Source organism: Bufo gargarizans, unplaced genomic scaffold (assembly GCF_014858855.1).
Source record: "Bufo gargarizans isolate SCDJY-AF-19 unplaced genomic scaffold, ASM1485885v1 original_scaffold_1649_pilon, whole genome shotgun sequence".
NCBI lineage: Eukaryota > Metazoa > Chordata > Amphibia > Anura > Bufonidae > Bufo > Bufo gargarizans.
Window position 1 is genome coordinate 106,028 of NW_025334454.1, and position 288,358 is coordinate 394,385.

Genomic DNA, 288,358 nt, shown 5'->3' on the forward strand with positions numbered 1-288,358 from the left:
CACCTTTTGCTTTGATTACTGCTTTGTACACTCTTGGCATTCTCTTGATGACCTTCAAGAGGTAGTCGCCTAAAATGGTCTTCCAACAGTCTTGAAGGAGTTCCCAGAGATGCTTAGCACTTGTTGGCCCTTTTGCCTTCATTCTGCGGTCCAGCTCACCCCAAACCTTCTCGATTGGGTTCAGGTCCAGTGACTGTGGAGGCCAGGTCATCTGGCGCAGCACCCCATCACTCTCCTTCATGGTCAAATAGCCCTTACACAGCCTGGAGGTGTGTTTGGGGTCATTGTCCTGTCGAAAAATAAATGATGGTCCAACTAAACGCAAACCGGATGGAATAGCATGCCGCTGCAAGATGCTGTGGTAGCCATGCTGGTTCAGTATGCCTTCAATTTTGAATAAATCCCCAACAGTGTCACCAGCAAAGCACCTCCACACCTCCTCCTCCATGCTTCATGGTGGGAACCAGGCATGTAGAGTCCATCCGTTCACCTTTTCTGCGTCGCACAAAGACACAGTGGTTGGAACCAAAGATCTCAAATTTGGACTCATCAGACCAAAGCACAAATTTCCACTGGTCTAATGTCCATTCCTTGTGTTCTTTAGCCCAAACAAGTCTCTTCTGCTTGTTGCCTGTCCTTAGCAGTGGTTTCCTAGCAGATATTCTACCATGAAGGCCTGATTCACACAGTCTCCTCTTAACAGTTGTTCTAGAGAGGTGTCTGCTGCTAGAACTCTGTGTGGCATTGACCTGGTCTCTAATCTGAGCTGCTGTTAACCTGCGATTTCTGAGGCTGGTGACTCGGATGAACTTATCCTCCGCAGCAGAGGCGACTCTTGGTCTTCCTTTCCTGGGGCGGTCCGCATGTGAGACAGTTTCTTTGTAGCGCTTGATGGTCTTTGTGACTGCATTTGGCGACACTTTCAAAGTTTTCCCCATTTTTCGGACTGACTGACCTTCATTTCTTAAAGTAATGATGGCCACTCGTTTTTCTTTACTTAGAATTTGTATTATGGCAAGAAAAAAGCAGCTAACAGTCTATTCAATATAGGACTATCAGCTGTGTATCCAGTATTTTCAGAATGAAGTACCGCACACCGTGGTCGCTGGTGCTAGCAAAAGACTTTGCTAGTCGTAATCTAGTAGAAAAAATTGCTGCACACAGCTAGTTCGATTTGCCATTGATTAGTGACATTTATAATTTATTATTTACAATTATTTCATGTTGCATACATGATCCAGTAGATGTCTCAGTCACATTGCATAAGTACCGTACGTTTCGGCCTTCTTCAGCAGTATAGGATCTATGATAATATAAATATCTTGTAAGTTACAAAAAATATGGACTGGATACTTAGGAACTGCAAACATGTATTACATAAAGATTGTTGTTAATCATGGAAAAATTATATATACATCAAATAATTGGATAATTGAAAAATCTTAGTTAAACTACATAAGTACACCTGAAGGGGGTGCTAAACACTCATAAAGGTCTTTGCTCCTTATTGGGGAATATTGTGAGGAGAAATAATAATACATAAGATATCCCAGAGATAATATTGACCAAAAATTTCTTTATGTTTGGGGATACCTTTTATGGTCAGAAAAGAGGCACCGCTATGGGGTCCAATGTGGCCCCTCCATATGCAAACGCATACATGATGACATTTGAAGAAGAATTTGTTTACACACATCCCGTATTCAATCAATTTTCCATAATTTGGCTTAGATTTATTGACGATGTCTTTTGCATATGGAGGGGCCCCATGTCCACCATTCATGATTTCGTCCAGGACCTGAACCAGATCTATCCAGAACTGAGCTTCACGAAACACATTAGCCAGGAAGAAATTAGTTTTCTTGATACAACAATTAGACTTGACACAGAAGGTAATATCACAATCACCATCAAGGTAAAAGGCAGGTGGGTGCAGCAGGCCAATTGGGGATAAGCAGACCCTGTGTATAGAGAATCAAAAAACGGGCAGCACTCCAGAAAATAAAATGAAAAAAGAAATGTATTCACCCATAAGGCAATGCAACGTTTCAGCTCAGTGCTAGAGCCTTCCTCAGGAACGATCTAGCACTGAGCCGAAACGTAGCATTGCCTTATGGGTGAATACATAAAACGAGATTTTTGTGAAACTCACCTGTAAAATCTCTTTCTCGCGTGGTTCATTGGGGGACACAGGACCGTGGTATAGCTTGCTGCTGCCACTAGGAGGCGACACTAGGCTGAAAAGTGATAACTCCTCCCCTGCAGGCTATACCCCCTCCAGCCTGGAGAAAGCATATCAGTTTGTGCCCAAGCAATAGGAGTAGGAGAAAATAACCATACGGTAAACAACCAACAACTGACCAACTGCCAGTCGGATCAAACCAGAACTGGGGCCATAGTGGCTCCACAACCGCCAACAATCACGGCAAACAGAAATCACTGGGTGGGAGCTGTGTCCCCCAATGAACCACGCGAGAAAGAGATTTTACAGGTGAGTTTCACAAAAATCTCGTTTTCTCGCTGGTATCATTGGGGGACACAGGACCGTGGGACGTCCTAAAGCAGTCCACGGGGAGGGAAAAAATCACATGCCCCTGGAGAAAAAACGTCCTTGAGGATGCGTAACTCACTGTCGCCTGCAAGAATTTGCTGCCTGGAACAGTATCCGCCGGTGCCTAGGAAGGCACCCGGTAAGACTTGACGAACGTGTGCCCGGAAGACCAAGACTACTGCCTTCCACTCTGGAAGCTACTGCACGAGGAGATGGACCCGAGAATCGCCGACCGCTGGTCGGGTGGGCCAAGACTCAGCTGGGCGTTGCCCACCCGAGGGCGGAATGCCCGAGCAACTGTTGAACGGATCTATCCGGAAAACATCCTTTGGAGGCCGTCAGCCTTGACAAGGACCCCAGGATAAGAATTGGTAGAAGTCCTTAGGGCTGTAGGCGCCAGACAAGGACAAGCAAACCCAGAGGCCAAATCACATGGCTGATTGAGAGCTCGGTCCGTGTACTACGAGGGAGAAAGAAGAGAAACCCATGTCTGTGAGGCGTGGAAAGGCGACCACCTTCTGCGAAAAAAGAGGACCTTGGACGGAACACCGCCCTATGTTCATACTTAAAGAAAAAAAGTACGTACAAGAAGGCGTAACAATTCAGAGAAAAAAATAAAAACAATGCCACCAAACAGCTGGCTCCTGGCCGCAGCTGTGGAAGCAGAACTAAAAAGCCAAGTCCTTAGGATTCACCTCTGGTCCAGAGAACAGCCCCTAGGGAGCGGAATATTGGTAGACCAACGCCCTCATAGCCAGAGAGGCTGGTGGTGAGATCTCTAGTAAGAGAAGCTGCCTGAGAATCACTAGGAAACAAACGCCTGAGCCAGGCGTGCCCCACTGCCGGCCAAAGTATCAATACCACATGGGAAAAGTAAGTAAAATAAAAGCCAATGTGAGCACCGCCAGTGATGGGAAGCCCCGTCACTGACCATATTTCAACAAAACAGTAACGCTGCCTGGAAGGGCAGACGAGTGGAACAAAGATGAGAGAAATACTCTTGCCGGGTGAAGTTCGACCACAACGTCCAACGCCTTCACCATACCCGAGGAACCCTGGGCCCGAAAAAAATAAATAAATAAATAGGGATGGGCTCCCAGAGTCGTACAACCCATGGCTACTGGTCAGCTAGACAGGAGGATAAGGAGATCAGTTATCCACCACGAGGGGAGACCGGAAAGGAAACGTGTGATCCGTACCAGGAACGAAACTCCTACTAACAGGGGACGTCGTAACATACACCCGCTCTACCCGTCTTGGGAAGACTCTCAGTCCACCCCCGGAATGAGCAGTGAAAGAACAACCACCATTGACTTGAGGTGATATCACTGACATCTGAAGAGAGGTAGCACCACTGGCGACACAGTATGACTACTAGATCCAGGTCCCGCTTAGAACGGCAATCTAGAGCAGACGAGTGCCGTAGGGACTGATCTACCCAGTAGAACGCACTCAAAAGGTAGGTGCCGATCAGCCATTGTAATTACACCATCGCCACACCCGAGCCTACGACAGAAGGACAATAGCCAACAATAATGAAGAAAGACCGGCACTCACTATAGCCTTCAACAAAAGATGATGTCTTTTTTGGTCACATACAATACTCTGACGCGTTACGGCTCACATCAAGAGCCTTTCTCAAACATATGGATATGGATTGGATGTGGCAGAAGGACAACAGTTGTCAGAGCCACGTACCCTTATTGGTAGAAAACCAGAAAGAGGCCAGAACTAAAGCCCATTCCCATGTGAGACGGGGGCTCCACAGCGTCTAGTGGAGATGCGACACACCGCCAGAAGGGGAGGCCCTACCAGGGAAGCCCCAAGAGTAATGCACACGCCATACTCCAGCCGAGGAGTAGACCACACCGTAGAGGTCACTGATTCTCATGGTAGAGGAATCCGCTGCCTGACGAAAGAACTGTGCAGAAGGAGCCTTCGCATGTAGCGGAGACTCAAACACCCCTCGTGCGGTAGGGGCTACCGTATGCTCCGCCAGCGTGGACATGAGGGGACGGCCTGAGAACATCCAGGAGAAGTTCTGGTATCAAGCTGGCCCAGTCAGTAGAGCCAACCCTAACCCCTCCACCTGACAAGGGCGCTGAACAGGAGCAACTGCCGAATTAGTACCAGGGTAGAACCCCTACCTGAGGGGGGGCTGTCTCGCTACAGCGATTAGGAGCATCTGGCCCTAGCGTGAAGACTACCCTGCGAAGGAGAAGCCGTTGTAGTAGCCACTGCAGATTGCCAGCATAACGCCCTCATCTAGATAAGGATGAGTGGTGGACTCAGCATCCGGAGTCGGTGGAATACTCTGCTTGCTGGATCTTGATCACAGTACTCTGTGCAGTGTGACTGACCTGAACGGTGGAGGCTCATGGGGATGGGGAGTCTCTAGGACACATAAGGGTGGGTGACTCCCCTGAGAGCACAAAGGCCACATTCTTGTGTCTCCAAAGGGTGCATGAAGAAAAGAGGGATACAAAATGGGGGTATCCATAGTCTCCAGTGGCAGTATCCATATGCCACTAGATGGAGAATATCAGGCACCAGCGGTACCGACTGTTGCCACGGACCACCTGTGAAGGGAACCAAGGCATCTAGAGTCGTGGCGTAGCTGAAATACAGCATGCAAAGATGCATAGCGATTCCCCCGTTACTGGATCGTTTGTAGAGGGAACTGCCATAGGAAGTATGTGATGGCAAATGGGAGGTGGAATAGCAACCAACGGAAGCGCAAACCCCCGGTAGGGAAGGGGGTAGCGATAGTCAGAACCGCAAGCTACGGAAGTGTAAGTACCCACTCAATGGAGGGGGAAAAACCGACGGCAAACACTGCACCCAGTGGCAGTGCAAACGCTTTACCTACGATCGGGAGTAACATATCCAGTAAGTACTGTACCCCGAGGTCGTGCAATACATCACCCATCGAAGGGGGTAACGCACCTAGCAGGAACTTGCATATTAACGAGTTCTGTACTCTGTGGGAGGTGTCATCATCCCCCCCCAGAAGGGTGTAATGCGTACGTAAACACTGCGACAGCAGTGAGAATGCCATCATGCCACCTAACAGACGGTTAATGTATGCTGACAATACTGAGCCCAGTGGAACTTCAATTCCGCCACTCACAGAAAGAGGGACACCTTGCCGGCATTGAGGCCAATGCTAGTGAGGTCAGTCCACCTCAGGAAGGAGGTAAAACCCAAATTAAGCACTGTATCTAGTAGAAGTGTAAATAGTGCCTAAGGAAGGGGTTAATGCATACACCAGAACCGGTTAACACGGACGTAATCTAGGGACCGAATAACTGTCCTGCCTCGGCCCGCTCGTGCGCAGTTCCACCTCTCAGCCTCTAGCCATGGCTGTTGCAGGTTGCGGCGGTGTTGAAATAAGAACCAAACTACCCGGAGGTGGAATGGAACTAAAGGTCTGCTTACCGATTGCACAGACGGTGCTGTAGTAACCAAACGACCCAGGAGGGTGGATTGGGAACTTCCAGAGGTCCCCCGCTGAGTTGCGCAGGGTAGAAACTCAAACAGACGCCCCCGGAGGGTGGATGGGAAGTTTCAGTTGTCCACAACTGGATTTGCGCAGTCGGATATTTGCGCAGTAGTAGCACCATTAACCAACCGGTCTCAGAGGGCGGATCGGGATCCTCCAGATGTACCCCACTGGATTTATGCAGTTGGAGCATCATCAACCAAACGGCCCGGAGGGCGGATTGGGGACCCTTCGGATGTACCCACTGGATTTACGAAGTTGGAGCATTATCAACCAAACGGCCCCAGAGAGCGGATTGGGATCCTCCAGATGTACCCCACTGGATCTATGCAGTTGGAGCATAATCAACCAAACGGCCTCAGAGGGCGGATTGGGATCCTCCAGATGTACCCCACTGGATCTATGCAGTTGGAGCATTATCAACCAAACGGCCCGGAGGGCGGAATGGGAATCTCTCAGATGTACTCCACTGGATATGCGCAGTTGGAGCATAATCAACCAAACGGCCTCAGGTGGCGGATTGGGATCCCTCATACGTACTCCATTGGAACTTGTGGGCTGAGGAGAGCAGGATCTGCATGCGCACAATTTAAAAAAAAAAAAATTTTTTTTTTTTTTACTAATTTTTTATGAGGACCTAGCCCGATATGGAGAAGGGCTGTATACTGCAATATAAAGGCACATTGTGCCTGCAGACAGAATCTATAGAAAGCAGGGGCCTGAAATGAGGGAGGAAGTTCCGGCCTAGAAGGCCGCAAAGCCGGGGACTAAATTATCACGCCGGCCGACCGGGACTCACCGCTAGTCAGTACATAGCGAACCTGGATCGATGTCCGGAATGCGGTCACCTGAGTCCGCTGACCACGTAAGCCCATCGGAGGAGTAAATATGCGTGGCCGAAGAAATCAGAAAGAAATAAAACGGTAGGCCCAAATAAAGCCGGGGCATAAATTTTGCGGCGTCCGGCCGAGTAGGGAATCCGTTCTGCCTGCTCTCCCGGGACGGCTTAGTGGACTCCTGAAAAGGGAGCCGCCGAGAAGGTGCGTCGCTTGGCCGACCGGGAAGCCCACCCGGTCGGTCGGAGAGCGGGGTCACCGGAATAGGGCGCAGAAGGCGCCTGTTTGTAGTCGGGAAGGTGAAAGTAACATGCCGCGGCCGTGGAAAGGGATTAACCCTTTCTACTGAGGTGAGCTGGGCGATGGGTGGAGGATTCCTCACCCCCTCAAGAAGGGGCCATGTGAGGGGGACAGGGAGGGACAGTAAAACTCACCAGACTTCATCTGTGTTCTTCACCCATAGTCTTGTACCAGCAGGGCCACCCCACGACCGCTGGCACCAGGCATCAGGGGTCCATGTAGAGAAGGGCTGGGGAGGAGGTGGCCCTCTTGCTGGCGGGAAGCAGGGGAGCTAGGCTGCCCTGGTCCACTTTGTCTTCTTGGGGGAGGCAGGGCGGTGGAAAGGCAACACCGGCCAGCCTCCCAGGGAGACAGAGACGCATGCGAATCTGTGCCCCTTAACCTAAAAATAAAATAAAATAAAAACAAAAATCGTAAAAGAGCCACCCTGCTAAGCAGGGAGGTCTGCCTCCTACGACACTAAGCTAAAAACTGATATGCTCTCTCCAGGCTGGAGGGGGTATAGCCTGCAGGGGAGGAGTTATCACTTTTCAGCCTAGTGTCGCCTCCTAGTGGCAGCAGCAAGCTATACCACGGTCCTGTGTCCCCCAATGATACCAGCGAGAAATTTTTTTCATTTCGTGGAGTGCTGCCCGTTTTTCGATGGTAAAATCTAGGCTCCACCGACTTCGTTAGCCCCGCCCATTTTCGGGCGGGACAGGGATTGGAAAAAATCTTTCAAATGCCTACTGTATGCAGGGGCTCAGGAGGGTGTTATGGCAGGGAACTTCAGGGAAGCACATCCTTCTCCACTAGCTGCTGATTTCTTTCACACTCGGAGGGCACCAGTGATGGGAGCAGACTGTACATGCTCTGCTCTTACAGGTTAGGGAGAAGTGCGCAGGCGCAGATAGACTGCACGATCATCTGGCATGGACGAGCTTCTTGTGAAGCTCCTCCATGTGGCGTGCAGCTATGGACGGATTCGGCTGCAGGGCAGAGCGGGGCTCAGAGGGGGTGGCTTCAGATAATAGAAAAAACAGGCAGATCTGCTTAATGACATATATTAGGAAATTAACTTTTTCCCTGCCTCCCACACAGTAGTAGCAAATACTTGGAGAGTGGCCAACCTTTAATGTGACCTTCTCTAAACTTTTGAATGCACATGTCCAACTGTTCAATGTTTCAGTACTTTTTGCACAACTTGTATTTCTCTAACAAGGAGCTTAACGGCAAAATTCAAACAGGTGTTTGCTCCATGAATAGTCCAAAAAATTTCCTGGTTCAATAAGAATTGGAATTTAAACAGTCCTCCTCATCATGCTGTTCACATTTTGACATCATGAGACCAAGACGACACCTAACAATTGATCAACAGTATCTCGCCGTTCTCAGAGGAAGTGGCCACTGAGCTTACAGTGTCACAGAGTCTTATCAGCGGGTTGTAACAGAGATACAGAGAGACTGGAAGAATCATAGAAAGGCATAGAATTGGACGTTGCTTTGCGACATCCCACAATCATGACCTCTTCATTGTGAACAATGCCCTGCAGAACCGGATAATGAATGCCACACGACTCCAGACACGTTTAAGGGAGATGAGAAGCATCCAAGTGTCACGTCAGCCCATTCGAAACCGTTTACATCAGCCTGGTCCGAGTGCTAGACGACCTGCACGGGTACCTGACCACAGGCGTCATAGTCTTGCATAAGCCAGAGAGCTTCTACGCTGGACGAGGGATCAGTGGGCCTCACTGCTTTTCACTGATGAGGTCGCTTCATGCTGAGTAGAAATTATGGCCGCCAACGATGTTGGAGACGTCAAGGAAAGTGCTATGCATCAGCCACCGTCACCAAACCAGCTTTTGGTGGTGGTGTTACAGTGTGGGCAGGTGTGTCTAGACAATACAGAACTGCCCTACACTTTGTGAATCGTCCATTGACAAGCCCATACTACTTAAATAACATCGCAAAACTTTGCATAATAACTTCTGAAATTTATTTATACTGTAAAAAAACATTTCCCGAACTCTGGTTCGGTTCCAAGCTACCACTTGGAACCGAACCAGAGTTCGGGAAATATTTTTTTACAGTACAAATTAATTTATAAAGTTATTACCAGAAGTATCGCAAGACTTTGCAAAGCAACTTTGGCTCATCTGAGCCAATACACTCTAATACTGTACGGAGCCTCCTGCTCCGTACAGTAGTGGAACAAAGTTTTTGCAAATTGACTTTGGATGTTTCATCCAAAGTTGATTCGCTCATCCCTAGTCAGCAGTGATTGCTCAGTGTCCGTGTGATCTGTAGGCTGGGAGCGCTCAACGATGAGCCCGCCAATGATCTCTTCCATCTCCCAGTGACTAGATATTCAGCACTTTCCCAGATGGCACATTGCAAATTGTAGGATGGAATGATCGGCGTGAACTTTGCTCATGAAGATGGACACAATTCTGATCCATTATCTAACTGATGGACACGAAGATGATTGTTTCGGTTCCATGTTTACACTGGTTGTTGGTGGCGCTTATTGACCACATCAACTTGAAATCTGAAGAATTCAGGCACCACAAATTTCAGGGATTTTATGGTTTATTTAAAAAAATATGTATTTACAATGATTTCACTTAGTACCTCCTATGTACATCAACTGAACATGTGCAACTCGCAGATCAACAAACAAAACTGCAGCAGAATGATCGCTCAGGTCCAAAGCTTGCTCCAAACACCAAATGAAAATTCTTCAAGGACCTTGAGCGTCTTAAAGTCTTTCTGTAAACAAATCAATAAAAATTAGACGTGTTTCTGGAGCTGGATACGCCGGGGTCCTCACAAAGGTTTCCCGGGGACGTTCCTCTCTCCAAGGTCGCTGTCGGCGCGGCTTTCACGGTGGCTGCTCGAGGTTTTCAGCTTGCCAAGAGTGTGCTTGGCTTGGAGAGCAGAGTTGAGACTATCCAAAAACATAGGGGGATAGTACTGCTTAAAATAAATGGTACTCATAAGCACAAAAATGAGTCATGGTGAAAATATTACACTCAAGCAATTCAAACAGCAGACTGTAGAGCAATATGGTTAATGGGAAGCAGCAGGAAAACAGTAGCATCTTAGGCTCCTTTCACACAGCTTATATGGAACTGCAGGAGAAGACGCTCAGGACGTCCATGTGCAGAAGGGTTTTCCAGCTTTGGCCACCTTTTTACATCTAAAGCCCAGCCTGCTGTACCCGTTGAAAAAAAAAAAAAAAAAAAACACACTCACCTGCTCTCCACTGTACTGCGATTTTCTGGTCCATGTCCTGTAAACTTCCAGAGGAAAAAGTAACGTGCTCTGCAGCAGCCAATGACTGGCCTCAGCGGTGACATGTCTCCAAGCAGCACATGACCCAGCAGTTATATGCTGCTTGGGGGCAAATCACCACTGAGGCCAGTCATTGGCTGCAGCAGTGCACTTGACCCCATCCGATGGTTTACAGGACAGGGAACAGAATACCGCAGAATAGAGCAGAAGGCGGCAGGAAAGTCTGGTTCTTTCAGCAGGTACAGAAGAATGCGCTTCAAATTTCAAAAAGTGGTAAAAACTGGAAAAACCCTTTAAGAGTGATGGACACCTTTGACATGGAAAAAAATATTTAAACTTTTCTTAGCTTTAGTTGAAAGATAATTTACTCTGCCATCTTTATTCCTTCATTGCTTTTCAGATCCCCTGATACTCAGTTTACAAACTGCTCCTCATGCTGGGTCTGTGTATGCAAGATGCTGTTGTCCTCATACCAAGACAGCTTCATTCCTGGCAGGATTCCTCTGTCTACAGCTCACAAGGGATCTCCTCCCTTGTACTGACCCCCCACTCCCAGGGCTGCTATCTCTCAAGGCGGGTACACGTCCCAATGTTACAGCTGATTGTCGGAAAGGAAGCGTTCCTTTCAGTGAAGGAGACTGCCGTATTTACATGCAGCGATCTCCTTCACAGTATGAGGACAAGGAATGGCTATAACGATCCCTGGTCCCCATACAGAATCACTGTTTCTGGGCAGCAGATTGCTGTTTAGACCACATGATCTGCTGCCCAAAAAGGATGATCCGTGGTGCCTGCACGAATGACAGGATCACCAGATAAACGAGCGTTTCACTCGTTCATCGGATGATCGGTGGCACATTTAGATCGGCAGATTGTCAGGAACGAGTGATTACAGGAGTGGTCGTTCCCGTATAATCTGCCCGTGTAAATCCTCCTTAACACTGAGGGGAAAAAAGGGGGAAGAGCAGAGAGAGGCAAGGCTCTGACAAATTTATGTCATATTCTGCAGCATCAGCAGCTAGATGAAGGACTTCCACACAATCTGTAGAAGCAGGAATTTGTATTTAAGACCATCTGGAAAGTTTCTTAACTTTGCATTTAGGGAGCAAATAAATAATAAAAAATTATCAGCACAAAGGTGTCCATAGCCTTTAAAATCCCCAAACTGTAAAGCGCTGCATAAAAAGGTATGTGGTGTCTCTACACCTAGGCGAGCACTTCCCTGAATACCCATTTAACATGTCCTCTCCTGAAGCTTCACTGTTGCCCCCCAGGAGGCCTATGTCTACTTTAAAGGGGTCTGCCACACCATGCAGAGTCAATCAGACTCCACATTACTAAGGCTACATTCACACAACAGAGAGAAATGGCTGTGAGATGGCCAGCGGGGCTATTCACATTCATGGAATTAGAATGGTTTTTTAATGGCCAGCCAATAGCAGCCATCAAAAAATATGACATGTCCTACTTTTGACAGTTTTCACAGCCAGATGGACCCCATTGAAGTCGATGGGACCGTTTTTAACGACCGCTTAGACAGGAGTGCATCCATCTAATGGCCGTTAAAAAACAGGTACACTTTGTCTTCTGGGTTAAAAAATCAATAAAACCTCATTTTAAAAATATTAAAATAATAATATCTTATCGACTTGCTTGTGAAGGGACATTCGCTCTTCACGGGATGCAGCAGGACCTGATGTTCCCAGTGTGGTTTTCTGCCGCATCCAGTGGGGAGAGAGCATCCCTGCGTGTGGATGAGGTATTGTTTATTTTATTTTTTTACACAAGCAAAATGGGGCCAGTGGGAGAGTACTGGAATCCACTAATGGGGGCATTAATAATATTGGGGGGAAAACTAATGGGGTATTAACAATACTAGTGGTACTATAGGGGGAGGGATTTGAGGTACAGGGGGCAATGCAGGGGTTGGAAAAAAAAAAAGAAAAGCCAATTGAATAAACCTGTGTTTTAATGGCGGTTAAAAATGCATGCAAAATGGCCATTAAAATGGACACATGGCCAGAAAATGGCCACAAAAATGACCGTGAAAAATGGAAAGTGTGTCGTGTGAATGTAGCTTAACCATACTGATGGCAGCTGTGGAACAAAGTGCTTCATTTACCTGAGAATCCACTGGTACCAAAGACAGGAAATCAAAACCTAAGAAAACAAAAATCATCTTTACGGAACTGTAGGATATGGGTTTCACTAAAGCAGGACACTCCAACAGTCATGAGAAGCAACATGGGAAATATGGTATGAACAGAATATGAAAATTTACACCGTAGTAACGTCATCTTCAACATTACTAGAAATACACATTGTGAAAGTGAATACATATTGCTAAATTATATTTCCAACATGATGGTCAGTTAAGTTGCCATTTTGTTTTCAGGATAATTGACTTTAGTAACAGGAGTGATTATGATAGAGCACGGAGTAGTGACAGAAATTAATGATCCTCTGCACTGCCTTACAAGCCCATCAGCAGAATGCAGACTGCCTTCATGTATTCTGTCAACTGAGCCTGCACACACAGGCTATAGGTAAAACAGTTCTCTATGATATCCCTCTGTCTTAAGGGGGTTTCCTGGGAATTGATAATGATCACCTATCGTCAGAATAGGTCATCAATATCCAGCTGTTTTAGGAAGCCGCACTGCTCAACATAGCTCTGGTGTGCACTGCAGTCTCCAGGAAGCTTACCAAGCACAGTACTGTACACTGGATAGTGGCTGTGCTTGGTATGGCAGCTCAGCCCCTTTGACTTGAATGGGACAGAGTTGCAAATGGGCCATGTGACCGATGTACAGTGACATCACTGTCCTAGGAAGAGGTCTAAGCATTCACACAGTACCACAGCCTCTTCTAACAGCTGATCGGTAGAGGTCCCGGGAGTAGGACCGCCAGCCGATCCGGTATTGATGACCTATCCTGAGGATAGGTCATCAATATCAATTCCTAGATAACCCCCTTTATTACTGTATGTCCAAGGGTTTTCTTTAGTAGCAGAGTACATAAAATCTACCTGGTAAATCTGCAGCGAGACCAGTGATGGCTGGATGGTGGAAGTGGTCTTGATATTCCAGCAAGGATTGATGTAAGGAGTCTGGCTCCATGCTTCCCATCTTCCCAAGTCGGATTGTTGACGGTTGGTAAGATAACACACTATAAAAATAAAAAAAAGAAGGAAAAAATAAGTCAATTCCAAATGCATAAAACCCTGATGCAGCGTTAGGTGTGATTTGCGAAGCTTCTTCATCCACAGACTAGAGTATACTCACTGAAATGAACTGGAAAAAAAAGTGGATATACAAAATAATGTATAGGACTCCGGACACTACTCAGTGTTGGGAATGTATGATTAGTCAATAATCTCCGTACCCTTTGATTGGGGACCCCTGTGAGTCTGGCATATACAGACATTTCCTTTTACGAGCTGGCTCATCCTCGTCTTCAGAGGAGCTGTCGATGGTCAGGTCAATGACTTCTGCCTTCTTCTTTGGGCTTATCTCAGTGGGCTCTTTAGCAGAGTATATCTTGCTGATTACTCCAGATCCTGTGAGACGTGAGAAGACAACAGATGAGGGTCACATGATAACAGTGCGTGAACTGTGATTGATAAGTTTTCTGTTATGGGGTGACGATCTCCTGTCAGAGTTTAACCCCCTTCCCACCCAGCGCCGTAATAGTACGGCGCAGCAGGACGTGACTTGCCGCCCAGCGCCGTATGCCCGATCAGCTACAGGGGACCGGCTGTTCCCGTTAGCCGGACCCCTGCTGTATGCGACGGCATCGGTGAAAACACTGATGCCGGCACATTAACCCCTTCTATGCAGCGGTCAGCGGGTGAGGGAGCCCATTGGGTCCCCGTGGCGGGGACCCGATGGATGAGAAGGCAGGCCAATGCAGTGCAGAGGCTGCCCAATGCCTTGCACGGCATCGGGACCTGCCTTCTACGCGTGCCCAGGAGATCCAGCCTTAGGCAACCTGTTAGTGTATTAGTCAGATGTATTGCAATGCATTGCAGAGGGGATCAGATCCCCAGCTGGACGAGTTCATCCCCAAAAGTTAGTCAGAAATAAAGTAAAAAAAAATGATTAAAAAAACTGTGTTTTTAAGAAAACAAATAGTTTCAAGTAAAAAAAAAAAAGAAAAAAAAATCCCATTTTCCCCTGATTTTATAATTAAAAAAAAGAAGAAAAAAAACACATATTAGGTATCGCCGCGTCCGTAATGTCCGGCTCTATAAATATATCACATGATCCACCCCGTCCGATAAACACGATAAAAAATAAAAATAAAATAAAAGTTAAAAAAAAGCAATTTTTGTCACCTTACATCACAAAAAGTGCAACACCCAGCGATCAAAAAGACGTATGCCCCCCAGAATATCAAATAATACCAATAAAACCATCACCTCATCCGGCAAAAAATGAGCCCCTAAATAAGAAAATCGCTCAAAAATATAAAAAAATAAAGCTCTCAGAACATGACACTAAAACATAATTTCTTTTGTTTCAAATATGCTATTATTGTGCTAAAAAAAAGTATACATATTAGGTATCGCCGCGTCCGTAACAACTAGCTCTATAAAAATATCACATGACCTAACCCCCCCTCAGGTGAACATTGTAAAAAATAAAAAATTTATTAAAAGAAAGCCATTTTTGTCACCTTACATCACAAAAAATGCAACACCAAGCGATCAAAAAGGCGTATGCCCCCTAAAATAATACCAGTCACCTCATCCTGCAAAAAAGACCTACCTAAGACAATAGGTTAAAAAAGAAAAAAGCTATGGCTCTCAGACTATGGAGACACTAAAACATAATTTATTTTTATTTTTTAAATGATATTATTGTGTAAAACTTAAAATACAAAAAATATACATATTAGGTATCGCCACATCCGTAACAACCTGCTCTATAAAAATGTCTCATGACCTAACCCCTCAGGTGAATGCTGGAAAAATAAATAAATAAAAATTACCAATTTTTTGGTCACCTTGCCCCATAAAGTGTAATAATGAAAGATCCAAAAAATTATATGTACCCAAAAATGGGACCAATAAAAACGTCAACTCTTCCTGCAAAAAAATGAGCCCCCGCACAAGACGATTGGCAGAAAATGTAAAAAAAAAATAAGGCATTCAGAAAATGGAGACACAAAAACAGCCATTTTTAGGTTACCTTGCCTCACAAAAAACGTAATATATAGCAATTAAAACTCATATGTACTCCAAAATAGTACCAAGAAAACTGGCATCTTATCCCCTAGTTTCCAAAATGGGGTCACTTTTTGGGAGTTTCTACTGTAAGGGTGCATCAGGGGGGCTTAAAATGGAACATGGCATCTAAGGCCCCTTGCAGACGAGCGTTCCTCCCGCAGCGAGTCCACATCGCAGCACCCAGCCTGACCTCCCATCGCTGCCGGGAGTCACATAGCATTATATTGAGTTATGATGCTATGGCATTCTGCCAGTGTTATCCAATACATTCCAGAACTGTAAGGCCTCTTTCACACGAGCGTGTCCAGATAAGGTCCGGATGCGTTGCGCCAAAAAAAAGGATCATGTGATGAGCGTAGTGATGTCATCAAAAGGTCCTATTCCTCACATATGAAGACAGAAGAGATGCCGGCTGCGTGAACAAGTGGATTAAGGAGAGTTACATTTATTTATTTTTTAACCCCTCAGAATGCTATTATTTTCCCTTATAACCATGTTATAAGGGAAATAATAATGATCGGGTCCCCATCCCGATAGTCTCCTAGCAACCGTGCGTGAAAATCGCACCGCATCCGCACTTGCTTGCGATTTTCACGCAGCCCCATTCACTTCTATGGGGCCTGCGTTGCGTGAAAAACGCACAAAATAGAGCTTGCTGCGATTTTCACGCAACGCACAAGTGATGCCTGAAAATCACCGCTCATGTGAACAGCCCCATAGAAATGAATGGGTCCGGATTCAGTGCGGGTGCAATGCGTTCACGTCACGCATTGCACCCGCGCGGAAAACTCGCTCGTGTGAAAGGTGCCTAAGGGTTACATAGCATCATAAATCAATATAATGCTATGCGACTCCCAGCAACAATGGGAGGTCAGGCCAGGTGCTGCGATGCGGACTCGCTGCGGGAGGAACGCTCGTCTGCAAGGGGCCTAAAAACCAGTCCAGCAAAATCTGCCTTCCAAAAAACCATATGGCGTTCCTTCTGCGCCCTGCCGTGTGCCCTTACATCAGTTTACTACCACATGTGGCGTGTTTCTGTAAACCGCAGAATCAAGGTAATAATAATTGAGTTTTGTTTGGCTGTTAACCCTTGAAGTGTTAAAGAAAAAAAATGGATTAAAATGGAAAATCTGCCCAAAAAGTGAAATTTAGAAATGTTATCTCCATTTTCCTTTAATTCTTGTGGAGCACCTAAAGGGTTAACAAAGTTAGTAAAATCAGTTTTGAGTAACTTGAGGGGTGTAGTTTCTACAATGGGGTCATTTATGGGTGGTTTCCATTATGGAAGCCCCACAAAGTGACTTCAGACCTGAACTGGTCCTTAAAAAGTGGGTTTTGGAAATATTCTTAAAAATTTTAAGAATTGCTTCTAAAATTGTAAGCCTTCTAAAGTCCTAAAAAAATTAAATGACATTTACAAAATGATGCCAACATAAAGTAGACATATGGGGAATGTTAAGTAATAAATATTTTATAAGGTATCACTTTCTGTTTTAAAAGCAAAGAAATAGAAATTTAGAAAATTCTGAATTTTTCTAAATTGTTGGTAAATTTGGGATTTTTTTCATAAATACCACTGCTGGTATTGTGGTTTTGCCTAAAGCTCACGGGGTGTTCAGGGTGGAGTTCACCATATCCATATGTTGCTGTAGCGCAAATTACTCCTGACCGCTGCATAGCATCTCCTCCTCACACCTCTGCTCTGATCTGCACAGATGCTGCTTGGCTCTGGCACCAGCTTCCACTTGGTGTGCTGGCGCTTGCGGTGCCACTCTTGTGGCAGGCTGCAACGTGGATATAAACTGCTTTCTCCTTTCAGACGCTGACTTGTGTGCTAGGCAGCAGTACATTTCCTCCTTCTTGTTTCTCCTTCTCCCTTGAAGGACTAAGGCTACTTTCACACTGGCGTTTTGGCTTTCCGTTTGTAAGATCCGTTCAGGGCTCTCACAAGCGCTCCAAAACGGATCAGTTTTGCCCTAATGCATTCTGAATGGAAAAGGATGCATCAGTTTGCCTCCGATCAATCTCTATTTCACTCTGGAGGCGGACACCAAAAAGCTGTTTGCAACGTTTTGCTGTCCGCCTGACGAAGCGGAGCCAAATGGGCACACAATGTAAGTCAATGGGGACGGATCAGTTTTCTCCGACACAATAGAAAACGAATCCGTCTCCGTCTTTCAATAGAGTTCATGACGGATCTGTCTTGGCTAAGTTACAGATAATACAAACGGATCCGTTCATGACGGATGCATGCAGTTGTATTATTGTAACTGATCCATTTTTGCAGATCCACGACGGATCCGCCCAAAACGAGAGTGTGAAAGTAGCCTAACATGAATCTGTTCAGCCTAACTCCTGACTCCTCTAAGGCGGCTTTCACATCAGGTCTTTACATTTCCGTTCTTTTTATTAATGATCTTGTAGAAGGCTTGCACAGTAAAATAAAAAAATTTGCAGAGGACACTAAACTGTGTAAAGTAATTAACATGGAAGAGGAAAGTATACTGCGTATATACACCACAGAGGGCCGTATACTGCGTATATACATCACATAGGGACTCAAGGCACGAGGAAAGGTATGTCATGGGTCAACACCCTGGGAAGACAGAGGCCGCCACGAAGGCGCCCGACACCAATTCGTACAATGACTACCTGAAGAAGGGGATAGTGTGAAAGTAGTCACAATATCCAGTGGTAGTGCCAAAGGACCACATAAGACGGGAGATAAGGCAATTGTAGGAACCGTGTCCAGCAAATAGACCACCCCTGGAACATGATGAGACAAGAGAGAAGTGAGAGTAGTCGAAGTAGTCAATGTGCAAGCAATCACTCCACCTAAAAAAAGATGGATAATGTGATCGAGCGGAACCTTCCAGACGTAGGCGAAATGATGTACAGTATCCACTGGTAGTGCAACTACTCCGTCGATGGAAGGAGGGTAATGCTACAGGAACTACAGTAAGCAGTTGTAGTGCCCTGTTCAACCACCTATAGAAGGGGGAAAACCAACAAGACAGATGATACCCAATATTAGTGCAATTACACCGCCTGCGGAGGGGGTTATGTGACAAAACATTGCAGAGGGGATCAGATCCCCAGCTGGACGAGTTCATCCCCAAAAGTTAGTCAGAAATAAAGTAAAAAAAAATGATTAAAAAAACTGTGTTTTTAATAAAACAAATAGTTTCAAGTAAAAAAAAAAAAGGAAAAAAAATCCCATTTTCCCCTGATTTTATAATTAAAAAAAAGAAGAAAAAAAACACATATTAGGTATCGCCGCGTCCGTAATGTCCGGCTCTATAAATATATCACATGATCCACCCCGTCCGATAAACACGATAAAAAATAAAAATAAAATAAAAGTTAAAAAAAAGCAATTTTTGTCACCTTACATCACAAAAAGTGCAACACCCAGCGATCAAAAAGACGTATGCCCCCCAGAATATCAAATAATACCAATAAAACCATCACCTCATCCGGCAAAAAATGAGCCCCTAAATAAGAAAATCGCTCAAAAAATATAAAAAAATAAAGCTCTCAGAACATGACACTAAAACATAATTTCTTTTTGTTTCAAATATGCTATTATTGTGCTAAAAAAAAGTATACATATTAGGTATCGCCGCGTCCGTAACAACTAGCTCTATAAAAATATCACATGACCTAACCCCCCCTCAGGTGAACATTGTAAAAAATAAAAAATTTATTAAAAGAAAGCCATTTTTGTCACCTTACATCACAAAAAATGCAACACCAAGCGATCAAAAAGGCGTATGCCCCCTAAAATAATACCAGTCACCTCATCCTGCAAAAAAGACCTACCTAAGACAATAGGTTAAAAAAGAAAAAAGCTATGGCTCTCAGACTATGGAGACACTAAAACATAATTTATTTTTATTTTTTAAATGATATTATTGTGTAAAACTTAAAATACAAAAAATATACATATTAGGTATCGCCACATCCGTAACAACCTGCTCTATAAAAATGTCTCATGACCTAACCCCTCAGGTGAATGCTGGAAAAATAAATAAATAAAAATTACCAATTTTTTGGTCACCTTGCCCCATAAAGTGTAATAATGAAAGATCCAAAAAATTATATGTACCCAAAAATGGGACCAATAAAAACGTCAACTCTTCCTGCAAAAAAACGAGCCCCCGCACAAGACGATTGGCAGAAAATGTAAAAAAAAAATAAGGCATTCAGAAAATGGAGACACAAAAACAGCCATTTTTAGGTTACCTTGCCTCACAAAAAACGTAATATATAGCAATTAAAACTCATATGTACTCCAAAATAGTACCAAGAAAACTGGCATCTTATCCCCTAGTTTCCAAAATGGGGTCACTTTTTGGGAGTTTCTACTGTAAGGGTGCATCAGGGGGGCTTAAAATGGAACATGGCATCTAAGGCCCCTTGCAGACGAGCGTTCCTCCCGCAGCGAGTCCACATCGCAGCACCCAGCCTGACCTCCCATCGCTGCCGGGAGTCACATAGCATTATATTGAGTTATGATGCTATGGCATTCTGCCAGTGTTATCCAATACATTCCAGAACTGTAAGGCCTCTTTCACACGAGCGTGTCCAGATAAGGTCCGGATGCGTTGCGCCAAAAAAAAGGATCATGTGATGAGCGTAGTGATGTCATCAAAAGGTCCTATTCCTCACATATGAAGACAGAAGAGATGCCGGCTGCGTGAACAAGTGGATTAAGGAGAGTTACATTTATTTATTTTTTAACCCCTCAGAATGCTATTATTTTCCCTTATAACCATGTTATAAGGGAAATAATAATGATCGGGTCCCCATCCCGATAGTCTCCTAGCAACCGTGCGTGAAAATCGCACCGCATCCGCACTTGCTTGCGATTTTCACGCAGCCCCATTCACTTCTATGGGGCCTGCGTTGCGTGAAAAACGCACAAAATAGAGCTTGCTGCGATTTTCACGCAACGCACAAGTGATGCCTGAAAATCACCGCTCATGTGAACAGCCCCATAGAAATGAATGGGTCCGGATTCAGTGCGGGTGCAATGCGTTCACGTCACGCATTGCACCCGCGCGGAAAACTCGCTCGTGTGAAAGGTGCCTAAGGGTTACATAGCATCATAAATCAATATAATGCTATGCGACTCCCAGCAACAATGGGAGGTCAGGCCAGGTGCTGCGATGCGGACTCGCTGCGGGAGGAACGCTCGTCTGCAAGGGGCCTAAAAACCAGTCCAGCAAAATCTGCCTTCCAAAAAACCATATGGCGTTCCTTCTGCGCCCTGCCGTGTGCCCTTACATCAGTTTACTACCACATGTGGCGTGTTTCTGTAAACCGCAGAATCAAGGTAATAATAATTGAGTTTTGTTTGGCTGTTAACCCTTGAAGTGTTAAAGAAAAAAAATGGATTAAAATGGAAAATCTGCCCAAAAAGTGAAATTTAGAAATGTTATCTCCATTTTCCTTTAATTCTTGTGGAGCACCTAAAGGGTTAACAAAGTTAGTAAAATCAGTTTTGAGTAACTTGAGGGGTGTAGTTTCTACAATGGGGTCATTTATGGGTGGTTTCCATTATGGAAGCCCCACAAAGTGACTTCAGACCTGAACTGGTCCTTAAAAAGTGGGTTTTGGAAATATTCTTAAAAATTTTAAGAATTGCTTCTAAAATTGTAAGCCTTCTAAAGTCCTAAAAAAATTAAATGACATTTACAAAATGATGCCAACATAAAGTAGACATATGGGGAATGTTAAGTAATAAATATTTTATAAGGTATCACTTTCTGTTTTAAAAGCAAAGAAATAGAAATTTAGAAAATTCTGAATTTTTCTAAATTGTTGGTAAATTTGGGATTTTTTTCATAAATACCACTGCTGGTATTGTGGTTTTGCCTAAAGCTCACGGGGTGTTCAGGGTGGAGTTCACCATATCCATATGTTGCTGTAGCGCAAATTACTCCTGACCGCTGTATAGCATCTCCTCCTCACACCTCTGCTCTGATCTGCACAGATGCTGCTTGGCTCTGGCACCAGCTTCCACTTGGTGTGCTGGCGCTTGCGGTGCCACTCTTGTGGCAGGCTGCAACGTGGATATAAACTGCTTTCTCCTTTCAGACGCTGACTTGTGTGCTAGGCAGCAGTACATTTCCTCCTTCTTGTTTCTCCTTCTCCCTTGAAGGACTAAGGCTACTTTCACACTGGCGTTTTGGCTTTCCGTTTGTAAGATCCGTTCAGGGCTCTCACAAGCGCTCCAAAACGGATCAGTTTTGCCCTAATGCATTCTGAATGGAAAAGGATGCATCAGTTTGCCTCCGATCAATCTCTATTTCACTCTGGAGGCGGACACCAAAAAGCTGTTTGCAACGTTTTGCTGTCCGCCTGACGAAGCGGAGCCAAATGGGCACACAATGTAAGTCAATGGGGACGGATCAGTTTTCTCCGACACAATAGAAAACGAATCCGTCTCCGTCTTTCAATAGAGTTCATGACGGATCTGTCTTGGCTAAGTTACAGATAATACAAACGGATCCGTTCATGACGGATGCATGCAGTTGTATTATTGTAACGGATCCATTTTTGCAGATCCACGACGGATCCGCCCAAAACGAGAGTGTGAAAGTAGCCTAACATGAATCTGTTCAGCCTAACTCCTGACTCCTCTAAGGCGGCTTTCACATCAGGTCTTTACATTTCCGTTCTTTTTATTAATGATCTTGTAGAAGGCTTGCACAGTAAAATAAAAAAATTTGCAGAGGACACTAAACTGTGTAAAGTAATTAACATGGAAGAGGAAAGTATACTGCGTATATACACCACAGAGGGCCGTATACTGCGTATATACATCACATAGGGACTCAAGGCACGAGGAAAGGTATGTCATGGGTCAACACCCTGGGAAGACAGAGGCCGCCACGAAGGCGCCCGACACCAATTCGTACAATGACTACCTGAAGAAGGGGATAGTGTGAAAGTAGTCACAATATCCAGTGGTAGTGCCAAAGGACCACATAAGACGGGAGATAAGGCAATTGTAGGAACCGTGTCCAGCAAATAGACCACCCCTGGAACATGATGAGACAAGAGAGAAGTGAGAGTAGTCGAAGTAGTCAATGTGCAAGCAATCACTCCACCTAAAAAAAGATGGATAATGTGATCGAGCGGAACCTTCCAGACGTAGGCGAAATGATGTACAGTATCCACTGGTAGTGCAACTACTCCGTCGATGGAAGGAGGGTAATGCTACAGGAACTACAGTAAGCAGTTGTAGTGCCCTGTTCAACCACCTATAGAAGGGGGAAAACCAACAAGACAGATGATACCCAATATTAGTGCAATTACACCGCCTGCGGAGGGGGTTATGTGACAAAACATATGGTATCAGGTGTAAGTGCATTACTCCGCCTAAGTAAGGAGGGTAATTGCGACAGTCTGAAAAGGATCCAGTGGTAGTGCAAATACTTCCATGCCGCATATGGAAGGAGGCAATGCTACCGGACGGACAAGGTCCAGTGGTAAATGCCCGTATACTGGTAGTTTAACTACTCCGCTTATGAAGGGAGGGCAATGCTACAGGCAATGCTATGTGGCTAGCGGTAGTGCAAGCACACTGCCTATCCATTGCGCCACTGGCCTCACTGTAGTGCTATGGGGCGATGAGAACTAGGCCCAAAATAGGACCGGAGCTCCAAGGGTTAATTGCTGTTAAAATTACACTGAGCCCCAATCCTATTAACCCTTTCCCGAGTTTTAACGAATCACTTTTCCCCAAGCCACAGGAGCTCTGAGGCAAGGAAGGGGTTAAACAGTAGGTTGGGGGCAGAGCTCAGTGGGCCGCTGGTGGAGCGAAGATAATGGCACGAAAGTTTTGCGCTCTGATAACACAGTCCCCGCCCCCCAAACACTCTGGAAGAATGCGGTCTAGTAGGCCGCAGACCCGGGGCCTCACGTACAGGCGGGCTGACCGGAAGCGCTTCGGCTGGGAGAGCAGTGCAGGGAGGGAGCAGTAGTGTCGAGGGGATCTTGCAGCAGCTGCCCCGGAGGCATGCGACCGCTGTAAATGCATCGCAGAGCCTGGAGGAAGGCGAGGGGGCTTGGGACAGGAGATGGGACAGAGGGCCGGTGAATCACGGGCTAAATGAACAGGGCCAAGGTTCTGAAGAAAAAAACTATTTTCCCGTGTTCACGAGAAAACACAGGAGAAGGGGACCCCAGCAGGGAAGATTCACCCCTAGAACCAAGTAAAAGGAGGAGAAGGGGGGGCTCAGGCACAGGGAGGGGCAGCAGGGGAGGTAGGCAATATACTTACCTAGAAGTTTTCTGCCCATCCTGATTCCAGCATTGTCACCTTCCTCAGTGTGCTGCCCCTTGGGGAGGGCGTCTACACTGGTAACAGGGGGGACTTCTAGAAGTAGGAGACAAGGTAACACTGTTGCTGGCAGGTAACAGCGGATTGGAGATCCACTGTTAATCCTAGTCTTCCAGAGGTGGGGAACGAGCAGCAGGCTTGAGGACCCACTGGTCTCCCCCCCTCAAGTGTGGGGAAAACAGGTGGTTAGAGCCCACCTGTAGGCCGGACCTGAAAAATCAAAAAGGAAAAATCAAAAAGGAAAAATCTAAAAGAAAAAAGCTTTGGCAGACCAGCAGGAAAACATGTCTGCCTCCTATGGACACTAGACTAAAACTGATTAGCTCAGTGTCTGCAGGAGGGGTATAGCTGAGAGGAGGAGCTAACACTTTTTTGCTTCGTGTCGCCTCCTAGTGGCAACAGCTATACCCATGGTCTTCTGTGTCCCCCAATGATACGAGCGAGAAAGGACATTTATCATCGAATATCAGGGAACTAAGAGCCATCTTCTTCACTTTTAAGAGCTTTTCCACAAAGCACATATCCAATCAGACAACTTGGTCTCTGTCTTCTACCTCAACAAACAGGGAGGTACAAGGAGCAAGCTTCTGGAACAAAAGTCTGAATTGGGCTGAGAAGTACGTTGCCAACATTTCTGCAGTCCACATAAGGGGTATAGACAACTCTTCAGCCAACCTCCTGAGCAGACAGACAGACAGACAGACAGTCTTTACTATAGGGGAATGAGAGGTGAACATGGACATATTCCATCTAATCACCCGGTACATGGCGAACCAGTACAACACCAAGCTGAAGAACTTCTATTCCTTCTTCAAAGCGGATCATCCAATGGCGTTGGATGCCTTCTCCGAGTGCTGGAATAGTGGTCTACTGTACATATATCCCTCGCTACCGGTCACTCAGAAGGCTCTTCACAAGTTTAGGTTGGTTCGAGCAGACGTGGTTCAAATAATTCTATTGTGGCCTGTGGGGCATGGTTTGCAGACTTTTTATAACTTTCGAAAGGAGAATATTGGTGTCTGGAAGAGAATTCCACTACCTCAACCCTGCGCTCCTTCTGACAGCCTGAAGGTTAAGAGGTCAAGATAAGCTAGCCTTGGTCTTCCCAATTCTGTAATATCTACTCAACTATGCTCCTGTAGACCATTCACTAAAAGTATCTCAGAGTTTGGGGAATTTTCAGTGACTGGTGCAGAAAACAGGATACGTATCTTGCTTTTACTTCAATAAGGTTATGAGAAAGGTTTAAAGATCAATGCTCTTCTGTGTTCATTTTACAGCAGTGGTCTTTTTTCATTCTCAACTAGCCAGAAGATTTTTTTTGAGGATTAAGGCATCTACAACCTAATATTCGTTCTCCAACTCCAATATGGGATTTAGCCTTAGTCGTCAAAAGAATGAATCAGACTCGTGTAAAATGAAGAAGTGTATAGGAACGAGCCGTCCCATTGAAATAAATGGGACGGCTTGGGTGTAATTACACCTGCCCACCACTGCAGATGCGACAGCGAGCAGGTAAACAATGAAGAGGAGGCAGCGCTGGCACGGTGCGCGCCCTCTCTTCAAACAGATGATCGGCGGGGGTGCTGGGTGTCAGACCCCCGCCGATCAGATAATGATGACCTATCCTTAGGATAGGTCATCAATAAATATAACTTGGACAACCCCTTTAAGTCCGTGGGTGCTGCCAAGGACGATGAGGAAGAGTAAAATTTACTTACCTGAAATTTCCTTATCCTTAAGGGTCCATTCACACGTCCGTAATTTGGGTCCGCATTCGTTCCGCAATTTGCGGACCTATGCACTTTCAATGGGGCTGGAACGTATGTGGATGCGAATCCGCATTTCCGGGATCCGAATCCGCATTTCTGGGATCTGCATCTGTATTTTCGGGATCCGCAATTCCGTTCCTGAAAAAAATAGAACATGTCCTATTCTTGTCCGCAATTGCGGACCAGAAAAGGCATTTTCTATTATAGTGTCTGTGATGTGCGGTCTGCAAATTGCGGGTCGCACATTGCAGGTGTCCGTGTTTTGCGGACGTGTGAATGGACCCAGAGTCTGAGACAGCACCATTTTTTCCCCTCACTAAAAACTTTTTTGCAGTTAGTTTTCTTTTTCCCCCACAGTGTGCAGTGATGTAGGCAGAGTTTTTATACTGGGTGTAGTTCAGTTTGTTAACTCTTTTCATACAGTTTTTGTTTGTTCTTTTCTTTGACAAGGGAAGAATGTTTTCCACAACAATACAACAAAAACTCTTTGTACTAAATTGCTCTAACCATACCTTCATTGTGTGAGAACTGAGAGCTTGGTGCGGTCACTGGCTCTTTCTTTGGTCTCATGGGGCACCAGGACCCGTCCTCCTGGAACTGAATCTCATCTACATCTGAGCACTGGTTGAGAATCTCCATGAAGAGTCTGTGTCAAGAATATACAGTAGTATCGAGATCAGACAGGGACATAAGGTCTTTCTGGAAGATGCTTACATTTTAAAAGGGAACCAGTTTCACACTGCCTAAACCACAACCAGTATGAACTCTTGACAGTCCCCCTTATTACAGAGAATTTGGGGGGGAATTTTAGAAAAAGAAAAAAAAAAGCTCTAAAAATGAACTGGGGACAAGAAGGGTCCACTCCCTGCCCAGTATAATCGACAGGGAGAGATATTCTGGCATTGTGGTCTGTAATGTGAGACGTACTGCTTCTACTGTAACTACTACAACACAATCTTTCACTTCTGGTCTATGATATAGGCACCTGATGTACGTACCCATCTAATATGAGACTCTCGTAGCTGGCCTTCTTGTCACACACAGGACAGATCCAGGTGGGCTTCTTTTCATTCATTTGCAGGTAAAGTGCAGCGTCAAAGCATTGCAAATGACTACAGGTGACGGCCCGACAAGGGAACGTTAGTCTCATTTTCCCAAGCTAAAGAGCGCAAGATTTCCAAAATGCTTAATCAATATAAAGCAGAAATAAAGGTGATGTCTACAGCACAGCAACATCTCTAGCTCAGAAACACCACTCTCAATATACTGTATCCATGAAAGGGGTTGTCCCATCTTGCTGTTTGCACAGCGAGATGGGACTAAGCGCCAGCCCCAGGTGGCCAGGCTTACGGAAACTGCCGAGCGAGACGGTGCTCCACTGTTTCCGTAATTCCTATTGCAGTGAATGGAGCTATGTAAAAAACAGAGTAGCAGAACAAGTTAAGCTGCTTCCATAACTCCCGAATTATGGAAACAGCCTAGCTGGCTTATTTTACACATGGGTAAAGCGGAATTCATTACATGTCACAAAAGATGATGTCACCAGACAAAAACATTCAACCTTTTTATGGAATCGATTTACAGACATATACTAGCCCTGAGCCCTTCATTATGTCTCTTCCACACTTTGTGCCATCATCCTGCTTTCAGTATGTTCACTGGGTATATAATGTAATATCTGCCTGTAATGCTTATTAATAAGAAAATTATAGATATTTTTACTGCAAAGTGGTACTTACAGGGCACATCAATGAAACACGCAGGCTAGTGGTGGCAATCTCACTGTCTGGATCTGCCGTCAGCTTCTCTTTTACTGAGAAGTAAAAAAAAAATCCCAAATATCATAAGGTTAGAAAACAAAAATCATCATAATTAAAGGGTTCCTGTCACCATATTTAACCCTATTAAGCTAGCTGACATTAGCGATGAGCTAATGTCAGCTAAACCTAACTAGCCTATTCCAACTTTTATCTATGCCCCTGTTACGCCAGAAATCTAACCTTTATGATATGCTAATTAGCCTCGAGGAGCAGGGGGGGCGTTGTTCCTGCTCCTAGAGGCCCCGTTCTCCCACCTTTGTCGCCTCCCTCCAAGTCCTGATTGAAAGGACCAGGTAGCGCTCGCATCTGTCTGCCAGCCCTGTGCTCTGGTGAAATCTTGCGCCGTTCAGTATTCGGCGCAGTGAGGGAAAGACGCTCGCAGGCTGCCAGCTTCCTCACCGCGCCTGCGCCGAATGCTGTACGGCGTGAGATTTTACCAGAGCACAGGACTGGTACTTAAAGGGGTTGTCCAGTATTTTGACATTGATGACCGGTCCTCATACAGGCCATCAATATCAGATCTGACACCCCGCCATTTGGCTGCTCCGGAGTAGTTCCAGCCACTGAAGTCGACACCAGAACTACAAAGCTCGATCCTTGGTGTAATGGACTGAGATGGTTACTGCATTGCTGGTCCCACTAAAGTTAATGGGAGTGAGGTTGCAGTTTCCAGCACCAGTACTGCACATATAAGACAACTGAACAGCAGTAGTGCAGGGTGTCAGACCTCCGATAATTTTTTTATTTTAGTTTTAAATGAAAGATTAAGCAACTTTCTAAATATAATCTGCCCAATAAAAAGATTGAACCATAAATAATATTCATTAAACATTTTCTACCATTTTGTTTCTGCAGAGTGTAAGTCCTTCACTTAGCTTCTGTAAAACCTTACATAAATCTGTCAGTGCTCTGCTCCCGTCTCCAACGGCTCCCTCTACCTTCTCTCTGTGTTAGAGATAGCAGCAGGGAGGGGGCAGAGACTGTACATGGCAGATCAGAGTGTGGAAGGAGAAAAGAATCCAAGGAGGGAAGATCACAATGGCTATAGATACACATACACAAGGTGGTTTGCAAGGGGAAGACAGGGAACACACAGACCTCACATTTAGCATGTATTACTGGCAGGGGAACGTCCACATGAGAAAGGTGTGAAAATAAGAGCAGGTTGTACATTTAATATCAGGAGGTCCGAAAATACCGTATTTATCGGCGTATAACACGCACTTTTTCCCCCTGAAAATAGGGGGCAAATGATGTATGCGTGTTATACGCCGATTAGGGCTGAGAGGCAGGACTGAGCCGGCCGGCACAGCGGAGGGAGGAGGAGGGAGGAGGAGGAAGGAGGAGGGAGTCCCTCCCTCCCCACTGTGCGCGGCTGCCGCTGAAGACCAACGAGGACAAAGTAGGAGGAGGAGGGGAGGGACTGTGGCCACTGCGCCACCAATGAATGTGCCGGCCATATCCCACAGGGTCCCCCTCCTCCCCCCCATCATTGGTGGCAGTTTGCAGTTCCGATCGGAGCCCCAGCAGTGTAATGCTGGGGCTCCGATCGGTTACCATGGCAGCCAGGAGTCACGCTACTGAAGCCCTGGCTGCCATGGTATGTTAGTGAGCAGAGAGCAGCGCATTATACTCACGTGCACTGTGGCCGCCGGTCGCTCCTTCTTCTGTCTGTGCGGCGGATTGCTAGTGCTTACAGCATTAGCAATGCGCCGCACAGACCTATGAGAAGGAGCGACCGTCGGCCACAGCGCACGTGAGTATAATGCGCTGCTCTCTGCTCACTAACATACCATGGCAGCCAGGGCTTCAGTAGCGTGACTCCTGGCTGCCATGGTAACCGATCGGAGCCCCAGCATTACACTGCTGGGGCTCCGATCGGAACTGCAAACTGCCACCAATGATGGGGGGAGGAGGGGGACCCTGTGGCCACTGCCACCAATGATTAATACTGGGGAGGGAGGGGGGGGGGTTTGCGTTACCAGAGGGGGCAGATCAGAGGCTTTATTTGAAATTTTTTTTTTTTTCCTGAAATTTCCCTCTTAAAAGGAAGGTGCGTGTTATACGCCTGTGCGTGTTATACGCCGATAAATACGGTAAATGAAAATCCATGACAAGATATGATGCTCGTACACTTACTCAGAGCCCTAGAATGGTCTGGATTTCTGATGCCTTTCATCTTTAGCTTCTGTAATAAGACTGCAGATGTCAGCTGACGCACCAGGTACACAGACATGGAATAATTCTAAATAAAAAAAATAAAAGTAAAAAATGCATATAAATGTGGGTTTAAAATGGAAATCACTGTTTATACACATCATGACCTCCTAATCAGTATGTAATGCTAGGAACTCACCCACCTTCCCAATCTCTGAAGCCCAAGAGATAGAGACTTGGTTTGGGACAGCGGATGACAGGCGAACAAGAGATGTGATGTTCAGTGGGCGCCCTGGTCGCTTCTGCTCAACACCATTTTTCGGTGGTGGGGCACAGCCCTGGAACAGAACAAAGGCGAAAATGCTTCAAGCGCATACAGTGCGCTAGTCACAGTAGAAAATCAGATGGCCCTGAAAAAAAGTCCACTATGAGTAGTCAAAGGGGTTGTGCAGTGGCATAATATCGATGACCTATCCTCAAGAGAGGATATCAGATCAGCGGGGGTCTGACTCGCAGTCGTCCCACCAATCACCGCTTGATGGGGGCCAAGGCGTTTGTACAAACGCTGCGAGCTCTTCATTGTTTGATTACTATCCCTTGTAGTGGCGGTGCGGTACAACTGCTGGGCCCATTTACTCGCATGAGTGACACTACCACTTCAAACAGTTGATCACCAGAGGTGCCAGTAGTAGGATCCTTACCGATCTAATACTGCTGACCTATTCTGAAGATCAATATTAACCCACTGCACACCAAGTAGTTTAACAAAGGGGTCACGCATTTTAGCCTCTCACAGACATTGTGTTGCTGGCGAATCCAATCTCAACAGAACAATCACTTCTGACGGCTCCGCTACCATTGAAGGGGCTGTTTCATCAAATAAAGGGTTATCTTTACAATATAGTTACTGAATTCATTCCTCACTGCGTTCAAGATATCTGCTTGCAGTCATTCAACTACAAACCCTTCCTGCTTACTTCCACTGGCTAAAGATCTGATCTAGCCACCATGGCGCTCAGCTCTGGTGTTTCCACATGTGCAGGGTTGGTTGTTTTTATATAGTTTTTGAAGCCCAAATCAGGAGTGAATCATAAAAGCAGAGAAAGCATTAGAGGGGTTGTCCGGGTTCAGAGCTGAACCCGGACATATCCCCATTTTCACCCCGGCAGCCCCCCTGACTAGAGCATCGGAGCAGTTCATGCTCCGATGCTCTCCTTTGCCCTGCGCTAAATCGCGCAGGGCAAAGGCATTTTTCTGGAGTTCCCGTGACAAACCGGGCTCTCCATGGGGCTGCCTGAGCCTGGTGATGTCACTGGCACTGATGGGCGGTCTTTAATGCTGCCCTAGCCCAGAAAACAGCTAGGGCAGTGCTAAAGCCGGCCCATCAGAGCCGGTGACGTCACCGACCACACTGCTGGGCGGAAGCCTCCGCCCGGCAGTGTGTTATAGTAAATAAAAGAGCCCTTGCCCTGTGCGATCCTGCATTTCCATGCTCCGATGCTAACATCAGTGGGGCTGCCTGGGTGAGATTATGGGCATGTCCGGGCTGAGCTCTGAACCCGGACGACTCCTTTAAGCAAATACTAATTCTACTCTTTTTAAATCTACTCCTGGAATTGGCAGCACCATTAGAAATTCTGATCGCTGTACCGTAACGACCGTGCATCTGTGTGTTCATCACACAGTGAAGGCTCTTTGTAAAAGGACAGCAAGCAGAGCTCTTGAGACCTGTGAGGAACTGATACAGAAAACTACATTTATTATTACACAATGAATATAAACCTATTGCGCACATTGACTGATGAAATATATAGATTGTTCTCGCTGACTTTTTGGAAAGCAAATGTAAAGAACATCACTCAACTTGCACTTCCTAAAATTCATTGTAATAACTCACAGGCAATGGAAAGAGCTTCCCGTTGACTTTAATGCAAAGGCTGCTGGGATAGTTATCCTCCTGAGGACAGCTTGTCTCTGCTAAACACAACCTGGACAGCAAAAGCGTAAAAATCAGACAGACACTCAGCGTAAAATGCACTCTTAGGCTACTTTCACACTAGCGTTCGGGTGTCCGCTTGTGAGCTCCGTTTGAAGGGGCTCACAAGCGGACCCGAACGCTTCCGTCCAGCACTAATGCATTCTGAGTGGACGCGGATCCGCTCAGAATGAATCAGTCTGGCAGCGTTCAGCCTCCGCTCAGCAGGCGGACACTTGAACGCTGCTTGCAGCGTTCGGGTGTCCGCCTGGCCGTGCGGATCCGTCCAGACTTACAATGTCAATGGGGACTGATCCGTTTGAAGATGACACACTATGGCTCAATCTTCAAACGGATCCGTCCCCCATTGACTTTACATTGAAAGTCTGGACGGATCCGTCTGAGGCTATTTTCACACTTAGAAATATTTTAACAATATAATGCAGACGGATCCGTACTGAACGGAGCCACCGTCTGCATTATATGAGCGGATCCGTCTGAGACGGATCCGCTCTGAACGCAAGTGTGAAAGTAGCCTTACTAAGGCAGATTTTTAGAAAGTCAGTGTTCGATCAGTGATTTCCAGCAGTGATTCTGATCCAAAACCAGGAGTTGGTCAAAAAACACAGAAAAGGAGCATATCCTTCCATCACACTGTACCTTATCTCTGTGTAGCCTCCACTCCTCACAATCACTGACCAACCACCAACTGGGTGAAAGCAACTGAAGGCCATACCTCAATTGAACTTGCACTGAATAATCCCGCCGTCCTCCTGGCATATAGTCCCTGTGGACAGAATGGACACAGATTTTACAGGTGAACAGAGATATGTACACACCACGTATATATGCAGCTGCTCTCTCTTCTCTTGTGAACAACCCCTTCCCATAAAGACATATGGACGTCATGGAGAGTCTCCCTTTGGAACTCCAATCTATGAGCCAGAGCAGGAATCCATTGTAAAGAGCGAACCATGAAGTCAACTTAGGCTACTTTCACACCTGCGTTCAGGTGTCCGCTCGTGAGCTCCGTTTAAAGGGGCTCACAAGCGGCCCTGAACGCAGCCGTCTGGCCCTAATGCATTCTCAGTGGAGGCGGATCCACTGAGAATGCATCCGCCTGCCAGCGCTCAGCCTCCGCTCCGTGAGCAGACACCTGAACGCTGCAAGCAGCGTTCGGGTGTCCGCCTGGCCGTGCGGAGGCGAGCGGATCCGTTCCGACTTATAATGGAAGTCAATGGGGACGGATCCGCTTGAAGATGACACCATATGGCTCAATCTTCAAGCGGATCCGTCCCCCATTGACTTTCAATGTAAAGTCTGAACGGATCCGCTCAGGCTACTTTCACACTTAGAAAATTTTTCTAAGTTATAATGCAGACGGGTCCGTTCTGAACGGAGCCACCGTCTGCATTAATATGAGCGGATCCGTTCAGAACGGATCCGATCGAACGCTAGTGTGAAAGTAGCCTTAAAGAGCTTCATGCCACAGAGAGTAGCATTAACCCCGGACCTTTACCCAAAGGGCCTGACGCCGCAGGTTGAAGCGCTCCGACAAGGTTTCTACATGGTACAACATTCTACATAAAATATTAGGTAGCTTGGTAAGGTCCTCTTTATTTACTTGCACTGCTTTTCAGTTGTATGTGTCCTTCTCTACTCATAACCAAAATTAAATTCAGAATTCTGCTGGTTTCCCGTTCCCAGACAGTAGTACATTAGATCGCGGTTACACATTCACAGCCAAGAGGTCTCAGTCTGGTCTGACAGTGGAGTTGAGCTGCTAACATTTTTCCACATTAACCAGCAGAATACTGAAAGTAGCTCTAGATGTTAAAAGGAGTTTTCTGAGACTTCAATATTAATGACATTGGATAGGGGAATTTTATCAACCAGATGACCCCAGAGGGTGGAATGGGAATTTTTGAGAGGTACTGCACCGGATGGCGCTGGTGGCGAATTATAAACCAAACCGCCCCGGAGGACGGATTGGGAATCCAGAGATCCTATACTGGAGTGCGCTGGAGAATTATCAACCAAACGGCCCCGGAGGACGGATTGGGAATCCAGAGATCCTATACTGGCGTGCGCTGGATAAATATCAACCAAACGGCCCCAGAGGACGGATTGGGAATCCAGAGATCCTATACTGGAGTGTGCTGGAGAATTATCAACCAAACGGTCCCTGGAGGACGGATTGGGAATCCAAAGATCCTGTACTGGAGTGCACTGGAGACTATCAACCACACGACCAGAGGGTGGATTGGGAATAATGAGATGTCCCTCTTTTCCCGCTATAGGACACAGGCCCAGCCTAGTACCCACAGACAGGGTGGTCTTGCGATTAAGAGGCTGAGGGGGGCCCGTATGAATGCACATTTTTATTTATTTCTAAATAAAACTTGAATGCCCAACATCAAGTGGGCAGAGGGACAGGAAGGGGTTAATTATATAACATAGAAGCACCTGCACTGAGATAGAATCCTCAGAATAATCTGGTGCTGGCCCTCAGAAATGGGGTAAGGCGACTGTGTGTAATACAGTAGTACTTCATAGGGTTGAAAATCTAGCATGACAGCCAACAACCTGCGCACGTGAGGGGAGTGTGGTTGTCTGGTGTGCGACAAGCAATAAAGTAAAAATCATGCCTAGTACAGGGGCAATGAGAAGACTTAGAGGTACTGCACCAGGTGTCAGATCTGAAGAGGCCAGCCAAATACTGGATATAAGAATTGCAACTCTACTCCGCCCAAAAAGGGGGGAGAACATATGGTTGCCAGGTACATACTCCAACCACGATGGCCTGTCGGATACAAGTACACCGCCGAGCACGACAGTAATGAGGTGCCAGATGCATACTAGAACCAGAAAAGGGTGATGAATACAGTGGATGGGGATGGTACCATCACTCAGCATGAAGAGGGGCCCAATGATTGCCTAGTACACATTAGAGCCAGGAAAATACACCCAGTAATGTATGGGCCACAGACTGTACCAATAGGGCACAGCACTTGGAGATACTATAAATACTCCGCCTGAATGGGAGTAATCTGATCGCATGGTGCACACGATAATGAGTGTGGAGACATAGCTACAGCATCTGGAAATGGCATAGGTATTGCACTTGATAAAAAAAGTTGAATGACTGCATGAAGTAATACATTGCAGACTAAAAACCAGACAGATGTAACGGCTACAGCATCTGGAGATGGTACAGGTACTCCACTGAAGAAGGAAGCAAGGTGGCTGCATGGTGCACACTAGAGTCAGACAGGTGCCATGACTACAACGACTGAACATGGCACGTATACTTCGCCTGTGGTGCACACTAGAACCAAACCGGTGTAATGGCTACAGCCTCTGGAGATGATACAGGTACTTCACCTAATAAAGAAGTAATATGGTAAACCAGGGCTCCCCCAGTAATATGTTGCGTGGAGCACGCTAGCCCCAGGATGGTGTATTAGCTACAGCGTCTAGAGAAGTAATCCGATGGCCTGGAACACTCTCCGACTAGGAGAGCATGTTGAATATAGCCCCTGGAATAGAGAAATTACTCCAGCTGAAAAGGAGATACCTTGGAACAAGGAAAGTCTGCCGGATACAGCATTTGGCAGTGGTACGAGTACCCCCCCTGTGAAGGGGAAGGCGTACGTACCTGGGACACCACATAGGTGTGCTGGCGTGCTAAACACAGTGACAGGTAAAGCACCACGTACTGGAGAGGCGGCAAGCTGACTTACCTGTGTGGATAAAATCCTGTGCAGCCAGGGGAGTGCCATCTGAAAATCCACTAAAGGGGATACCAACCCTGGAGAGGAGAGGTTCCTCAATGAACATTTGTCTTTGATCACCCAGAGAGATTCTGTATGGTGGAAGAATGCCTGATGCTCTGTTCCGAGTCAGAATTGGTGCAGAGGTGTCCCCCGAGGAGGCGTAAGATGCGTCAGGAAAGAATACGTCACCAGCCTCAGACCTGTCCTGGGGGTGACCCGAGGATGCCGAGGAGGAGCGGAACTTAGTTGCGACAACCCAAGGTCATTTGCGGGACCTGGTGTCTGAATGTGAACGTGCCCCGTCCGCGGAGGAGTCCCTGGGAGTGGCAGAGGCGGCCGCAATTTGGGCAGGCAAGCGGTCCAGAGACTCCACCATGGATTGGGAGAGTCAGACCCGTTTCCTTTTGGCTTGGGACAGGGAAGAGGCCCATTCAGGAGTGACCGATACAGAAGGGGTGGTCAGGGAGACATTAAGGGCCTGGGAGAAAGGTACTGCGCACAAACAAGGAAGGTTGACCGCATGGCAACTTTTTTTTTTATCGCAACGAGCACATGTAAAATACATGGCAACCAGGAGCGGGGGCTAGGAAGGAGACACCTCTCTGGAGGAGAATATGGGGGCTGATAAGGAGCCTTAAAAAAGGAAAAAAAAGCCAGGCAGAGGCTGTCCTACCGTACCCCAGGTGCCATGTCCCCGAAGAGGTGCTGCAGCATCTGCAGAAACATGCAAGGTTTGCTGGCAAGATGGAGGCTCTTTCTTCTTGAAAAAAAGTTAAAGTGGAAACCTCCCCCCAAAGGGTTAAGAAGACATGACCTAGGCGACAAAGAAGCCGGGGCCTCGAATAATGAGGTGGTCGGAAAAGGTGCACTGTTGGTGGACCAGAACCGTGGGAGACCTGGAGACCTCCGGAAAGAAAAAAAACGGGTGAGGGGGGCTCCTGAGAAAAAAGGAGCACCAAGGGCCCGAGGACAGGCTGGGGGAAGATGCGTAGGGACGCAGGGGAGAATACTTACCATCCGGTGTCTTCAGGCGCCTCAGGGTCACCCCTTCGGCAAACTCAACACTTATGTGGGATTGCTGGCATGCCACTGCAGATGCAGTAATGGGGGACTGGCGTAGGTACTTCAAGTACGCGCCAGCAGGGGGTGCAATTAAAGTGGTAATCCACGATGGAGCCCCATCAAGCAGCAGGCCAAGACCTGCAGAAGAGAGGAAAAAAGAATAAAATAAAAAATGAAAAGCAGCAAGACCTGCAAAAAACAGAGCAGGTCATGTCTGCCTCCTATGGACACTACACTAAAAAGGATTAGCCTAGTGCTTGTGGAGAGGGTATAGCCCACCTGGGCAGAGCCAATCTTTTTGATATCTAGTGTTGCCTCCTAGTGGTAGCTGGGCATATACCCATGGTGCTGTGTCCCCCAATGACATCAACGAGAAATTTGGTGCAACACTGTCCATTACATACAAATGTTCTTCTTTAAAAAGAAAAAAAATAACACACAGTGTACTGGTATATATAGAGATGTATCTGTAGATCCCAGCAAACTGTGCATGGGAAGAATACTCCTGAGGTTTTTAAGCCAGAAAAAATTCTTCCATAGACTACAGTTAAAGAGAATGTCTGAGACTTTGATACTGATGACCTATCCTCAGGACAGGTCATCAATATCTGATTGGTGCGAGTCCAATTCCCGACACCCCCACTGATCAGCTCACCAAGCACAGTACATTGTACAGTGGCTGTGCTTGGTACTGCAGCTCAGGGCCGTTCGCCATGTGACCAATGGACATGATGTCACTGGCCTAGGAAGAGACTGCAACGCTCACCAGACAGCCTGTGCTGTGAGAGTGTTGGGGGGGGGGGGGGGGGGGGGGAGAGACACGTGATCAAAATATGAAATGAGGGAGAATACAGCAGGAGCGCAGTCACGTTACAAAATTATTGACACATATTTAAGGGTTATTCCCATCTCCGATATTGGGGGCATATCGCTAGGATATGCCCCCAATGTCTGATAGGGTCCCACCTCTAGGACCCGCACCTATGCTTAGAACGGAGCCCACAAAGTCCCGGAGGGCCACCCTCTATTCATTCCCTCAGCTATTTTTGGAAGTCTCATTCAAATAAATGAGAGGCACACCGCTCAAGCGCAGCCACCGCTCTATTCACTTCTATGGGGCTGACAGAAATAGCCGAGCCAGCACTCGGCTATTTTCAGTGCTCTCATAGGAATGAATGTAGGGCGGCCGCGCATGTGCAGTGCACTCTCCGGGACATTGCGGGCTCCGTTCCAAGCATAAGTGCGGGTCTCAGAGGTGGCACCCGCACCTATCAGACATTTGTCTGCGATGGGAATAACCCTTTAACAGTATCTACACACAGCAGGGGTGACAGAATTGAGTCGACTTGAGTGAGAAGTCAGGTGCCTTTTTATTTGTAAATCTGACCCACTGTATGCAACGTAAATAGGCGGCACTAATGAAATATAATTTTTAAAGGTTGGATAACTCCTTTAACCCTTTGAGGACATGGTGCTTTTCTGTTCTTGTGTTTTAGTTTTTTTTACTCCCTTCCTGGTCCCTTAATTTGTTTTATTTTTCCATTCGCAAAATGCGATTCACAATTTTACAAGTTTTGTATTTACGATGTTCCCTATGTGGTAAAACATACTTTTGCCCTTCATTTTCTGGGTCAGTACGAATAAAGCGATACCACATTTGTAGTTTTGTATTGTGTTTTAATACTAAAATAAAAAGTTTGGTAAAAATTAATTTCTCCTTTGTATCGCCATAATCCAGCCCCCATAGCATTATTTTTACGTCTATGCAGCCATGTGAGGGCTCACCTTTTGTGGGGCAATCTGTACTTTTTCATTGACACCATTTTGGGGTGTGTGACTTTTTGATCACTTTATCTAAAAACAAAATGTTGTGGCGGTGAAGCGACAGGATCTTAGTAGGAACATAGCTGTGGCAGCTCGGATCCTTCAGACGGACCGAGACTGCCACACGGAATGAACGGCTTTGCCTACTTTCACATCTGCGATTTCCCTTTCCGCTATTGAGATCCATCATAGGATCTCGATAACGAGGGAAAACGCTTCAGTTTTGTCCCCATTCATTGCCAATGGAGACAAAATTGAACTGAAGGGAACGGAGTCACCAGAATGTATTCCATTCCATTGTGTTCCGATGACGCACATAAAAGCGTAGCAAGCAGCATTTTTGAGTGCGTCCTGGGATGCGGAGCAAGAAAAATCCGTCATGACTCACAATGTAAGTCAATAGAGACAGATCCGTTTTCTCGGACACAAAAGAAAAACAGATCCAAGCGGTTTTGTTGATCCATGACGGATCCAGCAAAAACGCAGATGTGAAAGTGGCCTTCGCTGATTGCTGCTAGGGGGTGCGGTTCCAGTCCCGGAAGCACTGCACTTCTTGGTCTTTAGAGCTCAGATGCTGTGGTCACATCGCAGACATTAGCCCCGGGTGTCTGCTCTATTAAACAGCAGGCACTCGGCAGCTATGGCGCTCACTCAGCTGCAGAGCAGGCACAATCTGTGTACTTGTCTACATGTACGGCACATGTCGTCAAGAGGTTAAATGTATTTCACAGCTCAGCAACTCGCTTCAAGGAGAACAGACGAGGAAAACGATTTACCTGGAGATGCAAATTTCACGCACTTGCTGAGGGGTCAATGCAAAGATAAAGAATTTCTCTTGAAAGCGTTGCATATTGTTCTGAACTGGAACAAAACAAAAGAGTAAAATGTTTACTTGCTTAGTATAAATTCAAACAGAAAAACTTTGGAACACGCAGATTATCCAGTCCCTATTTCCATCATGTGTTACAATAAAAGTCTAGTGAAATATTAGTGACACTGATCTACGAGTTGCGATGAACAGCTGACGGTCTCGCTGCATCCCTGCCCTCTTACCCAGGCTCGTTGGCTTGATGAGGATATCAAGCACATCATAGAAAGGAAGACTTCGGAGGTGGACGTCTGGATGGACAGGTGGGATTGGTGGGGAAAGTTGCTGTAGATCAAAGTGAGGTTTAGTGTCCTGTAGGAGTACTGTGCCCAGAGGGGATGCAGGGGAGTGCGGGGCGACAGAAGTGGAAGGTAAGGAGTGGATCCCGGCCACAGCGAGGTCAGAATCTACTGACGAGTTGCTATCCAAGTTGAAGACATTAGATCTGATGGATGAGAGGCCTGGAACTGCCTCTAATGACCGAGGAAACCTTCTCCTGTACAGTTCTTTGATTTTAATCTGAACAGCAGGGCTGCATCCGTTCTTCAGTAAGTGGAGGGCTCTCATGAGGAGGTCGTGTTTGCGTCCACTCTTGTTGCGGCCGGCAAAGCCGAGCAGCACTTGGAGTTCTGACACTCGAAAACTGGATACCATGTTCTGCAAAAAGAGAACTGGTTATTAGGATACAACAAACAACACGATAATAAGACTGAACCGCAAAAGGGGTTTTCAAAGATTAGAAAAAATGGCTGCTTGCTTCCAAAAACAGCATCACCCCTGTCCACATGTTGTGTGCGATATTGCAGATCTGTCCCGTTGACTTCAATGTAGCCAAACTGCAATACCAGACACAACCCATGGACAGGGGTGGTGCCGTTTTTGGAAGAAAGCAGCCATGTTCTTCAAATCCCGGACAACCCTTTGAAAGGGGTTGTCCAGATTTTTACAAGTAATTGCCTATTCTCAGGTTAGGTTATTACTATCTGATCGGCAGGAGTCAGTCATCCTGAACCTTTGCTATTCAGTGTAGCGTTGGCACCGGAACTACACAGCTCCAACCACTGCACAATGGAGTGAGCTCGCTTTTTAAAGAAAAAGTAATCCCTGTAGTTTAGAGGTTTTTACTTTTTTTGTCCAGCTTAAAGGGGCTGTCCGCTTTATTTATATTGATGGCCTATCCTCAGAATAGTTCACCAGTATCAGATCGGTGGAGGTCCAACACCCGGCACCCCTGCCAAACAGCTGTTTGAAGAGAAAGCAGTGCTCGTACCAGCACTGCCTTCTATTTATTGTTTACCTGCTCGCAATTGCAACTGTAGTGGTGAGCAGGTGTAATTACAAGTATGGCGTCCCCATCCACTTCTATGGGAGGGCTCCGTCCTATTCACATGAACAGAAGGGGCCAGCATCATTGTAATTACACTGTTCGCGCTGCTGTTGCGACGGTGAGCAGGAAAACAGAGAAGAGAAGGCAACACTCGTCCCACTCTCAGCACCCCCGCCGATCTGATTCTGGTTACCTATACTGAGGATAGGTCATCAAATGTAAAAAGCGGACGACTCCTTTAAGGTCTCATGCACCCAACTGTATTTTTTGCAGATGGCACACTGGCCCATTCTTTTTAATGGGTTGGTTTTGCCGATTTCGAAAACGCCGGTCTGAATAAATGACCCCCAATGGCTCTAACAGAAACAATATGAACAGATACAAAATGCAATCCAAATGATCAGAAATTAAATCTGCACACGTGTTTTTTGCGGATCCGTTTTTCCGTTCCACAAATTATAGAAATTTCCTACTCACATGCGCTTTGCACATAGGATTAACCTTTTCTATTAACCCTTCTGTTCTCTCCGGGTCTATATGACCAGAAATCAAGTTTGTGAAGCTGCAAATTATTTATTATGAGGATCTGCAAATTGTGGTTAGGTGAATTTGAGAAGTCAGTATTTAGAAGAGGCATGAAGACCCTGCTCACAAGAGCTAACAATCTATGAGGAGAGAGGGGTGAGACAAAAGGTAAAAGTACTTGTTTTGTACAATGGTCCAGCCATCTTGGGAGAATAGGGGAGCAGATATAAAGCTGCATGAGTCGTCACCCGCCGATATACGACGTGCTTCTGGGTGCGGTGGAGGAGTTTGTGGAGGATCGGCTTCAGTAATTGTTTATCGATGACTCCAATTTCTACAGGTCCGTGCGGGTTTATACATGTACTCCATACATTTGCAAGTTGCTACAGACGGATGGGCTTTGAGTACAGGTCTGTTTCTGGCGGGTGAACATTCTGCCGGATCCGTGCTGCCGCTAGTGCAAGTGTGCCTCCGGAAATCCACTCTAGCCGCAGCACTGCAAACATACCAAGAGGCGGCTGGAATAAAACTACGACGTGTGGATCTGCGGGCCGCAATACGGGCACACGTTCGTGTACATGATCCCTAATACAGATTCTAGACTGTGACTTATATCAATGACTGGGCTGATGGAAAAGCAGTGTCCCCCTTCATAGGATCCATACAGTGACAGATCTGTCATATACTGGCACCGACAGGTCCTCGTCAGTACACTGCTGGCTGGCACGTGAACCAAGATGTCAGCTCCATGAAAGCTACATCAAAGCTAAAGCAGCCGCCCTGGGGGATTTCTGCTGGGACAAAAGCTGCGAATAGTTGTAATGTAGCGTAATCTAACAGCACCAACTCGGCATAAGGGGTCATTCACACGTCCACAAGTGTTTTGCGGTCTGCAAATTGCCCGGCACTTTAAATAGAAATGCCTTTTCTTGTCCGTGTCTGCGGACAAGAATAGAACATGTTCTATTTTTTTTGCAGAATGGAAGTGCGGATGCGGAAAGCACACTGCGTCCTGTCCGCATTTTTTGTGGCCCCGTTGAAAATTAAAGGGTCCAGATCCTTTGCGGAACGGATCCGGACCCATTTTGCGGACGTGTGAATGGCCCCTTAATCAATAGTACAAGCAATGGAACATATGTTGTTACCCCTGTACCCTCCCTCCAATCTTCTGAACTGAACATTCACCATAAATTGACATAAAAAATTCATGAGAGTGACCAGACAGCCTTTAAGCTCATAGAGAGACCAGGATACAGATTGCCCATACAAGTCCAGGCATGCAAGAAGTAGCTGCTGGACAGAGACAGAGGCACAGACACACAGAGATGCTACTGCAGGCTATACTACGTTTTCTGCCTCACTCCAGTGCTAGATTCACATCTACACTGCTCAGTACTGTTGTATAATGTCCTCCATGCTGCTGCTGCTGCTACTACTTCTGAAGGCGCACTGCAGAGACTGGGAGCAGGATAGGGAATAATTACCTAATCAATGTGTTAGGGGTAGTGAGGGCAACCATTGGGGCCTCCACTGATCACAACAATAAGTTGCCAGAGACCCTGGAGTGAATGTATTACACTTGTGTGCTGTTGCTGCATTGAACTCTATGGGACATCGGAGAAGAAGCAGAGTTCAACCAGGGCAGCCCCAGAAGACTGAGGATTTAGCTTGGGAAGCCTTGGCCAGCTGCTGCAGGTTAAAACTAGCAATTCATAGGAACCATTAAGTATTGATGAGGGTACTAAGGCCATTCAGTTTCTATGACAGCCAGGAGCCACGTGAAGGGCAGGGCTCAATAGGAAGACTGTAATCTATGGTATAAATGATCTAATGATCAAACATTCAGGTCCCCTAGGGCAGTGATGGTGAACCTTTTAGAGACAGAGTGCCCAAACTGCAACCAAATACCCACTTATTTATTTCAAAGTGCCAGCACGGCAATTTAACCTGAATACCAATATAGTATATCTTCCATGTACTTTATCATTTAGCTATAATAGCTTACTAGCCTACATACAATGTGCTGCCTGTGCTGTTCATAGTGCGTCCTGTGATGATGAATGGCAGGAAAAGTCTAAAGCATATTGGTACACCATAGACTTTTTCCAAGGTGCGGGTGCCAACAGAGAAGGCTCTGAGTGCCGCCTCTGGCACCCGTGCCATAGGTTCGCCATCACTGCCCTAGGGGGTCTAAAAATAAACAAAAGAATGAAAGTTTTAGAAAAAAAATAAAAGTAAAAAATTCAAATCACCTCCTCTCCCTATTTCGAAATAAAAACAAAAACAAAAAAAAACTAACAGTCCAAAATTACCTGAACTATTAAAATATAAAAGTATTTATCCCATATGGTGAACACTGTAACTGAACAACAAATCATTATGGCTGAATAACTATTTTTTGGTCACTTCCCTGCCAGAAAAAACTGAATAAAAAGTGATGAAAAACCTCATACATACCCCCCCAAACTACAGCTCATCCCACAAAAAAAAACCTCCATAGATGGAAATATAAAAAGGTATGGGTGTCAAAATATCAAATTGCAATATCACGAACATTTTTATTTCTCTTAGGCCTCATGCACACGGCCGTTGTTTTGGTCCGCATCCGAGCCGCCAAAACGGCTCGGATGCAGACCCATTCACTTCAATAGGGCCGCAAAAGATGCGGACAGCACTCCGTTGCTCCGTTCCGTGGCCCCGCAAAAAAAATATACCATGTCCTATTTTTGTCCGCGCTTTGCGGACAAGAGTAGGCAGTTATATTAAAGGCTGTCCGTGCCGTTCCGCAAATTGCTGAAAGAACACACGGACGCCATCCATGTTTTGCGGATCCGCGATTTGCAGACAGCAAAAAACTGAACGGTCGTGTGCATGTAGCCTTAAAGTATTAAAACATTTAAAAAAACATAGAAATTTGGTATCTGTGTTGTAAGGGTATTTTACATAATTAAGGGCTATGTACATTTTACTCATTTTCTCAGTCTTTACCTAAAAATATTAAGCCGCTCTGTCACAAAGGGTTAAATGTTTTTCTAGCCGTGTGCATCCTACTTTCGCTTTCTGCCAATCATCTAATAACTTTCATCTCTAAATTACTAAAAGATCATAAACATTTATTTAAGCCACAATCTAATCAGTAAGACAAAGATTGAGATATAACGAGTGTTTATAATGTCAGAAATCAAAGATAAGGAGCCCGTTAGCTCAATGTCTGACGGAAGAGAGAGAAAATACAGATGCTGCTAGTAGATAAACTCAAAGCTGTGCAGGGAAAATAGCTCAACATTTTTAATGAAAACCAATTGAAAAAATAAACAAACATAGTAACATAACATAGTTTATAAGGCTGAAAAAAAGACATCCGTCTATCCAGTTCAGCCTGTTATCCTGCAAGTTAATCTAGAGTAAGGATAAGAGGCTTAACTGGATGGACAGATGTCTTTTTTCAGCCTTATAAATTATGTTACTATCTTTATTTTTTCAATTAGTCTTAATTAAAAATATTGACCCTTTTTCCCTGCACAGCTTTGAGTTTATCTACTAGCAGGATCTATACTTTCTCTCTCTTCGACGGACTCCTTATCTTTGATTCTAAGCTCAAAATGAATACAAAGCAATAATTTTAAAAATGGCCACCAATAGCCTTTAAGTACTGATTGGTTCTTTCCTCTTTAATTATTATATTACCTTGTAATGTAATAGGTTAGAGGGAATTCGTTCGCGTATACCAAGCCATTGTTCCGTTTCAGATGACCACCAAGCCACATTCCGGAGTGATTTACTCATGGGACATGCTTACTCAACGCTGGAAATCCTTAGGAGGAGAGGCTGATAGGTATAAACCTTTGTACACTAAAGCCTCATGCAGACGTCCGTGGAACACGGTCCGTGAGATACCGGACTAGCATTGCAGGAGCGCATGGCGTCATAGCAACCAATGACGCCGTGCGCTCTCCAATGCCAGTTCGGTATCTCACGGACCATGTTCCACGGACCTCTGCACAACAGCATGAGGCTTAAGACAAAGAACTTAGCTCCACTGAGATCATCCTCCAGGTAGGGTCTTGTAAGTCACTTTCTCTCTCTCTTGTATTACCATGGGGCTTCAGCCATGTGCTACGTGGGTAACATGACAACGGGAGCTCCCTCATTGTGCAGACCATTTTTTCTGTATGCGATTTGTCTCTTTTAATAAATATATATATACACACACACACACACACACACACACACACACACACACACACACACACACACACACAGTACAGACTAAAAGTTTGGACAAACCTTCTCATTCAAAGAGTTTTCTTTATAAATTGTAGATTTCCACTGAAGACATCAAAACTATGAATTAACACATGTGGAATTATATACATAACAAAAAAGTGTGAAACAACTGAAAATATGTCATATTCTAGGTTCTTCAAAGTAGCCACCTTTTGCTTTGATTACTGCTTTGCACACTCTTGGCATTCTCTTGATGAGCTTCAAGAGGTAGTCACCTGAAATGGTCTTCCAACAGTCTGGAAGGAGTTCCCAGAGATGCTTAGCACTTGTTGGCCCTTTTGCCTTCACTCTGCGGTCCAGCTCACCCCAAACCATCTCGATTGGGTTCCGGTCCAGTGACTGTGGAGGCCAGGTCATCTGGCGCAGCACCCCATCACTCTCCTTCATGGTCAAATAGCCCTTACACAGCCTGGAGGTGTGTTTGGGGTCATTGTCCTCTTGAAAAATAAATGATGGTCCAACCAAACGCAAACCGTATGGAATAGCATGCCGCTGCAAGATGCTGTGGTAGCCATGCTGGTTCAGTATGCATTCAATTTTGAATAAATCCCCAACAGTGTCACCAGCAAAGCACCCCCACACCATCACACCTCCTCCTCCATGCTTCACGGTGGGAACCAGGCATGTAGAGTCCATCCGTTCACCTTTTCTGCGTCGCACAAAGACACGGTGGTTGGAACCAAAGATCTCAAATTTGGACTCATCAGACCAAAGCACAGATTTCCACTGGTCTAATGTCCATTCCTTGTGTTCTTTAGCCCAAACAAGTCTCTTCTGCTTGTTGCCTGTCCTTAGCAGTGGTTTCCTAGCAGATATTCTACCATGAAGGCCTGATTCACACAGTCTCCTCTTAACAGTTGTTCTAGAGATGTGTCTGCTGCTAGAACTCTGTGTGGCATTGACATGGTCTCGAATCTGAGCTGCTGTTAACCTGCGATTTCTGAGGCTGGTGACTCGGATGAACTTATCCTCCGCAGCAGAGGTGACTCTTGGTCTTCCTTTCCTGGGGCGGTCCGCATGTGAGACAGTTTTTTTGTAGCACTTGATGTTTTTTATGACTGCACTTGGGGACACTTTCAAAGTTTTCCCAATTTTTCGGACTGACTGACCTTCATTTCTTGAAGTAATGATGGCCACTCGTTTTTCTTTACTTAGCTGCTTTTTTTCTTGCCATAATACAAATTCTAACAGTCTATTCAGTAGGACTATCAGCTGTGTATCCACCTGACTTCTCCACAACCCAACTGATGGTCCCAACCCCATTTATAAGGCAAGAAATCCCACTTATTAAACCTGACAGGGCACACCTGTGAAGTGAAAACCATTTCAGGTGACTGACTACCTCTTGAAGCTCATCAAGAGAATGCCAAGAGTGTGCAAAGCAGTAATCAAAGCAAAAGGTGGCTACTTTGAAGAACCTAGAATATGACATATTTTCAGTTGTTTCACACTTTTTTGTTATGTATATAATTCCACATGTGTTAATTCATAGTTTTGATGCCTTCAGTGTGAATCTACAATTTTCATAGTCATGAAAATAAAGAAAACTGTTTGAATGAGAAGGTGTGTCCAAACTTTTGGTCTGTACTGTATATATATATATATATATATATATATATATATATATATAAAAATCACATTTAGTAAATATTTATCACTTAGCCTTTTTCTTGAGTTTTAAGAGCTCATAGGCATGGACGTATTTTTCCATTGTGTCAGTTCCGTTTTTTTTGCGGCCCATGTGCAGAACCATTCACTTCAATGGGGCCACAAAAAAAACAGAAACAACTCTGTGTGCATTCTGTCTCCGTATGTCCGTTCCGCAAAAAAAATTGTTTTCACCGATACTATTCTGGGGTTTGTATGACTTTCTGATAACTTCTTATTTATTTTTTGAGGGAGGTGAAGCGACCAAAAAACTGCAAATTGGTCATTTTGACCTTTTTTTCCCCGTTTTGCCGTATGAGATATATAATCTTATATTTTAATAAGACAGGCATTTTAGCATGTGGTCATGCCCATGATGTTCATTTTTAAAATTATTTATGTATTTTTAATTTTCACTTTGGGGAAAGGGGGGGGGGGGAATTTGAATTTATATATATTTTTTTTAACGTTTTTTCTTTTTTACACTTCTTCTTTAGGGAAGGGGTTAAGACACTTAACCCTTAGGATACCAGAGGTTTTGTCATTTTTGCATTTAACTTATCTTCCTTGAGCCACAACTTTTTTATTTTTCCGTTTACATAGCTGTATGAGGGCTTATTTTTTTGCGGGACAAGATGTACGGCACTTTCTAATGCCACCATTTAATATGGCGTTCAATGAAGTGGTGAAAAAAAATATCCAAATGGGGTGAAATTGGAAAAAAGAAATGCAATTCCTTCACTGTTTTACGGGTTTTATTTCCACGGCGTTTTGTTTGCAGCAAAAACAATCTGTGCTCTTTATTCTCTGGGTCACGATTACAACGATACCCCATATTTAATGTCTAAATCGTGTAAAAATAAATGTAAACTTTGAAAAAATATTTTTAAAAAAATTCCATCACCATATTCAGCCCCTGATAACTTTTTTTTTATAGTTATATCTACTGGGCTTTTTTTTTGCGGGACAATCTGTAGTTTTTATTAATACCACTTTGCAGTGTGTGCGACTTTTTGATCACATTTTATTACATGAAGCAATGAAAAAATGGCAAATTGGCTATTTTGACCCTTTTTTCCGTTACGCCATTCGCCGTAATATAAAAATATTTTTATATTTTAATAGTACGAGCATTTTTGGTCACGGTGATACCAATGATGTTTATATTTTTTCTTATTTATGTATTTATTTTTTTATTACAAAAGGAAAGGGGCAGCGATTTAACCCTTAGGCTACCAGCGCCGTACATGTACAGCGCTTGTGTGATGTGCAAACATGACGCCCACTCGCACATGCAGCGGGCGTCATGGCCAGCAGATCTCTGCCGTTTCATATAGCAGTGACCGGGAATAATGCCGATCACGGTAATTCAATGCTTTAGATGCCATAATCAAGTGAGATCACGGCACCTAAATGCGTAAAAACCCGGAAGCGCGTGTTCAATCCGGGCATAGGTAGTTGCGCTGAATATTGGTAGCTTTACTGAGTAAGGGCTCTTTCACACTTGCGTTGTCCGGATCCGTCGTGTACTCCATTTGCCGGAATTACACGCCGGATCCGGAAAAACGCAAGTGAACTGAAAGCATTTGAAGACGGATCAGTCTTCAAAATGCGTTCAGTGTTACTATGGCAGCCAGGACGCTATTAAAGTCCTGGTTGCCATAGTAGTAGTGGGGAGCGGGGGGAGCAGTATACTTACCGTCTGTGCGGCTCCCGGGGCACTCCAGAATGACGTCAGAGAGCCCCATGCGCATGGATGACGTGTCCATGCGATCACATCATCCTTGCGCGTGGGGCGCCCTGACGTCACTCTGAAGCGCCCCGGGAGCCGGTAAGTATACTGCTCCCCACTACACTTTACCATGGCAAACAGGACTTTAGCGTCCTGGCAGCCATGGTAACCATTCAGAAAAAGCTAAACTTCGGATCCGGTAATGCGCCGAAACGACGTTTAGCTTAACGTCCCCAGGACCGCCTAACGCATGGATGCGTCCTGGAGGCGGTCGATTCATTCCTCCTGGACGCATCGGTGCGTCATCTCGCGAGAGGCGAGATTTCCTGTGAACGCGCACACGCAGGCGTGCGCGTTCACAGGATCGGAAGGTAAGAGACTGGATCAACAGCCTGCCAGCGGCGATCGTTCGCTGGCAGGCTGTAGATGCGATTTTTTTTAACCCCTAACAGGTATATTAGACGCTGTTTTGATAACAGCGTCTAATATACCTGCTACCTGGTCCTCTGGTGGTCCCTTTTGCTTGGATCGACCACCAGAGGACACAGGTAGCTCTGTAAAGTAGCACCAAACACCACTACACTACACCCCCCCTGTCACTTATTAACCCCTGATCACCCCATATAGACTCCCTGATAACCCCCCTGTCATTGATCACCCCCCTGGAGTCTATATGGGATGATCACCCAATCACCCAATCCATGGATCCGCAAAACACATACGGACGTCTGAATGGAGCCTGACAGGGTGGTGATCACCCCATATACACTCCCTGATCACCCCCCCTGTCATTGATCACCCCCCTGTCAGGCTCCATTCAGACGTCCATATGTGTTATACGGATCCACGCATCCATGGATCGGATCCGCAAAACACATACGGACGTCTGAATGGAGCCTTACAGGGGGGTGATCAATGACAGGGTGGTGATCACCCCATATAGACTCCCTGATCACCCCCCTGTAAGGCTCCATTCAGACATTTTTTTGGCACAAGTTAGCGGAATTTTTTATTTTTTTTGTTACAAAGTCTCATATTCCACTAACTTGTGTCAAAAAATAAAATCTCACATGAACTCACCATACCCCTCACGGAATCCAAATGCGTAAAATATTTTAGACATTTATATTCCAGACTTCTTCTCACGCTTTAGGGCCCCTAAAATGCCAGGGGAGTAAAAATACCCCACATGTGACCCCATTTTGGAAAGAAGACACCCCAAGGTATTCCGTGAGGGGCATATTGAGTCCATGAAAGATTTAAATTTTTGTCCCAAGTTAGCGGAAAGGGAGACTTTGTGAGAAAAAACAAAAAAAAAATCAATTTCCGCTAACTTGTGCCAAAAAAAAAAAAAAAAAATATGTACTCACCATGCCCCTCATTGTATACCCTGGGGTGTCTTCTTTCCAAAATGGGGTCACATGTGGGGTATTTATACTGCCCTGGCTTTTTAGGGGCCCTAAAGCGTTAGAAGAAGTTTGAGAGCCAAATGTCTAAAAATGCCCTCCTAAAAAGAATTTGGGCCCCTTTGCGCATCTAGGCTGCAAAAAAGTGTCACACATCTGGTATCGCCGTACTCAGGAGAAGTTGGGAAATGTGTTTTGGGGTGTCATTTTACATATACCCAGCATGGGTATTTTGTTTGTTTTTTTGTTACAAAGTCTCATATTCCACTAACTTGTGTAAAAAAATAAGGGGCCCAAATGCGTGCAAAGTAGTTTGAAATAAAAATCAGTAAAAAATGGCTGGTGAAATACGAAAGGTGCTCTTTGGAATGTGGGCCCCTTTGCCCACCTAGGCTGCAAAAAAGTGTCACACATGTGGTATCGCCGTACTCAGGAGAAATTGGGGAATATGTTTTGGGGTGTCTTTTTTACATATACCCATGCTGGGTGAGAGAAATATCTCGGCAAAAGACAACTTTTCCCATTTTTTTATACAAAGTTGGCATTTGACCAAGATATTTATCTCACCCAGCATGGGTATATGTAAAATGACACCCCAAAACACATTCCCCAACTTCTCCTGAGTACGGCGATACCACACGTGTGACACTTTTTTGCAGCCTAGGTGGGCAAAGGGGCACACATTCCAAAGAGCACCTTTCGGATTTCACCGGCCATTTTTTTACAGATTTTGATTTCAAACTACTTTGCACGCATTTGGGCCCCTAAAATGCCAGGGCAGTATAACTACCCCACAAGTGACCCCATTTTGGAAAGAAGACACCCCAAGGTATTTCATGATGGGCATAGTAAGTTCATGGAAGTTTTTATTTTTTGTCACAAGTTAGTGGAATATGAGACTTTGTAAGAAAAAAAAAGAAAAAATCATTTTCCGCTAACTTGTGACAAAAAATAAAAAGTTCTATGAACTCACTATGCCCATCAGCGAATACCTTAGGGTGTCTACTTTCCGGAATGGGGTCATTTGTGGGGTTTTTCTACTGTCTGGGGATTGTAGAACCTCAGGAAACATGACAGGTGCTCAGAAAGTCAGAGCTGCTGCAAAAAGCGGAAATTCACATTTTTGTACCATAGTTTGTAAACGCTATAACTTTTACCCAAACCATTTTTTTTTTTTACCCAAACCATTTTTTTTTTTTACCCAAACCATTTTTTTTTTATCAAAGACATGTAGAACAATAAATTTAGAGAAAAATTTATATATGTCGTTTTTTTAGAAAAATTTTACAACTGAAACTGAAAAATGTCATTTTTTGGCAAAAATTTCCTTAAATTTCGATTAATAACAAAAAAAGTTAAAATTTCAGCAGCAATGAAATACCACCAAATGAAAGCTCTATTAGTGAGAAGAAAAAGAGGTAAAATTCATTCGGGTTGTAAGTTGCATGACCGAGCGATAAACGGTGAAAGTAGTGTAGTGCAGGAGTGTAAAAAGTGGTCTGGTCATTAAGGGTGTTTAAGCTAGGGGGGCTGAAGTGGTTAAGGCCGGATCCGGATCAATGCCTTTCAATGGGCATTAATTCCGGATCCGGCCTTGCGGCAAGTGTTCAGGATTTTTGGCCGGAGCAAAAAGCGCAGCACGCTGCGGTATTTTCTCCGGCCAAAAAAGTTTCCGGTCCTGAACTGAAGACATCCTGATGCATCCTGAACGGATTTCTCTCCATTCAGAATACATGGGGATAATCCTGATCAGGATTCTTCCGGCATAGAGCCCCGACGACGGAACTCTATGCCGGAACAGAACAACGCAAGTGTGAAAGAGCCCTTAGCTAACAGTATTCAAACTGCAATTCTTATTTTGGCCACCAGATGGCAGACCTGGATAAGAAATGAGCCAAAGTGAGCAAAATAAGCTAATAATAAATTCCTGATAAACCAAAAAAACAAATTAAAAATGTAATAATCTCATATGAGGCACATAATGATCACAAAAAATAAAAAATGTTAAAAAATAAAAAAATATGTAAAAGCTTAAATGACATCCCCTTTTGGTATAATTAAAAAATAAATACCTAAAATAACAATATAAATATAAATATCATGGGTATCACCGTGACCGAAAATGCCCATACTATTAAAATTGAAAAAAAAAATCCAATACGGCGAATGGCGTAACGGGAAAAAAAGGGTCAAAATGTCCGATTTGCCATTTATTCATTGCTTCTCTTGCCCAAAAAAAAGTTATAAAAATGTGATAAAAAAGAAACGCATACTTCAAAATGGTATCAATTAAAAGTACAGATTGTTCCGCCAAAAATGAGCTTATAAACAGCTCAGTAGACATAAGTATAAAATAAGTTATGGGGTCATAATATGGTGATGTAAAAAAATAAAAATGAATTTTTCTCAGTTTACATTTCTTTTTACACTAGACATAAAGAACCTATACATATGGGGTATCGTTGCAATCGTACTGACCCAGAAAATGAAGGGCATGGGTCAGTTTTGTCGTACAGAAAACGCTGTGAGAACAAAACCCGTAAAATGGTGGAATGATTGTGTTTTTTTTCCCAATTCCACCCCATTTGGAATTATTTTTACCGCATCCGACAGCATTTTATGCCATAATTATTGGCGACATTAGAAAGTACAACTTGTCCCGCAAAATATAAGCCCTCATACAGCTATGTTACCGGAAAAATAAAAAAAAGTTATGGCTCACGGAAAATAGGGAAGAGAAATGAAAACGCAAAAACGAAAAAAATTCCAGTATCCCAATGCATTTATTACCGACTATTGCTAATTTCTTATGTTGGCCTGCCATCTAGAATGAGAATTGCAGCTTTAAAGAGGACCTGTCACCGCTCCTGACATGCCTGTTGTAATCACTTCATGCATCCCCCATGTAATAACAATTCTGGAGCCTCTAGTCTTATGACTCTATGTTGTACCATTCCTGTATTATTTCTACTAGAAGTTATGAATGGATTGCTAGCAGTCTGCAGTAAGGGCACAGAGGGGAGGTGACCAGTTGGGGGTGTGTCCCTGCACAGTCTCTCGCTATCCAATCAGAGCTGCCATTGTCAGTCTGTGCAGGTACACGCCCCCAGCTTGTTACCTCCCCTCTGTGCCCTTACTGCAGACTGCTAGCAATTCATTCATAACTTCTAGTAGAAATAATAGAGGAACGGCACAACTTCGAGCCATAGGAATAGAGGCTACAGAATTGTTATTACATGGGGGATGTATGAAGTGATTACAACAGACATGTCAGGAGCGGTGACAGGCCCTCTTTAATGCCCTCAGCCTCTTCAGCGAGGCTGAGCGCATTGAAACCAATTACCGGCATCCTCGTTGGCCTCAGAGGATAGTGAGAGCTTCCGAGTTTTTGAACCTTTAGATCTCGGCTTCTAAAGGCTTTAATTACCGCGATCGGGATTAATGCTGGTCGTGGTAATTAGTTTCAAACAGCAGAGACCCGCCGGGTATGACACGTGCAAGCAGGCGCCATGTTTGCCTATCGCTACATGTACGGCGCTGGTAGCTAAAGGGTTAAAGGTTTTATCTAACAAAAAAATATTTACATAATTAACAGATTGTGGGGGTGTGCCCAATGGGATCCCCCGAAAATGAAGGGTCCTCGAGTCCCCACTCTGAATAGAGAGATATTGCACAGGTGGCTCAATGCTCCATTCACTTCTATGGGACAGTCAACCCCGAAGAAGAGAAAGGAGCGGTGGCCTTAGGCCCCTTGCGGATTAGGTCCAGATGCGTTGCGAATGCGTTCAGTGAAAAATGAGTGATTTCGCAAGCAAGTCCATTCAGGTTTGTATCCGACCGCATTCAGTTTCTATCGCGCGGGTGCAATGCGATTTAGGCCTCATGCACACGACCGTTGTTTTGGTCCGCATCTGAGCCGCAGTTTTTGCGTCTCGGATGCAGACCTATTCACTTCAACGGGGCCGCAAAAGATGCGGACAGCACAAAGAGTTGCTCCGTTCCGTGGTCCGCAAAAAAAAATATAACCTGTCCTATTCTTGTCCGTTTTGCGGCAGTTATAACAATGGCTGTCGGTGCCGTTCCGCAAGTGGTTCGTTCCGTGTTTTGCGGATCAGAAATTTGCGGACTGCAAAAAACAACGGTCGTGTGCATGAGGCCTTAATGCGTTTTCCACGCGCGTGATAGAAAAACTGAAGGTTCAAAAACATCTCTTAGCAACCATCCGTAAAAAACGCATCGCATCCGCACTTGCTTGCGGATGCGATTTTCACGCAGCCCCATTCAATGCTATGGGGGCAGCGTTGTGTGAAAAATCGCAGAATATAGAACATGCTGCGATTTTTACACAACACACAAGTAATGCGTGAAAACCAACGCTCATGTGCACAGCCCCATTGAAATGAATGGGTTCGGATTCCGTGCGCGGAATACTCGCTCGTGTGAAAGGGGCCTTAGGCTACTCTCACATCTGCGGCATGTATTCCGGCGGCCTGTTCCGTAAGAGTAATGGGATCCGGCAGAAATAGCGAGAATCGGCCGCCGCACTATGTACCCGGTTGATTCCCCGTATTCTCTGCAGGATCGCGGTGCCGCAGATGTGAGAGCAGCCAAACGTGACCATTCAGAGAGGCTGAGTTGCCCATAGCAACCAATCAGATTCCTCCTTTCATTTTCCAAAGGAGCTGTACAAAATGAAAGGAGGAATCTAATTGGTTGCTATGGGCAACTCAGCCAGTTTGCCTTGTTTTGATAAATCTCCCCCAAAGGGTCCGTCGAAAAACACATCCGACGCTTCCGTTATTTTAATTAAACTCATTTTTCTACATTTTCCCCTAACGATTTCGACGCCAAACGGACAACAAAAAAACTACTAGATGTAACTGGTGACGTCACACATGAGATCAGCCGTACGTAGTATAGATGATGACATCACAGCTCCATTTTGACAATTCCCATCCTGTCAGGTGACACCGGGGTCATATTCTAGTGACTGACAGGTGTGAACACCCCCGCAGTGTCACCGCAGCCTCGGGGGTCACTCCACAGCATCACCCTCCATGTGTTTTCCACAGAAAGCTGCCTGACAACTCTTTGCCCATCCCCCACACACACAGGTTGTCAGCCAGGCCTGTCACGTCCACAAGAGCCGTGTGCCCTGGAACTGTCATCCGCAGCAGCCTGTGCTCCGCTCCTGACGCGTCCCCCTCCGTCCCCCGCAGTTTTTTTTTTTAGTTTTTTTTCCTCTCACCCGCAGTTCCTCGGGATCCGCCATTTTCTCCCGGCACCATCCTGCGCCCGGCGGGGCGGGGATCACGTGATGGGGGAATCGAGATGTGGGGGAGGGGTGGGCGGAGCCGCGCACTGACAGAATCCCGCCCAAAAGTCCGAACACGTGACCGCCGGCGAGAGGAGGAGGGAGCTGGTCGGTAAGGAGAATTGAGGCGCTCCTGGTATGTATGACGTCACGGGAAAGGGCGGAGTCTCGTTATCTAAAGTGCGGGGCCTCACGACTACAGGAGACACTTCAGAGGAGACGGAGAGCAGTTTGGTGGAGAAAGGAGCGGGTTGGGGCAGGTTGTGGGGGATGGGAGGTAAAAGGAGGGATTTTTTTATTTTATTTTTTATACGTGGGACGGGTGTATTATTATTTTTTTTATTGCTTTTTTTACTTACGACTGTATGGGGGGGGGGGGGGACTGAAGGCAAGGGAAGTGATAATTATTACATGGGACTGTATTGTAGGGGGGGTGATAATTATTAGGGCTCTTTGACACCTGCGTTCTTTTCTTCCGGCATAGAGTTCCGTCGTCGGGGCTCTATGCCGGAAGAATCCTGATCAGTTTTATCCTAATGCATTCTGAATGGAGAGAAATCCGTTCAGGATGCATCAGGATGTCTTCAGTTCAGGACCGGAACGTTTTTTGGCCGGAGAAAATACCGCAGCATGCTGCGCTTTTTGCTCCGGCCAAAAATCCTGAACAGTTGCCGCAAGGCCGGATCCGGAATTAATGCCCATTGAAAGGCATTGATCCGGATCCGGCCTTAAGCTAAACGTCGTTTCGGCGCATTACCGGATACGACGTTTAGCTTTTTCTGAATGGTTACCATGGCTGCCGGGATGCTAAAGTGCAATTCCGGCAAGTGGAGTACAGGCCGGATCCGGACAACGCAAGTGTGAAAGAGGCCTCACATGGGACTGTATGGGGGGCTGAAGGCAAAGGGAGTGATAATTATTACATGGGACTGTATTGTGGGGGGGGATGAAGGGGGGTGACAATTATTACATGGAACTGTATGGGGGGCTGAAGGCAAAGGGAGTGATAATTATTACATGGGACTGTATGGGGGGTGATAATTGTTACACAGGACTGAAGGCAAGGGGAGTGATAATTATTACATGGGACTGTATAGGGGGCTAAAGGCAAGGGGAGTGATAATTATTACATGGGGCTGTATGGGGGGCTGAAGGCAAAGGGAGTGATAATTATTACATGGGACTGTATTGTGGGGGGGGGGGTGAAGGGGGGTGACAATTATTACATGGAACTGTATGGGGGGCTGAAGGCAAAGGGAGTGATAATTATTACATGGGACTGTATGGGGGTGATAATTATTACACAGGACTGAAGGCAAGGGGAGTGATAATTATTACATGAGACTGTATGGGGGGTGATAATTATTACATGGGACTGTATAGGGGGCTAAAGGCAAGGGGAGTGATAATTATTACATGGGGCTGTATGGGGGGGGCTGAAGGTGCAGCGTTCCACATATGTGTGTAAAAGGGACACTTTAAACATCTGCCTATTTAATGTATCTGCAATGTCGACCACTCCCTTCTGTTGCAAACTCTCATCTCTTGGCATCACTGACCTGGCCCTCTCCTAGATCCCATCATACCTCACAGACCGGACGTTTTGCGCCTCCCACTCCCGCACCACCTCCTCGTGCCATTCCCTCTCTGTTGCTGTCCCACAAGGCTCTGTCCTAGGACCCCTGCTCTCTCGATCTACACTTTTGGCCTGGGACAGCTCATAGAGTCCCATGGCTTTCAGTATCACTCTTATGCTGACAACACACAAATCTACCTCTCTGGTCCAGACATCACCACCTTACTATCCAGAATACCACTATGTCTATCTTCTATATCATCCTTCTTCTCCTCTTGCTTTTTAAAACTTAACATGGATAAAACAGAATTCATCATCTTTCCCCCATCTTGCTCAACCCCCCCCAACAGACCTATCTATCACGATCAATGGCTGCACACTATCCCCGGTCAACCAACTCCGCTGCCTTGGAGTGACCTTGGATTCTGCCCTCTCCTTCCGACCGCACATCCAAGCCCTTTCCACCACCTGCCGCCTCCAACTCAAAAACATCTCCCGCATCCGTGCTTTCCTCAACTTTGAATCTGCAAAAATGCTCGTACATGCCCTCATCATCTCCCGCCGAGACTACTGCAACACTCTCCTCTGTGGCCTTCCATCTAGCAGTCTCGCACCCCTCCAATCTATCCTCAACTCTGCTGCCCGACTAATTCACCTCTCACCCTGTTACTCCTCTGCCTCTCCCCTCTGCCAATCCCTTCACTGGCTCCCCATTGCCCAACGAATCCACTTCAAAGTACTAACAAATACATACAAGGCCATCCACAACCTGTCCCCTCCCTACATCTCTGAGCTACTTTCCCGATACATCTCCACACACACTCTCCGATCCTCACAAGACGTCCTTCTCTCCTCTTATCACCTCTTCCCGCAATCGCCTCCAAGATTTCTCCCGTGCATCCCCCACACTCTGGAACTTGCTACCCCAAACATATCAGACTCTCACCTACAGTGGAAACCTTCAAAAGAAATCTGAAAACCCACCTCTTCAGACAAGCCTACAACCAGTGACCCTGCTGCCTCCATACCGCCATGACCAACTTAACCCGCACCTACTGTGTCCTTCTCCCATACCATGTAGATTGTAAGCCCTCACGGGCAGGGCCCTCTCTCCTTCTGTACCAGTTTGTAACTTGTCTTGTTTATGCTTAGTACAATTGTCTGTATTATGTATGTGCACCGCTTACCATATGTACAGCGCTATGGAATGAATAGCGCTTTAATAATAAATAATAATGTATGGTATTTCCTATTTATCAGGCTGGCAATGTCATTACACCCATTCTCCCCTAGGTGGTGCTGGCGCCACATAATTGATATAGCCAGGGGTTTTCTAATAAAGTTATTTAACAGGAAGTGAATTCAGTTAGATCAGAGTAGTGAGAGAGGAAAGCAACCTGCGGGGATCAGAAACTTCCGAAAGCGCTGCAAACTGCAGGTCTGAATTGACCTGTAGTTTGCAGCGATCGCCGATACGGGGGGGGGGGGGGGGGTGGTAACAGGACCCCTCTCGGCATTGTCCCAGGGTGCCTGCTGATTGCAACCCAATCAGTTTTTAGTTTTTTTTTAAGAAAATAAAAATTGCGTACGTTTATATACAGTACAGACCAAAAGTTTGGACACCTTCTCATTCAAAGAGTTTTCTTTATTTTCATGACTGAAAATTGTAGATTCACACTGAAGGCATCAAAACTATGAATTAACACATGTGGAATTATATACATAACAAAAAAGTGTGAAACAACTGAAAATATGTCATATTCTAGGTTCTTCAAAGTAGCCACCTTTTGCTTTGATTACTGCTTTGCACTCTCTTGGCATTCTCTTGATGAGCTTCAAGAGGTAGTCATCTGAAATGGTTTTCACTTCACAGGTGTGCCCTGTCAGGTTTAATAAGTGGGATTTCTCGCCTTATAAATGGGGTTGGGACCATCAGATGCGTTGTGGAGAAGTCAGGTGGATACACAGCTGATAGTCCTACTGAATAGACTGTTAGAATTTGTATTATGGCAAGAAAAAAGCAGCTAAGTAAAGAAAAACGAGTGGCCATCATTACTTTAAGAAATGAAGGTCAGTCAGTCTGAAAAATTGGGAAAACTTTGAAAGTGTCCCCAAGTGCAGTCACAAAAACCATCAAGCGCTACAAAGAAACTGGCTCACATGCGGACCGCCCCAGGAAAGGAAAACCAAGAGTCACCTCTGCTGCGGAGGATAAGTTCATCCGAGTCACCAGCCTCAGAAATCGCAGGTTAACAGCAGCTCAGATTAGAGACCAGGTCAATGCCACACAGAGTTCTAGCAGCAGACACATCTCTAGAACAACTGTTAAGAGGAGACTGTGTGAATCAGGCCTTCATGGTAGAATATCTGCTAGGAAACCACTGCTAAGGACAGGCAACAAGCAGAATAGACTTGTTTGGGCTCAAGAACACAAGGAATGGACATTAGACCAGTGGAAATCTGTGCTTTGGTCTGATGAGTCCAAATTTGAGATCTTTGGTTCCAACCACCGTGTCTTTGTGCGATGCAGAAAAGGTGAACGGATGGACTCTACATGCCTGGTTCCCACAGTGAAGCATGGAGGAGGAGGTGTGATGGTGTGGGGGTGCTTTGCTGGTGACACTGTTGGGGATTTATTCAAAATTGAAGGCATACTGAACCAGCATGGCTACCACAGCATCTTGCAGCGGCATGCTATTCCATCCGGTTTGCGTTTAGTTGGACCATCATTTATTTTTCAACAGGAGAATGACCTCAAACACACCTCCAGGCTGTGTAAGGGCTATTTGACCATGAAGGAGAGTGATGGGGTGCTCCGCCAGATGACCTGGCCTCCACAGTCACTGGACCTGAACCCAATCAAGATGGTTTGGGGTGAGCTGGACCGCAGAGTGAAGGCAAAAGGGCCAACAAGTGCTAAGCATCTCTGGGAACTCCTTCAAGACTGTTGGAAGACCATTGCAGGTGACTACCTCTTGAAGCTCATCAAGAGAATGCCAAGAGTGTGCAAAGCAGTAATCAAAGCAAAAGGTGGCTACTTTGAAGAACCTAGATGATGACATATTTTCAGTTGTTTCACACTTTTTTGTTATGTATATAATTCCACATGTGTTAATTCATAGTTTTGATGCCTTCAGTGTGAATCTACAATTTTCATAGTCATGAAAATAAAGAAAACTCTTTGAATGAGAAGGTGTGTCCAAACTTTTGGTCTGTACTGTATACAGCCAGGTCCATAAATATTGGGACATCAACACAATTCTAACATTTCATTTTTGGCTCTATACACCACCACAATGGATTTGAAATTAAACAAACAAGATGTGCTTTACCTCCGGACTGTCAGCTTTAATTTGAGGGTATTTACATCCAAATCAGGTAAACGGTGTAGGAATTACAACTATTTATATTTTTTATGAAGAAAGTGAATAACCCATTCCTACCACAGTCAGGGTCACAGTAAATTTTACAGACAGCAGGGGGTGCTCTTACGTCAAGAAGCACACTCCCCTCCCAGCCTTTTTACTTTATATTGTGGAGGATTGATGTCACACAGGAAAACCACCTTGCCTGGTCTCCAGTTACGTGACCGCAACTGTCTAATGATGATTGGCAAGGGCCCCTGATGTTGGACCCCCGATGTTGGACCCCCACCGATCAGATACTGATGACCTAATCCTAAATCTTGGAAAACCCTTTTAAGTTTTACATTTAACCTGTTTGGGACATATGACGTACCGGTACATCATGTGTATTTCCGATCACCGCCGTGCGAGCAGGCACCCTGGGACAACGCCGAAGGGGGTTCTGTAACCCCACTGTATCGGCGATCGCTGCAAACCGCAGGTCAATTCAGACCTGCGGTTTGCAGCGCTGTCAGAAGTTTCTGATCCACACGGTCCGTGACCACAGGGATCAGAAACTTCAAAATTAGTTTCATTTTTAACTCCCCCCCTCCCCGCAGCCCTCATTATCTACCAGTGGGCTGTGCAGGGGGGGAGGTACAGGCGGGCGGGCGTACAATCATCCCGCCAGACCCCTCTCATTTTCAGGATGGCCTAATGATTGCTGACACTCTGCTTGAATTATTGCTGACACTCTGCTTGAAACGGCTGACATCTGTGCTATGATGTCAGCCGTTTAACCTCTTCCATGCCGCAGTCCGTAGGGACCGGTGTATGGAAGAGGTTAACAGGGAGGGAGCTCCCTCCCTCTCCCATCGGGGGCTGCTGTGCCGTTTCAGCCCCCGATTCTTGACGGGATAACAGAGGGAGGGGCCCCCCCTCCCTCCTCAACACCCTGTGCTCTGTTGTGGCAGCGAGTGATGGTTACCATGGCAACTGGACGCCTTCACAGGCTTCCGGCTGTCCATGGTGCTGATCAGACTCCTGCTAAAGGTAGAAGTCTGATCAGACTTTGTAAAGTGAAAATACAGTACAGTACACTATATAGTGTACTGTATTATACAGACATCAGACCCACTGGATCTTCAAGAACCAAGTGGGTCTAATTAAAAAAAATGTAATAAAAAAGGAAAAATAAAAAAAAACACATTTATCACTGATTAAAAAAAAATGCACTACACATATTAGGTATCGCCGCGTCCCTTAATAACCTGCTCTATAAAAATATCACATGACCTAACACTTCAGATGACTACTGTAAAAAAATAAAAACGGTGTAAAAAAAAAAGGCAATTTTTTGTCACCTTACATCACAAAAAGTGTAATAACAAGCGATCAAAAAGTCATACGCACCCCAAAATAGTGCTAATCCAACCGTCATCTCATTCCGCAAAAATCATACCCTACCCAAGATAATCGCCCAAAAACTATGGCTCTCGGACTATGGAGACACTAAAACATGATTTTTTTTGTTTCAAAAATGAAATAATTGTGTAAAACTTACATAAATAAAGAGTAGACATATTAGGTATTGCCGTAATAACCTGCTCTAAAAAAATATCACATGACCTAACCCCTCAGGTGAATACCATAAAAAAGGTGAAAAAAAAGAATTTTTTGGTCACCTCCATCACAAAAAGTGTAATAGCAAGCGATCAAAAAGTCATACGCACCCCAAAATAGTGCAAATCGAACCATCATCTCATCCCGCATAACTCATACCCTACCCAAGATAATCGCCCATAAACTGAAAAAACGATGGCTCTCGGACTATGGAGACACTAAAACATGATTTTTTTGTTGTATAGTATATTGGTAGGTTGGGCACACCTCACTCGGATAGATCTATGTCATTTATCAATTTTATCAAGTTATGAGCATATATCTATACAGTTATCAATTTTATTACAGCAATAATGTACATATAAAATTGTGAACATAAAACTTATATGTGTGTGCAATAACATAAAATAAAAAATAAAAACATTCAATGAACTATACCATATGTCTATATGGACATGTAAGTTGGACCCATACGGTATATATTGGTATATGAGGAATGAGCGGGTGGTGTATTCTCTTGTATGACAAGTCAATTGCTCATATTCCTCTCACACCAAAGTATTATGCAGTCCACAATAGATAAACTATGTCGATGCATGCAAATTCTATTTCATTACTATAAGTGTAGATAAAAAAGGTCCGTTCTTTTCTCTATTCAAATAGAGGTTGTCATCGATGTAATAGACTATATAAGGCTACAATGTTCCCCTCTACACTTAATAGGTGGCAATAGTAGGGTACCAGTTTGACTAACTAAGCACAGTCGTAACGTTATATCCTTTGAGACTGTAATTCTGTGATTAGTTTAATATGCAGATTCCGTTATTGTCTTTTAGAGTATTCGCAGACTTGCAATAGTGTCCACCTATTAGGGACAGTGGTACTTTGATCCAAATTTTTGCATCAATATTCGTATATGTAGAGGGATATATCGCTATATTACTCATGATTAGATGTCATCTCTTTATAGGTAGTGAGAGTAGCGATCCATAGGTGTAAGTATAATCGCATGCGATGCTTCCTTACCCCCTTATCCTTGTATTGCGGACGTGCACTAAGTATGGCATATGGCGGAGTTTATGATCGTGGCGTACCACGTGTAGGCTCGAGCCAACACTTTGATTCCATTATTTATTTATTTTGAAAAATTAAATAATTGTATAAAACTTACATAAATTAAAAAAAAGTAGACATATTAGGTATTGCCGCGTCTGTAAAAACCTGCTCTATAAAAATACCACATGATCTAACCTGTCAGATAAATGTTGTAAATAACAAAAAAAAAAACGGTGCCAAAACAGCTATTTCTTGTTACCGTGTAATATAGAGCAACCAGTCCAGCAAAATTTGCCTTCCAAAAACCGTGTGGCATTCCTTTCCTTCTGCGCCCTGCCGTGTGCCCGTACAGCAGTTTACCACCACATATGGGGTGTTTCTGTAAACTACAGAATCAGGGCCATAAATATTGAGCTTTTTCAGCTACGTACACAGAAAAATTAAAAAGTTAAGGGGGTTTTAATATGGCGATGCACAGAAAAATTTTGTTTTTTCCAAAGCTATCTTTTTCAGTATTAGGGCTCATTCACACGAACGTGTGCTGCCCGTTGCTGTATTGGGGACCGCATTTGCGGATCCCCAATACACGGGCATCGTTCCGTGTGCATTCCGCATCGCAAATCTGGAGATGCGGAACGGAAGCACAGAACGGAACACTACGGAAGCACTGCTTTTTGCGGAACGGACAGATCGCGGACCCTATTCAAGTGAATGGGTCTGCGATCCCTATGCAGCTGCCCCACGGACGGTGCCGGTGCATCGCAGACTGTAATGGGTCCAGACATTATGAAATAACTACTAGGATATGTAGGGCATAGTGCACTGATGTAATATTGCTTACTATTTTTTCTGGGTTCCACTCTGTTCGCCCACCGTGGCCCCCCTGCAGTTTTCCCGGCTGGTATGCTAATGAGTAGCATCGGTACAGGGAGGAGGAGACTGCCCTGTTTCTCATTGGGCGTCTCCTTCTCCCTGGCTGTAGCGCGGTCCAATCACAGCAGAGAGCGTCACTGCCAGGGAGAAGGTGAGCTTTTTTTTCTCCCTGTGACGCTCTCCGCTGTGATTGGACCGCGCTACAGCTAGGGAGAAGGAGACGCCCAATGAGAAACAGGACAGTCTCCTCCTCCCTGTACCGATGGTACTCATTAGCTTACCAGCCAGGAAAACTGCAGGGGGGCACAGCGGGCGAACGGAGCGGAACCCAGACAAACTAGTAAGCGATCTTACATCCATGGACTATGCCCTACATATCCTGGTAGTTATTTCATAATGTCTGGACCCATGAAAGGTCCTCTTTAACCCCTTAGGGACACAGCCTTTTTACACCTTAGGACCAGGCCATTTTTTGAAAATCTGACCAGTGTCACTTTAAGTGCTGATAACTTTAAAACGCTTTGACTTATCCAGGCCATTCTGAGATTGTTTTTTCGTCACATATTGTACTTCATGACACTGGTAAAATAAAGTTAAAAAAATATTTTTTTTTGCATAAAAAAAAGTCAAATTTACCAAAAATTGGGAAAAATTTGCAAATTTCAAAGTTTCAGTTTCTCTACTTCTGTAATACATAGTAATACCCCCAAAAATTGTGATGACTTAACATTCCCCATATGTCTACTTCATGTTTGAATTATTTTGGGAATGATATTTTATTTTTTGGGGATGTTACAAGGCTTAGAAGTTTAGAAGCAAATCTTGAAATTTTTCAGAAATTTACAAAAACCCAATTTTTAGGGACGAGTTCAGGTCTGAAGTCACTTTGCGAGGCTTACATAATAGAAACCACCCAAAAATGACCCCATTCTATAAACTACACCCCTCAAGGTATTCAAAACTGATTTTACAAACTTTGTTAACCCTTTAGGTGTTGCACAAGAGTTATTGGCAAATGGGGATGAAATTTGAGAATTTCCTTTTATTGCCTAATTTTCCATTTTAACCCATTTTTTCCACTAACAAAGCAAGGGTTAACAGTCAAACAAGACTGTATCTTTATTGCCCTGACTCTGCCGTTTACAGAAACACCCCATATGTGGCCGTAAACTACTGTACGGCCACACAGCGGGGCGTAGAGTGAAAGGTGCGCCGTATGGTTTTTGGAAGCCAGATTTTGCTGGACTGGTTTTTTGACACCATGTCCCATTTGAAGCCCCCTGATGCACCCCTAGAGTAGAAACTCCATAAAAGTGACCCCATCTAAGAAACTACACCCCTCAAGGTATTCAAAACTGATTTTACAAACTTTGTTAACCCTTTAGGTGTTGCACAAGAGTTATTGGCAAATGGGGATGAAATTTGAGAATTTCATTTTTTTGCCTAATTTTCCATTTTAACCCATTTTTTCCACTAACAAAGCAAGGGTTAACAGCCAAACAAGACTGTATCTTTATTGCCCTGACTCTGCCGTTTACAGAAACACGCCATATGTGGCCGTAAACTACTGTACGGCCACACAGCGTGGCGTAGAGTGAAAGGTGCGCCGTTTGGTTTTTGGAAGGCATGTTTTGCTGGACAGTTTTTTTGACACCATGTCCCATTTGAAGCCCCCTGATGCACCCCTAGAGTAGAAACTCCATAAAAGTGACCCCATCTAAGAAACTACACCCCTCAAGGTATTCAAAACTGATTTTACAAACTTTGTTAACCCTTTAGGTGTTGCACAAGATTTAATAGAAAATAGAGATACAATTTCAAAATTTCACTTTTTTGGCAGATTTTCCATTTTAATATTTTTTTTCCAGTTACAAAGCAAGGGTTAACAGCCAAACAAAACTCATTATTTCTGGCCCTGATTCTGTAGTTTACAGAAACACCTCATATGTGGTTGTAAACTGCTGTACGGGCACACGGCAGGGCGCAGAAGGAAAGGAATGCCATACGGTTTTTGGAAGGCAGATTTTGCTGGACTGGTTTTTTTGACACCATGTCCCATTTGAAGCCCCCCTGATGCACCCCTAGAGTAGAAACTCCATAAAAGTGACCCCATCTAAGAAACTACACCCCTCAAGGTATTCAAAACTGATTTTACAAACTTTGTTAACCCTTTAGGTGTTGCACAAGATTTAATAGAAAATAGAGATACAATTTCAAAATTTCACTTTTTTGGCAGATTTTCCATTTTAATATTTTTTTTCCAGTTACAAAGCAAGGGTTAACAGCCAAACAAAACTCATTATTTCTGGCCCTGATTCTGTAGTTTACAGAAACACCTCATATGTGGTTGTAAACTGCTGTACGGGCACACGGCAGGGCGCAGAAGGAAAGGAATGCCATACGGTTTTTGGAAGGCAGATTTTGCTGGACTGGTTTTTTTGACACCATGTCCCATTTGAAGCCCCCCTGATGCACCCCTAGAGTAGAAACTCCATAAAAGTGACCCCATCTAAGAAACTACACCCCTCAAGGTATTCAAAACTGATTTTACAAACTTTGTTAACCCTTTAGGTGTTGCACAAGATTTAATAGAAAATAGAGATACAATTTCAAAATTTCACTTTTTTGGCAGATTTTCCATTTTAATATTTTTTTTCCAGTTACAAAGCAAGGGTTAACAGCCAAACAAAACTCATTATTTCTGGCCCTGATTCTGTAGTTTACAGAAACACCTCATATGTGGTCGTAAACTGCTGTACGGGCACACGGCAGGGCGCAGAAGGAAAGGAATGCCATACGGTTTTTGGAAGGCAGATTTTGCTGGACTGGTTTTTTTGACACCATGTCCTATTTGAAGCCCCCCTGATGGACCCCTAGAGTAGAAACTCCAAAAAAGTGACCCCATTTTAGAAACTACGGGATAGGGTGGCAGTTTTGTTGGTACAAGTTTAGGGTACATATGATTTTTGGTTGCTCTATATTACACTTTTTGTGCGGCAAGGTAACAAGAAATTGCTTTTTTGGCACCGTTTTTTTTTTTTTTGTTATTTACACCATTCATCTGACAGGTTAGATCATGTGGTAATTTTATAGAGCAGGTTGTCACGGACGCGGTGATACCCAATATGTATACAATTTTTTTTATTTATGTACGTTTTACACAATAATTTCATTTTTAAAACAAAAAAAATGTTTTAGTGTCTCCATAGCCTAAGAGCCATAGTTTTTTAAATTTTTGGGCGATTATCTTAAGTAGGGTCTCATTTTTTGTGGGATGAGATGACGGTTTGATTGGCACTATTTTGGGGTGCACATGACTTTTTGATTGCTTGCTATTACACTTTTTGTGACGGAAGATGACAAAAATGGCTTTTTTTACACCGTTTTTATTTTTATTTTTTTACGGTGGTCATCTGAGGGGTTAGGTCATGTGATATTTTTATAGAGCCGGTGAATACGGACGCGGCGATACCTAATATGTATACTTTTTTTTATTTATGTAAGTTTTACACAATGATTTCATTTTTGAAACAAAAGAAATCATGTTTTAGTGTTTCCATAGTGTAAGAGCCATAACTTTTTCAGTTTTTGGGCGATTATCTTGGGTAGGGTATGATTTTTGCGGGATGAGATAATCGGTTTGATTGTTACAATTTTGGCATAGATGCGACTTTTTTGATCACTTTTATTACCTTTTTTGGGAAGTAAGGTGGGCAAAATTCCAATTTCATCATAGTTTTTAATTTTTTATTTTTATGGCGTTCACCGTTCGGGTAAAGTAACATTACCGTTTTATAGATCAGGTCGTTACGGACGCGGCGATACCAAACATGTGTAGGGAATTTTATTTCTTTCATTTTTAATCAGTGATAAATGTGTTTTTTGATTTTTACTTTATTTTTCACTTTTTTCACTTTTTTTTTGACCCAGACCCACTTGGTTCTTGAAGATCCAGTGGGTCTGATGTCTACATAATACAGTACAGTACAATATATAGTACTATACTGTATTTTACACTTTGTCTGAACAGATCTATGCCTTTCAGCATAGATCTGTTCAGCACCATGGACAGCAGGACGCCTGAGCAGGCGTCCTGTTGTCATGGGAACCTTCCCCGTCTGCTCAGTAGTGGCCAGAGCTGCGCAGACGGGGAAGGGTAAGGACGGGGCTCTGGGGGGGCTGTCTGGGGGCTCTCTCCCTCTCCATTCGGGGGACTGCAAAGGCACAGCAGCCCCCCGATGGGAGAGGGAGGGAGCTCCCTCTTACTGTTAACCTTTTCCATACAGCGGTCCGTACGGACCGCTGTATGGAAAGGGTTAAACGGCTGACATCGCATCACCGATGTCAGCCGTTTATACCAGGGTGCCAGCAATGTGCTGGCACCCTGGTATACCCACTAGACGCCAACGATTACGCAATGGGAGGCGGGCGGGGGATCGCGATCCCGCCTACCGCACCGCCCGCCTCCCGCACCGCCCGCACCGCCCGCAACCCTCCCCCTGCACCTCCCACCGTGCCCAAATAACTCAGGGGTGCAGGGGGAGGAATACTGGACAACGTTTTGAAACCTAAAGTTTCTGATCCCCGCGGTCAGGGACCGCGGGGATCATAAACTGCAGATATCGCAGCAACCCGCAGGTCTGAATTGACCTGCGGTTTGCCGCGATCGCCGACATGGGGGGGTCACGGGACCCCCCCCGCGCATTTAGCCTAGGTGCCTGCTCAATGATTTGAGCAGGCACCGGGTTCCGATCACTGCCAGCCGCACGGCAGTGATCGAAAATGCACAGGGCGTACATGTACGCCCTGTGTCCTTAAGTACCAGGGCACAAGGGCGTACCTGTACGCCCTGTGTCCTTAAGGGGTTAAGGACCAGACCATTTTTTACAATATGATAACGCTAAAACGCTTTTTTTTTTTTTTTACTCGTTTTATTGAAAAAGAGTAACAAGGCATATCAGTGGTACAGTTGCATAGACAGGATACCAAAACATAGTACAGATCCGGTCACATGGAAAGACATTGATACATACACAATCGGTCAAATGAAGAGAAGGTGCATCATTTCAGGGCTTATACATCAGAGATACAATAAACCGAATAGGGCAAAACGGAAAAAGAAAATTTATATCGATCCTATCCAGGACCAATAGAGACTGCAGACCCCATTGAGGTTGTTGAGTGCGAGTCACACCATAAACCCCATACTTTCTGGAACTTATCCGGACACTTTCTATTGACATAGATCACTTTCTCAAAGGGGATCACCTGATTAACCAACCTTTTCCATATCCCCAAAGTCGGGAAATCATCCGCCATCCATTTGAGGGCAATAACCTTACGGGCCAAAAACAGGGATTCACTTAAAAATATCTTGTTATAATGAGTCCAGCCATCATTGTCTAGGATACCCAACAGACACACCTTGGGACATAGTGGAACAGGACCTAGGCCCAATGATGAAAGCACTCCCAGTACCGCCTGCCAATATGACTTAATGTGAACACAGTCCCACATCATATGCCAAAAATCCGCGTTATATGAGAACACCTCAAGCAGTCGGAATGGGGAAGTCTCCCCATCCTGTGCAACCTAGTGGGGGTTAAGTAGCTGCGGTGTAACATAAATAACTGGATCAACCTATTATTGATCGAGGGAGATACCCTAGTTACCGCCTCTGACCAATCCTCCGCCGAGAGAAGCGGGATATTCCCTTTCCACCTTGCCTCAGCCAGTATAGGTTGCGCAGATATGTGATTCTCTAGGAGATGGGTGTAAAGCACAGATATTACGCCCCGGGGTCCCTGAGATTTAATAACTCCTATAAGGGGGTAAGAAGAGATGGCCCTGTTTCTATCCCTAAATTGTTCTTGCAGAGCATGCCTAATCTGTAGATATTTAAAGAATTGGGTGCGTGCTAAACCATATCGTTCTTGGATTTGAGAGAAGGAGCGTAGGACGCCTCCACTATACAAATCCCGCAAAGCTATAATTCCGGCCTCTGCCCAAGCGTGTGTACCCGCTATCCCTTGCAGGTGGGGGAATAAAGGGTTATCCCATAAAGGTATGGTGTCAGGCCAGTCTTGGTACTGCCTCAGTTTAGCATCCCTCCAGACTTGTTGTGCCAACCTATGTATCGGTAATAACCGTCTCGACAAGGAGCCAGCCTTCTCCAGCACTGGCCACAAGTTAGATATGTCCAGGTGTTGCTGTAAGTAGTATTCCATGTTCTGCAAGGGCTTCCCGTTGACCCACCCGGCCAAGAACCTTAGTTGTCCTGCCAGAAAGTACAGATGGAAATTCGGCAGCGACGCCCCCCCCCTGCGCTTTGGGCCTCTGTAATGTATTCATGGCAAGTTTGTGCCTGGCTCTGCCCCAGATGAATTGAATCATTGAGGAATGGAGCCGGTCCAATAGATTCCGTGGTACAGGGGTGCACGCATGTTCCAAAACATACAGCCCTTTAGGCAACAAGACCATTTTGATCAGGTTAATCCTGCCCATAACAGACAGAGGAAGAGTTTTCCACACCTTGAACTTCTCAGTGAATATGGCCTCCAGGGGGACAACGTTCCTGGAGTAAGAGTCACCTGGTACTCTGGTAATGATAATCCCTAGATATTTAAAGTGGTCTACTACCCTAAGGTTATGATGAACTGCAGGCCAATCGGATCGCCATAAAGGCATCAGGGCAGACTTAGCCCAATTAATGTGCAACCCTAGAGAAATGGACTGAATTGCTCTATAATCGCGATCGCTCGAGGTAAGGAGGTATCCATGTCACTCATATACAGTATAAGGTCGTCTGCATACAGGCCTACTCTGTCCTCTCTCCCCCCCAACCCAACCCCCTTAAATGTCGAGTCAAGGCGGATACGCAAAGCCAGGTGTTCGATGGCAATTGCAAATAATAGGGGAGAGAGAGGACAGCCCTGCCTCGTGCCCCTCTGCAGTGGGAAGCAGGGGGAGGCCGTGCCATTAACTAAGATACTAGCTCTCGGATTATTGTATAATATCCGAATCCATTGTAAGAACTTAGGGACCGAAGCCAAACCTCCCCAACTACCCTCAGCAGGTACGGCCACTCCTAGCGAGTCGAAGGCCTTGGCCGTAGTCTAGCGAAGCCATCGCCCACTGTCTCCCCTGGCAGGCACCAATTTGGGCTATGATTTGCGCTCTGCGGATGTTGCTAGAAGTAGACCTTCCTGGTATGAACCCAGTTTGATCGCAGTGGATTATGCTAGATACCACTTTGTTCAACCTATTGGCCAAGATCTTTGTCAGGATTTTGTAATCCAGATTCAGCAAAGATATCGGCCGATAGGAGGCACAGTCCATCGGCTCTTTGTCCGGTTTGAGAATCACCACTATGGACGCTTCATATAGAGAGTCCGGAAGTTTACCAAGACGCCACGCTTCCTTTAACATCTCTCTCAGTTGAGGACCAAGGATGTCAACATACCTGGAGTATACCTCCAGAGGAAGCCCGTCAGGGCCAGGAGATTTCCCATTTGCCAAACCAGCAATTGCGGCTTGTATCTCCTCCAGAGTTATGTCTTCCTCCAGTAGGTTGCTGTCTTCCATTGAGAGTGATGGACAAGATATCTCATCCAGGTAATGCTCAAGTTCCGTCTCTGAGTAAGACACTCGTGATTGATATAACTCACGATAGAAGTCAGCAAAACACGCCACTATGTCCGGTACAGAGTCTTTGAATCACTCCATCCAGAGCCTGAATACGTAAAACCGGTGGTGCAGAGGTATTTCTATGCACTATTTGAGCCAGAAGTCTCCCCGCCTTATTTCCTACCTCAAAGGCCTGCTGCTTATAAAAGAATAGCCTGCGATTACTCTTTTCATGCAGGTGGAACTAAGTACATCCTGCCTTTCAACAGCCAATCCTGCCTATGTGTCTCCGAGGATCTGACAGGAACCTAGCTTCAGCTTCCCTAACGCAGGCATTAAGGGAGTCCTCTTTTTTCCTAGTATCCCTCTTGATAAAAGAAATCGATGATTTAAGACATCCCCTCAGGTATGCCTTCATCGTTTCCCATAGAAGGAGGGCATTCGTCTCAGCATCATGCACCCCCAGGAAAACCTGCAGTTGGTCCGGTATCCTATCCTGCTCATTCAATAGGGTCAACCAGAATGGATGAATTTTCATTTTCAAACGGGGAGTCATTCCCTGTGCGACATTAAACTGCGCGATTAAGGGCGCATGATCAGACACATTTTGAGGGCCATAAAAAACGTCGGACAACTCCAAGTAGGCTTCAGGGGATCCGAACATGTAGTCTATTCTGGACAAAGCTCCTTGGGAAGGAGTAAAACAGGAATATTCTACTAGATCTGGGTGTTTCTCTCTCCAGAAGTCTAGCCAGCCCACCTCTCCAGCCCAAGCCGCCAGCAAAGTAGGGGGGCCACGAGCCGGCGAGGCCGGGGAAGCATGGAAGCGGTCCCTCCGTGAATCCATGACCATATTAATGTCCCCCACACACAAAAGTTTTGCATTGCGGAAATTGAGCTGCAAACAGGAGTGCAGTTTGTAGAATGGTTAGGTCAGCAGGGGGGGGACAGTAAACGCTCAGGATCACAAACGGAGCGCCATTCACATGCTGCATAAGCAAACACATATCTACCCTCCGTGTCGCACTCAGTCGTAGTGTAGCTCCCATCTGACAGAAGCGGTTAATTAACAGAGACACGCCCCTGGAATGAGAGGTACCATATGAGTGATATGCACATTGAACCCACGATTTCCGCAGCCTAGCGGCAGTATCAGGTGTCAAGTGGGTCTCCTGAAGACTAAGTATGTGAGGAGCATATCGGCGGACATGTGTAAAAACAGACAACCTTTTACCCGCATCACCAAGCCCTCTCACGTTCCAGGACATTAAATTTAAGGCGGCCATAGCATTCGCACCTCACAGATCAACACTGGTCTACACTCCTGCTGCAAAGTCGAGCAGCCTCCTCCCACCACTTCACTAATCACAACCTCTTTCCTAATTGTACTAAATGGTGTACCACTTAATGCCCAAACTAAGTATACAAACATAAGGCAAAACAGGACATGCCAAAAACAAATAGTGCAATAACGTGCATTTCGCCCAGAATGGGAAGTTGATTTCCCTGTGGCAGCAAAATCAGGGACCTGCATAGTACAAGGTGGTAGCAAAACCATGCAGGTATCTGACCAGCCCCCATAATATTGTATAGCATAGTGACATATAACGAATGACATAACAAGGTAAAAGCAAAACTCACTCCGAGGTGGCTGTTACGAGCACTGTAAAGTCCAGGACTAAACATGTCCACATAGCATAAGTAGCCACACACCACCCTCAGAGAGCAACAAGACCCGCTGACAAAGTCCCAGTACAGGAAAAGCGGGAGAGAAGTAGAGGTATCAAAGCCATACCGCACCTCAAGATAGCGCCACCCTGCGCGATTTCCTTGCGACCCAATCATCCGCTTCTCTAGGGTCAGTAAAGAAGTGCGATTTCTCCCCATCCACCACTCTCAGCCTGGCGGGGTATGCCATGGAGTAAGGTAAGTTCATGTCCCGAAGCCTCCTCTTGACAGAGACGAAGGTCGCACGCTTTTTCTGAAGCTCGGCGGAAAAATCTGGAAATAAGGACACTTTGGTGTTCTCATACATGATGGTCTGCTTCCTCCTCGCCTGTGTAAGGATAAGGTCACGATCCTTCCAATTCAGCATACGTGCCAGCAGCGGTCTAGGAGGAGCCCCAGGTGGCGGTGGGTGAGCTGGAACCCTATGGACCCTCTCTACTGCGTACGCCATGGAGAAGGCTGCCTCCGGAAAGGTAGATTTAAACCAGGCTTCCAGGACAGTGGCAGGGTCAGGCCCCTCCGAGCGCTCCGGCAGGCCCAAAATGCGGACATTATTCCTCCTGGCTCGGTTCTCCAGGTCATCACACTTTTGCCTCCACAAGGAGACCGAGTCCTCCAGGGCATGAATCTTGGCTGGCATGGGGCGGGTGAGATCCTCCAGGTCTGAGATCCTCTCCTCCGCTCCCTTCACCCGCTCCCTGAGCTGCTGGACATCTTGTCTAAGGAGGCCTACATCCACACGTACCTCATCAATCTTGGTAGTGAGGGAGGTTTGACAGGCCAGAATCGCTGATAAAAGCTGTTCATGCGCCTCCTTCGGCGAGAGCTCTGGGGTATCGTGCTCTTCGTCGATCGCCTGCTGAGCCGCCTGGCCGCGAGTATGTTGAGTGCGGGGCGTACTAGTCGTCGCGGCGCCATGTTGGGAGTCTTGGCGCGCATATTCTTTCTGGCGGTCAGCCGCCGCTTGAGCTTTGCTGGGACCCATAATGAGATTCTGTTGGGCCTCTGTAGGGTCTCGTAATGTCACCCGTCTATTCTGTGAGTATGTAGACCGTGTCAATGCTCAGGATTATTCAGGATGCTAAGCGGGAGCCGGAGCTCAGATCAGATGCCGCCGCTCATGTCGGCAGTTAGCCACGCCCCCCGCTAAAACGCTTTTAATTATCCAGGCCATTCTGAGATTATTTTATCGCCACATATTGTTCTTCATGACAGTGGTAAATTGGAGTCAAAATATTTCATTTTTCATATTTTTTTATTTCTCTGCTTTTAAAACAGATAGTGATACCTCCTAAAATAGTTATTACTTTACATTTCCCATATGTCTACTTCATGTTTGGATCTTTGTGAATGACATTTTTTTTTTTTTGGGGACATTAGAAGTTTAGAAGCAAATCCTAAAATTTTAAAGAAAATTTCCAAAACCCAATTTTTAAGGACCAGTTCAGGTCTGAAATGGCCCCATTTTAGAAACCACACCCCTCAAGGTATTTAAAACAGATTTTACTAACTTTGTTAACCTTTTAGGTCTTTCACAAGAATTAAAGGAAAATGTAGATAAAATTTCAAAATTTCACTTTTTGGGCAGATTTTCCATTTTAATCAATTTTTTTCTGCTAACAAAGCAAGGGTTAACAGTTAAATAAAACTCAATATTTATTACCCTGATTCTGTAGTTTACAGAAACACCCCATATGTGGTCGTAAACTGCTGTACGGGCACACGGCAGGGTGCAGAAGAAAAGGAACGCCATATGGATTTTGGAAGGCAGATTTTACTGGGATAATTTTAAGTTGCCATGTTACATTTGAAGACCCCCTGATGCACCCCTAGAGTAGAAACTCCAAAAAAGTGATCCCATTTTTTGAAACTACGGAATAAGGTGGGAGTTTTGTTGGTACTCTTTAGGGTACATATGATTTTTGGTTGCTCTATATTACACTTTTTGTGAGGCAAAGTAACACAAAATAGCTGTTTTGGCACTGTTTTTATTTTTGTTTTTTTACAATGTTCATCTGACAAGTTAGATCATGTGGTATTTTTACAAAGCAGGTTGTTACAGGCGCAACAATACCAAATATAACTATTTTGTTGGGTTGTTTCAGTTTTACATAATAAAGCATTTTTTTTTTTAAAATGACTTTTTTAGTGTCTCCATATCCTGTAAGCCATAGTTTATTTTTATTTTTTGGGCGACTGTCTTATGTAGGGGCTCATTTTTTTTTTGGTATGAGATGACAGTTTAATTGGTACTATTTTAGGGTGCATATGACTTTTTGATCGCTTGCATATGACTTTTAGATCACTTTTTGTGATGTAAGGTGACAAAAATTGGCTTTTATGACACGTTTTTTTATTTTTATTTTGTATTTTTGTTTTTACGGTGTTCACCTGAGGGGTTAGGTCATGTGATATTTTAATAGACCTGGTTTTTACGGACACGGCGATACCTAATATGTGTACTTTTTTTATTTTTTTTCACTTTTAACACAATAAAAGCATTTTTGAAACAAAAAAAATCATGTTTTAGTGTCTCCATATTCTGGGAGCCATATTTTTTTTTATTTTTTGCCCAATTGTTTAATGTAGGGGCTCATTTTTTAAAGGACCATTAATTTATCTGAATTAGCCTCATGCAGATCCGCAAAACACGGAAGCCGCCCGTGTGTGCCTTCCGCAATTTGCGGAACGGAACAGACGGCCCATTCTAGAAATGCCTATTCTTGTCCGCAAAACGGAGAAGAATAGGACAGGTTATATTTTTTTGCGGGGCTACGTAACGGAGCAACGGATGCGGACAGCAAACGGAGTGCTATCCGCATCTTTTGCCGCCCCATTGAAGTGAATGGGTCCGCACCCGAGCAGCAAAAACTGCAGCTCGGATGCGGACCAGAACAACGGTCGTGTGCATGAGGCCTTAGCCAAAAGTGACTTTGGACATATGTAAAAGTGGAGTAAGATGTAAGTATAGATAGGCACAACCAAATATCTGGGTCATTTGGAAACACAGTTATTTATTACACATCTAATGCAATATATTAAATTCTATCTCTGGTGCATATATATAGTTCACCTATAAATGGTTAGAAAAGGGGACATGAATGCTGAATGTCACTCAATATAACAGAGGCTGACCTCCATAAAATCTCCATAAATTAAAATAAAATAAAACGAACACATAAGTAGATGAAATGCAATAAAATAGACGTAGGTGATGAATATGGGTATTGTATATTAGATCTTGTTGTTCATCCTTCCAGAGAAAACAATGAGTTAATCATATGATTTGCGTCCTGACACGTTCAGTGTGTTCACCAAGAGTTCATATGATAAAGAATGATATACAGGTCCTTCAAAAAAAATTTGCATATTGTGATAAAGTTCATTATTTTCCGTAATGTACTGATAAACATTAGACTTTCATATATTTTAGATTCATTACACACAACTGAAGTAGTTCAAGCCTTTTATTGTTTTAATATTGATGATTTTGGCATACAGCTCATGAAAACCCAAATTTCCTATCTAAAAAAATTAGCATATTTCATCCGACCAATAAAAGAAAAGTGTTTTTAATACAAAAAAAGTCAACCTTCAAATAATTATGTTCAGTTATGCACTCAATACTTGGTCGGGAATCCTTTTGCAGAAATGACTGCTTCAATGCGGCGTGGCATGGAGGCAATCAGCCTGTGGCACTGCTGAGGTGTTATGGAGGCCCAGGATGCTTCCATAGCGGCCTTAAGCTCATCCAGAGTGTTGGGTCTTGCGTCTCTCAACTTTCTCTTCCCAATATCCTACAGATTCTCTATGGGGTTCAGGTCAGGAGAGTTGGCAGGCCAATTGAGCACAGTAATACCATGGTCAGTAAACCATTTACCAGTGGTTTGGGCACTGTGAGCAGGTGCCAGGTCATGCTGAAAAATGACATCTTCATCTCCATAAAGCTTTTCAGCAGATGGAAGCATGAAGTGCTCCAAAATCTCCTGATAGCTAGCTGCATTGACCCTGCCCTTGATAAAACACAGTGGACCAACACCAGCAGCTGACATGGCACCCCAGACCATCACTGACTGTGGGTACTTGACACTGGACTTCAGGCATTTTGGCATTTCCCTCTCCCCAGTCTTCCTCCAGACTCTGGCACCTTGATTTCCGAATGACATGCAACAGTCCAGTGCTGCTTCTCTGTAGCCCAGGTCAGGCGCTTCTGCCGCTGTTTCTGGTTCAAAAGTGGCTTGACCTGGGGAATGCGGCACCTGTAGCCCATTTCCTGCACACGCCTGTACACGGTGGCTCTGGATGTTTCTACTCCAGACTCAGTCCACTGCTTCCGCAGGTCCCCCAAGGTCTGGAATCGGTCCTTCTCCACAATCTTCCTCAGGGTCCGGTCACCTCTTCTCGTTGTGCAGCGTTTTCTGCCACACTTTTTCCTTCCCACAGACTTCCCACTGAGGTGCCTTGATACAGCACTCTGGGAACAGCCTATTCGTTCAGAAATTTCTTTCTGTGTCTTACCCTCTTGCTTGAGGGTGTCAATGATGGCCTTCTGGACAGCAGTCAGGTCGGCAGTCTTACCCATGATTGCGGTTTTGAGTAATGAACCAGGCTGGGAGTTTTTAAAAGCCTCAGGAATCTTTTGCAGGTGTTTAGAGTTAATTAGTTGATTCAGATGATTAGGTTAATAGCTCGTTTAGAGAACCTTTTCATGATATGCTACTTTTTTGAGATAGGAATTTGGGGTTTTCATGAGCTGTATGCCAAAATCATCAATATTAAAACAATAAAAGGCTTGAACTACTTCAGTTGGTGTGTAATGAATCTAAAATATATGAAAGTCTAATGTTTATCAGTACATTACAGAAAATAATGAACTTTATCACAATATGCTAATTTTTTTAGAAGGACCTGTATGTGCTGCCACTAATCCACTCTATATTTGCCCCAATTATCTGCAAAATGTTCTTTCAAAGTATCGGCATAAACCACGGCACTCACGTTTATTGCAACCAAACTGCGGACAGAGTTTCACGCTGCGTGGCGTCCCACCTGTGTTCAGCGTGATCGTCGTTACTTGCGCAGTAAATCCCGTGAGTTATCTCGTGTTCACCCTGTTAGTCTTGCCGGCTTCCAATCCCGGGGTATATAGATTTGTGGACAGCTGTTACTTGTAGCTAATCAAGCTTGTAAGGAAGAGTTCTGTAGACAGGATCCTGTTTGTTGCTTCAATTGTGCATCTCTGTACTTTTCTTCAAAGAAACCCTCGGGTACTTTGTGAATAATTTGTTCAAACCAAATGCGTTTCGGAGTATATATAATTTCTTATTCCTTCTTCAGTGGTAACTCAACTATGAACAGACATACCCTTATATACCTTATCTTTAATTGAAGTGCAGGTCATCTTAAATATATGGAACTGGATTGTTGTATCAAACAAATTGCCAACGCTTCATTTGCTTCACACAGAAAACACCACATGCTCAGATGCATGCATAAACTTAGATTTGAATAGCATAATGGTCATCCAGAACATCAAAACACATATTTGGGGACATTTTCGCACAAAAAACGCATGTAACTTGGCATTGCGGTTTTGATGCGTCTTCAATGCGTTTTTTGGTCCCACATGCGTTTTTTGTTTCTTTGTTTCCAGAAACACAAAAGCATTCTATTCTATATATCTGATTCATATTTTCTCATTGCTGCTGACAGGTATTTAGCGAAATATAATTTTGTGATTAAATACATACAGATCTGGGATCAGACATATATATTGGTATAGTATGCCTAATATTGCAGTTATAGTGTGGTTTTCATCTTGCTTGCGTTTTGTATTGTCTTCTATCCAAAATCTGTATGTTATAGATCTAACTTATCAAAATACATCTATAAAGTCAGCCATCTTTCCAATAGTGGACATAATAAAGGATTGTGTGGTTTATGAAGTGATGCACTCCCAGTAAGGGAGACCCCGGATTTATACATTTCTCCGGGGTACCTCGTCATTTCGGCGTTTAGGCCCTGTGGTATAAGTGTGTTGAGTTCAAAAATTTGTCTAGATTCTAAACGTGACATACGACACACATTGTTTCCCCCTCTCCAATGTCTATTAAATTTATCAATGGCTACATAGGTGAGTCCAGTGGGGTTTTGATTATGATGTTCCTTAAAATGTTTTGACAATGTGTGTTTTTCATACCCTTTTTTGATATTTGCAGTGTGTTCCGAAATTCTTTTTTTTATAGACCTTTTAGTTCTTCCCACGTATTGCTTATTACAAGGGCACGTAATTATATATTATACATTAGTAGAGCTGCATGTCAGACAATCTCTGATTTTGTGAATATATGCTTTACTGGTTGAGATGGTTTCTGTGTTTTTTTTAGGAAACATGGTGGTTGAACAGTTGCTGCACACCCCACATCTATAAAAGCCCTTTAATCCTATCCACTTTTGGACTAAGGGCCCAGCTTTTCGTTTATTTGGTATAGATGGTGCCACCTTAATGCCCATATTTGGGGCCTTAGTGAATGTCACTCGGGTTTATTGGCACCAAATGTCCTTTCCATTTGTCTCTTTGTATAAAATGCCAGTGTTTCTTTAAGATATGTTGAATTTTCTTATATTGGGGGTTAAATGGTATAATCAATCTACAGTCCATCTCTGTTTGGGTTTCCATTTTTTTTGTCTTTTTGTTTGAACAAAAATGCTTCTATCCATCTTTTGGACTTTACTCAATGCTGTATCAACCACTGTTTGTGGGTATTCTTTTTGAATCAATTGTTCCTTCAATTTGCTAGCCTCTTCCTCAAATTTGTTATCTCTGGTACAGTTTCACTTTAATCTTCGGAACTGTCCCAATGGTACATTTATCAGCCATCTTGGTAAATGACAGCTGGTGTATCTAATGTAGCTGTTTTTGGAGACAGTGTTGCATATTAAGCTATCATTTTCCACTATGATTTGTAGGTCTAAATATTCTATATTTGTCTTAGATAAGGTTGATATAAATCTTAGGTTCAACTCATTGATATTTATCTCTTCCAAAAAGTTGTTCTGTTCCAAATAAATATCACGTCATATATGCACTAGAGATAGAATTTTATATATTGTATCATTTATATATTGTATTAGATGTGTAATAAATAACTGTGTTTCCAAATGACCCAGATATTTGGTTGTGCCTATCTATACTTACATCTTTCTTACTCCACTTTTACATATGTCCAAAGTCACTTTTGGCTAAGGCCTCATGCACATGACCGTTGTTCGGGTCCGCATCCGAGCTGCAGTTTTTGCTGCTCGGGTGCGGACCTATTTACTTCAATGGGGCCGCAAAAGATGCGGACAGCACTCCGTTTGCTGTCCGCATCCATTGCTCCGTTACGTAGCTCGCAAAAAAATATAACCTGTCCTATTCTTCTCCGTTTTGCGGACAAGAATAGGCATTTCTACAATGGGCTGCCCGTTCAGTTCCGCAAATTGCGGAAGGCACACGGGCGGCTCCCGTGTTTTGCGGATCTGCATGAGGCTAAGTCAGATTTATTAATGGTCCTTTAATACTGTGATAAATGTGGTTTGACAGTAGTAGTATTTATTGATCCAATTTACTTTTGATGATAGGGGGAATCATTTTTGATAGCAGCACCCATCTATCTCACATACTCGTGGAGCCACCCAAATTTGCTCAGAATCCTTTTTTCAAGATATAAGTGTAATGATAAATCTGGCCCTGGGTCTCTCTAAAGAGAGACAGAAAAAGTATCAATGGCCTATTCGCCATTTTTTCAACGCTTCTCTTACCCCAAACAAATTAATAAAATGAGATCAAATATACCAAAATGGTATCAATAAAAACTACAGATCATCCTGCAAGAAATGAGCCCCCACACAGCTCAGTGGACATAATTATACCAAAGTTATGGGGGTCAGAATATGCTGATGTAAAAAAAAATATAGGAAAAGTTTAATAAATGGGCAGCCAATAATATTTACTACAGACTTCTTATGGTGACATATGAGAATCAGGGATTATAGATACCTGTAAATTGTGGCTCAATGGATGATTTACAAAGGAGATGTATGGAAGGGACTTGTAACACCTACATACAGAATGTCCCTGTAGAAACTCCATTCGAGTCAGTTCAGTAGTCATCAGCTACAATGGAGGACCTCCCTATAACGACTATCTGCCTAGAAGTGATGGACGTCCATATAACTCAATTTTAGTTAGACAAAAGAAAAAACAAAAACTAAATAAAGAACAAAAAAGGTGAAAAAGACAATTCATACATTGGCATCAGATTATATTTATTTTACTTTATACCTAATCTAGTCATTTCAGAAGTGACCTCTCTAGAATGGAGTTGCTCCTGTAGGTCCTCCTTTGAGGAACTCCATTCTAGCATCCCCACTACTGAAGTGGGGCACACGGACCATAGACCCTTCAGGGAAATTTTGCTGTGGGCCGACCCCCAGAGGGTTGCCCCAAGCTTTCCTAACTGCCGCCGGCCAAGTACTTGATGACCTGATGCTGACGCTGGGAGAATCAGGTGCTCGTGCCGGCGGCTGCGGATGTCCTCCTGATTTCAGTTGTATGGCTGTCCTCAGGTTGGTGGTACAGTTGAATACTGTAGCGGGGGCATGGAAGCCAATGGACTATATATTAATTAGAGACAGGGGACAGAATGTGCAACTAATGATGACCACATCAGAGGGACAGCTTCTATGGCAGTATTTAGTGTTGCACTCGGTACATGGTTCTGCTGGGGAGATATTTTGTGCTGCACTGTAGTACTTGGTTCTGCTGGGACGGTATTTTGTGCTGCACTGTGGTAATTTGTTCTGCTGGGGCAGTATATTGTGCTGCACTGTGGTACTTGGTTCTGCTGCGGCAGTATATTGTGCTGCACTGTGGTACTTGGTTCTGTTGGGGCAGTATTTTGTGCTGCACTGTGGTACTTGGTTCTGCTGGGGCGATATTCTGTGCTGGACTGTGGTACTTGGTTCTGCTGGGGCGGTATTCTGTGCTGGACTGTGGTACTTGGTTCTGCTGGGGTGGTACTTTGTGCTGCACTGTGGTACTTGGTTCTGCTGGGGCAGTATTTTGTGCTGCACTGTGGTACTTGGTTCTGCTGGGGCAGTATTTTGTGCTGCACTGTGGTAATTTGTTCTGCTGGGGCAGTATTTTGTGTTGGTTCTGCCCCTGTCTTAATTGGAGTTGCTGAAGGGAGGACCAACCAGAAGCAACTCCATATTAGACAAAAAGAAACATCAGCCTGTGCCCTATGCCCTTGTGTGTGTATAAAGTTGGTAAGAAAAAAAAAAAGTTGCGCGACTGTCAGTTCAATAACAGCTGGCATTTCATGACGTCATGCTGAATGACAGCTCAAGTCGTTCTTGTTATGTCCCCTCGCCCTTGGATGAATAAAGTTAATTGAATAAAATAAAAAAACATTTTTTCCTAGAATGGGTGGAGCGTGCTGTGGGCGGGAGTGACCTTCCCTTCACAAGCTCACAGCCGGGACGCCATCTTCTCAGTCTACGCGGACGGGCCGACAGGGAGGACGTCCTATTAATCTGACCTAGATCCTCACCGGCCGCTGGAACCATGCTCTCAGTCCGGGTAGCCGCCACCCTCGCCCGCTCCCTGCCCAAGCAGGCCGGTCTGGTAGGTTCCGGGGCTTCCTTCTACACTCAGTTCCTGTATGGTTTCTGCTGCACCTCCCAGCATGGCTGCACTGGCCTAGTCCGCCTCTGCTCGTCAGTGTGTTCTGCGGCCTGGGCTTACCAGGGACTCCTGCACACGTCACCGGGGACGGCAGGGGATAGCCGGGGCTGTGTTCCAGGACAGCTCGTGGATCGCAGTGACAGCCTAGGCCGCGGGTGTCCTGTGAAGGTCACTGGCGCCGGTGTCATTGTCAGCAGTGACAAGCGCTGCTGCCGGCCTTGTGCTAGCTGTAATGAATGGAGGTGGGCTGCCCTTGTCCCCCACCCCTCCTTGCACCCATGTGCCGCTCCTGTACACCTGTGCAGGTCCCATACCCTTCCTGGTACTCCTTTGCCGCAGGAGTGGACCTTTAGATGAGCCATTTTATATAGTTGCATTGGGATTTTTAGATTATTGTTTTTGGCCATGTTGGTAATAGGATTCTACTGCAGAAAGCCAGGCAGGGTCTTGTGTCGCCCACTTCTCTGACTTTGTGGTGCTGCTGATAAATGAGTCTGATCAGCAGGCTTTTCCCTGTTATAAACCAGTCTGTGCCCCCACTGTCTGTACTGGGGGCCCTGATTAATCTGTGCCCCATGTGGTGCTGCCTGTGCGCAGTGTTGCAGCATTTTGTCTATAATCTTGTATAACTTTATTGGCAACTGTTAAAACATCAGTATGTAGATTATTTTATTCAGTTTACATGGTTCACGCTGGCAGACCAATACCAGAGAAGTCATGCCAAGATGGTTGTGACCCTTCAACCTTCTTACTAGAGTTGTGACTCTTCTCTCCTACACTGACATTCTATGATGAACCTGATGTTCAGGCGGGAATCCCACATGCAGTTTTCTTTTGCCTAAGACAGGAGTGGATCCAGTAGGAAGAGTCCAGTACTTTGGTCTATCAGCAGTGCAGACGCTTGACCTGCTGCTCTATTCATACGGGGGGGGGGGGGGGGGGGTGAGACTCGGTTCTTTTAATTGGGGAGGATCCTACTGGACCCTCTGATCAGATGTGCATAAGTTTGCGAAGTCAGGAAACCCTTATAACTTGTAGGTGGTTTGCACCTTAATGTCCTGTGATGTGTTGAGGTAAAGTCCTGCTGTATTTGCCCTTGCTTTGTCATGTCCTTGTCGTCTTGCACTTTGTCCTTCAGGACCAGCCTCCTGTATAGATTTCCATATACGTTATACAGTGAGATCACGTCTATTATATCCCTTACATATCTTGACTTAATAAAAAAAAATATATATATAATTTTTTTTTCAGGTCTCTAAGAAGGCCCTTGGTGCTGCATTCGTTGCCACCCGTAACATCCATGCATCTGGATCATGGCTCCAGAAGACCGGTGAGTGTCTTATTCCTCTGTGCTGCTGTTGGTTTTGCACACATGGTATCTAAACTGTCAAGGGTGTCCTTCTGGGCTGTGACTTCTACTGACTTTGCTGAACCTACACTTAACAATGGGTCTTGTACAGGCTAGTAATGGTGTGTTTTGGGGGTTTGCAGTATTGTGAAGATTGGCCTTGGATATGCTGTCAGTAACGGGGTGGATGTCTCCTGAAGGGATTGAATAGTGGGGAGGTGCTCGTACTGAGAAGGTGGGTCCAGGTTTTCATGACTTCCAAGTACTAAATGGCGATCATGGTTCTCTGCAGGCACTGCTGAGGTCTCCTCCATCCTCGAGGAACGCATCCTGGGCGCAGACACCAGCGCTGACCTACAGGAAACTGGTCGTGTCCTCTCCATTGGTGACGGTATTGCCCGTGTTTACGGCCTCAGGAATGTCCAGGCCGAGGAGATGGTGGAGTTCTCCTCTGGACTTAAGGTATTTCCCACTCAAGTTTCCTTTGATCTCCAGCACCTGACAATAGCTATGATCTACTGGAGGAGGGGCGCCCCACTTGGCATAAATAACATTGATTAAGCTAACCCCATAATAAATCAGACATTGTCCCTCACTACTGCTGACCATGCTACATGATGCTTTTGATGGTCCCAGTACTGCTGGGGAAGGTGCTGCGTGCTGGTACCTCATGGTACTCTTGCGTTGTGCTGTGAGCTGAGTATTAAACGCTCAATAGGTAGTGTCATGTCTGCAGACTATATCTGAACTGGAGTGTCCCTGTTCTGTGCCTTAGGGTATGTCCTTGAACTTGGAGGCCGACAACGTTGGTGTTGTCGTGTTTGGTAACGACAAACTCATCAAGGAAGGAGACATCGTGAAGAGAACTGGTGCCATTGTGGATGTCCCAGTCGGCGAAGAGCTGCTTGGCCGTGTTGTGGACGCCCTGGGAAATGCTATTGATGGCAAGGTGAGTGTGGGTTATTTTTGCAAAAGCCTATATTTCTGGAAGCCCATGCGGTTTAATTTCCTGTCAGCCATGCTCCCAGCATCTGTCAAGTGCGAACTTCTGACCAGGCAGAAGGAGAAGCACATCCTGACTGCAGGACCCTGTATGTCACAAACTGGACAGCAGCCACTGGGCCATTCAGATGACCTGTGACTCTCCTACTACTGCCAAACTACAACTCTCATCGTGCTGAGATAGTTAGCAAGAACTAGATTGTCACAGGATCTGACCTTGGGGGCCCCCCCAATAATGACCGGAAATAAGTGTCATGATATTTTAGTCATATCTTCCTTCTGCCGGCTTATTTTTGCAGGGGGCTATGGGATATTAGGTATCAGATTTGCTACACACATGTGAAGTGTACATTGCTTAAACTTGACCAGTCTAAAGGTGCCAGATTGATCACAGCGGCTCTTGCTGGGTGATACATTTGGTGCATGGTTACACTACTTCTACACCAACTCAGTTGGCTTACTTTGTGCCTATTGTCACACATTGTTTCTTAAACCTCTTCCCTTTTCATTGACCAGTTTCCATTTTTCCCTCTAAGCTGAGCCTAGTGCAATACATTGCTTTAGGTCACCTTTGCTTTAGAAGTGTCTAAAACCTGCTGCAATGTTTGGCACCAGGAATGTACCAAATTTTGGCCCACTTTACACTGTATTCTAGGGGCAATCTGATTAGTGGGCCCTTGTCTCGTAACTGTATTCAGAAATCAGTTCAGAGGCCTTGACTGAACTGATAAAATGGTCTCAAGACTGAGCACTATTGGAAATAAAATGGGTTCAGTCACTTATAGTGAAGGCCTCCAACCAGGGACTCCAGCTGTGCTAAACTACAAATGCATTTTGAGATTGAAGCTTTGTAGCAGCCATTGACTGAAGGCCTCTAGAAGGTGCTGCTACCCTTGTTATTTGGAAGGGACATTCACTTTTTTTTATTCTATATAGTTCTCTGGTCGGTAAATGTTAAGGTGGTTTTTTGATATTGATAGGTCATCAATATAAAATCGGCAAACTTCTGACACCATGGATCAGCTGTTTAAACTTTTGCTCTTGACTTAGGCCAGTGACGTCACGTAGACTAGGCACTATGTGCAGCTCTGTCCTATTAAATTGAATGGGGCTGAGCTGCAGTATGAAGCACAGGTACTATAGAATGTACAGCGCTGTGCTTGGTAAACTGCAAGGAGTCCACAGAACTCGCCAGAGACGCAGCCGCCTCAAATACATGTTCGGCAGGGGTCCTGGGTGTCGGACCTCAACCAATGGCATTGGTCATCAGAATCTCAAACCTTTAAGTGGCAGAAATAAGCATTGCTAAGGCTACTTTTACACTGGCGTTTTGGCTTTCCGTTTGTGAGATCGGTCCAAAACGGATCAGTTTGCATTCTGAATGGAAAAGGACCCGCTCATAATGCATCAGTTCACTCTCCATTCTGCTTTGGAGACGGAAACCAAAACGCTGCCTGCAGAGTTCTGGTGTCAGTCTGATACTGAGCCAGACGGATCTGTCCTGGCACACAATGTAAGTCAATGTGGACGGATCTGTTTTCTATGACACAATCTGGCACAGTAGAAAACGGATCAGTCCTCCTTTGACTTTCAATGGTGGTCAAGACACATCCGTCTTGGCTATGTTAAAGATAATACAAACGGATCCGTTCTGAACAGATGCAGACTGTTTTATCTGAAGGGATCCATCCACAACAATAGTGTGAAAGTAGCCTAAGAAGTAGAGAAATGAAGTGTACATGAAGATGTAACTTATTCTGTGCTTTTCTTAAAGGGCCCACTTGGATCAAAAATCCGCAGAAGAGTTGGACTGAAGGCCCCTGGCATCATCCCACGTATCTCTGTGCGGGAGCCCATGCAGACTGGAATCAAGGCTGTCGACAGTCTGGTGCCCATTGGCCGTGGACAGCGTGAGCTGATCATTGGTGACAGACAGACTGGGTAAGAAAGTTCACTTCTCATGGCGAGATGAGCAGGAGTAGTAAAAGTTCCCCTCAGATAAATGGCAGCCCAGTATAAGTGGCTGGAGAGGTGCGTTATTAGCAGGACTATTACAGATTCTCTGTCTCCCCTACCCTTACATGTTACCTTGACTGCTGTTCTGTGGTATCGTTTTTGTGCTGGTGGTGTCTTGTGTGAAAAGTACAGTTACACTAAACATGGAATCAGTAGCTTCTGTTAACACAGCGGAGGCGCCATGGGATCAGAGGCGTGTCCTTGTATGGACTAGTCCCATTTAAGGACACTAATCCACATGCAGACACCCACTAGTTTCCACATGGGAACTGCACCAGGGAAGGTTTGTGGATGTGGTTTTGATCATGCGTGGCCATTAGTGTTCCCAGTGAGGAACAGCAGGAGGGGGAATACATGTCCATAGTGTTTGGCATAGTTATTACGCCATTGTAAACCTGCATTTATCTCATCTGAGTGTTAAAGGGAATCTGACCAACTGTATGTTGCAATAAGTGCATTCAGATCTAGAATGAAGCTCAGCTTGCATGCTGTGATAAAACGCTAGAATGTTGTATTTGCTATGTGAAATAACCCTTGACATTTGTCCTTTCACAGCAAAACCGCCATTGCCATCGATACCATTATCAACCAGAAGAGGTTCAATGAGGGGACTGATGAGAAGAAGAAACTGTACTGTATCTATGTGGCCATTGGTCAGAAGAGATCCACCGTGGCTCAGCTGGTGAAGAGGCTGACTGATGCAGGTAATACTGTCTGGGGTCATGTGGGACTGCTGGTTAACGTAAGGGTTAATTCATATGCAGCAGAAACCTCCTACTGCTCCATTCTTCTGAACGCTGCTTGCGGAGATGGGTGTCCTTGCTGCCAGAATGACCCAATGTGCAAATTTGAAACAGATTTTCGGTTGCAGAATTTTCTGCTCCATATCTATTGTAGGGGAATTGACCCTTAAAATCAATACAATTAGTGCTGGCAATGGCTACAGATAATTTACATTTTTATTTTTTTCCTCCCATAGTATTGCTTATCTTATTTTCTTCCTAGATGCCATGAAGTACACAATTGTGGTGTCTGCCACCGCATCTGATGCTGCTCCCCTGCAGTACTTGGCTCCATACTCTGGTTGCTCCATGGGGGAGTATTTCAGAGACAATGGAAAACATGCTCTGATCATCTATGATGACTTGTCCAAACAGGTAAATATACATTTTTTTTTTTTTTTTTAGGATATATTGATAAACTGCTCCCACCTACCAGCCATGGACTGCTCATGTCTTTTAACTTGTTTAAAACTAGGGCCCCATAGCTCCTTGTGTGACAAAAAAAAACCACTCCAGCTATCCTCACAATTCAGATTGTCTTGTGGCTATTCTTCCATAGGGAATCATTGAAATGGCAGTAAGGCTTCCTTCACAGTTGCATTAGGAATCCTGCAGGCTAATCAATTACCCTGTTCTGGCATAAATGCTGAGTGTTGGACAGACCGAACACCACTGCATCCTCAGATTAGGTTACCCAATGCAACTGTGAACACAGCCTGACACCTTCCATGATCCCATGTCTCCAGCAAACCCTAGCCTGAAAACTAGACTCAAATCTTTGGCTTGATGCTATTCTTTGTCTCCAGGCTGTGGCCTACCGCCAGATGTCTCTGCTGCTGCGTCGTCCTCCTGGTCGTGAGGCCTACCCCGGTGATGTGTTCTACCTTCACTCCCGTCTGCTGGAAAGGGCTGCTAAAATGAACGACCAGTTTGGTGGTGGATCCTTGACTGCTCTCCCAGTCATTGAGACCCAGGCCGGTGATGTGTCAGCTTACATCCCAACCAATGTCATTTCCATCACTGATGGCCAGGTGAGTGTTGGCTGTGGCACTTGCACACTGGGGGGGAGGTTTACAATGCTTTGCTGGACTATTTTGGAAAGTAGAGTTAAAAAAAAAGTGCAAGCTCAGTTAATGGAATGTGCCATTTGTGCACAAAATATTTGGTGTGTCAAATTTGATGCAACTTGCTAGACTAATCGCTCAACTTGCATCACTTTGCCGCATCTTCTGCCTGTTTTGCAGTGTATTTATGTAGTCCAATGTATGCTTAAGATGGAAAGGTACAATGTGCATATAAATTATTTATTCTTCCCACCTTAGATCTTCTTGGAGACTGAATTGTTTTACAAGGGTATCCGACCTGCCATCAATGTCGGTCTGTCTGTGTCCCGTGTCGGTTCTGCTGCTCAGACCAGAGCCATGAAGCAGGTGTGTAGCAGTTTACATGTACTCTGGGTCCTGTGCTGTATCTGGAGGATGATTGTGACAGAGTGTATTCTAAGTGTTAATATTGCTGTTCCCAGGTGGCCGGTACCATGAAGCTGGAGTTGGCTCAGTACCGTGAAGTAGCAGCTTTTGCCCAGTTTGGCTCTGATTTGGATGCAGCTACCCAACAACTGTTGAACCGTGGTGTCCGTCTGACTGAGCTGCTCAAACAAGGACAGTATGGTAAGTGCTAGTCTTGTATCTCACTGTATGCTGCTAACTGATGCTTTCTACTATAATGGGAACGTGTGCCTTGCCTTTCAGTGCCCATGGCCATCGAAGAACAGGTAACAGTTATCTATGCTGGTGTTAGGGGTCATCTGGACAAAATGGAACCAAGCAAGATCACAAAATTCGAGAGTGCTTTCCTGGCACACGTTAAGAGCCAGCACCAGGAGCTCCTTGCTACTATCAGGTGCGTTCACATCTGGCTTCAGAACAGCTGCCAAGCAGGAAGGCTGTAATGCAGAACCTGTGGGGGTTTATGCTTCATACCTTAACTTACTGAAAATCCTATCCTGTTCAGTCCAATATGGGATTCTTCCTGAATACCTTTTTACTAAGCAGATTTGACATTGTCTTAATACTAACAGTTTTTGTTTTTATTCCTCATTAGGGCTGATGGAAAGATCTCTGAGCAGTCAGATGCCAAGCTGAAAGAAATTGTATTAAACTTCCTGTCTACTTTTGAGTAAACTCCCACCATTTTCCGATTCCAGTCCGTGAATGTTGGTGTCAATGCTGTTCCTGGTTCCATTTTCATTAAACTTATTAAAGCACTTGTGCTTTTAATGTACAGAAATTTCTCAATTGGAGAGTAAAATGTTCCATGAAACCTTTACTGGAGACTCCTATGATTTTTTATTTTTTTTTTCTTTCCACCACTTAATTCTTTTCTATTACAATGCCTGTCCCATCAGGGGTGTTTTGGGGCTGGCAAGAGGAGCAGGTCTTGAGAGCAACAACAATGCCATTGTTGCACTTAAGCTCCATTTGCACGCTTTACATGGGAACCACGGCTCTACAAACCACGGGCAGTGTTATAATTGGTGAGAAACAGATTTGATGCTGCCCTTGGTAACATGGTGAGGTCGCTGGTGACAGACCCTTTTTAAGCCTTCAGGACCAGGCTTAAATTTGACATGCGTAACATTGTGGTAATAAGTTAGGAATAAATAGTTATTCCAGTGACTTTTTTTATTTATTTTACACCTTGTGCTTCATGTTGGTAAATAACAACAGTTAAAACATATTGACCCAAATTTAACAAAAACAAAACTGAAAATTTAGTCAATCTCAGTGATAAAATTAACCTTTAGCCACTGACTTGCTGATACATCACGGTGGCTGAGGTAATGTATGCTGCAGTGAGCCTGCTCCATACTCGGCAGGTGCTAGCTGTATAATATTGCAGGCACCTGACTGCAATGACTTGGAATGACTATCATGCCAAACCCTCATCTAACCCCTCAGATGCCTCAAACGACATCTGTGAGGTAAGGCAGAGGGATGTGTCTCCTTCTGCCTTCCGATTGGAACCCCTGCAATGCAATTGCAGGGATCCAATCAGTTAGTGGCAGCCTGGACTCTTCTGAAGCGTCCCAGGCCTGCCATAGTAAGCTCCCTGCTAAACTATGCCCGAGGTCAGCTCAGCAGGGACTGTCAAAAATCCTGTTCACCCCAATATTATCTCTATAGGGTGAATGGGACAAAGGATTGAAAGATCCCAGATCGCATGACTGGGCTGTTAATATTGAGGGTTTTACACTATTTAGCAAAGACCGGGTCAATAGAAAAGCTGGTGGTGTGTGCCTGTATGTGAGGAGTGATCTGAAGACTAGTGAGAGAGGCAATTGTGCGTGAATATGTGGAAACCTTTATGGGTGGAAATTCAAAGGGATCTAAATGCTGAAAACATACTTGGTGTAATCTATAGACCCCCTAACATCAGAGGAGATAGAAACACAGCTGGCGGCACAGGCTGGTACAGTGGTCATAATGGGAGATTTTAACTTCCCAGACATCGACTGGGGTCATGGTTCTGCCTCAACTGCAAAGGGGAGAAAATTCCTCAACTTGCTGCAGGACCAGTTTGTAGAAGCTCCCACTAGGGGCGATGCTCTGTTGGATTTGGTAATTTCTAATGAAGCAGAGCTTGTTGGAAATGTTACTGTTTGAGAAACACTAGGTAACAGTGACCACAATATAATTATATTCCCTCTAAACTATAAGAAGCAAAGTCTTGTCAGGCAGAGCAAAAACACTGAATTTCAAAAAGGCTAATTTCCCTGGGTTGAGGGCAGCATTTCAGGGCATATCCTGGGAGCAGCTACTGTCGCATAATAAGACAGGATAAATGGTAGAGCTTCAAATCCACGATGAGTAATTGCACTAAAAAATGTGTTCCTTTTAGGTAACAGTATAAATGGCTAAAATTAAACCCCAATAGTGTTCCAGAGAAAACCAACAAGGTGGTCAAGAGTATTAGCTGATACTCTCTTGACCACCTTGTTGGGTTTTTTCCTCTGGAACACTTGTGTTTTGGCGCTTCTCATAGGGGTGTAACCTCTGACTAGTTTAGTCACTAATTCTTATTTTAATTTACACACTAATCTCTTTCAGCATGAACACCCCTTTAGATGCCTCCCTTGCTTTACTTGGTTTTCTTGCTCCATTTTCTTTATCCTCCATCCACTGACTCCTCTAGTTATAGCCTATCTCTTGGGAGTCCTCCACTAGATTGGATTAACTTTTTTTTTTTCTCTATGCCCATAAAATTAACCCCCCCCCCCCCCAATATGGCTTACAGCTACTGTAAAGAGAAATAAGACAGAGGGGATTTAAAAAATACAAATCTTACAAAGGGCTTAATAAAACCAGTAAAAAGGAGATACAAAGCAAACAGCAGGTAGCAAAAGTAAGCAAAACAAATCCCTAAAAGTTTTTTTTTTAAATATATAAATGCTAAAAAACCTAGGTCTGAGCAGGAAAAGGCAGAGTTCCTATATATATAATTTTTTTTTTTAGCTCTGTATATGCAAAAGAGAGAGGAGCTGAAATCTGTGGTGTCGGGGTAGTTAGTACATCCAGTGATATACTCAATAGGCTAACTGTAGATATGGTCCAAGAGAAGTTAAAGGGATTCTGTCACCTCCCCTAAGCCAAAAAACGATTTTAAAGCAGCCATGAAGCACAGCTTACCTGGATTAGGCTGTGCTCTTTTATCTTGCAATCCGTCCAGCAGTTTCTGCAAAAAACGACTTTTATTGATATGCAAATGAGTCCTGAATGTGCCCAGAGGGGCGTTTTGTTCTTAGAAAGCCCAGTACCGCCCCTCTTACAGTGCCCAGCCCGCCTTCCTTGCACTGTCTAACCGCCCCCAGCCTGCCACAGCCTCTCCTCCCCCTCCCTCACGCCGAACGAACTGTCGCACAGGCGCAGTACCCACTGAGGGCTGCGCCTGTGCGATCAGCAGGAGACTGAGGGCAGGAGCTTCATCCTCGTCACTGGGCATGCGCCGAGCCCAGTGACGTCCGATGCTCGCTCTTCCCTCAGTCAGCAGGGAAGAGCGAGCATCGGACGTCACTGGGCTCAGCGCATGCCCAGTGACTAGGATGAAGCTCCTGCCCTCAGTCTCCTGCTGATTGCACAGGCGCAGCCCTCAGTGGGTACTGCGCCTGTGCGAGAGTTCGTTCGGCGTGAGGGAGGGGGAGGAGAGGGAGGGGAGGCTGGGGGCGGTTAGACAGTACAAGGAAGGCGGGCTGGGCACTGTAAGAGGGGAGGTACTGGGCTCTCTAAGAAGAACAAAACGCCCCTCTGGGCACCTTCAGGACACATTTGCATATCCATAAAAGTCGTTTTTTGCAGTAACTGCTGGACGGATTGCAAGATAAAAGAGCACAGCCTAATCCAGGTAAGCTGTGCTTCATGGCTGCTTTAAAATCGTTTTTTGGCTTAGGGGAGGTGACAGAATCCCTTTAAATAGGGTAAATGTGAACAAAACTCCGGGTCCAGATGGATTACACCCTAGAGTGCTTAAAGAGCTCAGTTCAGTCATTGCTGTGCCCCTGTTTATAATTTTTAAGGATTCTCTAGGGACTGGTACAGTGCCAAGTGATTGGCGCAAGGCAAACGTGGTGCCCATATGCAAAAAAGGATCAAGGTCCTCCACAGGTAATTATAGACCAGTTAGTTTAACTTCTGTTGTGGGAAAAATGTTTGAAGGACTCTTAAGGGACTATATTCAGGAGTATGTGACTGTAAATAATATAAGTGCTAACCAGCATGGGTTTACCAGGGGCAAAAGTTGTCAGACTAACCTGATATGTTTTTATGAGGAGGTAAGTAGAAGCCTGGACAGAGGGGCGGCTGTGGATGTAGTGAGGTGAGTAGAAGCCTGGACAGAGGGGCGGCTGTGGATGTAGTGAGGTGAGTAGTAGCCTGGACAGAGGGGCGGCTGTGGATGTAGTGTTTTTGATACTGTCCCTCATAGACGTTTATTAGGTAAAGTAAGGTCTATAGGCTTGGAAAGTATAGTTTGTAATTGGATTGAAAACTGGCTGAAGGACCAGAGAGTTGTGGTCCAATGATTCATATTCAGAATGGTCCTGGGTTATAAGTGGTGACCCCAAGGTTCAGTGCTGGGCCCTTTATTATTTTATTAATGATATTGAGGATGGGATTAATAGCACCATATCTATCTTTGCAGATGACACTAAGCTGTGTAGAACTGTACGGTCTATGGAAGATGTCCATATACTACAAGCTGACTGGGACACTGAGTGATTGGGCATCAACTTGGAAAATGAGGTTCAATGTGGACAAATGTAAAGTTCTGCATCTTGGTAGTAATAATCTCTGTGCTTCATATGTCCTAGGTGATGTAGCACTGGGAGAGTCACTTATAGAGAAGGATTCGGGTGTCCTTATAGATGGTAGATTAAATTACAGCACACAATGTGTTGTGGAAATTTTATTAGGATGTGTATTTAATATATTGTGTATTGTCGTCATGTCTCTGTGTCAGGGTAAACCATTGGAGTGGATATCTTCCCGTGTATGTCCTGTAAAGGAACGTGCGTTTGTTGTCTCTAGTGCGCCTGATCAGCCGCTGGAGATAATGACGCTGTACTGTAAATAAACCTGCATGTGGATCATAGTAACTTTATCTGGCATTGATCACTGAGCAAGGCTGGATAAAGTTCGCTCCAGTGGTTATAGGATACATGTGTTTGTTAGCTGGCTATGTTATTCTAAATGATGGTCTCTTGTCTTCCTGTGTCATCACTTCCTCTATGTCATCACTTCCTGTATGTCATCACTTCCTGCATCCTTGTCTTGGGCCAACCCCTTTTACACCTATTTGTGAGTAAATAAAAGTGAACACACTAAGCAGGGCGGAGGAGTTGCTCAGAATTCAATCAAGATGGTAGCACCTGGGTCTGTCTCTAACTGCGGCTGATGGAGGATGGATTTACCTTTTTCCTTACACAAACTTTGATGCGAGCTGATTACAACTATTAATATTTCTACAACAAATGTCAATCAGCTGCTTCTAAGGCTACCAGGATATTGTCATGCATTAACCACTTAAGGACCACAGGTTTATACCCTCCCAGTGACCAGGCCCTTTTTTACAAATTGTCACTTCACAACTTTAACGGTTTATTGCTCGGTCATGCAACTTGGCACCCAAATAAATTTTACCTCCTTTTCTTCTCACAAATACAGCTTTCTTTTGGTGGTATTTGATTGCTGCTGACATTTTTCGTTTTTCTGATCAAAATAGACCGCAATTTTCTCATAAAAAGTGTATTTTTAAATTGCATAAATAAATAATGAAAGTGGGGCACACTCTTAAAGTATAGGGATCTTTTATTAACACAAATGGTAAAAATGCAGAAATGACAGTAAATCTTAAGGATAAAATACAGAAAAATGTTAAAATACACTAGGTATAGATAATAAAATTAATTAGATTATAAATGGTCATAAAAACAAAATGAATAAAAATATATTAAATAATATAGTCAATATGTGCATGGATCCCAGTATAAACTTTCAATGCGAATAGTCAGTCACAAAGTATAAACACACTGGTTGTTAGGTATAGAGTCCCATATACGGTTAGTATAATATTATATACTTTTTAGAAAGGTCCTTACTTGCCAACTGTGGCAATGCTTGAGAGCGTATGTAGCCTGTGAGTTTGCATAAGATAATATTCAGGCTGTTCATACGCACAGCGGCGTCCCGCTGTATTCAATATAGCAAAAGCGATCGCTTGTCGATGATTTGTAGAGGCTTACCCGAGGGTCTTTTGATGTTGGATATTGAGCTCTCGACACGGCGTACCTGTCTCGGTTCCGGTCTCAAGAGCTGGTGTCCAGGTTTGAGTTTTTGGCCGCCAGTGAGATTTGCTTGTTGCACGCGGTGTCGATGTCTTTCATCACCAGCGTGGCAGCGATGATTCACTTCGGCGGCTTTCTGGTTAGATGGCAGTTGTCCAGACTTCCTCGGTTTTTTGCAGGATCTCTCTACTCCATAGGGAGATTGATACCAAACGCGTTTTGGGGATTTACAAAAATGACCCCTTCCCACGTATTTTTAAATTGTTCAAATATAATTACATTTCTATACAAGTCTGTGTCAGAATTTATTGTGCTACATGTCTTTGATAAAAAAAATCGCAAAAGTTAGTGTTTACAAACTATAGTACAAGAATGTGAATTTCCGCATTTTGAAGCAGCTCTGACTTTCTGAGCACCTGTTATGTTTCTTGAGGTGCTAGAATGCCAGGATAGTATAAATACCCCCCAAATGACCCCATTTTAGAAAGAAGACACCCCAAAGTATTCGCGGAGGGGCATGGTGAGTTTATGTATGATTAATTTTTTTTTCACAAGTTAGCGGAAAATAACACTTTCTGAGAAAAAAAAAGTTTCAATTTCTGCAAACTTCTGGCAAAAAAATATAAAATCTCCCACGGACTCATTATGCCCCTCAGTGAATACCTTGGGGTGTCTACTTTCCGAAATGGGGTCATTTGTGGGGTGTGTTTACTGTTCTGGCATTTTGGGCGGGGCAGAATTGTGAGCAACCCTGTAAAGCCTAAAGGGACTCGTTGGAATTTGGGCCACTTTGTGCACCTAGGCTGCAAAAAAGTGTCATACATGTGGTATTGCCGTACTCAGAAGAAGTAGGGCAATGTGTTTTGGGGTGTATTTTTACATATACCCATGCTGGGTGAGAGAAATATCTCTGTAAATTGACAACTTTGTATATATTGAGCATATGGGTAATGAGATTTTTTTTTCCGTTCAGCCTCTGGGCTGAAAGAAAAATGAACGGCACAGATTTCTTCATTCGCATCGATCAATGTGGATGAAAAAATCTCTGCCAAAAAATGTGCAAAAAAAAAAAAGAGGGGAAAGGCGTCTGCCAGGACATAGGAGCTCCGCCCAACATCCAAACCCACTCAGCTCGTATGCCCTGGCAAACCCGATTTCTCCATTCACATCAATCGATGTGGATGAAGAAATCATTGCCAGAATTTTTTTAAATTTTTTTTTTTATACAAAGTGTTTGCCAAAGCATATGAACACCGCCCCTCATAAGCCTCGGCAAACGTATCTTTTTTACTGCAGAGGAGAAATCTCATCTTGCAGCGCCGCATACACCGACTTGTGTGTAATCTGACAGTGACAGCAGCACAATGCTTCTGTCAGAATGCACATCAGTGCTGCAGCTGGTTGATCGCTTGGTCCACCTAGAAGGTAAAAAATAAAATAAAAAACAGGCCGCAACGCAATAAATTTATTAACATTAACTTTATATAACATTTGAAACAGAACATTAACTTTTATAAACTTTATTGAACTTTTGAAACAGAACATTAACTTTTTTGCTTACCGGTGTTTTTTTGTTTTTTGTTTTTACCTTTAGAGGATAAACCTATCCTTCCCCATGGGACAATGTGCAAAGCGCAAATCGCCCAGAGATGTGGCGAAGTACATTATGCACTTTGTCCCAGGTGAAAGGAGAGGTTTGTGGCAGCTCTGTGTGACGCAATCCCTACACTAATAGTGTATCTGTGTGTGGTACTTGCGGAAACACTCCCCCAGGCTGGTCAGGACAAAAAAAGGTGGTGTCACGCCTTATTCCACCCCTGCTACAGACACGACATCTTTTTCTTGGGGAACAGTGAGTTGGGGTACCAGGATAGACACTTGGGAAGTGTCTGTCATGTAGCCGACTCACTACATCAGGGACTTGGGGCACAGACCCTCCTGGATATAGGAGTTCCGAAATGATCTCTTCCTGGAATTTTAGGAAGGATCCTGTTCTCCCAGCCTTACTGTAGAGAACAAGACTATTATACAGTGCCAATTGAATTAAATATACAGACACCTTCTTATACCAGCGTCTGGTGCGGCGGGACACTAAATAGGGAGCCAACATCTGGTCATTGCAGGGCTCCAGATGGCGACCAAAACGGTCGCCAATGCGCCTTAAAATTTGCAGATGGCGACAAGACTTTTTAGTCTTGTCGCCATTTGCGACTGTACCGCCGCGATCCTGCGCAGCCTATGTTCTCTTCAATAGCACAGTCAGTGGAGAAGGAAGGAGTCCCTCCCTCTCCACTGTGACGCGGCCGCCACTACCACCAATGGGCAGATAGCAGGGAGGAGGAGGGGAGGAGCTGTCGCCACTGCGCCACCAATGAATGTAAAACATAAGTATAGGCAGCGGTATCACAGACCCGGCACCCGGCCTCAATAACAGGGCATGCGATCTGCGGTAATTAACCCCTCAGGTGCCACAGATCGCATGCCCTGTTATTGAGGCCGGGTGCCGGGTCTGTTATACCGCTGCCGACAGGAGTTAAAGAGGACATTTCATGGGTACAAAGAATATTAACTTATTAGTAGTAGGCTGCATAGAGCGGCGCCCAGGGATCTAAGTGCACTTACTATTAGTCCTGGGCGCCGCTCAGTTCACCCGCTGTGGCCCCCGGTAATTTCAACATTCAGAGCAAGGAGGAGGAGACGCCAGTGTCTGTCCTTCCCCCTGACAGCAGCGCTGACCAATCACAGCGCAGAGAGAGGGAGTTGTTTTTTTCTCCCTCTCTCTGCGCAATGGCTCCAAAGTCCACCCCTCCCATGTGAAGGTTATAGTCGTGGACAGAGAGGGGTTTCGTAATGACTCCAGTTGCCCTTTCAATTTGTACTGTCGTGTCTGCGTGAATGGTGGACAGAAGGTAAACGTCCCTCTTGTCCCTCCACTTCACCGCAAGCATTTCTTGGTCACACAAGGAAGCCCTCTCCCCACGTGCAAGTCGGGTATTAACGAGCCATTGGGGGAAGCCCCGGCGACTAGGTCGCGTGGTGCCACAGCATTGCATTCCGACTAGATGTAAGTGCCGAAAGAGGGCCACACTTGTGTAAAAAATGTCCACGTATAAGTGGTACTCCTTGTGGAGTAAGGGTGACACCAAGTCCCAGACAATCTTGCCACTGCTCCCCAGGTACACGGCATCCGACCGGCTCCAGTTTTGAGTCTTTTCCCTCATAGACCCTAAAACGATATGTATAGCCTGTGGCCCTTTCACAGAGCTTATACAGTTTGACCCCATAAAATGTACAAGGGACTCGTCTATGCAGATGTTCTGATTGGGGGTATACGCATCTGCAAATCTGGATGAAAAATGGTCTATGAGGGGCCGAATTTTGTGAAGCCGGTCATAAGCAGGGTGGCGTCTTGGATGACAGGTTTTATTGTCAGCGAAATGCATAAAGCGCATGATGACCTCAAAACGTGCCCTGGACATTGCAGCAGAGAACAGGGGCATGTAATGTATTGGGTCTTTAGACCAATAGGACCGCAATACTTTTTTTTTAGTTAGACCCATGCTGAGGATAAGGGCCAAAAATATTTTAAGTTCGGAAACTGTGACTGGTTTCCACCGGTAACGCTGGGCATAGAAGCTTTCCGGATTGGCGGTTATATAGTCTGTGGCGTATCGGTTGGTTTCTGCCACAACTAAGTCATAGAGATCCACGGTGAAGAACAGCTCAAAAAACTGAAGGGCCGATCCTAAATGAGCCGTCTCCATGCGAACTCCAGACTGGGCGGTGAAAGGGGCAATACGGGTGTGGCGGAAGCAGGGGATTGCCAATTAGGGTTTGCCAGCACCTCTGGGATACTACGGGCTCTACGGGCCTGTGAACGTGGTGGCTGCGACGGGGGAGTTACTGCACGTGCCACCGTACCAGCTTGAACTGCCCTTCTGGTGCTCGCCACTTCACCAGGGAATACGGCAGTGCTGGTAGAAGGTCCAGGATGTGCTGCGCTGCTGGTGTATGCCGCACCATAAAAAAGATCAGCGCTAGCAACACTCTGCTGCAAATGAGGCTCATCACGCGGGGTAGGCAGAACTCTTACATGGGATCGGGTACGCCTGACCGTAGCAGGGACCTCTACCTCGTCATCTTCGCTAGCGGTTAGAGTGCCACTGCTGTCTACAGGTTCATATTCTGAACCACTGGATTCAGCGGGTGAGACGTCCCCATCGCTTTTATCCATCACGGCCAGAATCCTGTATGCCTCTTCAGCGGAATACCCCTTGTTTGACATTTTGGGCTAACTAAATTTAGGGAGTATTCCTCTGAGACTACCCAGGAAAAAGAGCACACCTACCTAGTAAAAAAGAGTGCTTGCGAAGTAAAGCTGCGATCGCTAATAAAGATCCAGAAAGCTCAAAAGTGATCTTTATAGCGGCGCAGCTTTTTTACGGTGTTTTTGCAGTGATCAGAAAAAAAAATATTCTGTCACTGCGGTGGGGCGGTCTGAACGCAAGTGTGCGCACAAGATCAGGCCTGATCGGGCGAACAGTGTTTTTTGTAGAGCCTAAGGTGACCCTAATGTACTGATATAGATCTGATTGTGATCAGTCTTGATCACTTACAGATACTATATAGTACTAGTGCTGATTAGCGACAGCGATGACGCTAATCAGTGACTGCGGTGCGGTGGGCTTGGCGCTAACTACCTGGCGGTGATGAGGGACCCTTACAGGGGGGTGATCAATGACAGGGGGGTGATCAGGGAGTCTATATGGGGTGATCTGGGGTTAATAAGGGGTTAATAAGTGGCAGGGAGGGGGTGTGTGTAATGTGTGTGTGGTGATTGGTGCTACTTACAGAGCTGCCTGTGTCCTCTGGTGGTCGATCCAAGCAAAAGGGACCACCAGAGGACCAGGTAGCAGGTATATCAGACGCTTTTTACAAAATAGCGTCTGATATACCCATTTCATTGGTTAATTTAAAAATCTACAGCCTGCCAGCCAATGATCGCTGCCAGCAGGCTGTAGATAAACTTGTGAACTGCGCGATCCTGTGAACGTGCGATCCTGTGAGCGCGCGTTAACAGGAAATCTCAGGTCTCAAGAGATGACGCCAATAGGCGTCGCTGAGACCTGAGTGAGCCGCCGCCCGGACGCCTATCGGCGTTAGGTGTGCGGCAAGCGGTTAAACGAGGCATGGACTCGCGGGGCAGGGATGTAATATTACCACTTTACAAAGCGTTGGTGCGTCCTCATCTGGAATATGCAGTTTATTTCCTTACGTCCTACAAGCAGCACAGATGGGGGTTAACCACCCCCCGTGGACTGGTAGGATCGGCGGAATGTTTAATGAGCCCAAGCATAATAACTCAATTTAAACAATTAAGTATCCCCTTAAAAGAAGGGAGTCAACCCCCAGCCCACTGTGTTTTTTTGTGTCTTTGCCGGACAGGTGGACTAGGCGGTTGATCCCCCTTTCTCTTGAAAGTGTGGGGATCCTTATTTCCTTTTGGGTAACGCTGTTGCCCCCCTTTTTTTTGCTTATGTACCTCATTAGTGGCCGACAGCTTATCTGCTGCCAGGCCCCGCGCTGTTGCGCCTGGCTGAGGTAGGTTGGCGGCGTCCTCGTTCCAGATTTTCGGTCCCTGGGTGCTGCCATCTTCCGGAAGGGACGCGGGGATTCTCTGTCGCGTCACTTCCGGGTATTTCGCTCAACGCAATTTTTTTTTCCGTGTTTTTCTCATGCAAATGTTATTCATTTTATTTGCATGTTTTCCTCCTGTTGGAGGATTTTTCGGTGACCTCTGCTTCTGTGGGAATTTAGTTAAATCTATAGATTTTTCCTCTGGGGGAGGGGGTTGGCTGATCCCTCCCCTTCCCCTATTTAAGGAAGCTTTGTGCAACAGTTAGGTCTCTGGCTGCACAAACGTATTTTCTTTCCGTCTCCCTTCCGTTTTTAATTTTGCAGACCTTATGTGGAACCATTTATTTTAATGGGTCCGCAAAAAAAACGGAAGTTACTCCGCGTGCATTCTTTTTCCATATGTCCATTCCGCCAAAAAATAGAACATGTCCTGTTATTGTCCGCATTACGGACAAGGATAGGACTGTTCTATTAGGGGCCAGCTGTTCCGTTTTGTGCTGTCCGCATCCGTTGCTCCATTCCGAGGCCCCACCCAAAAAATTTAGCATGTCCTATTCTTGTCCGTTTCGCGGACAAAAATAGGCATGTCTACAATGGGCCGCCCGTCCCGTTCCGCAAATTGCGGAAGGCACACGGGCGGCTTCAATTTTTTGTAGATCCATGGTTTGCGGACTGCAAAAAACGTCACGGTCGTGTGCATGAGGCCATAGATGTTGCCAAATACAATAGACAGAACGCGCTACAGAGCGGATATATGTGAATCAATCCTTATACCCCTACTTTTTTTTATCTACCCAGTGTTTTAATCCCTCAGGTCTACTCAGTATTCAGTTTTTACTGTACACCCTCTAAAGAGAAACAAACATTGAATATTAAAATAAATTTCAATATGAATGCTGATAGCACTGTGCCCCTGTGCCCTCAATGCCCAATTAATATCAATATGATAATATTTTCATTTGGAGCACAGCAGGGCAGGCTGCAGCAGACTAGGGTTATCACGATACCAAAATTGATTCGATTTTGATACCATAAAAAAGTATTGCGATACTCCATACCATTCAATACCACGCAAAAAAAATAAAACACCATAAAAGCCACATGAATTCTGCAATTTATGCAACGTCCGGCCCATAATCGAACAGTATCCTATCCTATTTTTTGGGGGCACAAGGGGACAAAAAAAAAGGGCGAATCGCACTGTTTTTATTTTTTATTACGATGTTCACCGCATAGATTTCTTTTATATTTTAATAGTTTGGCCTTTTCAGATGTGGCGATATGTTCATTTATTTATTGTTTCTATATTTTATATGTAAAATTGGGAAAGGGGGTGATTTATACTTAATATTTAGGTGTTTTTTTTAAAAAAAATGTTTACTTTTTATTTAATAACTATTTCCTCCCTTAGGGGCTAGAGCCTGAGATCTTTTGATCCCTTGTCCTATTCACCCTAATAGAGCTTTATTAGGGTGAATAGGATCTCACACTCTCCCTGCTGCCCTGTGCTTTGTGCACACAGCAGCAGGGAGAGTACCATGGCAGCCAAGCCTTCAGTAGCATCTAGGACCCCAGCGCTGCAAGGCACCAGTGCTAACCACTGAGCCACCGTGCTGCCCACACTTGCCTCCTGTATCTGTATTAAAGGTTAATTATCATTGGTGGCGCAGTGGCCACAGCCCCTCCCCTCCTCCGCCGACTCTCTCCTCATTGGCAGCGGCACAGGGGGGAGGGAGAGACTGCTTCCTTCTCCCCTGTGCTGCTGAGGGAACATGGAGCACGCTGAGAGCAGCACGCTCCATGTTCTGTAATAGTAAGCAGGGTGATGTTTAAAGGGACTGTGACTGCCGCAATTTTGAAGTGAGGAAATGAGTGGGCCCCCTAAGGAACAGTGGGCCTGGGTATGCCGGGTGCTGACGCAGGCCCTGGTCGTGTGCATGAGGCCTTAGTCTCTCCAGACTCCAACTATAATTATTAAAAGGGCTTTCTGAGATATTTCAACTGATGACCTATCCTCTGGTCATCAGTATCTGATCGGTGGGGATCTGCCACCCGGGACCCCTGCCAATCAGCTATTTGAGAAGGCACCAGCACTCGCTGTAGCACGGTGGCCTTCAACTCTCCAAGCACAGCATTGTACAGAGTATAGTGGCTGCACTTGGTATTGCAGCTCAGTCCCATTCACTTCCATGAAGCTGAGCTCCACCTAGACTGTGTGACTGATGAACGTGATGTCACATGACCTAGGAAAAGATGCGAGAGCAATAACCGCCATTAATGTAGTTTATTTTATTTTTTTATTTAAGGCTCTGTCTTCTAGCATTATTTTCCTGTGACCTTAAGGCCTCTTTCATACGAGCGAGTTTTCCGCGCGGGTGCAATGTGTGAGGTGAACGCATTGCACCCGCACTGAATCCGGACCCATTCATTTCTATGTGGCTGTGCACATGAGCAGTGATTTTCACGCATCACTTGTGCGTTGCGTTAAAATCGCAGCATGTTCTATATTCTGCGTTTTTCACACAACGCAGGCCCCATAGAAGTGAATGGGGCTGCGTGAAAATCGCATTGCATCCGCAAGCAAGTGCGGATGCGGTGCGATTTTCATGCATGGTTGCTAGGAGACGATCGGGATGGGGACCCGATCATTATTATTTTCCCTTATAACATGGTTATAAGGGAAAATAATAGCATTCTTAATACAGAATGCATAGTACAATAGGGCTGGAGGGGTTAAAAAAGAAAAGAAAAATTATATAACTCGCCTTAATCCACTTGATCGCGCAGCCCGGCTTCTCTTTTGTCTTCTTTGCTGTGCACAGGAAAAGGACCTTTGATGACGTCACTGCGCTCATCGCATGGTCTGTCACATGATCCATCACCATGGTAAAAGATCATGTGATGGACCATGTGATGAGCGCAGTGACGTCATCAAAGGTCCTATTCCTCAAAGAAGAAGACAGAAGAGATGCCGGCTGCGCGAACAAGTGGATTGAGGTGAGTTAAATTATTTTTTTTAACCCCTCCAGCCCTATTTTACTAGGCATTCTGTATTAAGAATGCTATTATTTTCCCTTATAACCATGTTATAAGGGAAAATAATACAATCTACAGAACACCGATCCCAAGCCCGAACCTCTGTGAAGAAGTCCGGGTTCGGGTCTGGGTACCAAACATGATGATTTTTCTCACGCGCGTGCAAAACGCATTACAATGTTTTGCACCCGTGTGGAAAAAACACAAACATGGAATGCAATCGCAGTGAAAACGGACTTGTTTTAGTGTCAAAATCGCACCATTTTCCCTGAACGCATCCGGTCCCAATCCGCAACGCCCGTGTGAAAGGGGCCTAAGTTTAGTAGTGCCTGGCTTCTCAGAAGAAACAACTTTCACCACCCCGGGGAAAAATGATGCTAGAACAGACATTGCCTAGAAATTGGTGGTCCAGGCGAGCTGTCCTAGTGTTTCCCTGTTATTCCCCATGCTGCCATTTGAGCTGTGTCCAGCAGAGGTCGCCGTGGAGCCGTCTGTATCTGCAGCAGCTGTACAAGTGCTTGCAGTACTTTGATCTGGTTGAGCTTTCTGTCCCCAGCAGGGGCAGGGCATGAGAGAGAAGGAAGAACATTTGAGGAACTAATTACTGAAATTCTGGCTGTGTGTGCAGACTCGTGTACGGTAAAACTTGGATTGAAGAGACACATCCCTTTCTCAGCTCAGTTCTCGTACAGAGTGGCAATGAGAGGCATCTTTAAGGAAAACTTCTGGGTGAGTGACCTCGCTGTGCTCTGTCCTGACAGCAGGACTTATATTGAGAACCTGGTGTCCTCCAGATGTTATGGAGTTGATGGCCGGTCTCAGGCCACTTGTTGCTTGCAAGCTTTTTGGCTGCGCACCAACTCCTGCGTCACCTCCCTAATTACTGGGCATCAAGTACAACCCAGGGAGCTCTTTCTCCACCACCTTGAGGTATGGTGAGGGTCTATACAGGAGAAGGTGGTAGTAACATGGGGACCCTAGGCAGGGGTGGTGCACCCCTGACCCTAGAGATGTAACTAGAGGCGTCTTGCCTTGTAGATATGTCACAGGACCCCGACTGACTGCAGAGCGACGTCCCGGGTGGTAATGAGAAAGAGGACGATATATATGCTGCATATATTGAGCCGCCACAGTGCGCCCATAATTCTAACATTTGGGTTCCTGTGCCAGTCGTAATGGATGCATAGGTAGCAACATCCTGGGGGGCAAAAGTCTACTGGTTAGGTGGATAGGCCTGCTACTTGTATTACACATTGTTTCTTAAGCAGTTGTTTTGACTGTGTTCACATCTCCAGCAGCCTGATACTGCATAAATGCCAGCTGTCGGCCGGACAAAAGAAACGTTGCATGCAACAGTTTTTATTCGGTCGAAACCTGGCATTTATGCCGGAAATGGAACGGATCACTGCTGGACCTCATTGCAGTCAATGAATATCTGGTGGTGAAGTAGAGGATCCGGCAGGCTGCCCTGTGCCTGAATAGCCTGCCAGATCTCCGAATGGACATGTGGCCTTCCTCTTTACCAAAACAGTTGAGCATAACTATAATAGGAGCTTGACCTCCTCTCCAAATCCCGACTCACCTACAGGACTAGAGCAGAAGCTGCCCCATAGCAAAATGGAGCCCCTTGCTGGTGTGAGAGAAGGGCAGCATAACCCACCGGACTTTTGCCCCTCACCCGTTTGGTAAGATTTTTGTAACTGGGATGAGGGATTGGTGACCTAACCCCATGGAAGTCGCACAGTCCACCTGTGTACAAAGCCAATTAAATATATAAAGGGACATTTAAAGAGGATCCATCACCTCGCCTGACCTGTTTCAGTAAATGATTGTACTTTCCATGAAATTACAATTATAGAGCATATTTTCTTAAACCATGTGTTGTGCTGATCCTCTCTTATTCCTCTTTGAAATGTATTAATAAATAGACAGTTGGGGGTCTGTCTGTACACCGTCTGAGACTATCCAATCAGTGCTGACAATGTGAAACCAGGCTGGGTTTGAAATTCGTTCAGACTTTGTTTGGTGGGAAAAGCAGAATTGTGTTATGGATTCCGTTACCACGGACCATAACGCAATTCTATGACGAAATGCATAACGGAATGCCTTTAGAGGCATTCCGTTATTCATTCAGTCATAATTGAAGTCTATGGGCTGCAAAACGGATCTGTCCCGTTTCCATTATGCAGGGGACGGATCCGTTATGCAGGCCATAGGCTTCTATTATGACTGAATTGCGTTATGGTCTGTGGTAACGGAATCCATAACGCAATTCTGCTTTTACCACCAAACGAAGCGTGAACGAATTTTATAACATGAAATCCGCTCATCTCTAATCCCTTTGACAAGGGGTATGGTAACACCCAGCTGTCAGTTCATTCATACATTTCTAGTAGGAATAACAGGAGCAGCACATACAGATTATTCTCCATAATTGTTATATTATGGGGAATACAGTTATTTAGTAAAAGAGAAATGTTAGGGTCGGTGACAGGTCCTCTTTAAATTTAGTGCCATCATCATCTTTTAGTTCTAGCACAAAGTCAGGTTGACTGATGCGTTCTGTCGTCTAATCCTGCACCACTGATAGGAAACGCAGCGGCTATCTCATAATAAAATTGTGCATTTTTAAATTTTATTTTTTGGGGGTTGTAAAGCTAAACAAGAACAATGTCTGTAAATCCCGAATGTATATTGTATATGTTACAATGCAAATAAAAAATGCTAAATCTGTAACAGCACCCTCAACCCGCCTTGTGCCAGTTATGATACTTTTGTATTGGCACAGGGGCTCTCAGGCCCGCTCGGCCCAAGGGTCCAGTACAACTGCTACCTGTGCACCTTCTCTGTCTACTCCTGGGGGGGTTGTCATGATTCAAGACCAGGAGGGAATACCATTGTTATTTTTTTGCTATAGATGTTACCACCCCTGTGATTATGACCCTGGGTCCAATAACGACCCCGGCCGGACATTTTCATTATATATTTAATGTGACAGCCCAACTGTTCTGACAAATGCAGAAATGAAGATGATGAAACGCGATGTGTGACTTCCAGCTCAGCTTCCTCTTTTCATAAGACGTGGGACGAGACTCCACCAAACCGGAGATTCTTGTTTTATGAAATTGGGGCAAAGCTGAAGCAGCTGCAGGCAGGAGCACTGCTGTGTCTGGCGGAGAGAGTGCGTGCTCTATGGGCAGTGTTTATGGCGGCGGTTTTACGGGCTGCCACGACATTTGCTTGACATTGACATTTGGCTTCTTTACTGCTGTACGGGGGGGAGGGGGGTTAATTCGCACTTTTGTCGAATGATGGCAGAATGAAAGAAACTTCTGATAAAGTTACCATCTCTGCTTGCTGTCAGAGAAACAGATCTTCTTCACCATCAGGGGCTGACAACCTATCCGGAAAATGTGCACCACAGCAAGCAGAGATCTTGAAAATATGAGACACTAAAAAATGAAATATATTACACTGCTGGGACACATTTTAATTTGTGGAGATTTTCACTGCAAGGTCTTCGATTTTCATACCACCCAAAATGTAACTATAGCAGAAAGTTTCAAGCCTCACCCGCAAACTGCATGGAAATACTTATTTTTGTGTTAATAAATGCAATTTTGGGGTGGATCAACAAATCAAATTTTAGGTGGTATGAAAATGTATAAAAATCAAAGACATTGCATAAATTACAATGCGTCCCAGCGTTTTATTATATTTTATATTTTAGTCTCTTTCGTTTTCATTTTTCTTAGTCAGAGGCTGAAAACATGTCAGAGCCTTGCTATGTGCAGCACATTTTCCGGACAGGTTATCAGCCTCTGACGGTGAAAAAGACACGTTTCCCTGACAGCAAGCAGAGATGGTAATCGGTGTGGTGGAGTCTCATTTTTCTCAGCAATGCGAGCACATACTGTATGAACATGGGACCAACACAGATGCCTTTGAGCTGCCAAGCGCACATGTAACAGGTCAGCCAGTGTCATAGGTACAAAACTGCTGACAGATGCCCTTTAAAGACCTGCCAACTCTAAGTGTAACGGCAACGCCCCTGTTGCTCCTAGAGGCACATTTGCATATATTGCATTGAAACATCATTTTTCTCAGCAATGCAGGCAGATATGAACAGGTTGGCCAGTTGCATAGGTACAGATCTGCTGGGCAGCAGTATTTTGTGCTATGGTACTGTGATATTTGGTATTTTGTGCTATGGTACGTCAGGTCTGCCTACTTCTGTTGTCCCTATCTGCTTGTGTTGCCCCGTCTTCCATCCATTTGGGAACCCACCCACAACATGGGGCCGCTTTTAGTTCCCAGCCCACCCCCTGCCTGCAATAATGTTTATATAAAGCATTTTTTCTACGGTACCGGCTACATAGAGGAGATTTTCAAAATCTCATTTACCTGGTGTGGAAACTTTGCACATAAAAATAAACCAGTGTTGCAGATTTTGAAATCTGCCACATGTCAATTGTTTGTGTAAATTTTTCACACAGGATGAGATCTGAGGCAAATCTGTGTCTGTGTCAAAAGCTAAGGCTATTTCGGCCCCCCTGCAGCTCTGTGCGCTGCAATTGGCCGATCAGTGAAGACCGACACATCGCAGCGCAGGAAGCACATGTAAGCTGCAGGGCGGGGGGAGGTGGCCGGTGCTGAACAGGTCATCACCGGTCACCTCCAAGGTGAGGCAGGGGACACCAGTGTTTGGAGTCCCCTGCCAGCGCTGTGATTGGCTGGAACAACGCTCCATCCAATGGCAGCGCTATAGCTGCACTGGAAAGGGCAGAACCTCCCTGCATGCAGCCATTCTAGCTGGTGACTGCATGCTGAGAGGTTCTGTGCTCAATCTGCTGGGATGTGTGGTTCTACCACAGCTTTCACTGCCTTTACTGCTCGTGTATAGAAGAAGACGAAGAAGAACTTCTGCTGCAGTGATTTTATTAAATTTTTGCTGCAGCAGAAGTTCCAGATCCCTAATCCTTGTCCCTATCCCCCCTCTCCCTCCTCCCCCCCCCCCACCCCCCGTCCGATTTTGCCTGCGGTGAAGAAATTTTGAACTTTTTAGTCACTTTTATCATTATAATTTTTTTCCTGCTCTACACCACTTTTTCTGTGTGCGAGCTGTGAACGCCAAGTGCTGATCAGTCCATACTTCACTGCTCAGCACCTGGGCTCTTTTTTTGGGCGCAGATATATATTTTTTTCATCTGTCCCTTTTTTTTTTAAGAAGTAATAGAATCATATTTATATATAAGTTAATTTTTAGCTAGTGTTCTTTTTTTGTATCTGCAGTAAATTGTTATACTGCAGTGTCTGCACGAACTCACCAAATGTCCGCCTGCGTGCGTTCTGCAGCCCTGAACACCAATAAGTACCATTTTTTTTACTGGTACTTTTAGTGTTAGATAGAAATCAATTTTAGTTATGCGTGTGCATCCTGCACCTGCTGAGCGCTGATTAGAAACATCAATTTTTCTGATCGGTCTTCGCCATTTACTATGCATTTTTTTTTTCAAGTAGTTAGTTATATCTATTTATAAATAAATCTCCATATACATAGAAATCAATTTTAGTTAGGTAGTGTAGATTTTTGCACACACAATATCTGTGTGCATGCCAGGGAGAAGAGGATGCCACTTTCCTCTACTCCTTCATCATCATCTGATGAGGGACCCTCTAGAAGGCACCCAGGGTGACCCCATATGGATCCCACTGACAATTATCAGCCCCAAATTCCAGATTTTGTGGGCAACTCCAGAATACAGATAGACAGTGGAGATGATCCATCTGACATCATCTCCTTGACTCCTTCTGTTGCCAGCTGGATGCACTGCTAGTGCGAGTATGAGTTTGTTCAGAGCAAGCGGCACGCAACTACGAGACCCTGGTGTATTTCTCCTGGGATTTGAACTCACATCCTTTCACATCAGAGGCAAGGCATTTACCCACACAGCTATGAAAGCTGTATTGCCTGTAACTTGAAAAAAAAAATACAGGACTTCTATTGTAGGTAACTTTGATACCTAGTGTACATCCTTACACATGACAGCTGCCCCAACACACCCAGCTCTGCTACATCCATACCATACACAGTGTACTGGGGCAGCTGTCCAGTGCAGTTTTTTAGGTAAAATTTCTCTCAGGGCGAGTGTCTAAAAAACTCCCCCCCCCCCCCCCACAACTGCTCGATGAAATAAGTGTCTCCCCATTGTAAAAAATGTGGAACCACATTGCACGGACGGTCACAGTGACGCACCCAGTGACCCACTGTCCCATAGACTCAGGCTCTCACTCACAGCAGGCTTCTTTCTCAGCACTGCTCCGGGCGGGCGGTAACAGGCAGGCAGTGTGGGCGGCGGTGCTCACCTCACTCACTGTACGTCACGCAGTGCGTGAGGTACAGGGGGGGTAGCGCCGCCGCCCGCACTGCCTGCCTGTGGGGGGACATTTTTAATAAGGATCACTATGGACATTATTTAGAATGGAGGCTGCTGTGGATGTCATTATAACTGTATAATGTCTGATAGGCCTAGTCCTGAGTTATATTACCCTGCCCTGTATAATAATGTACCCTGATACCCCTTATAACCAAGGGGTATCAGGGATGGGTACATTATTATACAGGGCAGGGTAATATAACTCAGGACTAGGCCTATCAGACATTATACAGTTATAATGAGTAATGACACCAACAGCAGCCTCCATTCTAAATAATGTCCATAGTGATCCTTATTAAACTTAATGTCTCCCACAGTGACAGTGGCCCCCATTTTCATGTCTCCCACAGTGGCCCCCCCATTGTAATTAATGCCCCCCCATTGTAATTAATGCCCCCCATTGTAATTAATGCCGCCCCAGACCATCACTCGCCTCACAGCAGGCATCAGCACTGCTCAGGGGCTCAGGGCGGGCGGTAACAGGCAGGCAGTGCGGCGCTCACTCACTCACTGTATGTCACGCGCCTGCGCCGCCTAGTGGGAGGAGCAGGCGCGTGACGTCAGTAAGTGCCGTCCGCACTGTCTGAAGAGTGAGAGGACTCGGCACTCGGGCGCAGGTCCGGCGAGATGTCAGAGGGAGGGAGCCAGGGCGCACGGCCGAAAAACGACAAGAGGGCGCCCCTGCCGGCGCCCCCCTTCTGACAGCGCCCCGGGCTCCCGCCCGTCCCGCCCACCCCTAGAAACGGCCCTGCAGCTGTCATGTGTATGGATGAACACTAGGTATCAAAGTTATCTACAGTTGAAGTCTTATATATTTTTTTTTAACTTACTAGCTATATAGCTCTCATAGCAGTGTGGGTAAATGCCTTGCCTTTGATGTGGAAGGTTGTGAGTTCAAAACCCAGGAGAAAATTTTCAGAAGGTATTTTATTTTTATTTTTTTAATACCGGACTGTTACTTTACTTTTTTTTTTTAAGTAACAGGCAACACTGCTCTCATAGCTGTGTGGGTAAATGCCTTGCCTCTGATGTGTAAGGTCATGAGTTCGAATCCCAGGAGAAACTTTTCTGAAAGTGTTTTTTTTTTTTTTTTTTTTAATACTGGACTGTTACTTTACTTTTTAAAAGGGGCGGGTAAAAGGGTGTGGTCAATGGGCGGCAAAATTAGCTTTTGCCTAGGGTGGCAAAAATCCTTGCACCAGCCCTGCCCCTAGGTTGGACCCCAGTAAGTTCAGCAGAGATGATGACGTTTTGGGGACTCATGCTGCATTTGGGCTTTGTAAAGAAGCCAAACGTTAGACAGTATTGGAGTTCGGACATTTTCTACCAGACTCCAATTTAGAGTCAGACCATGACCCGGAAGCGTTTTGAGTCAGTTCAGAAATTCCTACACTACAACGACAATACACAGTGCCCATCCCAAAAAGACCCGACATTTAACTGTGTGTTCAAGGTTAGGCCCGTCCTTGACCACTTTAACACCAAGTTTGCTGAGGTGTACAACCCTGATAAAAATGTATGTGTAGATGAGTCCCTGTTACTTTTCAAAGGGAGGATTAGATTCCTCCAGTACCTGCCTAGCAAATGGGCAAGGTATGGCATAAAAATTTACAAACTTTGTGAGAGTAGCTCCGGGTACACCCACAAGTTCCGTGTTTATGTAGGGAAAGATTCCCGCATATAACCCCCAGAATGCCCCCCCATCCTAGGAGTTTGTGGAAAGATTGTGTGGGACTTGCTGCACCCACTGCTGGATAAGGGTTACCACCTCTATGTGGATAACTATTATACCAGCATACCCGTATTCATGACCCTAACTGCCAGAAGTACTGTGGCTTGTGGCACAGTGCGCAAAAATCAGAGAGGCCTCCCTAGATCCTTGGTAGGGCAACCACTGAGAATGGGTGAAAGCAGGGCTCTCCTCCATGAGAACATGCTGGCGGTTAAGTACAAGGACAAGAGGGATGTCCTTTTACTGACAACCTTTCACACAAATACCAGCTCCCCTGCTCATGTGCGAGGTACCACTACCAATGTCCCCAAACCAGTTTGCATTCTGGACTACAATAAGCACATGGGAGGGGTTGATCTTTCAGATCAAGTTCTGAAGCGCAGTGCCACACGGAAAACAAGTATGGTAGAAAAAGCCAAGGCTTGAGAGGGTCCCAGTACTTCAAGGAGTCATGGTGCCCGTGTTGTACCAGGGCAACATTTTCCAGGTCAAGTGCCCCAGACAGCAAGGAAGGGAAGGACCCAAAAAAGATGCAGGGTGTGCATCTCTGATTTAGTCCGCATAGCTAACATATCCACTTTTCACCAACCACTACATATTTATTTCTATGAAAAACTGCCCTTTCCACCCCTTAAAATGTTTGTACGGGGGTGCTCTTTCCGAAATTTTTTTTTTTTTACTTTGCCTCTAGAGACCTACTGTGCTCCCATACAGCAGGCTGCAAGCACATATGGGGTGTTCCCTAAATAGGGAGAAAATGGGGAACATATAATGGGGTGCAATTTCTCCTTTAACCCATTGTGAAAGTAAAAAATTGGGGTCTGCTAGTAATTTTTCATTTTTACAAATGTGTGCTTTAAAAACCTTTCTCTAGTATTTCTGTCTTCTGTAAGACACCTGTTTGCTGAAAAGTACCCTTTCCACCACTTAATGTTCGTACAGGGGAGCTCTTCGAAATGGGGTCACTTCTTGGTTTTTTTTATTTCTGGGGACCTCAGGAAATTTATTTAATGTGATATGGCACCTAAAATCCATGTCTGCCAATTCAGGCCTGTCAGCAAAATTCATATTTTGCCATTTGCCAGCTGTGCACACAGCAGGCTAGAAGTACATATGGGGTGTTTCCTGAATGGGGAGAAAATGGGGAACACAACCTGGGGTGCATTTTTTTCCTTTAACCCCTTGTGGGAATAAAAAATATGGGGTCTGCTAGTAATTTTGTTTTCTTTTCACAAATATGTGCTTTGAAAACCTCTCTCTAGTATTTCTGCCTTCTGTGAGACACCTGTTTGCTGGAAAGTACCCTTTCTACCACTGTAAATGTTAGTATGGGGGTGCTAGTTCCAAAATGGGGTCACTTGTTGGGGATTTTCATTTCTGGGGACCTCAGGAATTTATTTAATGCGACATGGCACCTAAAATACATGTGTACATGTGAATGCCAATTCAGGTCAGCATAATCCATATTTAACTGTTTGAATCTAGAGCCCTGCCATGCGCCCATACATCATTTTTTGAGCACATATGGGGTGTTGGCGTATTCGGGGGGAAATGGGGAACAAAATGTGTGCTGCATTTTGCCCTGTTACCCCCTGTGAAAGTGAAAAATGTGGGTGTAAAGCAAATTTTTCTGGAATTCTTTTTAATTTTTACAGCCAAGCGTTCACTAATTCTGTGAAACGCCCGATGGGTCAAATTGATCACTACACACCTTGAAATATTCCTTGAGGGGGTCTAGTTTCCGGAATGGGGTCATTTTTTAGGGGTTTCCTCTGTAGGGCCACCTCAGGGTGTCTTCACATGCGACATAGCTTCCAATTACCATTCCAGCTAAATCCGCTCTCCTTACGCCATATGGTGCTCCTTCCACTCTGAAGCCTGCTGTGCGCCCATATATAATTTATTTGGGGCGTATTCGGCGGGAAATGGGGAACAAAATTTGGGGTGTATTTTGTCCTGTTAACCCTTTTACATCAGTTTTTGAGCACACAAGGGGTGTTTCTGTAAACTCTTGATTCAGGGTAATAGATTTTGAGTTTTGTTTGGCTGTTAATCCTTGATGTGTTGCAAAAAATATATATTTAAAATCTGCTAAAAAAAAGTGAAATTTTGAATTTTCATTCCCATTTTCATTTAATTCTCGTGGGGCACCTAAAGTGTTAACCAAGTTTGTAAAATCAGTTTTGAATACCTTGAGGGGTGTAGTTTCTAAAATGGGGTGATTTATGAGTGGTTTTAATATGTAAGCCACAGAAAGTGACTTCATAACTGAACTGGTCCTGAACAAATTAGGGTTTGGAAATGTTCTTACAAATTTTAAGATTTGCTTAAGCCTTCTAATGTCCCAAAAAAATTAAATGTCATTTTCAAAATGATCCAAACATGAAGTAGACATATGGGGAATGTAAAGTAATAACTATTTTTGGAGTTATTACTATATATTTTAAAAGTAGAGAAATTGTAATTTGGAAATTTGCAGCTTTTTCAATTTTTTTTGTAAATTTGGTATTTTTTTTATAAATACCACTAACACTATCATGAAGTACAATATGTGATGAGAAAACAGTCTCAGAATGGCCTGGATAAGTAAAAGCGTTTTAAAGTTATTACCACATAAAGTGACACGTCATATTTGCTAAAAATGGCATGATCCTTAAGGTGAAAAATGGTAGGGTCCTGAAGTAGTTGATAGCTGTGAAGTGAACCTTTAATGTATTTCAGACCCCTGTCAAAGCCTTCCTGTAAAAACTGAAGAACCGCCGCCAGAGTGTAATGTTCTGCCTTATGATTGGAGCACCACTTCAAATAAATTCTCCAAACCCTTGAATAGGTTTTCATTGTAGATGGTCTCCTGGAGGACATGATTGTATCTATGACCACATTGGAGAGGTCCTGACTTGCGAGTTCTGTCCGTTCATTCTCTAAGCCGTTAAATGGAGCCTGGACAAATCTGGATGTTACAGATGAGCTTGGGGTAGAAGATCCTGGCACAGTGGAAGTTTCCAATATCTGTCTCTGGAAAGCAACAATGCAGCATCACCACAATTGCTTCTGCCTCCTCGACCATAATCTTCTACAAAGTCCTCATGATGAGAGGAATGGGGGGAAAAGCATATATCAGCATGTTCTTCCATTAAATGGATAGACCGTCTAGAGCCCAGGGTCGGTCCTGTTTGTAGAGGGAGCAAAATTTGGTTGTCTTGGCATTCTCCCTGGTCGCCATAACATCTATATCTGGTATTCCCATCCTCTGGGTGATCTGAAAAAATATCCTCTTGCTGAAGCTCCACTCGGCAGGATGTACTGCTCCACTCAGCAGGATGTTCTCTGTTCCCCAAATGTGGACTGCTGTTAGGCTGTGGAGATAGTTTTCTGCCCACACAAAAATTTGGCGACATTCTCTAGACAGAGACTGACTTCTCGTCCCTCTCTGCTTGTTGATGTAAAACACCGCTGACAAGTTGTCCGACTGAACTAGTACATCTTTCTGAAGGAGGGTAGACTGGAAATGATGCAATGCCAACTTGATGGCCCTCAACTCTTTCATGTTGGAGGAGAGAGTTCTTTCTTCCCAGGACCACTTGCCTTGAGACCATTCCCCTCCTACATGGGCACCCCAGCCCCAATTTGATGCATCTGATGTGAGAACCACTGTTGATTGAGCTGTCAGAGATCTCCCCTTTTTCAGCCCAGGAATATTCAGCCACCACTTTAGATCTACTTTTGTGGATGGGTAAATTCTGAGGAATCTGTCTAATGAGAGAGGATTCCTGTCCCAGAAGTCCAAAATATTTGTTTGACGAAGGTGACGAAAATGAGCTCTCGCCCAGGGAACTCCGTCTATCGCTGAGGTTAGAGACCCCAGTACCTTCATCGCTGTCCTGATGGAGAGCCAGGAGTTCTTCACCAGATGGTGGACTCCTTGGCCAATCGTCAGAATTCTGTCGTCTGATAGAGTGATCGTCATTCGTCTGGTGTCGATTATGAATCCCAAAAACTGAAGATGATTGGATGGATTGAGACTCGATTTCTCCAAGTTGATCAGAAAACCGTGCATGGCAAGCATCTACAGAGTCACCTGTAGGTGAAGCTTCAATTGTTGCTCTGAGGAGGCTTTGACTAACCAGTCGTCCAAGTATGGGACCACGAATATCCCCTGTAATCTGAGTGCTGCTGTAAGAACCACAATCACCTTTGTGACCACACGTGGGGCTACTGAGATTCCAAAGGGAAGGCACGTAAACTGAAAGTGAAGAGCATGAGAGGGCATCTGTATTGCTATTCTTAGAAACTTCCTGTGGGCTGGAAGGACTGGTATATAGAGATAGACGTCTCTCAAGTCTATTGTTGACATAAAATCGCCTTCTTGCAGGAATGGTGTAACTGAGTTGATGATCTCCATTCTGAACTTTTTCTTGATTAAATATCTGTTTAAATAAGTAAGATTTATCACTAAGTGCCATTTTCCTCCTGTTTTTGGGACTGCAAAAATATGAGAGTAGACGCCCCTTCCTTTTTCTGCAGGAGGAACGGGTTCTAGGGCGTTTTTGGCTATACATTCTTCTAATAGTTGCAGAAGAATTGGATTCCCTCCTCTGTTGACAAAAAAACGTTCTTTGGGTACTTGTGTCAGTTCCAAAGAATAACCTCTCTTTACTATAGAGAACACCCAAGAGTCTTATGACGTTGAAGACCAAACAGCAGCAAATGCTGATAATCTGCCACCAACTGGAGGGATTGATGATCTGGCGTCATAAATCAGAGGACTTCTGACTAATGATCTTCTTTTAAATTGTCTGAGCTTGGTTTGCGTCTGAACTGGTTCCTTCCAGTAAATCTTTCTCTAAATTTCAGAGATCTTTTGTCCTGGCCACGAAAAAGCTTAGTTGTTGGTCTCTTAGGCTGTGGAAATGAGATACCCTTGCCTTCACTTAGGTTCTTCAGTATGTCTTTCAGCTGTTGACCAAACAGTGAAGCTGGCTGAAAGGAGTGATACTTCGATGGTACATCTCCAGACCACTGTTTGATCCACAACGCTCTTCACTGTTTGATCCACAACGCTCAGTAATTTTGTATATATAGGGGGTCATTTATCAATGACCTGATTGCTGTTCACAGAACCATGGATCTGGAGGAGAACTTAACCGCATCCACTTGAGAATCGCACAGAAAATCGGCTGCAGATTTCATGATAGGAAGATTCTCCAAAATTTCTTGTCTAGGAACCCCTTGTAGATCTTTTGTCAGTTGACAAAGCGAGATCCTTAGGGCTCTTGCTACCAAAGCTGAGGACAAGGCAATGTGCACAGATGAGGTTGCGGCCATATAATCTCTCTTTAAAAAGGAGCCAGCCTTTCTGTCTAAAGGTTTCCTGAGAAGGGAACACAGCTCTTTTAGAGAGCCTGGCGACTGCCAAATCTACCTTAGGCGGTGCTTCCCAACTGGAGATTTCTTTTGGGTCTAGTCTGTAAACTGCTTTAAACCTTGAGCTTTGATCCTTTTATCTGGTTTTGGCCACTCACTCTCCAAGCACAGGATGAGAAGGGAAGTATTTGCTCTTTTTTAGATTTATTTTCTGTGTTCTTTTCCGATTCCACAGTCTGTTTAAACACTTTCATGAGAGAGGAGACTCTATCACTATGATAAGGTGATTAGATAAGGATTCCTATGAAATATTCAAACCTGTGATTGCTAATAACATATCGCACTCTGCTTCCCACACACAGAGAAGCTCATAGTTTATGCAAAAGCCCAGAGATTAGTAGTAATAATTTACACGGTTGCACAGTTCTGCATTTAACTATCACTTCTTCAAACCTTCAGTAACTGTCCTGTACTTCTTACCTCTATATGTATACACAGTATACTAAGAATATACAAAGCAATGAGGACAGGATCCTCGGGGGAGGGGTGACCCCCTCTAAAGATTAGGCTATTTACTAGCAGTTCCCTATAGCCAGTAATTTTATATATATAGGGGGTCATTTATCAATGACCTGGCTGCTGCTGACAGAACCATGGATCTGGAGAAGAAATTCAGCGCATCCACTTGAGAATCGCACAGATTTCATGATAGGAAGATTCTGCAAAAATCTTCTCAAGGAACCCCTTCTTATAGATCATTTGTCAGTTAACTAAGCGAGATCCTTAGGGCTCTTGTAACTGGAGCTGAGGACAAGGCAATGTGCACAGATGAGTTTGCGGCCATATAATCTCTCTTTAAAAAGGAGGAGGAATCCTGAGAAGGGAACACAGCTCTTTTAGAGACCCTGGCGACTGCCAAACCTACCTTAGGCGGTGCTTCCCAACTGAAGATTTATTTTGGGTCTAGTCTGTAAACTGCTTTAAACCTTGAGCTTTGATCCCTGGTTTTGGGCACTCGCTCTCCAGGCACTCTTTGAGCACAGGATGAGAAGGGAAGTATTTGCTCTTTTTTAGATTTATTTTCTGTGTTCTTTTCCGATTCCACAGTCTGTTTAATCCCTTTCATGAGAGAGGAGACTATCACTATAGAACAGGTACAGATCCTCAGAGGCCCTTATAGATAAATGGTCTGAAGATATATCTTCCTCAGCGCTGTCAGAATCAGAGGCAGTCTTGTACAAATTGTGGTGTCAAATTGTGAGAGGCCTGTAATCTCGCGAGAGCCAAGGCGTCAGCGTGGCTGATCTCGCTCTGCTACACAGAACACAGAGTGGGCGGGTGCACTAGAGTAACTTACCTGACCTCTTCATCACCCACTGAAACCTCGCAACCCGAAGCACCAGCTCACAGAAGGCAGGGTAGGAGACCAGAGGCTTCACCTGAGGAACAAACACACTGCTTGTGTCAGGCATATGCAATCAGGACAAGTTTTGGCTGAGGGACAAGAGCACCTCTGGTATACCAGCACGCTTTATATAAAGTTTTGTCCTGCCATGAGGGACTAGTGACACTGCTAGTATACAGGCAACCGAAATCCATGTCACTTCTTGAGGAGAAGGAAAAAAAATACATGGTCTTTTCTTGTGTGTAACCCTTTATAGGCACCAAAAGGGGATGGGCCGAAGTGATTGATTGTTCGCATATTTAATTAATATTGCTGATTAACATGTCTACTGCTTTGAGTAGGGAGTCAATCGAGTTAACCCATTTTGTGCTGCCGTTGGACGTCCAGAAAAATTCATATTTTGTGCAGAAACACAGCAATACTACTATAAATACTGCTCCCAAGTACAAGAATATACCTACTATAATACTGCTCCTATGTACAAGAATATATTTAATATAATACTGCTTCATATGTACAAGAATATAACTACTATAATACTGCCTCCCATGTACAAGAATATAACTACTATAATACTGCCCCCCTATATAGAAGAATATAACTACTATAATACTGCTTCATATGTACAAGAATATAACTACTATAATACTGCTCCTAAGTACAAGAATATAACTACTATAATAATGCCTCCTATGTACAAGAATATAACTACTATAATACTGCCTCCTATGTACAAGAATATAACTACTATAATACTGCCTCCTATGTACAAGAATATAACTACTATAATACTGCTCCTATGTACAAGAATATAACTACTAGAATACGGCTCCTGTGTACAAGAATATAACTACTATAATACTGCTCCTATGTACAAGAATATAACTACTATAATACTGCCTCCTATGTACAAGAATATAACTACTATAATACTGCTCCTATGTACAAGAATATAACTACTATAATACAGCTCCTATGTACAAGAATATAACTACTATAATACTGCCTCCTATGTACAACAATACAACTACTAGAATACTGCCTCCTATGTAGAAGAATATAACTACTATAATACTGCCTCCTATGTACAAGAATATAACTACTATAATACTGCTCCTATGTACAAGAATATAACTACTAGAATACTGCTCCTGTGTACAAGAATATAACTACTATAATACTGCTCCTAAGTACAAGAATATAACTACTATAATACTGCCTCCTATGTACAACAATACAACTACTAGAATACTGCCTCCTATGTACAAGAATATAACTACTAGAATACTGCCTCCTATGTACAAGAATATAACTACTATAATACTGTCTCCTATGTACAAGAATATAACTACTATAATACTGCTCCTATGTACAAGAATATAACTACTAGAATACTGCTCCTGTGTACAAGAATATAACTACTATAATACTCCTCCTATGTACAAGAATATAACTACTATAATACTGCCTCCTATGTACAACAATACAACTACTAGAATACTGCCTCCTATGTACAAGAATATAACTACTAGAATACTGCCTCCTATGTACAAGAATATAACTACTAGAATACTGCCTCCTATGTACAAGAATATAACTACTATAATACTGCCTCCTATGTACAAAAATATACTCTACTATAATACTGCCTCCTATGTACAAGAATATAACTACAATGGAGGGCGGAGCTTGGCTGCCTTCCTGGATGGCTGCCTGTTGCTGAGCTCCTCCGGCTAGCTGGTGATTAACCCCATTAAAAGCACTTTTTTACCTGCACAAATGGTCAAAACGGGGAGAGACCGCAGCAAGGACCCTTTAGAGACCACCCGGGTCCGCTCCAAGCAGCCAGACATGGAGCAATACCTGAAAAAGCAGCCCAAGGCCCGTGGAGCTGAGACCCCCAAGATGGCGCCGGCTGCCTCTCAGCATTCTGAGGGAGAAGATTATTCTGAAGCAGGAAGCGCTTCTGACATCTCGGATTACAAAGCCCGAAAACGGAGTGGAACTTTATCTAAGACAGCACTTCGGGAGGTCCTGGACGCCGCTCTGGCTCCCCTGAGACAAGACCTAGCAGAGATCAAGGTAGATCTGCGCAGCATGGGGCAGCGGGTGGCGGACTTAGAAAATTCGCATGATGCGATTATTCGCCACGAGGGAGAAATATGCGCAGTATTAAATTCGCAAAAAGACTTCCTTAATGATGCTTTGCTGCGCATCGAGGATCAAGAAAATCGCAGCCGCAGGCGAAATATTCGCATCCGGGGCCTGCCTGAATCATTCGCATCGGAAGCTCTGGAAAAAATCGCATGCGAAATTTTTGCGAATCTTTTGGGAACGGACAGAGCTGCGAAAATCACAATTGAGAGGATACACAGAGCTTTGAGATCTAAACCTAAAGGCTCTGAGCCGCCGAGAGATGTTGTTTGTGGCCTTCTAAGTTTTGTGGACACTGCGGCTCTGCTGAAAGCAAGTAGAGAAGCAGACAGCTTGAGATTTGAAGGCACACCGATCTTGTTTTTTCAAGACCTGGCTCCTACTACGCTGGCGAAGCGCCGAATTCTCCGGCCACTCCTAGAAGCTCTAAAGGCCTCTGCCATCCAGTTCAGATGGCTTTACCCATTCGGCCTGGCCGTTATGAAGAACGGGAGACAGATTACTATACGCTCCCCTCAGGATCTAAACGCTGCCTGGGTTCACCTGGGTATTTCACCGCTGGAGATACCGTCCTGGATGCCTGCCGATCAGGGAGTGCCGATACCCTCGCCTCCAAGCTCGGACCAGTGGAATACTGCCACCTCGGGTAAAGCTACCAGACCTAACCGGGAACGCCATCTCCCCGCCACTTCCGAGTTTCCTCCGCACCGCTGAGATGATATGTCGCATATGGGACACGAATCAACTCTACAGCCCAATAAAAGGGCACTGCCTTCGCTGGTCACCCGGCCTGTGACCCCTGGTGTCACCCAGATGGCGTCCCTTGTTACAGCACGAAAGAGACTTTCCCTTTTCGTTCTCTTTGGGACCTTGTTTATGCTACGTTTTATGGTTCGCATTACTTTTCCCCCCTCCCCCCGAGAAGCTGGGGTTTAACCAGCGTCTAACCCGGTTCACGACCCTACCCCCTGATGGCCTCCTTCTGGCCCCTAAGGGCTCCACAAGACCCCCCGCCCGGTAGATCCCGGCTGTCCGCCGTTATGCAAATGGATCGTTTCACCACCGGGCGCCCTGTGGAGCTTTCATTTTTCTGTGTTTTATGCTGGTTTTTGCATTTTACTTTCTGTTATTTTATTTGCAGAAGTTTTGTTCATTTTGTCTGTGTCTTCCCTTCTCCTACCGTGTCTTTCCCTCCGTATTCCATGCTTGATTGGTCTACCACTGATGACATGCAATGTACCCAACCACCCAGGGCCGGCCTTTGGGGTGTGCGGGCTGTGCGGCCGCACAGGGCGCCATAGCAACAGGGGCGCCGGGCGGCCGACAGCCCGCAATGTAATATGGGCAGGCGAGGCGGCACTTATGTTTTCCCCCCCCCCCCCCTCCTCCTATATTCAGCAGGGGGCGCCCGGCGCCCGTTGCGGTTTAAAAAAAAAAAAGTTACTTATATAAGTTGGGGGCGGCTGGCGGCGCCCCTCATTCTGCGCCGCCTGAGTGGCTGAGGCTGAGCGCTTGCCGCTCTAAAGAATCCTGCGCCTGTTAATGTAGCGTGGCCGAGCTCTGTTAGGTCCGCGGTACAGGAGCTTTTGTTTCCTGTACCCGGCCGGACTGACAGGAAGTGCTCACTTAGTGTGCACTTCCTTTCAGTCCGGCCGGGTACAGGAAACAAATGCTCCTGTACCGCGGACCTAACAGAGCTCGGCCACGCTACACTAGAGGTGGAGGTGGGAGTAGAAAGAGAGTGACAAGGGGGGAGGGGGGAGGAAAGAAAGAGAGTGACAAGGGGGGAGGAAAGAAAGAGAGTGACAAGGGGGGAGGGGGGAGGAAAGAAAGAGAGTGACAAGGGGGGAGGGGGGAGGAAAGAAAGAGAGTGACATGGGGGGGGGAAAGAAAGAGAGTGACATGGGGGGGGAAATAATGAGAGTGATGGGGGGGGAAATAATGAGAGTGATGGGGGGGGGGGGGAATAATGAGTGATGGGGGGGGGAATAATGAGTGATGGGGGGGGGGGAATAATGAGTGATGGGGGGGGGGAATAATGAGTGATGGGGGGGGGGAATAATGAGTGATGGGGGGGGGGAATAATGAGTGATGGGGGGGACTAATGAGTGATGGGGGGGGAATAATGAGTGATGGGGGGGAATAATGAGTGATGGGGGGGGAATAATGAGTGATGGGGGGGGAATAATGAGTGATGGGGGGGGGGAATAATGAGGATGGGGGGGGGAATAATGAGTGATGGGGGGGGGAATAATGAGTGATGGGTGGGGGGAATAATGAGTGATGGGGGGGGGGAATAATGAGTGATGGGGGGGGAATAATGAGTGATGGGGGGGGGAATAATGAGTGATGGGGGGGGGAATAATGAGTGGGGGGGGAATAATGAGTGATGGGGGGGGAATAATGAGTGATGGGGGGGGGGAATAATGAGTGATGGGGGGGGGGAATAATGAGTGATGGGGGGGGAAATAATGAGTGATGGGGGGGGAATAATGAGTGATGGGGGGGGAAATAATGAGTGATGGGGGGGGAAATAATGAGTGATGGGGGGGGGGAAATAATGAGTGATGGGGGGGGGGAAATAATGAGAGTGATGGGGGGGGAATAATGAGAGTGATGGGGGGGGAAATAATGAGAGTGATGGGGGGGGGAATAATGAGCGTGACAAGGGAGGGCGGGTGGAATAATGAGAGTGACAAGGGAGAGGGGGGATAATGAGAGTGACAAGGGAAGGGGGGGGGGGGGGAAAGAGTGACAAGAGAGGGAGGGGGGGGGGGAAGAGAGTGACAATGGAGTCCCAGAGCCAGACTGCAGCCAGAGTCCAGATCATCTAATTGTCCTGGCGGTAAGTAGACAATGCAATATGTTTATTATTTAATTGTTTAGTTATTAATACTACATTGGAAACGAATTTTCTCAGCTGGACACCGGCCGACACTGCGCATGCGCTGGGAGCCTCACCAGCGGTTAGGGTAGGGAAAAAGCACTGGCCCGTACGTAATTTTTCCCTTCCCTAACCGCTGGTGAGGCTCCCGATGCATGCGCAGTGTCGGCCGGTGTTCAGCTGAGAACATCCATCCGATCACTGCGCCTGCGCATTGGCCCATAGTTTTTCCCTACCCTAACCGCCGGCGAGGCTCCTGGCGCATGCGCACTCTGCTGTGAAATTTCCCTAACCTGTCGTTGTGCGCCTGCGCGGCACACCTCCTCACGTCATGTCCGGTGCGACCGGAAGTGACGAGGGTAGGGAAATCTCACGAACTAGGGAAGTATAACATTACACCGGCCTTTGGGGTGTGAGGGCTGGTAACTACTTGGTTGGATAGTCAGCCAGCCTATGCCATGATGCCAGCAACAAGCAGTGTTTTTTTTTTTTTGGGGGGGGGGGGGGGGGCGCCACAAGGTTATCTCGCACAGGGCGCCTGAACACCTAAGGCCGGCCCTGCAACCACCGCCCGGAGATGGCTGAAGTCATAGTTTCCTCTTTCAACGTGAGAGGTCTGAATGAGCCATGTAAGAGGTCGCAAATCCTATCTCTACTGCAGAAAGACAAAGTCTCCATAGCATTCTTCCAAGAGACCCACTTCCGGTCGGGTAAGATACCTAATCTTCCACCCAAAAAATTCTCACAATGGTACCACAGCACACATGGCTCGGCTAGCAGAGGTGTTAGCATCGCCATTCACAAGCAACTACCCTTCGTAGTCTCGGCTTCTTCCTCAGACCCAGATGGTCGGTACTTGTTTGTGAGGGGCGTAATTGCTGACACTCAGATCACGCTAGCTAACGTCTACGCTCCAAATAGGGGACAGGTCCAATGGCTGGTTCAGACCCTCACGCTCCTATCCTCCTTCAAGGAGGGCATTGTAATTTTAGGGGGAGATTTTAATGTTTCCCTTGATCCTAGCTTAGACTCCTCCTCCGGGAAGTCAGCTATTACGCACATACGTTTGAGGCGTTTGAAATTGGCCCTGAAAAAATTAGGTGTGTTTGACACATGGCGCACTCTAAACCCCTCTGGTAGGGATTATACCTTCTTTTCCCATGCCAAGTCCTCATACCATAGACTGGATCACCTCTTCTTATCCTCCAAACATGCCCAACTGCTCCTACACGCCAAAATAGGTAATATTACTTTGTCAGATCACTCCCCAATTTTTATACATTTCACCTTGACCTCTCTTCCAAAAAGGGAATGGAATTGGCGCCTCAATGACACCCTCATCTTAGATCAAGCCAACTCCCAGAAGCTAGCTTCCTCTCTGACAGAGTTCTTCCAGCGGAATAACGCAGGTCCCACACCTCCCTCGCCACCGATTGTATGGGAGACCCATAAAGCGGTGATCCGAGGTGAACTTATCGCCCTCGGCTCCCATGTTAAAAAACAACGTGCTCAAGCCATTGCCACCCTTATGTCCCAAATTGAGTCGCTCGAACTTACGCACAAACAATCACAGGCACTTAGTTGTGCCACTGAACTTAGTGATGCTAGAACTAAGCTTAAGAACTTACTAAATGTTACATCGGCCAAACTGCTCTTACGCTCTAGATTTAAATCGTACGCTCATGGCGATAAGGGGAACAAACTTATGGCAGCGCTGGTTAAAAAACAACATTCTGATTCTTTTATCTCTGCTATCAAAGATGCTAAAGGAACTCACCTGAAGTCCACCCCTGACATTGCGATGGCCTTTAGCACCTTTTATACGGAGCTTTACAATCTTCCACCCCCATCGAATCAGTCGCTCAATACCCTCACGGACGCCACGGAAAAATTTCTTTCATCCCTACATCTCCCTAATATCACCCAGTCCCAGTCAACTCAACTAGTAGCCCCAATAACGGATGCTGAAGCGCGGAAAGTACTGGCCTCTATTCCTTCAGGGAAGAGCCCTGGACCTGATGGCTTCTCCATTACGTACTATAAAAATTTTCAAGAGGTCCTAGTCCCCCACTTCCGCTCCATGTGTAACCACCTACTGAATGGTGGCCACCTCCCCCCCCAATCGCTTTCGGCCCACATTACGATTATTCATAAAGAGAACAAAGATCCTCTAAATTGTGGTAGTTATCGCCCAATCTCCCTCCTTAACACGGACGTAAAGTGGTGGGCTAAGATATTGGCTCAGCGAATTCAGCGGATTCTCCCCGATATCATCCATAGGGAGCAGGTTGGGTTTGTCTCTGGCAGACAGGGGAACGAAAATACCGTCCGCCTCCTTCACCTCATGAATTGGGCACGGAGCACTTCAACTCCGCTAGCCTTGCTCAGTACAGACGCGGAAAAGGCCTTTGACAGGGTCAGTTGGCAGTACATGTCTGCGGCACTGTCAAAATTTGGCTTCCCTGATCAGTTTATCGCGGCTATTTTCTCTTTATACTCGTCCCCCTCTGCCAGAGTCAAAGTCAACGGCACTCTTTCCCCTGCCTTTGCCATATCCAATGGCACTAGACAGGGATGCCCCCTCTCCCCGTCCCTTTTTGTCATAGTTATGGAAACGCTGCTATGCAAGATTAGACAAGACCCCGCAATTGAAGGCATCAAGATGGGCTCTTGTATGCATACCACCGCGGCATTTGCCGATGATCTATTGATTATGACCACCAACCCCACGATTTCTTTCCCACGGCTCCATTATCTGTTCGAAGAGTTCGGGTGGATATCTAACTTCAAGATTAATTATAGCAAATCCATGGCCCTGAATGTTTCATGCAAATCATATGTAGTCAAGGACCTTAAACGCGCCACCTCCTTTGCTTGGGCCCCCCGTGATATTAAGTTTCTAGGGATACGAATCTCGGCTAACCAAGATGACCTATTTAGTCTGAACTATGGCCCCCTACTCAAAGATATTAGAACACATCTACAGTCCCTTAAACTCCCCTTCATCTCCTGGATGGGAAGGAAGAACTTCCTTAAAGCCTTCATTGTACCCAAACTTCTATATTTAATTCAGACACTACCAATTTGGCTACCCCGCTCCTTTTTTATGGAAATACGCCGTGTGTTCTCTTTGTTCATGTGGGCGGGCAAGTCCTCCAGGATAGCGTACTCAATATTGACAAGAGAAAAGAGATTTGGGGGCTTTGGTATGCCCGACATCCAAACTTATTACACAGCGTCGCTCCTGAACAGGTGCTTTTCTCTCCTCTCACGCCAACCCCCGAATCTTTGCGTACAACTGGAACGTGCTCTTCTCACCTACAAAGAAGGACTTATCCTATGGGGAATCCGCACATGCACCCCGAATAACACGTTTGCCTCTCCCATTTGGAAAGGTATGTTGGTGGAATGGGCCAAACTGTATAAATCCCGAGACATCAGATTCCCTAATATCCACCTCCCCCTACATCTACTACAGAACTATATCCACCCCGATATACTCAGACCCTCCGGAGTCTGGAGCATACTATCTGACCTTACCTTACAAGATATAGCTTCCACGTCTGGGGACTTGGCATGGGACAAGATTCAGGTTCTGCCAAAGGTTAAAGCCCTCTCCTTCCTTTCTATTGGGGCCTTTGGCCGAGATGTTAAAGCCCTCAAGCTACCTTCCCCCACTGATGATACACCTACTTGGCTAGAAAAGAAGCTTTGTGTTCCCGAGTTACCGAAAAAGCCCCTCTCGACACTCTACAGGGAGCTGCTCTCTTCTGCTCCTCCAGCACTGCACTTTATGTCTGCCTGGGAAAAGGAGCTCGCAATCCAACTGACTGAGCCGGAGAAGGCCTTTATCTTAGCCCATTCACATGGCTTCAACCGATGCATCAAAATTCAGGAGAATTCCTACAAGTTACTGACCCGCTGGTACAAAACGCCAGAATTCCTACATAGGCTCAACCCTGACGTTCCATCGCAGTGCTGGAGGTGTGGAACAGAAGTCGGCTCTTTGTCACATATATGGTGGTCTTGTAGTAAAATTCGCCCCTTTTGGTCTCAAATAGAGAACACAATTAACCGGATATGTGCCTCTAAGGTACGTCTGGATGCAAAAATAGTACTCCTCTGGTGTCCCAACGATTCCCTTACTCCTGCCAAAGCTGACCTCCCGACCATGCTTCTTACTGCAGCGCGTTTGTTGGTACCCCTCCTCTGGAAGAATGACTCACCACCCTCAATGTTAATGTGGACCGAGAAAACAGATCAACTGTTTAGATTTGAGGAATTAGCCCATTGGGAAACTCGCACACGTTCCAAATTTCTCAAACTGTGGCGACCATGGGAGAAATACCGCAACCCCGAGTGAATTGGAAGAACTCCCTCTCCTCCTCTACCCACCCAATTCTACCCCTTCTCCCAACCCCCCACCCTCCAATCTTGTCTGTGTCTTTTCTTTCATTCGTTGTTACTAAATTGTTTATACTCACTATGTTAGTAGATCTGACATGGTCTGTGAGAATATTGGCACCCATTATGCTGCTGCCATCTGCGAATGGCTTTATATTGATGCATGATTTTTTGTCCAGACCATATGCACTCTCAATAAAAAGAGTTTTGGTTAAGAATATAACTACAATAATACTGCTCCTATGTACAAGAATATAACTACTAGAATACTGCCTCCTATGTACAAGAATATAACTACTAGAATACTGCCTCCTATGTACAAGAATATAACTACTATAATACTGTCTCCTATGTACAAGAATATAACTACTATAATACTGCCTCCTATGTACAAGAATATAACTACTATAATACAGCTCCTATGTACACGAATATAACTACTATAATACTGCCTGCTATGTACAAGAATATACTATTAGGTCTGTCAGGGATGATACATTTATAGCTATATGATCACTGGTTGCTTTGGTTATATGGTGGCTTTGTGTTTAATGGCCCTTTCTGCCATGATAAGGATTCTTATAAAATATTCAAACCTGTGACTGCTGATAACATATCGCACTCCGCTTCCCGCTTCCCACACACAGAGAAGCTCATAGTTTATGCAAAAGCCCAGAGATTAGTAGTAATAATTTACACTGTTGCACAGTTCTGCATTCAACCGTCACTTCTTCAAACCTTCAGTAACTGTCCTGTACTTCTTACCTCTATATGTATACACAGTATACTAAGAATATACAAAGCAATGAGGACAGGATCCTCGGGGGAGGGGTGACCCCCTCTAAAGATTAGGCTATTTACTAGCAGTTCCCTATAACCAGTAATTTTATATATGAAGGGGGTTATTTATCAAACTGGCGTAAAGTAGAACTGGCTTAGTTGCCCATAGCAACCAATCAGGTTCCTCCTTTCATTTTTCAAAGGAGGTGTCCACAATGAACAATGAAAGGAGGAATCTAATTGGTTGCTATGGGCAACTAAGCAGCTCTACTTTACACTAGCTTAATAAATGACCCCCATAGTTATTAAAGGAGATTGTACACATACATGGCTGCTTTCTTTCTCAAATTGTTACAACCAGACAGCTGAGAAGCTCTGACAGAGGTTTTTCAGAACCTCCCGCTTGAGTTTCTGTGTTGTGGTATTCAGCTCCTCCTCTCGTTAGTCTCTCTCAGCTGTCATGTGTTGGACTAATTGCTTCCCTTTAAATTGTTCCCCAGAAGGCTTTTCTGGGCGGCTTATATTTCTTCCTGGAGTATGTGTGCATGCCCATCTGGTCCTCCTCTCCTCTACAAAGTTAAGTATTAACTGTTATCTGTTATTTTCTGTTTGTTGGATCCCAGGTGACCCTGACTCCCTCGTATCTTGTGTAGGAAGCCGGTGGTCGTGTCCCCTCACTATTGTAGGGTGCTCAGGGCTTATATAGTCAAGGTACGTGGATATGCATACCTCCACCATTCGGATCTATGCATAGGCTGAGCAGCCAGGGAAAGTGCAAGGTCTTCTACAGGGGTCCCCCTTTTGTTCCTTAGCTTTTGGATCCAGCGAGTCATTTATGCATGTTGTTTTGCCTGGTTACCTGTACACCGTCCGTGACATTATAAGCCGCCATAACCGTCTCAAGCATGGATCCGGTTTCACTTTTGGCTGAACGCCTTCAGGGTCTTTCATTGGAGGTAGCTGATCTCCGCAGGACTTTTTCTCAGCTTCAAGTGACCGGTTCAGCTGGCGTTCATGGAGTTTGTTCTGAGCCTAAGATCTCGCTCCCGGATACGTTCTCCGGGGGTAGTGAGAATTTTGTGCGTTTTAGAGAGGCTTGCAAACTCCATTTTCGCCTTCTTCCCCATTCTTCTGGTGATGAGGAACGGAGGGTGGGGATCATTATATCGCTGCTCAGGGGTAACGCTCAGTCCTGGGCCTTTTCGCTGCCGGAGGGGGCACGGCCCCTCCGTTCAGTGGATGAATTCTTTTTAGCCCTGGGTCAGATATATGATGATCCGGATCGTATTGCTCTGGCGGAGTCTAGACTACGTCTCCTATGCCAGGGTAAACAATCCGCAGAAATATACTGCTCAGAATTTCGGAGTTGGGCAGCTGATACTGGTTGGAATGATGCTGCGCTCCGAAGTCAATTTTGCCATGGTCTTTCAGAGGGATTGAAAGATGCATTTGCCTTTCATGAAAGGCCTATTTCTTTGGACTCTGCTATGTCTCAGGCCGTTCGTATTGACAGGCGTCTTAGAGAGAGAGGAGAGATGTCCCCTTCCTGTCATACTCAGTCCCAGTACAGTGCAGCGGTCCCGTTCTGTGCGCAGGGGTCTCAGTCGCTGTCAGCCCCTTCTGAGCAGGAGCCCATGCAGCTGGGGTTGATTGCTTCTGACAATAGAAGATTCAGCCCGCATGGGAGGGTTTGTTTTTGTTGTGGAGGTATTAATCATTTGGCAAATATTTGTCCCTCTAGGAGATTCAGGCAGTTCTCTGGGTATAATAAAGAAACAAAGAGGAAAAAATCTTTGAAAAATGTTCCGTCTGTTACTATTGGCAGGATTGAGGCGGAGATTGAAGATTTTCCGTTTGCTTGTAGTTCCCGTTTTGTCCTGCCGGCTAGGGTGGCGCTAGAGAGCAAGAACATTTTTTGTGAGATTTTTGTGGATAGTGGAGCAGCTGTCAATCTCATTGATAATCACTTTGCGATAACTCATGGTTTCCAGGTGTGCGCTTTGAGAAAGGATATTCCTGTGTTTGCTATCGATTCCGCTCCACTTTCTCAGAAATCATTAAAGGGCATAGTTCACAATATCCGTTTAATTGTGAGTGATGCTCATGTTGAGGATGTGTCATGTTTCGTCCTTAGCGGTTTGCCCACCCCGCTGGTGTTGGGGCTGCCCTGGCTCACTAAGCATAACCCCACCATTGATTGGCAAGCGAAGCAAATAAATGGTTGGAGTGACTTTTGCAGAGAGAATTGCCTCACGACATCTGTTTCTGAGGTTTCTGCTACTAAGACTATACCATCTTTTCTCTCTGAATTTTCGGATGTCTTCTCTGAGAGTGGAGTTCAGGATTTGCCCCCGCACAGGGAGTACGATTGCCCTATTAATCTCATCCCAGACGCCAAGCTGCCTAAATCTCGTTTATACAATCTTTCCCAACCTGAGAGGATCGCTATGCGTGCTTATATCTCTGAGAGTCTGAGAAAGGGACACATACGACCCTCGAAGTCACCGGTTGCCGCTGGTTTTTTTTTTGTCAAGAAAAAAGATGGTTCTTTAAGACCTTGTCTGGATTTCAGGGAGCTGAACAATATCACAATTCGTGACCCTTATCCGCTTCCTCTGATCCCGGACCTATTTAACCAGGTTGTTGGGGCTAAAGTCTTTTCCAAATTAGATTTAAGAGGGGCATACAACCTGGTCAGGGTCAGAGAAGGGGACGAATGGAAGACGGCCTTCAATACCCCTGAGGGCCATTTTGAAAATTTGGTTATGCCTTTTGGTTTGATGAATGCCCCAGCCGTTTTTCAGCATTTCGTGAACAGCATTTTTTATAATTTGATGGGAAAATTTGTATTGGTGTATTTGGATGACATTTTGATTTTTTCTCCCGATTTCAAAACTCATAAGGAACATTTACGTCAGGTCTTGCTCATCCTGCGGGAGAATAAATTATATGCGAAACTGGAAAAATGTGTGTTTGCGGTTCCAGAAATTCAGTTTCTGGGGTTTCTTCTCCCCGCTTCTGGTTTTCGCATGGACCCCGAGAAGGTCCGCGCTGTGCTTGAGTGGGAGCTTCCTGAGAATCAAAAGGCGCTGATGCGTTTTTTGGGCTTTGCCAATTATTACAGGAAGTTCATTTTGAATTATTCTTCTATTGTTAAACCACTCACTGATATGACCAGAAAGGGGGTAGATTTTTCTTCTTGGTCAGTAGAGGCGCGTAAGGCTTTTTCTGATATCAAGGAGAGTTTTGCTTCCGCTCCCATCTTGGTGCAACCCGATGTTTCTTTACCCTTCATAGTTGAGGTTGATGCTTCTGAGGTGGGTGTGGGTGCGGTCTTGTCTCAGGGTTCCTCTCCTGCCAAATGGCGACCGTGTGCCTTTTTCTCGAAGAAACTCTCCTCCGAAGAGAGAAATTACGATTTGGGAGATAGGGAATTGTTGGCCATCAAGTTGGCTTTTGAGGAATGGCGCCATTGGCTAGAGGGAGCCAGACACCCTATTACCGTATTTACTGACCATAAAAATCTGGCCTACTTGGAGTCAGCCAAGCGTCTGAACCCGAGACAGGCCAGATGGTCGTTGTTCTTTTCTAGGTTTAATTTTGCTGTCACGTTCCGCCCTGGAGTTAAGAATGTGAAGGCAGATGCCCTGTCACGTTGTTTTCCGGGAGGCGGGAATTTTGAAGACCCGGGTCCCATTTTGGCTGAAGGTGTGGTGGTCTCTGCTCTTTTTCCTGAATTGGAGGCAGAGGTGCAGGCAGCCCAGTCAGAGGCTCCTGATCTTTGTCCTCCTGGGAGGTTGTTTGTGCCTCTCGCTTTAAGACACAAGATTTTTAAAGAACACCACGATACGGTCCTTGCTGGGCACCCGGGGGTAAGAGCCACACTGGATCTCATCGCTCGGAGATTCTGGTGGCCTGCGCTTCGTAAGTCGATTGAGGGTTTTGTGGCAGCCTGCGAGACTTGCGCTCGTGCCAAAGTCCCTCATTCACGGCCATCAGGTCCTCTCCTTCCCTTACCCATTCCTTCCCGTCCTTGGACACATCTGTCCATGGACTTTATCACGGACCTGCCTCGTTCCTCGGGGAAGACTGTGATTCTGGTGGTGGTGGACCGTTTTAGCAAAATGGTGCATTTCATCCCTTTTCCTGGTTTGCCCAATGCTAAGACGCTGGCGCAGGCATTTGTTGATCACATTGTCAAATTGCACGGTATTCCTTCATACATAGTCTCTGATAGGGGCACGCAGTTTGTTTCCAGATTCTGGAAGGCTTTCTGTTCTCGCTTGGGGGTTCGGTTGTCATTCTCTTCTGCTTTCCACCCGCAGTCGAATGGCCAGACAGAGCGCGTCAATCAGAATCTGGAGACATATCTGCGTTGTTTTGTGTGCGGAGAATCAAGAGGATTGGTGTTCTTTTTTGTCCCTTGCTGAGTTTGCTTTAAATAACCGTCGTCAGGAGTCCTCTGATAAGTCACCATTTTTTGGTGCATATGGGTTTCATCCACAGTTTGGGACTTTCTCGGGAGAGGGGTCTTCTGGTTTACCTGATGAGGACAGATTCTCCTCGTCTTTGTCATCTATTTGGCAAAAGATTCAAGATAATCTAAAGAGCATGAGTGAGAGATATAAGCGTGTGGCTGATAAGAGACGTGTGCTTGGTCCGGACCTGAATGTTGGTGATCTGTTGTGGTTGTCTACCAAGAATATCAAATTGAAGGTTCCCTCCTGGAAGTTGGGTCCTAGGTTTATTGGGCCTTACAAAATCCTGTCTGTCATCAATCCTGTTGCATACCGTCTTGATCTTCCTCAGACTTGGAAGATCCATAATGTTTTTCATAAGTCCTTATTGAAACCTTATGTTCAACCCATTGTACCCTCGCCTTTGCCTCCTCCTCCGATTATGGTTGATGGGAATCTTGAATTTCAGGTCTCTAGGATTGTGGATTCTCGTCTTGTCCGCGGTTCTCTTCAGTACCTTGTTCAGTGGGAGGGGTATGGTCCTGAGGAGAGGATGTGGGTCCCAGTGACGGACATTAAGGCCTCTCGTCTCATCAGGGCTTTCCATAGGTCCCATCCTGAGAAGGTGGGTTCTGAGTGTCCGGAGTCCACTCGTAGAGGGAGGGGTACTGTCACAACCAGACAGCTGAGAAGCTCTGACAGAGGCCTTTCAGAACCTCCCCCTTGAGTTTCTGTGTTGTGGTATTCAGCTCCTCCTCTCGTTAGTCTCTCTCAGCTGTCATGTGTTCGACTAATTGCTTCCCTTTAAATTGTTCCCCAGAAGGCTTTTCTGGGCGGCTTATATTTCTTCCTGGAGTATGTGTGCATGCCCATCTGGTCCTCCTCTCCTCTACAAAGTTAAGTATTAACTGTTATCTGTTATTTCCACTTCATCACCACGACGGCTACAAGGAGATTGACCCCTGACCTCTGTAGGGGCAGGAACAGAGAGAGGGTTTAAATCCCCCCCTCCCACCACCAGCACCAGTGTTTCCTGTCCCTACAGAGGACAGGGGCAGAGAGAGTCTCCCTGCGGGGAGATGAAGATGAAAGCGGAACTTCCTGACACCTACCGGGTGTTCCCCCTGCCCTCCTGCGGTCTTCGTACTAACGCTGGGCAGGGGCGAAGGAGGGAGGCCTCGCTCCATTATTATATGTGAGCCTGCTCCCGGTCGCGATCTCCCGCCGGGCCTGTTTGGCTATCGCCGGGTGCGCGCCTAAGCGCTTCAGGATAACGGCCGTCGTCACTTCCGGGTGCCGGGGGAAGTGACGTCATTCAGAAGCGTCTCCGAGTCAAATTTTCGCGCGCAGCAGCGCCGAATGTCTCAGTGTACCGGCGTACATCGGAGCCAGCGTGCAGTCATGTCGGCTGAACCCCGCTCCCCTGGAGACCCTTCTGTGCCGCCTGTAGTAAGTCCCCTGTGGGGAAGCGCTTCTTCCTTTACCCTGTTACTTGTCTATACACTGTACCAGGTTGCTTGTTCCTCCTCCTCCACATCTCTGGCTTGGGGCTCCTGCTGTTAGCACGTGTACTTACCATAGCTAATAAGGGTTGTTCTCCCCAGGTCACTAAGGAGGCTCAGAAAAAGATAAAAAAACAGTCCAAATGTGTGTCCTGCCTCAAACGGCTACCGGACGACTACCGTAAAAAGCTTTGTAAGGACTGCATATCTAATGTGATCGCCGAGGAACAGCCTTCTTTCCTTAAAGATCTAAGGTCCATGATCCATGAGGAAGTTAAAACCTCCTTATCCCAGATGCCTCTATCTAGGGATGCACCCCCTTCAAAAAGACATAGGGGCCCTTCCCCTTCCCTATCTGATCCAGAGATTATAGAGGAGGAGGCCTCGTCCTCCAGAACACGGGAGGACGAGGCGGTCTCCTCTGATCTTGAGACTTCAGAATCAGATCAAAGATTCTGCTTCTCCTTGGACGAGATGCCAGACCTGCTAAGGGCAGTCCGGGCCACTATGGGGGTCGAAGAAACCCCTAAAGCACACTCAGTCCAGGATGAGATGTTTGGGATACTCAGGGTTAAAAAAACCCGGGTGTTCCCAATCAATGAGAACATACGGGATATGGTGCTGGACGAGTGGTCCAACCCAGAAAAGAGGTTGGGGGTGTCCAGGTCCTTTAAAAACCGGCTGTTGTTTGACACGGACGAAGTTAAAATCTTCAGTGAAACACCGAAAATCGATATTCAGGTCGCAAAGGTCAATAAAAAGACTGCCTTGCCCTTTGAAGACACCTCTCAACTGCGTGATCCCATGGACAGGAAGGCAGATAGCCTCTTAAAAAAATCATGGGAAGCAGCGATGCTTATCTTAAAAACAAACATCGCAGCTACCTCAGTTGCAAGATCCATGAAACTGTGGCTAGAGGAACTGGAATCTCGTATCAGAGATAATACTCCTAGGGATGAGATCTTGAGATCCCTCCCCCTGTTAAAATCCGCCACAGCATTTATGGCTGACGCCTCAGCGGAATCGGTCAGATTCGCTGCAAAGGACGCGGGACTCTCCAATGCGGCCCGTCGCGCCCTATGGATGAAAAGCTGGTCGGGCGACAACACATCAAAGATGAAGCTTTGCTCCATCCCGTTCTCAGGGGAATACGTCTTTGGCCCTGTCCTAGACCGTATCCTGGAGAAAGCGGCTGACAAGAAAAAGGGATTCCCAGAAGAGAGACCCTACAAAAGGAAATATCCCTTTCGGGCCCCCACTAGCCAGAACAATCCCTTTAAGGGTAAAGGGAAGTCAGGACGCTGGAGTTACCCCAAAGGGGGCAGGGGTAGGAATAACCCCTCCTCCTCCCAGAGTAAACCCTCGGATAAACAATGACGTCAGAGTGGGGGGGAGATTGAAGAATTTTCTGACTCCTTGGGAGTCCATTACCCCGAACCCTTGGGTCCGGGACATCATAAGATCCGGGTACCGGATCGAACTCTCTTCATCTCCCCCAAACCGCTTCATTGTTACCAACCCACATTCCCCCAAAGTACGCGGAAAGATTCTGGAAGGAATTCAAAGCCTTCTGGCAACGGACGTAATAGTACAAGTCCCGCCAACACAGCAAAAACAAGGTTTCTATTCAAACCTGTTTTTGGTAGAGAAAAAAGAAGGCTCTTTCCGTACAATCATAAATCTGAAAGCCCTGAACAAATTTATCATCTATCGAAAGTTCAGGATGGAATCCCTGAAATCCCTGATTCCGTTGATAAAGAGGAATGCCCTGATGTGCTCAGTAGACCTTCAGGACGCATACTATCACGTCCCAATTCATCCAGAGTCACAAAGGTTCTTGAGGTTCGCCATCCAGGACCACAAGAGGGTAACCCGTCACTACCAGTTTACGGCCCTTCCCTTTGGGATATCATCTGCACCCAGAGTGTTTACAAAGCTGGTAGTCGAGATGATGGCCTTCTTGAGACACAAAGGACTGGTGATCATACCGTACCTGGACGATTTCCTCCTAATTGGCAATTCAGAGAAAGAACTCAGAACAGACCTACAAACCTTTCTGTCTCTCGTTCAGGATCTGGGTTGGTTGGTGAACTTGAAGAAATCAAACCTGGTGCCCTCCAGCACTATCCAGTTCCTGGGTGTTATCCTGGATTCCCGAACACAACATACCTTCCTTCCGCCAGACAAGGTCAGAAACCTTCAATTAAAGGTCCGACGATTCCAGCACAGGAGGTCCTGTCCTATAAGAGAAGCTATGAGCCTCCTAGGTCTTCTCTCGTCCTGCATCACGTCCGTCCCATGGAGCCAGTCCCACTTCAGATCCCTCCAGTCGTGGATCCTCAGAGCTTGGAACAGACAGCAGGCCTCCTTGGATCAGAAGGTCCTGATCCCTCTGGCAGTAAAAACCTCCCTAGATTGGTGGAAAAACACAAGCAATCTGTCCTTGGGGGTCGTTTGGGAGAAAATCCCCTACATTCAGGTGCTTACAGACGCAAGCGAGAAAGGATGGGGAGCGAAAGTGGGAGACCGTTGGTGTCAAGGTTCCTGGACCCCAACTATCCGCTCTCAGTCCTCCAATTTCAGGGAACTAGAAGCAGTTTGGAAAGCCCTGAAAACCGCAGAGATACTTCTGAGGGGTCAACACGTAAAGATTCTTTCAGACAACACGACGACGGTGGCGTACCTATCTATCGGAGAAACTGATGTCTATCACAAAGAAGATTTTCAACTGGGCAGAATCCCACGTGAATTCCATCTCCGCAATCCACTTAAAAGGGATACTGAACGTGGAAGCGGACTATCTCAGTCGCCAGTCGATAGACCAGACAGAATGGTCCTTGAATCCAGAAGTGTTCCAGCTACTGGCAGAAAGATGGGGCACTCCACAGGTGGATCTGTTCGCATCCAAAAGAAACGCAAAGGTACCGACGTTCTGTTCGTTAAACCCACGGGACTATCCCTGGGCGTTGGATGCGCTCACAATTCGTTGGGACTGGGATCTCAGTTATGCGTTCCCACCATTGCCTCTACTTCCCAGGATAATCCAGAAACTCTACCTAGAAGATACGACACTAATCCTGATAGCTCCCTATTGGCCGAAGAGGAGCTGGTTCCCTGCTCTAAGGAATCTATCAGTAGAGGACCCATGGCCTCTTCCTGCCAGGAGGGACCTGCTTCACCAAGGCCCAATACTACACCCAAACCCAAGCTTCCTCAAGTTGTCAGCTTGGATCCTGAGGTCCAGAAGTTGAGGTCACAGGGGCTTTCGGACCAAGTGATAACTACCCTTAAAGCGAGTAGGAAGAAAGTTACCTTCTCAATTTATCTAAAAATTTGGAAGAGATTCTGTACATGGATGGGGAACCCGGCCCCAAACTTAGAGCCGCCCAATTTCTTGAAAATCTTGGACTTCCTCCAGCAGGGACTTGAACTAGGTCTCAGACCCTCTACCCTAAAGGTACAGGTCTCGGCACTAGCCTGCTTCTTTGATCGAGATATAGCCAGTCATCACTGGATCAGGAGATTCATGAAAGCTGCCTCCCGTCTACGCCCCTCTCTAAAATCTAGGATCCCCAGCTGGGACCTTAACGTGGTACTCACTGGCTTAACTCTCGCTCCATTTGAACCCCTATTTGATTGTTCCATCAAACATCTGTCGTTTAAAACTGCTTTCTTGGTGGCCATCACGTCCGCAAGAAGGATAGGCGAGATCCAAGCATTATCGATACAGGAACCCTATCTCCGTATCACCGATGATAGGATTATTCTTAAATTGGATCCGGGTTTCTTGCCTAAGGTAGTATCGGATTTCCACCGTAACCAGGAGATAGTCTTACCCTCCTTTTGCAATAATCCCTCTAACGATAGGGAATCTAACTTCCACTCTCTAGACGTAAGACGCTCTGTCTTACGGTATCTTGAAGTGTCAAAAGGTTTCCGTAGATCAAATAACCTGTTTGTCCTCTTCTCGGGGAAGAATAAGGGTCTAAAAGCCTCCAGATCCTCTCTAGCACGGTGGATAAAAGACTCCATTTCCATTTCTTACGAGTCCCAAGACCTGTCTTGCCCCTCAAATTTAAGAGCTCACTCTACCCGGGCCATGTCCTCCTCCCAGGCAGAACGGGCCGGAGCTTCCCTTGAAGACATTTGTAAAGCCGCTACGTGGTCTAACATCCACACCTTTACAAAACACTATAGGTTAGACCTATCTAGCTCAGACTTGTCTTTTGGACGGAAAGTCCTTCAGGCGGTCGTCCCCCCTAAGCTATAATTTTTTATATCTCCTTGTAGCCGTCGTGGTGATGAAGTGGAAAGCCGGAATTAGACTTACCGGTAATTCAATTTCCACGAGATCACCACGACGGCACATATATTCCCTACCCTTCTTTTGCGTTACCTGGGAGGTTATGAAGTAATACCCTCTTGGTTTATTATGTTTTGTTCTCACCACTTTTTCTGTCTCTGTAATTTTGGACACACTGGTGCTGGTGGTGGGAGGGGGGGATTTAAACCCTCTCTCTGTTCCTGCCCCTACAGAGGTCAGGGGTCAATCTCCTTGTAGCCGTCGTGGTGATCTCGTGGAAATTGAATTACCGGTAAGTCTAATTCCGGCTTTTCTGTTTGTTGGATCCCAGGTGACCCTGACTCCCTCCGTGTCTGGTGTAGGGAGCCGGTGGTCGTGTCCCCTCACTATTGTAGGGTGCTCAGGGCTTATATAGTCAAGGTACGTGGATATGCATACCTCCACCATTCGGATCTATGCATAGGCTGAGCAGCCAGGGAAAGTGCCAGGTCTTCTACAGGGGTCCCCCTTTTGTTCCTTAGCTTTTGGATCCAGCGAGTCATTTATGCATGTTGTTTTGCATTGTTTCCTGTACACATTCCGTGACACAAATAGCGCCACATCTTTCCATGGGTTGTGTCTGGTATTGCAGCTCAGCACCATGGCAGTGAAATGAGTTGAGCTGCGATGCTGCACACAATCTGTGGACGGGTGCGGCACTGTTTTTGGCAGAAAGTATTGATGTTTTTGTAATCCTGTAGAATTAGGGTTGCCACCTTTCCCAACAAAAAATACTGGCCACGTTAAGCCACACCCAAAGGGGTGTGGCTGTGGGGCGTGGCTTAACATGGGGTGTTAAGTCTCTATCATACTGTGGCACCCAATAATATTAATACCCCATTAGTTCTGCCCAGAATTAATAATGCCCCCATTAGTGCCCCCAGTAATAGTAATGCCCCCATTAGCACCCCCCAGAATTAATACTGTTCACATAGTGCCCCTCAGTAATAGTAATACCCCCAACAGTGCACCCCAGAATTAATGCCCCCAGTAAGAGTAATGGGCCCACTAGTGCCCCCCAGTAAAAATAAAGCCCACATCACTGCCCCCCAGTAAGAATAATGCCCCCATTAGTGCACCCCAGAAATAATGCCCCCCATTTGTGCCCCCAGGAAGAATAATGCCCCCCATTAGTGCCCCAGTTAGAATAATGTCCCATTACTGCCCCAAGTTAAAATAATGCCCCCAATTAGTGCCCCCAGTTAGAATAATGTGTTAGTGCCCAGTTAGAATAATGACCCCCATTAGTGCTCCCAGTTAAAATAATGCCCCCCATTAGAATAATGCCCGCCATTTGTGCCCCCAGTTAGAATAATTGCAGCATGCACTCTGCTGTGATCTGTGTTTTGCAGATCTGCGATTTGTGGACTGCAAAACGGATGCGGTCATGTGCATAAGCCCTTCTTGGGTTTACAGGCAGGGATATCAAACACTAGGGTTTGTCATATCCTTATGATCTGTGAGGGTCTCGCATCTCTGCCCCCACCAGCACCAATTTTAAGAAATGAAGCACCTTGGCCCTGTTACCTGGCAAAGTTTGATCGTAAAGTGATCACATATCCTAGCGAGATATGAGATAGGAATACCCCTTTAGGCCACCTGCACACGTTGCGGAATATGTGCGGATTTTCTGTCCGGATTCCCATGTAAACAAAAAACGCAGCGTAGTACAGTACCAGCAAGGTGTATAATATTACACAGATCTCATGGACAATTTGCAGTTTTCTCTGCAGAAATTGACCTGCTGGGCGGATTTCCAAATCCATGGCATGTCAGTTATGTTCGAGGTTTTAGCTGCAGATTTCACCCTTTTCCAATGAAGTGGCAAAACCGTGGCCACTCAGTGGCAAAACCGCATTAAATCCGCACCCAAACCCGCTGTTAGAAATTGGGGATTTTGGTGTGGATATGGTGCAGAAACGCACATAAATCCGCACGGAAATTCGTGCACATCTTATGTGCGTTCCCCCGCACCAGTCGGCCTTAGATGGGAAGGACCTATTTCTTAAGATGGGCAGGGCCTATTTCTTTTCGACCCCTGAATGGCACTTTGCAGGACTGTTAAGCTTTAATAGGATATTGTGTTATGCCAAAATGTTAATCAACATGCATGGTCATCCAGTGGGACCTAAAAATGTGTGCCCCCTCCTCCCAGGAAAAGAAGGTCATAGAATAAATATTTCCTCAGTCTGTAATAACTTCTGTAAATTTCCCGTTATCAGAACGGAAGTAGAGAAGTAGCAAATGGCAATTATTAACTAACTAGCAGAAGGACCCGGCTTCGCATGGGTATATTTCATCTATTTCATTTAATGTTTGTGTGTCGTTAAAAGATATCGACAGTATCCACTATAACAGTGACATCTACAGTACCCTGCCCCTTTAATAGTGACCTCCACAGCGCCCTGCCCCCTTAACAGTAACATCCACAGCGCCCCCCCTTTAACAGTGACCTCCACAGTAGCCGACCCTTTATTAGAGACCTCCACAGTACCCAGTCTCGTTAATAGTGATTTTCACAATAACATGCCCCCTTAACAGTGACCACTACAGAGCTCCGCTCCCTTAAAATGTGACCTCCACAACACCCGCCCCCTTAACAGTTACCTCTACAGCACTTCGCCCCTTAACACTGACCTCCATAGCGGACCGTCCCCTTAACTGTTACCTCCACCGTTCCCTGCCTTAACAGAGACCTCCACAGCATCCGCACCTTTAATAGTTACCTTCACAGCATCCTGCCCCCATAACAGTGACCTCCACATCATCACGCCCCCTTAACAGTGACCTCCACAGCATCCGCACCTTTAATAGTTACCTTCACAGCATCCTGCCCCCATAACAGTGACCTCCACAGTACCCCATCTCCTTAACAGTGATTTCCACAACACCCTGTCCTCTTAACAGTGGCCTCTACAGCAATCTGCACCTTAACACTGACCTCCATATTGGACCGTCCCTTTAACTGTGACCTCCACAGCAGCCGGCCCTAGGGTGGCCAGAGGTCTTAGGCCGGACTGTCCGGCTTTCAGACTCCCTGTCCTCTGTCCGGCGCAGGGCCTGGACAGACACTGGGATGTCCTTATGAATAGTTCACTCTCAGACAGCAGCACTGTGCTGTCTGAGCGTGAGTTGCATGGAGAAAGTCACCCTCCCTCCCACCCCCAACTGTGACCTTTACAGCACTCCGCTCCCTTAACAGTGTCATCCACAGAGTCCTGCCTCTTTAAAGCTGACCTACAGCAGTGAAGAAAAATGGCTGAGTTGTTATGGAAATCTGGTGTAAAACTGTGTGTATGTGGAGACTAAGGACCTGCGAGCTTCTATTGGCTAATAAGGGTCGTGTGACCGGGCTTCTATTGGCTAATGCATTTTTTGGGAATATCTCAGGAACGGTACGTCCTAGAGAGCTGAGACCCGGTCTAAAACCTTCCCGAACACCAAATTTCGTGATTGTAAATGCGATGATGCGGATTCCTTTAGCGTACATACACACATACATACACTCAACTTTATATATTAGATAAAAATCCCATGTAACAGGAACGTCCAGTATTTACTACCCAAAAATATCAGCCCCCCGTGCATATTGTATCATTCACTTCTTGATACTTCCTCTTGGTCTGATGCCAGTAGCTCAATAAATAGGAGATTAGGTAAATACTAGTTTGTGGTTAGTTATTAATCAGTTATCTGTTTGCAGTTGTCAGATTTTTATGTTTAACTTGATTTACCCCCCTCTGGCCATAAGGCTTTGTTGAAGGTCCAGGAATACAATGCATTCAGAAAGTCTTCAAACCCTTTCACTTTCTTCACATTTTGTTACGTTGCAGCCGTGTGCAAAAATAAAATAAAATTAAAGTTTTCCACATTAATCTGCACTCAATACCCCTTAATAAAATACGAAAACAGAATTTTTGAAATGTTCGCAAATTTATTAAAAAGGAAAAACTAAAATTTGACATGGAAGTATTCAGATCCTTTGCTATGACACTTGAAATTTAGCTCTGGGACCTCCCATTTCTCTTGATCATCTTTGAGATGTTTCTACACCTTGACTGGAGTCCACCTGTGGTAGATTCAGTTGATTGGACAGGATTTGGAAAGACACGGCCCTGTGTGTATAAGGTCGCACATGCATATCAGAGCAAAAACCAAGCCCAGAGGAGGAAAGAACTGCCTGTAGAGTTTAGAGACTGGATTGTGTTAAGGCACAGATCTGAAGAAGGGTACAAAAAAATTCTGCTGCATTGAAAGTTCCCAAGAGCACCGTGCCCCTCCATAAATCTTAAATGGAAGAAGTTTGGAATAAAAAGGACTCTTCTGAGAGCTGGCCACCCCCTCTCAGGGGAGAAGGACCTTGACCAAGAACCCAATGGCCACTCTGGCTGAGCTCCAAAGATCCTTTGTATAGATGGGAGAAATTTTCAGAAGGTCACTCGTTATTGCAGAACTCCACCAATCCGGGCTTTTTGGTAGAGTTGCCAGAAAGAAGTCTCTCCTCAGTAAAAGACACATAAAAGTTTGCAAAAAAAAGCACACAGACTGTGAGAAACAAGATTCTCTGGTCTAATGAAACCAAGATTAAACTTTTTGGCCTCAATTCTAAGCATCATGTCTCAAGGAAACCAGACAACGCCCAATGCCATCTCTACAGTGAAGCATGATGGTGGCAGCATCATGCTGTGGAGGACAGGGAGACTAGTCATGGTTGAGGAAAAGATGAATGGAGGATAGTAGAAATATATATATTTTTTTAACAAATCTCTTTTTATTAAAGAATATCAATAATACATAGAACATACAGTGATGACCAATATCAATTGAAATACTGACAAATAACACTATATCATCACATTTTCTGAAAAGAACAGTGTAAGGACAGGGAAGGGAGAGGGGGGGGCAGGGGATAAACAGAAAAGAGAAAAGAAAGGAAAGGGGGGATGTGATAGGATGGGGATGAATGGGGAAAGGGACATCAGGATGGCAATCCGGAGATACATCCATACCAAAGATTACAACAAAATGCATATCTATGTTCTAGTCCATTCAGGTGGTCGAAATAAAGTTCTGCAAATATAGACCAATTAGAAAAATATAGCCTTGGGTGGTTTCAAATCGTCTAAGTAACTTAATCCATTGGAGGGTATTTGCTTAGGGTTGGATTGCAGTAATTTAATATAACTAGAGATTCACTATAATATGGGTGTATTGTGGTATGTCTTGAGGTGTCCTGCTTAGGTTCGAGTCTCCTGGGGGTGGCAGAATTTTCTCCAAGGTTCCCATAATTTCATAAATCTAGTATGTGTTCTGGTTGTCCATCCCCACCAGTTCCTCCATCAAGAAAATCTGGTCTACTTTTGCATACCACTGTTCTAAGGTGGGGGGACTAGTTTTTAGCCATTGTAGCGGAATTAATAATCTAGCATCTTGAATCAATGTGGTTGGTAGATCTGAAGGAGTAGGTTGCCACTGTTTTGAGGGCAACCATAGCAAGACTGATTTAGGGTGAGTTTTATTGTGCGTCCACAGATCTCATTAACCTATTTGTTCTACTTGTGTGCAATAGGGATAAATTAATGGACAGTTCCACATAATATGACCTAGAGTACCTCTCTGATCCCTACATCTCCAACATGTCTCGTTATCTGAGAACCCCATTCTGAATAAGTTATAGGGATCGTTGTACCATCGTGTCATAGTTTTATAGGAGTGTTCTTGTATCTTTATGCATTTTGAGAAACCATGAGACTTCTGACGGAGTTGTTTAATTTCCTGTGGGGTGAAAGTTTCGTTCAGATCTTTTTACCATGCTCTAATATATGCTGGTACTCCAATGTCAGGAGTGTCTACCAATGATTTGTACAAAAGTGAAATACTGTGCCTCTGTAAAGTCATTCAAAGCAAGCTTTTTAAACCAAGTTGGAGTTAAGGTGCTAGTGCATTTGGTGGCTAGAGTCGTACAGGAGCGTTTTAGTTCCAATTTGTTTAAGAAGTTAGTATCTGCAATGAGCTGGGAGCATAGTGACGGTATGCTGTCTGTTGACTTAATGTCTCTTATGAGAGAGGAAATTAAGATAACTTTTAGGGATTTCCAGAATTGAGGGGTGTAGGTTATGGATAGTTGTAATCGATATGGAATTAAATCTGCCAACAGAGTGTATGGGGGGGGGGGGGGGGTCTGAAAATAAAGGGGTGTTAGCATGGATAGAGCGGATGTTTAAGTACATATCTTTAGTTAAGCCCTTTGGGACCGTTGCGGGGCCAACAAGGCCCAGAGCCCTGCATATTGCTTATCTGAATTGCTTATCTAATAAGAGTGCTAGTTCAATATCTGAGCCAATCGTCCCATAGTTGGGGACACAAAGTTAGAGCCATATTTTTCTTTGTATAGCTTTATAATAAGAAAATAAATCAGGTAGTCCAAAACCACCTTGGGGCGATTTTTTGTTAGTTTGATGTATGCAATTCTCGTTTTTTTACCTCTACAAAGAAAAGTTGCAAGTATACATCTAGCGTGTCTAAAAAAATGTCTGCGGTAAGTGGATGGGGGCCATTTACAGTAAGTATAACAACTTTGGGACAATATATGTTTGAAGGAGGTTTTTCCGTCCCATCCGGGACACTTAAGGTAAAGATAGAGAGTGTAATTGATCTTTTAACTTCTTCAGGGGTGGGGTATAGTTTAATCTGTATAATTTTGTAGGGTCCTTAGTGAGTTCTATACCCAGGGAATGTAAAGAATTAAGGTTCCATCTAAAGGGAAAAGAAGTCTCAAGGAGGCTGGTCGTCCAAGCTGAAAGGGAGACCCCCATAGCCACTGACTTGGAGTAATGAATTTAAAAACTAGATAATGTGCTAAATGAATTGAAAAGGGTTAGGATTTGTGGGAAGGCACAAATAGGGTTTGTAATTCCTAGAAGAAGAACGTCTGCAAAAGCAGCACATTTTTGTTCTACCTTTCCCACTTTTAGCCCTTTTATAAGGGGGTTGTCTCGAAATGCTTGTAACAAAGTTTCCATCACTAATATGAACAGGGAAGGAGACAAAGGGCACCCCTGGCACGTTCTGTTAGTAATATAAAATGATCCAGGCAGGGTTCTCGGGCACTTGGTGTGTGATAAAGAGACATAATTGCCTGAATAAAAGAATCATGTATTCCAAATCTTTAAGCGTACGCTGCATGTAAAGCCAGTCAACCCTATCAAAGGCTTTTTCAGCGTCAGTACTTAGAAGCACCAGGGGTTGTCTCCTCTCCGTAGCCCACACAGTTAAATTAATAAGTCTACATGACTGAAAGTTCCCCTCCCGACCCAAGACAAAGCTCACCTGCTCCTGACGAATAATTGTAGGGATGAGAGAAATGAGTCTATTTGCCCAAATTTGGCCCAAATTTTTATATCTAGGTTGAGTAATGAAATGGGTCTGTAATTACTACACTCTTTAGGGATGATAGTTATGGTGGCTTCAAGCGCCTGCTTTGGGAGGGATTCTCCCCTAATTAAAGCTTGACACCATTCAGTTATCTGTGGAGCTAATGTGGGTAGTAGTTTTTTATAATACCCTCCTGGAAGACCGTCTGGTCCCGATGCTTTACTCATTGGCAAGGCTATGATAATTTTTTCTTCTGTAATGGGTTTTAATAGTGGTAAGCATTCATCTGCCGACAGTTTAGGGAGATTTAAATTGTTTAAAAACCTGTCAATTTCGGTTTTTCTTTTCAGTTTCTGAAGTCTTTTCTGATGGGGTGTCCTGGGTGGAGTCAAGATTGTATAGCTTTTTATAGAAAGAGCAAAACTCTTCTGCTATATCCTTAGTGGTTGAAACAATTGAACCCGAGCATGTTTTGAGGGAAGAGACATATTGGGTATTGCATTTTTTAATCAAATATGTCATTAGTTTATTTCCTTTATCTCCATACATGTATTGTTTGAATTTAGCGTATCGATAGACTTTTGCACATTTGATGTTAAGGAGCTCTTTCAATTGTCTCCGTAACGAGAGGAGTTCATCTTGGGCCATTTACATTTTAGATTTTTTCTGGTTGGATTCTATGGTTGCTATTTGACTTAGCAGTGAATTGAGTTTCTTCTGTCTCTCCTTTTTACGTTTGGAGCCAAGTGCTAAAAGTTCTCCTCGTATGAAAGCCTTGTGGGCTTCCCATACTATTGTCTGTGAAGTATCTAATGGTTTGTTTTCTTGGAAGTATTGTGTTAATTTGCATGAGATATCTGATAAATTTTTATCTGAGTCTTATATGGTTTCGTTCAGATGCCACATCCATTCCCGTGGAGGTAAACTTGAAAAGGAGAGCAGGGTGATTACCGGGTCATGGTCTGAAACTGTATTAGGGCCAATGGTGGAGTTGCGTAGCATATCTATATGTGCTTCTGATATTAATATGTAGTCTATTCGTTGATATGTATAATGGACTGCTGAGAAAAACTTTCTCTGTTCGAGGCATTTAGTGTTCGCCAGGAGTCTAATAAGTGATTGTCTTGTAATATTTTTCGTATACCCCCTAATGTTTTACAGGATTTAGTCGAAATGCCTGATGAGGAATCTAAGACAGGGTTCAATGAGACATTAATTCCCTCCCTATTATTCTGCAAAGTCTTGGAATCTGGATAGGGTCAATTGTATCCATTTATGTTGATGATTGTTCAGTAAAACGGCTAGGGCAGCGCTAAAGCCTGCCCATCAGAGCCGGTGACATCACCGAACAGACTGCCGGACGGAATCTTCTGCCCGGCAGTGTATTATGATAAACAAAAGAGCCCGTGCCCTGCGCGATCTAGCGCAGGGCAAGGGAGCGCATTGGAGCATGAGATGCTCCGATACTAGCCTCAGGGGGGCTGCTTGGGTGAAAATAAGGGTATATCCGGGCTCTGAAACGGACAACCCCTTTAACACCTCTCGCAGCAGATTGGTATGTGCAATGAAACCATTGTGAGTATTTTGTGTGGGACATTTTAGGGATTTTGCCTTCTTTAAAATGCATCTCTTGCAGAAAGCATGTCACTTTAGCTTTTCCCTAAGAGAGTAATAATCGGCAACCTTTTTTGAGGCGTGTTAAGGCCTATGAGATTGAAAGTAGTTACATTCACCGATGCCATGTTTGGCTGGATGTAGTGATCAATCCTAGCTTCTTTTGTACCAACCCAGGCAACTCAAAGGAGAAAACATACAACAAAATATGAACGGAAAAAAAAAAAACATATTTGAACAGTGATTGACTGATATTTAAGTATTTTGCCAAAGATGCTGGGCCCCGCCTCATATAGTAAATGCCACAGCATAAGTAGCAGTTCAGCCTGTGTGGCCTCTGTAGTAGGCCGTTGTACAGGGCCATGTGGGGGCAGGTGGTTCAGATATATCATCCTAACCCGGACCCTCACACCCGTGCTTCTTTTAAACAATACACCTGCTATTCAGAAGAAAATTTTAAACTAAGTACATTGCTGGTGCTGATATTAAAGGGAGTCTGTCACCTCCATATCCATATGGCCATATACAGTGATTACATGGCTCTGTAGCACATCTATACAGGATTGTAACGGCACCTTTGTTCTTTTCTTTAGACTTGCACCAGCGGGAAAAACGAAGTTTAATTCATATGCAAATGAGCACTCGCAAGTGCCTAGGGGCGGAGTTTTCACTTTACTCATCCCCAGCCTCTTCCTTTGCCCGCCCTCCAAGTCCAGACCTATCAATGAGGCAAGAGACGGTGCAGATTCCTTTAGTGGACACACATGTATACATACACTGAGCAAAAATATAAACACAACACATTCGGTTTTGCTCCCATTTAGCATGAGCTGAACTCAAATATCTGAAACATTTTCTACATACACAAAAGACCCATTACTCTCCAATATTGTTCACAAATCTGTCTAAATCTGTGTTAGTGAGCACTTCTCCTTTGCCGAGATAATCCATCCCACCAGGTGTGGCATATCAAGGTGCTGATTAGACAGCAAGAATATTGCACAGGTGTGCCTTAGACTTCCCACAATAAAAGACCACTCTGAAATGTGCAGTTTGATCACACAGCACAATGCGACGTTTGAGGGAGTGTGCAATTGGCATGCTGACTGCAGGAATGTCTACCAGAGCTTTTGCCTGTGCAATGAATGTTCATTTCTCTACCATAAGCCGTTTCAGAGAATTTGGCAGTATATCCAACCGGCCTCACAACCGCAGACCACGTGTAACCACACCAGCCCATTCATAAAGTGGGCGGTGCAGGCGCGTGACGTATGACTCACACTGCCAGCGCCCGTCCTCCCGGCCTGCCTCCTCCCTCCTCTCTGCCTACCGACCGGTGTTCACCTGAGGGGTTAGGTCATGTGATATTTTTATAGAGTAACTTATAACGGACGCGGTGATACCTAATATGTATACTTTTTTTAATGTAAGTTTTACACAATAATATCATTTTTGAAACAAAAAATAATAATGTTTTAGTGTCTCCATATTCTGAGAGCCATAGTTTTTTCAGTGTTTGGGCCATTATCTTGGGTAGGGTATGATTTTTGCGGGATGAGATGACGGTTTGATTGGCACTATTTTGGGGTGCTTGCTATTACACTTTTTGTGATGTAAGGTAACAAAAAAATGGTTTATTTAGCAGTTTTTATTTTTTACAGTGTTCATCTGAGGGGTTAGGTCATGTGATATTTTTATAGAGCCGGTTGATACGAACGCGGCGATACCTAATATGTATACTATTTTATTTATGCAAGTTTTACACAATAACAGCTTTTTTAAAACATAAAAAATTATGTTTTAGTGTCTCCATATTCTGAGCCATAGTTTTTTTTATTTTTTGGGAGATTGTCTCAGGTAGGGGCTCATTTTTTGCGGGATGAGGTGACAGTTAGATTGGTACTATTTTGGTGGGCATACGCCTTTTTGATCGCTTGCTGTTGTACTTTTTGTGATGTAAGGTGACAATATTTTTTTTATTTAGCACAGTTTTTTTTTGTTTTTTTTTACGGTGTTCATCTAAAGGGGTTAGGTCATGTGATATGTTTATAGAGCCAGTCGATACACACGCGGCCATACCTAATATGTCAATTCCCCCCCTATTTTTTACCAATTTTTTTTTACTTTATTTGGGGAAAATGACGTTTTTGTTTATTTTTACTTAAGACTTAATTTTTGGGGGGAAAACTTTATTTTTTACTTTATTTTTTGTCCCACTTTGGGACTTCAACTTTTGGGGGTCTGATCCTTTACAATGCATTCCAATACTTCTGTATTGGAATGCATTGGCTGTATGAGTAATACTGTGTGTATTAGGCCTCATGCACACGACAGTTTATTTTCACGGTCCGCAAAAACGGGGTCCGTAGGTCCGTGATCCGTGACCGTTTTTTCGTCCGTGGGTCTTCCTTGATTTTTGGAGGATCCACGGACATGAAAAAAAAGTCGTTTTGGTGTCCGCCTGGCCGTGCGGAGCCAAACGGATCCGTCCTGAATTACAATGCAAGTCAATGGGGACGGATCCGTTTGACGTTGACACAATATGGTGCCATTTCAAACGGATCAGTCCCCATTGACTTTCAATGTAAAGTCTGGAGTTCTTTTATACCATCGGATTGGAGTTTTCTCCAATCCGATGGTATATTTTAACTTGAAGCGTCCCCATCACCATGGGAACACCTCTATGTTAGAATATACTGTCGGATATGAGCTACATCGTGAAAATCAGATCCAACAGTATATTCTAACACAGAGGCGTTCCCATGGTGATGGGGACGCTTCTAGTTAGAATACACTATAAACTTTGTACAAGACTGCCCCCTGCTGCCTGGCAGCACCCGATCTCTAACCCGATCGGTAACCATGGCAACCAGGACGCTACTGCAGTCCTGGTTGCCATGGTTACTTAGCAATAGTACAATAGTAGAAGATTCATAGTTACCTGCTTGCTGCTGCGATGTCTGTGTCCGGCCGGGAGCTCCACCTACTGGTAAGTGACAGGTCTGTGCGGCGCATTGCTAAAGGCCCCTTTCACACGGGCGAGTTTTCCGTGCGGGTGCGATCCGTGCGGCGAACGTATGGCACCCGCACTAAATCCTGACCCATTCATTTCTATGGGGCTGTGCACATGAGCGATGTTTTTAACGCATCACTTGTGCGTTCAGTTGAAATCGCAGCATGCTCTATATTTTCCGATTTTGACGTGACGCAGGCCCCATAGAAGTGAATGGGGTGTGTGAAAATCGGATGGCATCCGCAAGCAAGTACGGATGCCGTGCGATTTGCACGCATGGTTGCTAGGAGACCATCGGGATGGAGACCCGATCATTATTATTTTCCCTTATAACATGGTTATAAGGGAAAATAATAGCATTCTGAATACAGAATGCATAGTAAACCAGCGCTAGAGGGGTTAAAAAAAATAAAAAATAATTTAACTCACCTTAGTCCACTTGCTCGCGAAGCTGGCATCTCCTTGTGTCTCCGCTGCTGATGAACAGGACCTGGGGTGAGCTACTCCATTAAATAGAGCTTAAGGACCTTCGATGACGTCACTCCGGTCATCACATGATCTTTTACCATGGTGAATCACCATGGTAAAAGATCATGTGACGTACCATGTGATGACCGGAGTGACGTCATCGAAGGTCCTTAACCTGTATTTAATGGAGCAGCTCACCCCAGGTCCTGTTCATCAGCAGCGGAGACACAAGGAGATGCCGGGCTTCGCGATCAAGTGGACTAAGGTGAGTTAAATTATTTTTTATTTTTTTTTAACCCCTCTAGCGCTGGTTTACTATGCAGTTCTGTATTCAGAATGCTATTATTTTCCCTTATAACCATGTTATAAGGGAAAATAATACAATCTTCAGAACATCAATCCCAAGCCCGAACTTCTATGAAGAAGTTCGGGTTTGGGTACCAAACATGCGCGATTTTTCTCACGCGAGTGCAACGCATGACAATGTTTTGCACTTGCGCAGAAAAAATCGCGCATTTTCCCGCAACGCACCCGGCTCTTATCCGGGCAAAAAAAATGACGCCCGTGTGAAAGAGGCCAAAGAACTGTCACTTACCAGTAGGAGGAGCTCCCGGCCGACATCGCAGCAGCAAGCAGGTAAGTATGAATCTTCTACTGTTGCACTATTGCTAAGTAACCATGGCAACCAGGGCTGCAGTAGCTTCCTGGTTGCCATGGTTACCGATCGATTAAACTGGGACTCCGATCGGAACTCCGCTGCCACCAATGATCGGGGGGGGGGGGCTGAGATGGGAGGCCGCACACTGCCACCAATGTTGTTACTGCTATAGAGGGAGGGGGGCCGATGGGGGCGCACACTGTGCCACCAACGATTTATAACAATAGAGGGAGGAAGGGGGGGCCCGATGGGGGGCGCACACTGTGCCACCAACGATTTATTACACTAGAGGTAGGAAGGGGGGCCCGATGGGGGGCGCACACTGTGCCACCAACGATATTCAAACTGGGGAGGGGGGGGGGTCTGCCCCCTGCTGCCTGGCAACCCTAATCTCTTACAGGGGGATATGATAGTACAATTAACCCCTTCAGGTGCCGCACCTGAAGGGGTTAATTGTGCTATCATATCCCCCTGTAAGAGATCGGGTGCTGCCAGGCAGCAGGGGGCAGTCTTGTACAAAGTTTGTAGTGTATTCTAACTAGAAGCGTCCCCATCACCATGGGAACGCTTCTGTGTTAGAATATACTGTCGGATATGAGTTTTCACGAAGTGATCTTCGGATCCGTCTGTATGAAAGCAACCTACGGCCACGGATGCCAATCTTGTGTGCATCCGTGTTCTTTCACGGACCCATTGACTTGAATGGGTCCGTGAACCGTTGTCCGTCAAAAAAATAGGACAGGTCATATTTTTTTGACGGACAGGATACACGGATCACGGCCTCGGCTGCAAAACGGTGCATTTTCCGATTTTTCCACGGACCCATTGAAAGTCAATGGGTCCGCGAAAAAAAACGGAAAACGGCACAACGGCCACGGATGCACACAACGGTCGTGTGCATGAGGCCTTACTCATACAGCTTCCGGACTGTGAGATCCAGGGGGCTGGATCTCACAGGCTCATCACCGGAAGGCAGCACGATGCCTTCCATGCCATCGGGTCCCCCCTACAGCCGCATGGGGACCACATGGCACCGCCGCCCACCGCCACCGCAATAGGTAAAAGCTGCAGACTGCAGGTCTGAATTGACCTGCGGTTTGCGGCGATCTCCGACATGGGGGGGTCATGGCACCCCCCTGTGCATTTAGCCGAGGTGCCTGCTCAATGATCTTATGTGTATAAATCCAGTTGAAACTGATTTGAAGCCATCACACAGAGTTTCTCAGAAGCATTACAGCTGCCCCTGATGGAAGTATTATCTGGGGTTTATATTTACTGCATATTATTTGTGCATTATATGGCGGTGTTGTGTGGGCTACATATGGCAGTATTATATTGGCTGTATAGGCAGATACAGATGTGGATGCTCCATGTGATGTTTTGATAATTTTTGGCAGTATTATTTGGACACGGATTTGCAGTTTTATTTCTATAGGGGCAGACTGGGAACTTAAAGAGGCCCTGGAAAAAATACTAAAAGTTGCCCCATTTTGATGGAAGCCAGAGACAGCAATAACAAATTGTGGCACATTATGCAACCCCAACAGAGGTGGTCCATCACAAAATACTGCCAACATCCCCAAAAACTTCCACTGGCCGGCCACGAGGAGGGCTCAGACGGCCTCCTGGGCATCGGCCCACCTGAGAATTTCCTGTAAGGTCTATGGCCAATCCGCCCCTACATGGGGGGTATTGCAATGAGGACTTCGTACAGTGATATAGAAAGGCTGTCTAAAATACTTTGCGTGTTACTTCCAGACCAATTTTCTATAACACTTTCCCTGCTTGTGTCTTGAGATGGACGAAGGCCTTCCTCGGGCACCAGGAGTCTGGACGTGGCCCTCCGTAGTCACACCACAGCTTATCAGATGGTATTACACAGCAACTAAAGCTGTTTTCTGGGACTTAGATAGGACGGGTCATCAATATCAGATGGGTGGGGGTCTGACTCCCGGCACCTTCGCTGATCAACTGTTTGAAGGGGCCGCCATGCTTGGTTGAGCACTGTGGTGCGCTCCATGGCCTGTAACATCAAATCTATTGGTCACATCGCCTTTGTGCATCCATTGGAAAGAACAGGACTGAGTTGCAATACCAATCACAGCCACTCACTCAATGAACGGCGCTCTCCTTGGTATATTATGACAAGGTTGTAGTGCTTGTCTGAGTGCGGCCAGGTGATCGGCAGCAGTGCTGAGATAGACCCCCGCCAATCTGATGCTGATGCCCTATCCTGAAAATAGGTCATTAATATTTAAAAGGGTTGTCCAGGCACAGCGCCGCACATCTGGTGGTGGCGGTGCCTGGTACTGCAGCTCACAGCAGCCGACACTGTCAGGCAGCAGAATGTGTGGAATCTCTCAGGTTTCAGATATTGCCTGCAAGAGATTCGTGAGAACCTCCTGCTGTATACTGTACACAACCTATACATTCCTCTCCAGTACCCCAGGTAAAAAATCCTGTGCCTGCATAGAAGCAGGCCTGGCATGTAAAGCATGAGGAAGCTGCATGAAAAAAAAAACATCTGTGCTGTATAACCAGGATGAGCTCCAACTATACCAAAGGTGATCAGTGGTCATGGGTCATAACACCCTGCAAACATAGCTTCCTGACGCACATGTGAAATGAGCTCTGCAAGCCCAGGGCCGGTGCAAGGATTTTTGCCGCCCTAGGCAAGATAAAAATTGCCAATCCCCCCCCCTTATCAGATGATCTGCCCATATCATGACATCACATATTTTCCACCCCTTTCTCAGCATTTAAATTAAAAGAACTGCTATGTTTCCCTTAGGATTAATCAAGCTTCTTGTAGCTGTCGCCCTGACAGCCGCTAGAGGTGCTTCCGCGATTCTCACTGTGAAAATTATATACTATATAGTGCCAGGAAAATGAGTTTGTTTTCCTGGCATTGTAGTGCTGCTTTACCACCAGTGCTGCACAGTGTCTGTTCTCTGCAGGAACAGGCTATAGACACCAGTACCACTACATTAACTGTACTGGTTCTGGGACTATAGTGTCCTTTTAGGCTCCATTCACACGTCCGCAATTTCGTTCTGCATTTCGCGGAACGGAATTGCGGACATGGAATTGCGGATTCTCACTTCCGGGTCCGAACAGGCATATTCTATTAGTGCCGGCGATGTGCGGGCCGCAAAATGCGGAACGCACATTGCCGCTTTCCGTGTTTTGCGGGTCCGCGGCTCTGTGTATCCGCAAAACACGTTGCGGACGTGTAAATGGAGCCTTAATGTGAGGTAAATTAGTTTCCAATGTAGTATTAATAACTAAACAATTAAATATTAAACATATTGTATTGTCTACTGCAGGGCTGGTGCAAGGATTTTTGCCACCCTAGGCAAAAGCTAATTTTGCCGCCCCTTGACTCCGCCCATTGACCACACCCCTTTTCCCGCCCCTTTTTCAGCCACCTATTGCATGCAACATTTAACTATGGTCGTGTACCCTGTGCCAGTCCGACTATGGTCATTTATATATAATATCGTGGGATTGCGCGCCCGAAGTCAGCGCCGGTGCAAGGATTTTTGTCAACAGAAGCAAATGTACATTTTGCCCCCCCCCCATCATTTCACATTTCTGCCCCTCATAATTCATGTCCATCTCTTGCCCCCTCCCCATCATTTCACATTTCTGCCCCTCATGATTCATGTCCATTTCTTGCCCCCCCATGTGCTAATATCATAGTGCCATCCTCTCCCCCTGCCCCCTAATGTGCCAGTATAAAGTGCCTCTCTCTCTCCTCCCCCCTCCATGTGCCAGTATCATGGTGCCAATAGCCCCCCCCCCCCCTCCCCCGTGGCAGTAAAGTAACAGTCCGGTATTAAAAAAAAAAAAAAAAAAAAACACTTTCAGAAAAGTTTTCCTGGGATTCGAACTCACAACCTTTACACATCAGAGGTAAGGCATTTACCCTCACAGCCATGAAAGCTGTATTATCAATTGCTTAAAAAAAAAATAAAAATATAAGACTTCTACTGTAGGTAACTTTGATAGTGTACATCCATACACATGACAGCTGCCCCAGTACACTGTGTATGGATGTATTAGAGCTGGGTGTGTTGGGGCAGCTGACATGTGTATGGATGTACACTAGGTATCAAAGTTACCTACAGTAGAAGTCTTATTATTTTTTTTTTTTTTTTAAGCAACTAGTAATACAGCTTTCATGGCTGTGAGGGTAAATGCCTTGGCTCAGATGTGTCAAGGTCGTGAGTTCGAATCCCACGAGAAACTTTTCTGACAGAAAGCCTAGATGAGATTTAAATACACCAGGGTGTCTCAGCTGCGTGCCGCTCTCTCTGCCCGTAGTGAACTCATTGGAGTGCATCTGGCCGGCAAGAACAGAAGGAGATGAGATGATGTCAGATGGATGACACAAGTAGGGGGCGGGGCGCAGGCGGCGGCCGGCGCCCCCAGGCAGAGTGCGCTCTACGCGGTTGCCTACTCTGCTTATGGGTGGCGCCGGCCCTGCCAGGGTCTACTGACCACCAGGACAATAAGATGATCTGGTCTCTGGCTCTGGGGACTCCCTTGTCACTCTCTTCTCCCCCCCCCCCCTCCCTTGTCACTCTCTTCTCTCCCTCTCTTTTCACTCTCTTCTCCCCCCTCCCTTGTCACTCTCTTCTCCCCCCTCCCCCTCCCTTGTCACTCTCTTCTCCCCCCTCCCTCCCTTGTCACTCTCTTCTCCCCCTCCCTCCCTTGTCACTCTCACCCCCCCCTCCCCCTCCCTTGTCACTCTCTTCTCCCCCCTCCCTCCCTTGTCACTCTCTTCTCCCCCCTCCCTCTCCTGTCACTCTCTTCTCCCCCCTCCCTCCCTTGTCACTCTCTTCTCCCCCCTCCCTCTCCTGTCACTCTCTTCTCCCCCTCCCTCTCCTGTCACTCTCTTCTCCCCCCTCCCTCTCCTGTCACTCTCTTCTCCCCCCTCCCTCCCTTGTCACTCTCTTCTCCCTCTCCTGTCACTCTCTTCTCCCCCCTCCCTCTCCTGTCACTCTCTTCTCCCCCTCCCTTGTCACTCTCTTCTCCCCCTCCCTCCCTTGTCACTCTCTTCTCTCCCTCTCTCTTGTCACTCTCTTCTCCCCCCCTCCCTTGTCACTCTCTTCTGTCCCTCCCTTGTCACTCTCTTCTCCCCCCCTCCCTCCCTTGTCACTCTCACCCCCCCCTCCCCTTCCCTTGTCACTCTCACCCCCCCCTCCCCCTCCCTTGTCACTCTCACCCCCCCTCCCCCTCCCTTGTCACTCTCATTCCCCCCCACCTCTAGTGTAGCGTGGTCGAGCTCTGTTCGGTCCGCGGTACAGGAGCATTTGTTTCCTGTACCCGGCCGGACTGAAAGAAAGTGCTCACTCCTGTCAGTTCCTTTTCTTCAGGCTGCGCTCGGGCGGTGCACAATCATAGACGCACCAGCCCGCCGCCGTACTTAAAAATAAGGTGGCGCCGGCCCTGTGCAAGCCGGACACATTTTGGAAGCGTGGTGAGGGTGTCGGAAAAAGGCTAAAAAGTTGCAAATTCTGTCACAAGTGCAAGGTTGCAACTTTTGTATGACTTTTTACATTCTTTCACATCTGCGGTTTTGCTGGATCCAGCAAAGATCAGCAAAAATGCTTCCTTCATGATAGAACCGTCTGCATCCGTTATGAACAGATTCGGTTGTATTATCTCTAAAATAGCCAAGATGGATCCGTCTCTAAAGCCATTGTGAGTCAATGGGGACAGATCCGTTTTCTTTTGTATCAGAGAAAACAGATCCGTCTCCATTGACTTACATTGTGATGGATCTGTCTTGCTCTGCATCCCATGACGCACTCATATACGTTGCTTGCAGCTCTTGTGTGCGTCATGGGAACGCCATGAAACGGAACGGAATGCATTCTGGTGCACTCCATTCCCCTCATTTCAGTTTTGTCCCCATTGACCATGAATGGGGACAAAACTGAAGCATTTTTCCCGCTATTGAGACCCTATGACAGATCTCAATAGCGGTAAGGGAAAGCACAGATGTGAAAGTAGCCTTAGGCCTCCTGCACACGAACGTGTGCGCCCCGTGGCCGTATTGCAGACCGCATTTGCGTATCCGCAATACACGCATGGTTGCTAGGTGACAGTCTATTCACTGTATTATTTTCCCTTATAACATGGTTATAAGGGAAAATAATAGCATTCTGAATACAGAATGCTTAGTAGGAGGTCAATTGAGGGTTAAAAAATAAAAAATAATTAACTCACCTTCTCCTCTTGATCGCGTAGCTGCTGGTCTCTTCTTACTTCTTTAATCATGAGCTGCCGCCTAAAGGACCTGTGGTGACGTCAGATCACATGGTCCAATCACCGTGGTGATGGACCATGTGATTGGAGCATGTGATCTGACGTCACCACAGGTCCTTTAGCCGGTAGTTCATCATTAAAGAAGTAAAGAAGAGACCGGGAACTACGCGATCAAGAGGAGAAGGTGAGTTAATTTTTTTAATTTTTTTTAACCCTCAATTGACCACCTACTAAGCATTCTGTATTCAGAATGCTATTATTTTCCCTTATAACCATGTTATAAGGGAAAATAATAACATCTACACAACACCGAACCCAAACCTGAACTTCAGTGAAGAAGTTCGGGTCTGGGTACCACAGTCGGTTTTTTATCACGCGCGTGCAAAACACATTACACCCGCGTGATAAAAACTGAACATCGGAACACAATCGCAGTCAAAACTGACTGCAATTGGGTACCTACTCGCGCGGGTTTGCCGCAATACACCGGGACGCATCCGGACCTAATCCGGACACGCCTGTGTGAACCCAGCCTTAGGATACCAGGGCCGTAAATGTACGGCGCAGAAATGCGGAACAGAAATCCCAGCGCAGTACAGTTACGGCACGCTGATCGGGCGGTATCCTCACGGATGCCGGTGTCCATGGGGTCCCAACGCTGCTGTAACGGGGACCCCATAGCAGGGAAGGCCGCCCGGTGCCTTCCTTAGGCATCGTGGCTGCCTTCTGGGAGAGCCTGTGAGATCCAGCCCCCTGCATCTCACAGGCAAGCAGGTTGTAAGCGTATTACATTGGTAATAGACTTACAGCCAATGCATTACAATACAGAAGTATTGTAATGCATTGTAAAGGGGATAAGACCCCTTAAAGTTAAAGTCCCAGAGTGGGACAAAAAAAAAGTTACAAAAATAAAGTAAAAAAAAAAAAAATACATTTTAAGTTTCAAGTTAAAAAAAGCGTCCTTTTCCCAAAATAAATTAAATTTTTTTTTTGTAAAAATAGGGAAAAAAAGAAAAGTAGACATATTAGGTATCGCTGCATCCGTATTAACCGGTTCTATAAAAATATCACATGACCTAATTCCTCAGGTGAACACCGTCAAAAAAATAAAATAAAAACTGTGCTAAAAAAAACCCATTTTTTTGTCCCCCTACATCACTAAAAGTGCAACACCAAGTGATCAAAAAGGCGTATGCCCCCCAAAATAGTACCAATCTAACCGTCACCTCATCCCACAAAAGATGAGCCCCTACCTAAGACAATCGCCCAAAAAATAAAAATAAACTATGGCTCTGAGACTATGGAGACATTAAAACATGATTTTTTTGTTTCAAAAATGCTTTTATTGTGTTAAATATAAAAAAGTAGACAGATTAGGTATCGCCGCGTCCGTAACAACCTGCTCTATAAAAATATCACATGATCTAACACCTCAGGTGAACACTGTAAAAAAATAAAACCCAAAAAATATTTTTTTCTCACCTTATATCACAAAAAGTGCAATAGCAAGCAATCAAAAAGTCATATGCACCCTTAAATAGTACCAATAAACCGTCATCTCATCCCGCCAAAAATGAGCCCCTACATAAGACAGTCGCCCAAAAAAAAAACAAAAAAAAACTATGGCTTTCAGAATATGGAGACACAAAAAAAATCATTTTTTTCAAAAATGCTTTATTATGTAAAACTGAAACAAACAACCCAAAAAATTCATATTTGGTATTGTCGAGTCCGTAACAACCTGCTCTATAAAAACAGCAGATGATTTAACGGTTTAACCTGTCAGATGAACACTGTAAATAACAAAAAATAAAAACGGTGGCAAAACAGCTATTTTGTGTTAGCTTGCCTCACAAAAAGTGTAATATAGAGCAACCAAAAATCATATGTACCCTAAAATAATACCAACAAAACTGCCACCTTATCCGTAGTTTCCAAAATGGGGTGATTTTTTTTTTTCGAGTTTCTACTCTAGGGGTGCATCAGGGGGTCTTCAAATGTGACATTGCAGCTTAAAATTATCCCAGTGAAATCTGCCTTCGAAAAACCATATGGTGTTCCTTTCTTTCTGCGCAATGCCGTGTGCCCGTACAGAAGTTCACGACCACATATGGGGTGTTTCTGTAAACTACAGAATCAGGGCAATAAATTTTGAGTTTTGTTTGGCTGTTAACCCTTGCTTTGTTAGTGGAAAAAAAATGGATTAAAATGGAAAATCTGCCAAAAATGTTAAATTCTGAAATTTCATCTCCATTTTCCATTAATACCATTAACAAGGTTAGTAAAGTAAGTTTTGAATACCTTAAGGGGTGTAGTTTCTAAAATGGGGTCATTTTTGGGTGGTTTCTATTATGTAAGCCTCACAAAGTGACTTCAGACCTGAACTGGTCGTTAAAAAATTTCAAGATTTGCTTCTAAACTTCTAAGCCTTCTAACATCCCCAAAAAATAAAATGACATTCACAAAATGATCTAAACATAAACTAGACATACGGGGAATGTAAAGTAGTAACTATTTTTGAGTTATTACTATCTATTATAAAAGTAGAGAAATTGAAATTTGGAAATTTGCAGATTTTTCCAGATTTTTGGTAAATTTTGTATTTTTGTATAATAAAAATGAAATTTTTGGACTTAATTTTCCACTGTCATGAAGTACCTTATTTTTTGCCCTATAAGACGCACCGGCCCATAAGACGCACCTCAGGTCAGACCAGCAATCAGACCCCAATGTTAATCAGACCTCAGCTCACAGTCCCAATCAGACCCCCAATGTTAATCAGACCTCAGATCAGACCACCAATGCCTCAGATCACCCATCATGCCCCCATGTCAGCCATCAGCGCAAATAAAAAAAACAAACAAAAAAAAAACCTTACCTCTCCTGCTCCTGGACGCCGCCGCTCCTCACCACCAGCACTCTCTCTTTTCTTCCTGGTTCTCGGCGAGGTCACATGGAGACACAGCAGACAGCCGAGCGGAGAACCAGGAAGCGGTGAGTACAGATCCTTCACCGCTTCCCGGTCCTTATCAAGCGCTTCCAAAATGGAAGCGCTTCATTAGTATTCGCCCCATAAGACGCAGGGGGGAAAAAACGGCGTCTTATGGGGCGAAAAAAACACGGTACAATATGTGACGAGAAAACAATCTCAGAATGGCCTGGATAAGTAAAAAAGTGTTTTAAAGTTATTACCACATAAATTGACACATGTCGTCCCCATCCCCGCCTGCCATTGGCTGCTCCCCCGACAGCGGATGTTTTCATCCGTGTACAGGGAGAAGCAGCGGCGGCGTAAGTATATTCTCTGTAAGGTGCCCGGCACATGGGGGGGGGCTGTTTGTGAAATTGGATAACCCCTTTAAGCCTAGGAGCCCTCTTAATGAAGCCGACAACATAATAGAGTAAGGCCTCTTTCACATGAGCGACATGGATTGTATCAGGGTCTGTTCAGGGAAAAACATGTTCAATCAGTTTTGTCTGCGATTGCGTTCAGTGTGTGTTTTTTCAGCGTGGATGAAATCAGTTTTTAATGTGTTTTCCACGTGTGTGAAGAAAAACGGAAGAAAAACAATCTACAACTCCTGGCAGCCATCAGTGAAAAGAGCATTGCATCCGGATGTCAAGCCCTATTCAGGTCTATGGTACCAGAACTGCATGGAAAATGCACAATATAGAACATGCTGCGATTTTTCCTGACAGGAAAGATGATACATGAAAAATGTGCACAGACCCACTGAAATGAACGGACCAGGATTCAGTGTGGATGCCATGTGTTCACTGCGGAAAACTCGCTCATGTGAAAGAAGTCTAGGGGCCCTCCTAGCAAAGACAGCTAGACCGATTCCATAAAAGAGCCAGCCACATTGTCCTTATAGCAGAATCAGCTGTAGTTCCCCTATAATATAATCTTCCATAGTGCACCTATAATATAATCATCCATAGTGAACCTATAATATATGCAGTCATAGTGCACCTATAATATAATCAGTCATAGTGAACCTATAATATATGCAGTTATAGTGCACCTATAATATAATCAGTCATAGTGCACCTATAATATAATCAGTCATAGTGCACCTATAATATATACAGTCATAGTGCACCTATAATATAATCAGTCATAGTGAACCTATAATATATGCAGTTATAGTGCACCTATAATATAATCAGTCATAGTGAACCTATAATATATGCAGTTATAGTGCACCTATAATATAATCAGTCATAGTGCACCTATAATATAATCATCCATAGTGAACCTATAATATAATCAGTCATAGTGCACCTATAATATAATCATCCATAGTGAACCTATAATATAATCAGTCATAGTGAACCTATAATATATGCAGTTATAGTGCACCTATAATATAATCAGTCATAGTGAACCTATAATATATGCAGTTATAGTGCACCTATAATATAATCAGTCATAGTGCACCTATAATATAATCAGTCATAGTGCACCTATAATATAATCAGTCATAGTGCACCTATAATATAATCATCCATAGTGAACCTATAATATAATCAGTCATAGTGAACCTATAATATATGCAGTTATAGTGCACCTATAATATATATACAGTCATAGTGCACCTATAATATAATCTTCCATAGTGCACCTATAATATAATCATCCATAGTGCACCTATAATATAATCAGTCATAGTGCACCTATAATATAATCAGTCATAGTGCACCTATAATATAATCAGTCATAGTGCACCTATAATATATGCAGTTATAGTGCACCTATAATATAATCAGTCATAGTGCACCTATAATATAATCAGTCATAGTGCACCTATAATATATACAGTCATAGTGAACCTATAATATATGCAGTTATAGTGCACCTATAATATAATCAGTCATAGTGCACCTATAATATAATCAGTCATAGTGAACCTATAATATATGCAGTTATAGTGCACCTATAATATAATCAGTCATAGTGAACCTATAATATATGCAGTTATAGTGCACCTATAATATAATCAGTCATAGTGAACCTATAATATATGCAGTTATAGTGCACCTATATATAATCAGTCATAGTGCACCTATAATATAATCATCCATAGTGCACCTATATATAATCAGTCATAGTGCACCTATAATATAATCAGTCATAGTGCACCTATAATATAATCAGTCATAGTGCACCTATAATATATGCAGTTATAGTGCACCTATAATATAATCAGTCATAGTGCACCTATAATATAATCAGTCATACTGCGCCTATAATATAATCAGTCATAGTGAACCTATAATATATGCAGTTATAGTGCACCTATAATATAATCAGTCATAGTGCACCTATAATATAATCAGTCATAGTGAACCTATAATATATGCAGTTATAGTGCACCTATAATATAATCAGTCATAGTGAACCTATAATATATGCAGTTATAGTGCACCCTATAATATAATCAGTCATAGTGAACCTATAATATATGCAGTTATAGTGCACCTATAATATAATCAGTCATAGTGCACCTATAATATAATCATCCATAGTGCACCTATAATATAATCAGTCATAGTGCACCTATAATATAATCAGTCATAGTGCACCTATAATATAATCAGTCATAGTGCACCTATAATATAATCAGTCATAGTGCACCTATAATATATGCAGTTATAGTGCACCTATAATATAATCAGTCATAGTGCACCTATAATATAATCAGTCATAGTGAACCTATAATATATGCAGTTATAGTGCACCTATAATATAATCAGTCATAGTGAACCTATAATATATGCAGTTATAGTGCACCTATAATATAATCAGTCATAGTGAACCTATAATATATGCAGTTATAGTGCACCTATAATATAATCAGTCATAGTGCACCTATAATATAATCATCCATAGTGCACCTATAATATAATCAGTCATAGTGCACCTATAATATAATCAGTCATAGTGCACCTATAATATAATCAGTCATAGTGCACCTATAATATAATCAGTCATAGTGCACCTATAATATAATCAGTCATAGTGCACCTATAATATAATCAGTCATAGTGCGCCTATAATATAATCAGTCATAGTGAACCTATAATATATGCAGTCATAGTGCACCTATAATATAATCAGTCATAGTGCACCTATAATATATGCAGTTATAGTGCACCTATAATATAATCAGTCATAGTGAACCTATAATATATGCAGTTATAGTGCACCTATAATATAATCAGTCATAGTGAACCTATAATATATACAGTTATAGTGCACCTATAATATAATCAGTCATAGTGCACCTATAATATAATCATCCATAGTGCACCTATAATATAATCAGTCATAGTGCACCTATAATATAATCAGTCATAGTGCACCTATAATATAATCAGTCATAGTGCACCTATAATATAATCATCCATAGTGCACCTATAATATAATCAGTCATAGTGCACCTATAATATAATCAGTCATAGTGCGCCTATAATATAATCAGTCATAGTGCACCTATAATATAATCAGTCATAGTGAACCTATAATATATGCAGTTATAGTGCACCTATAATATATATACAGTCATAGTGCACCTATAATATAATCTTCCATAGTGCACCTATAATATAATCATCCATAGTGCACCTATAATATAATCAGTCATAGTGCACCTATAATATAATCAGTCATAGTGCACCTATAATATAATCAGTCATAGTGCACCTATAATATATGCAGTTATAGTGCACCTATAATATAATCAGTCATAGTGCACCTATAATATAATCAGTCATAGTGCACCTATAATATATACAGTCATAGTGAACCTATAATATATGCAGTTATAGTGCACCTATAATATAATCAGTCATAGTGCACCTATAATATAATCAGTCATAGTGAACCTATAATATATGCAGTTATAGTGCACCTATAATATAATCAGTCATAGTGAACCTATAATATATGCAGTTATAGTGCACCTATAATATAATCATCATAGTGAACCTATAATATATGCAGTTATAGTGCACCATAATATAATCAGTCATAGTGCACCTATAATATACTCATCCATAGTGCACCTATAATATAATCAGTCATAGTGCACCTATAATATAATCAGTCATAGTGCACCTATAATATAATCAGTCATAGTGCACCTATAATATATGCAGTTATAGTGCACCTATAATATAATCAGTCATAGTGCACCTATAATATAATCAGTCATACTGCGCCTATAATATAATCAGTCATAGTGAACCTATAATATATGCAGTTATAGTGCACCTATAATATAATCAGTCATAGTGCACCTATAATAATAATCAGTCATAGTGAACCTATAATATATGCAGTTATAGTGCACCTATAATATAATCAGTCATAGTGAACCTATAATATATGCAGTTATAGTGCACCTATAATATAATCAGTCATAGTGAACCTATAATATATGCAGTTATAGTGCCCCTATAATATAATCAGTCATAGTGCACCTATAATATAATCATCCATAGTGCACCTATAATATAATCAGTCATAGTGCACCTATAATATAATCAGTCATAGTGCACCTATAATATAATCAGTCATAGTGCACCTATAATATAATCAGTCATAGTGCACCTATAATATATGCAGTTATAGTGCACCTATAATATAATCAGTCATAGTGCACCTATAATATAATCAGTCATAGTGAACCTATAATATATGCAGTTATAGTGCACCTATAATATAATCAGTCATAGTGAACCTATAATATATGCAGTTATAGTGCACCTATAATATAATCAGTCATAGTGAACCTATAATATATGCAGTTATAGTGCACCTATAATATAATCAGTCATAGTGCACCTATAATATAATCATCCATAGTGCACCTATAATATAATCAGTCATAGTGCACCTATAATATAATCAGTCATAGTGCACCTGATATAGTCATAGTGCACCTAATGTCATAGTGCACCTATAATATAATCAGTCATAGTGCACCTATAATATAATCAGTCATAGTGCGCCTATAATATAATCAGTCATAGTGAACCTATAATATATGCAGTCATAGTGCACCTATAATATAATCAGTCATAGTGCACCTATAATATATGCAGTTATAGTGCACCTATAATATAATCAGTCATAGTGAACCTATAATATATGCAGTTATAGTGCACCTATAATATAATCAGTCATAGTGAACCTATAATATATACAGTTATAGTGCACCTATAATATAATCAGTCATAGTGCACCTATAATATAATCATCCATAGTGCACCTATAATATAATCAGTCATAGTGCACCTATAATATAATCAGTCATAGTGCACCTATAATATAATCAGTCATAGTGCACCTATAATATAATCATCCATAGTGCACCTATAATATAATCAGTCATAGTGCACCTATAATATAATCAGTCATAGTGCGCCTATAATATAATCAGTCATAGTGCACCTATAATATAATCAGTCATAGTGAACCTATAATATATGCAGTTATAGTGCACCTATAATATATATACAGTCATAGTGCACCTATAATATAATCTTCCATAGTGCACCTATAATATAATCATCCATAGTGCACCTATAATATAATCAGTCATAGTGCACCTATAATATAATCAGTCATAGTGCACCTATAATATAATCAGTCATAGTGCACCTATAATATATGCAGTTATAGTGCACCTATAATATAATCAGTCATAGTGCACCTATAATATAATCAGTCATAGTGCACCTATAATATATACAGTCATAGTGAACCTATAATATATACAGTTATAGTGCACCTATAATATAATCAGTCATAGTGCACCTATAATATAATCAGTCATAGTGAACCTATAATATATGCAGTTATAGTGCACCTATAATATAATCAGTCATAGTGAACCTATATATATGCAGTTATAGTGCACCTATAATATAATCAGTCATAGTGAACCTATATATAGCAGTTATAGTGCACCTATAATATAATCAGTCATAGTGCACCTATAATATAATCATCCATAGTGCACCTATAATATAATCAGTCATAGTGCACCTATAATATAATCAGTCATAGTGCACCTATAATATAATCAGTCATAGTGAACCTATAATATATGCAGTTATAGTGCACCTATAATATAATCAGTCATAGTGCACCTATAATATAATCAGTCATACTGCGCCTATAATATAATCAGTCATAGTGAACCTATAATATATGCAGTTATAGTGCACCTATAATATAATCAGTCATAGTGCACCTATAATATAATCAGTCATAGTGAACCTATAATATATGCAGTTATAGTGCACCTATAATATAATCAGTCATAGTGAACCTATAATATATGCAGTTATAGTGCACCTATAATATAATCAGTCATAGTGAACCTATAATATATGCAGTTATAGTGCACCTATAATATAATCAGTCATAGTGCACCTATAATATAATCATCCATAGTGCACCTATAATATAATCAGTCATAGTGCACCTATAATATAATCAGTCATAGTGCACCTATAATATAATCAGTCATAGTGCACCTATAATATAATCAGTCATAGTGCACCTATAATATAATCAGTCATAGTGCACCTATAATATATGCAGTTATAGTGCACCTATAATATAATCAGTCATAGTGCACCTATAATATAATCAGTCATAGTGAACCTATAATATATGCAGTTATAGTGCACCTATAATATAATCAGTCATAGTGAACCTATAATATATGCAGTTATAGTGCACCTATAATATAATCAGTCATAGTGAACCTATAATATATGCAGTTATAGTGCACCTATAATATAATCAGTCATAGTGCACCTATAATATAATCATCCATAGTGCACCTATAATATAATCAGTCATAGTGCACCTATAATATAATCAGTCATAGTGCACCTATAATATAATCAGTCATAGTGCACCTATAATATAATCAGTCATAGTGCACCTATAATATAATCAGTCATAGTGCACCTATAATATAATCAGTCATAGTGCGCCTATAATATAATCAGTCATAGTGAACCTATAATATATGCAGTCATAGTGCACCTATAATATAATCAGTCATAGTGCACCTATAATATATGCAGTAATAGTGCACCTATAATATAATCAGTCATAGTGAACCTATAATATATGCAGTTATAGTGCACCTATAATATAATCAGTCATAGTGAACCTATAATATATACAGTTATAGTGCACCTATAATATAATCAGTCATAGTGCACCTATAATATAATCATCCATAGTGCACCTATAATATAATCAGTCATAGTGCACCTATAATATAATCAGTCATAGTGCACCTATAATATAATCATCCATAGTGCACCTATAATATAATCAGTCATAGTGCACCTATAATATAATCAGTCATAGTGCACCTATAATATAATCAGTCATAGTGCGCCTATAATATAATCAGTCATAGTGCACCTATAATATAATCAGTCATAGTGAACCTATAATATATGCAGTTATAGTGCACCTATAATATATACAGTCTTAATGTACCTATAATATATACTGTACAGTCATAGTGCGCCTATAATATATACATGTAATAGAAAGACCAGCACTCCGTAGTTTCTTTTCTGAAAGATAGCTTCTTTATTCGTCGGACGAATAAAGAAGCTATCTTTCAGAAAATAAACTACGGAGTGCTGGTCTTTCTATTACAATTATATGGGGATTTGACCTGTTGACCGCGCACCTGGATCCTAAAAGAAGCACAGTGCCGTTCATTTGTTCTTAATCTATAATATATACAGTCTTAATGTACCTATAATATATACCATCATAGTGCACCTATAATATATACAGTCTCAATGTACCTATAATATATACTGTACAGTCATAGTGCGCCTATAATATATACAGTCATTGTGCACCTCTAATATATACATAGTACCTTGTTTTTCGGCATTGTACCTTATTTTTCGCCCCATAATATATACAGTCATAGTGCACCTATAATATAATCAGCAATAGTTCTGGGAGTGTGCAGTATTAGTGCGTATCCATGGCGTGTCCAGGTTTATAAAGGGACACATGCGCTCTGCCAAGAACACCCTTCTTATTGTGTGACCATCGCTATATGGGATAACCACAAAAGCAAATATATTGCACCCCTATAACCTTGTCACAATTCTCATTCACACCGTATGATTGACCAAAGGGGTCTGTGCCCCTAATATATTATATTATTGCAAACAGATATCAGAACCCTTATTGGTCACACACAGTCAGGGGGGGACTGTTTGGGCACTTTTAGGTGCCTATGCAGACTTATCAGGTGCTCTTTTCTCCCATATGACCAAATGTTGTTTAGATTCAGCTTATATAGATATCTGCCCTAGTACCTGCTAGAGTGGCCTACTGTAGATTCACATGCACAACGCGTTTCAACACTGTCATTCGGCTATTTGCTAGGCCACAGTTTTGTAGGGCGAGGTCCTGATGAAACACTGTAAACAGTAGCGCTGAAACGCGTTGAACGTGTGACTCTACAATAGGCCAGTCTAGCAGGAACTGGGGCAGATATAATGCAGCTATAATAGAACCAGCCATAGTGTCCCCACAATAGAATCAGCCACAGCATCCCTATTATATAGCCAGCCATGGTTCCCCTATATCCAGGCATAGTGCCGCTATAATAGAGCCAGCCGCAGTGCTCCTTTAATAGAGCCAGCCGCTGTGCCCCTATAATAGAGAACCAGCCGTAGTGCCCCTATAATAGAACCAGCCGTAGTGCCCCTATAATAGAACTAGCTATAGTGCCCCTATAATAAACACCCACATGCCCCCATAATAGAGCCCGCCGCAGTGCCCGTACCTATAATAGAGCCAGCCCCAGTGCCCCTATAATAGAGCCAGCCCCAGTGCCCCTATAATAGAGCCAGCCACAGCCCCTTATAATAGAGCCAGCCCCAGTGCCCCTATAATAGAGCCAGCCAGTCCCCTATAATAGAGCCAGCCACAGTCCCTTATAATAGAGCCAGCTGCAGTGCCCCTATAATAGAGCCAGCCCCAGTGCTAATAGAGCCAGCCAGTCCCCTATAATAGAGCCAGCCCCAGTGCTAATAGAGCCAGCCAGTCCCCTATAATAGAGCCAGCCAGTCCCCTATAATAGAGCCAGCCCCAGTTTGTATAAACACTCAATAATCTGCCTGTGTGAAAGGTGCTGGCAATCACCCAATGAACGAGCAAACTCTCGTTCAGAGGGTAAATGTGTTTCACGGCACTGGAAACCCCTGTGCAGAAGATGTTGCTTTCTAAACAATGATTTAATGTCCAGGAACAATGGTTTTCCCCATACAGAGGAGGTGAGTGCTACATGTATATGCGGCTCTCATCCCTGCTGATGATCTGGCAGTTATCCGGAGCGACTGCTTAGTTCCCAATTATCTGATCTAAACCTGATCATCTGTACGTGTGAAAGGACCCTTATCCTCTGTCACATACTGTAATCACTAGTGAAACTTTCACAATTACGATTCTTACTCTGAGAAATTGTTAATTTTGTAGAAGCCTCCAGAGCAGAAGTTAGTGTCCACAGTAACTTCTGCTTTTCTGGTATAAACATATAGTAAATATAAAGTGAGTGAAACAAGAGTGAAGTAAATCTGTATCATGTGTCCAGCAGTATGTGTATGCCTCATGTATACTGGGTTTCACTATTTTATCCCATTCATTGCGTAAAATCCCACATACGATCTTCACAAAAAAACGTTTCTTGAAGATACGACCAGTCCACCAAATACCTGCCCTGCCAAAGCCTCCTATGGCCACCTTAGAAGTGGCTAGGCGCTATAACAACTCAGCTGTGACATGGTGGCCACATGAGATTACAGAGAGTGACCGTCAGGCATGGAAATGAGAAGCACTTAAATACCGAAGAATTTGTCAGGACGCCCCCAACCAGCAAGCCCGGACGGCACCAGAACTGATCATTCAGAGCTTCAGAAATGAAATTTCAACGATTTAGCAAACCAGAGAGCCCACTGTCAGCTAGAACGGTGTAAAGCCACAGTTATTGTATTTCTTGGTTTTTTCTTTAAAACATATTTTTATTATATATATTTTTTTATATAAAAACCAAATATTACAGTTCTACTAATTCAGAATGAAGGTGATCAAACTTGGTCATACAAGAAAGCTCTCAACAGAAAGCCGTCGCCACAAATAAAGCAGCATAAATATTTCAGAAAGACGTTATGTAGTAAATTTAAATGAAAGTGCAGCCTACGTAGTGGGGTCTTTAAGGGGCTCTACATTTAAAAATATATAATTTTTTTTTAATCTGTCCAAATTGCTCCAGAAACCACAAGTTTTTGCCCCATGTACCCGTCTTTCATGTTAGCACCTTCTTTCACTGTTCTCAGCATCACTGCATCCTGGCAGGATGTTTACATGCAGAACTTCCTGTTTTCATCAGCTTCCTGTTGGGGTTTTCTAACCACACCAGCATGCTTTGCTCTGTAATATTTCTCAGGTCTTTCTCCCGCTGCAGAATTGTTTCCACTGCAGTAGTCACACCTCCTACACCTCCCCTCTCCATGTTATATAGGTGGAGCATGCCCTGTGAAACGTTATAGAGCAAAGCATGCTGGGTGTGGTTAGAAAACTCCAACTGGAAGCTGATGAAAACAGGAAGTTCTGCATGTTAACATCCTGTCACGGGACAGTGATACTGAGAACAGGAGAAAGTGCTGACATAAGAAACAGGTATATGAAGCAAAAATATGGAGTATTTGGGGTACTCTGTGCAGATAAAAAATTGTAAATATGAAATTGAAGAACCCCTTTAAGCTCAGAGGTGAGGTACTTATCTCAGCATATGAACACTTGAGAGATATGAAGGTAAGATTTTTTTTTGTTTTTGTGTCTTTATGTTCCTTAACAGGGTTATTGGAATCTTAAAGAGGTTGTCACCTCATGACCGCTGCAGCCAGTTACTGGTCTTAGTGGCTCACCGCTGAGACCAATGACTGGTTGCAGCAGTCATGTGTTGCATATATGGTGCATGGCACCATAGAAATGAATGGGTCAGTGTGCTATCTGCAAAAAATGAAAAATACGGATGTGTGCATGAAGCTTAAAGGGGTTATCCAAGATCTATAATACCCCCCCATATTCCTGGGCCCCTCACAGAGGTTGTACTTACCTTGCTCCCCGACACCCGCGTTGCTTCTGATGCCCGCACAGCCGCCACTGCATCTCCCCGACACGCGTATGAAAACATCCGGTGTTTGGCAGCCAATACCAGGCCACGATGGGAATGAGCCTCCCTCGCATTGCGAGTGACGCTAGGGAGGCTCGCTCCTGTTGCGGCCTACTATTGGCTGACCCCATCCCCCCGAGATGGCGGGAGTTTTCATCCTCTCGATGGGGAGATGCAGTGGCGGCTGTGCCGGTATGAAAAGTGACGTGGGTACTGGGGAGCGAGGTAAGTACAACCTCTGTGAGGGGCCTGGGCATATGGGGGGCATTATAGAACTTGGATAACCCCTTGAAGCTAACACTTCCTGTTCTGTAGAGATCACTTCTCAGCAGTCTTCTCTTCATTATCACAGGCCGGATTACAACCAGAGGTAATACCTAGAAAACACAGGATCCACCATTCACAATAGGTGATTGTCACAGCTTATCTACCTCCCCTCCCTGCAAAGTGACCTCTGCAGAGGTTACAAAGCATGTCCACAACAGTCTGTCATAGAAGTCAATGAAAATCTTTAGTCTGTTGTGCGTCAAACGGCAAATCAGACAAGCTGGCTGCTCCTATAATCATGGGTAAAAAATACAGTCCTAAAATAAAAATATGTTAGTAAAAAAAAAAATAATGTTTCACTGTCTGGTTTTAATTAGTAAAAAATCTAAGTGATACATTTCTATATAAATCAGCAATATCTACTTGCAGCTCAGATTTGCATTGACATGGTCATACATGAGTCTCATCCAACAGTTCTCTCTCCTGTTTCCTGCAGAGTACGGACATTACCAGTACCCTCGGCTATGACACGCTCCTCCAGCACATGAATGATGGGAGGAAGAACTGCAAAGAGTTCGAAGAGTTCTTAAAAGAAAGGTGTGTGATACATTCATTATAAGAATTCACTAAATTAATCAAGACCGACGTGTACTGGACAGATGTATAAAAAAGTTATGGAATTACTCATGAATGCAAGAAAGTATGGTGGCTTTGGAAACAGCATATTGACACTGTGCTTAATGTACTGTATCCCCTAAAATAGGTTCTCCCATGATTAATATAAAAAATGAAAATCAGACATCATATAGGACATGTACTCTCTATGTTTTACCACCTCACATAGGATCTATGGTGCGTACGACTCTACTTAGTGTTTCAATTAACACAAAAACAATTATGGGTTTTAAACCCTTAGGATTGTAAGGGTGGGCTCACACATGTTTTTTTTACTGCCGGCACTGCCTGCCCGATCCGGCAAAATGTATGCCAACTGATGGCATTTGTAAGACTGAAAAATGTATTGAATCAGTCAGAAAAATGTATTGAAATGCCAGATCAGTTTTTCTGGTGTCATCCAGAAAAATGTATCCGGCATTTATTTTTTTAAGACCGGAAGGACGGATCTGGCATTCTGGTATTTTGAATGCCAGATCCGGCACTAATACATTCCTATGGAAAAAAAAGACGGATCCGGCATTCAGGCAAGTTTTTTGGGCCGGAGATAAAACCGTAGCATGCTGCGGTTTTATCTTTTTCCTAATCAGTCAAAAAGACTGAACTGAAGACATCCTGATGCATCCTGAACGGAATGCTCTCCATTCAGAATGCATGGGGATAAGGCCTCATGCACATGACCGTTTCATTTTTTGTGGTCCGCAAACCGCGGATCGGCACAAAAACGGAAACCGTCCGTGTGCCTTCCGGAACGGGCGGCCCATTGTAGAAATGCCTATTCTCGTCCGCAAAACGGACAAATATAGGACATGTTCTATTTTTTTTGCTGGGCCACGGAACGAAGTGCTGTCCGCATCTTTTGCGGCCCCATTGAAGTGAAGAGGTCCACATCCGAGCCGCAAAAATGGCGGCTCGGATGCGGACCCAAACAACAGCCGTGTGCATGAGGCCTAAAACTGATCAGTTCTTTTCCGGTATAGAGCCCTTAGGACGGAACCTTATGCCGGAAAAGTAAAACGAGATTTTTGTGAACTCACCTGTAAAATCTCTTTCTCGCTTTATTCATTGGGGGACACAGGAACGTGGGTATAGCTTGCTGCTGCCACTAGGAGGCGACACTAGGCTGAAAGTTGTTAGGTCCTCCCCCTGCAGGCTATACCCCCTCCAGCCTGGAGAGAGCATATCAGTTTGTGCTTCAGCAGTAGGAGAAGCAGAATTAAACTAAAAACCAACAGAAACTGCACACTACCGTAAGACCGAACCAAACAAGGTCCAAACTGGCAAAACATGGACCCCACTTGCAGTATAAAGAACATTGGGTGGGTGCTGTGTCCCCCAATGAATAAAGCGAGAAAGAGATTTTACAGGTGAGTTCACAAAAATCTATTTTTCTCGCTCATATCATTGGGGGACACACGACCATGGGTCGTCCTAAGGCGTGAAAAAACAACCCCCAGAACCTAACTCCCTCATGGAAGTCACTACACTGCAGCCTGCAAGACTCTGTGGCCGAGAGCAGCATCCGCCGAGGCTAAAGAATGCACTCAGTACAATTTTGTGAAGGTATGTAAGGAGGACCAAGTCGCTGCCTTACACAATTAAGACGCAGAAGTGTGGTGGAGGTGCGCCCAAGAAGCCCCGACCGCCCTGGTAGAGTGAGCCGTGATCCCAGGAGGAGGTGTCTTGTCCCTAGAGCGATAGGCCTCGGCAATTGCCGACTTAATCCACCGAGCAATAGTTACCTTGGAAGCCGCCTTCCGAAATTACAAACAGAGCGTCCGTGCGCCTAAAGGGGGCCACGACGGACAGATAGATCCAGACGATGGAGAGAATCCTCCCGTGGATGAGAAGGCTTAGGGCAAAACAAGGGTAGAACAATGTCCTCGTTAACGTGAAACACGGATACTACCTTTGGTAGAAAAGATGGCACTGGGCGGAATACCACCTTATCTTGATGGAACACCAAGAAGGGCTCCCTGCAGGAAAGAGCCGCCAGTTCCGAAACCCTTCGAATAGATGTAATAGCCACTAAAAACACCACTTTCCACGAAAGCAAACGAAGGGAGACCGCTCTCAGAGGTTCGAATGGAGCGGCCTGGAGCGAAACCAGCACTAGGTTTAGGTCCCAAGAGTGCAACGACGGCCGATAGGGAGGCACTGTGTGAGCCACCCCTTGTATGAAGGTTTTGATCGGACCTAAGACGGCCAGTGTACGCTGGAAAAAAATGGATAGGGCTGATACCTGCCCCTTTAGGGAACTAAGAGCCAGACTCAGTTCTAATCCGGACTGAAGAAACGCCAGCACCATAGGAAGGGAAAACCTCCTGGGAGGAAGACCGCGTTCCTCGCAGAAGCGTAGTAAGGACTTCCAAGTCCAATAGTAAGTCTTGGAAGAGAAGGGCTTTCTAGCCCTAATCATAGTCCGAATGACCGCATCAGAAAAACCCCTCTGTTTCAACAAGAAGGTTTCAACAGCCACGCCGTTAAACGTAGCATATCTAAATTCTGATGGAAGACTGGGCGCTGGGAGAGCAGGTCGGCCCTGAGTGGAAGGGGCCACGGTGCATCCCACAGAAGAAGAATGAGCTCTGAGTACCAAGCTTGTCGAGGCCAGTCTGGGGAGATCAGGATTGTCTGGATGCCTTCCCTCCTGATTCTGCACAGGATCCGAGGCAGGAGTGTTAAGGGTGGGAACACGTAAAGGAACGAGAAGCTGTCCCAAGGTGCCACGAGAGAGTCCGCGTCATATGCCACCGGGTCTCTTGCGCGAGACAAGAAGCACGGGAGCTTGTGATTGAGCCTGGACGCCATCAAGTCCACTTCCGGACGTCCCCACCGGAGACAAAGAGTCTCGAACATCTTCTTATGGAGAGACCACTCCCCCTGGTCCTCCGTCGTCTGGCTGAGAAAGTCTGCTGTCCAATTGTCCACTCCCGGAATGTAGACTGCAGAAATCACCGGAACATGGGCTTCCGCCCACTGTAGAATCTTTGCAGACTCCTGCATCACCGCACGGCTGCGAGTCCCTCCTTGGTGGTTGATGTAGGCCACCGCCATGGCATTGCCCGACTGTACTCTGACCGAACGACCCTGCAAGAGGGGAGTCCAATGTCGAAGGTAGATGGCCCGGAGTTCCAGGATGTTGATGGGCAGTTTGCACTCCGATGGAGACCAAAAGCCCTGGACCGTCCGGGTGGCGAAGACCCTGCCGCAGCCGTGGAGGCTGGCATCGGTTGTAATGACGGTCCAGGTCACGGGGAGAAAGGATTTCCCCGAAGATAAGTACGCAGTCATGATCCACCAACTTAGTGCTGAACACACTTGCCGAGATAGACAAATCCTGAGATCCAGAGAGTCCAGGGATTTGTCCCAGGATGACAAAATGGCGCACATAAAGCACCTGGTGTGGAATTGGGCGAAAGGGATTGCCTCGAAAGAGGCTACCATCAGGCCCAGCACCCACATACAATCGCGGATAGACGTACTGCGGCGCTGGAGTAGCAGACGCACCGAGAACCGGCAAAAGGACTGGTAACGGGAGGAGTAAACTCTAGGATGAAAGGAACGCTTTGCCTTGGGTTGGGGCAGATGGGTGCTTTTCCCACCCGTTTCTTCTGAAATAATCTCGTTCAGCCGGGGACCAAAGAGTCGAGACCAAGCAAAGGGGAGTCTCAATAGTGAGCGTTTAGAGGATGAATCTGCCGTCCAAACCTTGAGCCATAACTCTCGGCGGATAGATACCGCGAGAGCTGAGGAACGGGCGACCATCATCCCAGAGCCGCTTCGCAGAGATACTTTCCTGCCTGAGAAATTTGGAGTGCCAAGGACTGGAGCTCAGCAGGGGGAAGGTCGGACGCTAGGTCTTGGTTCAAACGGAGGGTCCACTCTGAGACCGCCTTGGCTACCCATGCAGAAGCAAAAATTGGTCGTAAGGCTGAACCACTAGCCGCAAAGATAGACTTGGAGAGCGATTCTATGCTACAGTCTACCGGGTGCTGGAGGGATGAGCCATTTGCCACCAGGATAGCCATGTTCTTAGCCAGGCGAGCAACTGGTGGGTCCACCTTCGGGGGAGAAGCCCATTTTTCCACGTAATCGCCTGGAAAAGGACAGAGTAGGTCCAATCGCTTAGGAACAATGAAGCGTAGACCTAACTGGTCCCAAGCTTTTGCGACAACTACAGAAAAGTAATTGTGTAGTGGGAAAGACTTAGGTGTCTGCCTTGAACGCAGAAATGACACCCCCTGGTGGCTGGTGGAGGGGAGTTCCTCCTGAACCTGGAAGGTGTCACGTATAGCAGATATCAGGCTATTCACCATGGATGCGATCTGAGAAGAGTGCTCCGGGTCCATTTCCGTATCCAAATCCCCAATCTCACCCTCCGACAGTGCGTCATCTAAGAAGGAGAACGCCTGTGATCGGGAGCTGGGGGGGGAGGGGATGTTGAGGCGTCAGAGGAGGAACAGTGGCCTGCCCTGGGACGCTTACTAGAAAGTCTGTCTCTGGTTTGTACACCATGCGACGGTGTGGATTGCTCCGGTGGCGATTTCTCAACCAAACGATCCAGCAAGGAAAGGGTGGAATGGGAGATTTTAGAGAGGTCGTCCACTGCCTGGGACAGGGACCTTGCCCAGTTAGGGAGGGAGGCGCTTCTCTATCGCTGTTATGCAATGCCGCCACAGGGGAGGAGCTAACAGCTTTCAGCCTAGTGTTGCCTCCTAGTGGCAGCAGCAAGCTATACCCCCCAATGATATGAGCGAGAAAACGCAAGTGTGAAAGTACCCTTAGAAACTAAAAGATTCTAAATAATTTTTACTGGCTTAGGGTACTTTCACACTTCCGTTTTTCTTTTCATTGAGTTCCGTCCTAGGGGCTCTATACCAAAAAAGAACTGATCAGTTTTATCCTAATGCATTCTGAATGGAGAGTAATCCGTTCAGGATGCATCAGGATGTCTTCAGTTCAGTCTTTTTGACTGTTCAGGACGGAGATAATTCCGCAGCATGCTGCGGTTTTATCTCCGCCCCCAAAAACTGAACACTTGCCTCAATGCCGGATCCGGAATGTTTTCCATAGGAATGTGTTAGTGCTGGATTCAGCATTCAAATTGCCACATTGACGGATCCGGTATTCCGGTTTGCGCATGCACAGACCTTTAAAAATTTGAAAATAAATAAATACCGGATCTGTTTTGCTGGATGACACCAGAAAAACGGATCTGGTATTGCAATTAATTTTTCTGACTGATCAGGATCCTGATAAAGGCTCATGCACACAAACGTTTTTTGAGTTCAGTATGCGTTATCAGGGCCGGCCTTTGGGGTGTGCGGGCTGTGCGGCCGCACAGGGCGCCATAGCAACAGGGGCGCTGGGCGGCCGACAGCTCGCAATGTAATATGCGGCAGGCGAGGCTGCACTTGTGTTCTCCCTCGGGGCGCCCCCTCCATCTCGCCCTCCCCTGTCTGACCTGATTCGTTCCTCCTCCCCTGTGTCTGACCTGCCTGCTGCCCCCGCAGCTGCCAATAAGAAGAGAGATGGGAGGAGGAGGGGAGGGGCTGAGTGCACTGCGCCACCAATGATGAAAACTGACCTGTAATACAAATACAGGAGGCGGGTGCCGGAATCAAATAGCCGGCACCCGACCTCTGTGACAGGGAGCTGCGATCAGCTGCAGTTGAGTTAACCCTTCAGGTGCGGTACCTGAGGGGTTAACTGCCGCTGATCGCAGCTCCCTGTCACAGAGGTCGGGTGCCGGCTATTTGATTCTGGCACCCGCCTCCTGTATTTGTATAAGAAACGTTGGTGGCACAGTGCGCCCCCCCCCCCCCCCCTCAACACCCCAGTATAAGAAACATTGGTGGCACAGTGGGAAGTGCCAATGAGGGTTAAAAAATAATTAAAAAAATTAACTCACCTCCTCCAGTTGATCGCAGCTGCCGGTCTCCTGTTTCTTCAGGACCTGTGGTGACGTCACTGAGCTCATCACATGGCCCATTACCATGGTGATGGATCATGTGATGCATCATGTGATGAGCACAGTGATGTCACCACAGGTCCTTTGACAGGTTCTGAAGAAAGGACAGGAGACGATCAATTGGAGGAGGTGAGTTAATTTTTTTTTTATTTTTTAACCCTCATTGGCACTGCCCACTGCGCCACCAATGTTTATTATATGGGGGGTGCACTGCGCTCATGTTTGTTATATTGGGGGGGCGCACTGCGCTCATGTTTGTTATATTCGGGGGCGCACTGCGCTCATGTTTGCTATATTGGGGGGGCGCACTGCGCCAATGTTTATCATATTGGGGGGGGCGCACTGCGCCACCAATGTTTATTATACTGGGGTGTTGGGGGGGCGCACTGCGCCACCAATGTTTATTATACTGGGGTGTTGGGGTGGCGCACTGCGCCACCAATGTTTATCATACTGGGGTGTTGGGAGGGGCGCACTGCGCCACCAATGTTTATTATATTGGGGGGGGGCGCACTGCGCACAACGACGGGTTAGGGAAATTTCACAGCAGAGTGCGCATGCGCTGGGAGCCTCGCCGGCGGTTAGGGTAGGGAAAAATTATGGGCCAGTGCACAGGTGCGGTGATCGGATGGATGTTCTCAGCTGGACACCGGCCGACACTGCGCATGCGCTGGGAACCTCACCAGCGGTTAGGGTAGGGAAAAAGCACTGGCCCGTACGTAATTTTTCCCTTCCCTAACCGCTGGTGAGGCTCCCGGTGCATGCGCAGTGTCGGCCGGTGTCCAGCTGAGAACATCCATCCGATCACTGCGCCTGCGCACTGGCCCATAGTTTTTCCCTACCCTAACCGCCGGCGAGGCTCCTGGCGCATGCGCACTCTGCTGTGAAATTTCCCTAACCTGTCGTTGTGCGCCTGCGTGGCGCTGCACACCTCCTCACGTCATGTCCGGTGCGACCGGAAGTGACGAGGGTAGGGAGATCTCACGAAGTAGGGAAGTATAACATTACACCGGCCTTTGGGGTGTGCGGGCTGGTAACTACTTGGTTGGATAGTCAGCCAGCCTATGCCATGATGCCAGCAACAAGCAGTGTTTTTTTTTTTTTGGGGGGGGGGCGCCACAAGGTTAGCTCGCACAGGGCGCCTGAACACCTAAGGCCGGCCCTGTGCGTTATAGCTTATACTGAACCATTCATTTCAATGTGTCAGCAAAAAAAACTGAAGTGTCTCCGTGTGCATTCCGTTTCCGTATTTCCGTTCAAAGATAGAACATGTCCTATTATTGCCCGCAAATCCAGTTCCGTGGCTCCATTCATGTCAATGGGTCCGCAAAAAAAAACTAACACATACAGAATATACTCCGTATGTCTTCCGTATCCGCAATCCTGTGTTGAAAGATTGCTTTATAAACCATCCATACCCTATCCACAAACAAAATAGATAGATAAATAGTAGATATTTATGAGATAGATAGATAATAGATAGATACATAGATAATAGAAAGATAGATAGATATGATAAATAAATAAATATGAGATAGATTTAATAGATTTTGGTTAAAGACATGAAATAACACAACATTTTACCTTCTGCAGGGCGGCAATAGAAGAGAGATACGGAAAAGATCTGGTTAATTTATGTAAGAAGAAGCCTTGTGGTCAGACTGAGATACAGTGAGTGGCAGTTCCCTGATCTACTGTAGAAGTATCTCTAATGTTCAGTCTTGTCTAAGGGTACTTTCACACTAGCGGCAGGGGACTCCGGCAGGCTGTTCCGGCGGATGAACAGCCTGCCGGAGTCCCCTGCCACTAGTGTGAAACTAGCCTTAGAAAACTCATTTTTAACCCTTTTACATCATTCTGAATTAATTGATCATTTAACCGGTGTAAAGAGCAGCTATAAAGACAGTGTCGCCGACATGTCTGTATGTTACACCGGCAGCCCATTGTTTTCATGTAATACTTCACTTGTCCAGCGGCGGCGCTGCAAAAATTCTTAAATACTTATATTTTTTTTATTTGTTTATATATAATAGGAAATCATACCATTTTCTAAGGCTACTTTTACACCTGCGTTCAGAACGGATCCGTTTGCATTTTTCTTTTTTTTTTAAAAGTCGAAGTCAAAACGGATCCATCCTGACTTACATTCAAAATCAATGGGGGACGGATCTGTTTTCAATTGCCCCATATTATGTCAGTGAAAACGGATCCATCCCAATTTACTTACATTGTAAGTCAGGATGGATTCGATTGGCTTCGTATCGTCAGGCGGACATCAAAACACTGCAAGCAGCATTTTGATGTCCGCCTCCAGAGCAGGATACAGGCGCAACGGAGCCAACCTGATGCATTCTGAACGGATCCTTATCTATTCAGAATGCATTGGGGCTGAAGTGATCTGTTTTGGGCCGCTTGTGAGAGCCCTGAAACGGATCTCACTAGTGGACCCAGAAACGCCAGTGTGAAAGTAGCCTAATATACAGTCAGGTCCATAAATATTAGGACTTCGACACAATTCTAACATTTTTGGCTCTATACACCACCACATTGGATTTGAAATGAAACGAACAAGATGTGCTTTACCTGCAGACTGTCAGCTTTAATTTGAGGGTATTTACATCCAAATCAGGTGAACGGTGCAGGAATTATGTTTACTTCACTTTATTATTTTCAAAAGGTGTCAATTTCACTCAATAAGCACATGAGCATTAAATGACACTATTACAATATAGTAATAAAGGATCACGCAGGATCCACATTGTCAATACCAATCAGTATGAACAAATGGTACCGATAAGTACAGAACATTAGAAAATAAAGAGAATATACTCAAATACACTGCAATATTCATACCATATAGCAGATTAGTAATCTCGTCCCTCACCCCTAGAGACCCTACAAAAATCAAGGGAGGCAATACACAAGTAGCATTCAAGGATGAAATATCTCCCTGTACAAACCCGTATAAAAGGAAAAGAGAGAAAAGAAAAGAAAAAAGGGGAACATACATACTCGTGACCCCAAAGAAATCTACATACGCTATGTAGGTAATCAGGCAACGGTGTAGGAATTACAACAGTTTGCATATCTGCCTCCCACTTGTTAAGGGACCAAAACTAATGGGACAGAATAATAATCATTATTCAAACTTTCACTTTTTAATACTTGGTTGCAAATCCTTTGCAGTCAATTACAGCCTGAAGTCTGGAACGCATAGACATCACCATACGCTTGTTCTTGGGGCATTTTCCCTTCAGTTTTGTCTTCAGCAAGTGAAATGCATGCTCAATCGGACTCAGGTCAGGTGATTGACTCGGCCATTGCAGAACATTCCACTTCTTTCCCTTATAAAACTCTTTGGTTGCTTTTGCAGTATGCTTTGGGTCATTGTCCATCTGCACTGTGAAGCGCCGTCCAATGAGTTCTGAAGCATTTGGCTGAATATCAGCAGATAATATTGCCCGAAACACTTCAGAATTCATCCTGCTGCTTTTGTCAGCAGTCACATCATCAATAAATACAAGAGAACCAGTTCCATTGGCAGCCATACATGCCCACGCCATGACACTACCACCACCATGCTTCACTGATGAGGTGGTATGCTTAGGATCATGAGCAGTTCCTTTCCTTCTCCATACTCTTCTCTTCCCATCACTCTGGTACAAGTTGATCTTGGTCTCATCTGTCCATAGGATGTTGTTCCAGAACTGTGAAGGCTTTTTTAGATGTCATTTGGCAAACTCTAATCTGGCTTTCCTGTTTTTGAGGCTCACCAATGGTTTCCATCTTGTGGTGAACCCTCTGTATTCATTCTGGTGAAGTCTTCTCTTGATTTTTGACTGACACACATACACCTACCTCCTGGAGAGTGTTCTTGATCTGGCCAACTGTTGTGAACGGTGTTTTCTTCACCAGGGAAAGAATTCTTCGGTCATCCACCACAGTTCTTTTCCGTGGTCTTCCAGGTCTTTTGGTGTTGCTGAGCTCACCGGTGCGTTCCTTCTTTTTAAGAATGTTCTAAACTGTTGTTTTGGCCACGCCTAATGTTTTTGCTATCTCTCTGACGGGTTTGTTTTTTCAGCCTAATGATGGCTTGCTTCACTGATAGTGACAGCTCTTTGGATCTCATCTTGAGAGTTGACAGCAACAGATTCCAAATGCAAATAGCACACTTGAAATGAACTCTGGACCTTTTATCTGCTCATTGTATTTGGGATAATGAGGGAATAACACACACCTGACCCTGGAACAGCTGAGAAGCCAATTGTCCCATTACTTTTGGTTCCTTAACAAGTGGGAGGCACATATGCAAACTGTTGTAATTCCTACACCGTTCACCTGATTTGGATGTAAATGCCTTCAAATCAAAGCTGACAGTCTGCAGTTAAAGCACATCGTGTTTGTTTCATTTTAAATCCATTGTGGTGGTGTATACAGCCAAAAATGTTAGAATTGTGTTGATGTCCCAATATTTATGGACCTGACTGTACATGTATTTAAAATTCTGTATAAATACCTTGCTGATATCAGGCAGTTGACCTCTATAAGCAGTAGAATGGTATAGCCCATGTATCAGTCCTATGTAATAAAACATGGCATCAGTCATGTGACACTCTTAATGGGGTTATCCAGTAAATTATAATGATGACCTATCTTCAGGATAGGTCATCATTATCAGATCAGCAGGGATCCGAGTCTCGGCACAACTGCCGATCAGCTGTTTCGGGGAGCCACCGTGCTCCTCGTAGATCTGGTGAGTGCAGCTGGCTGCCGGCAGCCTTCCAAGCACATGGTTGTACATATGTACATAGTACTGTGGCTGTCCTTGGTATAGCAGCTCAGCCCCATTCATTTCTATGGGGTTGAGCAGCAACTAGGCCATGTGACCGATGTATGGTGATGTCACGTGCCCTAGGAAGAGGCCACAGTGCTGAAGGAGCTCCTGACCTATTGTAAAGGCTGAGCGACAGGGTTCCCGCCCTGGGTGATGGACCCCCCAGCCAATCTGATATTGGTGACCTATCCTGAGGATAGGTCATCAATATCTATTCCTGGATAATCCCTTTCACATCATATAATTCCTGACATTCAGTAAGCAGCAGTGTTATATGACATACATGTGCTGACACATTCATGTGATAAGTAAATAGGAATAGTGGTGAAATAATGATTTTTATAGTGGTTACACATTACTGTGTATATTTACATGGCTGCCTGTCTCTAGGTAATGTTGTAAAAATGGCTGCCAGTCTTTAGGTGATGTTGTCATCTGCTTCTACACAATGACAGACATGATGAGATGCTGCTGCAGCTAGTAATGCTGAATATGATCTGCTCCCTAACCCCTTCATGACATTTTTCACCTTAACCCCTTCACGACCGCAATCTGTATATATACGTGATAGCTGCACATACCCCGTGCAGCTACCACGTATATAAACGTCAAACAAGCTCTTTAATCCAAGCGCTGCAAAGCGCTTGGATTAAAGCTTCTGCCCCTGCCCTGCTGCTGTCACGGACAGCATACAGTGCAGTAATGCCGGCAAGGGACCAATCAGAGTGGCCCCTTGCCGGCAATCGATCCGATTGGTTAGTCTGTGCAGACTAACCAATCGGATCGCGGCAGTGTTAAAATGCCGGTTTCAGGCTCTGATCTGCGCTCTGCAGATCAGAGCCTGAAAGCCGATAGTGTTCCTCATGCACCCCCCCCCCGATCTGTGCCGCTCTAAGACCATGATGCCCCACTGTGCCTTGCCGATCTGGCCCTCATCTCCTTCCTGCCATGCGATCCGCCCCTCCCCGCCCCCTGCATTAATTTTCTGTCCGCCCCTCCGCCCCTCCTGTAGTTTGTACCCCCGATTTATCCCCCCCTCCCTTCCAGCGCTGCCCCCAATTCCCCATTCTGTGTGTGATGGCGGCGGCTCCATTCCCGAGCCGCCGCCATCAGCAGAGTGTCAGCTCTATGCTGACACTCTCCTGTAACCCCATAGATGCCGCGGTTGCGGCATCCATGAGGTTAACAGAGGGAGGGAGCTCCCTCTCTCCACCATCGGGGCTGCAGCGCTGTGATTGCAGCACCCGATGGTTGCCATGGCAAAGGTGTCCAGTGCTGCCACCTACAGGCAATCTGGAAGTACTATACTTTGGAATGCAAGAGCATTGCAAAGTATAGTACAACTATCAGCCCCACTGGATCTTCAAGATCCAAGAGGGAACTGATAAAAAAAAAAGTGAAAATAATAAAAGTAAAAATAAATCAATAAATAAAAAAATGTAAATAAAAAAAGACATTGCCTTTTCCTATAAAAAAATGAAAAAATAAAATAAAATACACATATTAGGTGTCACCGCGTCCGTAACGACCGTCTCTATAAATATATCACATGATGGACCCCGTCCGATAAACACCATAAAAATAAAATTAAAAAAACAGTGCCAAAAAAGCTATTTTTGTCACCTTACATCCCAAAAAGTGCAACAGCAAGCGATCAAAAAGGCTTATGACCCCCAAAATAGTACCAATCAAACCGTCACCTCGTCCCGCAAAAAATGATTCCCTATTTAAGACAATCGCCCAAAAAATAAAAAAGATATGGCTCTCAGACTATAGAGACACTAAAACATCATTTTTTGGGTTTCAGAAATGCTATTATTGTGTAAAACTTAAATAAATAAGAAAACGTATACATATTAGGTATTGCCACGTCCGTAACGATCTTCTCTATAAAACTATCACATGACCTAACTCCTCAGATGAACGCTGTAAAAATAAATAAATGAAAACTGTTCCAAAACAGCCAATTTTTGGGTCACCTTGCCCCATAAAGTGTAATAATGAATGATCAAAAAATCCTATGTACCCAAAAATGGTACCAATAAAAACCTCAACACTTTCTGCAAAAAACGAGCTCCTGCACAAGACAATCGGCAGAAAAACAAAAAACATATGGCGTTCAGAAAACCAATCCAGCACAATCTACCTTCCAAAAACCGTATGGCATTCCTTTCCTTCTGCGCCCTGCCGTGTGCCCGTACAGCAGTTTACGATCATATGTGGGGTGTTTCTGTAAACCGCGGAATCAGGGTAATAAATATTGAGTTTTGTTTAGCTGTTAACCCTCAATGTGTTAAAGAAAAAAAATATATAAAATGGAAAACCTGCCAAAAAAGTGAAATTTTTAAATTTCATCTCCATTTTCCTTTAATTCTTGTGGAACGCCTAAAGGGTTAACAAAGTTTGTAAAATCAGTTTTGAGTAACTTGAGGGGTGCAGCTTCTATATTGGTGTCATTTATGGGGGTTTCCACTATGTAAGCCCCACAAAGGGACTTCAGACCTGAACTGGTCCTTTAAAAGTGGGTTTTGGAAATTTTTCTTTAAAATTGTAAGAATTGCTTCTAAACTTCTAAGCCTTCTAACGTCCTAAAAAAATAAAATGACATTTCCAAAATGATGCCAACATAAAGTAGACATATGGGGAATGTTAAGTAATAAATATTTTATTAGGTATCACTTTCTGTTTTAGAAGCAGAGAAATAGAAATTTGGAAAATTGTGAATTTTTCAATTTTTTTTGTAAATTTGGGATCTTTTCATAAATAAAGGTGAAATATATTGAGTCAAATATATGACTATCATGAAGTACAATGTGTCACGAGAAAACAATCTTAGAATGGCTTGGATAAGTAAAAGTGTTCCAAAGCTATTACCACATAAAGCGACACATGTCAGATTTGTAAATTTTGACCTGGACACTGGGGCATCAATGACCCTTGGTCATGAAAGGGTTAAGGACCAGGCCATTTTTTGCAAATCAGACATGTGTCACTTTATGTGGTGATAACTTTAAAATGCTTTTACTTATCCGAGTCATTCTGAGATTAATTTCTCATCACATATTGTACTTTATGACAGTGGTAAATTTGAGACAAAATATCTCATTTTTATTTATTAAAAAATACCAAATGTACAAACAATATGGAAAAATTAGCAATTATCAAAATTTCTATTTGTCTGCTTTTAAAACAGATAGTGATACCTCCTAAAATCGTTATTACTATATATTTCCCATATGTCTACTTCATGTTTTGATCATTTTGTAAATTACATTTTGGGGGCAAACTTTGTTAACCCTTTAGGTGTTCCACAAGAATTAAAGGGAGTCTGTCATCAGTATTTCACGTTTGTAACCCCTCCCATACCTTTCTAGCATGCTTACAGTTAAAAACGTTACCTTTAGCATCAATCCTGGACTTATAACATCTTTGTAACATATGCAAATGAGGGCTCGCAAGTGCCCAGGGGCGGCATTACCCTCGTAGGTGCCCAGCTAGCTCAGCCTTTTCTTCGCTTCCCCCCACCCCTTCCTTCCCTCCGCCCATCCTTTCCTTCTGACCGCCTATCTACTAACTTGTTGTTTCGCCGAGATCCTGCGCCTGCGCGCTCAGTCCGTCGGCCGGCGCATGTGCACTGCGATGACCATTCCTTGTACGGCATCACAGTAACTAATGTGCATGCACCAGCTTCGCGCTGTTAGCCGCCGGTGCATGCGCATTAATTACTGTGATGCCGTACAAGGAATGGGCATCGCAGTGCGCATGCGCCGGCCGACGGACTGAGCGCGCAGGCGTGGGATCTCGGCGAGACAACAAGTTAGTAGATAGGCGGTCAGAGGGAAAGGATGGGTGGGCGGAGGGAAGTGAAGAAAAGGCTGAGCTAGCAGGGCACCTTACGAGGGTGACGCCGCCCCTGGGCACTTGCGAGCCCTCATTTGCATATGTTACAAAGATGTTTTTTGACGTTTTATAAGTCCAGGATTGATGCTAAAGGTAACGTTTTTTATTAATTGTAAGCATGCTAGAAAGCTATGGGAAGGGTTACAAACGTGAAATGCTGATGACTCCCTTTAAAGGAAAATAGAGATGAAATTTCAGAATTTCACTTTTTTGGCGGATTTTCCATTTTAATCCATTTTTTCCAGTAACAAAGCAAGGGTTAACAGCCAAACAAAACTCAATATTTATAACCCCGATTCTGTAGTTTACAGAAACACCCTATATGTGGTCGTAAACTGCTGTACGGGCACACGGCAGGGCACAGAAGGAAAGGAGCACCATGTGGTTTTTGGAGGGCAGATTTCACTGGGATAATTTTAAGCTGCAATGTCCCATTTGAAGACCCCCCTGATGCACCCCTAGAGTAGAAACTCCAAAAACAGACCCCATTTTGGACACTACGGGATAAGGTGTCAGTTTTGTTGGTACTATTTCAGGGTACATATGATTTTTGTTGCTCTATATTACACTTTTTGTGGGGCAAGGTAAGAAAAAATAGCTGTTTTAGCACCGTTTTTATTTTTTGTTATTTACAATGTTCACCTGACAGGTTAGATCATGTGGTATTTTTTATAGAGCAGGTTGTTACAGACGCGACAATACCAAATATGACTACTTTTTTGGTTGTTTGTTTCAGTTTTACATAATAAAGCATTTTTGTAAAAAATGATATTTCTTTTGTGTCTCCATATTCTGAAAGTCATTTTTTTTTTGTAGGGGCTCATTTTTTTTGGTATAAGATGACGGTTTGATTGGTACTATTTTAGGGTGCATTTGACTTTTTGATCGCTTGATATTAGACTTTTTGTGATGTAAGGTGACACTTTTATTTTTTACGGTGTTCACCTGAGGGTTTAGTTCATGTTATATATTTACAGCAGGTTCTTATGGACGCGGCAATACCTAATATGTATACCTTTTTTAATTTATTTTAGTTTTACACAATAACAGCATTTTTTAAATAAATAAAAATCATGTTTTAGTGTCTCCATAGTCTGAGAGCCATAGTTTTTTTTGTTTTGTTTTTGGGCAATTGTCCTAGGTAGGGTCTCATTTTTTGCGGGATGAGATGACAGTTTGATTGGTATTATTTTGGGGTGCATATGACTTTTTGATTGTTTGGTATTACACTTTTTGTGATGCAAGGTGACAAAAAATGTCTGTACGGACTAGCCAATCGGAGCGATTGCCAGCCCGAGATTGCCCTCATTGGTCCCGAGCTGGTTAGCTGATATCCCTGGCTGTGTGTAACAGCCGGGGTCTCAGCGCTGTCACCATGTCTGCATACATGGTGACAGTTTAATGCCATGAGGTGTATACTCGTCATGGAGTACTAAGTAGAAGTGCTCCATGACGAGTATACACATCAAATAGCACTAAGGGGCTAATATACCACTATTCACCTGTTTGATACCTGGGAGATTAACTGAAAGTGGTATATTAGTGGTATATTAATAGTGGTATATTAGCACTAAGGGGCTAATATACCACTATTCACCTGTTTGATACCTGGGAGATTAACTGAAAGCTTGGTCTCATAATAAAGGGAAAGGTTATTGTATGGATATAATAAATGTCTGCAAGCAAAATTTTAAATAAATGTATATTGGAAAATTGTTCAACATCCTATTCTCTGAATAAATAAATGTTCGTGGCCTCTTCTCACCTTCCAGCTGCCCGTAATTCCCCTTTCCTTATCTGCAGTCTCACTGTAAGGGTACGTAGGTCAAATGACACTGCAATTTTTTTTTTTCAGTGGTATGTTAATAAGATTTGATAAAATCTTATCCACTGCGCTGATCCTGTAAAACACCCTTAATTAACCGCACACAAATCCACAATGGAAAATCCACTAAATGCCCAGAAACCTCCCAAATCAAATCTGGAGTAATACAATAAATGCTAGACAGGGAGGAGGGGGATGCAGCTGCAGCAGTATCTATCATTGCATTACTATTTGTACTATTATCTAGCATGAAAGTTACTTAAAGGGGCTATCCCATGATTAATATAAAAATCAGACATCATATAGTACATGACAACCTCTTTGTAACAAAGCTAGAACCAGCCCCGTACCTCACATGGATCCAGAGATCTCCCCATTCATTGCTCCAATTGTTCTGCTAGATTTATTTCAGACTGGAAGAGGAAGATGTCTTTTCTCTGGGATGTGTCCTTTCTTAGGCTACTTTCACACTAGCGTTGTTTTAATCCGGCGTTCAATTCCGACACTGGAACTGCCCGCCGGATCCGGAAAAACGTGTGAAAACGGATTACATTTGAATCCTGATCAGGCTTTCGATCACAATGGAAAAATGCATTGGAAAAAACGGATCCGCCATTTATGGACTTTAACTTTTTTTTCACATTTTTCGGGTTTAACATGCAAAAGCCGGATCCGTTTTGACTGAACACACAGGGCCGGATCCGGCGTTAATGCAAGTCAATGGGAAAAAAGCCTGATCAGGCGTTCAGTCAAAGTGTTCAGGCTTTTTGGCCGGAGGTAAAAATACTGCATGCTACGTTTTTCTGAAAAGCCTGATCAGTCAAAAAGACTGAACTGAAGACATCCTGATGCATCCTGAAGGACTGACTCTCCATTCAGAATGCATTAGGATAAAACTGATCAGTTCTTTTCCGGATTTGAGCCCCTAGGACGGAACTCAGCGCCGGAAAAGAAAAACGCTAGTGTGAAAGTACCCTTAGATGGCTTGTCCTTTCTTCTGCAGCTCTTTCCATGTAACAGACTCAGCTTCTAACAGTAGATACAACCATTGGCAGTTGAATATTTAACTGAGCATGTGCGACCACTTCAGTGAGGTGGACAATAAATAACAAAAATAGCAAACAGCAGGTGGCGCTATACAGATACCTTTTATTGAACAGCCCAGTGGCTATACTACATTTTTAATTACATCCAATTACAAAAAGTATTCAGAACCAGGTGCTAGTTTGAAAACTGTAGAATATTTTTGTGGCACAACCTCTATAAGAGGGAATTCATCATTGGAGGGGTTATTGGAACAGTGATTTCTTGATGCACTCCTTCCACTCTCTATAATCAGAATTTGAGACACAACTGATTTCAGAATGGTGAAATTCCCCTTTAATAAGGGTAATTTTGTTGCTATTTTTAAAGTAACCCCTCCTTTTTGTTTCTATTCCAGCACCCTTAAGAGGGCTCTAGATGTCTTCAAACAGCGTGAGTACTTTTTTCGTATATGAACAGTGTACAGTTTTCAGTTCTGTGATAATTTTAGGAAACCTATCCCACTGAACATGGTGTCCAATCTGCAGGCAGCTTGTTATAGAGCAGGAGGATATATATTGTATTTTTTCGCTCCATAAAACCGATTTTTCCTCCAAAAGTGTGTGTGTGGGAAATGTTGGTGCGTCTTATAAAGCGAATACTAGTGAGCACTTCCTGGAAGCACTCACTAGTATGCGGTAGGCGTAGGGAGCGGTGAATACAGCATTCCTGGTGCTGGCTTTACTCACAGCTCCCTGTCCTGGCTGCACACGTAGTGCGCACTCTATGACCTGATGCTGTTCAATGGCAGGTCACCGTGCAGAGCGGGCGAGGGAAGAGCAGGAAGGGTGGCAGTGCCCTCCGGAGACGTAAGTTATTTTAATTATTTTTGGTCTCATATTAATTGGGGTCTGATCTGAGGTCTGATGAAGACTGGGGGTCTAATATGGGGGTCTGATGAAAACAAGGGGTCTGATCTGAGGTCTTCTGAATAAGATTTATTTTTTCAGATTTTTCTCCTTCTAGGTGCGTGTTATCATCTGGTAGGAGAAAAATATAGTTGTTTTGCATGAAAATATTAACTAGAATTTGTAAACTATTAATTTAAATTCCTGATAATTTTGGAGTTAGGAGTTCACCATTTGGGAGTTAGGAGTCCAGTGGTGGCCCTGTCATTGATTGACAGCCGTCCTTGAGTAAGCGTGCCTACAGAGACAGCTGTCAGTCACAGGATCACCCACTGGTCTTCTGAGCCCAGAATAAGCAGAGATATAAATGTATAATTTACAAGTTTTACTGATACTTTTCCCCACAAACTATATATCAATCTTCTCAGCTCCTCCAGCAGACTGCCCGCTCAAGGTGACAGGTTCCCTATAACTTCATAATATAACTTTACAGGAGTCACAATTCCATGTTTTTTTTTTTTTCTGGCAAAAAGTCCAAATTCCCCACTTCACTTCTTAGTGTCATAGACATTTTTGATAAAATGATGGCTGCCTATAGCCACCACTAGGGGGCAGGGGCTCACTTCATGTAATATTTGCTGCTTGCAATGAACTCTTGTATAATTCTTTACGCACTCAGCTCCCCCTAGTGGCAGCTGCAGGTAAACAGAATTTTAATATTTAGGAGAAAGACCCCTTTCTACCACAGCCAATGGAGCGGATGCCTCTACAGTAGGTAGGCCACTGGTTTACATCTTAATGGACAGACTAAAGTGGACCCGTCGCCGTCCCATGACTTGTCTGTTTTAGTAACTACTTCATTCCCCATTAAACGACAATTCTGGGGCATCTTTTGATAATGCTGCATTGTGCTGTTCCTCTGTTATCCCTCCCGGAAACTAAAAATAAATAAATATACAGTACAACTAGGTGTTACCATTCCCCTTCTGAAATAGGCATGTCCCTACACAATCAGATTTGTTAATAGACGTGTCAGATAGTGTTGAAAAAAAAAAATGTTGGCGCCAGGAAACCATCAACAAGCTGCTGATGACGGATCTTTTGTTCTTACTACTTATTATAATGGTGGAGCACTTTCAATGAGCTGTGGGTCTATTTGGTTTATTGGCACTTTCATTCTGCTGATCTGCAAAAATTTATATTACAATAAAAAAAAGCCACAATAAGATTTGCTGACAGCTTTTAATGTTCTTGTTGATGGTTTCCATCAAGTCAGTTTTTTTTTTTGAAAGATAAAACAAAACAGTAAAAAAAAAAAAAAAAATATTACAGTTCATAAAATTGCCTGCTATCTGGAATCTGCTTCCTCATTAAAGGGGTTGTCCCATCTCGCCGTTTTCAGATCCGGGACAGTTGGGGAGTTATGTTTACTCGATGTTTCTGAATCAGAAATCCTGCAGAAAACAACACAGGGGTGAATTTCCTGCTGATCTTTTCCATGTTTCAGGAATGGCTTACGGTTTGGGGCTCCGCTAATTGCAGACGGTGCAGAGGGGGGAGGCTTCTGCTGCAGCCAGCTGTCTTACAGCTATACACAGTTTTGGGAGAAGGAGTGGGACATAGACGCTGGGCTCAGCCAAGGATGCAGGTGTTTTCAATGGGAAGAGTGGTTTAGGCGCCAGACTCCTGTAGCAGGAGCTTATCTCCCAGAGAACAGTAGGATCGGGCATGCTGAAACCGAACTGCTCAATCTTTCTCTCCCCTGGTGGCAGACGCGAGAGGCTCTCATACACATTAGACGGTCATTCAGCGGGTTCAGACGAGGTACATCTATTGTGTATTGCCAACTGTAGATCACAACCAGGTGACATCTTCCATATTAACGGAGGTTTGACGACTCGATAGAAGGTGATAATTGGATTAGTGCCAAGAAGACGTAACGAGGCTGGAATGTGGCGATTACTCTTCTGTCACCTTTAATTTGAGTTTTCTTTTTGGCAGAAATCGACAATATCGCTCAGTGTCACATCCAGCTGGCGGTGACTCTACGAGAAGAAGCCAAGAGAATGGAGGAGTTCAGGGAGCGGCAGAGGGCAGAGCGCAAGAGGGTAAGAAACCGCCATCACTGCTCCTAGGTACTCGCCACCAACCAGGCGGCTCCGCATGTGATGGAGGCTATGTAGTGGTATAGCATAGACCGGAATTGTGTTGTGGTCATGTTCAGTGCTCGGGTCATGTTGGCGGTTGTGGTTTTCCATGTATAGAGTATAATAGAATTGTGCTATTGTCATGTCCAGTGGCCGAGTCATGTTGGGGGTTGTAGTTTTCCATGTCTAGAGTGTAACAGAATTCATTTATGGCTATATCCAGTGGTCAGGTCATGTTAGGAGTTGTAATTCTCTGTGTATAGAGTGTAATAGAATTGTTTTACAGTTATATCCAGTGGTCAGGTCATATTGGGAGTTGTAGTGCTCTGTGTATAGAGTATAATACAATTGTTTTATAGTTATGTCCACTGGACGGGTCCTGTTGGGAGTTGTAGTGCTTTATGTACAGAGTATAATAGAATTGCTTTATGGTCATGTCCAGTGGTCAGGTCATATTGGGAGGCGTAGTTTTCTATGTATAGAGTATAATACAATTGTATTATGGACAGTATTCAAGGCATGCTAGGAGTAGTGTTCTATGAACTAAGGCTACTTTCACACTGGCGATAGCCTTTTCCAGCAGGCTTTTCCAAGGCAGTGTAGTTTTATTCCGCCTGACCTCCGGCCCGCCCCCATCATAGTGAATGCGGTAGCACGGATCCGGCAGGCTGTCCCCCCCCCCGCCGGAAATGGCTACCGCAAGTGTGAAAGTAGCCTTAGTATAATAGCAATGTATTATGAACATGACCAGTGGTCAGGTCCTGTTGGGGGTTGTAGTATTCTATATGTAGAATATAATAGCATTGCCACCATTGCTGCAAGGTTAGAACTTAGTCTTAAAGGGGTTCAGCTCTGAACCCGGACAGCCCTCCATTTTCACCCAGGCAGCCCCCCTGACATGAGCATCGGAGCAGTTCATGCTCCGATGCTCTCCTTTGCCCTGCGCTAAATTGCGCAGGGCAAAGGCATTTTTCTGAGTTCCGGTGACATACCGGGCTCTCTATGGGGCCGACAGGAACCCCGGTGACGTCACCGGCACTGAAGGGCGGTATTTAGCTCTGCCCTAGCCAGTAAAATGGCTAGGGCAGAGCTAAAGCCCGCCCCTCAGAGCCTGTGACGTCACCGAACACACTGCCGGGCGGAAGTTACCGCCCGGCAGTGTGTTATTGAAAACAAAAGAGCCCGTGCCCTGCGCGATTTAGCGCAGGGCACAGGAGCGCATCGGAGCATGAGATGCTCCGATGCTAGGCTCAGGGATGCTGCCGGGGTGAAAATAACGATATGTCCGGGTTCAGCTCTGAACCCGGACAACCCCTTTAAGACTGCATACTAGGAATGGTGCAGCATATCCCCAGGCAATAGCGGAGTGAAGTGACTAATGCGGTGAGCGACCTACAGTCCGGCTGTTAGTCGGTGGACGGCGGAGCGGAGGGACGCGTTTCCTCTTTCACCATATCGCAATGTGAGCAGTTCATGATCTTCACTTTCACAGAGTCTGGTGACAATGAGGACCTGGAGAGTTGTGCCGCTCATATCTACATCCAGATAATTATATGCAAACAATGAATTGCAAGAAAAAAAAACTTCCTCCACTTCACGTTAGGCCTCATGCACACGACCGTTGTTGTGTTCCATTCCGCAAAATGGGGTTCCGTTGTTCCGTGTCCGTTTTTTGTTTCCGTGTGTCTTCCTTTATTTTTGGAGGATCTCCAGACATGAAGGAAAGTAAAAAAAAAAATCTAAGTCAAGTTTGCCTTGCAAATGATAGGAAAAACACGGACGCGGATGACAATCTTGTGTGCCTCCGCGTTTTTTCACGGACCCATTGACTTGAATGGGTCCGCGAACCGTTTTCCGTGAAAAAAATAGGACAGGTTATATTTTTTTGACGGACTGAAACCACGGATCACGGACGCGGATGACAAACGGTGCATTAGCCGAGTTTTCAACGGACCCATTGAAAGTCAATGGGTCCGCAGAAAATCACGAAAAACGGAACAACGGACACGGAATGAAACAACGGTCGTGTGCATGAGGCCTAACGCTGATGAGACCAAATCCGATGTGCACTAGAGAAACTGCTCAGGGTGGTTCCTATGAGGGGGGCCTAATGAATGACATGGATGTGGTCATAAGTGGTGGACTTCATGGTCTTCATGCAGCACTGCAAGGGTCTGTCAGATCGAGAGGAGGGACCCTCTGTCAGATGACAGTGTGACTATGGTGGGTCAAGCTCTGTGCACTTCAGACAGTCCTTTCCATATGTCCCGCATGTTGAGGTGATGGAAGTACATTGCCCAATTCTGTATCTGGCTCTAGAGGCCGATAGATATCTACTGAAACAAATAGGTTGACTTTTAGCACGCGCGCGCCCCCTTCCCACCTCTTCACATTGGATAGATGGGCTCCGTTATAATTTCATGTACGATTCCAGCCTGAAATCTCACGCATGCGCTGTATTGCCATAATTCCAGCGCCTGCGCATTGTTCCTTGCTGCTGTCTATTTGTCTTAAGCGACTGAATGCGCAGACTCATGTGCTTCCGCGCGCCACAACACATTGCGTGCTCCTGGTCCTCTTAGTGACGTATACGCACTGCATTGTTTTGCGGCACGCTCGTGCACTGGTGAGCCTGCGCACGTTTACACTGCTTATATGGCCTTTTTGAACACACACGTGACTAAAAATTACTTTTTATAAAGCTGTAAAAACAAGGTTTTAATGGAATGCAAATTAGCGCTCGCAAGGGCGGCGTTCTGGCTGTAAGTGCCCTGGCCCCTTGGCGTTTTCTGTGTGCTTCTAAAGCCCCTTACAGACGAGCGTGAGCGGATTAGGTCTGGATGCATTGCGGATGCGTTCAGTGAAAAATGCGCGATTTCACAAGCAAGTCCATTCAGTTTTGCCTGCGATTCCATTTAGTTCAGTTTTTATCTCACAGGTGCAATGCTATTTAATGCGTTTTGCACGTGCGTGATAAAAAAAGCAGAAGGCTTACAAACAACATCTCTTAGCAACCATCCGTGAAAAATGCATCGCTTCTGCACTTGCTTGCGGATGCAATGCGATTTTTACACAGCCCAATTCACTTCTATGGGGCCAACGGTTCGTGAAAAACACAGAATATAGAACATGCTGCGATTTTCACGCAACGCACAAGTGATGCCTGAAAACCAACTAGGGCTGCAGTAAACTATTATTTTAGTAATCGAGTATTCCATTTCATTATTTTTTACGATTAATTGAGTAATCTAATAAGGCCTCATGCACACAACCATTGTGTGCATCCGCGGCTGTTGTTCCGTTTTCAGTTTTTGACTTTGACTTTCAATGGGTCCATGGAAAAATCGGAAAATGCACCGTTTGGCATCCGCGTCCGTGTTTCCAGTCCGCACCTCTGTCCCTACCTACTTGCATGACCCGTCCTATCTGACGGTGTACAACTTGGAGGCGGTCCGTAGCTTAAATACGTGCAGGGGCCTAAAAGCAAAGGAAAACCGTGAACAGAGTCAGGGAAGCATAAGTCAAATACCAGGAGGTCACGCAGTACCCAGGGAAAAACACAATAGCAAGGTCACAAACAAAGCCGAGGTCGGAAACAAAGAGGTCACGTTAAGTACAAATGGAGGTAGCGAGGTCAAATCAAGCAAGGTCTGAATCTATAAAGAAACTGGTGAGGGTAACTAGACCAATCACAGGCAACCTGTGGTCAGCAGGCTGCCTGTTTAAATAGCCCTGACTGGTAAGTCACATGACTTGGACAGCGTCACGTGACTCACATTACACAGACCAACACAGCCGAGCGTCGATTTATCATTATCGGCGCTCGGCTCCCCTGCTGCTAGTAGTCTAGGGTAACGCCGGCCGCGCTGAGGAGGTGCGTGGTCTCTGTGGAGGTGCTGCAAGCTCCCCGTTACAGTTATGGTGCGTTTTTTTTGAAAATTAAAGCAGCAAGTATCCAGGATCCATTGTGTATTCTAGGAGGAGATAGAAAGAACATTCTAAAGCTATTTAAAAAGAAGCAACCCCCGACTCTTTGTAAGTTGGGTTCTGACCTACATGGTCAGATGGTGCAAGACGCTTCCTGTATCTCGGCTTGAGAAAGGTATGCGGCCATAAATGGCTGCTATTTCTTAAAGAAACGGGCAACTTTACACTCCCCATGTCTTTCCGTCTACACTTTATCTATTTGTAAATAGTATTTCAGCTGCTGAGTAATATCAGACGTAGAGGGCACCAAATAGACACCGCTTGGCCACTAGCAGAGGATGCTCATCACTTGATTTTAATGATGACATGGCAGGAGATAATCAAAATTGAACTGTGACCGAAAAAAAAAAAAACGTGGCTACCCGTGTAAACCTTCAAATATTCTTTGCAGATAGAAGCTGCCATGGATAGCATTCACAAGCAGAGACAGCTACAGTACAAGAGGACTGTGGAGGTAATTATGGCAGTGTAATTATAATACCGCCGACATGGTGATCCCAGAGCGGCAGTCTTCAACCTGGGGCGATATAGCTGTTGCTGTTATAACTCCCAGCATGTCAAGGCATGCAGGGAGTTATAGTTTTGCAACATCTGGAGAACCACAGGTCGCCATCCACTGCCCTGGAGACTGCTGTAAGGCTACGACCACACGGCGCAGTTGTGTGGTACTAGTGACGTGGCCGCACGGGTTACAGCAGTCTCTAATTAAACTAATGAGACCGCACTGTTCGGCAAGTCTGTATTGTTAATGGGCACGTACTGGGCATTGAAGGTGGCGTGTGGACATTAACAATACAGACCAACTAAACAGTGTGGCATCACTAGTATATTTAGAGCCCGCTGCGGCATGTACACCCGTACGGTATACAAACGCAGCGCAGCCGCATTGCAAGCACTTGTGTGCTTATGCGCACTCTCATGGTCCCGCCACCGGAGCTTTTACCTATAGTTAAAGGAATGTTAAGAAAGTATGCTGAGGGTCTGACCACCATGTACCCTATTTGAATGTAGTGGTGGTCACACATGCACACTATGGCTCCATTCAATATCTATGGGACTGATGGAGATAGTTGAGCACTGTCCTCAGCGACTGCATCTCTGTCAGTCCCATAAGCACCGACTGGCATGGTAGTGTGACCAGTGAATCAGGCGACACAGGACTCAGTCCTTGCTATTGGTGGGGGTCCCAGTGGCAACCTGATTAGTACATGCTCGTACCCGACACTGTGCACACAAATACGCAGACAGCAGGGACAAAGATTGGGCCCCGCATTTTGCGGAACGAAATTGCGGACCCATTCATTTCTATGGGGCAGCACGATGTGCTGCCCAGACACGGAATTGCGGACCCGCACTCCCGGGTCCGCAATTCCGTTCCCCAAAAAAATAGAACCTGTCCTATTCTTGTCCGTAATTGCGGACAAGAACAGGCATATTCTATTAGTGCCGGCAATGTGCGGTCCGCAAAATGCGGAACGCACATTGCCGCTGTCCGTGTTTTGCGGATCCGCAAAACACGTTGCGGACGTGTGAATGGACCCTTACTGCGTACGTATGTGGACAGTACCACCCGTCTCAGTCAATGAAGGCTGAAAACTGATCTCCTCCTTTCTGCTGATCCCCTCAGAGTAAGAAGACGTATGAGCAGAGGTGTCGGGAGAAGGAGGAGGCAGAGGGGAACGTCTCCCGCTGCAACAAAAACAACATGAATCAAAAGCAACAGGACAAGGTATTGTAACAAGTGCGGAGAAGGGCCACATGCCAGTACCGTGGCATTTAGTGTCACTCAGCGTTTAGGGTGTATTCACACACCGCAGGTTTGTTGCAGAAATGTGCGCATCTAAAAAGTCTGTTCCATACACCTGAACTGGGACGTTTCTGCAACAAGCACATGGATTGCTAAAAGCCCTACCCAGATGAATAGGACAGTCACAGAAATGACAAATCTGCCATGTGTGAATACATCCTAAAGCTGGCCATACACATTGGGGGTCATTTATTAATGGACTTGCGACTATTCTAGTCGTAAAGATTGTTGCAAGTCCATTTTTTGCCCAGCCGGGCAACAATATTTAGTTGCATCGCCGGATTTACTCCGTCTTGGGCAGGACGAGGGTGGAGCTGTAAACATGCGTACCTGTTGGCGAAATACTACTGCAGTACTTTTTCCGCTAGGCACATGGACTGACATAAGTTCACCTAATTTATGAAATCGTCATGAGTTAGCCAGCGTAGGGGGAATCTAAGACTGGCGTAAAAAGCCGGTCTTAGTAAACGACCCCCATTAGATTAATGTCAGCCAAACGCATGAATTATGGCGGGACCATATGTATAGGGGGAGGGGGGGATGCAGTTAGACCTCAACATGCTCAATCCTTTTGTTCATAGGGAGACGAGCCACTGCCAGACTTACTCCCCTCTCCCCATTCAGAACACATGCATGCTTAGTCAAGATGAGCATTTTTGTCTGGCCGAATCCTGGCGCGAATACCGAAAACAGGCCGGATCCCCGCACGGTCCTATTATAGTCAATGGGCCTGGCGGTGCTCCAGCCGTTTTCGGCTATGCAGGATATGATGAACTCTGCCGGATGCTTTTAACGCTAGTGTGAAACTAGGCTGTAGCGGCCATACAGGCGAGATACCTGACGTCTGAAGGAGAGTTCGCCTAACAGCTGTCTCTCTCACTGTCCTTATGCACATGCATCCTCGGCTGAGCACGTATGTGTTGTGAATGGCAAGAGGGAGAAAGTTGCTGCCGGACACCTCTGGCAGCTGCTCATTTCCCCGAGAACAAAAGGATTGGACATGTTGACATCCCACAAGCCTCCATAGACCTTGGATAGCTGGATGATCCCACCAAAATCAGTGGGTTTAGATCTAAGGCTGCATTCACATTTGCAGCGGAGGTTTCATTAGGGTCCTCCATTGTAGAGTCCAGCACAAGGCAGGACAAACAACGCCAAAGAAGTAGGACAAGGCATGAAGTGGTATTTTGTCTGGCAAACTGGAAGGACCCCATTATAGTCAGTGGGTCCGATTGGGTTCTGTTGGTGTTCGGCATATGCGGTGGAAAGTCCATTGCCACACATCTGAACCTTGCCTAAGGTTTATGGCCAGCTTGAGGGCTCATGCACACGACCGTGGTTTTGGTCGGCATCTGATCCGCATTTTTTGCTGGTCAGATGCGGACCCATTCACTTCAATGGGGCTGCAAAATATGCGGACAGCACATGGTTGCGGCCCTGCAAAAAAGTTGGAACATGTCCTATTCTTCTCTGTTTTGCAGGCAAGGATTTGGGGGGTACCATCTCTCCTTGGGGGGAGAGCGCCTTAAATCGGTGTAAGGAGACTACATGCTCCTCTGGAATTCTGGGAAGAAAGGGATGCAAATGAGCTCTTAACATAGGACAGTTCTACAAAGGGCAAGATGTACCGTTCCGCAAAATGTGAAATGCACACGGCCGGTATCTGTGTTTTGCGGATTTGCCATTTGCGGACTGCAAAAACTGATAGTGTGCAAGAGCCCTTAGGCATAGGAAAGTACGGACTATATATCTACCAATACCAATACTAGGGGATGATTTATCAAAACGAGAGCAATAGAAAAGTGTAACAACCAACAGGTGTCTACCTACAGTGCCTGGCAAAAGTATTCAGCCCCTTTGACTTTTTTACAGCCTTTCATTCAATGTTTTGTTAATCTGAATTTTATGTGATGAATCAGAACACAATAGTCTAAGTTGGTGAAGTGAAATGAGAAAAATATATAAATAAATAAAACTATTGTTTAGAAATAGAAAACAGAAAATTGGCATGTGTGTATGTATTCACCCCCTTTGTTAGGAAGCCCATAAAAAGCTCTGGTGCAACCAATTCCCTTCAGAAGTCACATAATTAGTGAAATGATGTCCACCTGTGTGCAATCTAAGTGTCACATGATCTGTCATTACATATACACACCTTTTTTGGCCCCAGAGGCTGCAACACCTAAGCAAGAGGCATCACTAACCAGACACTGCCATGAAGACCAAGGAACTCTCCAAACAAGTAAGGGACAATGTTGTTGAGAAGTACAAGTCAGGGTTAAGTTATAAAAAAATATCCAAATCTTTGATGATCCCCAGGGAGCACCATCAAATCTATCATAACCAAATGGAAAGAACATGGCACAACAGCAAACCTGCCAAGAGACGGCTGCCCACCAAAACAGGGCATTAATCAGAGAGGCAGCACAGAGACTTAAGGTAACCCTGGAGGAGGTGCAGAGTTCCACAGCAGAGACTGGAGTATCTGTACATAGGACGACAATAAGCCGTACGCTCCATAGAGTTGGGCTTTATGGCAGAGTGGCCAGAAGAAAGCCATTACTTTCAGCTAAAAACAAAAAGGCACGTTGTGAGTTTGCAAAAAGGCCTGTGGGAGACTCCCACAATGTATGGAGGAAGGTGCTCTGGTCTGATGAGACTAAGACTTAACTTTTCGGCCATCAAAGAAAACGCTATGTCTGGCGCAAACCCAACACATTACATCACCCAAAGAACACCATCCCCACAGTGAGACATGGTGGTGGCAGCATCATGCTGGGGGGGACTGGGAAACTGGTCAGAGTTGAGGGAAAGATGGATGGTGCTAAATACAGGGATAATCTTCAGCAAAACCTGTACCACTCTGTGCGTGATTTGAGGCTAGGATGGAGGATCACCTTCCAGCAGGACAATGACCCGAAACACACGGCTAAAGCAACACTTGAGTGGTTTAAAGGGAAACAGGTAAATGTGTTGGAATGACCTAGTCACAGCCCAGATCTCAATCCAATAGAAAATCTGTGGTCAGACTTAAAGATTGCTGTTCACAAGCGCAAACCATCCAACTTGAAGGAGCTGGAGCAGATTGGCAAAGAGGAATGGGCAAAAATCCCAGTGGTAAGATGTGGCAACTGCTCATAGAGACTTATCCAAAGCGACTGTGATTGCCGGAAAAGGTGGTTCTACAAAGCATTGACTTTAGGGGGGTGAATAGTTATTCACATTGACTTTTTCAGTTATTTTGTCCTATTTGTTGTTTGCTTCACAGTAAAAGAAAAACATCTTCAAAGTTGTGGGCATGTTCTGTAAATTAAATGATGCAAATCCTCAAACAATCCATGTTAATTCCAGGTTGTGAGGTACCAAAATACAAAAAAAGTCAAGGGGGGTGAATACTTTTGAAAGGCACTGTACCTACAAACCTAAACGGCACCAACCTGCTACGTACATATTGACCATGACAGGGCGCCTGCAGTTTGGGGCCGCTCTGTGCTTAGAGGTCTGAATCCATCTTACTTACCCTCCGATTTACCTTTCTTGTTATCTGATGCAGATTTATGCAAAACTAGCGCACTCAAAAGTGATGGCCGAAGACGCAGGTAACTCATTATTTTAATTATATAATAACTGTATTTGGAGATGGTGGTTGTACAGTCTCTAACTGGAAGCTCCTGGGCCCTAATTCAAAATCCAACAGGGGCCCCGCCACCTCCCATGTGCCATTTCTAATACTGAGGTCTTCTTATGGGGCTCCCTCAGGACCAGGACGAGACTACTACTTTTGTTCTTTATTTCTATAGCACCAGCATATTCTGCAGCACATTACAATCAAACATTACAGAGTAACCTACTAGGGGGTCCGTGCTCCCAAGAGCTTACAATCTGTAGGAGCTGGGCATTGTCTGGGATAGGACATTCCAGACAACGGGTGCAGTCTTGGAGACGGGAGTGGAAAGTGTGGATTATGGAAGAGGTTAGATTTAGATCATTTTTTAGAATGGAGATCACAGTTCAGGTGCTAGACAGAGATGATGGAGGTCATGTTTAGACTGGCACAGGGTAAAGGCACGGGTGCAAAGACCGGCAAAGGGTAAAGGCACGGGTGCTGTCACGGATGGTGTAACAGAAAACAAGAAAATACAAATAAGGATCCGACTGGCTTGATCCGAAACTAAGGAACAAAAGGGTGACCCCTATTTAAGCCCTGAAACTCTCCCTGTCTTCTCAGCCCATGCAAAGATCTCAGTGATAGAAAATTGCATGCCCTTGTGCCTCAACTGTATGACACCTGAACACCTTATAATAGTGAGGGGACACGACCACCGGCTCCCTACACTAAATACGGAGGGAGTCAGGGTCACCTAGGATCAAGGCAACAGGAAAACACAAATAAATGAACAGACTTATCTTCAGAAGCATTAGTTGTAGCTTGCAGCATGAGCACACTCCAGGAAGTTGTATAAACCGCAAGGTGAGGCAGTATGGGAGGAGATATATAGGGAGGCAATCACTGCTAATAGATGACAGCTGGGAGAGGGAGGAGAGATGTCAAAACGAAAACAAAATAAAAGAAGATCATGCAGGAGGTACTGAAGAGCGTCTATCAGAGCTTCTCAAAGATCTGGTTGTGACAGGTGCAGCGACTGGCACAGGGTAAAAGGCACATGTGCAGCGACTGGCACAGGGTAAAGGCACTGGTACAGTCACTGGCACAGGGTTTAGTGAGTTGAAGACTCAGACTGTAATTAATTCTCAAGATAAGAGTAATTCAGATCAACAGTAAAAAATTTTGCTGTCTCTGGTATGAAAAGGGCAAATTCTGGGGAGGTACGGGTGACATAAGCGGGCAAATAACTGAATATATAGAGCAAAGGAAAGATGACTACACAATATCAAGTCAGCGGATTCTAACTATGGCCCATGAGGGACTGGAGGCTACTTGCAAAAATACATGGTGACTCAACAATTGCACTCTGGGCTCCCCCTCAAGGGCAGTACTGTCATCTTCTCTTCTGAACATTAAAATGACCCTCCAGTTAAATGAAAAAATTTTTTTTAATCACATTAAGGGCCCATTCACACAACCATATTTTTCTTTCCGCATCCGTTACAGACCAGATGCAGACCCATTCATTTCTACGGGACTGCAAAATCCACCGATGGCACACAGTGTGCTATCTGCTTCCGTATGTCCACATAAGAGAGAGAACATGTCCTATACTTGTCCACAAAATGCTGTCCATGGCCCCATTTAAGTCTATGGCTCTGCAAAAATGTGGATTACACACAGAATGTGCACACACGGAATGTCTTCCATATGCAATCCGTATTTTGCAGATCCGTGTCCACAAAATATAATGCCCCATCCTGTCACCTTTAAATCTTTATTAAAAATTATACTCTCCATTTTTTGGGAATCCGCAAAAAACGGAAGACAAGTGGAAACATACCTTCCATATTTTGCGGACATGTGGAAATATCACGGAATAGACTTTAGAGATTTTTTGCGGACCGCAAACATACGGTTGTGTGAATGGGCCCTAACTGGGGTATGAACACAACACTTACCTGGTGACCTCTATTTCATCTTTTCCAGGCTTCTATTCAGACATGCAAGATGGTCGCACCGCTTCACAGATTACCTGGTGCGCACTGTGCATTTCCTTCTTGTCCAGTCCTGCCTGCAGATTGGCCAGCAGCGCTCACGTGAACAGTGTTGGCCAACCAAAGAGGAGCATGAAGTGTCTTGGACTACTAAATGCACAGTAGACATCAAGTAGGCTGAGACATGGTACGTCCATCTTGGATGGCAGCAGAGGAGCCCAGGAACTGGCGGACCTTAAGCTGAAAAGGAGGTCACCAGTTAAGTGTTCTGCGTGTTCCCCAGTTAATGGAATTTTTTTTTCTTGAGCCGGAGGGTCACTTTAAGATTTGAAGCTCAGGCTTCCACTTTTAGACCTTGTACATGTGTAGGAGTGAGTCTGGCCTTTTAAGAAACCATGGGGCTGATGATGAAGTTGCCATCTCCTTTTTTATCCAGATAAAACCTACCAGCAAAATATTATTCATCTGGATAAAGTACGGGAAGACTGGCAGAAGGAGCACATTACGGCTTGTATGGTAACGTACCACCATTGATGATCCTGACATACCCTGTGTAAGGACGTGACAGATTTGAGGGCTTGCAGCCAATGTTCAAACCCACAAGATGTCACACGTTGCACCACAAAGGGGGAAATTCAGACAAATGTTTGGCAGAATTTAAATAAGAACTCCCGCAAAAAATGTATTCTCTGACCTGCTAGAAAGGTACATGATGTAATCTGTAATGAAGGTAATCTTCTTACCAGTGACTGTATTTGTGAGTTATAACCTCCCTTCTGATCCTCACCTGTGTCATGTGACCAGCAATCAGACTCTCCAAATAAAACAGCATCTTATGTGTGGACAGGAAGTCTGTTTCTCTGTGTATTCCTATGGGAACCTCAACATTAGTCTCATAGGAATGAATAGAGAAGAAACCGACTTCCTGTCTTGTGTCCGTTGGAGATTAGAGTGTTGGTCACATGACACAGCTGAGGATCAGAAGGGAGGCTATAACTCAGTTCTTCTTTAAATGCAAGGCCATCAATAACCCTCCTGACTTGGCCGGGCAAGTGTTTTCAGTGGGTAGAGGACTATAAACCACTACCAGAGGTAATAGAAGCACCCCCCCATACACCTTAAAGTGGCTCTCCCAGGTTAGGGGCTAAGTATCTGATCTGTGGTGGTGTGGCTCCTGGGGACCCCTAGCATGCTCGCTGCTGTTCCACCTCTCTATTTCTGTGGTAAACATTTTCTGCTGCATGTGAACATGGACATAAGTAACGGCTCAGTGGTAATGGTCACACAGGCTCAATGTATTCCAAAAAGGAGAAAAAGTCCAGCTCAATTTCTGAGGCTTGCAAGAATTTAAAGGTAAAGCTGTTTTGGAATCTCAAATCAGGAGTGGATCATGAAAGGAGAGAAGGTATAAATGTATCCCACCCCACAGATATCACTTTTCCCAAATACCACCCTTTATTAAAACTGCCTTAGGCCTCATGCACACGACCGTTGTGTGTTTTGCGGTCCGCGAAAACAGGAACGTTTTTCTTTCCCTTTTACGTTCCGTTTTTTGCGTTCCGTATACGGAATCATTCATTTCAATGGATCTGCAAAAAAAAAAACGCAAGGTACTCCGTAAGCCTTCAGTTTCCGTTCTGTTCAAAGATAGAACATGTCCTATTATTATCCGCATAACGGACAAGGATTGTACTGTTCTATCAGGGGCCAGATGTTCCGTACAAAACGGAATGCACACGGACGTCATCTGTATTGTTTACGGACTGCAAAATACTGAAAAAGCCATACGGTCGTGTGCAAGAGGCCTTAGGGTGAAAAGTAGTTCATGGCTCAAACACTTCAGGACTCATGCACATGACCATATGTATTTTGTGGGCCTCCAAAAAACGATCTGCAAAAAATACGCATGACGTCCCGGTGCATTCTGTATTTCGCAATACTGAACAGCTGGCCCCTAATAGAACAGTCCTATCCTTATCCGTAATGCGGACAATAATAGGACATGTTCTATTTTTTTGTAGAACGGACATACAGAAACGGAATGCACACGGAGTAACTTCAGTTTTTTTTTTTTTTTTTTTTATAAAATGGTTCCGGGTACGGTCCGCAGAAAAAAAAACGGACACGGAAAGAAAATACGTTCGTGTGCATGAGCCCTTAAGGACAGATACCACTTCTCCTTTTTGAATTCACTCCTGGTTTTGGCTTTGAAAACTGCATAAGGAAACCTGACCGTGCGACTGCACCCTGACAATGCCAATATATGCGACTGTCATTAAAGGGGTTGTGTCATGTCAAGCATTGGTGGCATATCGCTAGGATATGCCACCAATGTCTGATAGGTGCAGGTCCCACCTCAGGGTCCCCCAGCTATCTCTGAAACAGAGCCAGCAAAGAGAAGGAGAGCGCACCGCGCATGCACAGCTGTCATTCACTTCTAATGGAGTTCCGAAAATAGGCAACTGTTTGGAAAGTCCCACAGAAATGAACGGGAAGCACACCGGGCAAGTGCGACTACTGGTCCATTCACTTTTATGGGGCTGATGGAATTAGCCGAGACAGTACTGGGCTACTTTCAACAGTCCTATAGAAATGGAGGGCGGTCGCACATATTGCGGGCTCCCTTCTAGAGAAAGGGATCCTCTGGGACCCGCACCTATCAAACATTGGCGGCATATCCTAGAGATATGCCCCCAACGTATGAGATGACACAACCCCTGAATGAACTGCTCCCCCATATGCCCGGAACCCTCACACACAATGTACTTACCTGGCTCCCCGGCACCCGCTTCTGACGCTGCTGCATCTCCCTGTGACGCGGATGAAAACACCCGGCATCAGGGAGGGTCAGCCAATAGCAGACATTGACAGGAACGAGCCTCCCTAGCATCACCCGCGATGCTAGGGAGGCTCATTCCCGTCACCACCTGCTATTGGCTGCCCCCCCCCCCCCCCACGCTGGATGTTCCGCATGACAGGTAGATGCAGCATTGTCAGAAGCGATGCGGGTGTCGGGGAGCCAGGTAAGTACATTGTGTGTGAGGGGCCGGGCCTATGAGGGAGCATTTCATTCAGGGGTTGGATAACCCCTTTATTGTCACACAACTGTTAAGGTAATCGTGATTTTACGGAGCCGCACATGTCTGTACTGGCCTTTATACTAAGTCATGAGACCCCTGGACGAAGGCACGCCGAAACGAGCGTTGGGGTAGCGCCATCCTGGGTGACATAGCACACGGTCTTTTTTGGTGAGTCTTTGCTCTTGATTTCGGATATTTTATACCTAGTTATTACTGAGGTTTGCTCTCACTTCATTCAACATGCACTTGCAATGCAAACCCTGTTCCAACTTTTTTTTCCATCTTGCTTCCAGTTCTTTGAGAACCAGGAGTGGGACCGGATAAACTATTACAGGAATGCGGCGTGGACGCACGTCAATCAGCTGTCCCAGCAGTGTGTCACCACCGATGGGGTAAGAGACATTTCTCACCTACTTCTATGGAGATGAGAAAATGGAGACAAATGGGGGTCATTTATCAAACTGGTGTAAAGTAGAACTGGCATAGTTGCCCATAGCAACCAATCAGATTCCTCCTTTCATTTTCCAAAGGAGCTGTCCAAAATGAAAGGTGGAATCTGATTGGTTGATATGGGCAACTATGCAAGTTCTACTTTACACTAGTTTGATGAATGATCCCAAAAGTGACTGTACCTACCTGCAAGAGAGGGAAGAGGAGCACTGGTGGTAACGTGTGAACTCTGCTCTACCCCCTGACATGCGGCTCTCTCCTTTCTAGATGTGTGAAGAGGTGCGGAGAGTGCTGGAGTGCTGCAGCATAGAGAAAGACATAGAACAATTTACAGAAGGCAACCGAACAGGAGATAAACCCCCAGGTATGACCCAGCGCCTGCAGAGACTGACCGCGGGGTGCCATAATGATATAAACCAGACAACACCTCTGACAGCATCGTATGGCATTATAATGATTTATAATTCTGTGTGTCCCTGCCAGACCTCGAATCTACTGAATTATTCTCATATAATGGCGTCAGTGTAATATAGCAGATAGAGGTCTGGAAGGGACACAGCATTATAAATCATTATACCAGAAGAGGTCAGAACAGGAAGTCACGCAGCTTGTTCCCTGCATTGACCTCGCTCATCGGAAACTAGCCTTAGACGATTTAATATGGTGGTCAGGAGAAGGTGACAGTGGTGCCGATCACTTGCTGCTGCGGAGGGTAATTTCTGCCTAACTAATTTCTTCTGTCTCCCAGCTCCTTCATAACTTTATATCACTTTATTTTTAGCCCCCATTCCCTATGAGAACTTCTATAATAACCAGAGGAGCACAACACCAGTGATAAGGTAAGACCCCCGGGGTCCTGTACATAATTCTGTACCCCAAGTGTCAGCGTGTCATTATCCTGTACCCCAAGTGTCAGCGTGTCATTATCCTGTACCCCAAGTGTCAGCGTGTCATTATCCTGTATCCCAAGTGTCAGTGTCATTATCCTGTACCCCAAGTGTCAGCGTGTCATTATCCTGTACCCCAAGTGTCAGCCTGTCATTATCCTGTACCCCAAGTGTCAGCCTGTCATTATCCTGTACCCCAAGTGTCAGCCTGTCATTATCCTGTACCCCAAGTGTCAGCGTGTCATTATCCTGTACCCCAAGTGTCAGCGTGTCATTATCCTGTACCCCAAGTGTCAGCGTGTCATTATCCTGTACCCCAAGTGTCAGCCTGTCATTATCCTGTACCCCAAGTGTCAGCCTGTCATTATCCTGTACCCCAAGTGTCAGCGTGTCATTATCCTGTACCCCAAGTGTCAGCCTGTCATTATCCTGTACCCCAAGTGTCAGCGTGTCATTATCCTGTACCCCAAGTGTCAGCCTGTCATTATCCTGTACCCCAAGTGTCAGCGTGTCATTATCCTGTACCCCAAGTGTCAGCGTGTCATTATCCTGTACCCCAAGTGTCAGCCTGTCATTATCCTGTACCCCAAGTGTCAGCGTGTCATTATCCTGTACCCAAGTGTCAGCCGTGTCATTATCCTGTACCCCAAGTGTCAGCGTGTCATTATCCTGTACCCCAAGTGTCAGCGTGTCATTATCCTGTACCCCAAGTGTCAGCGTGTCATTATCCTGTACCCCAAGTGTCAGTGTCATTATCCTGTACCCCAAGTGTCAGGTGTCATTATCCTGTACCCCAAGTGTCAGTGTCATTATCCTGTACCCCAAGTGTCAGTGTCATTATCCTGTACCCCAAGTGTCAGTGTCATTATCCTGTACCCCAAGTGTCAGTGTCATTATCCTGTACCCAAGTGTCAGCCTGTCATTATCCTGTACCCCAAGTGTCAGCTGTCATTATCCTGTACCCCAAGTGTCAGCTGTCATTATCCTGTACCCCAGTGTCAGTGTCATTATCCTGTACCCCAAGTGTCAGCTGTCATTATCCTGTACCCCAAGTGTCAGCCTGTCATTATCCTGTTACCCAAGTGTCAGCCTGTCATTATCCTGTACCCAAGTGTCAGCGTGTCATTATCCTGTACCCCAAGTGTCAGCGTGTCATTATCCTGTCACCCAGTGTCGCGTTCATTATCCTGTACCCAATTGCGCGTGTCATTATCCTGTACCCCAAGTGTCAGCGTGTCATTATCCTGTACCCCAAGTGTCAGCGTGTCATTATCCTGTACCCCAAGTGTCAGCGTGTCATTATCCTGTACCCCAAGTGTCAGTGTCATTATCCTGTACCCCAAGTGTCAGTGTCATTATCCTGTACCCCAAGTATCAGTGTCATTATCCTGTACCCCAAGTGTCAGTGTCATTATCCTGTACCCCAAGTGTCAGTGTCATTATCCTGTACCCCAAGTGTCAGTGCATTATCCTGTACCCCAAGTGTCAGTGTCATTATCCTGTACCCCAAGTGTCAGCCTGTCATTATCCTGTACCCCAAGTGTCAGCCTGTCATTATCCTGTACCCCAAGTGTCAGTGTGTCATAGAAACATAGACTGTCGGCAGATAAGAACCATTTGGCCCATCTAGCCTGCCCATTATCCTGTCCCCCAAGTGTCAGCGTGTTATACTGTCCCCCAAGTGTCAGTGTGTCATTATCTTCTCCCCCAAGTGTCAGTGTCATTATCCTGTACCCCAAGTGTCAGTGTGTCATTATCTTGTCCCCCAAGTGGGCAATACCTAAGCAGCTGAAACATCCATTATGAATACTGCTATAATGCTTTCCCTTCTATGTTGCTGCACATTATATGCGTTGTTGGTCTTTTCCAGGCGAGGCCCACTGCAGACTCCCAGCACAGCGTCAGGTGAGAGCTTGCAAGGTCATCGATTTCCATTGTGCAGTTTGCCAGTCAAAGTGTCCCATTTCTTCTATTACAGGTGAAACTCGAAAAATTAGAATATAGTGCCAAAATCCATTTATTTCAGTAATGCAGATTAAGTCCTCATGCACACAACCGTTGTTGTGTCCCGTGTCCGTTGTTCCATTTTCCGTGATTTTCTGCGGACCCATTGACTTTCAATGGGTCCGTGGAAAACTCGGCTAATGCACCGTTTGTCATCCGCATCCGTGATCCGTGTTTCCAGTCCGTGAAAAAAATATGTCCTATTTTTTTTTTTTCACGGACAACGGTTCGCGGACCCATTCAAGTTAATGGGTCCGTGAAAAAACACGGAGGCACACAAGATTGTCATCCGCGTCCGTTTTTTTTCCTATCATTTGCATGGCAAACTTGACTTAGATTCTTTTTTACTTTCCTTCATGTCTGGAGATCCTCCAAAAATAAAGGAAGACACACGGAAACAAAAACGGACACGGAACAACGGAACCCCTTTTTGCGGACCGCTAAAAAATACTGTCGTGTGCATGAGGCCTAAAAGGAATTGCATTAATGCAGCTTAAAATTAGTGAAATTTTGTGAAAAGGTTCAATATTCTAGGCTCAAAGTGTCACACTGTAGTCAGCTAAATAATCCATACCCCCTGAGCAAAGGGGACATCAAAATTGAGACTTTGGGGTTTTATAAGCTCTAAGCCATAATCATCCAAATTATAATAAAGGCTTGAAATTAGGGATGAGCGAACTCGAACTGTATAGTTCGGGTTCGTACCGAATTTTGGGGTGTCCGTGACACGGACCCGAACCCGGACATTTTCGTAAAAGTCCGGGTTCGGGTTCGGTGTTCGTCGCTTTCTTCGCGCTTTTGTGACGCTTTCTTGGCGCTTTTTGAAAGGCTGCAAAGCAGCCAATCAACAAGCGTCATACTACTTGCCCCAAGAGGCCATCACAGCCATGCCTACTATTGGCATGGCTGTGATTGGCCAGAGCACCATGTGACCCAGCCTCTATTTAAGCTGGAGTCACATAGCGCCGCCCGTCACTCTGCTCTGATTAGCGTAGGGAGAGGTTGCGGCTGCGACAGTAGGGCGAGATTAGGCAGATTAACTCCTCCAAAGGACTTGATTAACTGATCGATCTGCAGCTGTGGATCATTGAGCTGCTGATCCTCAATTGCTCACTGTTTTTAGGCTGCACAGACCGTTTGTCAGTCTCATTTTTCTGGGGTGATCGGCGGCCATTTTGTGTCTTGTGGTGCGCCAGCACAAGCTGCGACCAAGTGCATTTAACCCTCAATGGTGTGGTTGTTTTTTGGCTAAAGCCTACATCAGGGTGAAGCTGTCACACCAAGTGCATTTAACCAGCAATAGTCTGTTCATTTTTTGGCCATATACAAAATCAGGGGCAAGCTGCGCCTGTCACCAAGTGCATTTAACCCTCAATGGTGTGGTTGTTTTTTGGCTAAAGCCTACATCAGGGTGAAGCTGTCACACCAAGTGCATTTAACCAGCAATAGTCTGTTCATTTTTTGGCCATATACAAAATCAGGGGCAAGCTGCGCCTGTCACCAAGTGCATTTAACCCTCAATGGTGTGGTTGTTTTTTGGCTAAAGCCTACATCAGGGTGAAGCTGTCACACCAAGTGCATTTAACCAGCAATAGTCTGTTCATTTTTTGGCCATATACAAAATCAGGGGCAAGCTGCGCCTGTCACCAAGTGCATTTAACCCTCAATGGTGTGGTTGTTTTTTGGCTAAAGCCTACATCAGGGTGAAGCTGTCACACCAAGTGCATTTAACCAGCAATAGTCTGTTCATTTTTTGGCCATATCCCAGTCTAATTCTGTCACTAAATCCATACCGGTCACCCAGCGCCTAAATACTAGGCCTCAAATTTATATCCAGCTAAATCTGTCCCTAGTGCTGTAGCTGGGCGAGTTATTTAGTGTCCGTTCAAGCACATTTCTTGTTCTGGGTTGAAATACAATTCCCAATTTAGCAATTTCATAATTTAGTGGTTCCTGCTATATCAGAGCTCTTTGAAATCTATCCCAAAAAGGGTATATAATATTGAAGGTGCACATAGGGTCATTCAGAGTAACTTCACACACACCCGCTACTGTGTATTTCCAAGTCTAATTCTGTCACTAAATCCATACCGGTGACCCAGCGCCTAAATACTAGGCCTCAAATTTAATTCCCTCTAAATCTCTCGTTACCCACCGCTGTACTGTTGTTGCTGGGCAAGATATTTAGTGTCCGTCAAAGCACATTTTTTGTTCTGGGTTGAAGTACAATTCCCAATTTAGCAATTTCATAATTTAGTGGTTTCTGCTATATCAGAGCTATTTGAAATCTATCCCAAAAAGGGTATATAATATTGAAGGTGCACATAGGGTCATTCAGAATAACTTCACACACACCCGCTACTGTGTATTTCCAAGTCTAATTCTGTCACTAAACCCATACCTGTCACCCAGCGCCTAAATACTAGGCCTCAAATTTAAATCCCTCTAAATCTCTCGTTACCGTTGTCCTGTTGTAGCTGGGAAAGTTATTTAGTGCCCGTCAAAGCACATTTTTTGTTCTGGGTTGAAGTACAATTCCCAATTTAGCAATTTCATAATTTAGTGGTTCCTGCTATATCAGAGCTATTTGAAATCTATCCCAAAAAGGGTATATAATATTGAAGGTGCACATAGGGTCATTCAGAATAACTTCACACACACCCGCTACTGTGTATTTCCAAGTCTAATTCTGTCACTAAATCCATACCGGTGACCCAGCGCCTAAATACTAGGCCTCAAATTTAATTCCCTCTAAATCTCTCGTTACCCACCGCTGTACTGTTGTTGCTGGGCAAGATATTTAGTGTCCGTCAAAGCACATTTTTTGTTCTGGGTTGAAGTACAATTCCCAATTTAGCAATTTCATAATTTAGTGGTTTCTGCTATATCAGAGCTATTTGAAATCTATCCCTAAAAGGGTATATAATATTGAAGGTGCACATAGGGTCATTCAGAATAACTTCACACACACCCGCTACTGTGTATTTCCAAGTCTAATTCTGTCACTAAACCCATACCTGTCACCCAGCGCCTAAATACTAGGCCTCAAATTTATATCCAGCTAAATCTGTCCCTAGTGCTGTAGCTGGGCGAGTTATTTAGTGTCCGTTCAAGCACATTTCTTGTTCTGGGTTGAAAGTACAATTCCCAATTTAGCAATTTCATAATTTAGTGGTTCCTGCTATATCAGAGCTCTTTGAAATCTATCCCAAAAAGGGTATATAATATTGAAGGTGCACATAGGGTCATTCAGAGTAACTTCACACACACCCGCTACTGTGTATTTCCAAGTCTAATTCTGTCACTAAATCCATACCGGTGACCCAGCGCCTAAATACTAGGCCTCAAATTTAATTCCCTCTAAATCTCTCGTTACCCACCGCTGTACTGTTGTTGCTGGGCAAGATATTTAGTGTCCGTCAAAGCACATTTTTTGTTCTGGGTTGAAGTACAATTCCCAATTTAGCAATTTCATAATTTAGTGGTTTCTGCTATATCAGAGCTATTTGAAATCTATCCCAAAAAGGGTATATAATATTGAAGGTGCACATAGGGTCATTCAGAATAACTTCACACACACCCGCTACTGTGTATTTCCAAGTCTAATTCTGTCACTAAACCCATACCTGTCACCCAGCGCCTAAATACTAGGCCTCAAATTTAAATCCCTCTAAATCTCTCGTTACCGTTGTCCTGTTGTAGCTGGGAAAGTTATTTAGTGCCCGTCAAAGCACATTTTTTGTTCTGGGTTGAAGTACAATTCCCAATTTAGCAATTTCATAATTTAGTGGTTCCTGCTATATCAGAGCTATTTGAAATCTATCCCAAAAAGGGTATATAATATTGAAGGTGCACATAGGGTCATTCAGAATAACTTCACACACACCCGCTACTGTGTATTTCCAAGTCTAATTCTGTCACTAAATCCATACCGGTGACCCAGCGCCTAAATACTAGGCCTCAAATTTAATTCCCTCTAAATCTCTCGTTACCCACCGCTGTACTGTTGTTGCTGGGCAAGATATTTAGTGTCCGTCAAAGCACATTTTTTGTTCTGGGTTGAAGTACAATTCCCAATTTAGCAATTTCATAATTTAGTGGTTTCTGCTATATCAGAGCTATTTGAAATCTATCCCTAAAAGGGTATATAATATTGAAGGTGCACATAGGGTCATTCAGAATAACTTCACACACACCCGCTACTGTGTATTTCCAAGTCTAATTCTGTCACTAAACCCATACCTGTCACCCAGCGCCTAAATACTAGGCCTCAAATTTAAATCCCTCTAAATCTCTCGTTACCGTTGTCCTGTTGTAGCTGGGAAAGTTATTTAGTGCCCGTCAAAGCACATTTTTTGTTCTGGGTTGAAGTACAATTCCCAATTTAGCAATTTCATAATTTAGTGGTTCCTGCTATATCAGAGCTATTTGAAATCTATCCCAAAAAGGGTATATAATATTGAAGGTGCACATAGGGTCATTCAGAATAACTTCACACACACCCGCTACTGTGTATTTCCAAGTCTAATTCTGTCACTAAATCCATACCGGTGACCCAGCGCCTAAATACTAGGCCTCAAATTTAATTCCCTCTAAATCTCTCGTTACCCACCGCTGTACTGTTGTTGCTGGGCAAGATATTTAGTGTCCGTCAAAGCACATTTTTTGTTCTGGGTTGAAGTACAATTCCCAATTTAGCAATTTCATAATTTAGTGGTTTCTGCTATATCAGAGCTATTTGAAATCTATCCCTAAAAGGGTATATAATATTGAAGGTGCACATAGGGTCATTCAGAATAACTTCACACACACCCGCTACTGTGTATTTCCAAGTCTAATTCTGTCACTAAACCCATACCTGTCACCCAGCGCCTAAATACTAGGCCTCAAATTTATATCCCTCTAAATCTCGTCCCTACCGTGTCTGTTGTAGCTGGGCAAGTTATTTAGTGTCCGTCAAAGCACATTTTTGTTCTGGGTTGAAGTACAATTCCCAATTTAGCAATTTCATAATTTAGTGGTTCCTGCTATATCAGAGCTATTTGAAATCTATCCCAAAAAGGGTATATAATATTGAAGGTGCACATAGGGTCATTCAGAATAACTTCACACACACCCGCTACTGTGTATTTCCAAGTCTAATTCTGTCACTAAATCCATACCGGTGACCCAGCGCCTAAATACTAGGCCTCAAATTTAATTCCCTCTAAATCTCTCGTTACCCACCGCTGTACTGTTGTTGCTGGGCAAGATATTTAGTGTCCGTCAAAGCACATTTTTTGTTCTGGGTTGAAGTACAATTCCCAATTTAGCAATTTCATAATTTAGTGGTTTCTGCTATATCAGAGCTATTTGAAATCTATCCCTAAAAAGGGTATATAATATTGAAGGTGCACATAGGGTCATTCAGAATAACTTCACACACACCCGCTACTGTGTATTTCCAAGTCTAATTCTGTCACTAAACCCATACCTGTCACCCAGCGCCTAAATACTAGGCCTCAAATTTAAATCCCTCTAAATCTCTCGTTACCGTTGTCCTGTTGTAGCTGGGAAAGTTATTTAGTGTCCCGTCAAAGCACATTTTTTGTTCTGGGTTGAAGTACAATTCCCAATTTAGCAATTTCATAATTTAGTGGTTCCTGCTATATCAGAGCTATTTGAAATCTATCCCAAAAAGGGTATATAATATTGAAGGTGCACATAGGGTCATTCAGAATAACTTCACACACACCCGCTACTGTGTATTTCCAAGTCTAATTCTGTCACTAAATCCATACCGGTGACCCAGCGCCTAAATACTAGGCCTCAAATTTAATTCCCTCTAAATCTCTCGTTACCCACCGCTGTACTGTTGTTGCTGGGCAAGATATTTAGTGTCCGTCAAAGCACATTTTTTGTTCTGGGTTGAAGTACAATTCCCAATTTAGCAATTTCATAATTTAGTGGTTTCTGCTATATCAGAGCTATTTGAAATCTATCCCTAAAAGGGTATATAATATTGAAGGTGCACATAGGGTCATTCAGAATAACTTCACACACACCCGCTACTGTGTATTTCCAAGTCTAATTCTGTCACTAAATCCATACCGGTGACCCAGCGCCTAAATACTAGGCCTCAAATTTAAATCCCTCTAAATCTCTCGTTACCCACCGTTGTACTGTTGTAGCTGGGCAAGATATTTAGTGTCCGTCAAAGCACATTTTTTGTTCTGGGTTGAAGTACAATTCCCAATTTAGCAATTTCATAATTTAGTGGTTTCCTGCTATATCAGAGCTATTTGAAATCTATCCCAAAAAGGGTATATAATATTGAAGGTGCACATAGGGTCATTCAGAATAACTTCACACACACCGCTTACTGTGCATTTCCAAGTCTAATTCTGTCACTAAATCCATACCGGTGACCCAGCGCCTAAATACTAGGCCTCAAATTTAATTCCCTCTAAATCTCTCGTTACCCACCGCTGTACTGTTGTTGCTGGGCAAGATATTTAGTGTCCGTCAAAGCACATTTTTTGTTCTGGGTTGAAGTACAATTCCCAATTTAGCAATTTCATAATTTAGTGGTTTCTGCTATATCAGAGCTATTTGAAATCTATCCCTAAAAGGGTATATAATATTGAAGGTGCACATAGGGTCATTCAGAATAACTTCACACACACCCGCTACTGTGTATTTCCAAGTCTAATTCTGTCACTAAATCCATACCGGTGACCCAGCGCCTAAATACTAGGCCTCAAATTTAATTCCCTCTAAATCTCTCGTTACCCACCGCTGTACTGTTGTTGCTGGGCAAGATATTTAGTGTCCGTCAAAGCACATTTTTTGTTCTGGGTTGAAGTACAATTCCCAATTTAGCAATTTCATAATTTAGTGGTTTCTGCTATATCAGAGCTATTTGAAATCTATCCCTAAAAGGGTATATAATATTGAAGGTGCACATAGGGTCATTCAGAATAACTTCACACACACCCGCTACTGTGTATTTCCAAGTCTAATTCTGTCACTAAACCCATACCTGTCACCCAGCGCCTAAATACTAGGCCTCAAATTTAAATCCCTCTAAATCTCTCGTTACCGTTGTCCTGTTGTAGCTGGGAAAGTTATTTAGTGCCCGTCAAAGCACATTTTTTGTTCTGGGTTGAAGTACAATTCCCAATTTAGCAATTTCATAATTTAGTGGTTCCTGCTATATCAGAGCTATTTGAAATCTATCCCAAAAAGGGTATATAATATTGAAGGTGCACATAGGGTCATTCAGAATAACTTCACACACACGCTTCTGTGCATTTCCAAGTCTAATTCTGTCACTAAATCCATACCGGTGACCCAGCGCCTAAATACTAGGCCTCAAATTTAATTCCCTCTAAATCTCTCGTTACCCACCGCTGTACTGTTGTTGCTGGGCAAGATATTTAGTGTCCGTCAAAGCACATTTTTTGTTCTGGGTTGAAGTACAATTCCCAATTTAGCAATTTCATAATTTAGTGGTTTCTGCTATATCAGAGCTATTTGAAATCTATCCCTAAAAGGGTATATAATATTGAAGGTGCACATAGGGTCATTCAGAATAACTTCACACACACCCGCTACTGTGTATTTCCAAGTCTAATTCTGTCACTAAATCCATACCGGTGACCCAGCGCCTAAATACTAGGCCTCAAATTTAATTCCCTCTAAATCTCTCGTTACCCACCGTTGTACTGTTGTTGCTGGGCAAGATATTTAGTGTCCGTCAAAGCACATTTTTTGTTCTGGGTTGAAGTACAATTCCCAATTTAGCAATTTCATAATTTAGTGGTTTCTGCTATATCAGAGCTATTTGAAATCTATCCCTAAAAGGGTATATAATATTCAAGGTGCACATTGGGTCATTCAGAATAACTTCACACACACACGCTTCTGTGCATTTCCAAGTCTAATTCTGTCACTAAATCCATACCGGTCACCCAGCGCCTAAATACTAGGCCTCAAATTTATATCCCGCTGAATTTGAATACAATACATTGGGCCAAATAATATATTTGTTGTTGTGGTGAACCATAACAATGAGAAAAACATCTAGTAAGGGACGCGGACGTGGACATGGTCGTGGTGGTGTTAGTGGACCCTCTGGTGCTGGGAGAGGACGTGGCCGTTCTGCCACATCCACACGTCCTAGTGTACCAACTACCTCAGGTCCCAGTAGCCGCCAGAATTTACAGCGATATATGGTGGGGCCCAATGCCGTTCTAAGGATGGTAAGGCCTGAGCAGGTACAGGCATTAGTCAATTGGGTGGCCGACAGTGGATCCAGCACGTTCACATTATCTCCCACCCAGTCTTCTGCAGAAAGCGCACAGATGGCGCCTGAAAACCAACCCCATCAGTCTGTCACATCACCCCCATGCATACCAGGGAAACTGTCTCAGCCTCAAGTTATGCAGCAGTCTCTTATGCTGTTTGAAGACTCCGCTGGCAGGGTTTCCCAAGGGCATCCACCTAGCCCTTCCCCAGCGGTGAAAGACATAGAATGCACTGACGCACAACCACTTATGTTTCCTGATGATGAGGACATGGGAATACCACCTCAGCATGTCTCTGATGATGACGAAACACAGGTGCCAACTGCTGCGTCTTTCTGCAGTGTGCAGACTGAACAGGAGGTCAGGGATCAAGACTGGGTGGAAGACGATGCAGGGGACGATGAGGTCCTAGACCCCACATGGAATGAAGGTCGTGCCACTGACTTTCACAGTTCGGAGGAAGAGGCAGTGGTGAGACCGAGCCAACAGCGTAGCAAAAGAGGGAGCAGTGGGCAAAAGCAGAACACCCGCCGCCAAGAGACTCCGCCTGCTACTGACCGCCGCCATCTGGGACCGAGCACCCCAAAGGCAGCTTCAAGGAGTTCCCTGGCATGGCACTTCTTCAAACAATGTGCTGACGACAAGACCCGAGTGGTTTGCACGCTGTGCCATCAGAGCCTGAAGCGAGGCATTAACGTTCTGAACCTGAGCACAACCTGCATGACCAGGCACCTGCATGCAAAGCATGAACTGCAGTGGAGTAAACACCTTAAAACCAAGGAAGTCACTCAGGCTCCCCCTGCTACCTCTTCTGCTGCTGCCGCCTCGGCCTATTCTGCTGCTGCCGCCTCGGCCTCTTCCTCCGCCTCTGGAGGAACGTTGGCACCTGCCGCCCAGCAAACAGGGGATGTACCACCAACACCACCACCACCACCTCCGTCACCAAGCGTCTCAACCATGTCACACGCCAGCGTTCAGCTCTCCATCTCACAAACATTTGATAGAAAGCGTAAATTCCCACCTAGCCACCCTCGATCCCTGGCCCTGAATGCCAGCATTTCTAAACTACTGGCCTATGAAATGCTGTCATTTAGGCTGGTGGACACAGACAGCTTCAAACAGCTCATGTCGCTTGCTGTCCCACAGTATGTTGTTCCCAGCCGGCACTACTTCTCCAAGAGAGCCGTGCCTTCCCTGCACAACCAAGTATCCGATAAAATCAAGTGTGCACTGCGCAACGCCATCTGTAGCAAGGTCCACCTAACCACAGATACGTGGACCAGTAAGCACGGCCAGGGACGCTATATCTCCCTAACTGCACACTGGGTAAATGTAGTGGCAGCTGGGCCCCAGGCGGAGAGCTGTTTGGCGCACGTCCTTCCGCCGCCAAGGATCGCAGGGCAACATTCTTTGCCTCCTGTTGCCACCTCCTCCTTCTCGGCTTCCTCCTCCTCTTCTTCCACCTGCTCATCCAGTCAGCCACACACCTTCACCACCAACTTCAGCACAGCCCGGGGTAAACGTCAGCAGGCCATTCTGAAACTCATATGTTTGGGGGACAGGCCCCACACCGCACAGGAGTTGTGGCGGGGTATAGAACAACAGACCGACGAGTGGTTGCTGCCGGTGAGCCTCAAGCCCGGCCTGGTGGTGTGTGATAATGGGCGAAATCTCGTTGCAGCTCTGGGACTAGCCAATTTGACGCACATCCCTTGCTTGGCGCATGTGCTGAATTTGGTGGTGCAGAAGTTCATTCACAACTACCCCGACATGTCAGAGCTGCTGCATAAAGTGCGGGCCGTCTGTTCGCGCTTCCGGCGTTCACATCCTGCTGCTGCTCGCCTGTCTGCGCTACAGCGTAACTTCGGCCTTCCCGCTCACCGCCTCATATGCGACGTGCCCACCAGGTGGAACTCCACCTTGCACATGCTGGACAGACTGTGCGAGCAGCAGCAGGCCATAGTGGAGTTTCAGCTGCAGCACGCACGGGTCAGTCGCACTACAGAACAGCACCACTTCACCACCAATGACTGGGCCTCCATGCGAGACCTGTGTGCCCTGTTGCGCTGTTTCGAGTACTCCACCAACATGGCCAGTGGCGATGACACCGTTATCAGCGTTACAATACCACTTCTATGTCTCCTTGAGAAAACACTTAGGGCGATGATGGAAGAGGAGGTGGCCCAGGAGGAGGAGGAGGAGGAGGAGGAAGAGGGGTCATTTTTAGCACTTTCAGGCCAGTCTCTTCGAAGTGACTCAGAGGGAGGTTTTTGGCAACAGCAGAGGCCAGGTACAAATGTGGCCAGCCAGGGCCCACTACTGGAGGACGAGGAGGACGAGGATGAGGAGGAGGTGGAGGAGGATGAGGATGAAGCATGGTCACAGCGGGGTGGCACCCAACGCAGCTCGGGTCCATCACTGGTGCGTGGCTGGGGGGAAAGGCAGGACGATGACGATACGCCTCCCACAGAGGACAGCTTGTCCTTATCCCTGGGCAGCCTGGCACACATGAGCGACTACATGCTGCAGTGCCTGCGCAACGACAGCAGAGTTGCCCACATTTTAACCTGTGCGGACTACTGGGTTGCCACCCTGCTGGATCCACGCTACAAAGACAATGTGCCCACCTTACTTCCTGCACTGGAGCGTGATAGGAAGATGCGCGAGTACAAGCGCACGTTGGTAGACACGCTACTGAGAGCATTCCCAAATGTCACAGGGGAACAAGTGGAAGCCCAAGGCCAAGGCAGAGGAGGAGCAAGAGGTCGCCAAGGCAGCTGTGTCACGGCCAGCTCCTCTGAGGGCAGGGTTAGCATGGCAGAGATGTGGAAAACTTTTGTCAACACGCCACAGCTAACTGCACCACCACCTGATACGCAACGTGTTAGCAGGAGGCAACATTTCACTAACATGGTGGAACAGTACGTGTGCACACCCCTCCACGTACTGACTGATGGTTCGGCCCCATTCAACTTCTGGGTCTCTAAATTGTCCACGTGGCCAGAGCTAGCCTTTTATGCCTTGGAGGTGCTGGCCTGCCCGGCAGCCAGCGTTTTGTCTGAACGTGTATTCAGCACGGCAGGGGGCGTCATTACAGACAAACGCAGCCGCCTGTCTACAGCCAATGTGGACAAGCTGACGTTCATAAAAATGAACCAGGCATGGATCCCACAGGACCTGTCCGTCCCTTGTCCAGATTAGACATTAACTACCTCCCCATAACCATATATTATTGGACTCCAGGGCACTTCCTCATTCAATCCTATTTTTATTTTCATTTTACCATTATATTGCGAGGCTACCCAAAGTTGAATGAACCTCTCCTCTGCCTGTGTGCTAGGCCTAAATATATGCCAATGGACTGTTGCAGTGGTGGGTGACGTGAAGCCTCATTCTCTGCTATGACATGCAGACTGATTCTCTGCTGACATGAAGCCAGATCCTCTGTTACGGGAGCTCTCTCCTCTGCCTGGGTGCTGGGCCTAAATTTATGACAATTGACTGTTGCAGTGGTGGGTGACGTGAAGCCTGATTCTCTGCTATGATATGAAGACTGATTCTCTGCTGACATGAAGCCAGATTGTCTGTTACGGGACCTTTCTCCTCTGCCTGGGTTCTGGGCCTAAATTTATGAAAATTGACTGTTGCAGTGGTGGGTGACGTGAAGCCTGATTCTCTGCTATGATATGAAGACTGATTCTCTGCTGACATGAAGCCAGATTGTCTGTTACGGGACCTTTCTCCTCTGCCTGGGTTCTGGGCCTAAATTTATGAAAATTGACTCTTACAGTGGTGGGTGACGTGAAGCCTGATTCTCTGCTATGATATGAAGACTGATTCTCTGCTGACATGAAGCCAGATTCTCTGTTACGGGACCTCTCTCCTCTGCCTGGGTGCTGGGCCTAAATTTATGACAATGGACTGTTGCAGTGGTGGCTGACGTGAAGCCTGATTCTCTGCTATGACATGCAGACTGATTCTCTGCTGTCATGAAGCCAGATTGTCTGTTACGGGACCTCTCTGCTCTGCCTGTGTGCTAGGCCTAAATATATGCCAATGGACTGTTGCAGTGGTGGCTGACGTGAAGCCTCATTCTCTGCTATGACATGCAGACTAATTCTCTGCTGACATGAAGCCAGATTGTCTGTTACGGGACCTCTCTCCTCTGCCTGGGTGCTGGGCCTAAATTTATGACAATGGACTGTTGCAGTGGTGGCTGACGTGAAGCCTGATTCTCTGCTATGACATGCAGACTAATTCTCTGCTGACATGAAGCCAGATTGTCTGTTACGGGACCTCTCTCCTCTGCCTGGGTGCTGGGCCTAAATATATGCCAATGGACTGTTGCAGTGGTGGCTGACGTGAAGCCTCATTCTCTGCTATGACATGCAGACTAATTCTCTGCTGTCATGAAGCCAGATTGTCTGTTACGGGACCTCTCTGCTCTGCCTGTGTGCTAGGCCTAAATATATGCCAATGGACTGTTGCAGTGGTGGGTGACGTGAAGCCTCATTCTCTGCTATGACATGCAGACTGATTCTCTGCTGACATGAAGCCAGATTGTCTGTTACGGGACCTCTCTGCTCTGCCTGTGTGCTAGGCCTAAATATATGCCAATGGACTGTTGCAGTGGTGGGTGACGTGAAGCCTCATTCTCTGCTATGACATGCAGACTGATTCTCTGCTGACATGAAGCCAGATTGTCTGTTACGGGACCTCTCTGCTCTGCCTGTGTGCTAGGCCTAAATATATGCCAATGGACTGTTGCAGTGGTGGGTGACGTGAAGCCTCATTCTCTGCTATGACATGCAGACTGATTCTCTGCTGACATGAAGCCAGATCCTCTGTTACGGGAGCTCTCTCCTCTGCCTGGGTGCTGGGCCTAAATTTATGACAATTGACTGTTGCAGTGGTGGGTGACGTGAAGCCTGATTCTCTGCTATGATATGAAGACTGATTCTCTGCTGACATGAAGCCAGATTGTCTGTTACGGGACCTTTCTCCTCTGCCTGGGTTCTGGGCCTAAATTTATGAAAATTGACTCTTACAGTGGTGGGTGACGTGAAGCCTGATTCTCTGCTATGATATGAAGACTGATTCTCTGCTGACATGAAGCCAGATTCTCTGTTACGGGACCTCTCTCCTCTGCCTGGGTGCTGGGTAGTGTTGAGCGCGAATATTCGAAAAGCAAATTTTTTTCGCGAATATCGCAACTTCGCGATTTCGCGAATATTTCGAATATAGTGCTATATATTCGTAAAAACGAATATTCGTTTTTTGTTTCCCCCCCCCCCCCCACAAAATTACAGTACACATATAATTGATTGTTTCCCAAAGGTCCAACAGCTCAGATCTTACTCACATTGCCTAGAAAGTGATTGAGGCGCGAATCTTCGTAAGGCGATTTTATTAGCGCACATGCGAATATCGGCACGTCCCAGAACAGAGGCAAAGGGCTTTGCATTCATACATTAGTGAATTGAGTTGCGAATCTTCGTAAGGCGATTTTATTAGCGCACATGCGAATATCTACACTTGTCCCAGAACAGAGGCAAAGGGCTTTGCATTCATACATTAGTGATTGAATTGAGCTGCGAATCTTCGTAAGGCGATTTTATTAACGCAAATGCAAATATCTACACTTGTCCCCAGAACAGAGAGGCAAAGGCCTGTGCATTCATATAGTATAGCACCATATTCGCGAATACGTAGAACTTCGTAAAATTCGATTTACGAATATTCGTATTTTTTATTTTACTTTCCACCTTACAGATTACATTGATCTGTACTCTGTCAACTACTGTCATCACCCCCCACTGTATCTCGATTGATTCCCAAAAGTCTCACATTCCCTAGAAAGTGATTGAGGTGCGAATCTTCGTAAGGCGATTTTATTAGCGCACATGCGAATATCTACACTTGTCCCAGAACAGAGGCAAAGGGCATTGCATTCATACATTAGTGATTGAATTGAGTTGCGAATCTTCGTAAGGCGATTTCATTAGCGCACATGTGAATTTTGCATAGCATATGTATTATGCGATAATTCGAATTATCGCATATGCGAAATAATAACGAATTTGAATAATCGCGAATATTTTACGAATATTCTTTCGAATATTCACAAAATTTCGCGAATTCGAATATGGGACATGCCGCTCAACACTAGTGCTGGGCCTAAATTTATGACAATGGACTGTTGCAGTGGTGGGTGACGTGAAGCCTGATTCTCTGCTATGACATGCAGACTGATTCTCTGCTGACATGAAGCCAGATTGTCTGTTACGGGACCTCTCTCCTCTGCCTGGGTGCTGGGCCTAAATATATGCCAATGGACTGTTGCAGTGGTGGCTGACGTGAAGCCTCATTCTCTGCTATGACATGCAGACTAATTCTCTGCTGACATGAAGACAGATTCTCTGTTACGGGACCTCTCTCCTCTGCCTGGGTGCCGGGGCCTAAATATCTGAGAATGGACTGTTCCAGTGGTGGCTGACGTGAAGCCTCATTCTCTGCTATGACATGCAGACTAATTCTCTGCTGACATGAAGACAGATTCTCTGTTACGGGACCTCCCTCCTCTGCCTGGGTGCTGGGCCTAAATATATGCCAATGGACTGTTGCAGTGGTGGCTGACGTGAAGCCTCATTCTCTGCTATGACATGCAGACTAATTCTCTGCTGACATGAAGACAGATTCTCTGTTACGGGACCTCCCTCCTCTGCCTGGGTGCTGGGCCTAAATATATGCCAATGGACTGTTGCAGTGGTGGCTGACGTGAAGCCTCATTCTCTGCTATGACATGCAGACTGATTCTCTGCTGACATGAAGCCAGATTCTCTGTTACGGGACCTCTCTCCTCTGCCTGTGTGTGTGCTGGGCCTAAATATATGCCAATGGACTGTTGCAGTGGTGGCTGACGTGAAGCCTCATTCTCTGCTATGACATGCAGACTGATTCTCTGCTGACATGAAGCCAGATTCTCTGTTACGGGACCTCTCTCCTCTGCCTGTGTGTGTGCTGGGCCTAAATATATGCCAATGGACTGTTGCAGTGGTGGCTGACGTGAAGCCTCATTCTCTGCTATGACATGCAGACTAATTCTCTGCTGACATGAAGACAGATTCTCTGTTACGGGACCTCCCTCCTCTGCCTGGGTGCTGGGCCTAAATATATGCCAATGGACTGTTGCAGTGGTGGCTGACGTGAAGCCTCATTCTCTGCTATGACATGCAGACTGATTCTCTGCTGACATGAAGCCAGATTCTCTGTTACGGGACCTCTCTCCTCTGCCTGTGTGTGTGCTGGGCCTAAATATATGCCAATGGACTGTTGCAGTGGTGGCTGACGTGAAGCCTCATTCTCTGCTATGACATGCAGACTGATTCTCTGCTGACATGAAGCCAGATTCTCTGTTACGGGACCTCTCTCCTCTGCCTGTGTGTGTGCTGGGCCTAAATATATGCCAATGGACTGTTGCAGTGGTGGCTGACGTGAAGCCTCATTCTCTGCTATGACATGCAGACTAATTCTCTGCTGACATGAAGACAGATTCTCTGTTACGGGACCTCCCTCCTCTGCCTGGGTGCTGGGCCTAAATATATGCCAATGGACTGTTGCAGTGGTGGCTGACGTGAAGCCTCATTCTCTGCTATGACATGCAGACTAATTCTCTGCTGACATGAAGACAGATTCTCTGTTACGGGACCTCTCTCCTCTGCCTGGGTGCCGGGGCCTAAATATCTGAGAATGGACTGTTCCAGTGGTGGGTGACGGGAAGCCAGATTCTCTGCTATGGAACCTCTCTCCAATTGATTTTGGTTAATTTTTATTTATTTAATTTTTATTTTAATTCATTTCCCTATCCACATTTGTTTGCAGGGGATTTACCTACATGTTGCTGCCTTTTGCAGCCCTCTAGCTCTTTCCTGGGCTGTTTTACAGCCTTTTTAGTGCCGAAAAGTTCGGGTCCCCATTGACTTCAATGGGGTTCGGGTTCGGGACGAAGTTCGGATCCCGAACCCGAACATTTCCGGGATGTTCGGCCGAACTTCTCGAACCCGAACATCCAGGTGTTCGCTCAACTCTACTTGAAATATCTCGCTTTGCATGTAATGAGTCTCATATGTTAGTGTCACCTTTTAATTTGCATTACTGAAATAAATGAACTTTGCACCATATTCTCATTTTTCGAGTTTCACCTGTATATCTCTTATCTTAATAAAGTAATGGAACTCGCTGATATGGCATGCAGAGCAATGCTGCTACATAGATCATATATACTGTATGTACACAATTAAAGGGCCTCTCCAAATGTTGGGGAGGCCCTTTAATTGTTCTTTGCACTTTGCTTATTTTAAGGAAAACTCCCTTGTATATACAGGTCCCGGAGTCTGGGAAAGCTGGGTTATAGCCAGTATGGATGTCACTACTTCTCCCGCAGGGTTCGTCACCCAGCTTTCCCAGACAGCAGAAGAGCCATTCTGCCTGATGATGTCATTTTACATCATTCCTGTAGTATCGGATAACAAGGGGCTGTAATGGCTGCCAGATCTAACAGTCTGTGTCCATCCTTCTCTGCAGATGATCACGCTTATGCGTCGGTGGGCGATTTCAACGTGTATCAATAGCAGAGGAGGTGAGTATCCAGTGAGCCGTCCTCACCAGTCGTATGCAGAGATGTGACCTGGCCATAGGTGTAGGAATATTGTGTGACCACCTGACTGTCCCCCCCCTAACATGCCCAATCCCATGGAGATGAGCGGCACCACATGTACCTGCCACCTGCTCATCCACTATCTGCGAATGGACTTGGATTTTTAATAACAATGATTGACAGGCACTGCTACGGTAATGGCCACTTTAGACAATCTCTACTTCTTAGAAGGGTCCTTTTATAATAAGCTGATCACAAAGTGTCTCCTTGCTAGGACCGCCAGTAATCAGCTGTAATTCAGAGAGTGAGGGTTTTCCTGCAGCACTCCCACAGGGGAAATTAGGTATTACACAGCGCCATTCACATCAACAGGTTGGCTGTGTAATGCAGGATAGGGACAGGTCCTCCAGCCCGAGAGACGCTCTTTGTCTTAGAATCCTGACCAGATGACCCACCATTAACCCCTTTAAGCATCTGTCAAAAGAGGTTTGCTCAAATATGCAAATGAGATGTTTGGAGCACTAAGAGCAGGCCCTAGCCTCTTGGTGCACCCTAATTCCGTTTCTCTTCACGTTAAGCACCTCCTTTTCCTTGGAGATAGACAGGGCCAGGCGTCTGAATCCTGCCCTCACCTGGGGACATAACATTATGGGAATTTCAGTGCATGCATGGTACAATTCATCTCTCCAGAACGAGATGCTGTACTGTGTACACACCGAATATCTAGACATGGTGGAGGCACAAGATTATGGTGCCATACGAGAGCAGGATTCAGAAACCTGGTACTGTCACTTACCACAGGAAAGCAGGGGACCTGTGCAGAGGGAAGGAACATGTGTGCACTGAGGGGGTTAAGGCCCGCCCCTGGTGCACCAGACAGCTCATTTGCATACTTGACTAAAATTATTATTTTTCCCTGAATGCATCGATGGATTTCCCAAGAAAGATAATTATTTGTCTCTGCAGACATGCCATGCCACTGTGCTTAGTTTTGATAGGTAAAGACTCGCTGATAGGCTGCCAGTCTGGATGGGCACTCCAGATATCAGACAGGCTGCAGTTTTGGGTCTAGTGACCTAGTCAACTTTTATTACTTCAACCAGCCTTTGATCTGGGTCGGTGGTCTTAAACCTGTACTTTTTAAGCTGCAGCAAATTAACCAGCATGCCCTAGCTGCCGGCAGTTTAGTGCTGTAGACCAGAAATCCGCAACCTCCAGCACTCCATCTGCTGTGAAACTACAACGCCAAGCATGAACACTTACTTGGATTCCCATGGTAGTGAATGGAGCATGCTGGGAGTTGTAGTTTCAGAAGAGCTGGAGTGACGGAAGTTTTCACCCCTGCTATAGACCATTCAAACTCAATGTAGTGCCCAGCTGCCTAATGCTCCCGTGCATTTAGCGTTACAGTTAGGGCACTTTCACACTAGCGGTTTTCTTTTCCGGCATAGCGTTCCATCCTAGGGGCTCTATACCGGAAAAGAACTGATCAGTTTTATCCCCATGCATTCTGAATGGAGTGTAAGGGTACTTTCACACTAGCAGCAGGACGGATCCGACAGGCTGTTCACCCTGTCGGATCCGCCCTGCCGCTATTTCACCGTGCCGCCGGACCACTGCTCCGTCACCATTGACTATAATGGGGACGGGGACTGAGCTCCGGCCCAGCACGGCAGTTCGCGGTGAGAGGCCGCTGGACTAAAAAGTCAGACATGCAGTACTTTTAGTCTGGCGGCCTTTCGCCGCGCACTGCAGTGTTTGCACCGGAGCTCCGCCTCCATCCCCATTATAGTCAATGGGGATGGAGCGGCAGTCCAGCGGCACGGCAGGACGGATCCGACTGGGTGAACAGCCTGTCGGATCCGTCCTGCCGCTAGTGTGAAAAAAGCCTAATCCATTTAGGATGCATCAGTTATGTCTTCAGTTCAGTCAGTTCAAAGACGGATCCGGCATTTTAATGCATTTGTAAGACTGATCTGGATCCCGATCAGTTGGCATAGGTTTTGACGGATCCGGCAGGCAGTTCCGGCGACGAAACTGCTTGCCGGATCTCTCTGCCACAAGTGTCAAAATACCCTTAAAACTTCAGTATTTTGAGTCCGCAACCAATCTGCATTTTTTTTGCAAATCACGCGCAACCCTATTTATTTCTATGGGTCTGCATTTAGCGAATTTATGTGATGCACACGGAAGGTATCCCTAATTGGCAGATCAGCGGTTTGCAGACCGCAAAACAGATACACTTATGTGCATAAGGCCTAGCAGGTTCAAAATTCTGTCCTCATTTAAGGGGTCCGAGATTTTGATATTGATTGCCTTTCCTCAGATTAGGTAATCCGTATAAGCTTGGCAGTGGTCTGACTCCCGGCACCCCTGCTGATCCGCAGTTGGAAGAGACCACAGCGCTCAGAAGAGTACTGCAGCCTCGTCCTAGGCCAGTAACATCACATTCGTCAGTCACATGGCCTAAGGGCAGCTCAGTCCGATTCAAGTGAATAGGGAGGAGCTGCAGTACCAAGTACAACCACCATAGAATGGACAGCGCTGTGCTTGGTAAACTGGCAGGAGGGCACGCCGCAGCCTTCTGAGACAAGGGATCGGTGGGGATGCGGGTGTCAGACCCCTGCCAATATGATATTGATGATCTATCCTGAGAGTAGGTCATCAATATTAAACACCTGGAAAACTCCTTTAATTTCTTCCTATAGGTTTATTGCAGTCAGAGCTCATTTTGTGATAGAGTTCTGAAACCCCTACATAGACATAGATTTAACCCCTTCAGGACCTCCTGTGGGTGGTCCGGGTGGTTTAAAGCCTGCGCCATAGTATGTTTATAGGGCGGCCTTTAGCTGACTGCCTGAGATTGCACGGCTGAATGTCACAGAGAGAGAAGACAGGAGTCGCCACTTGTGTTCTCACCACTCACTGAGAGACGGTGACCGATCACATGATCGCCAGGATCTACCTGTACAAACTGTCACTGGAACGGGGCATATGTCAACCTGTAACTGGGTCTTTTGTGCATCCCCAGTTAAAGTGGAAAAGTATAGTGTAAAAAAATATATTATAAATTCTCCCAATATTTTTTCTGACGTCTGAGGGACGGGGAATAATAAATTAATAACTATGCAGTAAAAAAAAACACAAAAAAAAAAAAAAAAAAAACACACAAAAACTTCACAAGCATTCTTTAGTACCAGTGGTCCAGACCCAATTACCTGAAACTGGATGTGTAATATATCAAAACTTATTGTAGACACTGATCAACACAAATAAAAAGTCTAGGGTAATGTTATATTAAAGGGGATATCCAATCAGCTGTTAGAAGAGGTGGGGCCCTCCATGAGCCTCTTCCTTGGTCAGTGACATCACTGTACATCAGTCACGTAGCCTAGTCACAGCTCCGCCCAATTCAAGTCAATGGGGCTGAGCTGCAATACCAAACCCAGCCACTATACAATGTACGGCGCTGTGCTTGGAAAGTTAACGGGAGCCCGCAGCGCTCACCAGAACACCCAGTGGGGGTGCTGGGATTCGGCCCTCCGGCGATGTGATAATGATGACCTATCCTGAGGATAAGTAATCATTATCTTTTCAGTTATAACCCCTTTAACCCCTTAGTGACCAAGCCTGTTTGGGCCTTTATGACCAAGCGTTTTTCTTCCTTTTTTCATCGTCGCGTTCCAAGAGCTATAACTTTTTTATTTTTTTGTCTATATAGCTTTATGAGGGCTTGTTTTTTACGGGACAAGTTGTAGTTTTTAATGGAACCATTTTTGGGTACACATAACTTTCTGATTAACTTTTATTAACTCTTTCTGGGAGGGAGATGGGGGAAAATAGCAATACTGCCACTGCGTTTTTACATTATAAATTTTACGGCGTTCATTTTTCGGTACAAATAACATAATATCTTTATTCTCTGGGTCAGTACGATTACAGTGATACTAAATACTTATAATTTTTTTATGTTTTACTACTTTTTTTTCCAATAAAACCCCTTTTATTAACCAAAAAAATGATTTTGCATTGCCACTTCACAAGACCCATAACTTTTTTTTTTCTTTTTCTATGGAGTTGTGTGAGGGCTTGATTTTTGAGGGACAACTTGTATTTTTCATTGGTATCATTTTGGAGTAAATGGCGCTTTTTGATCGCTTGTTATTACGTTTTTTTCGGTGGAAACTAAGAATAAATTAGAAATTCTTTATTTTTTTTATTTTTATTTTTTACGGCGTTCACCATAGGGGATAATTTATGTAATATTTATGTAGTCCGGGTCGTTACGGACGCGGCAATACCAAACATATGGGGGATATTTTCTTTTTGCAATTTTTTTCATTGAAAAGCGTATTTTCAATGAAAAAAAAAGCATATTTTTTATTTTATGGAATTTTTTTTATTTAATAAATGTGTATTTATTTATTTATTTTATTACTACTTAAAAGTCCCACAAAGGGACTATAATATACAGTATTTTGATTGCTTTTAAAATGTAATACATTATCTCTATAAGGCATTACATTTCAATAGCATTTCAATAGCGATGCTATTCAAACCTTGACCAGCAGGTGGCGCCAGAGAGGCACGGCCTGCTGGAAATAACTGAAGACAGGCTCGGGGCCCTGATCGGAAGTGAGGTAAGCTTCCGAACACATCAGCACCCCGCGATCTTATTTTCGGGGTGCTGATGGGAGACAGAGGGAGTCCGCTCCCTCTGTCACCACTTTACATGCAGCGGGCGCCATTGCGCCCGGCATGTAAAGGGTTAAACAGCCCGGATCGGCACTCCTGCCGGTCCGGGCTGTTAGAGCAGGGTCCCGGCTCTCATGTGAGAGCCGGGTCCGTGCTCCCCGCTGCACGGGGGAGCCGTGCAGCGCTTAGACCGGGCCGCCGTAAAAACGCGGCAGCCCAGCCTAAGGCCCCTTAGTGACCGCCGTAAAAACACGTATGGGTGGTCACTAAGGGGTTAACAGAAAAGATATAGCTAAAATGTAAAAAAAAAAGAAATTATAATGTATAAGCCTAAAAATTATAAAATGAAGCATACACACATTGTGTAAAAAAATGATATGCAAATAAGCCTGAATTCTCCCCCCCCCCCCCCCCCCCCAATAAATAAAGTTATAACCATTAAACAAATGTGTGAAAAAGGGCTAAACTGTTCCTGGCCCCGAAGAACAAAATTATTATTCTGGCAGCAAAGAAAGAGAAAGATCCCAGTTGGAGAGGGTCCTCATATACTGGGACTGTGGGAGGAGCTGTTGTCATGGTTACTGTTCTTCATTCTTTTTCTTTGCTGCTATGTGGTTCAGTAAAGAAAGGGTTAATGCAATATGAGCCTCCGTGTCTTGATATAAAATTATTATTCTGGTCATGAACTGCTTAAAAGATATCATGCTGGCAATATGCAACCACCACTAGAGGGAGGTAACTGCATAATGTTATACATTGACCTCCAATAACAGCGGTGTATGCAGTAAGCTCCCCCTAGTGGTGGCTGCAGGCATTCAAAATTTTATCATCCAACTATGGGGGAGATTTATCAAGACTGGCATTCCCATATGCCAACCTGGTTCCCTGTGCACTGGAGAGAAATGTGCCTACTGTACGAAGAGGCAGAGGTCTCTTCATAAAATTAGGTGCATCTTCTAACTCTGGAAACTCAAACCTACGCCAGCTAGGAGTTAGCGTGGACTCAAGCTATAATTTACTCCAGTTTCTAGCACAAGGGCCCTGTTCTTTTCTCAACACTTTAAAAAAAAGTGGTGAGCAGTTCCAAAAGTTGCAAATATGGTTTGAGCCATAATTTGTGGATTTTTAATACAATAATAGTGACGTAAATAGATTGATAAATCTCGACGTATGTCTATGCGGAGCTTGGTATCAGAAAAAAATAACTAACCAATATAAAAAGGTATCAGATCTCTATCGGGTGCACCCTTACACCCACACCCAAAACCACCACTTTTTTTTTTAGACAACTTTTTGGCGCAGACACATTAGTAATCTGAGCTGTTAGGCATGGTTGGGGGATAACCCGTTCTAATCTATTCTCTCTTTTCCAGGTTACGCTTCTCTGAGGGAGGATGAAGACCCTGGAGTTTTTAGGTTTAACACTTTAGCTAGTTATTTATATTGAGGCTGTAGGACCTCCAATAAAAATGTGTGGACACGTCCTTCTCCTGGCTTGGACTGTATATGAAACATGCTGTATCTGTACAAGAGATAATGGACCACCTCCCCCACCAAGTTCTTCCCAGTATGAAGGACATTCATTTCACTTTGTGTAAAGGCCTCCATGTACATTGTGTACATAAAACCTATAGATCAGTGATGTGCAAACAGAGGCCTGTCTGTATGACCACCACCAACCAAGGACAGGACAAGCTATGTTCTCCAGGCTCTTCATCCCATTCACTTGTATAGGATCAATATCAGATCAGTGGTGATCTGATCCTCGGCTCCCCAACCGATCTGATATTGATGGCCTATCTGATCGATACCCTGATTGCATAAAACCACTTTGACAACATGGCGATTTTCGGTTTCCATTTTTTTTTTTCTACTCTCAGCCTTCCCAGAACTATAACTTTTTTTTTTTCCATATCCATAGCTATATGAGGGCTTGTGTTTTGCAGGACAAGTTGAACATTCTAATGGCACCATTCACTGTTGCAAACAATGTAGTGTAAACTGGGGGGGGGGAAAAATCCAAATCGGGTGAAATATTTTCAGCTATCTTACATTTAATTTTTTTTCCCTTATGGCATTCGTTATGCAACAAAACTGACTCTGTTCCATTCATTCTCGGGGTTAGTACGATTACAAGGATCCCACATTTGTATAGTTTTTCTTGTGTTTTAATACTGAAAAAAAAAATAGGCTGTTTTACAGGCTAGGGCAGTGATAGGCAAACTGCGGCTCTCCAGCTGTTGCAAAACTACAACTCCCACCATGCCCTGCTGTAGGCTAAAAGCTGTAGGCAGTCTTTGCATGCTGGGAGTTGTAGCCGCAGTTTGCCTATCACTGGGCTAGGGCATCGCTAAAGCCCACCCATTAGTGCCGGTGACATCACCGGGCTCACTGCTAGGTTAAAGCTGCTAGATTTCCCCTTCGTCACCATACGAAATGTATCACCGTATATCCAAAAAAAAAGCCCTTGACCTGTGCGATTTAGCTGCTAGGTGGAAGCCTCCACCTAGCAGTGTAAAAACAAAAACAAAAAAAACCTTGTCCTGCGTGATCCAGTGCAGGGCAAGGTAGGAGAATCGGAGCATGGAATGCTCATATAAGGGGGGCTGGAGGGGTGAAAATGGGGATAAGTACTTTATTACACAGGCCCAATTGAGCAAGTGATTGTCGGAAGGGAGGCGTAACTCAGGATCAGTACAGGATAAGTAATGTATGTACACAGTGACTGCACCAGCAGAATAGTGAGTGCAGCTCTGGAGCATAATACAGGATGTAGCTCAGGATCAGTACAGGATAAGTAATGTATTTACTAAGTGATTTAAGTTTTTATGCAGATGAATTCTATATGTAATATAATATAAACAAAAATGTTAAAAGTTTGTTATATGCATTTCAAAAGGCATTCTAAAACAAAGATGGACACTTCCATGGTATCAGACACCACTCTTTTTAGCCAGGAATGATAATGTGAAAATTTTTAAATAAAATTTAAAAAATAAAAAATGTTAAAAAAAATTACAAAAAAAAAATTAAACATGTACCATACAATGCAGTTTATTATATTAGAGGGGTTGTCCAGCCACCTAAAACGTTTAAAAACTGTTTACAATGGTATAAAATAAAGTAGTAATAAGCACCATACCGATCCCACACCAGCAGATGGCTGCAGACACTTCTAGGGGGAAGCATACGGTTTTATTATATAAAAATGAACCAATACAGAAACAAACTAGAGTTGAGGATAAACATTTATTCTAAGTACAGCGACGTGCTGCCACAACTCCCCCTAGTGGTAATGACATGACATAACTATTATAGTAGTTATATTCTTGTATATAGGAGCAGTATTATAGTAGTTATATTCTTGTACATAGGAGCAGTATTATAGTAGTTATATTCTTGTATACAGGAGCAGTATTATAGTAGATATATTCTTGTCCATAGAAGCAGTATTATAGTAGATATATTCTTGTCATAGGAGGCAGTATTATAGTAGCTATATTCTTGTACACAAGAAACCGGATTAATAATGGCAGATCTTGTATGGACCAATAAATCTCGGACCTAACTTCCAGGATGACACCTTCAACTTAATGTTCTTAGTGGACAACCACACCAAATCACCCACCTTCATGTCCGGACCAGACACACGTTTCTTGTCAGCCATACGTTTATACCTATCGCCCATCTTTTTTTAATTGATTTGAATTTTCCGCCAGATAGATGACAAGGAAGAAGCAAATCTCTCATCAGGTATACCAGAGGAACTATTCCTAGAGAACGTACCAAACTAAGGGTGAAACCCATATGCACCAAAAAAATGGTGACTTATCAGTGGACTCCTGACGACGGTTATTCAAAGCAAAATTCAGCCAAAGACAAAAATGAGGACCACTCAGAAACATAGAATGTGTCGGCAGATAAGAACCATTTGGCCCATCTAGTCTGCCTATCTAGTCACTCCTCCTGATTCTCTGTGACAAAACATCTCAAATATGTCTCCAGATTCTGGTTAGTGCGTTTAGTTTGTCTGTTCGACTGAGGGTGAAAAGCCGAGGAGAAGGACACACGAATCCCGAGGCGAGTACAGAAAGCCTTCCAGTATCTGGACACAAATTGAGTCCCTCTATCAGACACATCAGAGGGAATGCCATGTAATTTCACAATGTTATCAACAAAAGTCCGAGCCAAAGTTTTGGCATTGGGTAAACCAGAAAATGGAACAAAGTGTGGCATCTTATTGAAGCATTCGACCACCACCAAAATCACAGTTCTCCCCGAAGAACTGGGCAAATCAGTGATAAAGTCCATAGACAAGTGCGTCCAGGGACAGGATGGGATGGACAAAGGAAGAAGAGATACTGAGGGCCGAGTATGAGTCACCTTGGCACGTGCACAGGTCTCACAAGCTGCCACATAGCCCTCAACACTCTTCCGTAAACCCAGCCACCAAAATCTCTGAGAAATAAGATCAGCAGTGGATCTGCTCCCAGGGTGTCCAGCAAAGACAGTATCATGAAGTTCCTTAAACACCTTGTGACAAAGCTCAGAAGGAACAAACAACCTCCCTGGGGGACAGGAATCAGGTGCCTCTCCCTGAACTCCCAACACCTCCAGTTCAGGATAGAGGGCGGATACAACCACCCCACCAGCCAAAAGTGGACCAGGATCCTCAGTATCACCCCCCCCCCCCCCCCCCAACGACCCCATGGAAGCTACGCGACAAGGCATCCGCCTTGACATTCTTGACCCCAGGGCGAAAAGTGACAATGAAATTAAATCTGGTAAAAAAACAAAGACCATCTGGCCTGCCTTGGGTTCAAACGTTTAGCCGACTCCAGGTAAGCCAGATTTTTATGATCGGTAAATACAGTAATGGGATGAATTGCTCCTTCTAACCAATGACGCCATTCCTCAAAGGCCAACTTAATGGCCAGCAACTCTCTATTGCCAACATCATAATTTCTCTCGGCAGAAGAGTTTTATTGAGAAAAAAAAAAAAAGCACAAGGGCGCCATTTGCCAGGAGAAGAACCCTGCGACAGAACTGCACCAACTCCCACTTCTGATGCGTCCACCGCAACAATAAATGGCTGAGACACATCAGGCTGCACCAAAATGGGAGCAGAAGAAAAACATTTCTTCCGACCAGACAGAGAAATCCACCCCTTTCTTAGTCATGTCAGTTAGAGGTTTGACAACAATGGAATAATTCAAGATACATTTTCTGTAGTAATTGGTAAACCCCAAAAACCTCATAAGCGCTTTTTGATTCTCGGGCAGATCCCATTCCAAGACCACACAGACTTTTTCGGAATCCATGCGGAAGCCCGAATCGGAAAAGCAGGTAACCCAGAAAAGGAATCTCTTGAACAGCAAACACACATTTTTCTATCTTGGCATATAACTTATTCTCCCAGAGGATCAACAATACTTGTCTCAAATGATCCTGATGACTCTCCATATCGGGCGAGTAAATCAATATGTCATCCAGGTATATGACAACAAACCTTCCCACCAAATGATGAAAAATGTCATTGATTAAAAAATACTTCCGGGGCATTGGTCAAACCAAAAGGCATGACCAAGTTCTTAAAATGAACCACAGGAGTATTAAAAGCTGTCGTCTTCCATTCATCCCCCTCTCTGATTCTTACCAGATTATATGCCCTTCTTAGGTCTAATTTAGAAAACACCTTAGCTCCAACAATCTGGTTGAACAAATCTGTGATCAGGGGAAGGGGATAAGGCTCACGGATAGTGATGTGATTCAACTCTCGGAAATCTAGACACTGTCTCAAAGTCCCATCTTTTTTTTTCTTTACAAAAAAGAACCCCGCCGCCATAGGTGACTTAGATGGTCTGATGTGTCCCTTTACCAAACTCTCAGTAATATACTTTCACATAGCAACTCTTTTGGGTTCAGAAAGGTTATACAACCAAGACTTTGGCAACTTAGCTCCAGGAATCAGATTGACAGGGCAATCATATTATCTATGAGGGGGCAACTCCTGATCCACACTCTCAGTGAACACATCAGAAAAATCTGAGAGAAACGGGGGTAACATCTTTGTGGATATCCCAGCAAGAGATGTGACGAGACAGTTGTCCATACAGAAATCACTCCAGCCCTTGATCTGTCTCACTTGCCAATCAATGGTAGGGTTAGGTTTGGTCAACCATGGCAACCCTAGCACCAGAGAAGCCGGCAGACCCTTCATTATAAAACAAGAAATGCCCTCAACATGAGAATCCCCCACCCTTAACTGGATATCCTGCACCATGTGAGTCAACGATTTTTGAGAAAGGGGAGCAAAATCATTAGCGAACACTGAGATCTATTTCCAGTGCATTAGATTTAAAACCATGCATCAGGACAAACTGGTAACCCGCAAGGTTAACCCCTGCCCCGCTGTCCAAAAATACCTCCACATCAATATTTTTGGAATCTAGCGCCACCCTGGCAGGCAGGAGAAAATGGGTACTACTGGTAAAAGACAAGAGCATGTTCTCAGATTCCTCAACTACTCTGCCAAGAGTTAGAGAACAAAACTTATTAGTTAGGGCTCTTTCACATCTGCGTTCTTTTCTTCCGGCATAGAGTTCCGTCGTCTGGGCTCTATGCCGGAAGAATACTGATCAGGATTATCCTAATGCATTCTGAATGGACAGTCCGTCCTTCAGGATGCATCAGGATGTCTTCCGTTCCGGAACGTTTTTTGGCCGCAGCAAATAGCGCAGCATGCTGCGCTTTTTGCTCCGGCCAAAAATCCGGAACACTTGCCGCAAGGCCGGATCCGGAATGAATGCCCATTGAAAGGCATTGATCCGGATCCAGCCTTAAGCTAAACGTCGTTTCGGCGCATTGCCGGATGCGACGTTTAGCTTTTTCTCAATGGTTACCATGGCTGCCGGGACGCTAAAGTCCTGGCAGCCATGGTAAAGTGTAGTGGGGAGCGGGGAGCAGCATACTTACCATCCGTGCGGCTCCCGGGGTGCTTCAGAGTGACGTCAGGGCGCCCCAAGCGCATGGATCACATGATCGCATAGCACGTCATCCATGCGCATGGGGCGCTCTGACGTCACTCTGGAGCGCCCCGGGAGCCGCACGGACTGTAAGTATACCGCTACCCCGCTCCTACTATGGCAACCAGGACTTTAATAGCGTCCTGGGTGCCATAGTAACACTGAAAGCATTTTGAAGACGGATCAGTCTTCAAATGCTTTCAGTACACTTGCGTTTTTCCGGATCCGGCGTGTAATTCCGGCAAGTGGAGTACACGCCGGATCCAGACAACGCAAGTGTGAAAGAGGCCTAACTCATTTTTCTTTTTTATTCTCGCCTTGATATTTTACATATAGGGACAAACATTAACAAAATGACCCTCTCCACCACAAAAACAAACAAACAGTCTCTTTCTAGCCCTGAAGTTCTAATCACCAGGGTCTGGAGAGACCCGTCCCAATTGCATAGGCTCATCTCCAAACATGGGCTCAGGTGTCTCAGGGGACCGACCTCGCTTCAGGCAATACGTCCCGAGAGAACAGAGTCTTGCACCTTTCCCTCAGACGTCTATCAATTCGTACCGCAAGAGACATGGCAGCTTCTAATGAAACAGGATTTTCATGGAGTGCTAGGGCATCTTTTAGTGTCTCAGATAGCCTCTGACAGAACTGACTCCAGAGAGCAGGGTTATTCCATTCAGAATCAGTTGCCCACCTCCTGAATTCAGAGCAATAGGACTCAGCAGACCGATTTCCTTGTTGCAAGCCGCGCAACATAGATTCAGCCAGAGAAACTCGATCTGGGTCATCATAAATAAGTCCTAGGGCTCTGAAACAATCCTCCACTGACCGGAGGGATTGGGTTCCGGTCGGCAAAGAAAAAGGCCCAGGATTGAGCGTCACCTTTCAATAAAGAAATAACAATCCTCACCTTTTGACTCTCGTCACCAGAGAAGAGAGGGCGTAAGCAAAAATAAAGTTTACAAGCCTCCCTGAACCGAATGAAGTTGTCAGTTCCTCCGGAAAAAAATAAATAAAAAATAAAATAAAAATAAAAATCGGTCCAGGAGGGCGATCTTCGGTTCAGAGCAGGTCTGGACCCCACAGGCAGAGACAGACGCCTGACACCTTACAACAGATTCACAGAGGTCTGCTACCTCCAGCGACAACCCCTGGATGCGATCCTCCAGTGCAGAGACTGGATCCCTGACAACACAGAGCAGGGGAAACAGTAACGGTATATGGCGGCTAATAATGTCACGAGTAGTACGGGGAAGGAAGGACAACCAAAGGGAACCACAACAAAACAACAGACTAGGCCCCAAACCTAGGGAAAAGAGGTCACCTCCTAGCAATCCCTGAATATCTCTCCCTAAGCTGCTAACAACATGTGCAAATCTCAAAAAAGGTAGAAATGCACATGCACCGGAACCTGAGACTGCTGAAACACAGCACCAAACCCTCAGCTTAGGGAACAGGGAAAGAGGCAAGCGGCTCCTTCCAAACTTAAGGAGCTAGTTTCTCCCTGAGGCCTAGTATTTAGCTTGAGAAGCAACTGGAACAGGAGAACCACCACACAAGCAGAGCACTCCACAGAAGAGCTATCAGCCGCAGGGAAACAAGTGAGAGGTGGAACATATAAAGAGCCACCTGACTGATAATGAGCAGCATCTGCGAAGGGGTGGAAACCTGTCTGCAACAATGAAAACAAGAGAGATCTGTCAGATAGATTCCTGACAATTATAGTAGTTTTATTCTCGTACATAGGAGGCAGTATTATAGTAGTTATATTCTTGTACATAGGTGGTAGCATTATATAAATAAAATAAAAAAAAGTGGATTTGGGTTTCTTCTTTTATTCCCCACCACAAAAATTCATCAGTTATCTTTGAAATTGGGACGTTCCCAGAGGTGGAGTTTTGAATGCCCTGATTTTACCAACCTAAATGTTGGTAAGTATTCATATAATTCTCTCACAAACACATTGGTCAACAGTAGCCAAAAGTGGCTAAAGGGGTTGTGTCACCACAGACATTGGCGGTAGCTTGCTAGGATATGCCACCAATGTCAAGATAGATGCAGGTCGCACCCCTGGGACCCGCACCTCTCTCTAGAATGGGGTCCCCAAAATCAACAAGTGCACTGTGCATGTTCTGTGTGCTCTCCATTCACTTCTATGGGAATTCTGAAAATAGAGTGCAATTTGCAGAAGTCCCAAAGAAATGAATGGATGGCAGCTGCACATGCGCGACACACACTCATTCACTTTGGGACCCCGTTCTAAAGATAGGTGTGGGTTCCACACCTATAGGACATTGATGGCAAATCCTAGGAATATGCCACCAATGTCTGAGGTGAGACTACCCCTTTAATGGTGCCATAAAAAAAATAAAACAAAACATAACTGTAGCTGCATTGAGCACCAGAGGGCAGTGTAGCACTACAAAGTGTAGGTTGCAGAGCCAAATCCATTTACCCAACTGCATAGATGCAAAGAGGGAGATTTAGTTTTAGGGGAATTTCTTTCACATCTGCGTTTTTGCTGGATCCGGCAGGGCTCAGCAAAAACGCTTCCATTACTGATAATACAGCCGTCTGCATCCGTTATGAATGGATCCGGTTGTATTACCTTTAACATACCCAAGACCGATCCGTCATGAACTCCATTGAAAGTCAATTGGGGACGGATTCATTTTCTATGGTGTCAGAGTCAAACGGATCTGTCCCCTTTGACTTGCATTGTGGGTCATGACGGATCCATCTTGCTCTGCATCCCAGGACAGAAAGAAAACCGCAGCTTGCTGTGAAACGCTAGTGTGAAAGTCAGTTTTTCTTAGAGTGTGCGTTGCCATTATTTGCACCAAATTTTTCAAAATTGCACGTTGTTTTGCCACCTCTTCTAAAATGACACTTTTGTCTAGAAATGTTACTCCTCTTTCTACAAGACGCAAATTGATGTGGACAATATCGTGCCAGAATTAGTGACATTTGTGTGCTAGAAAACCGGTGTACAGGGCTTCACAGATTGCCCCCGCCATGCCCTAGATTTTATGCTCTGTTAAAGGGGTTATTCAGGAAATGACAATGATTACCTAGGATATTCCTCAGGATAGGTCATTATTATCAAATCAGGGGGGTGCGCAGCCCGCTCCCGCCAGCTGTCCAAGCACAGCGCTGTACATTGTATAGTGGCTGTGCTTGGTATTGCAGCTCAGCCCTATTCACTTCAATGGGGCTGAGCTGCAACTAGGCCATGTGACCGATGTACGGTGACGTCACTTGCGGAGCACCAGCCTCTAACAGCTGATCGGCGGGGTCCCAGCCAATCTGATATTGAGGACCTATCCTGGGTATAGATTATTATTTCAAGGATAACCCCTTTAAATCCTTTGATCCAACTACTTCCACTACCACCGAGTTCTAGCAATCAGCTGATGTCATATTCCCATGTATTAGGGCTCATTCACACGAACGCTTGCTGCCCGATACCGTATTGCGGTCCGCAAACCCGGAGATACGAAACACTACGGAAGCACTATGGAGTGCTCTCTGGGGTTCTATTCCGTGCCTCCGCACCGCAAAAAGATAGAACGTGCTCTATCTTTTTGCGGAACTGACGGATCGCAGACCCATTCAAGTGAATTGGTCTGCATTCCCCACGCAGCTGCCCCACGGACGGTGCCCATGCATTGCGGACCACAGCACGGTCGTGTGAACAAGCCCTTAGACATCGGTGTCATATCCTAGTCAGACACCACCAATATCACAAGTTGCCGCAATCGCTGACAGTCACAAGAAATCCAATCTTGATGAATTTTTTTCTGGACTGTAGGGCTTGCAGTGTCACCCAGTTCATGCTCACAATTTGCGCTGCAGGCTTAACTACACGGCGATCATTGGTTGCGCAACGTTTTCAAAGTCACAATTTTTTTTTTATTTGATGGTTGCAAGCGTCTTTTTGGCATAGATTGCGATGTAAGTGGCATGCGATTGCGGATCACACACGTCTCACGCACGTGACTTCCTGCTAAGCCACCCCATAAAATAGTTGCATGAGAAGATGCGGATGAACTGTCCCCCATGCTTTGCTGCGCAACTTCTACATTAAATGCTGCTGCTGCACGACCAAAGCTGGCGTGGTCTAAGGGCTCATGCACACGAACACATGCAGCCTGTCCTGCGGTCCGCAATGCACGGGCACCGGCCGTGTGTCAGCTGTTTGCGGACCCATTCACTTTAATGGGTCCGCAATTCACAATAGACCGTCCGCACCGCAAAAATAAATAAATGGACATGCCTTATGTTTTTGTGGTGCGGAGGCACACACCAAAATCCCAAGGAAGCGCTGCTCCATGCTTCCGCACCGCATCTTGCAGATTCATTCAAGTGCAGTTTGCGGGCCCGCAAATAGTAAGGTGGCCCACCACGTGAAGATTTCGGCATTTTGGGACATACAGTACCATAGCAGATTTACCACAAACCATCAAGGTTTTCCTGTAGGAGATGAAAAAGTTGCCAGTGACCTATACACCCGTCGGCGCCACACGTTCCTTCCTATACACCGGGGAAGCCGTAAGACCAAGTGTCACTGCAGATTAAAAATGTGCATTTGCTGAGCTGCATATAATATACACCAGAGGTCAGTAACCTCCAGCCGTTGTAAAACTACAACTCCCAGGGTAAGGCCCCTTGCAGACGAGCGTGTCCGGATTAGGTCCGTATGCGTCCCGGTGCATTGTGCCTAACCCGCGCGAGTAGGTACGCAATTGCAGTCAGTTTTGACTAAAATTGCGTTCCGTTGTTATCACGCGGCTGCAATGTGTTTTGCACGCGCGTGATAAAAAAAAACGACTGTGGTACCCAGACCCGAACTTCTTCACTGAAGTTCGGGTTTGGGTTAGGTGTTGTGTAGATTGTATTATTTTCCCTTATAACATGGTTATAAGGGAAAATAATAGCATTCTGAATACAGAATGCATTGTACAATAGCGCTGGAGGGGTTAAAAAAATATATATAATAATTTAACTCTCCTTAATCCACTTGTTCGCGCAGCCGGCATCTCTTCTGTCTTCATCTGTGAGCAATAGGACCTTTGATGACGTCACTGCGCTCATCACATGATCAATCACAATTTTTTTTTGACAAAGATAAATCATTTCAGAACTTTTTCCACCTTTAATGTGACCTATAAACTGTACAACTCAATTGAAAGACAAAATGAAATCTTTTAGGTGGAGGGAAGAAAACATAAAAACTTGGGAGTTCTGCAGTTTGTTTTAACTGATGATCTATCCTCTGGATAGATCATCAGCTTCTGATCAGCAGGGGTCCGACACCCAGGACCCCCCCCCCCCCCCCTCCTCCATTCAAGTGAACAGAGCTTAGCCCCGCCCACGCTAGTTGATACTAGTCGTGACGTCACTGGGCCGGTGGTAAACAGTGAGAAGGCCGCTGTGCTACTGGAGCGCCACTGCCTTCTCAAACAGCTGATCGGCGGGGGTCCCGGGTGTCAGACCCCCGCCGATCAGATGCTGATGTTCTATCCAGAGGATAGATCATCAGTTAAATGAAAGTGCAGAACCCCTTTAAGCTATAGGGGGATTATGAACAGTTCCAAGTACCAGTCAATATTGGCACAAAACCTTCAGGTTTCTGCTAGAAAGCTGAACATGAAGAGGAACTTCATCTTTCAGCATGACAACGACCCAAAGCATACATCCAAATCAACAAAGGAATGGCTTCATCAGAAGATTAAAGTTTTGGAATGGCGCAGCCAGAACCCAGACCTGAATCCAATTGAAAATCTGTGGGGTGATCTGAAGAGGGCTGTGCCCAGGAGATGCCCTCGCAATCTGACAGATTTGGAGTGTTTTTACAAAGAAGAGTGGGCAAATATTGCCAAGTCAAAATGTGCCATGCTGATAGACTCATACCCAAAAAGACTGAGTGCTGTAATAACATCAAAAGGTGATTCAACAAAGTATTAGTTTAAGGGTGTGCACACTTATGCAACCATATTATGTTATTTTTATATTTTTTCTGCCCTCTACCTAAAAGATTTCAGTTTGTTTTTCAATTGAGTGGTACAGTTTATAGGTCACATTAAAGGTGGAAAGGGTTCTGAAAGAATTTATCTTTGGCTAATTTTTTTACATCACAGAAACCTGACATACAGAAAGGAACGGGCCGGGGTCGGGAAATAAACTTACCCTATATCACCCTACTGTACCCCTCAGCCCAGAGAAGAATCCCAATGGTGGAGACTCTGTCCGCGTTCCTCAGCTAGATAGGCCTAAATAACCCTAAAGGTGTATGGGGGGGGGGGGGGGGGGGGGGGGGTTAGAACAGCTGGAGTGCCGAAGGTTGCTGATCTTTGATATAAACTATATCGAGAAAAGTATTAGGACACGACACTTAATTATTCAATTCAGGCGTTTTATTCAGTCCCATTGCCACAGGTGTACAAAATCCAGCCCCTCGCCAGGCACAGCAATGAGAGCTCTGCCGTTTCCCAGCCTGGAGGTGGTTGAAACCATGTCTCATCTTGCCTTAGTACATTAGTAAGTGCCTTGTATTAAAGGGGTTGTTTCATCTCGCTGTTACTGTTATTGTCCATATTGCCTCCTTTGCTGGCTGAATTCATTTTTCCCCCATCACATTATGCACCGTTAGTTTCCATGGTTACGACCACCCTGCAATCCATCAGCAGTGGCCGTGCTCGCACACTATAGGAAAAAGTGCTGGCTTCTCTGGTGGGAGCACACATAGGCTGGTGCTTTTTTTTTCTATAGCGTGCAAGCATGACCACCGCTGGATTGCATGGCGGTCGTAACCATGGACACAAGCAAGCCGGGTATGATGCGATGGAAAAAAAATGAATCCAGTCGGCAAAGGAGGCAATATGGACAATCACAATACATTTTCAATTTTGTGGGAACAGTTTAAGAAAAACCCTTCTCAGTTCCATCATGACTGCGCCCAAAGCAAGGTCCATAAAGACATGGTTGGGGGGAGTTCGGTGGAAGAATCTGACAGGCCAGACACAGCCCTGACCTCAACCCCTTCCAACACCTCTGGGATGAGCCAGACAGTCAGAAAGACTGACTGAGGCTTCTCTCACCCCTAGTCACTAGAGCCCTCCAACATCGCCCTCTGTGGCCGACCGAGGGTGAGAGAAGCAGTTCCTTCCCCCCCTCCTTTTGCAGGAATCGGGGGGCACGGCGTACAGCTTAGCGGAGCTGGGGGGGGGGGGGGTCGTGGCCAGTGATGTCCAGCCTTATGTGGTGAAGCCGGTGGCCACCCTAAGGCCGTCTCCTCCATCAGTGTCTGACCTCACAAATGCTCTTCTGGATGAATGGGCAGAAATCCCCATAGACACCCTCCAAAATCCTAGAGAGGAGCCAAACTCCATATTAATGTCTATGGGTAAAGACTTAAATTGTATGTGCTCGTACACTGGGGGAGATTTGTCAAAACCAGTTGCCCATAGCAACCAATCAGGTTCCACCTTTCATTTCTCACAGCTCCTTTGAAAAATGTAAAAGATCGAGCTGATTGGTTGCTATGGGCAACTCAGCCAGTTTAGATAAACCCCCCCCCCCCCCCCACTGTGTACACACACGAGACTGATACGGCATACACCACATCCTACAGCCAAGCTCAAAACATAACAGTAGCCGATCCTAGCCCTAAGAGCTTACAGTCTACACAACCTGTGATGTAATACAGTCACTTGGGTCTTATGATCGCTCTAAACGTCCGCAGTGTCACTGTGCTCTGTCTGTAGTACAACCCCCACCATGTACACAACACACCAGGAACCAATCCTCTCCTGCGGTAGTGCGTACCAACAAGCAGCGCCTAACCAGGACGTTTGTTCCTCGCCGCTGCCCGTACTCGCAGAAGACGTCATCCCCTAGTTTGCGATTGGTGCAGGATCCTTATCACGTGACCTCCCTCCTCCCCCCTCCAGGCAGTGCTCAAGATTATGTCGTGTTTACGGGCTCTTCCACAGATACGTCCGCAGCCTCGGCACCCGTAACCGAGCTCCCCGGGATGGCTGAGGCGGCGAGGCCCCGCAAGTCCAAGAGCAGGACGAAGCATGACAAGGTATGCTGTCCGAGAAGTGACCGCTGACTGACAGGACCCCCCTGTCACCTGACCGCACCTAAAAGACCGCTACCTGCATAGGGGCGGAGCTTTACCCTCTGACCAATCAGCTCTTTTAGCTGGAACACCCTGTCAATTAACCAATCGCCTTCGGGGGTATTTTAACCCTTTCTCTGCCTTGACTATTTTTGGGTCCCTATAGAATTGATGGCTATAATTGGTAGATTGGGGCTAACCATTTCCACTCCCCCCCTCCCCCTATTGGATTCCTATAATCCATTAGAGGGGGTTACCCATAGTATCCAATCACCTTCCTGCTCTTATTTTCCTAAGGCCTAGTGGAAAATGAAAGCAGCGATTGGATTGGTTGCTATGGGAGACTAACCACTTTTCTGGGGTTTGAGGGTGGCGACAGTGGTCTTGCAGTCTGTCAGAAATATTGCCCACTCCTTGGGCAGAAAGTGAAGGTCAGGGCATATGGAGGCAATTGAGGGGAGGGGGACAGTGAAGTTTTTTTTTACCCCCCTCTTAGGGAGGAGGAATCGCTGCAAAGAGCGGAGTAGAGTTGCCCTTTAAGTGGCCATAGGCAGGACATAACTGTTCTCCTATAGATTATTTTAGGGCAGGGATGCCCAACCTGCGGCCCTCCAGCTGTTTCAAAATTACAACTCCCAGCATGCCTGGACAGCCTACATTTATCGGTCCACAGCAGGGCATTGTGGGAGTTGTAGTTTTATACAGCTGGAGGGCCGCAGGTTGGGCATCCCTGTTTTAGAGGTTTCAGCAGCTCCAAGTGGTATAGAGGAAGTGTATGCTCCGGTAGCGCTGGGGATATCAAAGACCGGGGTAAAATGGCGGTCTTTCATAATTGACCCCCATACTTTTTATCATGCTGGTTTTTTTTTTTTTTTTTTACCCAAAAGCATCCAAAAACTCCTGTCTTCCTGAGTGTTTTTGTGGCTTTTTATTAGGCGTTTTAGGGCTCATTCACGCGACCGTATGTGTTTTGCAGTCCGCAAAACACAGATCCGCAAAAACTACAGATGGCGTCCGCGTGACATCTGTATTGCAATGCCTGTCCTTGTTTGCAAAATGGACAATTCTATTCATGCCTATTTTATTATTTTTTTACTGGAAGCGACTTGCGGACATACGGAAACAGAATGCACACAGAGTCGTTTCCGTTTTTTTGCGGCCCCGTTGATATGAATGGTTCTGCATATGGGCTGCAAAAACAAAACAAAAAACGGACAAAAGGTGATGAGCCCTAAGGTGATGTTTGCCCATATAGTGTTTTTTACCGCCTGACGTGTTAATGGTGTTTTTCTACGGTTTTGTCAAGCAGGGCAGAGTAACCAGTGGAGGTCTATGGGACAATATGGCGGGCGATGAGAAGGAAAAAAAACGTAAAAAGAACCTGTAGTGAAAGTTCTGTACTTGTTGTCCTTTGTGTTTCCATTTCTTGCCTTTTTTAGGGAGAGTTCACATCTGATCTGTCAGAAGAACAGAAAAAAAACTGGATTCTGGAAAAAAAAAAGCCATTTCCATCTGGGATCCGTATTTTTTTTTCCATTTAAAAAAACTGATCTGAGACGGAAATGGCTGAACCTGATGCTAAATATGCAACAGGTTCTGTTTTTTTTTTCCCAGAATCCTGTCTTTTTTTCCTGTTCTTCTGACAGATCAGAAAAACGGAAAATGAAAGGGAGATGTGAACTCTCCCTTAGGCTCCATTCACACGTCCGTGATGTGTTGCGGGTCCGCAACACACCAGCCCGGCACCCCCATAGAAATGCCTATTCTTGTCCGCAATCTGCGGACAAGAATAGGACATGTTCTATCTTTTGCGGAGCTGCGGACCCAAAGATCGAGGCCGCGCTCCGCAATTGCGGATGCAGACAGCACACTGTGTGCTGTCCGCATCCATTCCGTCCCCATAGAGAATGAATGGGTCCGCACCCGTTCCGCAAAATTGCGGAACGGATGCGGACACATTCTGCGGACGTGTGAATGGAGCCTTAAAGGGATTTTCTGGGAGTTTAATATTGATGACCTGTCTGTCCTGTCGCCCTGCTGATTAGCTGTAGAAAGAGGCAATACTCCACGAGCGCTTAGATCTCTTCATCAGTCACATGGCCTAGGGGCAGCTCAGTCCTATTCAAGTGAATGGGACTAAGCTGCAATACCTGGCCCAGCCACTATACAATGTACGGCGCTGTGCTTGATGAGCTGTGAGGAGACAGCGCTGCAGCCTCTTCAGCTGATCGGAGGGGGTGCGGGGAGTTGGACCCCCACTATCCTGAGGGTGGGCCATCCATACTGCACTCAAAAAAACTTCATTAAAGCTGTTTTCCAGGACTCGCCTGGCCCCTCAAACGCATCTTAAAGGGGTTGTGTCACTTCAGCAAATAGCATGTATCATGTAGAGCCTTGTATTAGCGTCCTCTACATCAGTGTTCCTCAGCTCCAGTCCTCAGGGCCCACCTGCCGGTCATGTTTTCTGGATTTCCTTAGTATTGAGCAGGTGATATCATTAGTGTCAGTGCCTCAGGACTTACCACAGGTGTTCATTCATGGAATATTCTAAAATCCTGACCGGTAGGTGGGCCCTGAGGACTGGAGTTGAGGAACACTGATGTAGAAGAGGACGATAATACAAGGCACTTACTAATATACTGTTATCCATATTGCTCCCTATTGCTCCCATCACATTATACACTGCTTGTTTCCATGGTTACGACCACCCTTCAATCCATCAGCGGTGGTCGTGCTTGCACAGTATAGAAAAAAGTGGTGGCCTATGTGCGCTCCTGCAATCCCAGACACCAGAGAGGCCATCACTTTTTTCCTATAGTGTCCAAGCACGACGACCGCTGATGGATTGAAGGGTTGTCGTAACCATAGAAACAAGTAGTGTATAATGTGATGGAAAATTGAATCCAGCCAGCAGAGGAAGCAATACGGACAATCACAATACATTAGTAAGTGGCTTGTGTTAGATATCTCTACATGATGAATGCCATTTGCTGATTGAGACAACGCCTTTAATTACTCACACCTCATCTGTGAAATAAAGGTTCTAATCATACTTGCTTGGATCGGTCACTTGAGAAGCCCGCCATGTGATGCTCCTCTCCTGAACATCCTGCAAACGCCGACGTCCCTTTCTTTACCAGGTCTCAAGTCTATTCCCTGGTCACAGACGAGGTCAGAACTATTCCCCTTCCTGGCGCAGATGAGGTGGATTCAGGCGCATGTGCCAGAGATTGGAATAGTTCTGACCTCGTCCACAATACCTCCCCCCCCTGTCCATCAACCGGACCAGAACTAGTAAAAGACGTAAGGTCGGCAGATGCTGAGTTTTCAGAAAAGGAACAACACGTTACTGGGTTCCCAAATGGCCGATCAACACAACTTTGGGACAATACGTTTATTACACAGGCACGATATGTGTAAGGCTAGATTCACACTAGCGCCAAAATGATCCGGCAAGATGTTCTGGTAGAGGATCGCATCGTGGAAGGGGCCGGAGCATTGACTATAATGGGACCCGGTAAGGATCCAGTCAGTTTCCGGCATTAGCTCCGAGATTCGGCTGGACAAACACAGTCTTTTAGTCTCTCCGAATCTCGCCACTAATGGTGGATACAGGCTGGGTCACATTATAGTCAGTGGGCTTCGGTGGGGAAAGTAGTCTCCGGCTATGCCAGATACGGAGAACTCCGGAAGGCTGTTCCTCTGCCGGATCATTTTAGTGATGGTATGAAGCTAAGTAAGGCGGCTTTCCAGGGCCTGCTGGGTCAGGGAAACTCCTTTCACATCTCAGCTTGTTGTCAGTGAATGGAAACATTTCTGTTTGTACCCAAGGACTGAAAACCCATCACATCTGGTTGGATGTAGACGCTAGATGTGTTCATAGGGTTACATCAGCCTGGATAGAGGCCCCTCTGACCTCCTAGGCATGGATCCGCCATCTAGGGGCTGCTATTCCGTTCAATGGTGTCCACATATATATACTGTATGGACAGTGTGTTTTCTGGGAGCCTATGGGCGACAAAGACCCCTGTAGGTATTTGGGGCCCGACAGGTGTCAGTGGTGTCTGACAGAATGCCTCATGATGAGATGTGAAGAGACCACGATGATGAAATACATTGTCACAACCCCTCAGCTGTGGACATGCTTTCATCCTCATAATGTAAAGTCTGACGAGGCAGAAGTGGTGAACTGAAACAGAAAGTATATTAGAGAATTCCTCACACAATGATATGACTGGAACGCCCCCTCTAAGGTCCCTTTCACACGAGCGTGATTTCCGCGCGGGTGCAGTGCGTGACGTGAACGCATAGCACCCGCACTGAATCCTGACCCATTCATTTCAATGGGGCTGTGTACATGAGCGTTTTTTTTTCACGCATCACTTCTGCAATGCTTTGAAATCGCAGCATGTTCTATATTCTGCGTTTGTAACGCAGGACAGGCCCCATAGAAGTGAATGGGGCTGCGTGAAAAACGCATTGCATCCGCAAGCAAGTGCGGGTGCGATGCATTTTTCACTGATGGTTGCTAAGAGACGTTGTTTGTAAACATTCCGTTTTTTATCACGCGCGTGAAAAACGCATCAAAACGCATTGCACCCGCGTGGAAAAAACTGAACAACTGAACGCAATCGCAGACAAAACTGACTTGTTTTAGTGCCAAAATCGCAGCATTTTCACTGAACGCACCCTGAACGCATCCGGATCAAATCCGTCACGCCCGTGTGAAACCAGCCTAAGGCTGAGTTCACACGAGCGTGACAGATTTGGTCCGGATGCGTTCAGGGTGCGTTCAGTTAAACTCGCACCATTTTGCAAGCAAGTTCAGTCAGTTTTGGCTGCAATTGCGTTTAGTTGTTCAGTTTTTTCCGCGCGGGTGCAATGCGTTTTGATGCGTTTTTCACGCGCGTGATAAAAAACTGAAGGTTTACAAACAACATCTCCTAGCAACCATCAGTGAAAAACGCATTGCATCCGCACTTGCTTGCAGATGCAATGCGTTATTAACGCAGCCCCATTCACTTCTATGGAGCCAGGGCTGCGTGAAAACCGCAGAATATAGAACATGCTGCGATTTTAAAGCATTGCAGAACTGATGCATGAAAAAAAACGCTCATGTACACAGCCCCATTGAAATGAATGGGTCAGGATTCAGTGCAGGTGCAATGCGTTCACCTACTGCATTGCACCCGCGCGGAAATCTCGCCCGTGTGAACTCAGCCTAAGGCCTCGTTCACACTTCAGTGTTTGGTCAGTGATTTCCATCAGTGATTTGTGAGCCAAAACCAGGTGCAACTCTAAACACAGAACAGGAGCAGATCTTTCCCTTCTACCGCATGTCTGTGGAGGCTCCACTTCTGGTTTTGGCTCACAAATCACTGATGGAAATCACTGACCAAACACTGAAGTGTGAACGAGGCCTAAGGCCTCCTGCACACGACCGTATGTATTTTGCGGTCCTCAAATTGCAGATCCGAAAAATAAAGATACTGTCTGTGTTGTATCTTCATTTTTTGCAGACCCATTGACTTCAATGGGTCCGTGGTCCGCATTTTGCAGTCAAGTATAGGACATGTTCAGACATACGGATGTGGGAAGCACACGGATCATCCGTACGTCCAAAATGTGGACCACGGATCTGTTAAAGATCTTTTGTCTCTGTTTCACACTGGGTCCCATTTGGCGATTTTATGGATTTCCAATCGGTCGCTGATCTGGATCTGGGGGATTCGTCCCCTGAGAATCCGGTCAGGTCACATGATTAGCAGGTTTGTTGGGGCGTCTTCAGCCCGATCAGTGACCTCATGTACCCTGCACCTGCTCATCTACCTGACTGTGTGATTCGTCACCCGTCAACGTGAGCAGCCTGCCCCGGTGATTCAGCCGCATGCTCCACGTTCAGTGCTATAGTAATTACATTCCTGTGACACATGGCGGGTGTATTCACACACACCGTGCTCTAATCCTTCCATTATTTTACCTCTCAGCGCACTGGGAAAGGTGGGTGATGACCAAGATGGCCAACATTACACCCCCCTCCTATGTCCTCACGCTTTCCTAGACTGCTAAAAGCACATTTGTAGACAGGGGTATGGATGTAGGAGACTGGTGATTGCGTGACTAGGGGCATTTGCCTTTCAGGTGTCTGGGAAAGCTGGGTGCCAACCAATATGGCCACCATTATGCCCGCCAAAAACATCTATATACACTCTGATATAAGAATAGGAGATGATTTCTGCATACCTTGATTATTCAGGTGTTTGGGAAAGGTGGGTGACAACCAATATGGCCACCATTACATCTGTAGGAGACCCATTGCTTCATAGCTAGGCACATTTGCCATTCAGGGGTCTGAGAAAGCTGGGGGGCATCCAATATGGCAACCATTAAACCCCGTGGGCTTTGTCTCTTCTCTTTCCTAGAGTCCTGAAGGGCAGACACACCTCTTTACTAAGTGATATGAAATTACAACATAACTTGGGCATTCAGGTGCCTGGGAAAGTTGGGGAACAGTCAGTATGGCCAATACTCCCTACTCCTATGGGCCTTGTTACTAGGCTTTCCATATCTCCATACACAGGGGTATGGCAGCAGGACGTTGTTTACTGCATAACGTGGCCTTTCAGGTGACTGGGAAAGCTGGGTGATGATTAACATGGCCACCATTATATCATTTAGCTTTCCTAGTGTCCCCAATGCCAAATGCATCTGTATACACAGGGCTATATGCGTTAGTAACCATTCAGGTGACTGGGAAAGCTGGGTGACCTCTCCCATAATATTGATCATCCATAAATACTGGTCATCACTCAGCTTTCTAAGGTCTCCTGCCTCATGTAGGAGCGGATGTCTGAGTGCCCCCACAACCTATTCTTTATTCAAGATTGGGCAGTTGAAACTCAATATGTCCATCCCTTCCTCTCCCCTGACAGCTGGCATCAGGCAAGAGTCTGCAGGCCGCAATGCACATTAAATGGTTAACTTGACATTGATTTGGCTAGCATACATCTATTGCGCGCTCTCTTGGTTATTTTCAGAAGTCTCATAGCTGTGAATGGAGAAGACTCCATGCATGAGCGGCACATTGTCCATTTAGGGCAGGGCCGCATCCTTTAGATAAGAGCAGGTCCCACACCTATCGGAGATGGCATATGCCAAAAATGTCCAGATGGGAATAGCCTTTTAATTCACCCAACCTAAAATGATAGTGAGGTAACTCTGCTCATTCTGTCTAAGTCTATACAGCAAAGCTGACAAGCGAGCTGTGGAAGTCAGGAAGTGTCAGCATATTGTGTGCACTCCTGTGGTCAAAAAACTAAACTAAAATTAAAAATAAATAATGTTTTTAAAAAAAAGGTTCTAGAAAATATGTTTAGAAATGAAACCTCGCTCTGTTGTTTTCGGGGGATGTTTTCCCTTTAGTTTCAGTGACGGTAAATCTCTTCTGTTTCCTCTGTTGCTGGAGGCGCCGAGTCACAAGTCAGTCAGCACTGGCAGGGATCTGGACAGATACGTGTGAGAAGTCGTCGTAGCCCAGGGTCACATTCTCATCCGGGATAGATAAACCTCAGCATGGTGCTGTGCACGCCCCCTGCTAGAGAGGATACAGCAGAGAGCTCTAACCTCTGAAAAATACAACTCCCATGAAGCAGACTGTCAGGACATGCTGTGAGTTGTAGTTTTCTCACAGCTTAGGCTGGGCCACGGGCATACACAGATCTCATAGCAAAATCTATTGCTGAGCCTGCTCTCCCCCCACTCCCCAAAAGGCAATTTACCCTAGAAGCCATGGCTGATCAGGTCATTGGTACATGAAATGCCGGGTGATTTCAGCTCTGAAGTCACAGAATTCAGTACATGTCGTGTATTTACAAGGTGACTCAGCTTTTCACATAGTTAATTCTTTATGTAAACAGTGAAACTGTGAAATTGCGAGCATTGATATCAGTAATTCCTGCTTCAGGCGTTTCAGATTACTTCCCTGGTAGGTCCCGCCACCAACAATAACCCTTTGCCCCCCGTAGCGGCTCCGTCCGCAGTGCCCCCCGTAGCGGCTCCGTCCGCAGTGCCCCCCGTAGCGGCTCCGTCCGCAGTGCCCCCCGTAGCGGCTCCGTCCGCAGTGCCCCCCCGTAGCGTCTCCGTCCGCAGTGCCCACCGTAGCGTCTCCGTCCGCAGTGCCCACCGTAGCGTCTCCGTCCGCAGTGCCCACCGTAGCGGCTCCGTCCGCAGTGCCCACCGTAGCGGCTCCGTCCGCAGTGCCCACCGTAGCGGCTCCGTCCGCAATGCCCCCTAACGGTGCCGGCCGCTGTGCCCCGTAGCGGCTTCGTCCGCAGTGCCCCTTAACGGCGCCGTCCGCAGCGCCCGCATAACGGTGACATCTTGACAGCCATAGCCACGGAGCCCCATGGTTTATTAGCATGTGACATATTTTAGGTTTCATGACGTATATCAGCGGCGTCATCACATAGGACGGCCATCATACACACGGTGACATCCGCCTGGTAGTAACCTAGCATTAATCGTCCTGGTAAGAGTAGACCGAGCCGCCACTTGTGAGGAGACAGCCGACAATAATTATGGTGCTTTCATCGTTACCATGGAAACACCTAATAGAAAGACAAGTCGGCGTACTCCCATAATGCTTCGCTCCCCTCACCCCCCACCACACACTCTGAATTTCACCTTCATTACTATTGGTATCTGGGTTTGGATGTTTAATCTGCAGAAATGTCCCTCTGCTTATCAACTACATCTCCCAGCATTGCCCTGCCAGCTAGGAGTTGTAGTATCATAGCAACATATTAGGGGGATCAAAACTGGTGTGAAGGAAAACTGGCTGAGTTGCCCATAGCAACCAATCAGATCGTTCCTTTTATTTTTCAAAGGAGCTCTGAGAAATGAAAGGTGGAATCTGATTGGTTGCTATGGACAACTCAGCCAGTTTTCCTTCACACCAGTTTTGATAAATCTCCCCCAGTGATTTTTTGTGTGTATCAGCACAGAAAACGCGCCTTGAATACACATGAAAATGCGTCATGTGAACAAGTAGAAGCAAATTGCGACCGCTTCAATTTGACATCCGCATTGCCACACATGTATTCTACACGGATCACACGCCGAGTTATCCCAGGCAATAACATGCTTCAGAATACACACGCAAAATTGCAAAAAAAAAAAAAATGCAGCGCTGCTTTATTTATGTACATAGGGCTCATTCTGGCATCACTGCGGCCCCTTCGCTCTCAGATTCTGGGGGCCACAGCTCCTGCTAGCAGCCAGTCAGTAGGAGTACTGAGTATCAGACCCTTACCCATCAAATATTGAGGATCTATCCTAAGGATACTACTCCTATGACTCTGTGATATGCCTTTCATTTATTATTCCTTCTAGAAGTTCTAGAAGTTATGAATGAATTGCTAACAGTTTGCAGTGAAGGTCCAGATGGGTGTTACCAGTTGGGTGTGTCCCTGTACATTCTGGAACTGGCAGCACTGATTGGATTGTGTCAGACTATGCAAGGACGCAAACTCGCCCATCTGGACCTTCCCTGCTAAACTGTTCGTAAATCATAACTTGTAGTAGGTGTATTAGAGGAATGGCACAACATAGAGTCAGAAGAATAGATGATCCAGAATAGTTATTACATGGGGAGATCAGGTAGTTCCTAACATATATGTCAGAAGAGGTGATGGGTCCTCTTTAAAGAAGACCTGTTCTTTCTCCTGACATATCTGGTTTAGTAACCATTTGCATCCCCCATGTAATAACGATGATAATGATGTGCCATTCCTTTATTATTCCTGCTAGAAGTTATGAATGAATTGCCAGCAGCTTGTAGTAAAGGTACAGAGGGGTGTTATCAGTTGGGGTGTGTCCCTGCACAGTCTGACCCCAGCAGACACACCCATTCCTGGTAACACCCAGCAGTACCTTTACTGCATAATGGCAATTTATTTTTAACCACCAACAGGAATAATAGAGGAATTTCACAACATAGAGCCATGAGAATAGATGCTCCAGAATTGGTACTATATGGGTAATGCAGGTAGTTAAAGGGGTTCTCCGGGCTTTTTCATATTGATGACCTATCCTCAGGATAGGAGAATAGGTTAGTTCAAGAGCAGCACAACAACGGCTTGTAGAGAGCAAAAATGGTGGTCATGCAGTAGCTGGGCAGGGGATCACAGATCCAACGCGATCCAGAGACATAGGGAGGAAGTAGGGAGCCACAGCAGCATATCACCAAAATCTTCTTTATTCAGATAGACACCTCACAACAGGGCATAAAAATTGCAGCAACGTTTCGGCTACGAATAGCCTTTATCAAGCATATTTTACAACTAAAATCACAGCATATAAATCCCATATACTGGGCCCACCCACAATGCTAAACAACCAATGGACCGTGACCAATGGACCGTTAACTTCTAAGGGTGAGAAGAATAGTCTCTGATGAAGATGTTTGTGCACAAAGGGTGGACACCATGTGCACACGGTTTATAGAACGAGGTTACCCCAAATCTTTACTTGACAGAACCAAACATAAGGTCAAGTTGGTTGACAGGTGTGCTGCATTACAGAAATCGACAAAAGCTAGATCCGAGGCTAGGGTTCCGTTTGTCTCCATCTTCGGCCGGGACAATGGCGACATTGCCCATGTCCTTAGAAAGGAGTGGCACATATTCCAAAGGGGTTTGCCGGAGATAGAAGAATTCAAGTCCCCACCGATGATGGCATACAGGCGGAATACTAGCCTACGTGATAGACTAGTTAAAACGGATTGACACAAAAACTGCTTGCCCCACGTAAAAATGGTACTTATCCATGTTTATCCTGTTGTAACTGTGGCAATGTTCTCAAGGGTGATCATTTCTTCCATCCGTATAGCGGTAAAAAATATAAAATCAATGGCTATTACACCTGCAGGTCACGGGATGTGATATGTCATCCAGTGTCCTTGTAGCCTCACCTATGTGGGTGAGACCACTATGGAAGTCAGGGAACGCATCAATAAGCACAAAAGTACTATACGCAAAATGAACATGGATAAACCAGTTGCGAAGCATTTTGTCGAAGCAGGACACTCAGTGAACCAACTTCGCTGTAGGGTTATAGATAGCGTGGGTCCCTTACGGAGAGGGGGAGATAAAGATGCGATATTAAGAAAGAAGGAACTCAAATGGATCTATACATTGAAATCTTTACAACCTTTTGGATTGAATCTTGAATTCAATGTGGCTGGTATCAGCTAAACTCTCAACTGCTACAGTGTTTTGTTTGTATACATATTTGTAAATGTCTTAATTATACCACTATGTAATGCTCCTTAATTATCAATGTACACCAACCCGGTCACCATCCTTTATTGACAAGGTATTTGACATGATGATCTCTGTGTTGATGAGGCCTCATGTCAGTTATACCTGTTCTTTATCTCCAACATTGGTACTTTGTACCATACTATATATGTAAACCTGTGTGGGGATCGCGTTTCCACATCGACACGTTGATTCTCCCCTTTTTTAAATCGTGCCAGGTTGCGCAGTGTATCTACAGTGCATGTTGGGGCTTTGATCCATAAACGTCCTGCACGCTGTTTATTTACAGTAGCGGTGCGGGCGTTTCTTATTGGTGGCCCTGTTGCCTCCCCAGGCACACGTCAGCCTGGTGCGTCACAAGGAGGTGCGGCTTCGTGACGTAAGCCGGCCGCCCCTTGATGACGCCCATGGACCTGCGCTGACTCTGCATCAGGACGCCGATTGCCATACAAGCCATATACACGCGCAGTGATGCTTCGCACGTGCCGCTTGGTGATGATGTCTGCGGACATGCGCATCTCTGATTGTGAGACGCCAATTCCATCGTGGGTGTTCATGCGCTGTAACCCCACACAGGTGAACTTGTGAGTACAATTGTTATAACCTGTACCAGCTGTTTAATTTGATTTAATGTGATGGTGACCTCACGCTAGGTAGGTGTGACCTATGATATCACGGTCCATTGGTTGTTTAGCATTGTGGGTGGGCCCAGTATATGGGATTTATATGCTGTGATTTTAGTTGTAAAATATGCTTGATAAAGGCTATTCGTAGCCGAAACGTTGCTGCAATTTTTATGCCCTGTTGTGAGGTGTCTATCTGAATAAAGAAGATTTTGGTGATATGCTGCTGTGGCTCCTTACTTCCTCCCTATCCTCAGGATAGGTGATCAGTATCAGATCGGCGGTGGTCCGATCCCCGCCGATAAGCTGTATGAGGAGACGGCGCTCGCTGTGCGCACGTGCCATCTCCCTTCTCTCTTCCTGTCCTCTGCTGCTGTCCCATAGACATACAGCAGCAGAGCAGGAAGAGAGAAGGGAGACGGCACGTGCGCACAGCGAGCGCCGTCTCCTCATACAGCTAATCGGTGAGGGTCCCGGGTGTCAGACCCCCGCTGATCTGATATTGATGACCTATCCTGGAATTCCTGCCCGCAGACACTGCACCGCCACACTATTCGAGCAGTGCCGACCTTCTTTGGACATACGCTATCCTGAGGATAGGTAATCAATATTAAAAAACCCGGAGAACCTCTTTAATAAACTAGCTGTCACAAGAGTTGACAGGACCTCTTTTAATCGGTTAGTTATATGCAGAACTATTATTTCTGGAAGAGATGATGTGAAACCAGAAGAATCTTAAATGCAGCTCTGGATGTGAGTGGAGTATAAGTCATGATTTAATTTAACCTGTTATTTGCAGAGCTGTTTTTTTGTAAATAGAGAAAACTTTGTATCCAGGTCACCTTCCTGGTGTGGTGTATAAACCCGGCTCCAGAGGCCCTGGGGGAGTGTTCCCGTAGCAGGCAGCAAACAAAATAGGAACCTAATCAATCGATGAACCTAATCAAGAGGTGTGCCTCTGTTGTGGCAGCCTATGAGATTGGATGCTCCTCCCAGGATTTTCTGACGAGGTGCATTCCTAATCCTTTATAATGTGGGGTCACACGTAGCATGGTGCTACGACTAAGGGTACATACCCGAAACGCGTCAGCGACCATGCCGTGGATCCAGTGACTGTGTCGGTTTTATGAATCAATAAAGAAGAGCTAAGAGGACCTCCATTGTCTCCAGATACCTTTTTTCCTATTTTGTTTGCTGTTTTTTTGTAGATTTCATCTTGAACACTTCATGTTAATTGTATATATATTTTTTCCAGACAAAGAAGAAGCAGCAAAGCCTCGTGGACGTAAGAGCAGAGAAGACTCTGGTGTTGGAGGAAGAGAGCGGCATCCATAATGTACTGGACTCCTCCTCCCAGAGAACGGACAGCAATCTTCCTGATAGTTTCATAGAAATCCAGCTGAACGATGAAACCTGCGGAGCTGATAACAAACGACTAAGCAGCTTGTCTGAGGCGGATGTCCCCGCCGTCAGTGGAGGCGCCTCGGAGGACAAGAAGGAAACTGAAAATCATGATTGTCGAGAGCTGGAGTCTGGAGCAGCAAACCTTTCCTGCCCTTCACAAAGCTGTGAGTTGCAGCCCGAAAAGACAAAATGTCCTGAAGTTACAAGCCCCCCCATAGAGGAACAGCACCCGGCTGAGGACGTCGAAGTCCACCCTGCTGTCCTGTCTCTGAAGGAACCAGATGTAATGGACACCCAGCATTTTGTGGAAGCCAAGGAGAAATTGCATCTTTCAAAGGTGAAATCCATATACCCAGAGCTGCCAGTGCAGGTTATTGACCACAAGAGAGATATGGCGACCATCAAACCTCTGGTTCCTAATGAGAGGCTGTATCCTGAGCTCCCGCAGCAGCACAAGCCCATCCCTTTCTCCAGGGAGCAACTCAAGATATTTGAGCCTTGTTCCTGGATAGAGAATGTGGACTCCTTCACCGAGGAGTTTGAGAGGATCGCCCACCAGGACAGGCATGAGTTCCATGAACTTCTCATGAATTACGGCCGATGCAGGAAGCAGCTCCTTCTGGCCGAAGCCAAGCTCCAGATCATGATCTCCGACTGGAAGAATATTAAGAGCAAAGTCTGGGACTTTAAGGAGGAGCACATGACTGTACAGGTGATTCATACAAATCTTGATTGCTTTAAAGGAGGGAGACTCCTGCTGCAGCCACTTGCCTTACAGTGAGGAGGAGGAGGGGGGACATGGCTGATCTCCACAGACAGATGATTTCTTGGTGTATTTCTCAGCTTTGGTTGGAACATGATTCCCACCTAGCGCTTTATAGCCAGAATCTCCTAATCATCTGGCGTGCAAAAAGATTTATCTAACGCCAGATTAACAGGAATTTATCTGATAGGGCAGTACTTGGCAGGTCATTGTGCCAAAGGTGAAGTCTCACACACATTGGGGAAGATTTACTATTGCAAATGATATCTCCTGATTGGTAGCAGCTAGAAACATGCAACTGGTCTTGTTGGAAATATATATAAAATAGTCCCAAATACGTTGCCTGTATCTTTGTGCTGCAGGTCCCAAAGTGAAGTGGGTTCTTCAACATATAAACATGGTCTTGTTTGAAAGCTGGTATTCCAGACTGACAGCATTAGCCCAAGATAAGCAGGAGATATCACTGTTAGAAATCGAGTCAGGAATAATTGCTTTTACTTTCAGCTGCATTCACTGCATGCCGATTTCTAACCGTGATCTCTTCCCATGTACTGAAGATATTGCTGTCATTCTGGTATTGTTTGAAAGCTGAGAATACCCGTGTCTCTAGCCGCTACCAAACCAGAGATATGAGCAGCCAAAGCAGCTGACGCTGTCCCCTTCAGGCTGGAGGAGGAGGAGGAGCAGTTGCAGAGCTGACAGGCTGCAGGAGGAAAGGAAAAATAGTAAAATAAGATATAGAAATGTGCCATTATCATCAGTGTACTGACCCACATAATAAATTTGTGTTGTTTTTACCACACAGTGAACGCCATAAATAAATTCCACAAAATAATGTTAAAATGGCAGGTTTTTTTTAAATATTTCTCCCTAAAAATAATATAATAAAAATTATTTACTACACTATATATACCCCAAAATGGTTCCTAAAAAACCTACAACTCATCCCGCAAAATTAAAAAAATAATTTAGAAGGAAAAAAGTTATGACTGCTGGAACACAAAGGGGGGAAATATTATTGGTTCTCAAGGCTAAAATTAATGATGTAACTAAGGCTGCTTTCACACTAGCGTTCGTTGGTCCGCTCGTGAGCTCCGTTTGAAGGGGCTCACGAGCGGACCAGAACGCCTCCGTCCAGCCCTGATGCAGTCTGAATGGATGCGGATCCGCTCAGACTGCATCAGTCTGGCGGCGTTCAGCCTCCGCTCCGATCGCCTCCGCACGGACAGGCGGACAGCTGAACGCTGCTTGCAGCGTTCGGGTGTCCGCCTGGCCGTGCGGAGGCGTGCGGATCCGTCCAGACTTACAATGTAAGTCAATGGGGACGGATCCGTTTGAAGATGCCACAATATGGCTCAATCTTCAAGCGGATCCGTCCCCCATTGACTTTACATTGAAAGTCTGAACGGATCCGTCCGAGGCTATTTTCACACTTAGCTTTTTTTTGCCATTTTAATGCAGACGGATCCGTTCTGAACGGAGCCTCCGTCTGCATTAATATGATCGGATCCGTTCAGAACGGATCCGATCGAACGCTAGTGTGAAAGTAGCCTAAGGGGTTCAAAATGCAATAGTGTCCCCTGAGTTATGCGCCAACAAGATTTACTGCAGACACATATTAAAAATCAACAATAAAAAAATGTTACATTTTTGGGAGGGTTTTTCCAATTTTAATGTGACTGTTAGGAGGTTAAACATTGGGGCAGATTTATTAGTTCTAGACAGCTGGTGCTGGATGTAACCCTAGAATATTTAGGTGCTCCTGTCTGACTTTACACCATCTCTTGGTTTGCTTACTTTAGACCTGTTTTTGCACCTAAATTTAGGTGCAGTGGGGCACATTTTAAGCTGTACTCATTTCCTCTAAGCCATACCCCTTTGTTTCATGAGGTAAAGGTTAAGGACACATAAACTCTGTAAGATATCTCTGTGTCTGTCCTCACAGCTTTAAAAATGTACGGTTAAAGCATGCTTATGGTGTATCCAGATTGCTAGAAGAAGGGGGTCCCTAGTGCTCCCATAGATTTTAGTGGGGCTGTAATGCACATGGATCAGATGTTGCCAGCTGCTCAGTTTCCCTGTAGCAGCCCCTACAGGTAAACTGTGGTATTACATGTGTCTAGTATATGGTTGTCCCATCTGGACATATATGGCATATCCTCTGGATGTCTGATAGGTGTTGGTCCCACCTCAAGAATGGTACCCTATCAGGAATGCAGAATACGCTGCCCATGTCTCTCTGGGATTGCTGAAAATAGACAAGCCCGCTAGCTAGGCTATTTAAGGAAGTCCCATTGCAGGGCATGGAGAGATCTTTTCATGCATGGTGTCCTCTTCATTCCAGACAGGGTTCGTTCTTGAGTTAAGAGCGGGTCCCAGAGGTGGGTCCTGCACCTATCAGGCATTTATAGCATATCCTGTGGATATGTCACAAATGTCCAGATGGGGACAATGCTTTCAATACATGGATGGACCAGGTTCACCAGAATAAGGCCTCATGCACACGACCGTTGTTTTGGTCCGCATCCGAGCCGCAGTTTTTGTGGCTTGGATGCGGACCCATTCACTTCAATGGGGCCGCAAAAGATGCGGACAGCACTCCGTGTGCTGTCCACATCCGTTGCTCCGTTCCGTGGTCCGCAAAAAAAATATAACCTGTCCTATTCTTGTCCGTTTTGCAGACAAGAATAGACAGTTATATCAATGGCTGTCCGTGCCGTTCCGCAAATTGCGGAACGCACACGGACGCCATCCGTGTTTTGCCGATTCTCAGTTTGCGGACCGCAAACCACACAACGGTCGTGTGCATGAGGCCTAAGAGAGGCTCTCCATAGGTTGTCATAATGAGACAACGTCTTTACAGGTTATTAGAGGCCCCTCCAACTCACTCGCAGCCCACTACGATCAGTGACACAGGAAGCCAGTGATCCTTTCTATATGTTTTTTGTGGAGAACATACACCCTCCAAGCAGGTTTCACATCTGCCCAAATTCGATCCCGGTCCCAGTTCCGCTGAGCCCCCGTGCTGTCAGATTGCCTCATCCCTGCCAGTCTGGTCACAGCCTCAGTTTGGCCGCATCCATGGAAAAAATAGCATTTTGGGTTTGTGTCCTTCTAGCTGAACATTGGATGCCCTTCAGGCTGATGAGGTCCCTGCACACTCAGCACATTTCTCTCCATTATACTTTCTGGGCTTAGTGTTTTTTGCCAGTCACCGGGTCGATGTTCACATTACCCGCATCTCTGGCATGGAGTCCTTAACCGTCATCATAGGCACTGCCAGGCAGCAGATCCAAGGCTCCGACTATGAGGAAGGAACACCTTCTTGTGTATTATACGACCAAGACGTAACACTTAAAACTAGTGTCAATATACAGGTTTTCCAAGCTTTGCCACCCTTTTCATAATCTGCACTAGGGTTGTCACAATACCATAAAAAAAGTATCGGCAAAAAAAATAAAAACAAAAAAGCTGCGTACGGCCCATTATAGAACAGTCTTATCCTATTTTTTGGGGGAACAAGGTGACTCAAAAATGACGAATCCTTCTTCCTTCTCCCTTGTGCTGCTGAGGAGAACATGGCGGGCACTGAGAGCAGCGCACGCTATGTTCTGTAGTATCGTAAGAGGCAAATCCCAGTATCAAATCGATACCAGTACAAAAGTATCGATTGGGTATCGATAATTCGATACCCGATGCAACCCTAATCTGCACACATACCCAACTTTCCGGTCGAGAATGGTGGGCATCCCAGAGGTCAGACATTCACCTGATTTGCCTCATAAGGTGCCCACCTATAACCACATGTCACACAATGAAGTCATTAAATAGCTTGTCCCATTGCAAGGTGGCAGTGATGCCTTTGCTTGGGCCCTGCAGTGGCCTCTGCTGGTTAATATGTAGTATTACATGCCAGAAGGAGACCCATTGTGGATCACAGAGAGGGGGCCGAGCAGTATCCCCCTCTAGGAACAGCTGGGGAAAAAAAGGTAAAACATGGTAATAACTAGTTCTTATCATTTTCTGTTACCGCCAGGGACTTTGTGAAGATCAGGCCAAAGTGGTTGGATATCACCACTACCAGACAGCAGAAGTCAACGCATCGGCATTAGGAGACCTGAAGAGACTCTTCGAGCTGAAGTCGGACCACTTACATCAGACATTTGCCCTGCACTCGTATACGTCAGTCCTGTCCCGCCTGCAGGTCGAATCTTATATCTATGGGCTGGTGAACAACTCCCCTTTCTTGAAATCGGTAGCAGTGTACCATCCGGACCACGGTGAGTGCTCCAAATATGAGCTCAATTTATTCATGGACACCTATTGACAAAAAAATAATAATAATAATAAAACACCCAGATAGAAATGTTGACTTGCTGTAAATGATTACAGGTGTGGTCTGATTACACACTGACCACACAAGAGGACATAAAAAAGCGCTTCTTGCGCGGCTCTGTAGAAAGGCTCTCAGAGGCTACTTTTGGGTAGTGTGCAGGTAAAGAATTCATGGCCAGGTCACCCTTCCTTATGCTCCCAGGATCTGTGCTGCACAGACTCCACTTGTGAACATGGAACTCAACTAGAAAATAGTCTAGCATCTCTGGATACAAAAAAATCAGGGCTTTGTTCAAGAAATTCCTTACATAACACGTTTCAGACAGCTACTGTGTCCTTACGTCCAGTTGACAGACTTTAAGAGGGGGGCATCACTGGACTGAGAGAAGCAGGATGGTCGTTATGATGAACTGCCTGCCATCTACGCTGATCTGACCTCGCTGTTGGGGCAGTGGTTACATGAGGGTGTGCACACAGTGCCTCGGGACTCCCCAGACAGACACCAGTAGAGAGGATGATATGATCCGCCGTCAAACATGAGCAGCTTCCACAGTTTCGTTGTCCACCATCCATGCACTATTGGCACACTCCTGTCTCTGCCCAGACCATTTCCAGGTGCTTAGCAGAAGGAAATTTGGTGTCATGGCACCCAGTACGTGTCCTGCTATTGACAGCCAGTTATCGTTGCCTTTGTTTGCAGTGGTGTTGTGAACAAGAAACCTGGACTGCTATGGACCAGAACCATATTGTCTCTAGTGATGAATCCAGGTTCTGTTCGGGATCCAACGATGGTGAGCGCTATAATCCTGCCTTTGCCCTGGAGCGACACTCTTCCCCAACTGCTGGTGTGATGATCAGGGAGCCATCACATAGGACAGTCGGTCACCCCTAGTAGTGATAGGAGGGACACTAACAGCTCAGCGATATGTGCAGGACATCCTGCCACCACGTGTGTTCCTCTCATGGCAGGGCTTCCAACTGGATTTATCAGCAGGATGATGCTCGCCCGGACACAGCAAGGGTTTCCCAGGAACGTCTCCTCCAGATTACACTTCCTTGGCTGCCCGGTCACCAGATTTATCACCAATCCAGCATTTATGGGACCAGCTGGAACACCAGCTTCACCAACCTACCAGTGTGCAGGATCTACAGGCCCAGCCGTAACATCTGTGAGCAAATGTGCCGCAGTATACTAGGAACCTGTATGCCTCCATACCCAACAGTATCTCATCTTGTATCCAGGCTAGAGGCCGTATCTCATCTTGTATCCAGGCTAGAGGCCGTACCGCATCTTGTATCCAGGCTAGAGGCCGTATCTCATCTTGTATCCAGGCTAGAGGCCGTATCGCATCTTGTATCCAGGCTAGAGGCACCCAACAGGGTCCTAGAGCCTCCTGCCTATTGTACGGTTTTCCCCCAATAAACTTCTCCTTTTGCTCTAATATTGTAATCACTTACATATATCATCATTACAATCTCACAGAGAAAGCTGCAGCTTTCAAATATATTTTACATTTCAGTTCTGAACCACTTGAAGATCTGTGATTGCTTCCGGTGAATGGCATAACTTGAAGCTCCTGTAAAATCTGGCCTATCTACCATGTGCCATTTATAATACTGCTACCTTCTTCTGTGGCAAAAGACCTTGGAGTCCTCTCTAACACCAGGTTATGGGCCCCCTGCTACCTCGGAACCCCTGACATTTCACAGCTGAAGGTTTACTGAGGGTTTTTGGCCACTTTCACACATGTGAGCTCAACGCATTGAACTCGCAGCGTGAGTATGCGGCAGCTCCAGTCCTGACCTCCATAGCACTGCCGGGGTCGCATAGAATTATATTGATTTATTATACTATGTAACTCTTAGAGGTTTGGAATGTATTGGATAGCATTGACAGCATTATGTCAGTGTTATTCAATACGATTTAGACCTCCAATGGTTATATAGCATCATAAATCAATATAATGCTATGTGACCCCGTCATTGCTACGGAGGTCAGGACTGGATCTGCTGCAGACACACGCTGCGAGTTCAATGAGTTGAACTCGCATGTGTGAAAGTGGCCTTATTCGGTCTGTGAGCCAAAGAGCCAGGGGACACAATGTTCATAATTAAAGCAAACTTCCTAAAGCTGACACATTGCAGCAAACAACAGGTGAGAGATTTGTGCTGCTGCCCTCTGGGGTCACTGAAAAGGATTTACCTACCTCTTTAATGCCTGTTTTTCATTGTATTCTTTATATTAGATCTAATTAATTTTCTTAAGCATTTTCTGTTTAGAATACTGATTTATTACAGGCTTTTAGCCCACAGATTACTTATTAAGTATTATTATTTTCCACAGCCCCTCAGAAGCTAGAAGGGACTCACTCAGATCTGATCCTGCTGAAGGAGTGTATCAGTGTCCTGTTCAGCTTCACAAGGAGAGTTATAGAAGACACTCAGTTCCAGAACGATATTCTTCTCTGGCTTCAGAAGCTGGTGAGGCCTGGTCTATTCATGTGACTACATGAAACTGTGTAATATATAGTATCCAAGAAAACCGGCATCTTCCTCTCCTTCTAGCATCTTGTAGATTTCCTTTCCTGCCTACAGTGTTCAGAAACAGTCCGAAGCACAGGAAAGACAAGGGGAGAGAGTGTGTGTGGGGTGGGGGCTGCAGTCTATGTGCACAGTTACAGAGAGAAAATAAAAATTAGCAAAAATGACACATAGGGAAGAAAAGGTCCCAAAATATTCACGATACACTTAGCTATTACACATCATCAGATAATTAAAGGGGTCCCCCAATCCTTCAAAATAGGGACAGGTCAGCAATGTGTGATCGGTGGTAGTCCATTAAGATTTGCACCTAAACACTAAACCCACTCTCCATGCTAGTGCAGAAAATGTGCTGAAGGGCATAGCTGTGGGGGTGCTGGCAGGGCTCCCAGGGCATGGTGCCAAGGAAGGCACCAACAAGTCACTCTGCTTTGACCAGCGTGCAGGGCTAGTGCAAACTGAATCCCTGGAGAACAATATTCTAGCTCTGATTTTGCTCAGGATAGGTCATCAGTATCTGACTGGCGGAGGTCCGACTCTCAGCACCCTGGTCGATCAGCTGTTTGAAGAGACATCACGTTCATTGGTCACAAGGCCCAGATGCAAATTAGTCCCATTCAAGAGGGTAGGGCTGAGCTGCAATACCAAGAACAGCCACTACCCATTTGATGGCACTGTGCTCTGTAAGCCGCGAGCACTGCAGCCTCTTCAAACAGCTAATCAGCGGGGGTCTGACTCAGATACTGATGACCTATCCTGAGGTCAGGCCATCAGACAACCCCTTTAAGTACAAAGGCATTATATATGGTAGGCTTGGGGAATTAGTTAAATTAATTCGATTCATTCGCCCTTTCAGAGTTTGGCAATGTTGTTTTTTGAAGTTTTAAAAGTCCATCGATAAGTTATATGTATGCCACAATGGTGTCACTAAAGGAATACAACCCGTCCTGCAAAAAAAAAAACAAGCAGCCAAAAACAAAAAAAAGTTATCGTCCGAGAAAAATCAATAATCATCTTTAAATTGAAAATAATAACAATTATTTTTTTATTTTTGGCATAATCACCCAGCCCTCGTATATGACTAGCTCAGACTTGTGAATAATCTCCTCTCATAGGTTTCTGTGCTGCTGAAAGTTGGATGCCTCGGGGACCACCTGTTCCTCTTGAATCACGTCCTGCGCTGTCCAGCAGGTATCAATAAATGGGCCACCCTGTTTGTTCAGGTGAGTAGCAAATCCATGTGTGGCACTGATAGAATATATATATTTTACCCTCATGGGTACAAATAACAGGGTTCTATGCTCCTGTATCCCCCCTTCCCTATAAGTTACTTTTGGATGTTTTAGGTTCGAGTCTTGCACAACCCGGCCGGCGTGTTTCACTTCATGCAGCAGCTGGCGGTTCTCATGTGTCCTGTAAGGTGAGTCATTTTACCTAGGATTCCTGATTGATTTTTCGCTGTTCCTATAGCATTTGAGTTGCGAATTTGTATGGATAGTAATGACCTCTTGCTCATGCATGGGAAATCCAGACAATCCCTGTGAGGTAGAAATGATGGCGGCCCCCCGGTCTATGAAATAATTTGCCCTCCTTCCTCCTCTTTCGCTAGTTACTTCACCTATTATCGAAATGGTGAAAGCAGGGGGGTGCTCCGTTTTGTTTGGTATTTTGTATGGATAGTAATGACCTTGTTGCTCATGCATGGGAAATCCAGACAATCCCTGTGAGGTAGAACTGATGGCGGCCCCCCGGTCTATGAAATAATTTGCCCTCCTTCCTCCTCATTCGCTAGTTACTTCACCTATTATCGAAGTGGTGAAAGCAGGGGGTGCTCCGTTTTGTTTGGTATTTTGTATGGATAGTAATGACCTTGTTGCTCATGCACTGGAAATCCAGACAATCCCTGTGAGGTAGAACTGATGGCGGCCCCTTGGTCTATGAAAAACTTTGCTCTCCTTCCTCCTCTTTCGCTAGTTACTTTTCCTATTATCGAAATGGTAAAAGCTGGGGCGCTCCCTTTTTTTTTTACAGGATACCTACCATATGGTGGCAGGTGTTCGGACTGGAGCAGTGTGGCTGATGCTATTATGCGGCCAAGGTGGCTGTGGACATTTAACCTGTTCTACGCCCCTACAGCTTGTAGCCCAGTGCTGTGATTCAGCACTGCAGCCCCTTCACTGGTTTTCCCTGCGCAGCAGTACTCCTGGCCACTCGGCTTAGCAGGGAACAGCAGTGTGGTCCCATTCCCTTGACTGGACCTGTGCTGCGGTTCCCTGAACAGTGGGTGGTCAGGGAGCAACGTAGGGGAAAAGCAACGTTGATGCCGTGCTGAATCAGCTTAGCAATTTGTTTCTCTACACAAATGCAGCGCTATAACTGCACTTGCACACTGTGCGGTACAGTCCTATTCTGCCACATTGCGATTCACTCAAAGAGGATTTACTTTATGTACAAATTGATTGAATACCCATTGCAGGTACTGTTCCAGAGTTGAGACGCTGATGTGCGTAAAGTCGTTCTGTTTTTCCATAGGAATCGAGTGGACTTTCTTTGCCACATGAAACCCAACGAAAGAAAATGTCCTTCTTTAGGAAATGAGTCGGGGAACTGGACTTTGGTGGATGAAGGTGGTGAGGAGGTCAGTGCTTTAGTAGAAAGTTAGTTTTCGGGGCCCCTTTAGTGATCATCAGTCTGAAATAGCTCTCTAGAGCATCTACAAAGTGCATTGCTGAAGGGGAAATAATGGATGTCCTTGACCTTCAAATTAAGAGGGTGAGCATGCAAATTAAGCCATACAAGCTTTCTCAGTGTCTCGTACTGGCCATAAAGGGACCATATAGTGAGTGCAGGTGCACTTACCATCTTCCTCTTAGCAGAACATCTTGTAGATGCCCTACAATAAAGAAAACTGTCCAGTGATAGGAACGTTTCAGATTAGGGATGTGATATTTACAGGATCTTAGAGCTGTAATCATTCTGATATTTTATTCTCTTTTCCTTGTGTTCTTTGCAGGACGAGGATCCGGAGACGAGTTGGATATTGTTGTCAGAGGACGACCTCATTTCCCTTTTGGGGCAATTCCCTTTTCATGAACTTTTCAAGAATGTTCTAGGATTTAACTCTAGAGGTGACCTGAACATCAGTCCTGTTTAGGTGGCTCTTTAATCCACCTATTCACCTTTTTACTGCGGTCACTAAGGGGCCTTAGGCTCCCATTCTGCACTTTCACGGTGGGCTAGTCTAAGCGCTGCACGGGTCTCCTGTGCAGTGGAGAGTGGGGTTTCAGCTCTCACATGAGAGCTGTGCTCCTGCATTAACAGCCAGGACCAGCAGGAGCGCTGATCTGGGCTGTTTAACCCCTTACATGCTGCTGGCAATGGCGTCCGCTGCATGTAAGCGGTTACAGAGGGAGCAATCTTATTTGTAGGGTGCTGTGCAAGCAGGCCAGGACCTAGTGTAGGCCTCAGGCCTGCCTCCAGCGTTTCCCAGCAGGCTGCAGCCCTCTGGCGCAGCATGCTGGTGAATGTCAGTATAGCACTGACATTAAAATGCATTGCACTATAGTGCAATGTAGTTTAGAAGCAATCAAAAGATCGCCTAATATAGTTCCCTTGTCGGACTATTAAATGGTTAAAAAAAGGTTAAAAAACAACATTTATTAAATAAAAAAATTCCAATAAAAAAAATGCTTTTCTTTCCATTGAAAAAATTATAACAATAAAATCTCCTCCACATATTCGGTATTGCTGCGTCTGTAATGACCCGTACTACCCAATTATCATGTAATTTATCCCGTACGGTGAACGCCATAAAAAAAAATAAAAAAATTCCAGAATTGCTGCTTTTTGCTTATTCGCCCTCTCAGAAAGAGTTAATAAAAGTTAATCAGTTAGTTATTTGTAACCCAAAATTGCACCATTAAAAACTACAACTTGTCTAACAAAAAACAAGCCCCTGTACGGCTACATAGTTGGAAAAATAAAAAAGTAATAGCTCTTGGAAGGTGATGATGAAAAAATGAAAAAAAATCGCTTAGTCAGTAAGGCCCAAAGCAGGCTGGTCACAAAGGGGTTAAGGGGATGGAAGACTGCCATGCTCATTAGATACAGCCTTTGGCCGACACCGACAGCTTTCACTCCAGATCCTGACAAACGCATGCTTGCTTGACATGGCCGAACGTGCATGTGTTCTCAGTAGGGAGAGGGGAGTAGGCTGCCGCCAGACACCTCTAGCGGTGGCTTATCTTCCTAGAACAAAAGAATTGGACCCTTCAACCCGAAGCCTCTCTGCCTCAACCTCTGCCATCAGGGGAGAGTTGGGAGTCCTCAGACACATTAGATGGCCGGCTGGGCTGGTCCCATGGGTTTGTCCAGCAAGTAATCATCTACATATAGGAGCACGTTTATTAAGAATGGTGTTTTAGACGCCGGTCTTAATAAAGGCCCATAGCTGGCGGTGACTCTGCCAAAGTTATGAAAATGCTCCGGCCTATCCATAACTTCGGCGCATCCAGCGCCAGTTCTAAATGTAAGACAGCTTCAGAGCTGTCTTACATTTAGACCGTTTTCTACGCCAAAAACAAGCATAGAAATCGATGAATGAGACGGGCCTTCCCCGCCCACGCCATGCCCACAATTTTAGACCTGCGTGAGCCGGGCAAAGCTGCAGATAGCGGCGCAACTAACAGTTGCACTGCCATCTGCACCTGAAATACGCCTAATTTAGTAAAAGACCCCCATAATGTCTATGGCGTGCTTTACATATTGTATATCTGTGACCATTGCTAAAGATCCCTTTGGGAATTCCAGCCTGAACAAATGACCGCCTACTGCTAGGATATACCGTCACTTGTCGATTGGACGGATCCCCCACCAAATTCTAGAAGGAATGGGTTGCGGCACAGCTTCTTCACATTTTGCCTGCACAGCGCCACATAAACCGGGCTTATTTGTAGCTCTTTGCACAGCACTTAGATGGCAGATCTGAGATGACCTGGATGAAAGGGTATTTGGGGGGGGGGGGGGGGTGGGTGGATGAAAAAGACATGTTGATTTAGGGATAGGGGAGGAAAAAATGAAGCAAGTAGCCTCTGGGGACAGCAAAGCGAGCCACAAATCTGAATGCTATTTTAATTCCACCAGGTGAATATTTTCCTGATAAAACCACTCCCCAGGAAATGATGAAGATTTTTGCTTTTGCTAATTCTTTGCTTGAGCTTCTGGCCCTCGGATTGGAGACCTTTAACAGGGCGCGGTACCGTCAGTTCGTCAAACGGATAGGATGCATCATACGGTAAAATCTCATGCTCTGCTGTTGTGGTGCAGCTCTTTATCTTCACCTGATGTATCACAACTCTGTGCCGTGCCATTCCTCCCAGACATTCATGAATAAATTGACAGCTGGGCGTTACCAGTAGCGGGTGCGTCCCTACACAATATGGCGATGTCCAGCCACTGCTGATAGTGTCACACTGTGTAGGGGCACCAAGCGGAATGGTAACCCCCAGCTGACAATGTATTCATACATTTCTAGGAGGAATAACAATTACTAAACCAGAAATATCAGGTGAGATGACAGGACATTTTCAGCCGGCCACATACACAGTGATTAATGTAAATGATCCAGATGATCTACGGTACCAGAAACAACTGGGTCTGGCAGAAGAAGATTATCTCCACTGGTCAGAACACACATCATTCAGGCCTCAGAATTCTTCTCATTTATGGTTCTTTAAGTCACCAGTACAATGGTATTCTAGTTTACCTGCACCACCACCGTGCACTAATATACCGTACTTGACTGGCATGCCGCCATCTTTTGACGTAGATCTCTCTGGCCTTCTGACCTTTGGGAACTAATGTAGGTGTCTATCTGATATGTATCTCCATATGAGCACCCAATCTGTATATTATATCATTATTTATTGGAATCATGTGAATGAGTAGAGCAGTTAATGTCGATGGTCACCACGGCTCACCCATCCAACAGGTCATTCATACGCAATGTTTTCGGCATGCATTGATGTGTTGCCAGGTCCATATGGGGGTTGTATTTTGCAGGATGACCCTGTGTTATGTCAGCGATCACTGGGCTCTGTACCTGAGCAGTAACCGTGGCAGAGAACACAGCTCGGAGCTCTACTCACTGGAGAAGCTACAGGCCATTTATGATGAGCTCTTCATGACTGCTGTCCTCCATGTCCTCAAAGCCAAGAGGTAAGGTCCTTCATCGGGAGCCCGTCACCTGGATGTCGTGTCCAGTACCGTCTCTCACATCTGACACACATAGTGGGAACTGCGCCAAACTTTTTGAAGATATGCACTTTTTAAAAATAATTTGCACCATTTTCTAAATACACGCATCACACAACGCTATTGTAAGTCTCCCCCTATGTGGCTCTAAAGCTGGCCGTTTACATTAGATAAAGGTCAGCCAAACCCTACAGTTTCTTCAGGACCGGCTGGCCATCTAAGGGTCAATGTTAGCATCTAAGTGCTGACGGTGCACAAGTAGTCCTTGCACTTTGTCATTGATCTTGTGATCTGCCTTTGACTTCACCCCTCTCATGCTCTTCAGGTTGGGCATTTGGCTCTTCATGTCTGAGATGCCGTACGGGACTCTGTCAAACATCATGCTGTGGAAGCTCTTGTATCTCATGCACTATGCCGAGAGTGAGAACGTGGAGAACCTTTATTCCAGATTAGACGCGACCACCTGCCAGTCTGCACTAAATGGTATCGTACATTCAGCATTAACGGCGGTGCCTTCTTGTAAAAGTTATTCAGTGCCCAGATAGGATAGTTAGATGCCACCCAAAAGTTTTGTTTTGAAATTTGTATGGACTTTCTCCTGTCCGCCATCTCTGCCACTAGGGGTTGATCTGTTTGCAACCCCTTATAGGTGATTAGTTGTATACAGATCGCCCCCTGGTGGTGGCAACAAGAAGATGAGATTTTGAGAAGATGAGAAAATGCTCCAGATAATTCACGCTGCAGCTTTCTGATATATAAAACCAGTATGCTCGCCACTTTGCCGGTGACCACTGCTGCCTTGGTCTGAATCAGCGATGTGATATTTACCCGTTGCTTTTTCCCATAGATCCCGTGAACCGAGAAAAGTTTGAAGAATACTTTTCTGCAATGAACAGCTCCGAAGGAATCAGCCTCCTGACCACGTTTGCTCAGATGGCACAAACCAAACGGGACGACGTGGACGAGGAGCTGATGAAGACCGTCGCTTTAGAGATTTATGAAGTGAGTCCAGATGGGCTCCAGCAGGGGGTGATTACTACTTTGCAGTTACAGATGAGTTGCCCAAATGCTGCCATGATGTGCAGTTTCATTTGAAAAATCATGCAAACCTTCTCAATCACTACAAAAACCGAACCCATTTGCATTAAAGCTGCATGACGGCGCAATGTTAGTCTCGTCTCGTGCTCTGTGTGGCCTTCGCCTTAGTTGTCATTGACTAAACACCTGAAATATTCTCCATACGTGCCAAATTGATTGTATTATGGTGCCCATACACATAGTTTTCCGTGATTTGCTGTGGTTTTCTGATATGTTTTTTTAGTTTTGCAGCAGGTACATGTAAATAACTGGGGGGACCCACCTATGAATCCAGGAACAGTTATGAAATAAGCCCCCATTTCTGGGGCTCAGTTTAGAGGACACCTGGTGATGTCCATAAAGCTGGAGGTTTTTGAGGCAAGATTAGCTTTAAAGAGACTCTGTCACCAGGGTCAACCTTAATAACAGAGCAGAGTTTTTGCGCCTGTGCAGTTGTTATCAAGCCAGGTGCCTGCGCACCCCATCTTCTGCTGCTTGCCGAGTAACTAAGATGTTCAGTGCACACGCGCTATTGAAATAATTCCATCCGGAAGTGGAGGCGACTGCAGATGAAGCTGATGGTGCCTCCACTTCTGGCTGGAATGGACGTTAACAGCAAGCTGTCTGGAGCCTTAAACAATCTAAGGGGAGGGGGCCGTGTTTGGAGCACTGGAGGCGTCTGTAGTCAGCACCAGGGGCATCGCTGGGTCGGTGCTCAAACCGCATAAACCCACCTCCTGGTGCTCCAATGACTTATTTGCAAAAGAATGAAAGTCTAAATTTCTCCACAACGCCAGCACCTAGAAAGAAAAGACAGGTATCGTTTTACTAGATCAACCCTAACAGGCTATATGCCTGGTTTAATAGGGTTGATACTTGTGACGGAGCCTCTTTAAATAGTAAAATTCTGGCTGCATGTTTCCACCACTAGGTGGCACTTAACAAGAATAGGTTTGTATTGCTTCCATTGAACTCAATTTTCTATATAGCCCCAGCCTCTGTAAACGTAGATCTCTGACATTGAAAAAATATCTAGAAGAGCAGCTTTTTAGCCACACATGTAAGTGGCGCTGGTGCACCAGAGCAGGAAGACTGGTGTAGCAGAGCCGGTAGATCCAGAGCAGAGAGGTTGAACAGAAGACTGGGTAGATGTAGCAATGTTGAGTGAAGACCATTGAAGTGCAGTGATGTAGCAGAGTTGCAGCAGTGCACTGGATATCGGTGTAGCAGAGTGATTTAGCAGAGTGGTAGCAAGGAACTGGAGACCGGTATAGTAGAGAAATGTAGCATAGCTGTAGCAGCAGACTGAAGACGGATGTAGCAAAGAAATGTATTAGAGTTTACTATAGCAGTGTTGATGTAGCAGGGTACCGTATAGCAGGGATGATGTTGCATAGTTCAGTATAGAAAAGCTGATGAAGTAAGATTTAGTATAAAAGAACTGATGTTGCAGAGCAGATGCAGCAGAGTACTGAACACCAGTAAACTAGGACAGCGATCACAAAACTGAATAGTTAGGTGGCATTTTGATGCCTAGGCCGAGTTTAAACAACCTGGCGAGATATACTATAGGTGCGCACAAGAGAGGAGAATGGACTGGTCAGAGGAGGGGAGTGTGGAAGTGATTTTATTGAACTTCATGCTTTGTATATTTTTTAGGTTTCCTATGTCAGCATGTCTACAAGAGAAGCATTCTCTAAAGTGGGCCGCGAGCTTCTTGCCACCATTACCAGCGCTCACTCCAGTATCATATCTGTCCTCCTGCAGCGTGTCCGGGAAACCATTGACAAAGTGGGGATGGTGAGATTTGTTTCCTACTAATGATATTTGTGAAAATGGCAGATGGTGCAAAAACTGCTACAACCTACAGGACCCATGTCCTTACAGCTAAAAGCAAATGGTGCAATGTATACATCAGCATCAGTTCGCAGCATGCGCCCTTCTTGTCTCTTTTCCATCCAAAACTCATTCAATCGAGTCAATGGAACCAGAAAGAAAATATAGACGGCCTATGGACGACATACAGCGGTGTTTTGCAGATCGAAATCAGAATGGCTGTCAGAATTCACCCTAATACAGCTGCTTATTTGCCTTGATACACACACTAATGGCAGTTATATGGTTCTTCCTTTCTAAGGTTTCACTGTACTTATTTAAAGAATTACCCCTGCTCCAATGGAGACCGAGCACCTCAGAAATAGGCGTCATCAGGGACTGGCTGATCAATTACAACCTGTCTGAGGTGGAGAACAAGCTGGCCTGCATTATCCTGGAGGGCATGAACTGGGGCATCACTGACTCGGTAAGCAACAGTAACTGGGATGTAAATCTGCAAAATTAAAGGGGTTGAATCATCTAGGTCAGGGACACTCAACCTGCGGCCCTCCAGCTGTTGTAAAAACTACAACTCCCACAATGCCCTGCTGAAGGCTGATAGCTGTAGGCTGTTCGGGCATGCTGGGAGTTGTAGTTTTGCAACAGCTGGAGGGCCGCAGGTTGAGCATGATTGATCTAGGTCATTGATGGCATATCGCTAGGATATGCCATCCGTGTCAGATAGGGGCAGGTCCCACCTATCTCTAGAAGGGGACCTCCGAAGTGAAGGAGAGCACTTCACACATGTGTGGCATGCTCTCCAGTCATTGCTATGAGGGTTCCAAAAAGAGCTGAGCAAGCGCTCCCATAAGACAATGCGCCTGGAGTCTGGATTCCATTTTTAAGATCAAAACTTGAACATCATGTAGTTTATTGGGATGATTATTATAATTATTTGAGCTTTATCATTTAGGCTACTTTCACACTCGCCTTTGGTGCGGATCCGTCATGGATCTGCACAGACGGATCCGTTCAGATAATACAAACGTCTGCATCTGTTCAGAACGGATCCGTTTGTATTATCTTTAACATAGCCAAGACGGATCCGTCTTGAACACCATTGAAAGTCAATGGAGGACGGATCTGTTTTCTTTTGTGCCAGATTGTGTCATAGAAAACTCAGGCTCAGTTTGGCTCAGTTTCGTCAGACAGACACCAAAACGCTGCAAGCAGCACTTTGGTGTCCGCCTCTAAAGTGGAATGGAGACGGAACGGAGTCAAACTGATGCATTCTGAGCGGATCCTTTTGCAGTCACAATGCATTAGGGCAAAACTGATCCGTTTTAGACCGCTTGTGAGAGCCCTGAACGGATCTCAGAAACGGAAAGCCAAAACGCCAGTGTGAAAGTAGCCCTTTATGTGGACATAAACATAGCTGAGTATTCGGTATATTAGGTTTCTGTTGAATAGAACCTCATTTTTATGTTAACAGAAGACCCTTCATCTGGACCATGCTCTACATGTGGAGGTCGCACTCATGGTCCTGGAAGCTTATCAGAAACACATCTGTGACAAACCCTACACCGGGATCATCTCTGAGAGCATTAAGCAGGTAATCTCTCCGGCTGGGAAACCTGATTATCCTTTTTTAGATTTTTTTAATTTTTTTCTCTGACCATGTTTCTCATTAATCATTCAACGTAAACTGATAGTAAGGGATGAGACAGTGGGAGTCATAGACTGCATCACGCGATCAGCTACTGATGGATCATGCGAGCTCTGTACTCAGCTATCTCCGATGCTCCCATAGAAATGAATGGAGCAGCGGCGCGCATTCCGACCATCCGATCCATCCATTTCAGGGGGAGCTTCACGGGCTTTGGGGCCCCCGTTCTTGTCATCAGTGGGGCGGTAGAAGCGCCTCTGATCTAATAGTTATCCCCTATCCTATGGGGAGGGGATAACGTTCTGTAACCGGAATAACCTTTTAATGACTGTCTCATTAGAGACAATTCTATTCAAAATGCGGCCACTCAGGCGATCAGCTGAACACCTCAAGTCCTGCTTCTGACACCCCCAGCAAACAGCTGATTTCTCTAGGGAAACTGTGGGGAGCCAAGCATTTGCCCTGCAGTAGGCAGGTAATACTTGGGTGGCCGAGTCTTATAGGGCAGCAGTCCATTCTGGCATGTAGAGGTGGGTCCCCCACTATAATATGACCTAATAGGACATATAAACAGGAAATGTTTTTATGAGACTACCCCTTTAAGGTGTCTCGCCGAGATTGGACTAAGCAATAGCGCTATGTGGCCGGGCTTACGGAAACAGCGCTCCACTGTTTTTTGTAACCCCCATTGTAGTGAATGGAAGCTACACAAGCAGCGTAGCTTGTTTACGTAAGGCCTATTCACTACAATAAGAGTTACGGAAACAACAGAGCGCTGACCCGGTCAACCTGGGTCCAGAGCTTAGTCTCATCTCTCCATGGAAACGGCGAGATGGGACAACACCTTTTAGGAACAAAATCACAAACTGCGTACACGTACAGGCTACTCTTGCTAATTCTTAAGGTCTCTTTGGTGTCCTTTTCAGGTATCTTACTTGGCCAGCATAGTCCGAACTGGACAGACTCCGGAAGCCTCCTTCAACCAGTGGTCCTGGGATCTAGTTTTGCGGCTTAAGTTGCACAGAAACGATCGCCCGGAGCAGATCTGCGATTCTGTTCCTGATCTAACAGAGGCTAATGTTTTGCACCCCGTGTTGAAGGCCGTGAAATCCGGGGTCCCTATAGGCTGTTTCATCGCTCTGGCCTCTGCTTCAGTGGGACACAGGTAATTCATCATAGCTCGAAACGTTGTTCTATGTAGATCTATTTGTAACATAATAAGTTGATATCTCTGTTCTTCACTGACCTCTATGTCATGTTTTCTTTGCAGTGTAGATAAGTTTTGTGTGGAGGGTGTGACTATGCTGGGTGAGATGATACAAGCCAAGCATCTCCGGGCTGTGGTTCACATCTTGGATAAAGTTTTACCCATGTTTTATCAATGCCCAAGCTATCTCCTGAAAAATGAATTGTAAGTCCACTTTACCTCCTATAATGATTTTTGCTTTACATAACATGACATAAGGCTGCTCTCTGCCGGTCCAGCTTCTGAAACCTCTGGCAGAGGGGAATCTTAAAGTTCCTGGCCCCCATTGCATAATATGTAACTGGCTCCCCACCTGGCATGTGCTGTTTATAAAGTGGTGCCTCCTTATGTGGCAGAGTAGTCATTTGGATCTCACAACCCCAGACGTCCCTCTCCACTCTGGCCCATAAATCGGAGTGGAGGATCCCTTTCTATTATGCTATTCCCTAACAGGACATATGGACAGGAGATGCCCCATTACAGATGGCAGGTCACACAATGGTTGGTCTGGAGCCACGCAGTGCAAGAAAAATGTGGCTGCAAAGCTAAACCATTGTTACGTCCCCTTCAATCTCCAGATTGTGGAGGTCCTGGCAGTTGGACTCCAACCAGTCAGGAAATGATGGTATACCCTAGCGATAAAGCTAAGGGGGCACAACGTGATGCAGCTATTGGACTCTATCTGGAAAAATACTAACTAGTTTGTCATGAGGACAATTCATATGGACTTGATTTGCGGGGTACTATCTCTCCTTGGGGGGAGAGAGAGAGAGAGCGCCTTAGTCGGCACGAGGAGATTTTTAGGCCATACGTTCTCCTCTGGAATTCTGGGAAGAAAGGGATGCAAATGAGCTCTTAACAAGTGCTGCCTCTGATGCCACCAGATGTAAGGCAGCTATCCTATAAGTCATTGTTTGACCCTTTAGGGTACTTTCACACTAGCGTTTTTCTTTTCCGGCACTGAGTTCCGTCACAGGAGCTCAATATCGGAAAAAAACTGATTTTTATCCTAATGCATTCTGAATGGAAAGCATTCCGTTCAGTATGCATCAGGATGTCTTCAGTTCAGTCCCTCTCACGTTTTTTTGCCGGAGAAAATACTGCAGCATGCTGCAGTTTTCTCTCCGGCCAAAAATCCTGAACACTTGCCGGAATGCCAGATCCGACATTAATTTCCAATGAAATGTATTAATGCTGGATCCGGCCCCAAGTGTTCCGGCAAAACGGATCCGGTTTTACGGTCTGCGCATGTGCAGACCTTTAAAAATGCAAAAAATATATATAAATACCAGATCCGTTTTTCCGGATGACACCGGAGAGACGGATCCGGTATTTCAATGGATTTGTCAGACGGATCCGCATCCGGATCCGTCTGACAAATGCAAAGTATAATAACGAACGCCAGCTTCTGCTCTGACCTCCGGGGCACGGATGGTGCAGGACTGCACTCCCACAGCAATAAATGTAAGCAATTTCCAGCCACCGGTACTGGTAAAATCCATTCAACTTAATTTTTTCTTCATTAAAAGCAGTTACAAAAGATAAAAAACAAAACAGGCCTCTCATCTCTCTGACGCGTTTCGGGTACACGCTTGTAGCACCCTTAATCATAGAGTCTGACAAATACCATCCATTTGCGTCAGGATTGCCGGATCCGGCAGGCAGTTCCGGCGACGGAACTGCCTGCCGGAATACTCTGCCGCAAGTGTGAAAGTACCCTTAAATAGGCCTTGAGACATGACTCGGATAATAAATAAGCCAGCGTCTCATCTGCAGACAGCTGTTTCGGGGTGATCGTCCCCTCATCAGTGCAAGGCAGAGAGTACTGGCTTAACTGGGTGAGAGGCCTAAATCAGGATTTGGGAGGTACTATCTCTCCTTGGGAAGAGAGCGCCTTAATCGGCGTGAGGAGACTTATAGGCTATACCGGCTCCTCTGGCTCAGGACTGAAATGAAGTTATTGACAAGGGGTAGGGTGGCAGACCGTTCTTTGGATGGAGGTGTCCCATGTAAGGAGGGCCGGGCCTAAACAGTACAACCCCTTTGAAAGATCTCAGAGACCATGACATTCTTCTTGGCTACGAGGGATTATCTGTCCTTAGTAAGAAAGATTGCCGTGTATGCCGCGATACAGGTCATGCTTCGCCACGGCACTTGCACACGGGATGCCGCTAGGCTGTCTTTTAGGGCATATATCCTGTGCCATAATTTGAAGGCATATTCCGATCTTATAAAATGATTGACACATTGCTAAGAGATGGTGTCACATTAGGATTATTTATGGTCACAATCATACGTCCTGAAAATGAACAGCGCTGCAGTTCCCCACGTCGCTGGGGGGCTGGGAGCGCTGCTGTTCTGTGAAAACTGCATTTGGGGTTCCCAGAGGTCAGACCCCTATCGTTCATAAAAAGATGGCATATCTTAGGCGACGATATGTCATCGCTTTCTTAGATGAGAATTTCCCTTTCAGGGGGTACGCCAAGATATTTGAATATTTTACAAAGCCTGACAAATTTTAACAACTCTTGGAGAACCCCTTTAAGGGGTTTGTGACAGTAGCAATATTATCTCTGGTGCAGTGATTACTCTTATCACAGTGTCTAATACTATTGCAGGTTTTTGTCCTACATTCAGCTCTTCCTCCAGCTTGACGGCGGGGTCCCTCAGGGAATGACCATGCAAATGACCCACAAAGTTACCCAACATTTGACCTCGATAAACTACGGGGAAAATGTGAAACTTCTTACAAACATGGTCCAGGTAATGGGAATCAGATATCAAATATATAGGGCATTGTTTTGGGAAATGTGCTAGGAGGGAGAAGAGAGGGCATATGAGATTTGTGTTCTGCTTAGGCTACTTTCACACTAGCGTTCGTCGGTCCGCTCGTGAGCTCCGTTTGAAGGGGCTCACGAGCGGACCCGAACGCAGCCGTCCAGCCCTGATGCAGTCTGAATGGAGCGGATCCGCTCAGACTGCATCAGTCTGGTGGCGTTCAGCCTCCGCTCCGCTCGCCTCCGCACGGACAGGCGGACAGCTGAACGCTGCTTGCAGCGTTCGGGTGTCCGCCTGGCCGTGCGGAGGCGTGCGGATCCGTGCGGATCCGTCCAGACTTACAACGTTTGAAGATGCCACAATATGGCTCAATCTTCAGGCGGATCCGTCCCCCATTGACTTTACATTGAAAGTCTGGACGGATCCGTACGAGGCTATTTTTACACTTAGCTGTTATATGCTAAAATAATGCAGACGGATCCGTTCTGAACGGAGCCTCCGTCTGCATTATTATGATCGGATCCGTTCAGAACGGATCCGATCGAACGCTAGTGTGAAAGTAGCCTTAGATGTGTACATAAGAGGCGATCCACGCTAGTAAAATGCCACGTTCAAGGCGGGAAATTCATGTGCAGTGTCACATCCTAAAGATCATACTGGAGGCGGGATGAGCTAGAATTTAAAAGCCTGATGTAAGTCTCATTATGTTGTGTTTGTTCTGTACAGTCACATATTGCTGCTAGTACTAAACCGAATGAAGTAGGTCCAGTGGCGGTTCTGGAGTTCTGGACTCAGGTTCTCATAAGCCAGCAGCTCTGGCACCGGGACAAAGGCAGCCTTCACCTTATGGACCAGCTGTGTAAAGCAGCGTTCAGACACCTACAGGAAGATTGTCTGCACAAACTGCTTTACCAGCAGCACAAGGTAAGACCCAGCATGGTATACTGGAGTATAGCATCGGAGCAGAATTAAAGGGGTTGTCCAGGATTACAATAACTTGGCTGCTTTTTTCCAAACAGAGTGCCACACCTGTACACAGATTGTGTCTGATATTGCAGCTTGGCTCTGCTACAGTGAGTAGGGCTGACCTGCAATACCACACACAACCTGCGGACAAGCGTGGCACTATTTTTGGAATAAAGCAGCCCCTTTAAATTTCAGCAAAGGATTTTTTTGACAGTATACTTCTCTAATAGCATTTTTTGATTTTTGGGGCCTGACTGCCGGAAGAAAAGCCAGTGTTTTAGTAGCTCACGTTCATTCCTGTGGAGAGTGGCCATATATGCAGGATTTGTTCTGCTGAGAATAGAGACCCCTGACATGTAACAGAAAGCTCCTGATTGAAATCCCTTACAGGACCAGACCCACACCTATTTACCATGTGACTTTTAAAATACTCGTGACTTTTGGGCCTAAGACACCAGTGCCGGTAATAACAACTATCCCTTCACATCTCAGTAGCTTTGCCCCTGCTTCATCCCCTCCTTTTGAATCAGGAGAACCCCAACAAAGCTTGGTTCATGACATGTCTAAGTGATCAGGCCGCCACCTTCAGTAGCTGGTCTGCCCTGTGTCATTGACCTGATGTGTATGAGCAGTTGCCACATTAGACTTACAGACATGACGCCTGTTTTGTCAGGATGCACTGGGGTATCACTGTGACCGAGGGATCCTCTCCTCATTTGTTGGATGGATCGTCGCAGGAAACGTGACTCCTTCATTCATAGACTCCAACTACAACCCCTCACAGGTAAGCCTTAAACTGTCTGTACACAGCGTAACCTCTATCCATATCCGGTTTTGGGACTGAATAAAATGCTGTCAAGATGATACCATAAATTAATGGATTGAGTGGCTCTTAATTATTGAGAATTCAGAAAGGACCCTAGTTTTCTACTTTACATTGAGCCACTTGTCCTTATTGTAAGTAGCCCCTTCCCCCTTCCACACCATCTTACTTTTATTGAGTTCAAACTTGAGGGTGTAAATGGTATACAGTAAGGGTACTTTCACACTTGTGGCAGGACTGATCCGACAGGCTGTTCACCCTGTCAGATCCGTCCTGCCGCTATTTCGCCGTGCCGCCGGAATGCTCCGTCCCTATTGACTATACTGGGGACGGGGGCGGAGCTCCGGCGCAGCATGGCAGTGTGTGGTGAGAGGCCGCCGGACGGAAAAAGTCGGACATGCAAGTACTTTTAGTCCGGCAGCCTTTCGCCGTGCACTGCCGTGCTGCGCCGGAGCTTCACCCCTGTCCCCATTATAGTCAATGGGGATGGAGCGCCAATCCGGCGGCATGGCGAAATAGCGGCAGGACGGATCCGACAGGGTGAACAGCCTGTCGGATCCGTCCTGCCGCTAGTGTGAAAGTACCCCAAGTCCCCTCTAGTGAGTGGCGACTACTTTGAAGCTCTGTATGAAGCCACAACACAGACCACAGGTGGTCCATGGTGCTATGTAGAAGCAAAATGTGCCCTGCTACGTCATGTGACTGATGGGGATCACTGAGTGCCAC

General features: G+C 45.2%; 3 protein-coding genes and 1 pseudogene across 5 annotated transcripts; 3 read left to right on the forward strand and 1 right to left on the reverse strand.

The window, feature by feature from the left end:
- Positions 1-9,742: 9,742 nt before the first annotated feature.
- Positions 9,743-55,583, reverse strand: LOC122923492 (E3 SUMO-protein ligase PIAS2-like). 3 transcript variants are annotated; one of them, XM_044274318.1, is made up of 14 exons: positions 55,475-55,583; positions 39,488-39,959; positions 39,211-39,295; positions 32,509-32,559; positions 31,695-31,785; positions 30,001-30,135; positions 29,780-29,885; positions 27,560-27,633; positions 26,819-26,979; positions 26,333-26,466; positions 13,850-14,024; positions 13,494-13,633; positions 12,588-12,625; positions 9,743-10,118 (listed from the first exon to the last, which is right to left on the reverse strand). In XM_044274318.1, the coding sequence occupies exons 1-14, from the start codon at positions 55,496-55,498 to the stop codon at positions 10,053-10,055; spliced, it is 1,752 nt and encodes a 583-aa protein (XP_044130253.1). In that variant the 5' UTR covers positions 55,499-55,583; the 3' UTR covers positions 9,743-10,052. The 3 variants fall into 3 exon arrangements, with proteins under 3 accessions (XP_044130253.1, XP_044130252.1, XP_044130251.1); XM_044274317.1 differs by having other exon boundaries at positions 9,743-10,144; XM_044274316.1 differs by having other exon boundaries at positions 9,743-10,147.
- Positions 55,584-82,878: 27,295 nt separating this feature from the next.
- ATP5F1A (ATP synthase F1 subunit alpha) lies at positions 82,879-90,572 on the forward strand. The gene is made up of 12 exons (XM_044274319.1): positions 82,879-83,036; positions 84,348-84,426; positions 84,737-84,906; positions 85,220-85,393; positions 87,221-87,387; positions 88,018-88,166; positions 88,468-88,619; positions 89,051-89,275; positions 89,567-89,674; positions 89,770-89,914; positions 89,996-90,146; positions 90,348-90,572. Exons 1-12 carry the CDS (start codon positions 82,977-82,979, stop codon positions 90,424-90,426), a joined length of 1,659 nt encoding a protein of 552 aa, XP_044130254.1. The 5' UTR covers positions 82,879-82,976; the 3' UTR covers positions 90,427-90,572.
- A 14,775-nt stretch (positions 90,573-105,347) lies between these two features.
- Positions 105,348-236,715, forward strand: LOC122923489 (proline-serine-threonine phosphatase-interacting protein 2-like). Its single transcript, XM_044274313.1, has 15 exons — positions 105,348-105,483; positions 174,628-174,728; positions 182,374-182,451; positions 192,781-192,815; positions 195,272-195,378; positions 199,796-199,858; positions 201,032-201,133; positions 204,765-204,810; positions 207,252-207,331; positions 210,189-210,287; positions 210,613-210,709; positions 211,127-211,184; positions 213,103-213,137; positions 230,108-230,162; positions 236,249-236,715. The coding sequence occupies exons 1-14, from the start codon at positions 105,454-105,456 to the stop codon at positions 230,152-230,154; spliced, it is 978 nt and encodes a 325-aa protein (XP_044130248.1). The 5' UTR covers positions 105,348-105,453; the 3' UTR covers positions 230,155-230,162; positions 236,249-236,715.
- A 13,123-nt stretch (positions 236,716-249,838) lies between these two features.
- LOC122923491 overlaps positions 249,839-288,358 on the forward strand; it is a 60,656-nt pseudogene continuing 22,136 nt past the window's right edge.

Excerpts from the sequence above, each read along its gene's own strand:
- ATP5F1A (XM_044274319.1), top strand. The coding sequence starts at position 82,977 with ATGCTCTCAGTCCGGGTAGCCGCCACCCTCGCCCGCTCCCTGCCCAAG. Across the intron at positions 84,427-84,736 it reads ATCATGGCTCCAGAAGACCG|GCACTGCTGAGGTCTCCTCC; the intron begins GTGAGTGTCTTA and ends GGTTCTCTGCAG. Across the intron at positions 87,388-88,017 it reads ATTGGTGACAGACAGACTGG|CAAAACCGCCATTGCCATCG; the intron begins GTAAGAAAGTTC and ends GTCCTTTCACAG.
- LOC122923489 (XM_044274313.1), top strand. The coding sequence starts at position 105,454 with ATGAGAGGCATCTTTAAGGAAAACTTCTGG. Across the intron at positions 192,816-195,271 it reads TCTAGATGTCTTCAAACAGC|AAATCGACAATATCGCTCAG; the intron begins GTGAGTACTTTT and ends TCTTTTTGGCAG. Across the intron at positions 210,288-210,612 it reads AGTGTGTCACCACCGATGGG|ATGTGTGAAGAGGTGCGGAG; the intron begins GTAAGAGACATT and ends TCTCCTTTCTAG.
- LOC122923492 (XM_044274316.1), bottom strand. The coding sequence starts at position 55,498 with ATGGCGGATCCCGAGGAACTGCGG. Across the intron at positions 14,025-26,332 it reads TCAGTTCTCACACAATGAAG|GATCTGGAGTAATCAGCAAG; the intron begins GTATGGTTAGAG and ends CACGTCTCACAG. Across the intron at positions 10,148-12,587 it reads TGGTACCAGTGGATTCTCAG|CAGTACTATCCCCCTATGTT; the intron begins GTAAATGAAGCA and ends ATTTATTTTAAG.